Here is a 220,255-nt window from a genome sequence, read left to right as displayed (position 1 = left end):
AGGACACTTTATTACTGATAGTAGCAGCAGTAGCATTTCACACTATCTGCCTTTGCACTGGTTGCCTGAACTCCAGTTCTTACAGGACCCCATGAAGAGGGGCAGATGATACCTGCACATGCAGTGGGCTGAGTTACAAGAGGAAACCCAAGCTTAGAGAACCACGATCTTCTATAAATGGGCAGTAAGCCTGCCTGACTTTTGCTCGAGAGAGACACTATCTCTTCCAGCCAAGCCTGTTTACTACACAAACATCCTTGAAAAGATAGCCTGGAACTAAGGCAGTGCCTGCCTCACAATATGTGTAGAAATGTGCGAGACCCTTGGAGAAGAATTGTCTTCCAAGCATCAGTAGTTTCTTCAACTGGACCTCATTATTGAGACATTTCAGGTCGTGCTCCAGTGGTGGTCATTTTGTCTGCTTCCCTTTTGTCTATGTTACTGTTTTTTTCTAATAAGGTTATGACCAAAGAATCCAAGAGGTGAGTGACCCTCCAGATTTAAGGCAACCACATACAGGAAGGCAGGACTTGCAGAGGGAAGGGGCAAGCGATGAGGGAGCAGCTATTCTGATTTTACAAACGTAGGCTGCTGTTTTTCTATGACCCTGATGCTACAAGGGATGAAGATGTAATTAGGGAAAACGTTGTCTGGGCCAGAGTGTGCTCAGGACTAGAGGTCTTCTGATTGCTAACTAGCATGGGAGAAGGGGTGAGGAGCATATGTGGTTGCCATCCACGTCCAGACGGAATAGCCCTGTGTCTACTCATGTGGTCAAGCCTCTGGTGCACAGTTAAGCCCTCAGGCAGGGAGGCTTTGGGGTCAAAAGCCCAGATTCAAGTTCTAACTCAGGTTTCACCACCTAACGGCTCAATGAACGTAAGCAAATTTAGTTCCCTCATCTGTAAAAATGGGGATGACAGCTGAACTTACTTTATGGGACTATTGTGGAATTGACTGAATTAGTCCAAGTAACGAGCTTAGAGCTCTTAATTGCTCAATAATGGTCACAGGTTTTAAGACTTACTTGATCTTTCCACTGGGATGACCAATGAAATAAATTACAGATGGGTTAAAGTACATGGAAAAAACAATACAGACACAAAACAATTTTAAAAGAGCAACAGGAGAAACCATAAGGTAAATTTTGGTAAACTGGAATATGTAAAAGTGAAAATTATTTGAGGTTCAAAATATTACGAGGAAAAGGAAAATGTAAAAGATAAATTAAAAACAGTGCAATGTGTTCGAGAGCTAAAGAATTAATGTCCTTAATATATTTAAAAGTTTAACAAATCTATAAGAAAATGAGTACGTATATTAAGAGAGAATGTATACATCAAGTAATATAAATAAAATGAAGGTCAGTTTTTCAATTATGAAAATTGCCCAAAAAATCATGAAATTTATGGTACTCAGTGTTAGCATGCTGTTGATGGAAATGTGTATTTGTTTAATTTTTTTGGCAGGCAATTTGAAAATATGTACCAAAGTCTTAAAAACGTCCATGAAATGGACCTAAAAATGTCTGATCATACGTCTAAAAATTTATAAGATATCAGAAATAATTCAACACAGCATTATTTTTTAAGAAATGTTAAACTGAGAAGCCAGATTCCCAACGAAGAGGGTAATGTTTAAAATATCTAGTTTTTTGATGGGTTATCTTCAAAGGATATTTAATGACCATAAATCTCAGACAAAAAATCTAAGGGGACAAAATGAGAACACAAAGACATTTGTAACACAACCCCAAATTTGGGAAAAATACGTAGGTTTATTTATATTAAAAAGTGTGGAAGAAAAAAAAATCCATAAGGAAAAAAATTATGACGTTGATGATGTGTGTGTGGGAGGAATTATGACATTAATAGTAATGATCTCGGGATGGGAAATTGCTTTTTTTTTTTTTTGATTCCCACACTTTTCTGTATTTTACAAGTTTCCTGTAATTTCCTCAGGAGAAAAAAAAAGTTATATTGGAGAGATTAATTGATCGATTGAATGATTCGTTAATGGGCAGTGCTGGATGTTTCAGCCGCTCTTCAGGTTTGACGCTCCTTTCCGCCACAGACTCTTCGGTCCTTCTCAGGTCTTCCACTCAGGCACCAATAAAATGAGGGGTAATATATAATACTAGGTTACCCGGGGTCTTCATACTGTACAGACACCCGTGTGCTAAGGTTTCCCGATTCACGCGGGGCCAGGAGCTCTCAGAGGACAGGACTGCAGACCCCGAGCACTTCGCGGACCCCCCGCGGCGCGCGTAGCCACACTGCAGCACCCCCATCTCCCGGGCAGGTTGGAGCCGGAGCTCACCCGCCCGATCCTGGTAACCTGGGACTGCGCCGCTCGTCACGTCACCGGGGGGGTTCTGCTCCATGGGGAAGAGGGCCAGAAGTGCTGCCTTAAATGCGCTGTTGTGTCATCCGCTAGCTAACCCGGGGCCACAGCACGCACACTACGCCTCCCCCCCAACTACCACCATTCTAGGTGTGTTTGCCTACATGAACCCATGTACAGAGTCTCCTCGTGTGCATCACGAATTAGGGCGCTTTGCCAGTCACAAACCACCTCACACAACTCCGGGTTCCAAACACAGCTTAAAAGGTGACATTTCGAGCCCAGTAGCGAAATGTCACGTAGGTTAAATTCAAGACATTTAACTCTTACACCAGAGTCTTTTCTAAGGACACCCTGTAACATCAGGCCAAGGTGTGCCAAAAAGTACGCCTCGAGCCAGCCAGGAGTCGAACCTAGAATCTTCTGATCCGTAGTCAGACGCGTTATCCATTGCGCCACTGGCCCCGTACTGTCTAGGTCTGCACTGTAGCACGTATCATGCCTTGCGCAGCGACAACAGGCTCAGCGACGCTACCGCTGCGCGACGCTGGTCCACCGCTCTCAAGGCTTCGCCTTTCCCCAGCCATTCCGCTCGGCCAATCCGCAGCGGTGACGTCACGGCGCTCTTCGGCGCACTCGAATCCGCCGCGTCGGCTGCGCCTCTCGCATTCTCTAGCGCGCGCACAAAGTTTGTCCACGGCCGCCTCCCGTTCGCTCGCAGCCCGGCCGGGCGGGGACAGGGGGTGGAAGGAGGCTGGACCCCGCGGCCGCCTTGCCAGGGTGACCGGTAGAGCCGTAGCCGAGGTGGCGGCGCGGGGCGGGGCGGGCGGAGAGAGGAGGAAGGAGGCTGCGGTGCAGGATGGCGGCAACGACTTACGAGCGGCTGAAGTTGTGAGTTCCGCGGCCAGAAGCCGTTGCCCGAGAGGGTCTGCGGAGCGGCGGGTGGGGCGGCAGGTGTGGGCCGCCGGCCGCGGGGAGGCTTCCCGAGTCCCGGGGCGGCGGGCCGAGTGGGGGAGCCCCGCGAGCTCCCCGTCTTCCTCGCCGGGCGCGGCCGTCCCCGGGGCCCCGCCCGAGCCGCCACAGGCCCGGGAGCGGCAGTCCCGCCAGCCTTTCTCCGCTGGACTCGGCCTCAGCGCCCACCGCGGGGGAGCGAAGCTGCACACCGGCTTCCAGCGAGCCGGGCTCGGCGTTTGGGTACAGCCCTTCGGGGCACGCTCCTCCCCACTTTGTTTTATTTGTTATTTTTTGGAGAGGTGGAGGCTAAATTTATCCTTGCTGCTTGGGAGAGAAAACGAGAAGCTTTTTTCCTTATTTCATGGACCCATAGCAGCATGTTAGAGGCCACACACAAATGGATAAGCCTTTCTCTGTCTGTCTGGGCTTTGAAGCTTTCGTGACCAGTCTTTACGATGCAGGAAAAATTTGAACTACAGTCAATACTCTTAAGGTCCTAAAAGGTTTACTTGGCTCTAAATAGTATACCACCCAAGCATAAAACAGAGTCTTAAGCGCATGTGGACAGCCAGGGGCTACTGTCTAGAATTTTGGTACTGCAAATTGACTTTTTGGTAAAGTCAGGCTCTTGAGGCTTTGAGAAATAGGCTCTGGTTGTTAGAGCTGTAAATTAGGTGTTTGTACGGTTTGGGTTTGTCCTGGATTTAAAAAAAAATATTTCCCGTAACATTACCATCAGCCCCCTACTCTTTTCTTGTCAGTGAATAACTTTGTTCTACTTTATGTTTGATGCTTTACCTCTAGACTGAAAACCCAGTCACCATATCGCAGAATGTCTTTGGCAGCAGAAGCAAATGTAATTTTTGAGAAGCTTATCTATCCGTAAATAAGTTAAAATATCTTGGGAGTTAGGCATGGGTGTCTCATTTCCTGTACAGGGATATGAGGACATCAAGATGTGGTTTGGGCACTTCCTGTGCTCCCCAGAATCTCAAGCTCACAACTTTCTGGAGGGTTCAGTTAAAAGTTAGGGCTGCAAAATTAGAAGTGAGGCCATCTCGACATCAGGTGTTTTACATAAAAGGTGATTACTTTTCCTCATTCCACCCCCCTTGCCACTTCTCTTTACTGTAATTCCCTTGAAACCCCCAGCTGCACACTTCTCTCCACATTTAACTTTCCAGGTTTCCTTATTCTCTCCCAGTTCCCCTTTACAGGGTGATCACCTTGTTGGTGAATGAGTCTAGCAAAGCGTCTTTGACTGAGGTACTGGTGGGGCCAGTGTCACGTGTACTGTGCCGGCTAATTAGGTTGTTGTCTACCTGATAGTCACTAAAGGGTTTAAGGTGATCCTACACCACATCTCAGTTGTGTTTAAGCAATATGGAGCCTTGGCTTGATTGCAGCTCAGCATTAGGTTACAAAATGCAATTGAATTTTCCTGTGGCAAAGATTGAATGGGATGGAGAACTTGAGAGTTATGATGATAACTGCCAAGGAGGCACTAAATGCACCAGTCCAGACCTTAAAAAAAAGCTCTATGTCCATAAAAGAGAAAGGAAATTTGGCACTTAAGTTGTGAGGCTGATGCTTTTGTATTGATTTTTTTTTGAGAAGTGGAAGCTATAAGTTTGGGTGAAAAAGTAGATCTGGGGTTATGTGAAAGTCATTCTCTGATTTGTCAGTTCTTAACTTTTTTCCCTGAAAAAATAGTTCTGAGTGCTTCTGTAAATGACGATACAACTTTGTTTTTTCTTGCCAAGGAATTTGGGAGTTGTAGTCTCTGCTTTTATTTCTTTTGTTTGGCCGTTGCTGCTTTGAGGCATGGTTTTAAAATGTGGCCTCTGACCTAAGGTGTATTTTTTTAGATGCATTGGAAGTGGAAGTGGTTTCTGACCCACATAAGAATTAGTAGGACATAATGGCTGTTTGAAAAAGTGACTAGAGATGTGTTTTGAGAAAGATCCATACAAGAGAGAGTTTGATTATTTTATTGAGAAAGTATTGTTACTGGGTTTATTTAAATATCAGAGTGCTTGCAATTTTAAAATGTTCTGTATTATGCCATACATTTTTTCCAGTCCATCTCTGTCCTGTGCTGTTCACCTTCCTAATGCCCCAAGTTTCATTCTCTACTCTCCTGCTTAAAATCTCCAGTTCCATTTTATTGACTTACAGGATTAAGCCCATATTTCTTAGCCACCTGCATTCTAGCCTCTTCACAGTCTATCCCTTTATGTTATTTCCCGTAATTGCCCAATGCTTTTTTTTCCCCTCCTTTTTTTCTCTTTCATCAAACTTGGCTGCCGTCTTTTTGCTTCAAGCTTGGGCTTATTTTGATCTTTCTATGCAGAATGTCTTCCTCTCTCCCCTCTTTACATGCTGATCATATCTGTGGTAGAGCAAAGAGAGCTCAGGCTTTTTTAGTCAGAACAGACTTAGATTCACCTGCTGCTTGCTTTGTGTCCTGACCATGTTACTTAATCTCTCTGAATTGGGTTTTCATCTGTAAAATGGGAACATTTCTACTTCACAATATTATAAGGATTGAAAGAGTGTAGATGAAACCAGTGTACTTAACAGATAGTCCTCATCTCTGCAAAGCCTTTTTTCCAGTGTCTTTCCCTTCACTGAGCTCCCGTAACAGCCCACTATCACAGGGACTAGACACCAGACGTCCACGTGGGTTTTCACATTTTCTTATTCGTTAGCAGTGTACTTGCTGTCTAGTGGACACGAAGACTGAAAGTTAGAATGATTGAGCCATAGCACTGTTTGAACCACTCACTTTGCTGCCTAGAAATGATGAAATCATTAATATATACTTTGTTTCTCCAACTAGGTTACAAGTATGTGGAACATATTAGAAACACCTAACAATGGTTTCTTCTTTAGTCCTCAGTACCTAGCATAAAGCCTGGCGCATTGCAGGTCCTCAGTGGATCACCTGAGTAAATGAAAAGAATTTTCCAGCATAAAACACCTGCCAGTACTTCAAAAAGAACACAGTCTGGGGTAATTTGGAATGTATTCTTTTGAAGTAGCAGCAACTTAAGTCATTTTATGTATGGTATTATCTTTCCAGTGCCTCTGTGAAGTCTAGGTTGATACATATCCTCTGTCATTGTCAAGACAGGGAGATAATTGTCCTTGGCCCCCACCGTTAGGTCAACGCAGCCAAACCATGGCTGAACTGGCCATGGAACACAGCAGGCCCAGAGTCCAATGATCTTTCCATTACACTGCACTATTCATTACCTTTTTTCTTTTATCAGATTGCTCTCACTTTAGTCCTCCACCATGTCTGGGTATAGAAATGAGTTACTTACAGTTGAAAATAATTGACATGTTCATATGGATTTTTTTTTTAATATTTATTTATTTAGGCTGCACCGAGTCTTAGTTGTGGCATGTATGTGGGCTCTAGTTCCCTGACCAGGGATTGAACCCAGGCCACCTGCATTGAGAGTGCAGAGTCTTACTCACTGGACTACCAGGGAAGTCCCTCATATGGATTTTTGATGTAGAAAACAGTATTGATTTGTTCAGAATTTAAAATTTATACTATTTAAACATTCAGGCAGTTCTAAATATTCTATTTTGCAACTCCTTTTTTGATTTAAAATCATTTGTGTAAACCTGGGTAATGTCAAACAATGATAAATTTGAAGTTACAAGACAGTTAACAACAGAAATGCATGATTGGAAACATTTAAAACATGTTTTTTCCTTTTAAAAGGTCAGGTGAAAAAAGTGTAAGGCAGGAAATCTTTTAGAAAGTGAATCCGGCTGCAGCTTATATCTGAAGAAACGTTGTTTTCCTCAGGTAAGAAGTGGCCTTTCTTTTTAAAAGATTGTCATAGCTGTGAGATCAGCCAGGGCAGAGGTGACAGAACCCTGAGAACAGATGTAACCTAAATAATTCTGTGATGAAGACATATGTGGTCTGTACAGTACAGTGGACATTCAGATTATTCACACATCTCTCTTATTGACTGCCTTCATCCAATTCCCCCTCTCCTGTCCCCTTCCCCAACCACAAATCTGATCTCTTTTCTCAGAGTTTTTTTGTTTGTTTTTGTTTTTGCCTTGTTGGGTCTTCGTTGCTACATGCGGCAAGCGGGGGCTACTCTTCCTTGTGGTGCGCAGCCTTCTTATTGCAGTGGCTTCTCTTGTTGTGGAGCACGGGCTCTAGGCGTGCGGGCTTCAGTAGTTGCGGCACCTGGGCTCAGTAGTTGTGGCACACAGGCTTAGTTCTGTGGCATGTGGGATCTTCTCAGACCAGGGGTCAAACCTGTGTCCTCAACACTGGCAGGTGGACTCTCAACCACTGTGCCACCAGGGAAGTCCCCTATGAGTTCGTTTTTGAAGTGTAATTGATGTACAGTACTATGTTAGTTCCTGGTACACGACATAGTGATTTGGTATTTTTGTACATTTCAGAGTAATCACCATGATAAGTCTAGTTATGATATGTCATCATACGAAGATATTACAATTATTGACTATATTTCCCACACTGTACATTTCATACCCTTGACTCATTTATAATTTATAACTAGAAGTTTGTATCTTTTAATCTCCCTCACCTATTCCTTTCCTCTCCCTACCTACCTCCACTCTGGCAACTACCTGTTCTCTGTATCTATACCTCTGCTTCTGTTTTGTTATGTTTGTTCATTTGTTTTTTAGATTCTGCATATAGGTGAAATCATACAGTGTTTGTCTTTCTCTTTCTGACTTATTTCACTTAGCATAATACCCTGTCAGTCCATTGGTTGTTGCAAATGGCAAGATTTCATTCTTTTGTTATGGCTGAATAATATTCCATTGTATATAGGCACCACATCTTCTTTATCCATTTATCTGTTGATGGGCACCTGGGTTGCTTCCATATCTTGGCTTTTATAAACAATGTTGCATTGAACATAGGGGTGCATATATCTTTTCTAATTAGTATTTATGCTTTCTGTAGATAAATAGCCAGGAATTGCTGGATCATATGGTAGTTCTACTTTTAATTTTTTGAGAAACCTCCATAACTTTTCCATAGTGGCTGTGCTAATTTACCAACCATGCACAAGGGTTCCCTTTTCTTGACATTCTCGCCAACACTTACTGTATTTATTGTCTTTTTGATAGTAGCCAAATTTGGCAGGTGAGAGATGGTATCTTGTGGTTTTGATTTGCATCCCTTTTTTAAAATTAATTTTTTTATTGGCTGAATTTGGTCTTGGTTGCTGCCTGCAGCAGGGGCTACTCTTCGTTGCTGTGCAAGGACTTCTCATTGCGATGGCTTCTCTTGTTGCAAAGTATGGGCTCTAGGCACATGGGCTTCAGTAGTTGTGGCACTCGGGCTCAGTAGTTGTGGCTCGTGGGCTCTAGAGCACAGGCTCAGTAGTTGTGGCACAGAGAGCTTAGTTGCTCCGTGGCATGTGGGATCTTCCCAGACCAGGGATCAAACCCATGTCCCCTGCAGTAGGTGGATTCTTAATCACTGCGCCACCAGGTAAGTCCCTGCATTTCTTTCATGATTAGTAATGTTGAGCATCTTTTCATGTGCCTATTAGCTATCTGAATATCTTCTTTGGAAAAATGTCTATTCAGATCCTCTGCCCATTTTTTACTCTTTTTTTTTTATCTTGAGTTGTTTGAGTTATTTATATATCTTGGATATTAACCCCTTATCAGATATATCATTTGCAAATATCTTCTCCCATTCAGTAGGCTGCCTTTTTGTTTTATTGATCGTTTTCTTCACTGTGCAAAAAAAGCCTTTTAATTTGATGTAGTTACATTTGTTTATTTTTGCTTTTGTTTCCCTTACCTGAGGAGACATATCCAAAAATTATTACTAAGACTGATGTCAAAAAGCATACTGCCTGTGTTTTCTTTTAGAGGTTTTATTGTTTCAGGTCTTACATTTAAGTCTTTAATCCATTTTGAATTTACTTCTTTGCATGGAGAGAGTAGTTTTTTGCATGTAGTTGTCCAGTTTTCCAAACACACTGTCCTGGAGACTGTTCCATGTGCACTTGAAAGAAGTCCTTTGTTTTTGTGTGTGTGTATATCTGTTATAGATTTTTGGTTTGTGATTACCCTGAAGTTTATATATAGCAGTCTGTCTATCATTGTTTTAAGCTGCTGATCTCTTAAGTCAAACGCATTTTAACAACCCTGCATTTTTGCTCTTCTCGTCCCCCACCCCTGCATGTTTACTCTATTGACATCATCTTTTATATTTTTTTGTTTTGTGTGCCCCTTAACTACTTATTGTGGACGTAGGTGATTTTACTGGCCGTATCCACTGGCTGCAGAGCGAGCGCATGGTGTCCCAGAGTTGGTGTTGGCCTGCTGGTGGGCAGAGCTGGGGCCCAGGGGGTGGGCTGGGTCCTGATATGGCAGGCTTTGGGGCTGCGGTGGTCCTGGGGCTGTTATCTGCCTGCTGGTGTGTGGGGTTGGGACCTAGGAGATCCCAGGGGTGATGCGTACCCACTAGTGGGTGAGGCTGGTCCTGGGGCTAGTGCCAGCCCACTGGTGGGTGGAGCTGGGTCCCAGGGTTCCTGGCTGCAGCGTCCTCGGGATCCTGAGGCTAGTACTGGGACCCTGGTGTCTGGGGGTGGTCCTGGGCCCTTTGGTGGACAGGGCTGGGTCCTGGGGCAACTGTGGGCTCAGGGGGTGTTAAGACAGCATGTCTGCTGGTGGTTAGGTAGGGCTATGTCTCTGCCTGGCTGGTTGCTTGGCCTGAGTTTTCCCGGTACTGATGCTGATGGAGCCAGTTTAGGCAGTGGGTGGGGCTAGGTCCTTGTGCTAATAAGTTAGAAGGAGGATTCCAGAATGGCACTTGCGAGCCCCAGTATCCTCGTGGTAGAGTGAGCTCCCAAAGTTGGCTGCCACTGTGTCCCCGGGGTGAGCTCCAGTTGCCTCCTGCCTCTCTGGGATCAGCAGGTGAGTCTGGCCCAGGCTCCTTTAAGATTATTGCTTCTGTCCTGGGTTCCTGGGGCATGTGAGATTTTGTGTGTGCCCTTTAAGAGTGGAGTCTCTATTTCCCACAGCCCTCTGGCTCTCTTGAAAGTAGGTCCCACTAGTCTTCAAAGCCAGACGTTCCGGGGGCTCATCTTTCTGATGTAGGAACCCCGAGCTGGAGCGGTCAATGTGGGGCTGGACCCCTTGCCTCTTGGGGAGAGCCTCTGCAGTTGTAATTAGCCTCCCATTTGTGGGTCTTCCACCCTGTGGCTTGGGTCTTGGCTATACTGCATCTCCTACCTTCCTACCTGTTATGTTGTGATTCCTTCTTTTGTTTTAAAATTATTTATTTATTTATTTAGGCTGCACTGGGTCTTAGTTGCAGCATGCGTGCAGGATCTAGTTCCCTGACCAGGGATCGAACCTGGGCCCCCTGCATTGGGAGTGTGGAGTTTTACCCACTAGACCATTATGGAAGTCCTTGTGGTTCCTTCTTTGTATTTTTAGTTGTAGAAGATACAGCTAGTCTTCTGCTAGTCTTCCAGTTTTTCTCATCAATAGTTGCTCTGTAAATCGTTGTATTTTGGTGTGACTGTGGGAAGAGATGGGCTCAAGGTCTTCCTACTCTTGCCATCTTGGCCACACATCTCCATGGGCCTTTATTTTTAAAGCCTAATAGGCTTTGAAGTCCATGGTCTCTGGAATCAAAAAGAGAGAGTGCAAGCTCATGCCTATTTTGATATATCTTCCAAAATATGTGTTATCTTAACAGAAACTAGGACTCTGGGTTGGTATCAAATCCTCTGTCTTGAAAGAAACTAGGTGGTATTCCTGTTCAGTTAGAGTTAATAGTTGATACCTATTGGATTCTGATAACCTCAGCAGACAGTTTATTTTAGTATACAGTATTACTTTGAACTTTAGAGATTTCACATCAACAGCATAATGACCAAATAATCTTCTTGGAGGGAATTTCTTTAACTTCTAAAATCTTTTTCATGAAGAAGTAATGTGAGAGTTTTACTGAAATGAGAAACATCACACCAGTTGAGAGCCAGTCTTTTTGCAACGGGGAGAGGATCTTGCCTAGATATTTGTTAATCATTGAGTCTTCTTGTCTTGGTTTCCATGTACTTATTACATTGAGAACTTAGCATAGCCTGTTGACTGGTTAATTTTGGAAAAACTCTAGGGGGAACTTGGCGTTAGTGACACTTTGTAGACATTCTAATCAGAGAACACCCTGCTTCCTGTTTCTCCTCTTATAAGTTACAGTGTAACTTCAAATCAAGTTAAAATTTGACCTCTTATGATCTTTCCTTAGCTAAGAGAAAAGAAAAAATTTTAAGATTCTGTTTATTCTGTCATTGAGCCAAAGAAAACATTAGTTAAGGGCCATATAGAAAAAGCAATTTCATGTATGTGTTTGCTGACTAATTATGTTCTATTCTCTAAGAAAATTGGTTGAGCTTCTGCTGTCTTGTGTGAGAAATACCAGTGGAAATGGATAAGCTTAGAGTCCTTGTCTGCAGAGCCTTGGTAACCTTTTTGGTGAAGATTTAAAGACAAAAATAACAAAATCATAACCCCAGCAAAAAATTATACCCTGAATATTTACTGAAGTGTTTCTGACTGTAAGTGCTACAGTTAAGGTTAATTTCACTAGCTTTTGAAATGAAACCAGGGAGCATAAAACTTACAGAATGAAATTTATTACATAAAACACACTTCAGTATTAAGGCCAACTAAGCAGTGGTGGGAAATGGAGGAGGGAAAAGAAAAGAGGAAGGCAGTAAAGGCATATGTTGGTATCTGAGGTGGGATGACATCTGCTATTATGGTTAGTTGGATTCTGAGCCATTACTTGTAATTACTCTTCTTAGAAATATTGATTAGCTGGCAGTCTACTGTTCATATCTTTATTGCTCCAATTCTTAAGCCATTTTCAATAACATTTATCAGAGCAGCCTGGTAGCAGCACCAGCAGCTTAGATTCTAGCAACATCTCTCTGAGAGATAAGATCCAGCAAAGGTCCCAGAGCCCTTAGGCTTATAGAACTCTTTATCTTGATCCGCAGTTATTCTTATTTTTGTTTTTGTTCTTTTAACACCTTTTTAAGCTTAATTTTTATTATAATCTAATATGAGTATATGGTTTAAAGCTAAGTAGTTACCCAAAGCTTATAATAAAAGAGCACTCTTCAGCACTCCCAATTCCCACTGTCCCAGAGACATCTATCAATACTTTCATGTTTTTAAGCAGTTTCTTCTGGTGTTTTGCTCCACACTTCTAAACAACATGCTTATACTGCTATTTCCTGATTTTTTTTTCCAATTTTAGTCATATGATGACTTTCTACTTCAGAAGATGAGAATTTAGCTTTTATATGTCTCTTCCTTTCCTCTCCTGTTAGTGTGGTTGTATTAAGATATTCAGTTTTTGCATTATTATGGTTGTGTAGGTATGACTCAAAGGAAGTCCATAATATATTACAATTACATTTCCTTATAAAAATGCTTCATTTTTCCTTGAGTTAAAAAGTGTGCTTTTACTATTTGCTTGATTTTTCTTTAATTTACCTGTTGCTAATTTTCAGTCTCTGGGACAGCAATAAAACTCCTCTCCTGGCAGTAACTATCAATTTATTTTCTTCTCTGAGTCATACCTCCAGGAGCCCTATCCCCTCTGCTTTAAGCTGGACTGACTATTCTTTAGCCCTTTTGTGTTGTCCTGGAACCTCCTCTTATCATCATCATGAGAATTTCTTTTACTTCTCTCCTGTTTTGGATTCCAAGTCTGACTCTGTCAATTTACTCCATTTTGATGAAACAACTTTTCCTTCTAAGAGAGAGTGAAAGAGAAATATCTTTTGAGACATTGCACATCTGAAAATATTTTCATTCTATCCTCACATTTATTTGATAGTGTGGCTAAGTATAGAATTCTCAGAAATTATTATCCTTCAGAATTTTAAAGACCTTGCTGTTGAATAGTCCATTAGTGTGGCTGTTGAATATTTCAGTGCTTCTTTCTCTTAGTGTTTTGGGCTTTATTTTTAGTTTTTTCTTGTTTGTTTGTTTTTCCTGGAAACTTTAGGATTGTACCTGTATGGTGTTTTGAAGTTTTATGCTTAATGTGCCTTTGTGTGTGTGTGTTTTCCATATATTTGGTGGGCCTTTTATATCTGGAAACTTGTCCCTTGGCTTGAGGTTTCTTCTTTGTTTGTTTTTGCACTATTTCTTTCTTGCATGCTCTCCTGGAGTTCCTGCTAAGTGGATATTGAACATCCTGGATTGTGCCCCTCTCTTTCTTCCTCTCTTCTCTCCACCTCCTGTCTCTCTCTCTCCCTCTGCCACTTTCTTCCTTCCTGTGCTTTTCTATTTTACAGCTCTTATCTTTTTATTCTGTTCTCAAGGAGAGTTCTTCAGTTTTATTTTCCAGTCCTTCTGTTGAATATTCAAATTGTTTCTGTTGTCAGTCCAAAAACATGTTCTTGCTTTCTGAATCTCCTCTTCCCCTTTCCCCTCCCCCTCCTTCTCCTTGTTTTTGATATTCTTGTTTCATGAATGCAGTGTCTTCTCTCTGAGGCTACTGGTTATAAATGTTTTGAAATTTTATTCTGTTCTAGTATATTTTGTTTACCCAAAGTTATGTTTCTGTTTTTTTTGTTGTTGTTCTCTGCCTTCTGTGATGGAAACTTATCTCAAATATGTGGTGATCCTTGGTTGTCATTTCATGTTTAAGAATGAGGCACTAAAAAGTAGATTGGAAGGTCTGTTTGTGGGTCAGGATTTATCAGTTGGTGGCCTTCACTGTAGAGTGATTGTGTAGGAACTCTTTTTTGGGGAGAGGGGCCCTAAATGTCAGCATCTGCAGGTCTTTTCTTTCGGGCCAGTAAGTTTCTTCAGAGACAGTATTCAGAGCTCCTTTGGCAGTTGGGGGAATGGGATGCTTGGCTGCTAGCATTCTGGGAACCTGGCAGAGGAAGAGGGTAGATGATTTTCCCAATCTGTAAGCAGACTGTCTCTGTCTCTAGAGTTTACTTGACTCACCCTGCTCTCAGCTGTGCCTGACGTCTGGAGTCCAGGGCCTCTCTTGTTGAACTGTTCTAAGCATTAAATCCTAGGGTCAGGGAGGTACTTGGACATTCTAGGTTTGGGTAGTAATCTGATTGTTCCTTACACAGACTTTCAACCGCCTCATTCTTACCCCCCAACCTGTAGTTAATCTCACTGCCCCACCTCACCCCATACCCAGGTCCTTAGTTCTTGAGGCTTTTCAGCACTCTACTGCTGGAATCTGCTTACTTTGTTGGCTCTCACCCCATAAGCAGTTAGATTCTGTGGTAAAAATTAGTTAATTAGCCCATTTCCAAGCACTTCTTCTTCCAGACCTACATTTGAGTGACTAGTGTCTGCCACACAGCCTGCACCCACCTTTTGATACTCCCCAGATTCCATCTTCTGCAAGGATATCAATCAAGGCTTTTTCTCTGGAGGGTTTTCATTCTTGGAAATTCATTTCATTCTACTTTGATTAGAAATTTAATTTGTTGATCTTCTCATTTCAAATGTACCTATCCAGACTGGAAGTGTTGTATATAGTATATTTCATCTTCTTATAAAAGAAATTTCCATTTCTCACTTTGTAATTTTAAGGATTTTTAAGCAAATAGTGAAGTTACTAACTTCACAATTATTAGGAATGTAACAATTAGTAAAGGCCTATTTCTGTGGCTGTATATTTTTTGTATATGATTTAAAGTCTTAGTCCAAGATGTATGTATTTTTTCAATGTTCCCACACCCTTCCAGATCAGTTTTAAATTTAAATGCCAGGACTTCTCTGGTGGCGCAGTGGTTAAGAATCCACCTGTCAATGAAGGCAATATGGGATCAATCCCTGTTCTGGGAAGATCCCACATGCTGCAAAGCAGCTAAGCCCATATGCCACAACTACTGAGCCTGTGTGCTTCAACTACTGAAGCCTGCATGCCTAGACCCATATGCTGCAACAAGAGAAGCCACCATATGCAGGAACAAAGACCCAAAAGCAGCCAATAAATAAATAAATTTAAATGCCAAGTTGGGGAAAAACATTTAATTGTTTATATTAGGGATACTTTTTGTTCCATATATATTTGTATGTATTTATATTTTAATATATTTATATGTATATATTCTACATACTTATACATATTAAAATTTTAATAGACTTTTCTGCTCTTATAAACATTTGATTAAAAAAATTTTTTTAATCTTTTTTTTAATTAATTTTATTGGCTGTGTTGGGTCTTCATTGCTGCACATGGGCTTTCTCTAGTTGTGGCGAGTGGGGGCTACTCTTCATTGTGGCGTGTGGGCTCCTCATTTTGGTGGCCTCTTTTGTGGCAGAGCACAGGCTCTAGGCGCGTGGGCTTCAGTAGTTGTGGCACATGGGCTCAATAGTTGTGGCCCACAGGCTCTAGAGCACAGGCTTAGTAGTTGTGGTGCACTGTCTTAGCTGCTCCGTGGCATGTGTTATCCTCCTGGGGCAGGGACCGAACCCGTGTCTTCTGCATTGGCAGATTGCTTCTTAACCACTGCGCCACCTAGGAAGTCCAACATTTGATTTTATAATAACTATCACTGGCTAAAAGGTGTCTATTAGGTAACACACCAAAATTTGTATATGGAAACAAGCTTGATTTTTTAAATTCAGTGACTTCATTCAAATTATGTATTTTTATGATAGAAGGTTTGCAGATGAGAAGCTTAAATATATTGGGGATTGGTTCTAGGGCCCCCCTCAGTTACCAAAATTCAAAGATGCTCAAGTAACTGTATGTAAGTGATGTAGTATTTACATATAACCTATGCACATCCTCCTGTATACTTGAAATCATTACTTAGAATACCTAGTACAATGCAAATGCTATGTAAATAGTTGTAAATACAGTGTAAATGTTATGCAAATAGTTGCTGGTGCTCAGCAAATTCTTGTTTTGCTTTTTGGAACTTTGTGGAATTTTTTTTCCCCCAAATATTTTCAATTACAGTTTGAATCCACTGATGGTGGAACCCATGGTTAAGGACGGCCTACTGTATACAGATAAAGGAAGTCAAAGTATAAGAGGGTGGAGCTATTGAGGGAACACAGTATGCGTTTCTCTACTGGCTGTTTATTTAGATGCATGCTTTGTGTTTTCGTGCATTGTATTCAAAATGGAGGAATTTGATTTCTAAGATTGTATGTTGATAATCATCTTTTTGTATTAAGAATAACATTAGATATTAAAGAAGTAACACCATTTGTGTGAAGTAAACTGTGCTTACTTCCTCCCACCCCCAAATACAGCTGTGAGCTTAGAAGAGCGTAGGCCCCTGAGCAATATGAAGAAAATGGATGTAATAAAACCCAGGTCAAAACTGTGTAGTACTTGTCAGCCTTTGTCTCAAATGTGAAACTAAAGTAGGGGCAATGGTATGGCTTTGGCAAGAGACTAAGACAGCAGAAGAGTAAACAAAACTAAAACTCAGTCGTCTGAGGTCATTTAGTAAAAAAAAGCCACCATTTCTTGGAGTCTCTTCTTAATGCCAGGCATGTCACACATATTCTCTCATTTACCCTCACCGATCACATCACTTTTTAATGGAGAGAATGCTAAGCTGGGAAGTTCAGTGGTTTGTTCAGGGACTTATGACAATAAGCATGGAATTGGAATTCAAACCAGGTTTGTAAGAGTTTAAAACCTGTAAGTTTTTCATCATACTCTTGCTAGAATTTGAAGCCGTCATGTTTTGGTAGGATGGTGCAGAAATTGAGGTGTTCAAGATCCTAGTCATTTAAGAAAACATTGTTACTTATATTAAGACATAAGGAAAAAACCTTGCTTTGATAAAATATAAATTAAGGACATTCCATTAAAAGTGGTTTTTTTAAAAGTTTTATCACTTAGAAACTCCAGTTGATTAGTAATCTTAATTCCATCTGTAGGGCAGTACCTAGATTGAATGAAAAATCAGGAGCTAGGAATCTTGGGGGGTAATCTTTAGAATTCTGCCTACCACAGTCACTTCTACAGTAAAACTCTTAATTTTCAGCTCATTCTGTCTGCAGTTTAATTGTTCAGATTTTTAGTTATGCAGGGTAAAAATGATTGCTGAAATAAGTAGCTGGGTGTAACCAATATCTCTTGCTGTCTTTTAAAAGCTAACACTGCCTTTTAGTATACTAAAAGCTTTTTTCTTATTATAGACTGTCTTTACAAATAAATCAAGAAAGACATTCATTCATAATTCTTACTCAGTTTTTTAGTAGTTCATTTATTTTTGGCCATGTTGGGTCTTCATTGCTGCACCTGGGCTTTCTCTAGCTGCGGTGAGCTGGGGCTACTCTTTGTTGTGGTGCGCGTGCTTCTCATTGCAGTGGCTTCTCTTGTTGCAGAGCACAGGATCTAGGCACATGGGCTTCAGTAGTTGTGGTGCACAGGCTTAGTTGCTCTGAGGCATGTGGGATCTTCCTGGACCAGGAATCGAACCCCATGTCCCCTGTATTAGCAGGTGGATTCTTAACCACTGCACAATCAGGGAAGTTCCTATGTGTATGCTTTTTGATGACCATTGTGAGGTGATACGCATAGTTTTGATTTGCATTTCTCTAGTAATTAGTGACGTTGAGCATCTTTTCATGCGCCTGTTGGCCATCTGTATGTCATCTTTGGAGAAATGTCTGTTGGGATCTTCTGCCCATTTTTGATTAGGTTGTTGGTTTTTTTTAATATCGAGCTGTATGAGCTGTTTGTGTATTTTGGAAATTAGTCTCATGTTGGTTGCATCATTTGCACCTCTTTTCTCACAGTCCTTAGTTTATCTTTTCGTTTGATGGTTTCCTTTGTTGTGCAAAAGCTTTTAAGTTTAATTGGATCCCATTTGTTTATTTTTGTTTTAATCTTCTCTCCCCTAACCCATAGTCTCTGTACCCTACCTTTATTTTCTTCATAGTGTTGACCACCATCTGAATTCACTGAATCACTTCCTTGCATGTTGATTGTCTTTCCCATTGCTATATAAGCTCTGTGATCCAGGAACTTTGTACCACTAGTATCTAATAAGGCCTGCCATGGGGGAGATGCTTGTAACTTGGCAAGCATTATGTAGTTAGTAATTAGCAAAGTTAGAATTAAAACCTCTATTTTTGACTGCAAATCTTGAGGCATTTTCTGTGTAACTACTCCTAATGCAGTGTTCTTATAGTTTGTTGAAGTAATATTTTGATTAGAGGCTTATGATCAGTTATGTGAGTGTTGGGTTTTGATTTCCCATGTAAATAAGGCCTACAGGTGTTTGTTGATTGTGATTCTGGATGGTTGCTCTGGCATTACTGGGAGTAGAATAAATCATTGGTAGTTGACTTAACACTAAAGTAGCATTGGCAATGGACTGTTTCTTATCAATGCCATGATCTTTATTTTAAAAACAAGATAACAGAGGAGAGATACTTTGTTATTCATTTGAATCTTACAAAAAGAGCTCATGGAGTTACTTAGGACATTAGAGATGGGACAGGCTGTCCATGATAGCACGAGCCATTGTAGGAAAGCATTTCACATGACTCTTTCAGATCCTGAGCCTGTTTAAGACCTGAAAATGTAGTGGGACATCTCCTGATGCACAGGCACTTAAACAGCATTTAAAAGATTGGGGGTTGTTGGGGTGTGGAGGGATTCTAAAGAGTGAGGCTTATAAACTGCCGTCTGATTTAGAAACAGCATTTTTTCCAGAGTTTTGTAAAGAAGTCTTGTTTTTCAGGACTACTTATTGTTTACAGTTTTTTTTTCTATTTGTTACCTGTGTTTTATCACCTACCTCCTTGTCCCTAGTGCTTGTGTGATGGTTAGCACATGGTAGCTTTTCAATAAATTTATTGACTTACTCCTGGAGTGCAACTTACCCTTGCACAAAACATCTTCTGCAGATATGGACTGATGTGTGGTATTTTTTTTTTTTTTTAATGATTTGAGACTAAAGGTAACTATCCTATGCCTAGATTATCTGGAAGTTTTTTTATACTTCCTTTAGTTTGTTTCAGGACCTCTCAGTTTGCTTTCTTTTTATAGCTTCATGGAAGCATAGTTGATATACAATAAACTGTGCATACTTGAAGTGTGTACTTTGATACATGTTGATATATTTTACATCTGTGAAACCATCACCAGTAACAAGATAGTGAATATATTCATCACCCCTAAAAGTTTCCTTGTATCTGTAATCATTCCCCCTTTTCCCTTCTCTGCGCGAGTTAAACATACATATGACCTAGCCATTCCACTTCTAGGTAGTCATCCAAGAGAAATGATGCATATGTCTGTCTTAAGACTTGTACTAGAAAGTTCATAGAGGCTTTATTCCTAGTATCCCAAACTGAAAACAGTACAAATGTCCATCAGCAAGTGAATGAATAAGCAAATTGTGATATATCCATGCAGTGGACTACTGTTCAGGAATAAAAAGGAATATATATTTAGTTTGAATTGAAGACTGCCATATTTGAAGCAGATTTGTTTTCTTTGTTACATTTCTTATTTTGTATTAAAATTGACTTTCAGAAGATGTGGCACATGTATACGATGGAATATTACTCAGCCATAAAAAGGAACAAAATTATTTGTAGTGAGGTGGGTGGCCCTAGAGTCTGTCATACAGAGTGAAGTCAGGAAAAGAAAAACAAATACCTTATGCTAATGCATATATATGAAATTTAGAAAAATGGTACTGATGAACCTAGTGACAGGGCAGGAATAGAGACACAGATGTAGAGAATGGACTCGAGGACGGGGTGGGGGGGGCGTGGGGGGGGAGGGGAAGCTGGGACGAAGTGAGAGAGTAGCATTGATATATATATACTACCAAATGTAAGATAGATAGCTAGTGGGAAGCTGCTGCAGAGCACAGGGAGATCAACTCCATGCTTTGTGATGACCTAGAGGGGTGGGATTAGGGAGGGTAGGAGGGAGGCTGAAGAGAGAGGGGATATATGTATACATATAGCTGATTCACTTTGTTGTACAGCAGAAACTATCACAACATTATAAAGCAATTATACTCCAGTAAAGATTATACTCCCCATGGAGGAGATATTAAGAAGTTAGTTATAGATGAACCACAAAAAAGATGTAAGTTTTATTTGCATAATTAAGGGTTGATTATTCCTCAGAAACGGTCAGTACAGTTTGTTCTGCTACAGGACTTGTTTCTGTAACACCAGATAGCTTATATGTGGTCAGTAAATGAGAAATGATGTCAGTGATGATGTGTGGGTTTATATAAGATTTTTCATTGGCAAGGAGAGTGGAATAAAAGGAGTAGAATCAAAAAGGAAAGGAAAAAGCTCTCAGATTGGCTGCTGCACAGACAGAAGTTTTCAAGTATGGTTTAAGAACAACAGAGATTAATCCCTGGAAAAACAAACAAGCCAGGTACCTCCCCAACTCTGGTCAGCTTCTGGAGACCTTCCATACCTGCAGGTCTGTACCTGCAGGTTCCAGCTTGGTTGAATCTGTGGTTGCAGAGGGCTGACTGTACTGCACCGTTTAATATGAGGGACTTGAACATCCACAGATTTGGTATCTGGAACCCATCACCAGCGGATACCTGTATTTACTCCTGTGCCCGCCTTTACAACAGCCTCAGTCTTCATTGTTTTAGTGCCTGCAAATCTTTATTTTCACTTCATTGTTTTTGTTGATTGTTATTTCCTGAGGCAGCCGCCAGCCATGCTGAATTGCTTGCTGGAGTTATCCAAGTTATCTCCTGAGGAGCCAACTGTTAATTTTTGTTGGACTCAGGTTACAAAGTTGCATAAATTTTGAGTACTCTGTCCCGACCCTAATTTTACCTCCTTTATTTTTTATTTAGTAGAATGAGACTTTTTTTTCAAGAACACATAGGTAGTATTCTAACGAAATACCAGAATGTTAAAGTAGTTTATTTTAAACAGTTTCGTGGAAATGTATTTCTTAATATTTTTAGCTAATACTTAAATCTTGGTTATGTGTCCAGTGTTCTAAGTGATGGTCAAAGATGAGCTCATCTTGTCCTCACAAGAGTGCCCTTTAATGAGTCTGGTATTGTGTTTATGTTGTGGATGAGGGAGCTGAAGAACAGAGAGGATGAGTAACGTGCCCAGATTCGCACAGCACCCTTAGTCTGATTCCATAGCCTGTGCTCCTGACAGTTGTGCTGCATTGCCTTCCGCACCATGCTGAGTATGAATTAGACTTCAGTATGATTTTCTTATGTAAGTTAAAGTGGTGGTTTTACAGCAGGTTGAAACCTTACCAGCATTAAATTAGATGAAAAGAGTTGCAGTGAACACATAAGGACAGCCTAACAGCCTTCTGTTCAGAAGGTGGGAAACTGGGAAAATGATGTCAAGTGTAAACATTGTTAAATTGTTATAAAATTAGTTTTTTTTGCAAGTTTTCATTTTGTTCATTATGGTTTTAAATTTCTTCTTAGGCATATCACACCTGAAAAATTTTATGTGGAAGCTTGTGATGATGGAGCAGATGATGTACTTATCATCGACCGTGTGTCCACAGAAGTTACGCTCTCAGGTATTTCATGGCCAGATTTAGAAGTGTCTAGAAAGATTTTACACCTAAATTGCAGTAGGTAATGAGATCTATGTCAGTGTGTGGATCTCTGAATGTCTTCTTAGAAAATTTTAATTCCTCCTACCTCGTTTGATTTTTACACATTAATTTTATACTTTTTCCTTTTCATGAAAAGGAGAAATGATCTTGAAAATTTTAGGCAGCTATTCATGAGGATTTAAAATTTTTTTCTTTGTTTCCTTATCAGTACTATAACAGGATTTGTGTTTGTTGATGTGTTGTCTAGCTGTAAGCATTGAAGTATTTGAGTATGAGAAAGTTGTTTTAGCATTAAGTATGTGGAATTTTAACAGCTGCTTTGTTTTTGAAAATATTCATGACTATGAGGATAAATTTTTTTGAGAATTCTGTACCTCAATTTATGAGGATAATTTAATAAATGAAAAATAATATACACATCACTGACTGAAACTTCTGTTTTAGGCAGAGTGATTTTCCCAAGCTTTATCTATCCAGTTATATTTTGGTTTTGCCTCCCTGGGGTGTGAAAAGCAACTTGTTTTTCAGTTGTGTGGAACACTGATTTCTGACTAGATTAATGTGAAGTAATTTTGGTGACAAATTAATGTACCACATGATATCACATATAGAATTTCATATTTCATTTGTTTAAAAATTCACCTCTAGACAGAGTTCTATATTTTTTTTCTTAAGTACAGTATTTGAATAACTATGGAGAAGGCATTCAGTAAATAGTAAATATCCTTTGAACAGATAAAGTGAAACGTGAAAATATTTTGCATAGGATACTAAAGTGTAAGAAAGGTAAGACTATAAGTCTCCATTTCTTTGGTTATCTGCTTATTCTGGTAAGTACTGTATATAGCTTTTCCTTTGACCAAATGAAGTGAGAGCTGTTTCAATTTGATAATTTGGCATTTCCTATGACTGTTGCTTGGTTGCTGCTCTCTGAGAATAGCTGACTGGTTTTAACCACCGCTGATGTACTTCTAAAGTTTAGTCCCACTACTTCTTTATACCATACTGATACAACCTAGCAGTGTTTTTTTTTTTTTGGCCTTGCTGTGCGGCATGCAGGATCTTAGTTCCCCAACCAGGGATTGAACTCATGCCTCCTGCAGTGGAAGCACGAAGTCCTAACCACTGGACCTCCGGGGAATTCCCTGCCACCTACTGTCTTATAAAAGCTTTAGTATGGTTGTATTTTCGATTATTTTTTGACCTTTCAGTGACATTTTATTTGTAAGTAGAGATTGCAGACCCATTTGAGTAGACAAACCTAAAGGTCTTGAATAGTTTGGATGTCAAAATGATAACAAACAGTCATTGGTAGACACATGAAGAGATACTTTGACCTGAAGCCAGTGATGATGAGGGGCTATTTTTTTTTTTTTTTTAGATCATATCACTCCTCATTCTTTCTATACGAGAAGGCATTTTTTTTTTTAACTTATATATTTTATTTATTTATTGGCTGTGCTGGGTCTTCGTTACTGCACACAGGCTTTTTCTAGTTGTTGAGAGTGGGGGCTACTCTTCATTGTGGTGCGCAGGCTCCTCATTGTAGTGGCTTCTCTTGTTGTGGAGCATGGGCCCTAGGCGCGTGGGCTTCAGTAGTTGCGGCACATGGGCTCAGTAGTTGTGGCTCATGGGCTCTAGAGCACAGGCTCAATAGTTGTGGTGCATGGGCTTAGTTGCTCCGTGGCATGTGGAATCTTCCTAGGGCAGGGCTTGAACCCGTGTCCCCTGCATTGGCAGGTGGATTCTTTACCACTGCACCACCAGGGAAGTCTGATGAGGGGCTATTGATCAGAGTTTCTCTGCCAGTTTCCTTTTACTATTGGGAATGCAGACCATTGCCACAAAAAGAGGGATGTTTTTTCTTCCATGAAAAACCAAAATGGTCTTAGGAGTTATCATAGTTTTATTGCTGTTACACTACAGGTAATATAACTTATAGCTCTCTCAGTAGTACATTTAAAATTATCAATGATGCTCAATATATTCAGAATTTTTTCTGAGCTTTTCACTGCATTGGTATTTCCGTTTTTCATGGTAGTTAATTATGGCATAGCATTGCTAAATAAATTGAATAATTGAGAGAAACAAGACCTTATTCAGAATTACATTATTCAGAATAACAGAACTGCCTTTAAGAAACAGGACTTGAGTTCACAGCAGTGTTTCAAAATGGGTTCCAGGATGACAAATAAACGGTGACTGAAAGAAAAATTTTATAGCCACATAAGTTTGGAAAAGTCTGAATTAAACAGTGGAACAGCTTTCTTTTACTGTAGGCCTTCTCAGAGCCTTTAATTCCCTACTGTGCATTGTGACTCTGGGAGAGGGAGTGGAGTTAGTATGAATGTAGCAAAATAAGCTTCTTTGACTGGGAGACTCTACCTCCTTCTTTTGGGGCATTATTCCTTAAACTAGAGTTCTGCAAAATATGTTTTGTAAAACACATTGGCTTAAAGTTTAACAACTGTGAAATGAACCTTGTACTCCAAGGTACTCTTTATTAACAGGGCCATTAGTGATAAAATTGCAGCTAATGATATTACTTCTCTGGATCCCTGTGTCAGTTTCTGTTAGACACGAGCAGGAGGCTTTTCCTTCCTCCTTATTCTCTTGGATCTTTGCCTCCATTTCCCACATTCTTATTAGGGAATAGGCGAGTCCTTTTTTTTGCATTCCATTTGTTGCATGTTGAGATTAAAATCTTGTCTCAACTTCCATTTACTTTCTTATTCTCTTAAAGTTGTAAAGATTTGATTTCTGACAACAGGTTGAATAAATTTGGTTGAAAATTCATTGGAAATAACCCTTAATGTACGTAGTGAGGTTGCTGAAACATGTTACCTTTTTTTTTTTTTTTTTAAGTATTTATTTACTTGGTTGCGCTGGGTCTTAGTTGTGGCAGGAGGGCTACTTAGTTGTGGCATGTGAATTCTCAGTTGCAGCATGCTTGTGGGATCTAGTTCCCTGACCAGTGATCAAACCCAGGCCCCCTGCATTGGGAGTCTTAACCACTGTGCCACCAGGGAAGTCCCTGAAGCGTGTTACTTTTGGCACCATATTCTAGACAGGCAGAGACCTTTATATGTAACGTGGACATCTTTATTTTATATTCTGCCAAAATGGAGCTCTAACACTAAAGAGGGAATATTGCTTTCTTAGAACAAAGCATGCATATTGAAGTAACCATTGAAATGAAACAATTTCTCTCAGTTGGTGAACTTTTTCTAAGTGATTTTTCTTTTTTTCTTTGAAGTCAAGAAAGATATTCCTCCTTCGGCTGTCACAAGACCAATATTTGGTATACTGGGGACAATCCATCTGGTGGCAGGTAAGAAAAATAAGCTAAGATGGACAAAGAAGGTAATTAAATTGACACTATTAGAGTATAGGATGAAGGCACACTTTATATCTTGCTTTAGACAATAAATCTATAGGTGTTTGTCATTAATTTCTAAAAGTAATATATCCCAAATAGCAAGTAGTTAAATTTAAAAGCCTGAGGTTCTATTTTTTAAAGTTTTGATTTTGGTTTTATTCAACTAGAGTTGAACTCTTTAGTCAATTAGATATTTTTCATAAATTCTAAGAGTATTTAAATAAAAATTTTAATGCATTGATGGACCAGAGTATTCTACACCTTCAGCTCCATACGGGGGTTGAATATAACATACTGTGTGTTAAAGAACGTTGCCTCATTCTGAAAGTGATTTTTTTTTAATTAATTTATTTTATTTTTTATTTATTGGCTGCATTGGGTCTTTGTTGCTGTGCACTGGCTTTCTGTACTTGTGGAGAGTGGGAGCTACTCTTCATTGCAGCACGCGGGCTTGTTATTGCTGTGGCTTCTCTTGTTTCGGAGCATGGGCTCCAGTAGTTGCAGCACATGGGCTCAATCGTTGTGGCTCTCGGGCTGTAGAGCGCAGACTCAAATAGTTGTGGCTCAAAGGCTTAGTTGCCCTGTGGCATGTGGGATCTTCCTGGACTAGGGCTTGAACCGTGTCCCCTGCAATGGCAGGCGGATTCTTAACCACTGTGCCACCAAGGAAGCCCTGAAAGTGATGTTTTTTATCTAAATTTTATTTCACTGAACTTTTGAAAAGTTTCTGTTTTATCAGGCATTGTGCTGGATGTTATTTATAAAAGATGCAAGTCCTTTTCCTCCTGTAGCTTGCAGTTGAACGAGAGAGGCATTTAAATAGTAAGTTGTTGCAGAACAGCGTGACAAGTTCTAGGAGGGAGATGTACATAGGAGAATTTTCAGGGAGGGCACTTGTGGTTAGAGCCTTGAACAGATCTGAAGAATTAATCTAGTGGTATTAATTAATCTAATGATATACTTGTTTATTTGTGGGAGGAGGAGATGGCCAGGATCAGGGTTGGTGTATTAATGCATGGTGCTGTAATGGCTGCTGCTGCTTCTCCCCCCCCCCCCCCATTTATTTATGTATTTAATTGGCTGTGTTGGGTCTTTGTTGCTGTGCGCGGGCTTTCTTTAGTTGCGGTGAGTGGGGACTACTCTTCATTGTGGTGCGTGGGCTCCTCATTGCTGTGGCTTCTCTTGTTGTGGAGCATGGGCTCTAGGCGCGTGGGCTTCAGTAGTTGCAGCACATGGGCTCAATAGTTGTGGCTGATGGGCTCTAAAGCACAGGCTCAATAGTTGTGGTGCACGGGTTTCGTTGCTCCACGGCATGTGGGATCTTCCTGGAGCAGGGATTGAACCCCGGTTCCCTGCATTGGCAGGCGGATTCTTAACCACTGCACCATCTAGGATGCCCCTGTAATGGCTTCTTGATTCCTGACCCCTCATCTTTGGAATGTTGCAGTAACCAGTTAGTAATACTGCTCCAGCACATTTCTCTACCATTTAGAATGACGTGAAGGACACAGGAGGGATAGGTATCTGCAGGGCCAGATATCATGACCTATGATGCTTTAAGCTACACGTTGGGAAGTGCATTAGCAGAGGCCCCTATGCTTTGGGAATGACAGGAGAGAGAGAGAAAGAGAGAGAAGCATTTTCTGTGTCTACTTTCCATCTGCTAGGATCACTACTCTGGTTACCAAAAGCTTTTGCTTTTATCTTTTTGAGAAAAAATTTGATCTTTCAATAAAAATTTTTCTAAATAATATGCTGGTCTTTGTATTCATAAATTATAAGATTGCTTTTTAAAAAGTACGGGTCCTTTATCTATTTAGCACAACTTTCCCCTTTATTTATATTTATTTATTTTGGCCAAGCCACGTGGCTTGTAGGATCTTAGTTCCCTGGCCAGGGATCGAACTTGTGCCCTTAGCAGTGAAAGCACAGAGTCCTAACCACTGACCTGCCAGGGAATTCCCGCAACTCTCATCTTTGGAGTTGAAAGAATAAGGACTCCTACTTCTGGCTTTACAGTTTCTTATTTATGTGTATTTGGCTTTGCTTTTTGCAGGTAATTATCTAATTGTCATTACCAAAAAGAGAAAAATAGGTGAATTTTTCAATCATGTAATCTGGAAAGCAACAGATTTTGATGTCCTTTCTTATAAGAAGACAATGTTGCACTTAACTGATATTCAGGTAAGAACTGGAAGCACTTACTAATTGCAGAACCCAAAGAAGTCCCATGGGGTGGGTGGGAAAGGGAGGTGGAACACAAGAATATTTGATGGATTTCTTTTAAGTCTAATTATTTAAAGAATGTGTAGAGCATGGTCACTGTACCTACCTAGCCCTAAAATGTTTTTGTTTTTTTTTTAATCCTTCATATATTTTATTGCACTTGGGTTTTTTTTTTTTAAACCAACTTAATTCTTAAAATAGGAAATTTCATACAAGAGAAAAGGACAGACTGAAAATGCACATGTACTCAACACATTTAACTTCGTATCCTTTTTGTGAAGAAATAAAATATTAGTTATCTTTGAAGTTCCACTCATCCCATTTGATTCCCCCCTTCCCCTGGGAGAAAGCTTTATTCACTTTTGCCACATGGAAATATAAGTGTGTGTGTGCATGTGTTCATGTTCAAACAGTCCTCTTTTTGCACAGTTCCTATATGCATGGATTTCAGTTACTACAGTTTAGTTAATACCAGTTCCCAACAACACAGTTTAAATTTGTTACCATGGTGTATTGACTAAAGAATTAGCTCACCAAAGATGAAAGTGCAACAAAACAAAAAGTGACAACTCTAAAAGTGAAATTCAAATTGAACATGGAGTATAGAAGAAGTAGTTGATGGTGGGAATAAGAAACTCTGGATATGCCGCCAGAGGTCTCAGTGAAGGTAACGTTATTGACATTAATGGTGAAGTGGTTGTGATGAAAAGGTTGAAGGTGTCCCAGAGAAAGTGATGTCACATTAAAGCTTCACAGAAGTATTCCATGACATTAATAGTGCAAAGGATTGAGTGTTAGAAGCTGGTTCAGGCTTAGGTGCACAACAGTTCACCAGGGTGTAGAAAAGATGGTATCATAAGTTATATGATGAGAAGAATGCAAGCACTGTTCACACTATTCTTAATAAATTTTTGACAAGAAATGAAATATTTTTAATTATCAGTTTCTAATATTCTAAATTACAGTATACTAAATAATGTTAGTTTTACTATTTTTTCATTTCCCTATACATTTATAATTTACAGTAGAAGAATTTTTAATGTTTTGATTAAAAAATTTTTAAGTTGTGGAATGATTGTAATTTTTCCTATTGATTATTAAGATGGTTTAAGATCATTAAGATTAAGATAGCATAGTCATTTTTATAGTCCCATCCTGTAGTGCAAAGTGAAGACTGCCTGTATTCATATTCAAACAAAATTTTTGCTTGAAATATTTTTTAAAACTTAAATGAATGGTATTAACCCTGTTCTAGTTTTTGAAAATTACTTTTTTAAGTCAGCATTGTTTAGAGATTTACATCTATTGAGTATTTGTCTTCTAAATGCACTTTATTTATAGTATTTACTCTTTAAAAATTTTAGGTTGTATTTTTATTCCCAAGATTACAAAAAGTTTGTTTTTAAAAGAAAGCTAATTATTCTAAAACATGTATCTTACCTATGATAAACATTAAAAAAAAAATCAGCCCTAGCACCATTGTCTGATTGACTAAGTAAAGCTGTAGAATATGGTTTTTACACTTAAAATTTCTTTTTTACTGTGTATATATCAATCAATATATTAATATGTTCTTTCCCTATGAGACGTGATAACTTGAGGCAATAAAAATGGTTGTATTCATTTAATAGCCCAGTAATATTTTCTTGAACAATTTCTTCTTGATTGCTGTGGTTTGTTGTCAGGCTATGTAACGAAGTTTAGCATTCCTCACTATTTTGCTTTGCTTATTTATAACTTTTGCTTTTTAAAAAAAAATGTTGAGGCCAAATTAAAAATTTTGTAGTATGTAGATTTGTAACATGTAGGTTAATATGTTAATCATTTGCTAAACATTAAATGTTACCAAACATTAAGAAATATTTTTTAAAACAAAGGTAAAAACAAATGTCAATCTCGATATTCATTGGGAAAGCCAGCTAAAATGATCATCAGAAAATAAATAGAAATGCTTTTTACTAGGTCTTCCTTTCTTATTGAAGTACAATTGACTTACAGTATTATATTTTAGCTTCAGGTGTACAACATGGTCAGTCAGTATTGTTATGCATTATAAAATGATCACCATGATGAGACTAGTTAACCACCTGTAACCATACAAAGTTACTACAGTGTTACTGACTGTATTCCATATGCTATACATTACATCCCCATGACTTATTTCTTTTATTAATGGAAGTTTGTATGTCTTAATCTCCTTTACGTATTTCACTCATCCTTCCTACCCGCCACCCCCCCCCCCCCGCCAAAACTGGCAACCACCAGTTTGTTCTCTATCTGTGAGTCAGTATCATTTTTAATTTCTTTCATCAGTGTGGTTTTTTTTGGCGGCGTTGGGTCTTTGTTGCTGCATGCACACTTTCTCTAGTCGTGGCAAGCAGGGGCTACTCTTCATTGCAGTGCGATGACTTCTCTTGTTGTGGAGCACAGGCTCTAGGTACGTGGGCTTCAGTAGTTGTGGCATGCTGACTCAGTAGTTGTGGCTTGAAGGCTCTAGAGCACAGGCTTAGTAGTTGTGGCGCATGGGCTTAGTTGCTCCGTGGCATGTGGGGTCTTCCCGGACCAGGAATTGAACCCATGTCCCCGGCATTGGCAGGTAGATTCTTAACCACTACACCACCAGGGAAGTCCCTCATCAGTGTCATATTGTTTCCAGTGACAGGTCTTTTTACCACCTTGGTTAGATTTATTCCTAGGTATTTTATTCTTTTTCATGCCATTGAAAATGGGATTGTTGTCTTAATTTCTCTTCCCGTTAGTTTGCTGTTACTGTATAGAAATGCAGCAGATTTCTGTATATGTTAGTTTTATATCCTGCCATTTTATTAAATTCATTTATTCTATTAGTTTTTTGGTGGCATCTTTACTTCAGGGTTTTCTATATACAGTATGTAATCTGCAAACAGTGACAATTTTACTTCTTTTCAATTTGGGTGCCTTTGAATTTTTTTTCTTGTCTAATTGCTGTAGCTAGGACATTTAATAATATGTTGAGTAAAAGTGGTGAGAATGGGCATCCTTGTCTTATTCCTGATCTTAGAGAAAATGCTTTCAGCTTTTCACTCTTGAGCTTGATGTTGGCTGTAGGTCTGTCTTATATGGTGTTTGTTTGTTTGTTTGTTTGTTTGGCAGTCTGTGAGATTTCAGTTCCCCAACCAGGGATTGAACCCAGGCCCTGGGCAGTGAGAGCAAGGAGTCCTTACAGCTGGACCACCAGGGAATTCCCTGGTGTTTATTAATAATGTTAAGGTGTGTTTCCTTTATACCCACTTTGTTGAGAGGTTTTATCATAAATGGATATTGGATTTTGTAAAAAAAACTTTTTCTGCATCTGTCGAGATGATCATATGATTTTTATTCTTTAGTTTGTTAATGTGGTGTATCATATTGATTGATTGGTAGATATTAAACTGTCCTCCATTCCTGGGATCAGTACCACTTGATCATGGTGTATGATCTTTTATATGTATTGTTGAATTTGATTTGCTAATATTTTGTTGAGGATTTTTGCTTTTGTGTTCATCAGTGATGTTGGCCTATAATTGTGTGTGTCTGTGTGTATGGTCTTTTATCTGGTTTTGGTATCAAGGTGATGCTGGCCTCATGGAATGAGTTTGGAAGCATTTCTTCCTCTTCAATTGTTTGGAATAGTTTGAGGATAGGCGTTAACTCTCCTCCCTCCCTTTATTTTTTTGGCTGTGTTAGGTCTTTGTTGATGTGCATTGACTTTTTCTAGTTGTGGCAGTGGGGGCTACTCTTCGTTGTGGTGCACAGGCTTCTCATTGTGGTGGCTTCTCTTGTTGTGGATAACAGGCTCTAGGCACTCTGACTTCAGTAGTTGTGGCATGTGGGCTCAGTAGTTGTGGCTCTTGGGCTCTAGTGTGCAGGCTCAGTAGTTGTGGCACACAGACTTAGTTACTCTGAGGCATGTGGGATCTTCCTGGACCAGGGATCGAACCCATGTCCCCTGTATGGGCAGGTGGATTCTTAACCACTGTACCACCAGGGAAGTCCCTCTCTTTTTTTCTTGGTGAGTCTGGCTAATGGTTTATCAATTTCTTTTATCTTTAAAAAACAAGGTCATAGTTTCATTGTTCTTTTCTGTTGTTTGCCCTGAGGTGTCCCAGCACTGGTGCTGACCTGTTGGTGGGTGGGTAAGTCCCTGCACTAATAGGCTAGAAGGAGGACTCCAGAATGGCACTTGCTAGCACCAGTGTCCTTGTAGAACAAGCTCCCTAAAACAGCTGCTGCCAGCATCTCCATTCCCAGTAGCAGTCCCAGTTGCCTCCTGCCTCTCCAGGAGGCTCGCCAAGGTCACTAACTGGGTCTGACCTAGGCTCCTTTCAAATGCATCAATGCTAGGACTTGAGGCATGTGAGATTTTATATGGGCCCTTTAAGAGTGGAGGCTCTGTTTCCTGCAGTTGTCCTGCTCTCCTGCACACAAACCCTGCTGGCCTTCTGGCCTTCAAAACCATACATTCTGGGGGCTTGTCTTCCTGATACAAGATCATTGGCCTCAGGAGCTGATGTGGGACTCAGACCCCTTGAACCTGAGCAGTTGTGATTATCCTCCCCATTGTGGGTCATCCACCTGGGAGTATGGGTCTTGACTATACCAGGTCTCCATCCCTCCTACCCATCTCATGGTTGATAGTTTCTTCTTTATATCTTTAGCAGTGGAAAATCTGTGCTGCTGGTCTTCAGGTCTCTTTCATAGATAGTTGTTCTGTGAATAGTTGTAATTTTGGTGTGCCTGTAGGAGGGTGTGCACTCAGGGTCTTCCTACACTACCATCTTGGCCACTTCTCTCTCTCCTAGACTTTTTCTTTTTAAGTAAATAGTTCCATTTTACTTTCCAACTAGCCCAAACCAGTAAAGTTTCTTAAGAATGAGGATGGTTATTATTCTCTTGTTATTGACTCTGTTACTGGACCCCTCATGAATTTATGTTTTTCTTCTGTCAAATGAGGATAATTATGCTAAACTGACAAAGGGTTGCTGTGAAGATGAAAGAGAATCTGTGTAAAGTGTCTGGGGCAGAGGTGATGTTTACTCTTCTGCCCTTTAGAATAAAAATTGTGAAGAATACCAATGGGAAGGAGGTCTACCTAATCAATTAGTATAATACCCAGTGGTGTATTGAGCATTGCCCATGTGTCAGGAGCTGTCCCAGGTCCTGGGGAAATGGTGAGCGTCCTCGCCCAGTCTTTGCACCAGTGGCATTTAACAGGGCTGGTTGTGGTTTTTTGTTTGTTTGTTTTTTTCACTGTTTTGTCATGTTGATAGATTCCTTTTCAAGTATGAGATAGATTGTTTTCTCTCCTTTGTTTACAGTTACAAGATAATAAAACTTTCCTAGCAATGATAAACCATGTCTTGAGTGTGGATGGGTTTTACTTTTCAACGACATACGATTTGACCCATACTTTGCAGCGGCTGTCTAACACTAGTCCAGAATTCCAGGAAATGAGTCTCTTGGAAAGAGTAAGCTTAATCTTCAATTATTATTACTTTTTTTTTTTTTTTTTTTTAAAGAGCATGTCTTTATTTTATCCATATTGGTTTCTCTTAGTCCTGGCTGTATCAGGATCACGTAGGGGGCTTTGAAAACATACCATGTTTCAAATAGACATCACATTTCCAAATTCAGGACCCCATAATCTGTGTATGTTGCACAGACAGGATTGAGAACCACATGGGTCCATTTTCAGAAATCTAGCCTAACCATGAATGTTAGTAATTTCCTAGCTCTCAGTGTTCTGTGGTATAATAGTTATTAGCATTAGCAACATAATCGTGCTTGTAAAATTAATGTTCTAATGAATGATGTTCTTTCTGCAGTGGTGTTATTTATAGCTTTTACCAGTAGAAAAGTAACTTAAGAACTTGAAAAATATGCTTTTGTTTATGGTGGGGTTTTTGGTTCTTTTATTAAGTTCTTTTATTAAGTATCTTTAAAACTAGACCTCAGATGATGTCAACATAAAATTTCTACTATTCAGGAACCTAGATAATTGGTGACTTGATTTTTTGTTAACAAAAGTAGATATGTTTAGGGGACAGACAGCATTTAAAAGATTGCTGTCAAAAAAAAAATCAGCGAGGTTGCTGTCAGTTGTCTGTTAGGTTGGACCATATGAAATTGCCACTAATTGACCACTTTTGACCAATAAAAATGATATTTTTATATAGTTCAACCTAAGTCAATATTTTAGTTGACTGGTTTTTTAAGGACTTTATAGTCTAGTTTTGTAAAATTATGTTTAGGCTTCGATGTAAGTTTAGATGTAAGCTAAACAATCAAGAAATTTGGCTTTTAATTGCAGAGAGACTCTTGCTTTTTTGCTACAGTCTCCATTTGCTATGAAATGTCTCTTAGATGCCTACTATGTACTAGGCACTGTACTATCCACCAGGCACACAGGATGAAAAGACATGCCTCTGCCTCGTGGGAGCCTTCAGTCTATTGGGGAAGTAGAATTCCAGGCAATCACAGAACAGGGGACAGTTGTTGTCACAGAGATAGGCACCCAAGTGTGGTGGGATCCTGAAGGAAGGTGGGATTCACTCTGTCTGGCGGAGTCAGGGACAACTGTACAGAGGAACGTGGTTTTTGAGCCAAGACTTAATAATAGGCCTTATTGATCAGGCGTCAATGGGAGAAGGAGGGTTCCAGGCAGAGGCAGTGACAATATTAGGCTAAACTGCAGAAGCAGCCATCTCATCCGTTGGGATGGGAGGGAGTTTTTTGTCAGCTAATCAAAAGTGTCAAAGTTAATATAACTTTCGGAATCATAAAAGTGATAACTGAACCATATATACTGTAAACATTTTATTTCAACTTAAAACATAAAATTTTACGTTGGTCAATTTTTTGATGTAGAACCACAAGCTTTTCTTTGTTTTTGGTTCCTTGATTCCTAATTGTCTTTCCTGTATAAATTATATCCATAATGCTTTTCAGTTTGATTCTCTTTAAAGATTTTGATGCAGAGCAGTCTGTTTGCAGAATCCTATATATTTTTACTGTGTTTCTCTAATCTAGTTTATAGTTGCCATTTTTGCTCCTAATTAAACAGAACTTTTGTTTTTAGCAACTTGCCTTTTATCAAGTTCTATTCTAAATCATTCACCTTTATAGAAAGAGCAGTTTATTTTTAAGTCATATTTCACTGATTTATAAAATATTTAGTTAAATTAGGTTATGAATAATAAGTATAACTGGCACAAACTGATTGGGAACACACAGTCTGAATCTTGGGAAGTGTACCATTCAGCTGGTTATGCCTGAGTGCAAGAGCCATTCCTTGTGACTTTCTGCTGGGGATGGGGGACAAGGCAGTGTCCATTGCTGTGTTTTATAAAGAGAATGAAGAGAATTGGTTAATCTACTCAGTTGTTGAGGGAGCTCTTTCTGTATAGTTTGAAAGTCAGGGTGGCCAGAGATAAGATCAGAGAGTTAAGTAGGGGCTGCCAGATTCCAGGACTGGTTAGGCCATGTGACGATTTGGTTCTTTAGATGACAGCAAGCCGGTGAAGAATTTCCAGCAGACAGGAGACCGTGCCATGTCAGACAGCTGCTGGCGGCATGTGGAGGAAGGTTGTGAAGGGCCACGCCAAGGCTTCAGGCCAGGGAGGCTGTTTTGGTAGTTGGGCTGCAGTCAGGTGTTAACCAGGGGTGGTGAGAATACAGATGTAGAAGAGGAAATGGATCTGGAAGGAGATTTAGGACTTGATGATTGATTAAATGTAGGGGAAGGAGCCTCTGAGGACTGCCAGGTTTCTGTCTGGGCCAGCAGCACTGGCTTGAGGCAACGAAACAAGGATACCCAGAGGAGGGACAAATTGGCGGGGAAGTAGAGTTCTTTTTGCAGCATGTCAAAGACCTGCTCCTAGTCACCAGGTGGAGACATTGATTGTTATAGTTTTCTTTCTGTAGAAACTCAAATTGGCAGGAGATATTGAATATTAATTTTAGAACTTCTCTCTTAGGCAGACCAGCGGTTTGTTTGGAATGGTCATCTTCTAAGAGAACTTTCTGCTCAGCCGGAGGTAATGTACACTAAATAAAACCAGCTGTACAGTTCAAGATTTAATTGAATATATGTTATAAAATGGCTACCTAATTGCCAAGGATTTTGGTAAAGAATTCTAATTTAACTCTGTTTATAACTTATGGACTTTGGTCCGATCTACCGGTACTCTCACATCTTTCTAGGTTGAAGAAGCCTAATTATTTTACTCTGATCATCTATGGAAGCCTTAAATAAAGAAAAAAATACCTGAGTAAAAATACATTGCTCTCTATAAGTAAGAGAGAGAAAATGGGTCTTGGTAGATGAATAATGTAGAAATCAGGCCAGAGCTAACCCCCCAGGCAGTGAAGAGTTCTGCATTTGTCTTCCTATGGGAACCTGACTCCCCTTCAGTCACCGAGCATAGACAGGCATAGGTGTCACCTTCCTCTGTTTTTGGTTTATACAGATGAGGGGTAAACAAGGAGACATAGCCAGAAAGCATGATGTATTGAATCTAAGTAAATAGATTTGCCTAATGACATTATTTCTTGGCATTTGCTTTGCTTTTTTAGGAAAAGTAGTTTAAACTGCAAACAGCATGGGGGTATCTTTTCCCTGGAACAGTGAACTTGTTGTAGGTAAAGACTGAAAAGCAGGGAGATAAGCATCCTGCAGCTTCATGTAGTTTTATTAGTGTTCCCAAATCTGCGAATGTTCAAGCCCAAATGATTGTAGCACATTCTTAAATTTTTTTAATTGAAAAGACAATGTTACATTAGAGAAATTTCTTTAAAATTAAAAGTTACCCATAAGCTTACTACTTTGTTGTATATTACCTCCCCATCTGTAAATATTTTTTATATAGTGCTTCTTTTTGTTTATTATTTTTAAAATATATTTATTCCTAAATGTAACATATATTTTCATTTCAGGTCCATCGGTTTGCTCTTCCAGTATTACATGGCTGTATCCTTACATGTTACTCTTTAGTTTTTTAGCAGTCTTTATTTAAATATTATTATAAGGCAAACTTTACAGTCTCAAATATTACATGAGGAGAGTATTTTAAAATTAGTAGAAATTGCTTTTAATAGTGAAATCAAACCCATTAACATAGAATCTTAGAATACTGGTTGTAAATGACTTTTTTTTTCTTTAAATGAACTCTTTAGACTGACTTATGCTCTCTGGAGCTGGTGTTTTAAAAGAAGAAATACGTCTACTGTGTTTTGGCTTTATTAGACTTTGTATTAATAACTGAGTAGTTTTAGCCTGACTATTGAAAATTTTCCTTAGTAATTAAAAAAGTTAGACTCAGGAACTAGGGTAACCAGAACTTGGAAAGGAGAATTACAATTAAAAATTATATTTGTCATTTGAATAGCCACAGAAGAATGAAAATAGATGGTGTACAAATAGTGCTTGGGGGGAGGTATGTACAAATGCAAAATGAGTAATGGTTATCAAATTGTAAGTGCATTTTAAAACTTATCTCTATCATAGACATCATAACAAAAATAGGGAAGCAAAGTGAGCTGGCTGCTAAAGGGTAAGCACAGTGTGCTTGCTGATGAGTGCCTATAGTCAGGACTCTGCCCAACAGAAACTGAGGGGGTCTTTCTGTCAAATACCCCCAAAGAAGCTTGTTAACTAACACAACAGTCTGTGATTTATTTGTTCATTATGTTAATATGATTTCCTTAAATTATTATGCTTGTTATACTTAAAAGCAGAAAAGTAATGCAGGAAACATTTTCCATAGTTGTGGGGGGAATAAGTCAGAAAATGTCTGGATAAAAGCTCTTGTGTATTATAGTTTTTGTTTTTGTTTTTCCCTGGAGCTCTCTAAGTTCTCCTAAGGATAAAATAATAACACATGTATTATTTAGGTAGTGCTTTAAGGGTTTGGGCCAATTGTGTGTGTCTGTGTGTGTGTGTTTTAATTCCAAAGTGAGATTGTGAATGGGCAAATAATATCAAATGAGATTACAGAACTCTTTTTCTAGGTGATTTGAGAAACAGTTTATCTATTTAGCCTTAAATATGGAGCTTTACACTGGCTTTTATTTAGTGTAGCTTTTTGACTAAAACCGTCATCAGATGTTTCGTGTGCTTAGAGATCAGCAGGAACAAAGGGCCCGAGGCAGGAGTGTGGCTGGAGCAGAGAGTGGACAGGGGAGGTGGGAGCCTGTGTTCAGAGAGGCTGCTGGGCCCACATTATGCAGGGCCTTAGAGGCTTTGTCTTTAACTGTTAAGAGAAACTATTGGGATTTGAGCAGAGGATTGGCATGGTGATTCAGGATCACTCTGACATTGATATAGAGAATAGGCCAAAGGTGAGCAGGGGAGGATACAAGGAATAGTTAGGAGCAGTTGTGGTAATCCAGATGGGAGGTGATGTTGCCTGGGACTAGGGCGGTAGCTGGTGGTGATGAAAAGGGGTCAGGTTCTAGATATGTTTTGAAGGTAGAGCTAAAAGGGTTTTCTGACAAATTGTACATGGGAAATGAAAGAGGGTTTAGTATGAATCTTGAGATTTTTGGCCAGAGTAAGTGGAAGGAAGCCATGCACTGTGGTGAGGAAGAGCCAAGGTGGGAGGCAGGCCATAGTTTCCAGACGTCCATTTGGGCATGTTAAACTTGAGATTTCTATAAATATCCAAGTAGAGATGTCAAGAAAACATGGATTAATGGAACTGGAGTTTAGAAGTCCATGTTGAAGACATAAATTTGAAAGTCCTGCATATAGATGGCCTTTAAAGCCATGAAGCAGGATGAGATCATCAAAGGAAGAAATGTATATAGAGAAGAAAAAGGTGTAGAGAAAGAGAGAAGGCAACCTGAAGGGGGTTCTAGATAGTGAATAGATGCTAGAGCCATGGACTGCAGGCCTCAGGACAAAGGACTTCTGAAGTAGGGGAACCAAAGTACGTAGACTGAAAGGACGAGTCATATAAAGATTTAAAGTTGGAGAAATGAACCAGCAAAGGCCAGTGAAGAAGAGAAGAGCCAGCCAAGTGAGAGCAGCTTCCCAGAAGCAAATGAGAATAAGATTTCCCACAGAGTGTCTAATCAGCTGATGTGCTGCTGGTTGTTTAAAAATGACCATTAGAGAGGTAGGTTATGTTCCTGCTCCCCCTCCCCACTCCTCCAAATGGTGACTGTTACCAAATACTGGAAAGAAAGATTTGGGGGAAGGTGAAAGCACAGTCACATACTGGAGCAATGTCCTTGAGTGTGTGAGGGGGTGGGGTCTAGTGCACAGGTCAGAGGCCTGACAGACAGCTTATCCACCATCCAGCTTACCCGCCACGGTAGGAAGGAAGCAGCTGTGTGGACTTGGAGGCTGGTTGGTAGATAGATGTGGTGGGAGCATGTGCGTGGCTTTTATTTTCACAGTGAAATTAGAAGCAGTGCCATTACTTGTGAGTAGTAGTTGGAGACTGAGGAGAAAGTGTGAAATGGGCATCCCAAGTGGGAGTGCATGGTACTGGGAGTCACTAATTGATAAAAGATTAGAAGTGAATACATTGACGTTTTAAAAGTTGTGTCATGGTTGATGGGATTCTGCATAATTTTTTATTTTATTCTTGTTCCTTCCATGCTTTTGGATGGATATTCATCTTGTAATCAGAGGAAAATGATTCACAAAACAGACATATTCCGTGCTATACTCAATTCTCCCAGGGGCAGACTCATGTCTGATTCATCTTTGTGCCCTGCTTCAAAAGATAATTTGGGCAAATGAATGAGTAAATACTGCTTTGGAGTCTTCTCTAGCACTGTGGTTTTAAAGGATTGTGAATTGGGCACTCAAAATGAGTCATTATTAAGTCTGATGATACCAAGTGATAGAGAGGGATGAATCATAAGAAATTGATATTACTAATGTCATTCGGTACCACTAGTTTGAAAATTATTTGGCATTTCCTTATGGATTTACCAGGCCTTTCCCTCTGCATACCCAATATGTTTATACCAGGAGGTTTTTCAAGAATGTTCACAGCACCACTGTTAGAGCAAACTCTGAACACCATGAGTTCCATCAGCAGAAGCATTAGGGCTCTTGTGATATGGTCCTTATAGATTACTCACAGCGCTGGAGAGGACCAAACTACTGCTTCACGTAGTGCAAGGATGATTCTTAAATGCTTACTGGGGGCATAAACAAGATCTTGAAGTTTATTAAGAGTGTTATGCCATTTTTATAAAAATCAAAAGCAAGCTGTGTGTTTTTAAGTCATGGTCACATATAATGAAACTAAAAAGGCAGGAGAATGGTCTCCATAAGCCTTCTGGGCAAGCAGGCAGTTAGATGGAATGAAGAAGGAACAGATATTAGACTCAGGGTTTTAATAGTGTTCGGAAGTTGGAGGTAGGTTTATAGATGTTTATTTTATTATGGTATTATGCTTTATAATGGATGAATCAAATTATATTAAGAAAAATATTATGTATAGGGAAAAACTATAGTGCAAACCCAAACATGGGGAAGGGAGAGATACATTCTGTTTCTGAATAATCTTTAACTTACAGTTTGATCTGTAAATCTTTATATACTTACCAACTGTTATTTGTAATTATGCATATAATAGAAACTTCAGTAGCTTAGTCTTTTTTCCCTCTTTTTCCCATTTCTTATTTGAAGGTTAATCTTTATATGTTTTTCACTCAAAGACTTTTTTGTGACGTGGTTAATATTTAATTCTTTACTTTCAGAAAGTGGTTGAGACTATCTGGGAAAGGAAATCATATTTAAATAGAACCACTATAATGAATCACTTAAACACACTGACTGTATGTCATTATAGGGTTACTGACTTGACAAAACTTCACTATCAGTACTAAAGTGTTGTAAATATTCATGAAGAACCAAAAATTTGCATATTCTCTGTCCTTTTTTCTTCTAAAGACAGAGTCATTCTTACTGGGGTAGGTAGATTCAAATTTCATCTGAAAATAATACATGATTTCTCCATATGTTCTAGTTTTCTTAATGTAGTTAAGTTATTACTATGCACTCATGTTCTGTTAATGGAAAATACTTTGATTGGATTCTCATCTCGAGGAGGAGTTGTTTCAGAGCTGGTGTCCGCTATTATGTAAGAGGTGAGATTAATTTTGTCAGCATGATTTGGTACTGGGTTATATCTATGTCTGATTAGTGTTTGGCTCATGGTAACATGAATGTAACCTTTTGTATTTTATTTGTTTCATTATCATTTGATAGCCTCGCTAAATATTTATCTCCTACTTCATTATAATAATTAGGTAGGTCTTCTGTGCTTTTCTCCAGCTGCAGGAGTTACATTGCAAATGTTAATGAGACACTGTGGGCTGCTGCTTACTGCTTTATGAGGAATCCATCATGTTATTTGCTGGATGTCTGAAAGCATAGCTGAACTCACTATAGTTTTCAGTAACCCAAACTCATGTCAGAAAGTATTTTCTTTTATTGCTTTTGGTTTCTTTGCATGTGTAAAGCTAGACGTTTGGCTTTATGCCTTCAGCTTTAAAGATTTACATTTGAGCATTTATTCTTTAGGCTTTCTACTAGCAACATGCTAATTTACTTAAACCAAGCTTTTAAAATCTGTATTAAAAGTTACTGTCATTATGAAAAGAAGTTTCCCTAACTCTGTTTTTTTAAGCCAGAGTATATCAGAATAAAATCCTATGGACCCTTAGGTAAATCATAGAAGTTTTGGGCCAGGAAGTTGTGAAAGTCATTTGGTTAGTCTCCTTTAGTATGGTGATATAGCAGAGGAAGAAAGACATTTAGTGAGTGACCTTGCCAAGATCACAGAACCAGGATTAGAGTTAGCAACGCCCTTGTATCTAGATTTTCTTGGGTAGAGTCATATTTTTTAATTATAATTTTTGAATTGATAATGCAGTCATGTAGATCAGGTATCAAAAGTATAAAAAGATATGCAATTAAAAAATATTTCTCAGGACTTCCCTGGAGGTTCAGTGGTTAAGATTCCGCGCTTCCATTGCAAAGGGCGAGGGTTTGATCCCTGGTCCGGAAACTAAGATCTCATATGCCTCGTGCTGTGGCTTTAAAAAAACAAAAAAAGTATTTCTCATTTCTGACTTCATCTGCTGCATCTTACCTCCTGACCAGCTGATCTGTTGTTAGTTTCTTACTTATCTTTCAGATAATTTATATGCTATTCCAAGTATGTTCTCCTTCATTTGTAGACAGTGGTTGTATACGGTGTACATTTTCTTGCACCTTGAGTTTTTTGTTTTTTTTTTAAATTTATATTGGCAATCCCTTCATAAAGATCTCTCTCACTCACTCACACACACGGTCTCACTTATATTCTCAATCTCACTTTTTAAAATAATTACATATTATTCCTTAATGGGAATTCTGGGCAGAACCAAGTATAGCCCATGCTTCTGACAAGTAATTTTAGACGGTATTGAGAAGGCATTTTATTGCTGATTTGACTCATAATTTTTTTCCCTTCTGACAATATGTTAACAAAAACACTGATGTTATGCTACTCCTCAAAATGTTATATATTTTAGAAATATGTCACATAGAAAAGATGTTAAGAAATATTTGAGATTGTTAAAAATCTGGGTTTTTTCCCCCTAATAATATGAGCCTGGCACTCACTTGAAAGTTGCCTTTGCTTAGCATGCTTTTCTTAGTAAATATAGATAATGTAAAGAAGATAGTAAGGTAATGCTTCAAACATTTGAAAGAACTAACTAAATCAAGCCTAACTATTTAAGAGCTGTGCTTTTCAGATTAGTTTTTTTGGGGGTATATTCATAGAGGTATATTCATGGAGTTATAGAAATTGTAGGATCAAATACAGTTTTTGTGCTTTCATTTTGATAATTAAAATTATAAGCATTGGGACTTCCCTGGTGGCGCAATGGTTAAGACTCTGCACTCCCAATGCTGGGGGCCTGGGTTCGATCTCTCGTCAGGGAGCTAGATCCCATGTGTGTGCCGTGACTAAGGAGCCCAAGTGCCACAACTAAGGAGCCCACCTGCTGCAACTAAGGAGCCCAAGTGCTGCAACTAAGGAGCCCACCTGCCACTACTAAGGAGCCCATGTGCCACAATTGAGACTTCCACCTGCCACAACTCAGACCCAGTACAACCAAAAAATAATAATAATGATTTAAAAAAATAAAAATAAATAAAATTAAAAGCATCTGCTGGACCATTTACATCATTATAACAAAATGCTGTTAACATAATGGCCCACATTTGCATTTAATATTGTGTTTAATGGTTTTAACTTCCAAACTAGTATTTTTCAAATTGGGATCTACGGATATACTCTCAGAGGGTTTTTCTGTTTGTTTTTCTTTTTTTCATAATTAATTAATTAAATTGTACCAGGTCTTAGTTGTGGCAGGTGGGCTCCTTAGTTGTGGCGTGCGAACTCTTAGTTGAGGCATGTATGTAGGATCTGGTTCCCTAACTAAGGATCGAACCTGGCCTCCCTGCATTGGGAGCACGGAGTCTTATCCACTGTGCCACCAGGGAGGTCCCTCTTAGAGGTTTTTGAGAACTTGTTTTTTCTTTAAAATACGTCCAAAATTTGAGAAACACTGTTTTAGAGGAATTGTGTATATGTAAACAATTGATATGTTAAATAACAGCCAAAATTATTTGTTTGTTAATAGGTCCTTAATAGTCCCTTTAAGCCTGTTTAAATGAATGAGCTTTTGTTAGCTTTCTGATGGTGGACTATGCATTTGTTTGAAATTTAGTTTTATAAGTACTTTTCCACTAATTTGAACTGACTTAATTCTGTTCAAGTTAGAGTGAATTAGTGAGTTTCTGATGTTTTTCTTATGTAATAAATATAGTTAATTTTTTTCCAATTTAGGAATTGATTCCGAAGGCCATGCAGCTAACTTTGTAGAAACAGAACAAATTGTGCACTACAGTGGGAACAGGGCTTCATTCGTACAGGCAAGTTAATGTCTCTGTTAGGCAGCCAACGGGTTGGTCTTTTCTACTTGGATTGTAATTTCCTGTCATACTGTTGAAATTTTTCTCCTTTTCTCTCTTTCTTAAAGTAATATCATTGCCTACGATATGGAAAAAGTTCACCCAAAACAAGGATATTCCATTAACCTGGCTCTCAGCCGCTGATATTTCCTGCCATTGAATTAAATCCCTAAAGGAGAGATTAGGGTTGGAGGTGCAAGGGTTATGGAAATGGAGCCATTGGTCTGCTTAACCCTTTAGACTTCTTCAGGGCAGTGATGACAGGACAAGCAGCTGGCTTATGCCTGACTTAACCTGCCTTGCACTTCATTGTGGCATAATATCTGAGTTGTGGATCACTTGCTGCTCCAGAGCATTAATGGCTAAAAATATTTTTAAGTTCATAAACATATTCTTTTGAGAATGAATAAAGCAATTTCTAGTTTTATTATAATGCCAAATTATATAGCAGACATAACTTGTTAATTTTTACTTGTAGACAAAAGTTAATTTATTTTAGAATTTAGGAGAAACGCAACTGTCTACTACACAAGTGCATGTATATAAAATCAGAAAAAAAAATACGAATTTTAGGAGCATGTATGCATGGATTTCTTTCATAGATAGTAGATCGTATTTTTATTTTTTATTTATTGATATGTACATACCCCTGACAATAAGCTGAGAAAGACAAGTTTGTGTGTCTGTTTCTTTTTACATATCTTTTCTTTTCTTTTAGACTCGAGGATCAATACCACTTTACTGGTCTCAAAGACCAAACCTCAAGTACAAACCACTGCCACTGATCAACAAAGTAGCAAATCATGTGTGTATCTTCTGTGCTTTTTTCATTGACTGTAAATAGAAGCTTAGTAGCATTATAGTTTGCCTGTAGAGCATGTATTTATTCCTCAGAAGTCAGACTTCAACATCTTTGAGGCCTTTCTCCTTGGTTCTGGCACTTAGTGAACTTCTAGTCCTAAAGGCTATATATATGGCACATTATAAATGTGGAAAAACAAACTGAATGGCATGATAAATTTTGATTTTAGAGATCTCAGTAAGATTTGCAACCTTGTGCTGTTTTCAATATTTAGTGTATTCTATTTGACATTATGCTCAGAATTAAAATAGTAATGTAGCCCAGAGTAGAATGTTTATAATTACTACTCACCACATGGTATTTAGAATATCTAGAAGATGTAGTCCATCTTGATGTCATTCTCTTGAATATAGAGATAGGACATTTAAGGAGATACTTTTTAACATCTTATAAATGTTCTTATAATGTAATCTGGTATATAACTCTTTTTTTTCTCTCTCTCTCTCTCTAGATGGATGGTTTCCAAAGGCATTTTGATTCACAAATAATTATTTATGGAAAGCAAGTCATAATCAATCTGGTATGTTTCTTACATTTTGGGGGGAATAAAATCTTAACATCTTTTTTTTTTTAACAAAACTTACCATTTTAACCATTTTTAAGTGTGCAGTTGGTTCAGTGGTATTAAATATTTTACAGTGTTGTGCAGCCATCACCATTGACCATTTCCAGAACTTTTCATCATACCAGACAGAAACTCAGTATCCATTAAACAGTAACTTCTTGTAACCCCTCTTACCTCAGCCCCTGGGAACTCTATTCTACTTTCTGTCTCTATAAATTTGCCTATGCTAGGTATCCCATATAAATTGTATAATATTTGTCCCTTTGTGTCTTGCTTATTTCCCTTAGCAGAATGTTTTTGTTTATGTGGCTCCAAGTTACTTTGTAGTGTCCTTTCATTTTTTTATTTTTATTTTATTTAATTTATTTATTATTATTCTTTTTATTGGCTGCATTAGGTCCTCATTGCTGCACATGGGCTTTCTCTAGTTGTGGCAAGCCGGGGCTACTCTTCATTGTAATGCATGGGTTTCTCATTGCGGTGGCTTCTTTTGTTGTGGAGCATGGGCTGTAGGTGCGCGGGCTTCAGTAGTTGTGGCACATGGGCTCAATAGTTGTGGCTCCAAGGTGTGTGGGATCTTCCTGGACCAGGGACGAACCTGTGTTCCCTGCGTTGGCAAGTGGATTCTTAACCACTGTGCCACCTAGGAAGTCCTGTAGTGTCCTTTCATTTTAACTTGAAGGACTTTCTATAGCATTTCTGATAGGGCAGGTCTAGGGATAATGAACTCCCTCAGCTTTTGTTTATCCAAGAATGTCTTAATTTCTCTCTCATTTTTGAAGGACAGTATTGCCAGATATAGAATTGTTGGCTGACAGTTTTTTCTTTCAGTACTTTAAATATATCATCCCTTGCCTTCTAGCCTTCAAGGTTTCTGAAGAGAAATTGGCATATAATTCTATTCAGAATCCCTTGTATTTGATGAGTCCTTTCTCTCTTGCTGCTTTCAAGATGCTCTCTTTGTCTTTAAGTAGTTTGATTATAGTGTATTTGGTGTGAGTTTCTTTGGGTTTGTCATATCTGGGGACTGGGCACTTCTTGGATTTGAAGATCTATATCTTTCATCAAATTTGGGATTTTTTTTTTGGCATTTTCTCTTTAAATAATCTTTCTGCCCCTTTCTCTCTTCTCCTTCTGGAACTCCCGTAATGAATATGTTGTCTGCTTCATGGTATCCCAGAAGTCCCCAAGGCTCTGTTCAATTTTCTGATTCTTTTTTCTTTCTGTTCCTTCAACTTGGTTATTTCTTTTGTCCTATCTTCATGTTTGCTGATTCTTTTTTCTTCCTGCTCAAATGTGCTGTTGAACTCCTCTAGTGAGTTTTGTTTTTTTTTTAAGAACTTTTATTGAGATACAGTTAACAGACAATAAACAGTATATATTTAGAGTGTACAATTTGGTGTCCCAATCTCCCAGTTCATTCCCCCCCATCCCTTCCCGCTTTCCCCACTTGGTGTCCATATGTTTGTTCTCTACGTCTGTCTTTATTTCTGCCTTGCATTTCCTCTTTCATAGTTGTTAGCATTTGCCTTATGTATTGAGGTGCTCCTATACACCTTTCTTGTCTCTCATAACATTTTTTATTTTAAAGTCTATTTTATCTGATATGAGTATTGCTACTCTAGCTTTCTTCTGATCTTCATTTGCATGGAATATCTTTTTCCATCCCCTCACTTTCTGTCTGTATGTGTCCCTAGGCCTGAAGTGGGTCTCTTGTAGACAGCATATATATGGGTCTTGTTTTTATATCCATTCAGCCAGTCTGTGTCTTTTGGTTGGTGCATTTAGTCCATTTACATTCAAGGTAATTATTGATATGTATGTTCCTATTATCATTTTCTTAATTGTTTTGTGTTTGTTTTGTAGGTCCTTTTCTTCTGTTTCCCATTTAGAGAAGTTCCTTTAGCATTTGTTGTAGGGCTGGTTTGGTGGTGCTGAATTCTCTTAGCGGTTGCTTGTCTGTAAAGCTTTTGATTTCTCCACCGAATCCGAATGAGATCCTTGCTGGGTAGAGTATTCTTGGTTGTAGGTTCTTCCCTTTCATCACTTGAAATATATCGTGCCACTCCCTTCTGGCTTGCAGAGTTTCTGCTGAGAAATCATCTGTTAACCTTATGGGAGTTCCCTTGTATGTTATTTGTTTTTCCCTTGTTGCTTTTAATAACTTTTCTCTGTCTTTAATTTTTGTCAATTTGACTACTGTATGTCTCGGCGTGTTTCTCCTTTGGTTTATCCTGCCTGGGACTATCTGCACTTCGGACTTGGGTAGCTATTTCCTTTCCCATGTTAGGGACGTTTTCAACTGTAATCTCTTCCAAGATTTTCTCAGGTCCTTTCTCTCTCTCTTCTCCTGCTGGGACCCCTGTAATGCGAATGTTGGTGTATTTAACGTTGTCCCAGAGGTCTCTTAGGCTGTCTTCAGTTCTTTTCATTCTTTTTTCCTTATTCTTTTCCACATCAGTGATTTTCATCATTCTGTCTTCCAGGTCACTTATTCGCCCTTCTGCCTCCGTTAATCTGCTATTGGTTCCTTCTAGTGTATTCTTCATTTCAGTTATTGTGTTGCGTATCTCTGTTTGTTTGCTCTTTAATTCTTCTAGGTCTTTGGTAAACTTTTTGATCTTTGCATCCAGTCTTTTTTCAAAGTCCTGGATCATCTTCACCATCATTATTCTGAATTCTTTTTCTGGAAGGGTGCCTATCTCCTCTTCATTTAGTTGTTTTTCTGGGGCTTTATCCTGTCTCTTCATCTGGTACAAAGCCCTCTGCTTTTTCATTTTCTCTTTCTGTGGCTGTGGTTTTCAGTTCCACAAGATGAAATACTGCTGATACTGCTTGATACTGCTGTCTGCCCTCTTGTGGAGGAAGCTATCTAGGAGGCTCCTGGGTGCATCCTGATGGGAGGGACTGGTGGTGGGTAGGGCTGGGTGGGCGGAGCTCAGTAAGACTTTAATCTGCTTGTCTGCTAATGGGTGAGGCTGTGTTCACACCTTGTTGGTTGTTTGGCCTGAGGCTACTTAGCACTGGAGCCTACAGGCTCTTTGGTGGGGCTGATGGTGGACTCTGGGAGGGTTCATGCCAATGAGCACTTCCCAGAACCCCTGCTGCCAGTGCCCCTGTCTCCTTGGTGAGCCACAGCTGCCCCCCACCTCTACAGGCAACCCTCCAACACCAGCAGGTAGGTCTGGTTCAGTCTCCTATGGGGGTCACTGCTCCTTCCCCCTGGGTCCTGGTGAGCACACTTTTTTGTGTGCCCTCCAAGAGTGGAGTCTCTGTTTCCCCCAGTCCTGTGGAGGTCCTGCAATCAAATCTAGCTGGCTTTCAAAGTCTGATTCTCTGGGGATTCCTCCTCCTGTTGCTGGATTCCCAGGTTGGGAAGCCTGACATGGGGCTCAGAACCCTCACTTTAGTGGGTGGACTTCTGCAGTATTACTGTTCTCCAGTTTGTGAGTCTTGCACCCAGCATTTATGGGATTTGATTTTAACGCAATTGCGCCCCTCCTACCGTCTCATTGTGGCTTCTCCTTTGTCTCTGGATGTGGGGTGTCTTTTTTGGTGAGTTCCAGTGTCTTTCTGTCAATTGTTCAGCATTTAGTTGTAATTCCGGTGTTCTTGCAAGAGGGAGTGAGCGCACGTCCTCCTACTCTGCCATCTTAATCCTCCTCTAGTGAGTTTTTAATTTCCATTTTGTACTTCTCAGCTCCACACTTACTGAGTGGTTCCTTTAAGTAATTTGTTTCTTTGTTGATATTCTCATTTTTTTCATATACTGTTTTTTCTGATTTCCTTTAGTTCTTTGTCCATGCTTTCTTTTAGCTCTGAGCATATTTAAGGCCATCATTGTGAAAGCTTTTTGTATGTATGTATGTATTTTAATTTGACTACACTACGTGGTTTTTTAGTTCCCCAACCATGGATTGAACCTGGGTCATGGCAGTCAAAGCACCATGTCCTGACCATTGGACCACAGGGAATTCCCTGAAAGCTTTTTATAAATAAGGCTTCTTCGGGGATGGTTTCTATCAGTTTATCCTTTTCCATTGAGTAAGGCTTGTTTTCCTCTTTTTTGTATGCCTTATGATTTTGTTGTTGTTCTTAAAAACTGGGCATTGGATATTTATAATGTAGTAACTCTGGAAGTCAGATTCTTCTTTCCCAGGGGTTTGCTGTTGTTTTGTTTTTGGTTTGAATATTGAATGCTGTAGTAATCCGTTTGTTTTGAGACTTTTCCAAACTGTTTTTGCAAAGACTGTTCCTTGTTGTGTATGCTCACTGAAGTCTGTTATTTTAGCTTGTGTTCAACTAATGTTTTGTCAGAAATATCCTTGAATACAAGGAACTGAAATAGATAAATGAAAAAACAAAAAAGAGAAAACAACCCCATCTCCTAATCTCTGCAGACTGCTTCAGTGTTGGAGCAGTCCTTCACTTAATTTGCTCTGAACGTAGGGATTAGCCTGAGGTGAAGGCTTAAGGTCTTTTCATGTCTTTCCTGAGCATGCATCTTGCTTGGGTGTGCATGTGGCTTTCTAAAACCCTCCATGTATGTGGCTGCTTTTGAATATCCTAATTTCCCAAAGAGTGTCATCGCAGCTGCTTCTGCAGGCTTTATATGGTCTGTTTGATGTCTCCACCTGAAATATCTTGCCATAGGCATCTGTTGGTTTGTAGTCATCGTGTAGCTTAGATGAGCAGTGTTTACCACTTTTCCTGCCTGTGTTCAGATTTATGCAGGACAGAGACAGGTCACTCCTTCAGGTCAGAACAAAACATACACAACAGTTTGCAAATAAGGTCTGGTCTGCTCCTCCAATTTGAGAACGGGGGCTGAGAACTGTGTCGCCACTGCTTAAGCTAAGATCGTCATTGCACTGGGAAAAGGGTGAGATAAGGGCAAGAAAAATTCTACAGAATTGTCCTAGAATTTTGAAGATGGCTTTTTCTTGTTTGGGCATTTGCTTGTTTGCTATAAACCTTCAATCATTTTTCAGAGCTCCTACAAAGTTGGTTCAGACTGCTTCCCTTTTTTCCGATGTTTTTGTGAGAATGTGAGAGCTTAAAGCTTCCTAGTCAGCCCTTTTGCTGACATCACTCTCCCCTTTTAATTAAACTTAAAAGAAAGCTATGATGTTTTTAATTTTTTGCAGGTTAATCAGAAGGGCTCAGAGAAGCCACTTGAACAGGCGTTTGCAACAATGGTGTCTTCCTTGGCAAATGGAATGATCAGGTACCTCACTAGATATCTGTTGTAGATCTTTTCAGAGTAGATATACACTGCATATAAGTACAAGTACATAGATCTCTCTAGACATATTTCAGTTTGTTGTTTTCAAAGCATGATTTTGTTAGCTTGAAATTTTCTCTGGCATAATTCACATTGCAGAAGAACTTTTCTCAACAGTTGAGTTTTAATTTGAATTTTGTAAAAGTTTAGTCCTTGATTAAAATCCTCTCCTTGTGGCTTTATGTCACTATGGCCATTAGGTCTTGAATTTCAGTTATTCGTGATTATTTGGTGTGGTCTGCCTGGTCCTGACCACCACAGAACTGGAGCAATTTACTCTTGCGTGGCAGCCTTATCTGAAGCAGCAGCTTGCCTCTCCTATAAGTCACCAGGCAACAGTTACAAGTTCTGTGTAGCCTTGTCAAAAGACAGGGGATCCTAAAACATCAGCAGTTGCCCTGTGGAAATGTGCAGGGCAATGAGTCAGCCCATTTGGAGCTTCTGCATCAGGAAACTGGGGTAGGAGGTAGGGGTGTACTGTGGTAGGAGGTGGTCACAGGCATTGGGGGAAGACTCAAAGAAATGGTACTGGGTTATTTGGGGAGAACTGTTTTTTAACCTATGGAAAATTTTAAACATACACAAAAATAGAATGATATAATGAACCTTTGGGGAAGAATTTTAAGTCTGTTGTACAACTCAAAAACTCTAGCAAATTCATCAGACCTTCACTCCATGCACATTCTGCTTTCTCACAGTGGAACCTGCCCAAACACACTTTGTTTTTTTTATTTTATTTTATTTTTTTCTTTTTTTTTTAATTAATTAATTTATTTATTTATTGGCTGTGTTGGGTCTTCATTGCTGCACACGGGCTTTCTCTAGTTGCTGCGAGCGGGGGCTACTCTTCATTGTGGTGTGCAGGCTCCTCATTGTAGTGGCTTCTCTTGTTGTGGAACACGGGCCCTAGGTGTGTGGGCTTCAATAGTTGCAGCACATGGGCTCAGTAGTTGTGGCTCACGGGCTCTAGAGCACAGGCTCAATAATTGTGGCGCTCGGGCTTAGTTGCTCTGTGGCATGTGGAATCTTCCCAGGGCAGGGCTCGAACCCGTGTCCCCTGCATTGGCAGGCGGATTCTTTACCACTGCGCCACCTAGGAAGTCCTGCCCAAACACACTTTGGAGGAATGAGAGAAGTGATTCCTATCCGGGATGTGCCTCAGAATCCTCAGAGGAATTACTCAGAATATACCTAAGACCTGAAAAATCAAAATCTCTGGGTTTAGAGTCCAACATGTATATTCTGGAAAAAGTTTATTTGCTGGCTCCTGTGTATACCCCTGGTAAGCCCCTATTTGTGCTTCAGAGGGTTTCCATAGGTATACTTGCCTCCAGAATTGCCTCCAGTGTTTGTAGCAACAGCTAACTTTGAGAACTTGAGGTATAAATCAGAGTCTAAAGTTTTGCCCTTGGTGTTCCAGGGCACTTGGAGGACACCTACATCTAAGGAGTAAACACCCTAAAGCTTTTGTTATAAAAATATAATCATGTAAGACATTCTTAGAAGATACAAATGTAATTTTAGAATAATATAAGCTTAAGAACCCAAATGCATTTAGGTGCAAGTGAGCCACTTAAATTCTTCAGGTAAGTCTGTGGTCAGAGTACTGCAAAAATAACTATCACACAACCACTTTTAATGGAGCTGCCTTTGAAAATGCCTCCTCCCACTCCCAGTCTTCCCAAAATCTAGCCTCACAGTTGGCTAACTTCTGTTCTTATACTAATTTCTAAGGACCTAGTTCTCCCCTGAGATAACCATTGAGGTGATAGAAGCCCCTCTCTTGACCTGCTGGAAGCCCAGCCCTCTGTCGATGTCCCTTCAGCTGTTGGAGCCAAGGAAGTCACATGAGAGCAGGCACCAAATCTGCATTTTATTCTGTAGATGAGAATGTAATGTCCTTCTAGTCCTCTTCCTTTATGACTTGACTTGATCCCTGAATAGGAAGTTGGGTAGAAGTGAAATATGTGAGAATATTCATGTACCCTGGTGTCCAGGTTCTCTTCATTCTTTCTTCCTCTCTTGACTTTCAGGAGTTGGTTAATGACTTTTCCCCCTCTCAAGGGGCAACATTTTCCAGCTCATAGTAGGACACCTTCACTGTTAGATGTGTTCTAACTTTGAGATTTATACCTCTTAAATATTAGATAACTGAAAACAATTCATTACAGATTGACAGACAAGAAAATTCTCTACATGTGTGTGTGATGTATGGATATTGATAACCGATATTTTGGTAAGATGAACAGTAACTAACCAGAGTGGGGACCATCCTGCTTCTGTTCTTCTCACAGCTTCTAGTACGTAACAGACAGTCCAGTCCTCCTTGGACTGAATCAATCCTCCTTTGACCATTTTGAACATCTTAATTGATTTGAAAATCAAAAAGGGACCGTATTCTTTGCCCGTGGGGGTAAAGAGTAAATATACAGTAGATATTCAATTGGACAAGGCTACTTTATATTAACATACCTGATTGCTGTACTTGAGCTCACTTCTGTAGCATTTCACTGGGCTTCTTTACTTCTATCTGAGGGCCTCTAGAAGAACATGTGAAGATAGTGTGTGTGTGTGTCTGTGTGTGTGTGTGTGTGTGTGTGTGTCTGTGTGTGTGTGTGTAGTGGTAAACCCAGAGTGAAGGAGGCCCTCCTGTTCCCAGGTGATACATATGTAGGGAGGAGGATCAGCCTATGAAAGTATTATTAATAGAAAGAGAATGAATAATTCACTTTCTGAATATCTTTTCTTTTGGTAGGTACATTGCCTTTGACTTCCATAAGGAATGTAAAAATATGAGATGGGATCGACTAAGTATTTTATTGGATCAAGTAGCAGAAATGCAAGATGAATTAAGGTAAGCTATGTTATTTCCCTGTGGAGGTTGAGGGATGAGGTAGGTGCATTTATTAATCATATATATTGTGCATTATCTAGTAGACTTACAAATATAGTTCAGTATGTTGATAGCACTTGTCTATACTATCATTTGCAGGGGTTTTTTGTTTTTTTCTGAAAATGAGACTTGATGTTTTTAAATATTTTTAAATTCTTAAAAACAGCCCATGGACTTCCTAGGTGGCACAGTGGGTAAGAATCCGCCTGCCAATGCAGGGCACACGGGTTCGAGCCCTGCCCCAGGAAGATACCCCATGTCGCGGAGCAACTAAGCCCGTGTGCCACAAAAAATAAAACAAAACAAAACAAAAAAAACAGCCCAAGTCCAGGTATTTTCATATTTTTATGTTATCTTCTACACATTTACAAATTTTTATATAATTGAAGTTAGATGGCTACTGTTTTATGTTCAGTTGTTTTCAGTAAACATTTTATCACATTTTGTCATTAGCCTACCAAGTCTTTGCAGTGATAGCATTTAATGGCTTTTCTGTGTTCCATTGTGTCATAGTACAGTTTCTTTTCTTTCTCTCTTTCTTTCTTCCTTTCTTTCTTTCTTTCTTTCGGCTGTATTGGGTCTTTGTTGCTGTGCACGGGCTTTCTCTAGTTGTGGCAAGTGGGGGCTACTCTTTGTTGTGGTGCTCAGGCTTCTCATTGCAGTGGCTTCTCTTGTTGCAGAGCATGGGCTCTAGGCTCGCATGCTTCAGTAGTTGTGGCTCGTGGGCTCAGTAGTTGTGGCACACAGGCTTAGTTGCTCCACAGCCTGTGAGATCTTCCCAGCCCAGGGATCGAACCCGTGTCCCCTGCATTGGCAGGTGGATTCTTAACCACTGCGCCACCAGGGAAGCCCTATTACAGTTTCAATTAAATGCTGTCCTTCACATCAAGCATCTGGTTTGTTTTCTTTTCTCTCCCTACCATGAAAGATTGTGTTTCAGTGAATCACTCTGGGTATAAATATATTTTTACTTCTGTTAAATTGTTTCCTAAAATAAATTCTTGAGGGTAGGATAATGGATCAAAGGGTGTGACTATCTTCATGGTGCTTCTCATGTGTACTAACAGTGTGGGTTCATGTATTCACTGTACTCTGTGCACGTCAGTCTTTACCTATTTTAAAGCCAGAAGTAGGAATCTGGAAACCAGTCTCATCTTGTTCTGCCTGTGTAGTTCTTATGCACTGTGTAAGTTCAGTTACACAGTAACATAGTAAAACTTCTCCTGTAGACATTTGCTCAGCTTTTAAAAAAAATACTTTTATACCTATTAAGTGATCAGCTATAGTTAGTTAAATCTGTTTTTTTTTTTTTTCCTATGAGGTTTTGTTTTGGGCATAGCTAATGAAGGGGGGTTGACCTATATCATTATTGGGGTAGAGAAACATTGTCAGAGGGGTTACTTCCTTGGGTTCATCTGTTAATTGCTGCCCCACAAGAATATAAGAATGAAGGAAGGATTGACACCAGAAACTGTGTCCACTGCTCTCACTGTGTTCCACAGAGACAGTAGACCTTTCACCAGTGACTTTCAGATGACCTCTCTGCACATTTGTTCCCAGTGATTTTCGGGGAAGTGGAAAGAAACTGGGCTTTGGGGGTCCTACACGACAAGTTTGAAATCTCAGTTTGCCTCTTATTAGCCATGTGACCCAGAGCAAGTTGGTTATCTTCAGACTTTGATTTCTCCATCTCTAAAGTGGAGATAATAATATTTATCGCTTAGATTTGTTGTATACTTTAAGAAATACTATTTATAAAATATGTAGTATTTATTTTGTAAGTATTAATGCGGTGCCAACACTCACATGCACTTTATGTATACATATTATAATTGAAACCTCACCAGTTTGGCATGAACTTCATGTACACTTTTAGTCTAAACACATTCTTTTAAGCCTTTTTTTTTCATTTTTTTGACCTTGCCACGCAGCATTCAGTAACTTAGTTCCCCAGCCATGGGTCTAACCCAGGCCCCCTGCATTGGAAGCACAGAGTCTTAACCATTGGACTGCCAGAGAAGTCCCTTAAGCCCTTATTTTTAAGGTCATGATTTTTAGCCCTTGGTGAATCTCCTGTATTTCCCCTCACTTTTTGATTTTGGGGAGTAATTATCTAGTATTCATTGTATTCTGTGTCCCATACACTCTGCTAAGCACTTATATGCATTATACATGATCTCATTTAAACCTTAGAGCAGCCTAATGGTGGTGCTGTCATCTCCATTTTGTGGGTGAAAAAATTTAGGCCCCGAGAGATTAGGTTAATCGCCTGAAGTTACACAGCTAGTAAGTTGCCTGAGGAGCTAAGGCTAGCAAACCAGTTGTTTGCTACTGCGGTCCATGCTCTTTATTGCCACACTGTGGCGATGTTATCAACTTTTTGAGTTCACAGAATCATCTGAACAGATTATTAAAAATGACGGAAACACAGAAACTGGTAACCATGGTTGGCTCCAGTGCAGACATCTGAGTGGTTCAGGGGAGAAAGGAAAGCAGATTTTTCAAATAATACCCTATTATACCTTATAAATTTAGAACTATTTGCATATATTACCCATATTAAGAAGGGATTTTTTAATGTTTTTAATGCACAGTATTGAGCCCTTGCTTTAGAGATTCCTACTCAGTTTATTTCAAGGCCAAGCATCTTAATTTTTTTTTAAGCTCTTTATTGGAATATAATTGCTTTACACTCTTGTACCAGTTTTTGAGGTACACCAAAGTCAATCAGCTGTATTTATACACATATCCCCATATTCCCTCCCTCCTGTGACTCCCACCCACCCTCCCCATCCCAGGCCTCTAAGGCATCACCCATCATCGAGTTGATATCAAGCATCTTAATTTTTAACAGACAACTCAGGGAATTCTGATGTAGACAGCACAGGGGACTCTGCTTCAAGAAATCCTGATGTAGGGGATATAGGTGCAATAATTACGTCAAAGGAAGGCCTCTTCTGGCCTTAGGGAAACACAATGATGTCCATAGCAACCTTTACAACACTCCCAATTCTCTCTTTTCACATCTCTTGGGCAAAGGGACCTTGATGCTATAGTTGTTTTAAGACTGTCTTGCCTCTTTGAAAGTTCCTTTTGGTCTTTGGTAATCAAATATACCTGGACCGCACATTTCCTGTTTGACCTTGTAATTTACCTGTTTTAATAATGTTTCTGACGTGGACCTGTGTTATAAGAGGTCTGTCCTTAGTAGACTTGGTATGAGAGTGTTTATACAAATATGTGTTAGTTATTTTCTAGTGGACTCCGACGGCAAGGTGGTGACTAACCAGGAAGGCGTGTTCCGCAGCAATTGCATGGATTGTCTGGACAGAACCAACGTGATCCAGAGTCTGTTAGCTCGTCGTTCACTTCAGGCTCAGCTTCAGGTGCAAATGCTTTTTTTCTTTTATTAAATAAACAATATAGCAAAAAGGAAACTTCATCTCTAAAAACCAATAACAAAAAACATTCACGTGCCCCTGCCCTAACCCAGCTCTTCTTGGTTTTGTGTCTTGCCATCCATGGGTGTATACTTTGTCCATAACCATGGTCAGTGTATGTACACAGTTTTAAATTTTGCCTTTTTGTTCTAGCATTATATGTAATCATAGTTTTTAAGAGTTGCATTGTTGTGCTATAATTTACTAAGCCATTTAGGTTGCTACATTTTTGGCTTGTAAATAAGACTGTAGAGAATATACCTGTGCATGTTATTATTAGCTTGAATTATTTCCTTTGAGTTAACTCCTGCTGGGTTAAAGAGAATATATACTTTCCAAGAGGGTTATACCAGTTTACCCCTAACACTAGCTGGTAGTGATAAGTGAATCTTGCCAGCATTAAATATTTTTATTTAGAAAGGTTTTTTTTTTTTCTTTTTTGATAGTACAGAGTAGTACTTCAAAGTTGTCTTCATTTGCATCTCTTTTATTGTTGGCAAGGGATATTAACTCCCAGGTAAAAAGTTTCTGACACAGCTTTGCTTTACCAGTAAGACTGTGTTGTTGAGAAAGAATAGGTATAAATGTTTTCTTCTGTTCATATTTGGAATTAAAAATATGTGCAGCCCAGATTTCCAGATCACACTGGCATTTGTTGTAGGGAGCAAGCAAAATGCCTCCCAGATGGTTTCCTGCTTAAATAATGTATAAGCATTCAACTTTGTTTATGATAATTTTGTGGGATTCAGAAAAGAATTATAGGGGTAAAATACCTCCCCAAATCCTCAAGTAGGACATGCCAAAGGAGTAGTTGCCCTCTTTGAGCGTTCTCTGGCTTGTATGGTACTGTGTCCTTCTCAGTCTGTTGGATTTAGTGTACTTCAGAGTATATTTTTCAATAGAAACAATATTAGGAATGGTTGTTTCCAAGGCTGATTAACAGAGATCTATTTAACTAGGTTCTGTAATCTGTACTTAGCTACTTTACATGCTAAAAATAGTATTATAAAACCTAACCAACCTTCAGAGGGTCTTTGGGCAGGAACCTCTGTAACCTCAGTGCCAGCTAATATGGGACTCCAGTTGTGCCTTTCTCCTTCCAGTGAGGACAGGTCACGGAGGGTGGGCTGGCCCCATTCTGAGGGCGAGAGAGTAAGGTGCATCTGAAGTGAGCAGCGAAGATGGTGGTTCTGAGAGGGCTGCGGATCTGAGACAAAGATCAAGACAGGAGTTCCTAACCTGTGGTCAGTGAACCACAAAGGGGAGTCCACAGAGAGTTTGAGGATTGCCCGGGAATCCTCTGAGATTATATACAAAGGGCTGTGCATATGTGCAGTTTGTGGGGAGGTAGGTAGGTAGCATCATCCCATTCTCAGAGGGGCGCTAGGTTAGGGGATAAGTTTGGGGGTCAGAAGTCTGGGGATGGTGAATTGTGAGGAAGGTAGAGGGGTAAAGATAATGGGAGGTTGGGGTGGCAGGAAAGGAGGGAGTAATGGCTGGAATCCTGCAGCAGCCTTCATTTCCCCCTCTCCTTTCCCTTCTGCCCCGTCTCTGAGTTTACACAGTCCTGCCTTTGTTCCCGTGGTGCTGGGGCTCAAGGGAGAGTGGGGGCTGTGGGCAGAAGGAAGCCCAAAAAGAGGCTTTGCAGCCTGGCCTGAACAGGAGAGGTCTCTGGTCACCGCATACAAGGAAAGCATCTCCTGCCTACAGCCAGCAGCCAGGAACCATGTGAGATGATTTGGTGACTGTGCTTTTTCTTCTTAAATCATATGTGCTGAAATCTGTTACACATAAACATGGGTGTGGTTCTTATTCCAGAGACTAGGAGTTTTGCATGTGGGACAAAAGCTTGAAGAACAGGATGAATTTGAGAAGATTTACAAAAACGGTAGGTTTTAACAGAGGCAAGGTTACTCAGATTTTGAAATAAATTAGCATTTTGGATTTAGAGCATTGGCTGTCATTTTAATCATTATCAGCTGATTTTTACTTTTTTTCACAGCCTGGGCTGACAATGCAAATGCTTGTGCCAAACAGTATGCGGGAACTGGTGCCTTGAAGACTGACTTTACCAGGCAAGCCATGCTTTAAAATCACATTCCAGACCATTGGTTCACCAGCTTTTAGACAATAGCAACAGCAAGCCAGCAGTGCGTGGACTTTTTTCAGACCAGTCAGGTCAGGACTGCAGGGAGATGAGGCCAAGGCACCAATGGCTTCTTAGCATCCCTGGGTGATTCTGATGCATGGTGAGGGTTGAGAACCACGGCTCTTCAGCTCTTCTTAAAGCTTACTATGCACCTGACTCACCCCAGTCGCACTCAGCAGGTCTGGGGCAGGGCCTCAGGTTCTGCACCCAGGTGATGCTGGTGCTGTTTTCAAGGACCACACTGGGTAGCGAGAGGTTAGAATGTTTTGAGTTTGTTAAAAATGTGGTTGGGTCTTTTTCTGCTATATGGATTCCCTGGGAGCAAGATAAGATTTCTAGTCTCTTTGCTGTGCCATACCACCTACCCTGAGCCACATGTTTCTCTTCTTATTTCTTGCCTTTGCAAGTGGAACTGAGCGTTTTTCCTCTTTGTGCCTACTTTGGTAATATTTTAGGAAGAGGATACACATTTCTTGGACCCGATATTGATTTCTTTTGTGAGGTGTCTCCTTTATTTACTCAGGGATGTTTTAAAAAAAAAACTTTATACTTCACTTATCTCCATACCACATACTTATTGGCTATGAAATAGTGAGAATTAAATATGCAAATCTGTAACTTAAAACTTAACCTCTTATTTAACCAGAACTGGGAAGAGAACTCAGTTGGGGCTTCTAATGGATGGCTGGAACTCACTAATACGGTATTACAAGAACAACTTTTCTGATGGATTTAGACAAGTAAGTTTGTCATTGATGCTGGTGTTTGGTCGTTAGATGGCTGTATCTTTGTACTATGTAATCATATCTAATTTGGTAGTTATTGATTTCCTATTTTTCTCTTCTAGGATTCCATAGACTTATTTCTTGGGAACTATTCAGTGGATGAATTAGACTCTCATAGTCCTTTAAGTGTTCCAAGAGATTTGAAATTCCTGGCTGTAAGAAATCTTTGTGTTTTTAAAGTTGTTAAAAGCATTGTGTCTGAAGGTATAGATGGTGCCAACTCCCCTTGATATACAACATTATATGTTGTTCTAAATGGAACATAAATACTTGTTTCCCCAAGGAGCAGATCAGGGAGAGGAGTAGAATAACTTTGGAATGTTTGTCAACTTGACTGTCTTTCACAGATCCTTTTTTTTTTTTGCAGGCCGTGTGTACCTATTTTTATTTAATTTTTAAATAATTTATATCCCTTTGAAACACATAAAATAATACATCCACCTGAGATTTTCTGCAACGAGGGACCCGGAAGGACACCTCCGGGGGCTCTAGGTCTGCGACACAGATCCTTTTGAAATGAGAACACAGATGCAAAGGGGGTGTGAGGGTTTCTCATTTCAGGGAGACTACTGCCCTGAGGTTCAGGGATTGCTTGAGGCAAATTTGTGACATGGAAGGCAAAGTATGCTTTTGACACGTCTCTCCTTTTTGACTCCTCTGTTCACCAGACTTTGCAAGAGCCTCACTGGGGTCTCATTCCAGTGGGCAGGGTGTCCTGGAGTGGAGGGGAGCCTAGCGTCTGGGTTCTCATCTGGGCAACCTCCCTCTGCTGAGCACTCCTTGGTCTGCAGCAAAGCCACGTTTTTTCAGATCTCTTAACCTCTTTGAAGGTTTGGGCAGTTATGATCCAAACTCTAAATAATGGTGTTTTGCTGAAGGAAAGATATTTTGTATATTAGATTGCAGAAGAGTTTTATTCTCTTTCAAGCAAAGCATGCGCAAGTGATTTTATAACCAGTGATTAGCATCTTAACGTGATGGTTTCTCTTTCTGTTTTCTTTTCCAGTTGCCTATTATCATGGTTGTTGCCTTTTCCATGTGCATCATCTGTTTGCTTATGGCTGGTAAGTCTGCCCTTGTTTCACATTCTTACATTCATTTCTTAGAATGTTGAACTTCCTGTACAATATCTTAAGTTTGCACCTGCTCAGTACTTGATGTTTCCCTGTTAAATTGAATGAGTAAAGTGAGCAGATGGGGTTAGTCCTTAGATGTGACAGAAGGAAATGTATAATCAATAGCTTGATTTTTTATTTTTTTAACTTAAGCTTTTTAAAATATTTTTTTCTTGTTACCAGAGTAATATGTAGTAATTACAGGAAATACAGTTAGGCAAAAAGTTACCACCTTGCCTCTCAGAGATAAATTAATTACTCTTAACATTTTGATGTTTTAATCTTTATAAGTGTGTATTTTTATTTTCAAAAGTGAGATATAAATTTTTTGTAGTCTTTTTTTCACTGAGCAATATAAATATTTCCCCAGGTTCTTTATTTTTAATGGCTGCAAAGTATTCCATTAATGGATGTATAGTTGGACAAATAAATGTTATTATAGAGTAGTACATTACTTATTAAATTTTAATAGCAAAATTGCCTAAGAACCTACGCTAACAAGGTCTTTACTGATTTTCTTTTTTCTCTCAGTATTTTCCTATGGTACTAAGTTAATGGAGGCATTTTCATCTTAAATGCATATTAAGTAGTATTCAGTGCTCTGGGAGTTTGTCTGTGACACGTTGTATTGTGCCTGGGAGGTGCAGCTTTAGGCACTCAGGAAGCGGCACCTCCAGTCTCATCCTCTATCCTGCATTTGCTGGGCTGACATTTCTCTGCCTGGCTGCCTTCTACTATCCTCAGGCTCCCCTCTCATGAAGTGTCCCTTTGTTCTCCCACAGAAACCTCATCTTTCCCTTTCTGATTTCCACAGCACTTCGTGTACCTCTCTTATAGCACTTTCCTTTTTTAACCTCGTAAGCACCTAGGGGTTTCTTCAGAGATACTGTACTCTTTGGGGTGCCAAACACACCCAGTGTGTATTTCTCTGTGTGTGGTAACGATTTGCACACTCATTCGTCTTTCTCACTGGATCAGCAACTTTTTGAAGGCAGAGACTGTGTCTTACTTGTTGTTTTATCTCCTGTGCCTGGGGTACAGGGAGCCCTCAGCAAAAGTTGCTGCATTAAGGACTCCAGTTCATCCCCCACCCCCACATGAATTCCGTCAGCTTCTCGAGGGGAGGCTCAGAACCTGTTCATCTCTGTAATCCTTTCGGTGTTCAGCAGTATAGGTAGCACAACACAGGAGGGAGCTGTCCTCTTGTTACTCTAGGGCAGGGGTTAGGAAACATTTTCTGAAAAGATCAGATTAATAAATATTTTAGATTTTGTAAACTGCATATGGTCTCTGTTGCACATTGTTTTTACAGCTCTTTAAAAATGTAAAAACCATCACAGTATAAAAACAAGCCAAGGGCTTTCGAGTGCAGCATTGCTGTGTGGCATGACTGGAGGTCTGTGTCACATTTGGGGCAGGAAGAAAGAGGACAGGACCAGCCGGCGTGTTCAGTTCATGGTTCATTTCACTCCCTAGATCCTCTGACTTCTTTCCTTAAAACATTGCCCGGTGGATGAGATTTTCTCGGAGCCACTCCACTGTAGAATTAAGTAGCTTTGTTATTTTGGTCTTTTTATATACTCACATTTCCCTGTAGAACCTCTGGAAAGGCAGGGACGTCAAGACCGAGACTCAGCCTGAACAAACAGACCATTCCTTTGAGGAGTGTCCCAGGGTGGGCTTGTGAGGAGCTGCCTTTTTTCTTTATACAAAAAGAGTTTTAAAACCCAGAACGGTCAAGATTAGCAATTGTTCAAATTTGAATGTTTTCAAGTAAAAAGAGATTTGGATGCTGTGGATAGGAACATCTCATGTCAGTGAATTCTTGTAAAATAATGATCTTTGTGGTGTTTAGATATGGCAGTGTCTGATGTCTAGCCCGTACTTTGGTATTTAAGAGAATAGCAAATAAATGCAGTATGTTCTGTGACAGCTTGTTAGGAAAGTGTCTAGACCCTGAATTTCCTTTTCTGGTGTGCATTTTTACTGGCTGTTGACCTCTGCATGTTTCCCCATCAGCAGGTGAGGCCAGTACTATTGCAGGAGAGAAGCAACACTGGGTTCACCTGTCCAAGGAGTAGAACAAAATAGATCTTTTCCCACTGGCCTGCTGCTAACCTTCATGTACTCTAGACTTTGGGGGAAAAAAAATGCGTATCAGGAGAGTTGTGTTAAATGTTGTTAAAATATGTTGTATGTTATTGTTTTGTTTTATACAGTTGACTTTGATACATAACTTTTCTGAAGCATGTATATTTGTAAAGTTATTAATATTTTTTGTGTAGGCATTTTGGTAGTAGCTGATACCTGTCATAGATAGGACTATGAGCTAAACTATTAGTAATAATTTCTTTTAATATTAAAGTATATAATCTAAAACTAATAATTAGTATTTGTGTGTTATAACATGAAATTAGTTCAGTCAAGTGGTTCTCAAAACGTAGTCTCTTGACCCATAGCATCAGCATAATCTGGGAACTTGTTAGAAATGCAGATTCTTGGACCCCACACCAGACCTGCTAAATCAGACACTGGGGTTGAGCTCAACCCCCTTTATCAAGCCCTGAAGAGGATTGTGATGCCAGCCAGAGTTTGAGAACCACTGGTTTAAACCTTAAGTGAGAGGATCTTATATTTTTCCTTTGTTTGTAAACTTTAATGTTGTCAAGATGTGCTAAACGGCTGAAAACTGGATCTAGTATCAATAAGATGACTTGTTATTTATCAGCTCTTTGTTTTTTAAAATCAACAGGTGACACCTGGACAGAAACACTGGCCTATGTGCTCTTCTGGGGAGTTGCAAGCATTGGAACGTTTTTTATTATTCTTTACAATGGCAAAGATTTTGTTGATGCTCCCAGATTGGTCCAGAAAGAAAAGATAGACTGAATTTGTGTCTGTGGAAAGCGGCTTGGCTTGGAAGATTCCATTATGCAGAACTGGAGTCTTTACTGACCCGCTTTCCACGTCAGCCCAAGGTCCTTTAAAATCCTTTATCCAAAAGCACATCTTGTGCTTTGTGTGGGGGTGATTACTTAGAATTGATCTGATGTTACTGCCTTGATGATCTCTTTACTATTGGGATGTTATATTTATAATTTGGAGCTCCTCTATAATTAAAATGTAACCTGAACTCAGCTCACAGAATGGAAGGAATCTATTCATCATCAGTTTAATCAGCCATTGCAGAATAAGTAATATATTTTAAAAAAATCTAGCTTCTTTCCTTATTTAAAACAGTAAAATTATTTTTCTAGCTCAGTTTAATGTTGTCGTAGAAGCAGTTGCTGTTAGCACGCATACTTTTCCATACATCTTTGGACTTGAGTTTAATAATAAGATAACTGTTTATAAAATGTGTCTTTTACATGCATCAAGTAGTTGGACGAAATAGTCTGTGACTACATAGTAGGAAAGAGGAGACCAGGTCTGGTGTTCCTTTGGAGTTTCAGTTGGGCTGCCTTATGAGTTCCGTCAGCTTGAACTGCACAGTTGAAGTGTGATGAAAAACGTTCAGATATACTTTATCTTTTTTAAAAGGTGTAAATGAAATCAGAGAATGTAAAGTCTGTCTCATGCTAGAGGTCCAAAGCCACCTCCGTTTTCACGACTGCCCCAGGGTGGAAAATACCCTTGGTTGGTCAGCTCCTTCCTTCTAGACCTTCTGGTTTCATGGGGGTCTTTCATCTGAGACATGCAGGCCTCTGAGTGGGTCTCCTGCTGAATTAGATGTTGCACTTGCAGGCAGCAGCTGCTTTTCCACGCACGGTAGCACTGGTGATTTTCACTCTGCAAAGTTTTTTGTCATCTATCAATAAGTGTGTTGAAAATTTAGTGCTTCCAGGTAGTTATAGTTCTCCAAATCAAGGACCAACTTAATTTTAATTTATGTGCAGAAATAAACCTGAAAAATACGCTTTAGAAGCTGTGCATAGTTCTGATTATAGGTTGGACTGTATGTTCAAATTGTAATTATGAGGTTTAAAAATTAGAAACGTATGTAAGGTAGTATAATTGCCACTATTTTAAAATAGTTCAATTAAATACTGCTACAATATTTGTGTTGTGCTTGAAAATATGTACAGTTTTTTCAATGGTAATACCTTTTCTTGTCCTTAAATATCTCTAAAAAGCGCCTTGATTTTAACATTACCTTTTTCCAACATTATCTTTTATAAACATTAATAAGAGTTGTTGCTTTTAGAAACTCTAAAGGAAATAATAGCTGGAAAACCCTCTGTAGGTTAAAGTCAGTCATTAAAACTCACAATAGGGTAAGTAATTAGAACTACCTACTCTTAACTTGTAAATAAGCATAATTTGTTCCAAAGAGGTAATATCGTAACTTAGTTCATGTCTACTGTAATGTATTACTCAGATGCTACTGGGCATTTCACATTAAGAACTTATTTCAACAACCACAACAAAGACCAAATCTGAACTGCTGATGTGGCTGTTTTGCAGTGAATGGGCTAATGTTAGTGTGTTAGATCTTAAGTTATCAATATTTCAGAACCCTGCAATGATTTTATTTCTAAATTCATGTACTGTCCATCTGTAAGTGAAAATAAAATGTCATATTCTTTTCTAACTAATGTTGGTGTCATTCCTATACCTTGTCTCAAAAGGGATGTTCTTTTCTATTTTAGAATTTTAAAAATCATGCAAAGCAATGCGTGGCCATTATAGAAAAGTTGGACAATATAAATAAGCAAGAAAATGAATACCTTCTGAAATCTTACTTTCCAGTTATGGCCATTTGAGAAATTATGTTTATCCTTATAATTATTTTTCAGTTACAGATAAAACCAGGGTAATATTTAGTAAAGTATAATGTCCATTAAAAGATATCCCCTGTATCCCCACCTCCAATTGTAATTTCTTTTTCAAGATGATAGCAGTTCTCAACCAAGAGGTGGGACAATATGCTTGTTAGAAAATGTCCTCTCAGGCCATAGGAAGGTGTTAGGGAACACGAGGGAAACGCTGATGTAGGCATCTTGGCGCCTAGGAGACCCTTGCATGTGTGTGTGTGGTGTGAAGGGGTGTTTTGGGGGAAGTGGCTTAAACAAGTTAAGGGTTTTGGGGGTTTTTCCTCCAGCTTGCCTGAGAGTCCTGATATCAGTTTTCCTAATACAGATAAATTATGATAAATCTTTAAAATAATATGTTCTTTGGCATATGGGTCTCTCCACCTTGGCAATTTGGTTCACCAAAGCCAGCAAAGATGGAAGTCACAGTCTTTTTTAACCTAATCTCAGAAGTGTCATCCCATCACTTGTGCCATATTCTGTGCATTAGAAACAAGTCACTAGATCAGCTCACTTGGGGAGGGGATTGATTACACAGGGCATGAATACCAGGAGGTGGGGCTCCCTGGAAGTCTGTTCCCGCAGCCTGGAAGGAGCGAGAAATCCAAAGTCATGATTCAGAGCCTGTGCTGGAGAGAATCAGGTGTTTCCTGTGCTGTGCCTTTGAGGTCTTTTGCCTGTTTCTGTTAGATTGCTTGGTCGTTAAAAGATCGATTGAAATTCTTTATATTCTGGAGAGTACTTCTTTGTTGGTTATATGTACTACATGTCTTCTTCTAGTTTGGGGCTTGTCTTTTCATTTTCTTGTGGTGACTTTTGGTGAAAGAAGTGTATAATTTCAATGGTGCTGAATTTACCAAAAATTTCCTACCACCACTTGTGCCTGGGTAAGACCACATTGCTCAACTCCAAGGGACTCCTTTTCACATAAATTTTGCTTTTTCACTTTAGGTCTTTTTTTGCATCTTATAAAGTAAGGAAATGGTCTGTGTCCATCCAGGTAGATCAGATTATGCTGCGGTAACAAGTGACCCCCAAATCTCAATGGCTTTACAAAAATGAAGACTTATTTCTCACTCATTCTGTGTATCCTTGAAGGGTCTGCTGCAGCTCTGCTACATGACATCTGCATCCTGGGACCCAGAGTGACGGAACAGCTTCACACAGGAACATTACCAGTTGTCCTGACAGAAAAGGGAGACATTTCTGCTTGAAGGTGACAATCTCTTCTGTTCACATTTCATTGGTCAAAGCAAGTTGCATGGCCAAACTTGAAGTGTTGGAGGGAAGAGAGTGCAGCCCCTGGGAGGGACTGTATGCTGTCCTCTGACACAGGCTTCAGTTTTCTTTTCCCATGTGGTTAACGGGAAGAGTCAGCAGAGAGCCTTCCTGACTCCCTCCCTCCTGCTGTGCAGTGCCGACGACTGTCACACATCAGACTCCCCTCCTCTTGCAGGGGTTTCGGGCTTTCTCTTCTGTCGGCCTGGGTATTTTCACTGCTGAGAACTTTTCCTCACGCAGCCACATCTTGCAGGATGGGCTGGCTCTGCCATGAGCTCTGGGCCCCCAGCTCTTCAGTCTGTTCAGCAAAGCATTTTCCTGAGTGTGTTTTGGAGTAACATGAGTTCTGTACGCTCATAGCTGTTTTTTGACAATTGGGATCTGCAGTGAGAACCGTTTGGAAACATTGGGTTAAACAAAAGTCAAAGACTAGTCTCAACTATTGGACTTGTCAGAGGTTTGAAAAGTGAATCCTCTAGAGGGGGATATATGCAGTGCAGCAGCAACCAGACTTTTTGGTCTGTGGAATTTTTTATTTACAGACCATCTCATAGGACTATTCTGTGAAATTGATTTTGGATAAGGCTCGCTTGAGAGTGAGCACTCCAGCCTTAGAGTTAAAAAACATGGGCTCTAATTTATATTTGGACCTCACTTGTGTGTTAAACTTGGTCTCTTAAGTACAAATTCTTTGATTCTCATCCATGTGGCAATTCCCTAAGATCACACACTCGTACACAGACACCCCTGCTGAGAAACCCAGATAAATCTGCAGGCAGGAGCTCTTCCTTGATGTCCAGCTCTCATCCTCTGTGCTGGGCATCATGCAGAGGCTCCATAAATGGGAGTTCACTGCAGGGGGTTGGGGGGTGGCAGGGACACAATTATTAAGGAGTTGAGACATGTTTAATTAATTATTTATTGGCTGCGTTGGGTCTTCGTTACTGCACACGGGCTCTCTAGTTGCAGCGAGACGGGGCTACTCTTCCTTGTGGGGCGGGGACTCCTCATTGCGGTGGCTTCTTGTTGTGGAGCACAGGCTCTGGGCACGTGGGCTTCAGTAGTTGTGGCACACGGGCTCAATAGTTGTGGCTCGTGGGCTCTAGAACGCAGGCTCAATAGTTGTGGCGCAAGGGCTTAGTTGCTCCGCGGCATGTGGGATCTTCCTGGAGCAGGGCTCGAACCTGTGTCCCCTGCATTGGCAGGTGAATTCTTAACCACTGCGCCACCTAGGAAGTTCCGACATGCTTATTATTACCACAGATATCCCAGTCCCGGGTGAACTTGTTAGATGGCCTGTCTGTTCTCAGCATTTCCCCTTACAAATTATCCTGAGCATGACTTTGTCTTCCCTTTTTGTTTGTTTTAGCCAAAGGCTCAGGTGTTTATCTTTTGTCATTCACCATTTTCAGTGATGTGTGCCTATTGCCTGTTTATTTTTCTAGCTGTATGAAGCTAAAGTATCATCCATTAAAGTATTGTATTACATTTTATGTCGTAAATTGAGCTCCTTTTAGAGTTGGGTTTAAACATAGACTCTGAGGTTAGGAGAAATAGAAAATACAGGTTGTCAGTCATGTCTAGGAGAATTGAAGGTGTCCTTTTCCCTGAGCTTTTGGAAGCACACGTTGTCCTGGGTTCTGTCCAGCTTTACTCACAGCTCCAATGCCTGTTGCTATCTCCTCTCTGCTTTACCCCTGTTCTAGTTATCTGTTTCTGGGAAGGAATCTCACAGTGTTGTGAGTCAGGAATTGGGCCTGGCACAGCTGGCTGGTTCTTCTGCTCCTGATGGCACTGCGAGAGGTCACTGGCCGGTACTCAGCTGACAGAGGGGCCGGTCTCTATGGTCTGCGTTGGTCTGGTGCTGCACAAGCGTGGCTGGAAGGGGGACTCAGTTCTGTGAGCTGGAGCACCTCCATGTGGCTTCGCAGCACAGCAGCCTCAGCAGAGTAGGACTTCATACCTCGTTGGCTCAGGACAGCCTGCCAGCAAACCAGGTGGAAGCTTGCATGGCCTTTTATGATCTAGCCTGTGATGTCAAATGGTGTCCCTCCCACCATATTCTGTTGGTTGGAGCACTCACAGGGGGAGGGACACAGACCCCACCTCCCTCAATAAGAAGGATGGAAAAGAACCTGTGGCTGTGTCTAAACACGTATTGGATTTTTTTGTAGGCTTTGGTCCTGAGCCCTCTTCTCCATGTATGCACCAGGTGATGTCATTTAGACCCGTGGTTTTAAAATAGCATCTTCATGCGGTGACTCCCAAATATATACTTCTATGCTGGATCTTCCCAAAGCTCCAGATTCTAATGTTCTCCTGCCTACCAGATATTCCCACCTGATTCACAGGCTTCTCAAACTCAATAAGGTCAATCATAGCTTCCCCCTGGCCCCGTGCTCTTGGTTTATACCCTGCAGACGGGTTCCGTGCCCAGTTTTCTCCACCTCAGAAAATCCACCAGCATCTACCTAGTAAGTCAAACTTTCATCCCTCTCCTTCTCTCCAGTCCATAAGCAAGTCTTGACAACTCTCCCCCTCAAAATATAACTCAGACCCACCTATTCCCCTCCTTATTCATTTCCAAGTCCATGCCACTATCTTCTCTCCCATGACTTATTAAAGTAGCTCCTGAAATGATTTTCGAAGGTCCCCACCTACCACCCGCTCCATTCTCCACAGCTACCAGTGGTCTTTCAAGTGTAAACTAGATGATGCAGGGCCCCACATTAAACCCTTAGGTGAGATTCTGTTGATCTTTGAAGAAAATCCAAGCTCCTTGCTGTGGCCTGCAAGGCATTATATGACCCGGTCCCTGCCCACTTCTCCAAGCTCACCTCCCATCCCTCTCCTCCCCAGTCCAGCCACAGGCCTCCTTTCTGTGCTTTCCTCCGGAGGGCTTTTGCACGGCTGTTGCCTCTGCCTGGACGGACCTTCCAGCAATTCTCATAACTAGTTTGTTCTTCTTCAAAATTCAGTCCACGCATCTCCTCCTCGACCACCTGACTGAAGTACTGTCCCTCTCACACCATCACTTAGTCCCTTTATTTCCTTTTTAGAAAAGATCGAAGACTGTAATTATATTGTTCATTATCTGTTGTCCCTTTTTCCTTCCAGAATCTAAAAGCCATAACGTCTAGGGACCAGAACTGTCCTCGGAGCCTACCCAGGCTGGATTGTAATACACTCCATAGAGGCTGATCCTATGCAGGTGGGCAGTAGTCAAAAGGATACATGATTCACATGTAAGAGACTGGTCAGAAAATCCTGGTTGAGAATTTCATATTTGTAGATGCACTTTTTGCCTTGCAAAAGGATTGTTTAAGTTGGTCATTTTTTCCTTTCTCTGACTAGATGTTGAGTAGAAAATGTTGGGTGAGTTAATTCTCTTCCCCAGCTTTTCTGTCTGTAAAGTGGAACAGCCATAAATTAATTTTTCCATGTAAAGTGACTTATACAGAAATCTAGCACAATAGTTTACACACACTTTCCACACCAGAACAGTTCTGAGGTCACACCCAAACCTGTTGTATGGGTTCTCGTGGCCTTAGCCAACAACGGATCCTGAGGTGGGCAGACTGCCCAGGACCTCTCTCAGAAGGGTTGGAAAGATTCTGCAGCAAGTTGGAAGAGCTCATGTTCTGTTTAAATCCAGCAAATTATAATTTTTTCCCTAATTTTTCTTTTGGATGCTACCCTTCCTGTTATCATGTGATCCTGTTCTCACGTGATGGCTTTCATTGGTGTGGTTTCACTGTATGTGAGGAAGCAAACATAGAAAAGGCAATAGAAAAGAGACCAGATGGATTCTCCTTTATTTTCCAGTTTTTTTTTGAAAATTAGCTAGTATGTTTACATAAGAAGGGAAAATCTTTTGTGGAGAGGTCTCAAAACTACATCCCGTAAATGATCAAAAAGACCTCAAGATATACTTGTTTAGAGTTTTATTTATGACAATTGCTGAAAAAAAAAAAAACAAATATTTCCCTACCTGATTCTTTAGAAATAAGTCAAGAGTTGTTTTTAGTATAAGTAGAAAGCTTTCTGGAGTCCATGTCTGGCCCTGATGCACTGCTAAGGGTACAGGGATGGAATATCCCTTTTTCTCTCCAGCTTATTGGAGGATGGTGGGCAAAGGTCAACATGACTACTTTTGTGCAGTCCCTAGAAAATAGTCAACAAAGAATTTTTTGAAACAGGACTTAATGGTTGAAGAAGATTACTGTGAAATGTTCTGTTCTTCATGCAGTTCTCAGAAACCAGAATAAAACTGAACTGAAACTGGAGACATTTTCACCTGGAGCCCATTTGTCTGTAATAATGGGACTTCATCTATTTGACTTTCATGAGCAAAAGTTATTCTGGAGAAATAACTTTTTCACTCAATTAGAAGTGCTTTCAAACTTTACAGGTCACTTTTGATGTAAATGTGTGATACATTTTCCTTCTGTCTTAAACAGGGACCTGATTCTCAGATTCGGCAATTTCCGGGGCATGGCCTGGGCACCGGGAGTTTTAAATGCTCCCGGTGGTTCGCCTGGACACTGAGGTGGAGGACCACTAAAGTACAACAGCTGTGAATAAAGTGCTGCTCTATAACAACATTTGTGTCTATGCTCCTGAGGATACATAGCATTCCGGGCTGAAACAGCCAGCTGATGACCAGGAGGGGCGGCCTCTGCGTTAAGAAAGCGACCGTGACTGGGGGCTGAGGCGGGGACTGACCCCTAAGGATTCAGGAACAGTCTCTGTGCTGTGTATTTGCCGTCGAGTGTGCTCACTCTTCAAGCCTTGATAGCTGAGGTTTTTTGACACCAAAGAACCCTCTGAAGAGAAATCACAGGACTGACTAGTGGTGGTAAGTAAATGCTGGTTCATGCATATTAAAGCCAAGTGATTTTTTTTTTCTTTTCCATTATGGTTTATCACAGGATATTGAATATATTCCCTGTGCTACACAGTAGGACCTTGTTGTTTATCCGTTCTATGCATAATAGTTGGCATCTGCTAACCCCAACCTCCCAGTCCATCCTTGCCCCACCCTTCCTCCTACTTGGCAACCACAGGTCTGTTCTCTATGTCTGTGAGTCTGTTTCTGTTTCATAGATAAGTTCATTTATGTCATGTTTTAGATTACAGTATAAGTGATATCATATGGTATTTGTCTTTCTGTTTGACTTTTTTAGTATGAATCTCTAGGTCCATCCATATTGCCACAGATGGCATGATTTTGTTCTTTTTTATGGCTCAGTAATATTCCATTGTATACATGTACCACATCTTTATCCATTCATCTGTTGATGGACATTTAGGTTGTTTCCATGTCAACCTATGAACATAAGGGTGCATGTATCTTTTTGAATTTGTCTGGATATGTGCCTAGGAGTGGGATTGCTGGATCATATAGCAACTCTATTTTTAGTTTTTTGAGGACCCTCCATACTGTTTTCCATAACGGTTGCACCAGTTTATATTCCCACCAACAGTGTAGGAGGGTTCCCTTTTCTTCACACCTTCTCTAGCGTTTGTTATTTGTAGACTTTTTAATGATGGTCATTCTAGCTGGTGTGATATTTTGATTTGCAGTTTTGATTTGCATTTCTCTAATAATTAGTGATGTTGAGCATATCTTTTCACGTGCATATTGGCCATCTGTATGTTGTCTTTGGAGAAATGTCTATTTAGACCTGCCCATTTTTGGATTGGGTTGTTTGGTTTTTTTTGTTGAGTTGTATGAGCTGTTTATATATTTTGGAAATTAAGCCCCTGTTAGTAACATTATTTGCAAATATTTTCTCCCAGGCCATAGGTTGTCTTTTTCTTATGTTTATGGTTTCTTTCACTGTGCAACAGCTTAAGTTTGATTAGGTCCCGTTTGTTTATTTTTTGCTTTTATCTCTATTCTCTTGGGAGACTGACCTAAGAAAACATTGGTATGATTTACGTCAGAGAATGTTTTGCCTATGTTCTCTTCTAGGAGTCTTAGTGTCATGTCTTATATTTAAGCCATTTTGAGTTCTTTTTTGTATATGGGGTGAGGGTGTGTTCTAACTTCACTGACTTGCATGCGGCTGCCCAGTTCCCCAGCACCACTAAGTGATCTTTCATGACTGGGCATCAGCTGAAGCTGGAAGTTCAGGACCACCTAAGACCTTTCTAATGCCTGCTCTTCTTATAGGGAAGTTGATAGCATGAAAATGAAGTTTTAAAAGAAAAGCCATCTCCAGCTGATGTCCCAGGTGAGTGTTTAAGTGTCTGTAAAGATGTCAGTACACATCTACCCAAAGAAACTTTCTGTGCTTTGCTGAGGGCATGGAATTCAGGAATGTTAGAGCAGGAAAGGACCCTCTCACTTTAGGGATAACCCTGACCTACTTATTGCAGTTAAAAGACAGGAGACGTTCGCAGGGTGGACTAATGCTGTATCATAAAATATGGTGTCTTCACTTACAGGATACTCTGAGAGCAATTTTTCCGTATATTTTAGAAAACAAGTACAGATAAATAATCTAAAACTAAGTTATGGTCAGGGTCATTCCTGTAAAGAGTTGGTCATCATGTCCAAATATAACCTTAGGTCTGTGGGAAAGTTAGCCTCATGTTCATCCTCATGGTGGCTCTGGCAGCTCCTTAGAGCACTGAGACACCAGGGCTGAAGGTGGTTTGGGGTTGTTTGTAGAGAGGACTCGTCTTGGACCCACTGAGAGGCCTCAGAATTGGGAAAAGTGACCCCCGCTTTGTGAGCCCCAGACAAAGGCCTTCTTTCTTTATGGCCAATCCTGTTAGCAAAGGAGAACGCAGTGATTGCAGGTTCACTGTGACTGAAAAAAAGAACAATTTTTCAATGATGACATTCAGATTTGTCATCTAAGGTACTTAAAAAACTTCTCAAACTGCTCTAAAAACAAATGCCCACTAATATTTTGGGATCTCTTCAGGAAAAAAAAATTGCTTAAATTTTATCCCATAAAAATTATGGTCAAGTTTCAGCTCACGGTATGCCCTAAGCCTAGCACTTTGCTAGAATCAAGCAATTGTTTTCAAGACTGGCCATGAGCACTCTGCCTCTGGAGCCAGCTCGCGGTGACTCTGGAGTGGGGTGTGGGTCCTCCTGAGGGTGTCTTCTTCCTTCTCACCTTCCTCATCCTTTCTAGACTCAAGAAGGCTATGGGCTGAGTGCTTCCAGAGTCAGTGTTTCCCAAAGCAGCCAAGGCAGCTCCATCTGTACTTCAGTGGCTGTAAGACAGTGGCTGATGGCAGTCTCGGTGAGCCCAGCTCTCAGGCTGTGGAGGCTGTGTCTCCCTGCTTGAGGCGGCGCATGACGAAAGTCCCCAGGGCCACCAGCGGGACGCACATGGTGGAGGAGGCCACAAGTAGCCCAATGATGACCACGGCATATGGAGGGTAATCCTTGGTCACAAGCTGGCCCTGAAGAGAGAACCGGAGTGTCAGAAGAACCTCCCATGAGGAGCCTTCTGAGGGCACCACCCCTCCAGGCGTCCTGACACCTGGGGCTGCCCCAGCTCTGCACGCAGGTCACTAGTGGCTCTGCTGGGCAGACTAACTGCCCGCCACCCCGGTCCGCGCTCTCTTCAGTGAACTGCGACCAGTGTGCATACTGTTTGGAGCTACTCATAAAGAGCAACCATGAGAAAATAATCAAAGGCTTCTGTTCGAGGCAGCAGCAGGGAATGTAAAGGTGGGGGCTACCTTTGCTCAGTGCTGTCCAGGATGGCAGCCACCAGGTATAGGTGGCCATTGAGCACTGGGAATGTGACCAGTGATGCTAAAGAAGTGAATTTTAAATTGTATTTAATGAGTTTAAAGTTTTAAATAGCTACTGTGTCCAGCAGCACAGCTCTCATCTCAAGAGAAATGTTGATGGACCTCAGGACTCGGTAAAATGATGGATGTTTCCCTAAATGCAAAACTGATGAGAAACCAGTTGAGGCCCAAAAGCCAATAAATGCTACCTTTCCACAAAGGAACCAGGGAGCAGGTGCTTGCTGTCAACCAAAGTACATACAGTTTATAAACCAAAATGTGGCTGCGGGAACCAGCCCCCAGACTTGTTACTCATCTGTTACTCTTTGTGTTTTATGTGACAAGTACAGGAATTGGGAGGAAACAGACAGCAATTTGAGAGCATAATCTGTTGTCTGCTGAATCTGATACATATTTGGTACTTGTATTTGATCTTTTTTCAAGTAATTCACTGGTATTGCATCTTCCAAAAATATCAGTCTGCCATGGACTGGAGGAAACACCCTGGTCCTCCACTGCTGGGGAGCGGGGGATGCACTGCGGCCAGAACCAGATGCAGGCGCGCCTTCCCAGCCTCGGTGCAGCGTGGAGTGCGTGGACCGGAGGACGGGCCCTTCGAACCCTGTCTGCACACGCCACACACACCATATATTAAAGGGCAGCATCTTCTACCCACAAGGGAAGAATCCAAACTGCCCAGCTGTATTACTTTCCTTAAAGAGGAAATCTTTCTTATGACAGTATGTCCATACAAGGACAGCCAAGGCTGACCCTCAGGCCCGATGTACTGATACGGCTGTCCTAGCTGGTAAAACACGGATGTGCTGCCCTCTGGCGGGTGAGGAGATGCTGCCGGGCCTCCTGAGTGCCCCCCACTACCCCCCATTCTGTTCCAGCAACTCCAGTGTTAACGCCAGTTGCTGCCCCACCCAGCTCCTCAGGGGCCATGCCCTCCAGCCTCGCTTGGCCTTTCCTAAGTGGCCTCCGTGGACAGAGGCCACCAGGAAGTTCTGGAGGGCATCTCACCCTCTTCACTGCAACCCGTGTTGAAAAACTCATAGCCTAGCTCTGCTGTCCTGGGCTGAGTGTTTATAAATACACGGGTGATGTTTCCACGTTGTGACAAGTAACCCCACCCTGGAGAGCGTTCCTTGGTTTCAGGAGACTAGAGGCGCATGCTGGTGAGGGAGCCCGGGGCCTGAGATGGCAGATACCTGGGAGGCATCCCAGGCTTGGTACCGCAGGGTCCCCGTGATGATGTAGTCACTCAGGTAGAAGACAAAGAGGCTGATGATGAGCAGTGGGCTCACACCGCCCCACATGGCCTTCCAGTACCAGCTCAGAGCCTGTCCAGTCATGGCCTTCAGGTCACTTTCAAATCTGTTTGGAGAGAAAGCCTGGATTATCCATGCTGTTGGAGCCAGGTGGTCCAGGCCACACGTCCCTGTCTGCTTAGGAAGGTTCTGTGCTGGGCACCACTGATGTTTGAACACCACCCCTGGGCCCGCTCTGGGCCCACTCTGAGCCCTTCTGGGAGTCCTGGGGGCAGGGAGGGGAGAAGGGCTGAGGCTGCCACAGGGGGAGCAGAGTGACCACCCATAGCTGAGTGGACATCAGAGGACAGCCTTCTGGTGCCGGGCTTCAGCTGGAGGCTGCTGCTGTAGACCAGAGGGCCTGGGGGCATGCCTGTGAAGCCAGTCCTCAATTCCAGGGGCATGGCCCCACCACTCCCACCCTGCTGTCTATCAGCAGCTCTCCTACTCCCTAGAAATGCCCCCAGAGGGGACTCTCTTTTGTCCCCTGAAACCAGAGCAGGTTTTTTGGGGTGGAGCAGGGAGGGCCAAACCTGGAACCAGAAGCACCTTGGCCCTGACTGCTTGGAGCTGGCATGGAGCAGTGCTTCCCAGGTGTAGGTGCCTGCAGTCCACCATTGTGATGTCCATCAAGTCTGTGAGCTGTCTTTCATTTTAAATTGACTCTTTTACCTGAATTTATTAGCACAATATCGGTTTTACCATGTATTGCATAGGCTAATCATATCTTTTTCTGGCACACAAACAAATGAGTATGGAAAGTATCTTTAGCACTATCGGAAATGCTGACCCAGCCATCTCCCAGGGGAGGGGACTGAGGTCCAGGGCTGTGACGTGACTTGCCTGAGGGCACCCAGGTAGTGGCCAGCCCAGGCCCGACACCCAGACTGGTGTCCTGTCTCCAGTCCAGGGCCTTTGAAACTGCTCCCCATGGCAGGAGAGCAGCCATGGAGGAGGGCGGGGGCCAGGAGAGACTGTCACAGCGGCAACCACAGCCCCTGCCTCTCCTGCACCTGCGGCGTGTCCATCACCACCTGCCTCCCTGCTGCCACTGAGCTAACAGGACCCTGGGCTCTAGGCCACGAAGACGCATGTGCATAATGTGGAACTGCCTGTGGCAGAAAGTGGTGTGAGGTGCGGCCTTCGTGGGTGCATTTCCTGTGCAGTTGTCGTGGGCGGGGCCTCCTACCTCCTCAGCCCGTAGAGGTAACACACGGCGACTGTCTCCACCAGGACAATGAGCAGGAGGGACAGCGTGGCAGCGTAGTCGTTGAAGATGTCGAACCAGTAGTTGCCGGCCTCCATGGTGAACACCATGCCGATGGCACAGTTGACGAGGCACACCAGACCTGGGAACACACGACCTGTTCAACACCCGGCTTTCTATGGGGCCCAAGAGCCATGGACCGCGAGGGGGCTTTGACCATTTAGTTCATCCACATGGGCGGGGGAGCTGTCATGGACTGGCCCCTGCGTGTGTGTGTGTGTTGGGGGGCATGGAGCAAAGGTGTTGTAAGGAGTGTCAGCGAGACTTCCTGATAATTCAGGGAGCTGTCCAGCGGGCGGGGTGGGGGGACCAAACTCAGTGGAAAAGAGAACGTTGTGGGCGTTGCTGTCTGGGGGAATCTCACCTAGGCTATGGGTCTGGTGATGTTGTTTATCTGAACAATTCAGCCACTGAGCCCATGGGAGGTGAGTCAGGGGAGGAGATAGGAGCTGCAGGGCACCCCTAGCAGGACCCCCTAGAGAGGACTCACATCTGACCAAAAGAGGAGTGGGGAGGGGAAGAGAAGAAACTAATGCTTACCCAGCTCCCACTATACCCAGGCACTTGCCACACAGTGGACCCTTAAGCCTCTGGGGCAGGTATCAGGAGCCCCCTTTTACAGATGGGAAAGCCAAGGCTCAGAGATGTCAGGTAACTTTCCCAACATCCCACAGCACATAAAGTAACTGAGTTGGAATTCAGACACAGGCTCTTCTGTCTCCAGAACCGAAGCTCTGGTCCCAGGTTCTGTTGCCTCCCTTGGGCACCCCACAAAGTATTAGACTCTGAAGCGCCTACCTGCCCTTTCCACTGTCTCACCCTGTACCACCAGCCGCCAAGCCACAGCGCTGTCCTGAGGGGCATAGGAGGAGAACAGGCTGGGTGCTAGAGGGGAGCTGAAGGCACGTAATGCCGGCTTCTGAGAGGAGGGCTGCTCAGTGCTGGAGGGCGTTGATGGTAGCTGGGAGGAAGGGTTTCTGGGTGTGGTGGCGTGGCATCATCACAGTCAGGGGTTTGGGGGTGGGTCACAGGAGCCTCCAGACACGGCCGGGTTGGAGGGGAAGAGGCAGGTGGTGGAGTGAAATGGAGAGGCATGCTTGGATAAACAGGTTCTTTTCCTGACAGTGCAAATGTCCCCTGACTGCAGAATGGGTCATTTGTGGTGTATGGCCTTAGGATGGACTGTTACACAGACAGGAAAGAGACAGATGACTGTTGTTTGCAATAAGAGTGGATCTCATGAACAGAGTTTGAAGACAACAGACACAAAGAGTAATACAGTGTGACTTCACTTACACGGAGTTCCAGGGCAGGAACAGCAAACCTAAAATTGTAGCAGGGAGGGTGGAGGTGGCTTCTGGGGGCGAGGGTGTACTGACAGGGCAGGAACATGAAGGGGCTCCCAGGTGTGAGAAATGTACATGTTGTCACTGTTACACTTCAGTCAACACAAAGTCAAAAGCAGGTTCTCTGCTACCCTGGAGAGCTTTGAGTGCCATATTGGGGAGTTTGGGCTTTGCACAAGGTTGGGGTGACCACATCACTTCCCCATGATGTGGAGAACCAGATGCATTGGGTGAATCACATGTACCAGGTTCCATATTGCCTGAGAGGAGAGAGCTATGGCAGGACCCCTGTGATGTTGCTGCAGCCTCTTGGTTAAGCATGTGACCCCTGAGAAAACTCCTCCATCTGCCCACCTCCCAGAGCCCCACCGCCCACTCACCTGAGATGGCCTCCTTGGGCAGGTAGCTGGAGATGACCTTGCTGTCGGTCAGAGGGGTGAGGATGGCGGCTGTGTTCCCCAGCATGCTCCCAATGCCCAGCATCAGCAGCATGAAGAAGTAGAGCACTGACCACAGCTGGGACACCTCCATGTTCTTAATGGCCTCGGTGTAGACAATGAAAGCCAGACCAGTGCCCTGGACAGCCTGCCCGCGGTAAGAAGACACCAGTTACACATCCGGGCGACTTAGGACTCCTTACAAACACCCGGTGCTGAGCTACTTGAGAACCCTGTGATTGGCCACGAGAAGCCACACACCGAGGTTGGGTCTTCCATCTGCAGACCAGCCCACTTGGGTGGAGCTGGGCTGGATAGAAATGTGAGCTGTCAGGAGCCCATATTTGCAAAGTGTGAGGAGACAGCTCAGTCAACTTGGAACACAGAGTTCCCCCTCTCCTGCCCCAACTCACATCATTCTGCATAGAATATAATAAAATAATGTCTGGAAAATTTCTGCTTCCTGTATCACTGTGTGTTCTTGGAACTGAGACAGTCAAGCCACAGCTACAAGAGCCGGAACGGTGGGGAGCTGGCCTGGCCCCCAGGTAACCAGGAGGGCAGGGCTGCTGAGCGGCCAGATCCCTGCGGTAACGCTTTTGTGGGGATACGGAACTGTGGAAATACAGCCTCACTCCTGGTTGAAAAAGCTGAAGGGTGGGGAGCACCCCTTGGCTGCCAGTAGCAAAATACGCAAAAACAAGCACAGGAAAGCGTCCACTGCAGGTCTAAATTGGGTTACCTGCAAGACCACCAGTGACGATCAAGCAGTGAGCTTGCAACCACAGATTTCTAAACCAAGAAAACAGACCTCTATGAGCGAAGAGTCCAGCAGAAATAACAAGATTTCCGCACCCTTCCCTGGAAGTGGCAGATGTTGGACCGTCATATTAAAATGTGGCTCAGCTCAGTGGCATACCAGTGACGATAATGGGATTCATCCTCCCTGAGTGCAGACCATAAGAGCGTGATCACATACACAGAATTTAAGAACAACAACAGAATCTACTGAACTTGGTCTGCTTTCTGTTATTGAGTGAGCAGACATATCTAAGCCGTGTAACTAATAAAACACATGAAAAGATGCTCAGGAAACCAATTGAGTAGGAAATTGGAAATCCAAACAAAAACGACGTATCCCTTGGCACTAGGCATCCACAAGTCTACAAGGAACGAAGGCTGCAGAGGGCGTGGAGAAAGGGGACCCGAATGCTGCTATCGGTGGGAAGGTGAAATGTTAACAGCCACTATACAGAGCAGCAGAGAAGGTCCATAACCACTATGAAACAGAGCCCCCATAAGATGTGAGAGCCCCACTTCTGGGCAAATAGGAGGAAACCACCCTTCCAATAGACACATGCACCCCAACCGTCTCTGCGGCAAGGTTTACAATAGCCAAGGCATCAAACTTCCCAAATGACCATCGCATAAATAAATGGATGGATAAGGAAGATGCACTGCATATACACGGGGGACCATTACTGAGCCAGAGAAGAGAACGAACTCATGCCTTAAATGCAGCCACCTGGATGCATCAGGACATGCGCTCACTAGGCTCAGTGAGGCAGAGAGCCTAAGATAAGTACCGTATGATATCACTGAGAGGTGGATGCTCAGAATGCATACAGATGAACTACTGCACAGAACAGACTCACAGCCTAGGAAAGAAAGAGTTACCAAAGGGGGAGGCTGCTGAGGGGGAACAGACACATGGGGAGCTTGCGATGAACACATGCACAGTAGTGTACACACTAAATAGACAATCAGTGAGGCCCTGTAGAGCACAGGGAACTCCACTGAGCACCCAGTGATAACCTATGTGGGGAAAGAATCCCAAAGAGAATATGTTCGTTTATGTATAACTGACTCAAGGTCCTGTACGAGAGAAACAAACACAACATCGTAAATCAACCATACTCCAGATAGAGAATACAAGTTAAATTTTTAAACAAGGCCTACTACATGATCCTGAGGCCACGGTGGAACAGGGCTGCTTTCACACCCTGGGAGGCTGAGCAGGTGTGGGTCCCAAGGCTGGACTGTCGTGGGCCGGAGGGACCTGGGGAGGATGTGCCAGCAAAGGGAAAACCCTTGGACCCGGGGTGCCTGGACCCATCTGGATGAGACCAAATCTGCGGATCCAGGCGGGTCCTCCTCCAGCTGAACCAAGCCTCATGCACCCTAAGGAAGCAGGACCCGCTGGAGAGCTTTGAAACGTCACCTGGTTTCCACTGCTCCAGGAGCTGTGATTCCCATCTATGGCCTCTTTAAGAGTCGCCCCATCTAAGTACCACAGCACCATCAGTGTAAAACTTTTGCATGCATTGGGAATCAATCTGTGGGGTGAAGGGGGGTAGTAACCAGACACAATCCGGTGGGGTTTTCTTCTGGTACATTCCACCTAATTTAGAAACCAGGAAAAGGACTTTGTCAAGACTCAGGTTGCCTGAGTTACTAGGGTGGGGCACGAAGAAATGCTGCCCCCTTGTGGCCATTTCTCATAACAACCTTAAACCAGTGTCTGATGGGTAGTTCATAGTCACCAGGTGGGGGGGCTTTAAATGACACCTGCCCTCAGGAAATTGCTTGCGGTCTGTATTCGAAAAAGAATTCAAAACAGGGCTTAGTTTCAAGAAGTCAATTTCCAGATGTAAATTTTACTCACACTATTAAAAAAAAACCCCATAGGATAGATGGTCAACGTCGCTAATCAGAGAAATGCAAATCAAAACTAGGACAAGGTATCTCGCAGCAATCAGAATGGCCATCAGCAAATGTTCACTTTCAAAAAATGCGGGCTAGGGTGTGGAGAAAATAGAACCCTATTAGGCTGCTGCTTGTAATGTTAATTTGTAACAGCCACTGTAGAGAAAAATCTGGAGCTTCTTTAAAAAACTAAAAATAGAGCTATCATATGATCTGGCAATCCAAGTCATGGGCATACTCGCAGAGAACACCATCCTTCACAAAGACATGCACCCCAACCTTTATTGCAGCATTATTTACAATAGCCTAAACAAGGCAGCAACCAAAATGTCCATTGACAGATGAATAGAGAATATGTGGTATATATATATACTATGGAATATCACTGAGCCATAAAAAAATGAAATAATGCCATTTGCAGTAACATCGATGGATCTAGATATGATACTAAGTGAAGTAATTCAGACTGATAACGAGAAGTATCATATGACATCATTTATAGGTGGAATGTAAAAGCTGATACACATGTACTCATTTACAAAACAGAAACAGACTCTCAGACTTAGAAAAGAAACTTAGAGTTACCAAAGGGGAAAGGTGGGGTAGAGGAGGTAGAAATTGGGAGGTTGGGATTAACATATACACACTAATAGATATAAAAGAGATATTAACAAGGACCTATTCTATAGCACAGGGAATTCTACTCAAAACTTTTTAATAACCTATACGAGAAAAGAATGTAGAAAAAAAATATATTTTTATGTATAACAATCAGGTTGCTGGACATATAAAACAAGCACAACAGTGTAAATCAACTATTCTCCAAAATAAAATTAAATTCAGAAATTTTTGAAAGAGTAAAATGTGACAAATGAATTTATCTATGAAAGAAGAAAAGACTCACATACATAGAGAACAGACTTGTGGTTGCCTAGGGTGGTGGGGGAGGATTTGATTGAGGGTTTCGGATCTGCAGATGCAAACTATTACAAATAGAACAGATAAAACAGAAGGTAGTATTCTATAGCACAGGGATCTATATTCAATATTCTGTCATAACCCATAATGGAAAAGAATAGGAGTAAGAATACATGTATAACTGACCGATGTATATAAGAAAGTAACACAATATTGTAACTCAACTATACTTCAATTTTTTTTAAAAAATTAAAAAAAAAAAAAAAAGGTCCCAGCATAGCAAATATAATTCTGTAAAATATAAATAAGTATGATTTTAGTAGTAAAAATTTTTTGGAAAAACCCAAATGTCTATTAGTAAGGGGATCCTTAGGGAATTCCCTGATGGTCCCCAGTGGTTAGGACTCCAGGCTTCCACTGCTGCTGGCCTGGGTTCAATAAATTGTGGGATATTTGAATGATAGAAGAAAATGTAGCTCTTAATGAATGAACAGGAGTCTATAGGTATCACCATAGACCAATCTCAAAAATAAAATGTTGAGGGCTTCCTAGGTGGCGCAGTGGTTAAGAATCCGCCTGCCAATGCAGAGGACATGGGTTCGATCCCTGCTCCAGGAATATCCCACGTGCCACGGAGCAACTAAGCCCGTGTGCCAAAAAAAAAATAAATAAAATGTTGAATGAGAAAGATATCTCCCAGGACCACTTATTTCCACTTAAAAAGTGCCAACCAAAACAACAATATTACTCATAAGTATACATGGGTAATAAAGACGTCAAAATGAAGGTTCTGGCCTCTGGGGAGCAGGGAAAGCTTTGGGGACAGTAACAAAGGGGATTTTACCTTTGTCCCTGAAACGTGCTTTTCTTTTACATTAAAAAAATCTGAGCCCGGGTGACAAAATGTTTACAATTTTTCATTCTGAGCGGTGGATAGATACATTTGTTATATTACTCTTTACACTTTCCTCTATTTTTAAATTTTAGAAAATTTAAAGGAAGAAAGGCCACAGGGAACCCAAAGGAACTGTGTAGTGACTGGGATTCCCGTGTAGCACTCGGGGAGACTGGTGGTCAGGGTGCTCGTCCTCTAAGAGGCACAAGGAAGATGAAATTCAGTTTTCCCTGATATATATATGTATGCGTGTGTGTGTGTGTATATATATATATATATATGTTTTGTTTTTTTTTTTGGCCGCACCATGCACAGCATACAGGAGCTTAGTTCCCTGACTGGGGATCGAACCTGTGTCCCCTACAGTGGAAGCGTGGAGTCTTAACCACTGGACCACCAGGGAAGTCCCGAGTTTTCCCTGATTTTGACAGGATGTGCGTACCCCTCAAGGTGCACTTTCTCATGCGCAGCTCTCAAAGGCCCCTGTGAAGCATGTGGAGAGAAGCAAGCTGAGACTTTGCCAGCCCCTTACCGTTTCCAGCTCAGATTCCAAACTGCAGTTTTTAATTTGTGGGAACACCTCGCTGTACTTGCTGGGGTAGGCAGACACCAGGTAAGCTTTCACGTGCTCCAGGTTGCTGGCTGTCAAAAAGCCATCTTCAAGGTCGAAAGAATTGGTCAGCAGCAGAATCACCCTGCAGAGCAGAGCAGCTGATTGACCTTCACTGATTACAAAGGTCACCGTCAGCAAACCCTCTGCCTCTTCTGATTAGGGGAGGTCGCTCCAACAAAGGGAATCTGTTGACTGGTGAGCTTTTAAAGGGCAGAGTGATTGTGAGTGGCTTTGAAGAAGCCTCAAATAGGAACAGTGATGACCAAAGGAACCACACCCACATAGCTGGGCTATTTTAACCGCCGACCAGCACTGTCTGATAGAACTTCCTGTGGTGATGGGAATGTTCTCCATCAGTGCTGTCCACTATGGTACCCACTAGCCACACATGGCAACTGAGTACTACTGACTAGTGCTACTGAGGATCTGATTTAAGCAAGTTTACATTGAAATGGAAACCAGTCTAAATCAAAATTTAAATCAATGTAAATAAAATTTTAGTTAACTTTAAATCAATTTACATTTAAATTTGTAAATAGCACCTTGTGGCTAGCGACTACTGCATTGGACAGCATACCTTCTGGATGATGTTTCTTATATTTGGGTTAAGAGGCAGCAGAAAGTAGCTCCTGCAGTCTCCATGGCTCAGCTGGAGAGCTCTTGGTTACTTCTGAGGTGGGGAGACGGGGCAGAAGAAATTAAGGTTTATGTGTCAAATGCCCTATTGGTGCTAAGTGCTTTGAATACGCAAAACTGCCCTCACCCCTTCAGGCAGTCGCTGACCTGCCTTACGCTCATCAGCTGTTGGTGGTTCTGGTGTTGAACCCTGGACTGAAGACGGCCAAGCTGGTGCCCATCGCCCCACACCCCTCGACTTCTGGGGTCTGCCTCTTCCCAGGGGCCCCTTCCGCTCGGGCCTTTGGAGGCTCACTGACCCCCTTGAGTCCTGGGGCCCACCCCAGTGGCCCAGGCTTACTTGTTCAAGCAGTTTTCGTAATTGAAGGTGGCCTTGAAGCCATAGATGGAGAAGGTGACGACGCTGGCAAAGATGGAGGTGGCGCTGTTGATGATGGACACGATGATGGCGTGCTTCTGGCAGTTGCTGGAGGGCTCGTTGTAGCTGGCGAAGGCGATGAGGCTGCCGAACCCCAAGCCGAGCGAGAAGAAGATCTGGGTGGCTGCGTTGATCCAGGCCTTGGGGTTGGCCAGCTGCTCCATCTGGAGAGCCAGCAGGGACAGGGCTGGAGAACCCCGGGCGGCAATCCCACACTCTCAGACCAGCAGGGGCCGGGAGGCCAGAGAGGGGAAGGAACTTGCCCACGGCACACAGCCAGCCAGAGGCAGGCCTGGGGCCTGAACCCAGATCTCCTGGCCCCACCTGTGCCCTCAGCAGATAAAGCACATCCTCAGGTCATACCCTCCACTGCCTCGTACCCACGGGAGGCGTGCAATTGAAAAGCGTAGGGGAAAATAACTCTTATAGGTATTGAGCCCCTGATGCACGACCCAGGCACTGCACGGGTCTGGGCCTCCAGAAATGTCGGTGCTGGTGTCTCGGTCTGGGTTGTGCCCCAGCACTGATGTCAGGGGGCATTTGGAGCGTGATGGGCACTGTTGGGGGGGCGGGGGCAGTGTGCTGCTACAGGCTTATTGTTTCCAGGGACCAGACTTGCTAAATGAATAGCTTGTCCTGCCCCAAAGGCAAAGCTGGCCCTCCCTGATGAGCATCAGCTGTGGGGTGACTGGGACGTGGGGTGCCTGGGACAGCATCACAGAGAGCCCTGCAGGGTGTGGGTTCACCCCTGCAGGGAGGGGGTGCGTGGCGGCGCGAGCAGGAGGGTGAGCTGACTGGAGTGATTCTCCTGGTAAATAACTTGGTCCACAGGCTGGAAGGAGGGTTTGGGGTGAAGGCCAGACGTGGGGCTGGGGCAGCAGTCTGTTGGGGCAGTGAGGACGAGGAGGAGGGAGGACAGACGATTTAATGCCTCAGAATTAACAGGGCATGGGGACTGCCTGGCTGAGGACATGGAATCCACACCCCTCCACTGCCTGGCAGCCTCACATCCACCTTCCCAGGGTCCCCCACTGTTCCACCCCCCCCACCTTGGTCTTCCCACTGCCGCCCATCCTGGAAGGTGGCAGGGTGAATGGGGACGCCCTCGGGGCCCCTCCCCTCCAGCCCATACCTTGGGAGTGAACATGTACGCCAGGCCATTGGTGGCTCCGTGGAGTGTGAGGCCCCTGACCAGGTAGATGATGAGCACGCAGTAGGGCAGCAACACAGTGAAGTACACCACCTGCGGGCACCAGAGGGCAGAGTCAGCCTCCTGGAGATGCGGTGACTTACAGGGCCCTTTTGCCCAGGGCAGACCTGCCATCCCTACGAAATACCATGGCACCGTCTTGGCTGTTTGGGCTACTGATAGCTGGAAAGATATTGAGATTCTTGGTCAGACACCGGTTCTGAGTTTGGGACACTGGGTGGCGGGCTGCAGATGCCCATGTCTGTGGCCACCAGGAAATCTCTTAGTCAGTGGAGAAGAGGGAACAGGTCCTAGAGACTTCTGTCCTCCACCCTCCCTTCAATCCGAACTTACTCCAGAAAGGATTTGAGGCAGCCCACAAAAATATATCATCACTTTAACATTTTAAGACTGCTAGATAAAGATAGCTGTGTAAAAAAGAAAATGTGGGTGGGGCTTCCCTGGTGGCACAGTGGTTCAGAATCCACCTGCCAATGCAGGGGACACAGGTTCGATCCCTGGTCTGGGAAGATCCCACATGCCACGGAGCAACCAAGCCCGTGCGCCACAACTGCTGAGCCCATGTGCTGCAACTACTGAAGCCCGCGCACCTAGAGCCCATGCTCCCCAACAAGAGAAGCCACCACAGTGAGAAGCCTGCACACTGCAAAAAAGAGTAGCCCACACTAGCAGCAAATAGAGAAAGCTGGTGTGCAGCAACAAAGACCCAATGCAGCCAAAAATTTATTAATTAATAAAAAAAAAAGAAAATGTGGGCAATCCAGTAAGATCAGCCCAAAGAAAAAGGTGGCCCACAGAATAGGTGTGTGAGGCAGTACCCAGTTTCTGAGCCAGACTGATCTCTGAGCCTCCTCGTGGCCCAGGCAAAGCAGGAGGCACAGTCACTTACAAGACTTATGTTGTCTCTGAAAGGAAAAAAAAATATAGGACCTTGGAGGAAGGCCAGGTATCCTCAGGACTGGGGCCTAAGAGAATCTTGGCCATAAGTGCTATAAAAGAAAAGTGACATTTGGTGTTCCTATAATAAATACAATAGAAATTCAATGATTTTTTTATGAAAAGTTTCACTTCCACAGGCTTTTAAAAACATAAACACAAATATTTTTGTCACTATCTTTTCAAGGTATATTCAGACAGATTTTCCATTTGTGCCTAACAAATACAGTTTCCTTTTTTTAATTAACTTTTATCAGAGTATAGTTGCTTTACAGTGTTGTGTTAGTTTCCATGGGCTTTAAAATTGCACATCAGTGGAATTTTTTGGCAACCAAATCTTTCCCTGCTCATATACATCATGGGTTCAATGATGTTTTATCTCCAGTTTTCATGGTGGCTTTGGAAGTAGCCTCTCATACTCTGGGTAACTATAACTTTCATAAAGCCTTACAACAGGGACGTTCAAGTGCATGGATGCCCATCCAGGACTGGAATATTTTTTTTTCTGTATATCAACTCGTATGTGCACCAGAGCCCCTTATAGAAATCAAAGAAATACTTTGCAAGTTTTTGTTTGTTTTTTGGTAAAAGCAGTTCCCTTAATGTTCAGGTCCTCCTATGAGAAATATAGGTGGTGACCCAAGTCCAGATGAGCCTGAATTGCCCTTGGCCCTCTGTTCCCACTGAGGTGTGGTACTATCTTCCCATGAATTTCTAAGGCCTCTGTGCCCTCTCACCCTGGGGATGACAGGCAGAAGTGGGGTGTCTTCTATGATTGCTTCTTAATGATGTTGTAACTTGAGATGAGTAATAAATCCACCTGAGATTACAAGAAGATAAACTGGGTTCAAGATGGAAATGGATAAGTGGAAAGAGAGGGCATGTGGCCAGTGAGCTGAAGGAAATCAAGTGACAATAGGGGAGGGGTGACCAGTGTTCCTAACCAGTGGACACTTAGAGGACACTTAGAACAAGCCCTTGGAATCTCCCCTTTTTCCCTCAGGTGAACAAGCTTCCCAGAAGGCTCTCTGGAGTTGAGACCAGGTTGGCTCACTTCTCCCCCTTCAGGGAAGCTGCAGGCTTGCTGGACATGTGATCCAGCCTAAATTATTGGGAAAAACCATTTCTGAATAATCTGAAAAAACACCTTGGAGGGGAAAAAAAACAGATTCCAACAGAGAAGGCCAGGATACGGCACACAGTCTTGAACAAAATTAACTCCCATAAATGGAGCTGTTGGAGTTCATACAAGTCAATAACGACAAAATACAAGCTGATCAAAAAATGGGCAGAAGACCTAGATAGATGTTTCTCCAAAGAAGACATACAGATGGCCAATAGGCACGTGAAAAGATGCTCAACGTTGCTAACCATTAGAGAAATGCAAATCAAAACTACCATGAGGTACCCCCTCACACCAGTCAGAATGGCCATCATTAAAAAGTCAACAAATAACAAATGCTGGAGAGGGTGTGGAGAAAAGGGAACCCTCCTACACTGTTGGTGGGAATGTAACTTGGTGCAGCCACTATGGAAAACAGTATGGAGGTTCCTCACACACTAAAAACAGAGTTACCATATGATCCAGCAATCCCACTCCTGGGCATATATCCAAACAAAACTATAATTCAAAAAGACACACGCACCCCTGTGTTCACAGCAGTACTATTTACAACGGCCAAGACATGGAAACAACCTAATGGATAAAGACAATGTGGTATATATAGACAATGGAATATTACTCAGCCATAAAAGGAATGAAATAATGTCATTTGCAGCAACATGGATGCAACTAGAGATTACCATACTAAGTGAATTAAGTAGAAAGACAGATTTCATATGATATCACCTATATGTGGAATCTAAAACATGAAACAAATGAACTTATCTATGAAACAGAAACAGACTCACAGACAGAGAACAGACTTGTGGTTGCCAAGAAGAAGTGGGGGTGGGGGAGGGATGGAGTGGGAGGTTGGGATTAGCAGATGTAAATATTATATATAGGAGTGATAAGGTCCTACTGTAGAGCACAGGGAACTACATTAAATATCCTTTAAGAAACCATAATGGAAAAGAATATGAAAAAGAATATATATAGGGCTTCCTAGGTGGCGCAGTGGTTAAGGATCCGCCTGCCAATGCAGGGGACACGGGTTCGATCCCTGCTCCAGGAGGATCCCACATGCGGCGGAGCAACGAAGCCCATGCGCCACAACTATTGAGCCTGCGCTTTAGAGCCCGTGAGCCACAACTGCTAAGCCCATGTGCTGCAACTACTGAAGCCCACGCGCCTAGAGCCCGTGCTCCACAACAAGAGAAGCCACGGCAATGAGGAGCCTGCGCACCACAACGAAGAGTAGCCCCCACTCACCGCAACTAAAAGAAAGCCTGCGCACAGCAAAAAAGACCCAACACAGCCAATAAAATAAATAAATAAATAAATTTATAAAAAACAAAAAACAAAAAAGGATATATATAGCTGAATCACCTTGCTGTACCCCAGAAACTAACACAACATTGTAAATCAACTATACTTCAATTTTTAAAAACAAATACTATTGTTGGGGCACTTCTGTCATGGAGAGGAGTGTGGCTTAAGCAGAGGAAATAGACAATAAGAATAAATAAGTTTTCATGGCATGATATGTCCTTATTTAAAAAGTTTCCAAATTATCTGAAAAAGGGATAGCCGCATCAAATTCCCAAGCTTGCAGATGTTGCCTTCAGATCTTCTGGATCATGTTCACGATAATTTGGCATAGACCAACAGCAAAACCTTTTTTTATGAGCATAAAATATTGGCTAAGCTTCAAGATGGGACACAGTGAGTTGCTTCAGACTCTAAGCTTTCCCCAGGAAGATTCACTAGTCCCTCAGCTCAGCGGTGAGATGGGGGCCATCACAGGGTCTTGGAAACCCAAAGAAGATGTCCTACTAGGCATGGTACCGGGGCATCACAGGACACCTAAAACACAGTGGGTAGTTCTGGTCTTGATGCTACAAGAAACACATGGTGAGGCTGAAGAAGGCAACTTGGCTGGTCAAGAGGATGAGGACAGGTGGACTCTTAGGACCTTCAGAAGGAATGAAGCCAGGATTAAGTCATGAAAAGTGTAGGCAAACAGGAGGTGGCTCACCTAACCTAGATGATGGGGAGTTTCTGGGGCAAAACTGGGTCTGCCTGGCTCTGCCCTCACTATTGGTGCCCTTGGGCCGGACTTTACCTCTCTAAGCCTCAGGCAGGTGGGACAGTGAAATCCACCATGAGGGACTGAAGACTGAAACAACGTGCACGTCTAACGCACAGGTGGGTGGAGCGGCTGTGAGGAGTGACTGAGTGTGAGCGGGGCACACAGGTCCACAGCATCTGCTGCAGCGTGAGAGACAGAAGGTGAGGCAGGCTCTCCAGGAAAGCTTTCTGCTACATGGAGCAGCTTAAAGAACCATCTCAGCCCCAGCAGGAGCATGAACCTGGGGACACAACAAAGAGAAACGGTTCCTAAATCAGGCCTGACAGGTCTGCAGGGTCGCTGAAAGCAGCTTAGACCAAATGCACGTTCTCAGACTCAGCTGCACAGCAGAACCACCTGGAGAGCTTGGAAAACCCCAGTGCTCAGGGGGCCGCCCGCACGGATCACTGCGAAACCTTTGAGGGGAGCACTGAGACAGCAGAGTTTAGACGCTCTCCAGGTGGTACCCCTGTGCAGCTAAGGTTGAGAGCCGGGATCATCGCGGGGACATCTGCCAACATGAAACGTTTTCAAAGGAAGGAAAACTCTGTCTAGGTGCTTGGCACCCTTGGGTGGTCCGGGTTTGGGACCAGGACAGAAATGCTCACCTCTTCAGGAAGTGGGAAAGTCCATTTCGAGGTTTAGGGTTGTGACTTCAAGCACCGCTGGCTGTCTAGAGTCCCTAGCAGGTGACTTGTGCCAGTATCAGCGTCCTCGCCCTCCCCCCAGCACAGCTTCTGCCCTCCAACTGCAGAGGCAGCCTCGCGCCATCGCCTGGGCCAGACGCCCACCCCACCCCACTGCGCCGCCCTCCCACCTTGCCAGTGGACTCGACGCCCCGCAGGATGCACAGGTACACCAGGAGCCAGGCCAGGAGGAGGCACAGCGCCAGCTCCCACTGCACCGCCCCGCTCTCCTGGATGGACGGCGAGATGTTGAGGGTTTTCCGGTACCAGAAGTACTGCGTCGAGGAAGCCTTCTCACACTCCTCATCGTAGCCCGTCTGGTTGCCATTCAGCGGGCACACGGACCACGGCAGGGGATCCTTTCGGATCAAAACAAACGTTATACACGGGGTGAGGGCTGAGGCCAAAGGTTGGGGTGCAGAGGACAGGAGGTGGCCCTGAGAGGAGGCTCTTGGAAGAGGACACCAGTCCCCAAAGGGCAGACCGCTGGAGCTCCTGAAGGCAGACAGGGAATCAAAGTGTTTGTCACGGGCACGGATGGAGTGTGGACAGAGGGGCCAGGCAGGGAGAGGCTCCACACTCACCGCAATCCTACGGGTGCTTTGTTGAAAATGACCAAACTCTATGGGGGTCTGAGAGGCCAAATCAAAGGGACAATGGCCAGACCATCTATGACAAATGAACTCTGACCCTCAACCTCTGCAGCCACCAGCCCAGGAACCCAAATCACAACGCCAGCAGTGATCAGCCCAGCTCGGTCACTGACTGCAGCTTTCCGAACTTGTGTTCCCTACAACTCAGGACCAAGGGGTAAAAGCCAAATACACTCCCCTAACGACTCTCACACCTGTAGTTTCCATGCCAACAACCTCGAATCAGGGCAAACCTGCAGCCTTCCATTTTCCCACTAACATGATTTATGCCTGCCTTGGAGTTTCTACCAAATATAAGTGACGGTGCTGACTTCCTTGCTATAGCAAGCTCTGCATACGCAGCCTCCGCTTGCTCTCAGTGGATGGTCTTTGTTTAGTTCCACAAGCCCCTAGCAAGTCCTAGCATGATTAATTAGCATGAGGGCAGATTTGGGTCCCGCCCTCGCTAATGGGTGGTGGAGACAGGCGTTTCCTACGACAGACACTGGGTTTGGAAGTAAGAGGGGGATACGGTTCAGCCCTGCTGCAGACATCTGCATCTACAACAGAGACAACCTAATACTGATGACTTCCTTTGAGCCTGAGTCAAGCTACACCTGAAGCAGTTCCACTCCTGGACTTTGTAGATAGAGCGAGTAAGAGCCTCTTCTGCTTCAGCTAGCTTGAACTGGATTCTCTGTCACTTAGAAACAAAAGAGCCTAAACTGTGCATGTACAATGAACATAACCCAAGGCCAAGAGCGAAAGAGAAGTGCTGAGCTGAGTGGGGGAGGGTGGTGGATTACATTCTGGCTTGGAGGGGGATAGGGTTAGGGGTCCCACCTCTGCTCTGCCAAGACCAGCCCCACGTTGATCAGATGTCATTAGACAAAAACTCTCCACTGACAGAAGCAAAGTCTAACCCCATTGGGTTCCATCCCTGTATTTCACAGGAAACAGAAATGAGCCCCAATGGCGTTACCTGATAGGCCAGGGCCACGCTGCCAGTGAGTAGCTGGAGCCCAGGTCTGCCACCTGGAAAGTGCTTGGGACACGTGCTGGTGGGACCCCTGGCAGCACCCACCAGAATGTGAGAGCTGGTTTCTAGCTTTGACCTACAATATTTACAAAGGCGACCACCAGCAATTCCTCCCCTTAAGAGGTGGCATCCACTGCCCTTCTCCGTGAACCTGGGCTGGCCTGTGTCTGGCTTTGGTCAACAGAATGCAGTGAAGTGCAGCTGTGTGACTTCCTGGCCTCGGCATCTTGAGGCCTGGCAGCCGTTCCTTTCACCCTCTTGGAAACCAGCTGCCCCGTACAGACACTCAGGCTCGCCAGCTAAGTGAGGAGGACTCGTGGCAAGAATGGCCACGTGGAGTGAACTGAGGTGTCTGGCAACAGCCAGCACCAAGCCCCCATCCCTGGGAGGGTCCCTGTGGACCTAAAGCCCAGATCACCATCCCTTGGGTTTGCCTGGCCTGTTGGAACTGACTGGGTCTATCACTGGACCGTGGCTGTTGCCAGCTCAGCCCAGCCTGACTGCCAACCTTGGCTACTCATACGTGACTTAATCACTTGAGGGGGGAGGCTTTTAGAAACTGATGCCTGGGCTGTATCACTGGTGACTTAGATTTCATTGGCCTGGGGTGGGGCCTGGGCCTTTTAAAAGCTCCCCCAGGTGATTCCAGCATGCAGCCAGCCTGGAGAAGCTTTAAAGTACAGGAGGACTTAAACTGACCAAGCGTCAGCACCCAGCCTCTCCCCCTCTGCATCCCTGCATCCGCATTTGTAACTGCCCGGGGCTCACACAGGGAAAGACTAGAAAGCCCGGCCTGGTGGCAGGTGCACAAGAACACAGACTCTGTGGCCAGGCTGCCGCAGGCAGCCTCCCAGCTACTCAACTCCCCTCTGCCTCCGGTACTCAGTGCCTCAGCATGACCACAGGGGGGATAGTGCATGTGACTCTGCCTGGCCCAGAGCAAGTGTACGTGTGTGTCTGCTGCTGCAGGTGCTGTCATTATTATGTGACCGTGGAGGAGGCTCCAGGACAGAGGGGATCAGGGAGAAGCTGGAATGAATGGTCAAGTGATTTTCAGGAATCACTAACTTTCACACTTTTGAGGGTTAGAAAAAGGTACCCCTTTACTTGAGATACTTAATTTTTGCCTTTAGAAAATGGACAAATTATCCTGATTTGTTACAAGGAGACATGTTCCTTGCACCTTTGGAAAATTGTCTTAAGTATACAGACATATATAATGCTTGCAACACGTATAGCAACCCTAGTCAGAATGGCATTGTGCAGTGCACAACCTTCCCAACCATACATGACAGCCCAACACAGAGGAGGGAAATGGTCACCAGGCTGGAGAGGAGAGGAGCTGCCCTCCTCCCAGAATGTGGAGGAGAGGCAAGATTGTGGCTAGTCTTCATGGAACTCTAGGGTGAGCCAGAGAAAGGATGAAGGGCTGCAGCTAAGATCAGGGCAGAGTCCTTCCTGTCAGGGACGTGCACAGGGCATTTTCCAGTGAGATGACCTGGGTGGGGCAGACTGGGAAGCCAGAGTTGGGTGTGGCCGTAGCACCTTCTGAGAAGAGATGCCAACTCCTGATTATTGAGGTCATTCACCCAAGCATTCCTTGGGGCCCCAAAGATTCAAGGCTGTGCCCAAGTGCTCCAGAGACTGGCCTCACAAACTGGGGTCAGTTCACAGTCCATAACTGGCCCTGTCTAGCTTTTGGACCTTGGAAACAGGGTCTGTCCCATGAAGGCCTGGCTCTGTGGCAAAGTGTACGGCATCCACCCAGTGAGCTCCCGTCTCCCCCCGCCCCCTTTCCCCATCTGGGAAGAGGCTGAGATGGAGGGGAGGCTGCTGGGAGGCCACAGGAGGGGGGTCCCTGAGAGTGAAAGGCAGACTCTGAGAAAAAGAAGTAAACATGGGCAGTGGAGGGCAAATTCTCATTTTGGTTACAAAGATCATCTCTCAGTGTAGCCCATTTCCTTCCACATTTTCTACAATGAGCATCAGCTATGGTCATAATCAGAAATGCATTTTTCAAATGTTTATCTTTGGCAATAGCTGCTCTTATGTTATAGGGGTGACAACAATCCTTCCAGGAGAACTTTTGCAGAGAAAAGGAGGGGCTTGGCCTGGAGTCAGAAACCTGGAAGAGGGAAGAGGCGGAGGAGGGAAGCTGGTACTGTCATGCTCAGTGGGTAGAGCTCTTCCCCATCAGTTCTCTCCACAGTTTTCCCCCTGGGCCCACTATGCAGTGGTTCTTAATATTTTGGGGGGTTATGTCCTTCAGAGAGAACCCGATGAAAGCTGTGGGCCTGCTCCCCAAAATTTACACACACGTCGCACAATAGCAGGGGTCCATGGATCCCCAGCTCAGAAGCCCTCTGCTTGGTCTGGAGTGCCTGCCCTCCCCGGCCCTTTGCACCACTTCCTGGCTCCCTGGAGGCTGCCACCCCCACCCTCCGCCCCTGTGCTACCCTCCCCCTTTCCTCCTCTGGCTGCGGTATGCTCACCTGGAAGGAGTGGAAGAGGTACCAGAAGGCCCAGGCATTGACGACGTTGTAGTACATGGTGAGGAAGAAGGACACCACCACGCTGGCCACGCCTGCAGGGACAGGATGCAGGGGGCGCTGAGCATCGCCCCTCCCACGCCCGCCTGGACCGGGCAGTCGTGGCCCCACCCAGAGCCCCCAAGACATGCCAGCAGTGCCCACCCTGGGACAGCAAAACCAGGTTCGTGACCTGGCACCTACGAGCGCTTTCTAAGGGTTAGTCACTTCCACTACCTCTCTCCCCATCTTCTGGGACATGAGGCCAGTGATGTTCTTCTGATGTGCCTTAGGTCCTCCCGATGATGTTGTGAAGTGCGATGTTATGCCCACTTCACAGAGGGGGAAACTGAGACACAGCACTTGCCCAAGACAACACAACTAGGAGTCGCACCTAGTGAGAGAAGCACTCGGTCCCTGACAGCAGACATCACAGTTGCTCCTTCCTTGGTTTACCTGAAGCTGGGTCACTTGGGCCAAACCCTGCCCAGTAGTGGCAGGGAGCAGGGTGTGAGGAGGTATTCCAGCAGTGGAGGGGATGGGGACTACCCCTGACCTGGTCAGGCCTGCAGGGAACCAGTAGGGAGACTTGGGGGGACCCAGAGCAGAGAGAGGGTTACTCCACAACCTGTGGTGTGCTGGAGGCCACCCTCACCAGCCCCGAGAGCCCCTGTGCGCACCTCTGCCCGACCCCACGCCCCAGGACATCTCCTTGGAAGCTGACAGTGGCCATGGTGGCAGAAGTTACCCCACCAGTATCAGTAACTGCTACAACTGGACCTTCCCCAACACCCACCCCCTCGTAAGTCTGGTTGTTATACATGCGCCAGAAGGCCTGATTGGTGCCAGCATCTGGTACTTTTCCTAGTATGCAGCAATGCTGCCTCAGAGAAGCCCTCTGTGATTGATGACTCGGGCCGATTGTAAAACCACACGCCTGTGTTAAAAATTAAAGAGCTATTCAAGGTGAGGAGGCAGTTCGATTTGGAGATGATTTGTGTGGCCACCGGACACGTATCTTCTGCATTTGAGACTAAGTCACAACGTGCAAGTTCACATCCGCCTTGCTCCTGAAACTTTCGTCTGTTTTCCTGTCCCCCTTTCTGTCTGGGGGGCGGGAGAGGTGAGCAGAACAGACCGTGGCCACTGCTGGTCAAAGTTCGTCCTGCTCGCAGAGGAGCCCTGGTATGTGAGGGCCGTGCAGGATGGGTCAAGATCTCCCGCAGGCGCCCTCGATACTGGCTCAGAGCAGCTCAGGGAAGGCAGGATGGAAAGCAGTGCCCCTTTGCCATTCACTGTGCCTCGGCTTCCGTGCTCTGGAGATGTTAATGGCACCCACAATCTCTCTGGTGTGATGAAGGTTAAATGAGCTCACGCACATACACAGACAGGCCGGCACCTGACACGGAGCAGGTGCTCATGGACAGAGGGCGACACGAGTCATCAGCAGGAAGCCATTGTATGGGCGCCTGGAATGGCGGCTGGCCAAGACACTGCTCCTTTCTTGGGCAGCTATTTCCCTGTTACAGAGGAGCACACTGAGGCCCGGAGAGGAGAAGCATCATGGCGTCAGTTTCCGGGCGCTGTGCCTCCTCCCTCTCTCGCTGTCCTGTGGGTCAGAAATCCAGCCCCTCTCAGCCCACATTCTACGGCACCCCTCCTGGGCCTTCTGCCCACCCCATTCAAGGGCTCTCTCTTGGGCCTCATGCTTGCCCCTTGCTCCAGCAGCTCTGCCAATAGACTCCCCCCTTCACCTCCCCCTGCCCAAAATACAGTCTGGGGGTCCACAGGTGGGAGAGGACTGGAGAGCACCCACTTACCAACGCCCCCAAGGTAGGGGCTGATGGCCCTCCAGGCACCGATGCTGCCCTGGCGCATGCGCTGCCCCACCGCCAGTTCCAGGTACAGGAGCGGCATGCCCTCCACGAAGAGCATGGTGATGTAGGGCACCAGGAAGCTACCTGCAGGGTTCCAGGGCCAAAACCAGGCCGTTACCCAGGGCTTTACTCTGGAACCCACCCAACCTCTGTGCAAACGTCCTTCCTTCCACCCACCCTCCTTCCCTTCTTTCCATTTGTCTATCTTCCTACCTTTCCATCCATCCTCCGTCATCTTTTCCCTCAGAATCCATCCTCCTATCTTTCTACTCATCCTCCATCCTCCCACCCATTGACTCTTGTCTTCCCATCCACCCATCCATGCTTCTATCCTTTTGTCTTTCTAGTCACTCCATCCATGCAGCCACATCAGTTGTTAAGACCTTTAAGTATGTCCATCCTGGCTGGTAAATTGCCACTGTGCCAAGACCCTTGGAGCACCTTCATCAATGCTTCAGCTGCCCCAGCCCCTCTGCCAGAAACCCCCATTCCATTTCTATTGTAGCAACTAATGGTTCATCAGAGTCTGGACCACTGAGTGCTTAAATGTTTTGAACATCAGCCCTGAATCTAGCCAGCCAGCCACCCACCTCCACACACTTCCTTTGGGCTTTTCACATGGCACAGACGGTGCCCTACAGGAGGTGTTATATTACATAACAACTGTCTTACTGAACGCTTCCTCAGGCCGGGTCCTGAGCTGAGTGTGGGATGGATGGGAGAGTAGCAGCCCTGCTCCCTGCCCACGAGGGACCACCTGGGCAGAGGAACGTCAGCTGCTTCATGATTGGCCAAAGCCACAGAATACGCCTCTGTCTTCAGAGATGAGGCAACTGCTTGATGTGTATGTGTGGAGACAAGGAGGTGCCCAACAGACAGAGCCCAGGCCAACACCTCCCTTTACAGAGCACCCCTGTTATATGTATATCTGTTTTATAAGGTGGCCTTCAGCCTAAGTTTTTATTTTAATACACGGTACTATGAGTAGTACAAATTGTAAATCCACTGGTTCCCAAGGAGCCACCTTCAGACATGGCTCTTGGTGATAGCGGGGCACCAGGGCGTGTGAATGGAGCTACAAAAGCCCCCCCCCCGCCGCTCCAGACACATGGACAGAGGATGCCAGCCTGCTGGGGGCGTCCCTCACCCCGGCCGACCCACTGCTTATCCTGTTGGTCCCACCCCCTCCTCCGCAGCCCCTCGGACACCTCTCCCCCAGCTCCTGGCTCCTTGGCAGTGGACCTGAGAAAACGTTCACTGGGAGAAGAGGGCAGGACATCTGATTAAAAGAAAACCCTGACCCTACAGCTGCAGGGAGTAAGGGCTGATTACTGAAGGAACTGGCTCTGTAAGTATTAAACAACAAAATACACATGTTCACAGAAACATCTAATGTTTACAAAAATGCCTCCATTGTATATATGTGCTGTCCTATAACCCACTTTTCTCCCCCGACAGGATCTCACAATCATTCTGTCAACCACACCACGTACCCTCCCATCATCCCTTAAGAAGCTCTACAGCATCCCATTAGGAGAATGAGTCCAGAACTCCTTTCACCACATCACTCTTCGGACACTTAAGCTTTTGCCAGTGTTCTGCCATCCTAAACAAAGCCTGGTCCACGTGTTTGATTATTTCCTCAGGATAGAAATCCTAGAAGGAGGATGGCTGGCACCAAGGCCAAGAAGAGTCCCGCCCATCCCCGCAAGGCCTTCTCAGCTCGGAGTGGAAGGCGCCAGCTTGTGCTCGGGAGAGCAGGCCCCACATCACCAGGCCTCCGCACTCCCAGCTTCACCCTCCCTGCTCACATCAGGGCTACAACAAATCCTGCCCCCTCATTTCTGGGCTCTGCTTGGAAGACTCTGCCAGGCCCTTCTCCCTTCCTGCCCAGCAGGAAGGTGTTTCAGCACCTGACCCAGATCCTCTCAACAGCAAGGAGTCTAAGAGGCTGTCGCGGGCTTCCACCCACCACATAGCCATCAATATAGGTTGCATTTGCGCAACCTGCCTGGAGCAGCATTCGAACCCTCAGTGGTTTTAAGAAAAGATTATTTTCACCCAACATGTTAAACGGTAGCTGTGGAGGCCTGGCAAGGTCCATGGAAGGTTTTGTCTTTCACAGAGCCTGCTTGGTGGTCCACTGCCTGGGGGAAGGCTGGAAATTCAAGGCCTGGTGCCCAGATGCAAGTGAGGGCTCCTTAGCGCTGCCCTTCAGTCATTTCTATTACTCCTCCCACCACCCAGCCTTCCAAAAACACACACAATCCAAGTGCATCTGCTCTATGATCATTTTCAACAAATGATGCTAGAACAATTGAACACCCATATGCAGGAAAAATGAACCTCAACCCATATCTCACATTTCACACCAAAAAAATTAAAGCCCTCAAAATGGCTCATAGACCTATGGGTACAATTCAAAACTATAAAACTTCTAGGAGAAAATGTTTCTGACCTTAGGCTGGGCAAAGATTTCTTAGATACAACAACAGAAACACTGTTTGTGAAAGAAAATATTAATATTGATAAACTATCAGACCTCATTTTAAAACTGCTTTATGAAAGACATTGTTAGGAGAACAGACAAGCTACAAACACATCTGACAAAGATATCCATGTATATTTATATTTAGAATATATAAAAAATCAAAAATGAGAAAAGAACGTGTTCAAAAATGTACAAAAATGTGAACAGACATTTCACTGAAGAAAATATATGAACAGTAAATTAGCACATGAAAAGATGCTCAGCATTGGTGTTCATTAGGACAATGCATATTCACACCACAGTGAGATGGGACTTCCCTAGTGGCACAGTGGTTAGGAATCCGCCTGCCAATGCAGGGGACGTGGGTTCTATCCCTGGGCCAGGAAGACTCCACATGCTGTGGAGCAACTAAGCCCGTGCGCCACAACCACTGAGCCTGCGCTCTACAACCCACGAGCCACAACTCTTGAGCCCGTGCACCACAAGTACTGAAGCCCACATGCCTTGAGCCCATGCTCTGCAACAAGAGAAGCCACTGCGATGAGGAGCCTGCGCACCACAATGATGAGTAGCCCCTGCTCGCAGCAACTAGAGAAAGCCCGCGTACAGCAACGAAGACCCAACACAGCCAACAAATAAATAAATTTATATTAAAAAAAACCACAATGAGATGACACTACACACCTATTAGAATGGCTAAAATAGGAAATGCTGACAATACCAAGTGCTGATGAGGATTTGGAGGAATTCCCGTACGTTACTAGTGGGGATGTAGGATGATTTGGCCACTCTGGAAAGCAGTTTGGCAGTTTCTTATAAAGTCAAGCATACATTTACTGTATGACCCAGCAATCCCACTCCTGGGTATTTACTCTAGAGAAGTGAAAACTTACATTCACACAAAAACCTATATGTGAACATTCACAGCCTCTGTATTCACAGTTGTCATAAACTAGAAACAACCTAATCATCCTTCAATGAATGAATGGATAAATAAACCCTGGTACATCCATATAATGGAACGTTACTCAGCAAATAAAAAGAAACTCAACAACTGATTCACGTAGCAACATGGGAGAATCTCAAAAGCATTATGCTAAGTGAAAGATGCCAGATTCAAAAGGCGACATACTGTGTGATTCCACTTATATGGCATTCTGGAAAAGGCAAAACTATAGGGGAAAAGATCTGTGGCTGCTGGGGGCTGGGAGTGAGGAGGGGTGGACTACAAGGGGACATGATTGTGGTGGTGATAACACAACTGCCTGCATTTGTCAAAATTCATATAACTGTACACCAAAAAACATGAAGTTTTCTGCATGCAAATGTATCACAATAAAAGAATTTTGTTTTGTGATCAGTTTGAGAATAAGTCCATTAACCAACCCTCTTCCAACTGGACTGTTCCCCACGTTCCTGTTATGTAAAAATTCTGACCCTGGCTCTGTACCAGGAGACGCTGGCATCAGGGAGAAGCTAACAGAGGCCTGACAAAGGGTGTCTGCTCCCACACACCTCAATGGGGCAACAGTATGGGAGACTAAATCCAGCTACACCCTCTTCACAGCTGCTCCTGGGAAAAGGTGGAATCTATTTCCACCCATGGATCTGGGCTGGACCTGGGACTTGCTTTGTCCAGTAGAATGTGGAGAAGAGGGCACCATGGTGGTTCCAGAGTCCAGACCTCAAGATACCTTACGGCTGCACCTTCATCCTCTTGGAGCAGGGCCCTGAGACCACCACGTACGCAAGCTGGTCTAGGCAACCTGGGGATGAAAGGCCACACGGAGGAGAGACGAGGGGCCCAGCCAACTTGGCACCAGCTGCCAACATGTGAGGGCCTTCCAGCCCAGCCAACCGACCAGCGAATGCAGCCGCGTGAGCCAGGCCCGATGAAACCGGCAGAGACGTGCCCAGCCACCCACAAAAGTGTGAGAAATACATTGTTTTAGCTACTTTTTCTTTTCTTACCTCTTAATGCTTCAGTATGTACTTCCTCAAAACAAAAACATTCTCTTCCATAATCCCAGTGCATTGAGAAAGAAAAAATCAGGAAATTAACACTGATGCAGAATTATTTTATCAGCAGATCTTACTGGAATTTCATCAGTTATTCCACTAATGTCCTTTTCCTGGTCTCAGATCCAGTTCACAGTCACACGTGGCATCTGCCACGCCTTGTCAGCCTCCTTTAATCTGGGACAGTGCCTCCATCTTTGTCTTTCATGACCTTGACATGCTGGAGATACTAGCCAGTTATTCTGTGGAATGTCCCTCATTTTCAGTTCTGGCAGGAACACTGAAGTCACCTGGGTCTTTGTCCAGAGGAACGTCACGTTGATTTGCCCCATGCTGGGCAATGCTAACTTACTCACTAGGTTAAGGAGGGGTCCACCAGGTTTCTCTGCTGAAAGTTACTATTTCCCTTTTGAAATTACTAAGTATCTTGTAGGGAGATATTTCGAGGCTGGGTAACTCTTCTATGTCTCACCAGACCTTTGCCCACTCCTTTTAGCATCTGTGGATGAACGCTGCCTGAAATAATTATTTACTGTGTTGGTTGCCAAATGGTGGTTTTCTTAAGTTTTAGAGGGGTCTGTCATGCAGGAACAGGTAACAGAGGCACCTACCCAGCCCTGTGTGGATGGCCTGTTACTGAGTCCAAGCTCGTACTGCTCCCATCTGGGGAGGTCCAATAGCGTCTTTAGGTTATTTTTAGCATAAATCATGCAATGCTGAGTGACTTGCTGGATGGTCTTTTGTAGGTTAGGCCCCATTATATACTTTTTTCTTTTGGCTGCACTGAGCAGCTTGCAGGATCTTAGTTCCGCGACCAGGGACTGAACCTGTGCCCTCAGCAGTGAGAGTGCTAAGTCCTAACCACTGGACCGCCTGGGAACTCCCCTGACCTTTTTCTTTTTCCCCCCCGTATTTTTAAAAATATTTATTTATTTATTTATTGGCTGCGTTGGGTCTTTGTTGCTGCTCACAGGATTTCTCTAGTTGTGGCGAGCGGGAGCTACTCTTCATCGTGGTGCACGGGTTTCTCAGTGCAGTGGCTTTCCTTGTTGTGGAGCACGGGCTCTAGGCACGTCGGCTTCACTAGTTGCAGCACTGAGGCTCAACAGTTGTGGCTCACGACCTTAGTTGCTCTGCAGCATGTGGGCTCTTCCCAGACCAGTGATCGAACCCGTGTCCCCTGCATTGGCAGGCGGATTCTCAACCACTGTGCCACCTAGGAAGTCCCCCTGACTTCATATTTTAAGCAGCATCCTAGGAACTTTGGTCTAATTAGAACTAGATGGTTTTTTTGGTTTTTTTTTTTTAAGCTCTTTATTGGAATATAATTGCTTTACACTTTTGTACCAGCTTTTGAGGTACACCAAAGTGAATCAGCTGTATTTATACACATATCCCCATATCCCCTCCCACTCTCCCTGTCCTGGCCCTCTAAGGCATCACCCATCATTGAGTTGATCTCCCTTTGTTATACAGCAACTTCCCACTAGCTATCTATTTTACAGTTGGTAGTGTATATATGTCTATGCTACTCTCTCATTTCATCCCAGCTTCCCCTTCACCCGTTGCCCCTCCAACCCCGTGTCCTCCAGTCCATTCTCTGCATCTGCATCCTTATTCTTGCCCTGTCACTGGGTTCATCAGTACCATTTTTTTTTTTTTTTTTTTTTTTAGATTCCGTATATATGAGTTAGCATATGGTATTTGTTTTTCCCTTTCTGGCTTACTTCACTCTGTATGACAGACTCTAGGTCTATCCACCTCATTACATATAGCTCCATTTCATTCCTTCTTATGGCTGAGTAGTATTCCATTGTATATATATGCCACATCTTCTTTATCCATTCATCTGTTGATGGGCACTTAGGTTGCTTCCATGTCCTGGCTATTGTAAATAGTGCTGCAATGAACATTATGGTACATGTTTCTTTTTGGGTTATGGTTTTCTCTGGGTATATGCCCAGTGGGATTACTGGATCATATGGTAGTTCTATTTGTAGTTTTTTAAGGAACCTCCAAACTGTTTTCCATAGTGGCTGTACCAACATTCCCACCAATAGTGCAGGAGAGTGCCCTTTTCTCCACACCCTCTCCAACATTTATTGTTTCTAGATGTTTTGACGATGGCCATTCTGACCGTTGTAAGGTGGTACCTCATTGTGGCTTTGACTTGCATTTCTCTAATGATTAGTGAAGTTGAGCATCTTTTCATGTGTTTGTTGGTCACCTGTATGTCTTCTTTAGAGAAATGTCTACTTAGGTCTTCTGCCCATTTGTGGATTGGGTTATTTGCTTTTTTGGTATTAAGCTGCATGAGCTGCTTGTATATTTTGGAGATTAATCTTTTGTCCATTGCTTCATTGGCAAGCATTTTCTCCCATTCTGAGTGCTGCCTTCTTGTCTTATTTATGGTTTCTTTCACTGTGCAAAAGCTTTTAAGTTTCATGAGGTCCCATTTGTTTATTCTTGATTTTATTTCCTTTATTCTAGGAGGTGGGTCAAAAAGGATTCTGCTTTGATATATGTCATAGAGTGTTCTGCCTATGTTTTCCTCTAGGAGTTTTATAGTGTCTGACCTTACATGTAGGTCTTTAATCCATTTGGAGTTGATTTTTGTGTATGGTGTTAGGAAGTGTTCTAATTTCATTCTTTTACATGTAGCTGTCCAATTTTCCCAGCACCACTTATTGAAGAGGCTGTCTTTTTTTCCATTGTATATTCTTGCCTCCTTTGTCAAAGATAAGGTGCCCATACGTGCTTGGGTTTACCTCTAGGTTCTCTATTCTGCTCCATTGATCTTCCTTTCTATTTTTGTGCCAGTACCATACTGTCCTGATCACTGTGGCCTTATAGTATAGTTTGAAGTCAGGAAGCCTAATTCACCAACTCTGTCTTTCCTTCTCAAGATTGCTTTGGCTATTTGGGGTCTTTTGCGTTTCCATACAAATCATAAGAATTCTTGTTCTAGTTCTGTGAAAAATGCCGTTGGTAATTTGATAGGGATTGCATTGACTCTGTAAATTGCTTTGGGTAGTACATTTTCAGAAGGTTGATTCTTCCAATCCAAGAACATGGTATGTCTCTCCATCTGTTTGTATCATCTTTGATTTCTTTCATCAGTGTTTTATAGTTTTGTGCATACAGGTGTTTTGCCTCCTTAGGCAGGTTTATTCCTAGGTATTTTATTCTTTTGTAATGGTAAATGGGAGAATTTCCTTAATTTCTCTTTCTGCTTTTTTGTTGTTAGCATATAGGAATGCAAGAGATTTCTGCGCATTAATTTTGTATCTTGCTACTTTACTAAATTCATTGATTAGTGCTAGCGGTTTTCTAGTAGTCTTTAGGGTTTTCTATGTATAACATCATGTCGTCTGCAGAGAGTGACAGTTTTACTTCTTTTCCAATTTGAATTCCTTTTATTTCACTTTATTCTGATCGCTGTGTCTAAAACTTCCAAAACTATGTTGAATAATAACGGTGAGAGTGGGCACCCTTGTCTTGTTCCTGTTCTTAGAGGGAATGCTTTCAGTTTTTCACCATTTAGAATGATGTTGGCTTTTGGTTTCCCATATATGGCTTTTATTATGTTGAGGTAATTTCCTTCTGTGCCCATTTTCTGGAGAGTTTTTATCATAAATGGATGTTGCATTTTGTCAAAAGCTTTTCCGCATCTATTGAGATGATCATATGGTTTTTATCCTTCAATTTGTTGATATAATGTATCACATTGGTTGATTTGCATATATTGAAGAATACTTGCATCCCAGGAGTAAACCCCACTTGATCATGGTGTGTGATCTTTTTAATGTGCTGTTGGATTCTGTTAGCTAGTATTTTGTTGAGGATTTTTGCATCTATATTCATCAGTGATATTGGCCTGTAATTTTCTTTTTTGTGTGACATCTTTGCCTGGTTTTGGTATCAAGGTGATGGTAGCCTCATAGAATGAGTTTGGGAGTGTTCCTCCTTCTGCTATATTTTGGAAGAGTTTGAGAAGGATAGGTGTTAGCTCTTCTCTAAATGTTTGATAGAATTCGCCTGTGAAGCCATCTGGCCCTGAGCTTTTGTTTGTTGGAAGATTTTTAATCACAGTCTCAATTTCCATATTTGTTATTGGTCTGTTCATATTTTCTATTTCTTCCCGGTTCAGTCTTGGAAGATTGTATTTTTCTAAGAATTTATCCATTTCTTCCAGGTTATCCAATTTATTGGCATATAGTTGCTTGTAGTAGTCTCTCATGATCTTTTGTATTTCTGCAGTGTCTGTTGTTACTTCTTTTTCATTTCTAATTCTGTTGATTTGCATCTTCTCCCTTATTTTCCTGATGAGTCTGGCTAATGGTTTATCAATTTTATCTTCTCAAAGAACCAGGTTTTAGTTTCACTGATCTTGCTATTGTTTCCTTCCTTTGTTTTTCATTTATTTCTGATCTGATCTTTATGATTTCTTTCCTTCTGCTCACTTTGGGGTTTCTTTGTTCTTCTTTCTCTAATTGTTTTAGGTGTAAAGTTAGGTTGTTTATTAGATTTTTTTTTTTTACAATAAACTGCATATATTTAGAGTGTACAGTTTGGTATCCCAATCTCCCAATTCATTCCCCCCCAACTCTCCCCGCTTTCCCCACTTGGTGTCCATGTGTTTGTTCTCTACATCTGTGTCTCTATTTCTGCCTTGCTAACGGGTTGATTTGTACCATTTTTCTATATTCCACATATATGTGTTAATATACGATATTTGTTTTTCTCTTTCTGACTCATTTCACTCTGTATGACAGTCTCTAGGTCCATCCATGTCTCTACAAATGTCCCAGTTTCATTGCTTTTTACAGCTGAGTAATATTCCATTGTACGTATGTACCACATCTTTATCCATTCAACTGTTGATGGACATTTAGGTTGTTTCCATGTCCTGGCTATTGTAAATAGTGCCGCAATGAACATTGGAGTTATTCAATATTTTTCTTGTTTCTTGAGGTAGGACTGTATTGCTATAAACTTCCCTCTTAGAACTCCTTTTGCTGTGTCCCATAGGTTTTGGGTTGTTGTGTTTTCATTGTCATTTGTTTCTAGATACTTTTTGATTTCCTCTGATTTCTTTAGTGATTTCTTGGTTGTTTAATAGCATATTGTTTAGCCTCCATGTGGATGTATTTTTTACAGTTTTTTTTCCAGGTAATTGATACCTAGTCTCATGGCGTTGTGGTCAGAGAAGATGCTTGATACAATTTCAGTTTTTTTGAATTTACCGATGCTTGATTTGTGACCCAAGATGTGATCTATCCTGGAAAATGTTCCATGTGCTCTTCAGAAGAAAGTGTATTCTGTAGTTTTTGGATGGAATGTCCTATAAATATCAATTATATTGAGATGATCTAATGTGTCATTTAAAGCTTGTGCGTCCTTATTTATTTTCTTTTTTTCTATGATCTGTCCATTGATGTAAGTGGGGGTGTTAAAGTCTCCTACTATTATTGTGTTCCTGTCGATGTCCCCTTTTATGGCTATTAGCATTTGCCTTATGTATTGAGGTGCTCATATGTTGGGCACATAGATATTTACAAGTGTTATATGCTCTTCTTGGGTGGATCCCTTGATCACTATGTAGTGTCCTTCATTGTCTCTTGTAATAGTCTTTAAAGTCTAATTTGTCTGATATGAGTATTGCTACTCCAGTTTCTTTTGACTTCCATTTGCATGGAATATCTTTTTCCATCCCTTTACTTTCAGTCTATATGTGTCCCTTGGTCTGAAGTGGGTTTCTTGTAGACAGTATATAGAAGGGTCTTGTTTTTGTATCCATTCAGCCAGTCTGTGTCTTTTGGTTGGAGCATTTAATCCATTTACATTTAAGGTGATTATTGACATGTGTGTTCCTATTACCATTTTCTTAATTGTTTTGGGTTTGTTTTTGTAGATCTTTTCCTTCTCTTGTGTTTCCTGCTTAGAAAAGTTCCTTTAGCACTTGTTGTAAGGCTGGTTTGGTGGTGCTGAATTCTCTTAACTTTTGCTCATTTGTAAAGCTTTTGATTTCTCCATCAAATCTGAATGAGATTCTTGCTGTGTAGAGTATTCTTGGCTGTAGGTTTTTCTCTTTCAGGACTTTCAGTATATCCTGCCATTCCCTTCTGGCCTGCAGAGTTTCTGCAGAAAGATCAGCTGTTATCCTTATGGGTTTCCCCTTATATGTTACTTGTTGCTTTTCTCTTGCTGCTTTTAATATTTTTTCTTTGTGTTTAATTTTCATTAGTTTGATTAATATGTTCCTCAGTATATTTCTCCTTGGGTTTATTCTGTATGGGACTCTCTGCACTTCTTGGACGTGATTGATGATTTCCTTTCCCGTGTTGGGGAAGTTTTCCACTATAACCTCTTCAAATATTTTCTCAGACCGTTTCTTTTTTTCTTCTTCTTCTGGGATGCCTATGATTTGAATGTTGGTGCACTTAATGTTGTCCCCAAGGTCTCTGAGACTGTCTTCCATTCTTTTTATTCTTTCTCTTTCCTGCTCTGTGGCAGTTATTTCCCCCATTCTATCTTCCAACTCACTTATTCCTTCTTCTGCTCCAGTTATTCTGTTTATACCATCTAGAGTATTTTTAATTTCAGTTATTGTGTTGTCCATTACTGTTTGTTTGCTCTTTAGTTCTTCTGAGTCCTTATTAACTGTTTCTTGTATTTTCTGTATTTTGTTATTGAGATTTTGGATCATCTTTACTATCATTACTCTGAATTCTTTTTCAGGCATTTTTCCTATTTCCTCTTCATTTACTTGGTCTTGTGGGTTTTTTTCCTGCTCCTTTGCCTGCATGGTGTTTCTTTGTTTTCTCATTTTGTCTGATTCATAGGATTTGCTGTCTCCTTTCCCTATGCTGCCTAGGAGTAATTCCTCTTGTTTCTGCCCTCTGCCCCCTGTGGTGGGGTTGGTCCTGTGTCTTGAGTAGGCTTCCTGATGTGGGGGTCTGGTGTCTGCTTTCCAGTGTGTGGCTCTGTGTCTTTTCTCTCTGATGAGCAGGGCCATGTCAGGAGGTGTGTTTTAGGGTATCTGTGAGGTTAGTGTGGCTTTAGGTAGTCTGTGTGCTGATGGGTGGGTTTGTGTTCCTGTCTTGTTTGTAGTTTGGTGTGACATGTCCAGCACTGGCAGTTGCAGATAGTCAGATGAAGCCAAGTCTTAGACTCTGATACAGGGCTCTGTGAGAGTTCTCTGCAGTTAATCTTCTGTGCATCTGAGGACTCCCTAGTAGTCTAGCATCCTGGCTTCAGTGCTCCCTCCCCAGAGCCTCCTACTTGACTTCTGATGGAGTAGTCCAGACTTCAAAGGTTGCTTGTCCCAGCAATAAAGGGGTTTAAAGAAGACTGTCCAAGCCCCAGACTAATGGCAGAGTATTGAGTCAAACAAATACTAAGTCAAGGAAACACATACATGTATAAGACATACACATACTGAATCCAATAGAACAGAAGGCACTAGAAAGACCTGACAGAAGTACCCCAGTATGCTATCAAACAATCAAAGAGAAAACCAACAGAAATTCAAAACCAAAACAAAACAAACACCCCCACCCCCAAATCCAGGGAGATTTTGAAAGCTAGGATCAAATATAATAAACAGCAAGAGTACCACCAGATAGACTGAAGATTCTCAGAATGAAATCAGACAGTTATACTTAGAACTAAGATAAAGACAAAACCTAATAATAAAAACCAAAGCAGTGTGTCACCTGGAGAATAAAGCAAGGAAACAGAGCAGACCGATAATATTGCTTATAAGTATGTTAAGATAAAATAAACTAAAAAAGGATAGAAGACAGGGCAACAGAAGAGCATAGTGTGACTGGAAATATGAAAAGAAAAATAGAAATGTATAAAAGAGATGAAAAGGTAGGAGAGATACAGTCAGCACTACAAAAAACTTATCTAGAAATAGAAATATATAAGGCTAAAAATAAAAATAGAATAAAAAAATAAATTCTAAAATGTGTAGATCCCTTAAGACTAAGATCATTATTAATAAAAAACAAAACTAGAACTGACCCCATAATGGACCAGATCAATAGAATTAATACTAATATTTCTGTTTCCGTGGGGTCTCAGCCGTAAGTGTCTTTCTACCCGCCTTGGGCTTTTTGTATTATTCTATGACCAGCAGAGCTTCCTTTATTGTTTGTCTGTAAGTGCTGGTGTGTGGGGAGAGAGAGGGTACAATAGTGACTCCTTCCCCTGGGAGTGAGTGAGCAGTGGTGCCCTGCCTGGGTCACGGCGGCTTGGGCAGCTCAGGCCAAGAGAGCGACTCCACCCACGGCTCCTCCCCCCTGCTAAGACTCTGCCAGGGCACCCTGCCTGGGTCACGGCAGCTCAGTCGGCCATGGCAGTGCCTGTTGCAAAGGGATGCCAGTGGCTCAGGTGTAAACAGGATGTCTCCAGAGCTGGGTCACTCTGTGGACTTTTGGCTCTCAGCTGCAGGCACTCTAGGCCAGCCCCACCCGGGGGCCTTTCTTATCCCTGAGTGTGTTAGCCAGGCCCAGAGGGGTCCTTCCTCTGTCCATCGCAGGTGCTGAGAGAAAGGCTACACCCGCAGCTCCTCCCCCCCCCCGCTTGTGAGTCAGCAGTATCGAGCTGCTGCTGTGGCTGTGCAGCTTTCTGTGGTAGGCACTCTCCACTGTAAATTTCTTCCCTCCTGTCCTCTCAGTCCATCTCCCCACTGCCAACAATGTTTCTCATCCTGAACCATTTCTCCAGTTCCCATGTTCCAGCTCCCAGACCCCCTGTTCAGCTATGAACCGATGTCTCAGTCTGGACATGCTGAGCTGTGGTGCGGATGCTCCATGTTTCTCACTCTTTCCCGTCTGCCACAGCTCAGCTGCTTCATCCTCTTTGAACAGTCCCAAATGCCTCCCTTCTGACCCAGGGAAATTCCCCATTGGAGAAGGGGTTTCCCCATCAGATAAGGGATGTTTCCCTGAATTCGGCAATCTCTCCTCTGTTTCAGATCACCCTGCCCCAGGATGTGGGACCCGTCCCTTTCATTTCTTCTCCTCTTTTTTTCCCCCCTCTGTCCTACCCAGTTATGTTGGGATCTTTGCAGTCCTTTCTGGTGTCTGAGGTCATTTGCTGGTGTTCAGCTGGTTCTCTGTGGGAATTATTGTGTCTTTTGGTGTATCCCTGATGCATCTGTGGAGAGGGATGCATTCATCGTCCTTCTACTTCACCGCCATCTTTCTTCTCCCTTTTTTCTTTTCCTTTGGACTTTGTCTAGTTTCACTTGCTCACAGGGGTACCTCAGGCACTAGTCACTTCAGACCAGAGTTCCTCGTGCGAAGCGGCTCTGCACTGCTCACCTCAGCTCAGGGTCCCCTGACTTTTGAATCCACTGTGAGGTGGCATCTCTCCCCGATGGGCACTGTTATGAATGTGCCACAGCACAGTATCCAAGATGCCTCGGGGATCAAAACACTTCCTCCTACACTACATCTCCAGCCAGGTGAGGTGTGGGCCAGGTGAAACCCCTCTCCGGCCCTCTCCTTGTCCTTTTCTGAATACACCGGCTGGTATTTTTGACAAGTCAATCTATGGAAGAAGTGATTTTCTTGCCTCCGAGGAGATTGTCCCAGAGTCCCTTTTTAATGGGATTTGTGTTGGCTGAGTGTTTTTGGCATTCCCTGGGGTTCCAATAGCACACACTTTTGGTCTAACCTTTCCATTGACCAGGGGTGGGTTGGGGGTGGGGGGAAGAGCTATCTCCTTTCCTGGGGTTTTCATAGGCACCATTTGGAAGGTTAAAGCGTGTTCTGGTGGGACTCTGATGTTAAGCTGTTCTGGTGAAAAACTTCAGCATGAGGTCTATCAGCAAGTTAATTAGCTCATTCCCTGCTGTCAGTTTTACCCGGGGTTCCTCTGGGAATTAGGTGTCTCAAATCCAAAAAGCATCTGGGCTTCTTCATTCATCAGTGTTCCTCTCTTTCTACCATATGAGAGGCTCTTGTCTTTGTTTTTCTTCTTACATTTCAGTCTAGGGCAATCTGTTCTCCAAAGTTCCTCCTCCTTACAATAAGTGCATTGTTCCCTCCCCAGTGGTGACTTACCTCTTTGAATTACTTGCCTTCCGGGAATCCAATGCCACTGGCAAAAAAAGTGGCCTTTCATTCTGCGTTTTCTTTCTTCTGTTGTTGTTCCCTGTTGAACACTTTAAAAAGCAACATCTACCAACTGAGAAGGATTCATTCCAAATGAACCATCTAATTTTTGCAACTTTTTCCTGACATAAGGCACTTTGTACCCCCCAAAATGGTCACATTTACCATTCTAATATTTTCAGGGGCCTCACGATCTGCATTAGTATAACGTTTGTAGGCCTGAAATCTTTTCCAAAAATTCTGAGAGGGTCTTCATTTTTTTTTTTTTTTGGCTGGATTTCTTACATTTTGTTCAAACTCTTTTGCTTTGGCTCCCCTTTTCAAAGCCCTGCCAAGACGCACGGATAAGTAATGCTCTAATAAGGGCACTCCTCCTTCATTGGGTTCCAATTTGGCTCAGCTCTGGGTACTGCCAAGTGGGTTCAGGTGTAGGAGGTCCTCCCTATAAAAGGAGGGTTGCAATCTTTTCAAATAAACAAGTCTGAGGAACTGAGCCACCTGGTCGGCTGGTCGTTGGCATTTAGTCCCCTCTATGAGATAACGACGTAAGGGAAATTGCCCTGCCCAAGTGGATCCTGGCCCCAACTGGGTGACCATGTCGGGTCTTAGATGCCGATACCACACCAGGTCCCTGTGCCCCAGGAACTAACACAGGATTTTCTAGTTGATCCCTAGAAGGAGGGGCAATCCTGAGCTCAGCTGGAGGAGTTAAGGTTTGAAGCAACCTGTCCTCACTCGCCTGCCCTTCTTTTTCTTATTTTCCCTGGTGTGATAGCACAAATGCTTGCACGTAAGCAAGTTCATCATGTTTCCCCACTTCTTCACAGAACAGTCACCATAAAACCATAAATAGCAGCTGATCACCTCTAAGCATTAAAAGGATGCCCTTTTGCCTTGGCAGCAACCAAGCAGGCTGAATTCTGGGCTGGGGCTTTCGGTGATTTTAGGAACCAAGTGGAACCTTTCTATTCTCACTGGGAATGTCCTACAGGCAGGTCTTCTTTTTTCCCCTTTTCTATTCCTTTCCTCCATCTGACATCACTAAGAGTTTTAAATATCACAAAACTGATTTGGCTGTAAATGGAGAAACAGTACCAAACGAAATGAAACAAAAACCCAAAGAACAAACAGAAAATCCTAAACAAACCCTCAAATTTGGTCTCAGGATTTTACATATATCATCAACATAGGAGACCACAAACGATGTAATTAACACAGCAAGGGTAACAATACTCCGTGCACTGGGTCCCAAGATAACTTTGCCTAAACCCCTTGTGGAGATTCTATCAGGTACTGCAGCCGCACAATGTTACTATAAAGTATCCTCTACTCATGGCTGTAATCAGATCACATCCAAAACGCACCTCAGAGGGCTTTCTTTAAGGATAGTTGAAACAATCCCCGTTTTTAAAAGACAGAAATTCAAGACCAACAAAACGCAAATGGCACATACAAATGCTAGCAGCCAAAGAAGCAAAGGAATCACTTAAAAGTCCAACAACTCTTTCCTCTCTCCAACAGGGTACCCCACTCTAGTATAAAACAAATTGGCTTGTGTTAGAGAAAGAGCCCCCAGACGGAGAGGAAATAAAGTTTCTAGCTGTACACACCAGAGCGACTTACCCTACTGTATGGAACTCATCGGCTTTCAAATATCAGTTTCTCGCTCCAACTGCCAAGCACTGGGGCAGCCTGTGCCGCTCTGGGGAATTTTGAAGGGCAGATCCTCAGGACAGGCGGTCCCGGCAGCTGCTAGGACCTTACCCGAAAATTCCCCAACCCAAAGTTTGTTACCAAGACCAAGCTTGTACTGCTCACTGCAAGACAGGCCAATAAATCGAGAGATGAGTTGCTGCGGCAAGGAATAGCGACTGTACTCAGCAGACTGAGAAGGCGGTGGATTCACCTCCCAGAGAACCAGCTTGCCTGAGTTAGAATTCAGGCCCTTTTATACTAAAGGGGAAGGAGTGACGCCAAGTATTTCCTGGTTCCGGTCAGCCTCCGGAAGGGGATGGAGCCATTCACAGGTGGCCCTGGTCAGGATGTTTCCCGTGAGCTAAACAAAGGTATTTTAGCTTAATACTCCTTCCCTGGGAGCCAGGGTTCCCAGAGATGGGCCATTATGTATAATTTAAGCTTACAGGCAACATCCCTTTGGTGATTAACTTGTGAGAGAGTACAAAGGTTCTTCCCTATTACAGGCCTAACCCCAGCCTAACCCTCATCACATCTCTGCCTCAATCCCCTGTGTCCACCCTACAAGTGCCTGGCACTGTTAGGAGCCCAATAGTGTGGCTGTTACTGGATTGAGTCTAGAAACTTCAGGATGAGCAGCAGATGCGCCCTCTCAAGGGACTCCCAGGCCACATTTTCTGACAGCTGGGACCAGCATCTTGAGCTTACTATGCAAATAGTGTTTGACACTTTATATAACCTCTGAAACTCAGGTTTCTATCCCATCCAGGAGCACTGTAGAAACACCAAGAGCCAGAGACTGAGCACACACACAAACACATGCACACGCACGCACCCACACACACGCACCCACACACACACACGCACACACACAGGACAAGGGAGCAGCCATCAAGCTGCCCACCCGTCCATCCGTGAACTTGACCTAGTGTAGCTCAGTCCCAGGCTGGATGCTGCCCCGAAAGGCTGTGGCCCCAGGCGTGCGGGGCTGGCTCACACCAGCTCTCAAGAGCTGCACGTCTCTTCCCAACCCCACATTCCCAGATATTACACTGGTTAGTCTGAACTCGGCCATAGTGGGAGTATTTACACCATGGTCATCAGCAAATGCTATAAATTAGGTCCTGCTCCTCCCTCCAAAAGCCAGTTGTTCTACCTTAACGGCACCCCACCACCTGACTCCCAGCAGCTGGTGCCGGCAGTCTGGTGGTGGTGGCGGGGAATTCCTCTAAAGTGTGGTCCATGGACCAGCGGCATCCTTCAGCATCACTTAGGATTTCGTCAGAAATGCAGAATCCTGCCCTCCCCTGCATATCTCCAAATCAGAATCTCTAGGGGTGGGGCCAGCAGTCTATAGTTTACCAAGAAGCTTTGCTGGGCAAAGTCTGAGACACAATGATCTAAGCACCAGGGAGGAGCAGAAGGGGGTTTGAGGAAAAGTGTCATCATCCCACTGCCTAGTCGGGTGTCCTCTGACTGCCCCTCTCTATGGGTTAAGTATCATATAGAGAAAATTTAGGGAAAAAAAATCCAAATTTTCATGAGCCACATAACTGTTTTCATTCCCCCACATTTCTTCCATGATTGAGCACATTCATATAAAAGTCAACCACGGGTGTGTTCATTTTCCACATGTCAGTATATAACACATTTGTATCCCAATTTCTTCCTGGACAGCCGCAGCCTTAGACTTTGACAGGGTCGCCAAAGCCTGCTGACTATCAAGCACAGATTTCGTGCAGTTCCTTCAGCTGCCTTTCCTTTGTTCTAGCATCGGGGTGCCGTAAGAGGTGTTGGCACCTGGAATGTAATCTTCAGAATTAACATTCCTCGTGCCGCCGGCCTGGCCCGCAGAGCAGGAAGGAAACCAGCCTCCCCGGTCACAGGCAGTGCCTCATAGAAAGGAGCATGGATCCCTAATCCTTTTTATTCTGGGAAGTATTTTGGCCCAGCCTGGTTCTGCGGTTTATAAACAAGCTCTTTGTTGGCTGGCTGGGGGGTGGAGGTGGTGGAACTCAGGGCTCTGTGTAAAGGGAAGTTAGACACCCCTCTGAGGCCTTTCATGATGTGGTTGGTTACCCATCAGGTACAGAATGGGAGTGTAGACATAAATCATTTACTGTAGATGACACCACTGGGCAGTAAAAGGCTTGGGAAAACCACCAGCACCCCCGCCTCACAAACTCTGTGGCTTTTCATAACAGACCTGGCTTCTTCATCTAACATATATTCATTGGGTGCCTACTCTGACCCCACCACTTCACAGAGATGGGGCTAGTGGGCAACAGAAACTCTAGAACAAAGTGCAGGGCTTCTGACCAGCTGCTGCAAGTGCCCCAGGCTAACAATGGCATCCCAGGTGGAGAAATAGCTTGGGCAAAGTGTGGAGGTAGAGAGTGGGCATTCACTAATGGAGAGTTGTTCAGAATAGTGGGCGGGGCGGGGGTGTTGCTGGAAGATGAGTGACAGGAAATGAGATGGAAATAGGGGCAGGTGTTAGATGGTCAAGTCCTTACCAAACCAGGATAAGTTGTTTGGTCTTTGTTCTGTAGACACGTATGACTGAGAGGACGCCACCCACCTAAGCTACATCTGTCCATCCCGGACCTATCCATCCATCCATCCATCCACCCACCCACCAATCCAACCTCTCCCCAATGTCTATTCACTGGTCAACCATCATCCAACCATCTACCTTTCCACCTATCAGTTTAAGTATACTCTGTACCAGGCACAAGATGTCTTCTTTCTTTTCCTGGGACTTGAAAGTCTTGCCGTTTCCTGAGCAATTTGTATGTACAGTTGACCCTTCAACAACAGTGGGTTTGAACTGCGTGGATCGACTTATACACAGACTTTTTTCCATAGTAAATACTGCAATACTATATAATCCCCAGTTGGCTGAACCGCAGATATGGAGGAACTGTGGATACAGAGGGCCAACGGTAAGTTATGTGGGGATTTTCAGGGATTTTTGACAGTGTGGAGGATGGACGCCCTTCACCCCCGTGTTGTTCAAGGGTCAATTATATTCAACCTCAGAACTAACCCACCCTACCTGTGTCCACCTGTAGACTATTCAGGTGATGGTATTGTTAGAAACAAGGAATTAAACAGTCATGTGACAGCAAGGCTCACCTGGCCTGATGTTTGGGAAAAGTGTAGCCAGGATAAAGGTATCGTGGGTAGGTGTGTTGGACACAGAATGATGTGCAAATCTCATCCTGACAAATAATTATTTTAAAAGTCAGTTATGAAGGGACTTCCCTGGTGAGCCAGTGGGTAAGACTCTGTGCTCCCAATGCAGGGGTCCCAGGTTCGATCCCTGGTCAGAGAACTAGATCCTGCATGCCACAACTAAGACCCAGTGCAGCCAAAATAATTAATTAAAAAATCAGTTATGAAGCTGTTAGAGCATATGGGAACACATGCACTTCATATAATTATGACATATATATATATATATACCCTTCAGATTAAAAAAAAAGGAGTCAGAGGATTAAGAATACACTATTAAAAAAAAAACCTGTACATTAACCTTTTGTCAATTTTTTTTTTTTGAGCTGGGGGTGGGTATGAGAATGAAGGAGTGTTGTTTTAGGTCTAGGTCTTCTTAAACAGATTAAATCTAGTAAATACTTTGGTCTAACATCTTTCATTATCCTTTATGGTGAAAAAGACCACTCATGCTGATTATAGAAGACACCACACATACACAGTACAAGGAAAGCAACAATCACCCAGAGATAACTACTGTCTTATTCTCTTTGCTATGTTTTTGTTCTTTCTCTTTTCTCTGCATAGTTTAAAACATAATTGAGATCATGCGTTTTATACAGCTTTGAATCTGACTTCTCTCCCTCCTTGTAATGCATGGCATGAAAAAATACTCAAATGCATTTTTTGAAAACACCGTCTTAATGGCTTCCAAGATCACCCCTGCATACATGTTCCATAATTTATGGAAGCAATCCCCGTTAGTAGAGGGCTTGAGAAGTTTCAAATGTCTTGCTCTTATTAAAAGATAGAGGCTATCCTTCTATTGTCCACCTTCTGTCAGAACTATTTGCTTTAGGTAGAATTCTAGAAATGAAATAACTCAGAAAAAAATTTTTTTAATGATGAGACTTCAACCTCTATTGCCACCTTGCTTTCCAAAAAGGCACTTGGCCCTCACCAAGGTTCTTTGGCACGTCATAGAAGGTGTCTCCAGCTCCCTGGAAGGTATTGGAATGCTGTGTGGGTGTGTTGCTGTCTAGTGAGAAGGCTGTGATGCTTCAGAGGAAAAATTTGTAAAAAACAAAAACAAATGAATAAAGCTGAAATAGAGTGATCAGCCTTCCTGCCTACTGTGGTTCCAAACCCAAATTAATCTTGTGATTAAAAAAAAAAAAAAGTAAAGAAATAGCTCAAAATCCTTTTATCCTGAGTTTCAAATCATGCTGCCAGGAATGTTTCTGACGTGAAAGTTGTATAACGAGTCGCTGTTAAATGTCCTGCTCACTTTTTACACTTAAACGTAAGGTTTACTCACTAGCAGTCAGACCATTGCCACCTCTCCTCCCGAGGGAGGAAAATAGCGTCCCCCGCGCCTCCTACTGCTCAGAGTCGCAGCCTAACAGACAAGGGTGTGCCTGGCGGGCTTGCACGCCCCAGGGATGGGGCTGGGGCTGTAGAGGGCTCAGGAAAGCGCTTCGGAGAAGAGCTCCAGCTGTGGACTGAGATGTCCTAGGTCCGATTCCCGGCTCTGTGACTCTAGGCAAATCACCTTGTTCTCTGAGCCTCAGTTTACTGGCATGCATAATGGGCCAACCCCAGTGCGCACCCCCGAGCCACTCGGCACGAAAGGCGCTCGCGCGGGTCTTGGGGGTACGGCGCAGCCGGGGCGCCGGCACTCACCTCCGCCATACATCTGGCACAGGTAGGGGAAGCGCCACACGTTGCCCAGGCCCACGGCGTACGAGATGCAGGCGAACACGAACTGCAGCTGGGTGGCCCACAGCGGCCGCGCTTTGTCCATGGCCCTGGAGCTCCGCGCGCGGCGCGGTGGGTGCGCGGCCGCCAGGAGCACCGTCCCGCCTGGCTCGGCCTGGGGATGGCCCCGCGCCTCGGCCGCGGCGGCTCGCCGGCTTTTTAATTGCTAATCTCATTAACGGCGCGCCCGTCGGAGGGGAGAGGCTGGTAACTGGATGACGGCCAGCCCCACCCCGCCGCCAGTCCGCCGCGGCCAGGAAGGCACCCAAGATTGCTCCCTGCGGGGTGGCGCCCGGGCCCCTCAGGCTCGACGTCGGGGCTGGTAGGTTGGCTGTGGAGCTCCTGGTCGTGGTCAGGTTCCCTTGAGCACCTACCCAGCATTTACAGAGGGCCTACTGTGTGCCAGGCTTTGTCTGGGGACAGGGCTGTGAACAACACAAACATCCCCAGCCTTCCCAGAGCTGACGTTCTAGTAAAGGGAACTGCTTAAATGAATTGGATGAAATAGCTCATTTTCAACTCTTTTTGACCTACAGAAAGGATAATTCCATATGGTTTATCCTAGTCCATATTTAAGATAGAGAGAGGCAAGGAAGGCAACTAAGGCAAAGCAAAGGGTTTAGCAGTTCCCAGGGCGGGGGTGGGGGGCTGGGGTGATCAAGGAGGGCTTCCCAGAGGAGGGGACTTACATTTGCCCAGAGACCAGAAGGAAGTAAGGGACTCCCCCCACCTCCCCAGCAAAAGAGGAGTGGTCCAGGTAAGCCATCTCCTTCCATCCACAGACAGGTTGTGTGTGCCTACTGTGTGCAGGGCCGGGAGTTTGTAGTGCCGGATGGGACCAGTCAGGAATCAGGTTTCCAACAACCACTGTGGGAGAGTCTACTCTTAGGGCCAGAGATTCTGATTCACTAGGCTCAGGTTGGGGCCTAAGAAACCTCATATTTCTACCAGTCTCTCAAGGTGATTTGGTTTAAGGAGGTCACTAGAAACAACTAGGTCAGGTGCTTTGGAATAAAGCAGCATCCAGCTTTGACTCTCAGTTCTGCCACCAACTTGGCTGTGTGACCTTGAACAAGTCATTTAACCTCTCTGAGCCTCTGTTTCCTTATCTATAATGGGAACAAATATATTCCCCTTTCCATGGGCTCATGTGAGAATTGAGAATTTAGCTTACTACCTGGCACATACTAAGTGCTCTATAAAGAAGCTATTATTATAGGCTGAATAAATGAATGGGAAACACACTAAATAATGACATACTTTGAACAGTGCACCTGGGACATAGGAAGAGCTAAGAAAGTACTTGATAAATAAGTAAAATTAAAAAGAGATGAAAAGCAGAGTTGCCAGTGGAAATCTAACTTGAGCCAAAATGAAATCACCACTGTGGTTCAACCCCTGGTTGGACTTCCCCAGAGTTCCTGCCTGGCTGGTGGCAGAAGAGAAAGCGGGGTCTGGTGACGAAGGTAGGGGCTCCTCGGACATACTACCTGTCCTTGACCTTCCTACCTCCAAAACGCAAAGCAGAAGAAGTTCTCAGTGCAGCAGGGGAGACGATTTTGACTTTTAGAGTTCAAATTCTAGAGAGTGTTTTTCTTTTACCCCTCGCCTTCTCTCCCCAAAGGAACCCACTATCCTGGTTTCTATGCCAGAGGTCAGTTTCAGCTGCTTTGACCTCTACAAAACTCACACAGAATGTGCTCTTTGCTGCCTGGCGTCTTCGGTGGGATTTACTCACGTTCTGGTGTGCAGTGTACACTGTCCTTTATCCTTGCCCCCTAGTATTCCGAGCTGTGAACATACTCGAGTTCACAGCTGATGCACGTTTGCGTTCTCTTCAGTTTGGGGCTTTGATGAATGAAGCTTTAATGGACGTCCTAGGATGTGTCCTTGGGTGCGTGAATCCACTCACTGCTGGGAACTCTGGGCACATCTGGGCACCTTTGGTAGACGTTTCCAAACTGTTTCCAGAGAGGTGGTACCAGTTTACACTCCCAAGAGAGTTTCAGTTGCTATGCATCCTCACCAACACTTGTCATTCTGTTTTCAAAGTCCTACCCAGCCTTGTGGGTGTGTAGTAACAGTTCACTGTGGCTTTTAATCTTAATTTCTCTAATGATACCATACCTTTCCATAGGCTGATTGGGTTATCTGCATATCCTCTTTCATGCAGTGCCTGTTCAAGTCTTTTACTGGTTCTTAAATGGCTTACCTGTATAGTTCTTTATATATTCTGGATGTGAGCCTTTTGTCTGTTTTATGTATTACAGATTTCTTCTCTCAGTCTGTGAGTTGCCTTTTTATTTTATCAGTGGTGTCTTCTGATGAACAGACATTCTTGATTTTAATAAAGTCCTCATTTACCAATCTTCCACTTTAGGGTTCTCCTTTTTTTAAGAGATTTCTCCCTTACCAACTCCAAGGTCATGATGCTATTCCTGATAATTAAAATTTGTGGCAAAATAAGTCTCAGTGACCCATAGATAGGGCTGCCTTTTAATGTTGTTGAATAGTAAAGAAGGCATGTTGCTGCCTCCAGCCATCTGCCTGGCATGCTCTTGTTCTCATAAATGAGTCTTCCCTAGAGGGAACTTGGCTATGTGGCGGCATTCAGGAACTGGGTACCTTAGAGAGATGCTCAGACTGTTACCTGGAAGAGGAGGCTGCTTGGCGTTTGTTGGTTTGACATAGGCAAGGCAACTCTTCAATCCCCTGTTCCAGGGATCAGGCCAGCACCTCTGTCCAGTCACACTGCCAGACTCCATGGGAGCCTATTCATGGTGTGAGGCCCTGGGTGGGGCTGTGGGCAGCACAAGGAGACATCCCCCTAACAGAAGTAAGTAAATCCTCAGGGCTCCTGGTAAGGGCCCCACACCTTCCCGAACCCCATCTGACAAGACTAACCTGACAAGACCCATGCTGCCGTGGCTGCTAGAAGAGGACAGAAGAGGCCTGGGAAGGGTGGGCGTGCTTCCACAGGGAGTCAGCAAAGCAGGGGGTGGACATCAGTGGTGGCGAGCTGGCAGATGTTTAACTGGCTCTCTGCAGAAAAAGCTCTGATGTGTAGGTTTACCAATTTCTGTAGTGTAAATATTTCCACTATGGCCGATTCCAAGCTACCAACGTGGTGTCACTGAACGTGGAGTTGGGAGAAAAGTGCAGAAGCTCACCATTAAATGTCCACCATACATATGCAATGATGTAGATAACCTCAAGAAAAGACCTGACAGTGTAGAAAATATTGGGTTGGCCAAAAGGTTCATTCGTTCTTTTCCATAAGCTGGCTCTAGTAGTGCTTATTTGTCTTTAACTTTATTTGAAACAATTTTCTTAGATTGTATTGTGACAGCTGTCATATCAGTGTGCATTAAAAAAACCTCACCAAAATTGGTGAACTGCTGTGTAGCCATTTTAATATTTAAGATGGAAAACAAAGCAACATTTTTGGCATATTATGGTTTATTCTTTCAAGAAAGGTAAAATGCAACTGAAACGCAAAGAAAGATTTTGCAGTGTATGGAGAAAGTGCTGTGACTGGTCAAATGTGTCAAAAGTGATTTGCGAAGTTTCGTGCTGGAGATTTCTCTCTAGACGATGCTCCATGGTCAGGTAGACCAGTTGACATTTGACATAGGCAAGGCGATTTGATAGCAATCAAATCGAGATATTAATTGAGAACAATCAACATTATACCACACGGGAGACAGCTGACATACTCAAAAGTACTCAAATCAAGCGCTGAAAATCATTTGCACCAGCTTGGTTATGTTCATCGCTTTGATGTTTGGGTTCCATGTAAGTTAAGTGAAAAAAAAACCTTCTTGACCATATTTCCACACGCAATTCTCTACTTAAACGTAATGAAAATGTTCCGTTTTTAAAATAGTGATGGGTGATGAAAAGTGGATACTGTATAATAATGTGGAATGGAAGAGATCATGGGGCAACAGAAATGAACCACCACCAACCACACCAACGGCCAGTCTTCATCCAAAGAAGGTGATGTTGCGTATATGGTGGGATTAGAAGGGAGTCCTCTATTATGAGCTCCTGGAAAACCAAATGATTAAGTACTGCTTCCAAGTACTGCTCCCAATTAGACCAACTGAAAGCAGCACTCAATGAAAAGCGTCCATAATTAGTCAACAGAAAACACAAAATCTTCCATCAGGATAACGTGAGACTGCATGTTTCTTTGACGACCAAGCAAAAACTGTCACAGCTTGGCTGGGAAGTTCTGATTCATTCGCTGTATTCACCACACATTGCACCTTCGGATTTTCATTTATTTCAGTCTTTACAAAATTCTCTTAATGGAAAAACTGTCAATTGCCTGGAAGATTGTAACAGGCACCTGGAACAGTTCTTTGCTCAAAAAGAGAAAAAATTTTGGGAAGATGGAATTATGAAGTTGCCTGAAAAACGGCAGAAGGTAGTGGAACAAAAGGGTGAATATGTTGTTCAATAAAGTTCTTGGTGAAAATGAAAAATGTGTCTTTTATTTTTACTTAAAATCCGAAGGAACTTTTTGGCCAGCCTAATAGGACGTGGTGGGCTTTGAGTACTTACTACCTCTGTTTTAAATCATTTGTTAGTTCATATAACTTCATTTTTAATAATGGTTGTGTTTTAGCAATCAGCTCACAAAATTCCTGAAAACGTACCGGGTGGCACTCACCAGCCCGTAGGTGCTGGCCCAGCACTCTACAGGGACCTGGGGCTGGGCAAGTGACGTCTATGTGGCAGGCGCGAGGGGAGCGAGTTCAGCTCTCCGTGGTCAGGGGCCCAAAGGCAGCAAGGTTTTGGCTTAGCCAAGCCCCACCTTGAGTGCTCCCTGGGGGCCTCCGCTGGCGGTGTGGAAGATACCTTCCTGTGGACCGGCCTGTCGGCTCTCACTGTGCCACATGTCACGCAGGACACACCCCCTGAAGGATAGGCAAGCTTGCCCGAGTTATCTGATCTGGGGAAGAGGGTGGAGAAAGTGGGGATGGCCCTGACTCAGTTGTGTGGGTGTGGGTCACGGCCCCGGGCCAGGGTTCCAGATTCTTACCCCACCAGTTATGGCCACGCAGATTTCAATAACCTGCTCACCCTCGTGATCCCACTGTTACTTAATACCCGTCAGTGGCTCCCAGTTCCCCACAAGATAAAGTCCAAACTCCTCAGCCGGGTCTGTAAGGCTCTAGGAATTTTTTTTAATCGGGCCCTGAGGAATGTGACCCTTGCTCACCTAGGTATCAGGAGGAGCTAGACTTTTCACCTCCTGGAAAATGTTGTGCATTTTTATACTTCTGGGCAGTTCTGTCAGCCAGGAACACCTCCTCCCTTCTTGGACCCAGGAAAATCCTGTGCATTCCTCTCCATCCAGATGGAATATACCCTCTTTAAGAAGCCCCAGCACCTCTATCCCAAGCCAAAATATATCACTCCCTCTCCCCAGCCCTCAAGCCTGGGTATAGATCTGGTGTCCAACACTTTCAGAGCTGCCTTGTCAGGAAAAGTACAGGCTACACATCCCCTCCGGGCTGTGGCTGAGACTTCATGTCTAAGCCTTCCTTTTTCCCCTAGTGCTGGTACATGGTTGAGTCTCAGTGAAGTTAGGTGATCAATGTGAAGACTGCTGCATAATCTGAGCACTGACGTAGACATCCCACAGCATCCAAGACCCTGAGACGTCCGTGCTGCAGGTTTCTTCAGACATTCAGGTCTTTATTGCCCACCTCCTACTGTGTGCCAGGAGCCAGCTTGGGGACTTGAGGCAAAACCTCTGCACATGGCTGATGGTCCTCCCTTCCCTGCTGTCCAAGGCACCTGCTCACTCTCCCATGGGGAGCACAGAGACACACACAGTGCACACAGGCGTGTGGAAGCCACTGGGAGGAGGCTCGGCAGAAGATGCGCTGGAGCTGCTGGGGGGTCTGGTCCAGCTCAGGCGGTAAAGAGGAGGGCCCTCCTAAGAGCCTGCGGGAGCCGCTGCCCTGGGGCTGAGTGTGTGAACATACGTGTGTGCACGTATCTGTGTGTGCCTGCATGTGTGCACGTGTGGGCGCGTACATGCCTGTGTGTGTGCAAGTATGCACATGTGTGTGTGTGTGCGGTGCTGAGGAGACAGTGAAACTGAGCAGGAGCCTGTGAGGCCTTCCTGGGCACAGAAGTTCCTCTGGGTCCCCCGTTTCCTGTTTGTAGAAAAAGGCTTTAGTCTCCTAGACCGTCACTGAGTTCCAAAGAGCAGACTCAAGCAGTTACTAATTAGGGAAGCGAGGGGATGCAGAAACAAAGAAAAAACAAATGGTTCAGTAGGAAAACCAATTAGTTCAGTGATAAAACAGAATCCTCGTTCCCCCTCAAGGGACACATATAATAATCTGATGCATATCTTTGAGTTTTTAGGCAGAGACTAAGGCCCCCGCCCAGGTGGAGGATGCTGACCACATGCTGCCTCCAAGCACACAGACCCCAGGCTGGAACCAGGGGGTTGATCATTAAGATTCCTAAGACACCAACCTGTTATCTCAACACTAACCAATCAGAAGGCAGTCTGGCACCTTGCAGCCCGCACCCCCAGTGCTGCCTTTAGAAACCCTCTCCTGAGAGCCACTGGAGAGGCAGGGTCTCCTGGGCATGAGCTGCCTGTTCTCCTTGCCTGGTGCCCTGCAGATAAATTCTACACTCTCCTTCACCACAACCTGGTGTCAGCAGACTGGCTTTGTTGAGCAGCAGGAGAGCAGACCCAAGTTCAGTTCAGTTAAAATTTTCGCAGTCATGAAAGGACCGCTGTCCCAAGTGGGCATCTTGCCCATGGCCCATTGGCCCTGGATGGTGGTGGCACTCGGATGCTGTCCAGCAGCTGCCCGAGCACCTCTGTCTCAGGGACAAACCCTAGAACTTGCTGCTGACCAGGCATCGCTGACCCGTGGTGCTTTTGATTCTATGGTGAAAGAAACAAGGCTCTGGTTCTGGTCTCTAAGACATCTCTGGCCAAGTGCCAGAACCTTGTGCGTGATGACACCAGAATATTCTTCCCTACTGGGTTGCCTTGATTGGAATTTCCCTTTTTTGGGACGGGAAGGCATAGGACTTGGTCATCTGGTTTTGACTGGAGTGCTGCTTTAATTGGATTTTCCATTCTGGGTCGAGGAGTTCCTCAGCCATCAGGCATCGCCTGAGTGGTAACTGGGAAACTCCCTGTTAGACCAAGCTTGCATGCACTCCCATCTGGAATGGCAAGCAGAAAACTTTCCACTCCTGTGCTAGGGAACTGCAACCTTGAGAGGCCATCAGCTACTGATCTGCCTGTTTCTAGTAACACCAGCCATGTGAAAGAATCATGAGAAACCATAACTCTGTTCCACCCTGCAGTCCTCTAGGGTGTGTTTTGCAAAACTGGGAGATCTTCAGCTATGCTGAGATGGTATTTTACTGTAATATAGTAGGAGGCTTGGCCTCAGTACTCCTTGGGATCTGGAGAACAATGGCCCCTCAATGGTGCTTTACATTATAACACCATCCTTCAATTAGAACTGTTTAGTAAAAGGGAAGGAAAATGGGATGAAAAGGCTTTTATGTTATTGTATCAATGTAAGCCTTTTGGAATTGGTTTGGCTTTTATCTTGGGTGTGTGCACGAGTGTCTTGGTACATATGTCCAAATCTGTTTTCTCTCCCTGGTTTTGACCCTCATTACGGGGTCCTGGTTTTGGGGGAGACCCTACACACAGGAGAGAAAGAAAGTGAAAGGATTAATCATTCTTAGAGACTCTCCTGGTATTGACCCTTATGAGCGGGCCTTGGTTTTGACCATTAGAGAGTCCTGGTAACTTGAATGTGGTCTAGACACTCCTAGAAACTGATAGCTTAAATTTGGTCTTGAGTCTGATTCACAGCAAGCAAGTGCGTCTAGAAGTGTGAAGGTAAGTGAATGATGTGATTACTGTGATTTGTTTAAAATGAATTGGCTACTTGCGAACTGAAGGAAACCACTATGAAAATGGCGAAGATGGGGATCTTCTGACATTCCAAAACTGATTTTTGCATATGCAGTTAGAAGAAGCTGGTTTTCTAAGAGGAGCTTGTTTTTTTTTTTCCCCTGTGCCTTTGAGATGTAAATGTTCTACCAGGGCTCGCAGGAACTCCTTGTATCTGACCCTCTCCAATTCCTGAGACTGAAAGAAAAAAAAAAAAAAAAAAAAAAGAGGGTGTGGGGAAGAGGCCTTTTAATTTATGCAGGAAAACTATGAGATCTCTGTGTCTACATGGATGTATGGATGTCTGTGTACATTATAGATATGATACGTCTTTACCTCCACATAGTATTATCAAAATTAACTTGTAAATGAGCTCTATTTAACTGGTTTAAAGGAAATTAAGTGTTTATATAAATTCTTGGAAATATAAAGGAAACTAATTAGAATGAATTTCAGGTTCACGTGATCTGGGAAATAATATTGAATTAATATCTGGTATTAAACTTAGTGTAGGCTTGGTTTAATTGGTGGGACATTTCTTGCCATCATCAATACTGAGTATGGTATTTATTGTACCTAGTCCAAATGTATCATGAATTATAATAAATATAAATGGATTAAATGGACCAGGTGAAAGAGACTATAAGACCAGAATAAAAAAACATTCACACATACACTTACATGCCATTTATAAGAGAAAAACCAAACAGAAGATCACAGAAAGATTTACAGTGAAATGATGAAAAGGATATAGCAGGAAAATGTTATCCAAAAGAAAGCTAGGAGAGCTGTATTACATCAGACAAAACAGACTTTAAACCAAAGAGTGTTATTAGTGATAGAAAGAACATCTATCACTAGAAAGATAAAACATTTTGAAAGTTGAATACAATTAATAAAATAGATATAGATATGTAGGGCAATAAACTAGTATACACTTACCTAGAATTCTAAAATGAGAAGAGAAAGAAACAGACAGAGCCATACTTAAAGTACTAGGAACTCAGCATTTTCCACTATGGAGTCATGCATTCCAGCCAATCTTACACAGGATTAAGAAAATGTATATATACACATTGTGATATATATATATCTCTCAAGCTGCATCATGTTGAGGCTCCAGAACTTCATGGTGAGCCCTTAATCCATGACAAAGGTCTCACTGCAGAGGATTGTTTAATTTGGGGGATTTTGAAAAAATAGGAAGGTAAAACTTAGGTCCTAGGCAAGCAGAACAGCATGTAGTTTAGAAGAGTTATAAGAATTCAAATGTTCTACAGAGGAGAATAACTTCAGACTCTGTGACGGTATGCAAAGTGAACATTTCAGGGAGCTGATCCCAAGTGCTTTTTATAACTCTCCAGGATCTAATCAGTGTTCGTATGTTGCATTTGGTTGTTGTGAATAGAGTGGCTTTTAGGACAGTTTTCCCACCTTTGACATTTCCTGACACTGACTTTCTGAAGAGACCAAGCTAATTGTTTAAATTGCAGAATGTCTTACATTCAGGATTTGCCTGAGTTTCACTGGGGCCATTTAACGCTGTTTTTCCCTCCCTATAACTTGCAGAGAATGTGTTCAATTTAGTCTTTATATGGTATATATGATATATATGATAGCACTGACAACGCACTTAGGCAATGAATTGTATTTGTTATTGACAGACTTTGGAGAAAAAAATGAGTGTATAACCTGAGTTTATGTTTTACATTCGCAAAATGGAAGACAGCACTGACCTTCTCCACTAACTTTAGACTATCTGGTGCATCTAAGTGAGGCAGAAGACTTGTGGAGGATGACGAAGAACTGATGGCTAGAACTGAGGTCTGGTGACCACACAGAGTTGGGACTGGGGTTGCAGCTGCAGCTTGTGGCTCTGCTTCTAGGGCTGCTTCTGCTCTAAAGCTTGAAAGCAAAGAAGACTTAACCTAAAATGATAGGGAAATCATAACATAAATGTTTGAATCTGTATGCTTTACTATTACTTACTGGTAAAAACTCAGGGCTTTCTGAGACTCAGAGTAAGGTTAAAGAAAACAATAAATTTAATATGCTGTGTCCTTTTGTCCACATGCCCACTTCCAAAGGACAACTGTTTCAACAGAGCAAGCTGAAAGGCTTTTCTGTAAATTGATCCATTGTCTGAAGGAACGCATTCGGGTAAAGAGCACCAAGTGGGCACTGTTTAGAAAGGCCCAAATGGAACAAACAGGCATGTTTCAGGTCAGAGGGAACAGATGCGGAAACAAGCTTATGTGGAAAACACTGTGGCTTCTCACATGACCCCTCAGTGGGTCACCTGCGTAGTAAGAGCCAGCCACGTGCTATGAAAACACTTGCCTGAGAGCAGCGATGAATTGTTCTGTTCTTTGTGTTGGTGTTGGCTAAATTTATTTCTTCACCTCAAATATTTTTGCTGGGAACAAGCAATCAAGATCAACTAGAAGGCATCATCTGGTGGAGAAAAACAGACAGAGCCCTGTGAAAATATTTTCAAGGGTCAGAGTATGCCTGGGGCCACGCTGACTCAATTAGTGACCCCCAAAGGAGTTTCACTGTGTCCTGCTGTGCTGTTTTGTGCCTGCTCTCTCATTTCATAACAGGAGAAGCCCTATGAATCTCGCTCTGCCAGAAAACACACATGCTTCATTTCACAAGCTCAATAGTTCAAATTATACTGGATTTCTTTTGCCTGTCGATATTCAAAATGTGGTCTCTGGCCCAGAACAGTCAGCACTGGGGAGCCTGTGAGACATGCTGACTCTTGTGCCCCTCTCCAGGCCTCCTGAGTCAGAATCCACGTTTTAGCAAGACCCCCAGGGGATCTGTAGGGACATTAAAGTTTCAGGAGCATGCTGGTTCTCCAACCTGGTTTCACGGCAGGATCCTCTACGCAGCTTTAAAGCACAGATGCAGGATCCCCTTTAGAAGTCGAGTGGCAGCTGGCTAGGGCTACCTTTTTCCAGCAGAGGAAGGAGCCTTGCTACCACCACTCCACACTCATTTTATTAACAGCTACAGTTTCCTCCTCCCAAAATCCCACTCCAGAATCCATTTCGCATGTCCCAAGTGCCCCTTGTAAATGGTCTCTTCCACCTGCTTTTTTCCACCTTTTAAATTGCTTCTCTAAAATACACTGGGTCAACAGAAAAAAGATCTTAAAGATAATTGTGTTGTATATGCAAACAAAAACTTCTCCTCCTAAACTTGAGCTCGAAATCTTTTCTCTGCTTACCAAGGTGCCACAATGCCTGGATACAGCTCAAGGCCTTTGGGGAGGGATTTGGCTACATGGATTCCCGTGCTGTATCACAGGCAGTGACGTGCTTCCCAAATTTCTGACTTTCTCGTTCCCATTTCCCAACATACAACCTACCCAGAAATACATTTTATCATGGTCTGCCATGTTTTGTTTTCACTTAGTCAGTGCTTCTAAAATTACGACTATATAGAATACCTATAGGAAAGTACATTCACATGTGTGTAATCCAGCAAATAATTATAACGTTAGTACCCACATAGCCACCACCTGAATGAAGAAATAAAGTATGTACAGTGCTCAAGAGCACATTTCACCCCGCCTCTCCCCAGTTCTCCAACACCCCTCCGGCCCAGAGATTACCATTATCCTATCTTTTATGACAACTGTTTCTTAGCTTTTCTTTATTTTACTATCTATCCACTTACCCTAAAAAATGTAGCTTGGTTTTGCCTGGTTTTGAACTTTATGGAAATGGAATCATCATGTCTTTCTGTGTTTTACGTCTGTTGTTTAATATCCTGTCTGTGGGACACATCCATGTTGTATGCAGCTGTCACATGTATTTTCATTGCTGTAGACAGTCAATTTTATGATTATAGCACATGGGAATTTTCAGTAGAACATACTTTGTGTGATTCAGTCTATTGAACTTCGTTGAGACTTGTCTCACAAGGCACGTGGCCAGTCTTCACAAATATTCTTTTTTGTTAATTTTTTAATTTTTTAAATTTTTTGGCTGCATTGGATCTTTGTTGTGGTGCACAGGCTTCTCACTGCAGTGGCTTCTCTTGTTGGGGAGCACAGGCTCTAGGTGTGCGGGCTTCAGTAGTGGCACGTGGGCTCAGTAGTTGTGGCTCACGGGCTGTAGAGTGCAGGCTCAGTAGCTGTGGCCCATGGGCTTAGTTGCTCTGCAGCATGTGGGATCTTCCCCAACCAGGGCTCGAACCCGTGTCCCCTGCGTTGGCAGGCGGATTCTTAACCACTGTGCCACCAGGGAAGTCCCAAATATTCTGTATGTGGTTAAAAAGAAAGTGGATGCAGGAGTTTGAGGGCAGTGCTTTATTTGTCTATTAGGCCAAATTTGCTTCTGTGTGGTTCTTCATAGTCTCACTGCTTGCTCTGTCAATCACTGAGAGAAGGGTGTTGATATCTTCCACTATGATTGTGGATTTATCTATTTCTCCTTTTTATTGCATCCATTTTTACTTTATAGAATTTTGAAAGCTGTTAGGCAATCAAACTTTAAACTGTTATATCTCCCTAGAGGAATAAAACTTTTAGGCAGTGACTCTGTCTCTAGCAGTCTTCGTCTCTTTTTATTTGAATAATTTACCTGCAGATTGTTGTGTATTTTTTATGTTCACAATCACGCTATTTACGGATGATGACTTTCTTTCCTGGACGCATGCTTTGATTTGGATCTCCAGCACAATGCTGAATAGAAGTGGGGATAGCAAGGAACTGTACTGTGTTCGTAAGATTGAAGGGTAAGCATTCCACACATCACTATTCAATACTGATGCTGAATTTTATCAAATATAAATCAAATCAGGTCACTCCTCTGCTCAAACCCTCAGGTGGCTCCCCCATCTCACTCAGCACAAAAGACAAAGTCCCTGCAGTGACCTACAAGGCTCTGTGTGGCCTAACCCTGTTTCTATGCCCTCCTCTCTTACTTTGCCTTGTTCAAACGCCTCCAAGCACAGCACCTTCTCTGCTATCTCTTTAATACTCCAGATTGGTCCTGCCTTGGGGCCTTTGCACTGGCTGTTTTCTCTGCCTGAAGGCTATTCTCCCAGGTACTACATGTCCAATCTCCTTACTTCCTTAGATTTTTGCTCAAAAGTCTCCTTCTCCTGAGGCCTTCATGATAACCTTGGCTAAAATGTCAACTACCACCCCTATGTTTTATACCCTCTTTCCTGTTTCATTCTGTCTCCTTAGCCCTTATCACTGTTTAGCATGTAATGTGGGTTTCTCATCTATCAGGTCGATTCATTAGTTTACTTAGAGGTAATTACTGATTGTCCCTATGTGCTGGGCCCTGTTCTAGGTACTGGGAAGGCAGCATTAAACAAGACAACCCAGATCCCAGGTCTCTGGGGCACACATTCTAACAGGAAGGAATATACGAAAACACACTACCGCTTCTCCATCTCAAGAAATAAAATCACCTTGCTTGACCCCACTTTCCCTTCTGGCTTCTGCCCTGTTTGTGTCCACTCTACTTTACAGCAGAACTCATCAGGAGGTGTCCGTACTTACTCTGTCTCCAAGTCTCTCTCCTCCCGTTGCTTCTTACAGTCACCTGCCCCAGGCCCACCACCACTGGTCTACCAAAAACTGTCTTGTCAAGCTCACCATGACCCCTACAGAGCTAAATGGAGCGGTCAGCTCTCAGGCCTCCCTCCCTGGCCCACTCAGCTGTGTCTGACCCAGACAATCACGCCTTCCTCCTGGGACGCCTTTCCTAGCTTGCTTCCAGGACAGCACCGTCTCCTGGTTTCACTCCTCAGTCTCCTCTGCTGATTCTTCCTCTCTTCATGACCCGTGATATTGGAGGGCGCTCAGGCTTCTCACCTACACTCACCTGTGTATCTTCCTTTATTGCGGTTTAAGAGCCACTGACTGATTTATAACTCCCAACGTTGTATCTTCAGCCCAGACCACAGCTCAGATGTTTAGACTGGTACGTCTACCGCCTCCCCAAATCCCCATTTGGAGGTCTGGGAAGGGAGGCACCTCAAACTTGTCTAAAAGAGAATTCCCAATCTTCAACTTCTAAGACGTGCTCCTCATCCCTGATACCAAGTCTAATCTATCAGTTGCTCAGGCCAAGACCGTTGGAGTCATTCTTGATGCCTCTCTCTAATCCTCACTTCCAATCTGAGCTGCTATCCTTTTTGTTTTATCTTCAAACTATGTATCTGGAATCAAACTCTCCTACGCTGCTAGTAGGAGTACAAGCTGTCAAACTGGAAAACTTTGGGGCAGTATCCACTATTGCTGACTATTTGTACATGCTGCTATTGGGCAATGGCACTCCTAGATGTATGTATCTCCACCAGAAGATCCACCCCAGATGTTACTGGAACAGCCCCCAATGTCCAGCAACAGTAGAATGGATACATAAATTATTGACTATTCACTGAGGGAACACCATACAACCAGAATGAACGAACAACTGCAACATACAATAACACAGATGAGTCTCACAAACAGAACTGAAAGGAGCTGGACACAATAGATACTGTATGATTCCATGTATACAAAGCTGAAAACCAGACAAGATGAATCTTAAGCGCTAGAAGTCAGGAGAGTGGTTACCCTTGCGGGGAGATGGTGCCCATGGGGGGAGCACAGGAAGCCTCTGCGGGGGGAGCAGATAATGAGTGATTCTTCATCCTGGTCCTAAACAAAGTCTTTGTGAAAATTCTTTCCACTGTGCACTTATGATTCGTGCACTTTGCTGTATGTAAGTTTTACTTCAATTTAAAAAAACAATCCAGACTCAATCACACCCCTGCCACCTCCGCTGCTCCGACCTTGGTCTAAGTCATCGGTTCTCACTTGGATGACTCCGAAGGTGCTCCTGCTCCCAATCTTGCCCAAGGACAGTCTATTCTTAATACCAGCCACAGACTAGTCCTTTTAAATGTCATCAGATTTTATCATTCCAAGGCTCAAAACCATAATGTTTCTTTCAGAGTAAAAGCTGGAATCTTTTCAGCAGACCCCCAGGCCAGCAAGATCCTGCCCCACTGCCCCTGCTGGCAGGATTCAGGCGTGTGGCTCCTTGCTGCCCCTCAACACGCTGGGGCCGCTCCCACCCAAGGCCTGTCCCGTGCTCCCTCAGTTCGGGGTGCTCGTCCCCCAGGGCTGGCTCCTTAGAGCCTTGGCTCAGTGTCTCCTCAGTGAGGCCTATTCTGATCAGTCCACTTATCTTGCATTCAGCATCCCTCCAGGACTCTTTTTTTTTTTTCCTTTTTTTTTCGGCCGCACCATGGGGCATGCAGGATCTTAGTTCCCTGACCAGGGACTAAGCCTGCGCCCCCTGCAGTGGAAGCACGGATTCTTAACCACTGGACCACCAGGAAGTCCCCCTTCTGGCACTCTTAATCCTCCTAATTCTACTCTGTTATAATTACCCTACCACAGCGCTTTCTTCTTCTAACATACTGTAATGGTTTGAGTGGTAGCCCCCCAAAAATGTCTACCCAGAATCTATGAATGTGATCTCATTTGGGAAAAGGGTCTTTGCAGATGTTAAGTTAAGGGTCTTGAGAGATGCTGGATCACTGCATCCAACGATGTGTCCACCTAAGAGGAAATAAGCGGAGAGGACACACAGAGGAGCCTGTGATGGGAAGACAGAGGCAGAGCCGGAAGTGACATGTCCACAATCCAAGGATGGCTGGTAGACACCAAGAAGCTACGAGAGAGACCTGGAAGGCATTCTCCCCCACAGCTTCCAGAAGGAATCAGCTCTACCAACAGCTTGGTTTTGGACTTGAGGCCTCCAGAATGGTGCAAGAATGAATTTCTGTTGTTTTAAGCCACCAAATTTGTAGTAATTTATTAAAACAGCCCTAGGAAACTAGTATACATACTATATAATTTATTTATTACTATTTCTTGTTTATTTTCTACATTCTCTCACTGTTAGCTCCATAAGGGCACAAATTATTATCTTCATTTTTAAAAATAAATTTATTTATTTATTGGCTATGTTGGGTCTTCGTTGCTGCGTGCGGGCTTTAGTTGCAGCAAGTGGGGGCTACTCTTCGTTGCAGTGCATGGGCTTTTCATTGTGGTGGCTTATCTTGTTGCAGAGTACAGGCTCTAGGCTCACGGGCTTCAGTAGTTGTGGCACATGGGTTCAGCAGTTGTGGCTCATGGGCTTAGTTGCTCCACGACATGTGGGATCTTCCCAGATCAGGGCTCGAACCCATGTCCCCTGCTTTGGCAGGCAGATTCCTAACCACTGCACCACCAAGGAAGTCCCTTGTTCATGGTTTATTTCAAGTACCAGTGCTTGGGAAGCCTGAAAAATAACTGGTTTTATTTATGAAGTGTAGTAAATACTGGCTAAGGTATTCTAAGATTAGTTGGATAAACAAATTGTGAGATATCCATATGCTGGAGTACAACTCAACAATAATAGAACTACTGATACACACACCAATATGGATGGATCTTAAATACATTTTGCTGAGTGAAGGAAGCCAGGCATAAAAGAGTACATGCTGTGTGACATTATCATATGAAATTCTAGAAAAGGCAAATGTAAGCTATCAAGAGAAAAAGCAGATCAGTGGCTTCCCAGGGCCCAGGGTAGTGAAGACTGACCATAGAGGAATAGGAAGGAAGCTGTGGGGTGATGAAAATGTCTATGTCTTGCTTGTGGTAGTGCACACATGGGTGTCTGCATCTGCCAAAACTCATCCAACTGTACCTTAAAATGGGCATATGCTATTGTTGTAAATTTTATCTCAAAAAGGTGATTAAAAATAAGGTGGTTTATCTGTTTAGAATAATGTAGTAATTATCTAAGGGAAACACCCACTGTCAACTCTGGAGCAGGTCTAAAGATGTTACTTTAGAGTCCAAAAACATGTGGCAAGAATGTACAGTGGCAGGAATGTAAGTTGGCACAGTCAATGTGGAAAACAGTAGAGGTTCCTCAGAAAGCTAAAAATAAAACTACCATATGATCCAGTAATTCCACTCCTGGGTGTGTATCTGGAAAAAATGAAAATACTAATTCAAAGAGATACATGTACTCCAATGTTTGTAGCAGCACTATTTACAACAGCCAACACACGGAAGCAACCCAAGTACCCATCAACAGATGAATGGAGAAAACCATAAACAAAATGAAAAGACCACCCACAGGGACTTCCTAGGTGGCGAAGTGGGTAAGAATCCGACTGCCAATGTAGGGGACACGGGTTCGATCCCTGCTCCAGGAAGATACCACATGCCGCGGAGCAACTAAGCCCATGTGCCACAACTATTGAGCCTGCGCTCTAGAGCCCGTGAGCCACAACTATTGAGCCCATGTGCTGCAACTACTGAAGCCCATGCGCCTAGAGCCCATGCTCTGCAACGAGAGGCCACTGCAATGAGAAGCCCGCGTACCACAATGAAGAGTATCCCCCACTCGACGCAACTAGAGAAAGCCCGTGTGCAGCAATGAAGACAGAACACAGCCAACTAAATAAATAAATAAATAAATAAATTAAATTAAAAAAAAAAAAAGACAACCCACAGAATGGGAGAAAATATTTGCAAATGATGCGACTGACAAGGGATTAATCTCCAAAATTAACAAACAGCTCATGCAGCTCAATATTAAAAAAAACAAACAACCCAATCAAACAGGGCAGAAGACCTAAATAGACATTTCTCCAAAGATGACATACAGATGGCTAAGAGGCACATGAAAAGATGCTCAATGTCACTAATTATTAGAGAAACGCAAATCAAAACTATGATGAGGTATCACCTCACACCAGTCAGAGTGGCCATCATCAAAAAGTCTACAAACAACAAATGCTGAAGAGGGTGTGGAGAAAAGGGAACCCTCCTACACTGTTGGTGGGAATGTAAACTGGTACAACCACTATGAAGAACAGTATGGAGGTTCCTTAAAAAACTAGAAAAAAGCTATCATGTGATCTGGCAATCCCACTTCTGGGCATATATCCAGAGAAAACCGTGGTTGGAAAGAATACAAGCATCCCAATGTTCACTGTGGTGCTGTTTACAATAGCCAAGACATGGAAGCAACCTAAATGTCCATGAACAGATGAACGACTAAAGAAGATGTGGTACATATATACAATGGAATATTACTCAGCCATTAAAAAGAATGAAATAACACCACTTGCAGCAACATGGATGGACCTGGAGATCATCATACTAAGTGAAGTGAGTTAGACAAAGACAAATATGATATGATACCACTTATATGTGGAATCTAAAAAAAAAAATGATACAAATGAACTTATTTATAAAACAGAAACAGACTCACAGACTTAGAGAATGAATTTATGGTTACCAGGAGGGAAGGATGAGGGGGAGGGATAGATTGGGAGGTTGGGACTGACATATACACACAGCTATAGTTAAAACAGATGACTGACAAGGACCTACTGTATAGCACAATATTCTGTAATAACCTAAATGGAAAAAGAACTTGAAAAAGAATAGATGTATATGTAAAACTGAATCACTCTGCTGTACACTTGAAACTAACACAACATTGTTAATCAACTATACTCCAATATAAAATAAAAATTAAAAAAAACCAGATGAATGGATAAAGATGTATACACACACACAATGGAATGTTAGCCATAAAAAATGAAATCCTGCCATCTGCAGCAGCATGGATGGACCTAGAGAATATTATGCTTACCGAAATAAGACAGAGACAAATATTGTATGATTCACTTATATGTGGAATCTAAAAAATAATACAAATGAATGTATACACAAAACAGTAACAGACTCACAGGTAAAGAAAACAAACCTGTGGTTACCAAAGGGAAGAGGGAAGGGGGAGGAACAAATCAGGGGTATGGGATCAACAGACACAAACTACTATGTATAAAATAGATAAGCAAAAAGGATACACTATATAGCACAGGACATTATAGCCGTTATCTTGTAATAACTTGTAATTGAGTATAATCTGCAAAAACACTGAATCACTATGCCGTACACCTGAAACCAATACAATATTGTAAATCAACTATATTCAATTTAAAAGAAGAATGCAGAGGAAGGAAGCAGAAAATATCAAACTAAAATGACAGAAAGGTGGCTCTGACTACGGGAGCTGACCAAGGAGACACGGGCAGAGCAGCACTGTGAACAGAATCCACGCTCTAGGCCATGCAGCAACAGTTTCTCACCTTCTGTGTGAAGCCCTGGGACACAGGTCCGTGGCCTCAGTCATGTCAGAAGACCTTTCACAGTTAACGGGGCAGCTGTCCTGGCGGTACTGGTAGCTGTTCATTACCCCACCTCCCCATCCCCCACCCACCTCGCTCATGCTCCTCACTATATGTCGGCTCTTTCCTTTAAGATGGGCTTGTTTCTGATGGCAGACAATTGATTTTACATACAAAGTGCAGTAAACACTGGTTAAAGTATTCAAAGGTTAAGTTGAATATTAATCAATTATTGATTCAGAAAGAGTATTCGTGGGTTTCAAGCACAGCTGTTTTACAAGGAAGGAAAATTCCAGACAAATCTCTAACATAAATACAGTACTGATGCAAAAACTCTAAATAATATATCAACTAACGGGAACCAGCAAGATATAAAAGAACAGTACAACATGACCACTGCAGGTCAGGTACCTCAGGAAGCAGACTCTGAGGTGTACTGGTGAGCTGGACATCTATCAGGGAGTGCCCTTGGGAAGGGAAGGAAGCAGGACTGGCAGGCCAGTGGAATGGCTCTCAATCCTGAGGGCAGTTTGAAGGATGAAGCATACTTCGGCACAGTCTCAGCTGGGGATTTATACTTCTCCATCAACTGTCGGACGCAGTCGCCCTGAAGGGGAGCGGAAACCTGGGCGAAGTAGTTCTCTTTAGCTGGGAATCCACAGAGAGCTGACTGCCTTGGACGTTTCCAGTAGTTGGGGCCACAGTCCTTTGTTCCAAGCACATAGCAGCAGCCAAGGTGAGGCGGAGGCTGGACTGAGTCACATGGTAGAGATACAATAAGGCACTTTTAGATTCAGGTGGTTTATTACTTAGACAATGGAAGAGAGGAAGGCAAAGGACCAGCTCTCTGGGCCCTTCAGTCACATACCAGCACCAAGACAAAAACAGCAGGGTAGCTACAACATGAGCTGTGAGATGCTGCGTTGCTGAGGAGCCAAGCGTAGACTGCAGCTAAGCAGGTCTACCCTGAGCTTAGCAGAGCTGCAACAGAGCCCTCCTCCCAGGGGAGATAGGCGGGAGAGGGGAGATGGCCTTCAAGCATCTCCTCACCAGCCTCCCACCCTTGCATCTTCTAGGAAACTTGCAAGGTGTTCTGCCAAGACTCAAATTAGCTGCCGTTCAACCCTTGCCCACATGGCCTACATGCCAGGTTGCCCACAGCACCCACCATGATGACCAAGTGGAGTATGTTTCAGGGCTCTGAGGATAGTTTACCATTAAAAAATTAAGTGTTGTAATTCATAACATTAACAGAAAAAAAAGAGAAGAATTGGGGACTTCCTAGGTGGTGCAGTGGGTAAGAATCTACCTGCCAATGCAGGGGACACGGGTTCGATCCCTGCCCCAGGAAGATACCACATGCCGTGGAGCAATTAAGCCCGTGTGCCACAACTATTGAGCCCATGTGCTGCAACTACTGAAGCCCACATGCCTAGAGCCCATGCTCCGCAACAAGAGAGGCCACCGCAATGAGAAGCCCGCGCATCACAATGAAGAGGAGCCCCCGCTCGCTGCAACTAGAGAAAGCCCAAGTGCAGCAACGAAGACCCAACACAGCCAATTAATTACATAAATAAATAAATGAAATAAATTTAAAAAAAAAACCTTTACATTTTATTTTTGTCGATAAAGGGTCTGAGTCATAATTTAGCAGGAGCCTTGAATATTTAAGCTAAGCTAAAGCTGCATTATGACAGCCACTGTGCACAGTCTGTACAGCTTAGCACACTGAAAGTTCAATCAGGGTATGAGGCAACTTTCTTACAAACCCCAAATGCAGCAACTAAAAAGGCTTTCTTAGTTAAATGAGATAAATCTTAACACTAGGAAAATATTCAAAAAATAAAAATTTAACACTGCATTTTGCTAAGCACATGAGTTAAAACACACACACACACACACACACGAGTGACAAAACCAGGCACAAAATGTATTTATATGTGGAAAAATCATCACACTAATTTATGTCAAAGAATATCATGTTTGTTTATCTTAATGCAGGGCATAGTTCGGTTTTAAGGTTTCATAAATACTTTTGAATTATTATTGAACTGGATATACAGAATATTTCAAAGTTGCTACCAAAAAAAAAAAAAACCCCAAGTTGAAACATAGCAACGTTAGGTTTCTCAATTCTCAACGTAACTTCCTTCCCTATGGGCATCAAACTAAGGTAGGGAGAAAATAAATGGTTTTCGAAAGATACACAAGCCATTTAAAGAGGTCTGTTTCTGAATTACATAGAATATTCTGGTCTACAAATAATGGAATAGTTTTTGGAGAATCAATTTTGGCCTAGCAAGACTCATCAAGAAAAAGAGGGAGAGGACTCAAATCAATAAAATTAGAAATGAAACAGAAGTTACAACAGACACCGCAGAAATAAAAAACACCGTAAGAGACTACTACAAGCAACTATATGCCAATAAAATGGACAACCTGGATGAAATGAACAGATTCTTAGAAAGGTATAACCTTCCAAGACTGAACCAGGAAGACATAGAAAATATGAACAGACCAATCATAAGTAATGAAATTGAAACTGTGATTAAAAATCTCCCAACAAACAAAAGTCCAGGACCAGATGGATTCACAGGTGAATTTTATCAAACATTTAGAGAAGAGCTAACACCCATCCTTCTCAAACTCTTCCAAAACATTGCAGAGAAAGGAACACTTCCAAACTCATTTTATGAGGCCACCATCACCCTGATACCAAAAGCAGACAAAGATACTACAAAAAAAGAAAACTACAGACCAATATCACTGATGAATTTAGATGCAAAAATCCTCAACAAAATACTAGCCAACAGAATCCAACAACACATTAAAAGGATCATACACCATGAGCAAGTGGGGTTTATTCCTGGAATGCAAGGATTCTTCAATATATGCAAATCAATCAATGTGATACACCATATTAATAAACTGAAGGATAAACACCACATGATCATCTCAATAGATGCAGAAAAAGCTTTGGACAAAATTCAACACCCATTTATGATAAAAAGTCTCCAGAAGGTGGGTAGAGAGGGAACCTACCTCAACATAATAAAGGCCATATATGACAAACCCACAGCAAACATCATTCTCAATGGGGAAAAACGGAAAGCATTCCCTCTAAGATCAGGAACAAGACAAGGATGTCCACTCTCGCCACCACTATTCAACATAATTTTGGAAGTCCTTGCCACAGCAATCAGAGAAGGAAAAGAAATAAAAGGAATCCAAATTGGAAAAGAAGAAGTAAAACTGTCACTGTTCGCAGATGACATGATATTATACACAGAAAATCCTAAAGATGCCACTAGAAAATTACTTGAGCTAATCAATGAATTCAGTAAAGTTGCAGGATACAAAATTAACACACAGAAATCTCTTGCATCTCTATACACTAACAATGAAAGATCAGAAAGAGAAATTAAGGAAACAATCCCATTCACCACTGCAACAAAAAGAATCAAATACCTAGGAATAAACCTAACCAAGGAGGTAAAAGACCTGTACTCAGAAAACTATAAGACACTCATGAAAGAAATCAAAGACAACACAAATAGATGGAGGGACATACCATGTTCTTGGATTGGAAGAAGCAACATTGTGAAAATGACTATGTTACCCAAAGCAATTTACAGATTCAATGCAATCCCTATCAAATTACCAACGGCATTTTTCACAGAACTAGAACAAGAAGTTTTATGATCTGTATGGAAACGCAAAAGACCCCGAATAGCCAAAGCAATCTTGAGAAGGAAAGACAGAGTTGGTGGACTCAGGCTCCCTGACTTCAGGCTATACTACAAGGCTACAGTGATCAAGACAGTATGGTACTGGCACAAAAACAGAAATATAGATCAATGGAACAGGATAGAGAGCCCAGAGATAAACTATGGTCAACTAATCTATGACAAAGGAGCCAAGGATATACAATGGAGAAAAGGCAGCCTCTTCAATAAGCAGTGCTGGGAAAACTGGACAGCTACATGTAAAAAAATGAAATTAGAACACTCCCTAACACCATACACAAAAATAAACTCAAAATGGATTAAAGACCTAAATGTAAGGCCAGACACTATAAAACTCCCAAAGGAAAACACAGGAAGAACACTCTTAGACATAAATCACAGCGAGATCTTTTTTGATCCACCTATTAGAGTAATGGAAATAAAAACAAAAATAAATAAGTGGGACCTAATGAAACTTCAAAGCTTCTGCACAGCAAAGGAAACTATAAGCGAGACAAAAAGACAACCCTCAGAATGGGAGAAAATATGTGGAAACGAATCAACAGACAGGATTAATCTCCAAAATATATAAACAATTCATGCAGCTCAATATAAAAAAAAACAAACAACCCAATCAAAAAATGGGCAGAAGACCTAAATAGGCATTTCTCCAAAGAAGACATACGGATGGCCAAGAGGCACATGAAAAGCTGCTCAACATCACTAATTCTTAGAGAAATGCAAATCAAAACTACAATGAGGTATCACCTCACACCAGTTAGAATGGGCATCAACAGAAAATCTACAAACAGTAAATGCCGGAGAGGGTGTGGAGAAAAAGGAATGCTCTTGCACTGCTGGTGGGAATGTAAATTGATACAGCCACTATGGAGAACAGTATGGAGGTTCCTTGCAAAACTAAAAATAGAGTTACCATATGACCCAGCAATCCTACTGCTGGGCATATAGCCAGAGAACACCATAATTCAAAAAGACACATACACTCCAATGTTCACTGCAGCACTATTTACAATAGCCAGGACATGGAAGCAACCTAAATGTCCATCAACAGATGAATGGATAAAGAAGATGTGGTACATATAAACAATGGAATATTACTCAGCTGGAAAAAGGAATGAAATTGGGACATTTGTAGAGGCATGGATGGACCTAGAGACTGTCATACAGAGAGAAGTGAGTCAGAAAGAGAAAAAAATATATTGTATATTAACACATATATGTGGACTATAGAAAAATGGTACAAATCAACCCGTTTGCAAGGCAGAAATAGAGACACAGAGGTAGAGGACAAACATATGGACACCAAGTGGGGAAAGCAGGGAGCGTTGGCCAGGAATGAATTGGGAGATTGGGATACCAAATTGTACACTCTAAATATATGCAGTTTATTGTCTGTGAACTGTATCTCAATAAAAGTTCTTAAAAAAAAAAAAAGAAAAGAAAAATATGCAGTATGACTGGAACCCTCCGTGAAAGCTCTAAAAGGACACAGAACCCGAGTGACCTGAATATTGAGGGGTGGGTCAGGAATGACTATGCAGTATTACGTGCTGGCTTGTTATCAGATTTTTTTTTCCCTCCCTTCTCTCATTTAATCTTTTCAAGACTGCCTCCTGTGTCCTTTTGGGGGGAAATTTTCTTACCCTTCATCATTTGTTCTCTCAGTATTTTAACATAAAACCTACAAGAAAAACAACAAATTCAAGGCTAGTGTTAAAAGCTTGAATAAAAATAACAACAAGCCTTATCCTTGGATCAGTAAACTCTTCTTGGTGAATAAAATCTTCATTTGTGGAAGTGAGAAGACCTCTCTTAGTAGACAGCGTTCATTTAGGGTGTGACACTCTGCTTTGGGAAATGGGAATAATTACTTTCTAAATAATGTGTTAAAAGTAAGTACTTTCCTTCCAAAGCATTACTGCTTTATGGACTTTATTTTGTTTCTCTTTATAGTATATCATTGCATTACACAAGTGCAGTTACGATACCTAATTTCTAATGATTTATCCAAAATCATACAAGAAAAAGCACGACCAATGTAAATATAATCAAAACCTCTTGAAAATACAGTTACTATAGATGCACATAAAAAAATAAACTATAATCAAAAGTTGAATTTGAGGTCTGGTAACCAATTTTATGTAGAATAGAGGTCTTTTAAAAAGTGTTCTCATTTAACATATAATTTAAAAGAATATTCTGGAAACTGAAGTATAAAGATTACATTTATTCTGAGTCCAGATACTTTCTCAACTTTCCATCAGTAATACAGACTCATGAAAAGTTATGCTGCAAAAAGTGTCTGGCCCTCCTCAGCACTTAGCTAGAGACCAAAGGAGTTAATCAAACCCTCCTGTTCACTGTTAATTTTCTTTATAATTGATAAAAATGATGCCTATATGGTATTCACACTTCCAATAAACTCATACATTTTTCTGATGATCACATAGAGAAAACAAATTAGATTTCATTTTAAAAAATAAGGTTTATTTGTAATATCTTTAATCTGTATTTTTACTCTAGGGAATGCACAAGTATAGACAATGCTAGCTTAAACATTTATTGAAAAGGTATACTCTGTATAATAATGCAAAAGGATAAGCCTCTTCTTTACTATAAAGAATTCTCACTGCATTTGAACTAAGACTCTGGAGCACTCAGCAGAGAGGAGTTTGGGATGACCGGCCAGAATCAGTCAGTAGGTTTTCTCTCTTCTTAATTAGGTAACTGAGATAGGAACTCTAGTTCTAAATATTAGAAGCAAAGTCTAAGTATTAGAAAAATAAAGAGAGGGAATATAACAAACTGCTTCAAATACATGCCTGAGGTGAGAAACAGCTGTACTTGCATGTGGTGGCAGCTTCCAGATGAAATCTTCTCCAGTTTTTAATCTTCGGGCTCGTATCTGGAAAGAGATATATATTAAACTAAGAACGTAATGTCATGATACTTTTTGTTGTTGTTGTTGTTACCAAATAAGTTTACTTGAAACATCTCCAGTGACTAAACCAGTAACGTTGCATTTTTCACTTAAAATCAATGTTGTGGTAGAAGTCAGATACATTCAAGGCATGACGAGGGTGACTCGGGATTCCTGCTGCAGGTGGAAAACGGACCAGATAACTGCTGAGGTACCTTCAGGCTCCACGTCTCTATACATGGCACCTAGATCCACGCTAGCTTAGTAGACCAGGGATTCGGTAATTATCTAGTTGATGGCCTGATGGACACAAATCAGCTGATACGGCTTTGTGAGTACAGGGTTAACAAAGCCCCTTCTCAAAGGACAAATGTGATCTGGGATTCACTTTCTAGCTCTGGTACCCTGGAACCCTGATAAGGGTAAAACGTCAGCTGAGTTTCCAGGCAGAACCACTGATGACAGAAATGACCCCGATTAGAAGACTCCATCTGGACCAGAAGAACTGTGAACAACTCTACATCCATGGTGGAAACCACGGCTTAGGCTTTCCTGTGTATAGTGAGTCTCTCTTCCCCATGTCCCCGCCTGGGCATCACACGGCTGTACCAGAGATATTGGTCCTATGTGGGGCATGGACGTCTAAGCCATGCTGGCTCTGGCACACGTGCATGGACCTCATTTTCTAGTACCTAAATTGTCACATGAGAGCACAGTATGACCAGGTCCTGGACGGCAGCAAGAACACCCCTGAGGAGAAATGCCCAGTGCTGCCCTGCATGCTTGCTGTGGTTTCTGTCCAACGTCCTGCAGAGAGAATCCACTGCAAGAGAAGCCTAGCGTAACCCTGTGTGAGTCTAAAGGTCCAGCTGAACCTGAAAAGGAACCCTAGTGGGTGTTACGAATGAGGCCTGGCTGAAGCCCCTCTGCCTTGCTCAAACACAGGCTTCTGGAATGAATAACAGAGCGACTCCCCACTGGCCTGACCCCTCTTGACACAAGATTAGACTTAATGAAGGACAGACATCAACCTAGCAGGGAGACAGTTCGAGACGCAGCATCAGCATGGCTTACTTTGCCAGTCTTTTCCTCAGGTCTTTGATTTGGTCATTCTTCTTGGTAAGAATCTCTTTCATGTTTCGATAAGCTGCTGTTTGTTGGAATTTCTTCTCTAATTCCTGCATAGCAAAAAATGTCAGTCCACTAATAAGAAACAGTTAAGGAAAGAAATAACATATATGATGAAAATATATATTTTTGCCATAATTTTACTAATACTCTGCTTATTTTATTTTTTAATTTTTAAAAATATACTTATGTAAAATTAAGACTATTCAAACTTTAAAAATACATCCTCTGAGATGAGAAGCCAATAAAATAGTAACATTTCCCAAGTACAAAATTAGCAAAGAACTCAAACATACTATGCCATAGACACGGTAAATCTATTTGAAAAAGTAAATTCATTTTCAGGTAAAATAAGCATGCTCTTTTTTCCCAAATCCCAAAGTAGTGCCAGTATTTTAAGAGGAGGATTTTAAATTTAATTACATTCTAGCTCCCATATTCTTAAGAGTCTAATCCTTAAAGTGAGAAAACCAGTTCTCCACATATTTCACATAAATTAAGAAAAAGGTACAGAACCCTTTAGAAGAAAGCCGCACACCTCTCTGCCAGCCTGTAAGAGGGATGAGCCGGAGGAGCAAAGTGGGTGTTCAGGGTGGCAGGTGGAAGCCGCCCTCTGTGGAGTAGTTACCATACAACTGGAAGGAGGGCAGGTTTTTATTAGAACAGGTGTTTTAGTGCCAAAGATGGAAGAATCTCAGTGTCCCCAGATGATAAATCTTTAGAACACAAATGGCCTAATACCTTGAGAAAAATAAAGTGAATCTGTAGTTGTCCAACATTTCCCTTAGTTACACTGCATTCATCATTTAATCGGATGTGAAGAGACAAATCTGACCTTTTCAGCCATGCTCAGCTGCTCCTGCACCCTGAGTAGGTCATGCTTGGCCGTCACTAGATTCTCCTCCAGGGACTTCTGGTTTTCTGTCTGGTCATTAAGTGTCTTTTGAAACTCGCTCTTTAAGGCAGCAACTGTATTTTCCAAGTCACTCAAATCTTGGGCCTTTATAAAATCCTATGAAAAATATATACATTCATATAACTTCATGCTGACATCCTAAATAGTAACTGCTTCGGATTCAGCGTCACAGGTGATGCAAACAGATGATGCTGTGTGTCGTGTGTGCAGGTCAGCGTCCCCCGCCAGCCTTCTCTGCCACTGCAGCCCTGTGAGGGTCACCAGCACACCCATTTCATGCTCAGCACCCAGGGCACGGTGTCCTACGCACAGCAGACACTCAGTGGTCACTGATTTCCAAGTATGTAAAATGTGATTTATGAACTGCTAGAATTTCAAAAGAGGAACAAGAGATGTGAGACCCTAAATTTGACAAGGTTGTGTTTCCCAGAGTTGGAGTGGCAAATAGGTTTCATTTCTGAAAAGTAAAGGTAAAAAAATCCTAGTGAAGAATTTTGAATAATACAGATGGGAAAATAATAAAATTAATACACTTTATATCAAAAATGTAAATAGCCACATCTTACAATATTATCAGAGCCTAATTAATGCTTTCTGATTATATGGTTTGCTAAATTTACAAGATTTTACGTTTTTTATATTAATTCGATATGCACATATTTGTACACTTTGTCAGGGTAATACAAGCAGCTGGATTTTCTCTCTACGTGGATCATGTTTTTAACTAGGTAAAATTTATAACAGAAATAAGTTATATTAGTAAGACAGAAAAATCATCTATAATTGCTAACTGTGAAGATGAAGCACTACTATCAACAAAAGAAAAATTCCTTATTTTTGAAATCTGGTCTTTAAAAAGATTTTATTTCACTGCCTCCAGTGAAGGGCTGTATGTACTTTGCTTTTGCCAAATCTTAAAAGTAAAATTAGTCAGTGGCTTTTAAGACAAATTTATCATCCAAAAAAAATGTTTGCAACTGTTTTACTTTTGAGAAATTATAAAGCTGTTCTGGAGTATTTAGCTGTTTTATAAATTTATGGTCCTTGGTATATAACAACTTAAAATCATATATTTCCTTTCGTTTTAGCCATATAAGAAGCATCCTTTTATTTAAAAAAAAATCTACAGATGAAATAATGTAATGTCTGAGATTTGCTTCAAAAAAACATGGTAGAGGGGAGAAGAAAGTGGAGGCAAATACGAAGCCAGACTAGCCATGTCTTGATTGATGGTAAAGCTGAGTGATGAGTACATGAAGTGCATTACACTATTCTCTCTACTCTTGTATATGTTTGAAATTTTCCATCAAAAAAGTGTAACCAAAGTCTAATGAAGTAAGTTTGGGGATTGTTTAGTAGACATTTACAATGGCACTAAAACCACTAGAAAAGCGAGTGCTGCAATGAAAATTCACACAAATGGTTCTGCTGACAGGATCCTATTACAGTATGTAATCTCAGTGGAAAGGCCACAGGAGGCAGAACTGTGCACATGATGACTTCCAGGGTGGAGTGATACTCAGTCATTCCACTCAGACAAGCCCGGGGAACTTCAACTGTATTACACACGCACTGCTAGATACAGAAGGCTTTGAAGATGCATGACGAGTAAATTCATTCTATTTTGTCACACTCACCGAAGGGAAACTTAAGTAATAATAAGTTCTGTATAATAAAACCCAAATACAAATCCAATTAACTAAAAATTCTTCCTTTCTTCCCATCTTGCTTTCCTGTTATAATTGGAATGGCAAAGTAAAAGGGAGAAAAACTTTTAAAAAATAAATTTAAGCATATCTTATATGCTGGGGGGCTCTGGGACATGTGAAGCACGTGAGGTGTGTATGTGCCTCCACTGCCCTCAATAGGCTCTCACCTGGCCTTGCCTGGATAAGTTTGTCTTGATGCAGGACAACACTGGTGGCCTCCCTCTCAGGCAGTAGCCGGTGGTGGGGCATAATATCAACAGTAACTAAGACTTAATATACGTTTATAACTTGACTCTATCTAGAAAATGTTAAAAAGCTAAAACTGATTTCACCTTTTGATTTCCTTGATCAAGCTGTAAATCTCGCAGTGCTCTTTCTAGTTTTGACTTCTCATCCAATGCATTTGTTGCCTATAATCAAGATTAAACAAAACACATTCAGTATTTAGTCTGTAAGTAACTCTTTCAATAATTTTTTTAAAGTTTTCTCCATTACCTGTGTTTCAACGGTCTTCAGCCTTGACTTTAATTTCTCATTCTCTTCTTGCAGTCTTAAAATTTCCTTTGTGAGTAAATTCAAGTTTTATTATGTTAGCCAAAGTATTTTTAATATTTGAAATTCCTTGTTTCACTTAAAAATTTAATTTTCATATTAAATTTAAATTATATAACTCAGAAGTCTGTATGCCCTGGTTACTGGTAATATCCCAGTTTCACCCAGACCACCAACCTCAACACCTATGAGTCATCTTTGGCTCTAAGCCTTCTAGTTCCTTCTTTCACAGTCTCTCAGGCTTTTTCGGGCCTCTATTTTCAGCCTTTTCCCAAAGTCCCCTTCCCTTGCCATCTCTCACCTAGCTGATCCTGCCACTCTTGGGTCTGTCCTCGGGTTACGCTGCACACCACTTGCCACTTATCCTCAAAACACAATATTCATCATTCCATACCCTGTGCCCAGCCCCTAAATGGTTCCAACTGAGCTGAGGTCCAAGGCTCTTGCTCATCAGCAGCTCCATCACGAGCATCCCCTGTCAGCACAGCACAACTTCTTGCTACGCCCCAGCACACACAGCATCGCCCGGTCAGAGAGCCTGTGCTCTGCTCTAAGGCACGCCAGCCTCCTCTCTGCCTTGGGCTGCTGCCCACTCTGTTCTGCTGTGGGCCATGCCCTTTCTCTTCCCTCTGACAACTCAATCTGTCTTCGCCTCTCAGCCCAGCTCAGGCACCACCTTACCCAAAAGCCTGTCCTCAACTACTCTTATCCACATGGAACTGTCTTCTCCGCCACCCTGTAGCACCTGTGGCACACAGGTTAGCAATCTCCTGTCTCTGTTTCTAGAATATTAGTTATCCTTTCCCAATGAGACTATAAGGTTTTTGAGGGCAAAAGGCCAGGTATTACTTTTCTTCTCATGTAACAATATCTAGCATAATGTTGAGAACACAGGAGTCAAGAAAAATAGTTATATATTGGTAATTAATTTTTATAAACCTCTTAATAAAAAAATCCTTTCACTGTTATCACAGCTCATAAACATCAAACTTCCATCAGTAAACACTTTCCAAAATTCCATGCTCTTCACTTTACTATGAAAAGACGCAATCAAGAGCTGCTTCAGACTCTCTGGGAGGTAGTGCGCCCCCTTCTGGCCCACTGGGTACCATTAAGCACTACTACTGCAATGAGCTAATCAGCCTTAGTAGACTGAGGTCTGAATCAACACCTTCCGTGCCAGTCTCTCTACCCTAAAGCTGTGCAGGCAGCAAGCATACACCCTTAGAGAGTTTGCCATTTCTCAAAATGACGGCAACATTACCTTGTTTAGGAGTTCTGCTGTTCCGCCTTCATTAAGCGGAGCAAGTTTTGGCTTTATGTTATCTATGATGGGCTGAAATGAAACAAAGAAACTAAACTGAAATCACCACCAAAACCCTTGTACTTTCTAAGTGGAAGACACTGTGTGAGCATACCCACTGGGATGTCAGCTAGGGTTTCAATGGTTTGGTTCTCTACTATGTCCCAGTGCTTAGGACCATGCCTGCCCATGGTGCCCAATGAAAGTTAGAGATGAAAACAAAACCCATCCCCCTTATAACTTTAAAAACAAACAAACAAAAAATAGGTGGAAGAGAAAGGAGGGAGGGAAGGTACTTAAAGCCAGAGCAGATAAAGATCCTAGTATCTAGGGACTGGGATTTTAAACTGTGGGAGCTGAAACAGAGATTTCTGCACGAACCCCAGAAAAACTGTAATAATGACGAGGATTGTAGTTTACCGAAGTGATGAGTAACCTGACACAAATGCTCCGGCAGCTTAGCATTATGTATCAAAACAAAAGAATTCATGCCCTCTGACCAAGAAATTTCTTAGCTAGAAATATGTTCCAAAGGAATAATTAGAAAATTGTTTTGTATGTGTATGCTCATGGATTGATCTTGGCAGTGTTTTACTATGTAACACCACAGAGTATTTATGGTGCATCTACACAATGGAATGCTACGTGGTCACTGCAGGTAATGAGAATGATTAAGGAGAGAAGCAGGTAACATAGTACTGTCTCTACTTGAGATGAGAAGGAGGCTCAGCTGTCTCAGGTAACCTGCTCAAGTTCACACAGCTGGGGAGTGACAGTGCCAGGACACACGCCCCCAAAGCCTGTGCTCCACATCATCTGAGGAAAGAGCCTGCATGGCTGGGAAGCAGGTGGACTTCACGGATGTCGTGTGTGTGCACATGAGCGTGTGAGATAGTAGACAAATACAAGTTTTTCATAGTTACTTCCAAAACTTCTTTTGCCTAAAAATCTGGGAGGCAAGTTTTGAATTCTGCTCTTGAGTTGAATGCTTTTTTTTGAGAGTTCTCACTTTAATCTCTGAATGCTCTGAGCAACTTGAGGATTTTAAACACTGGCTATTGAGGTATGGACTTAAAAGGACCAAAAATTACCTTTTTATTTGAAGATGTAAATTCTGCTTTTTCAAATTCTGCCACTTGTTCCAATAATTCTCTTGAAGATAAAAACAAATATGAAAAACTATTTGTTTAGAATAGATTTGTATCATACACACAAGAAGAATAAAATCAGGACTTCCCTGGTGGTCCAGGGGTTAAGACTCCACACTCTCAATGCAGGGGGCCTGGGTTCGATCACTGGTCAGGAAACTAGATCCCACATGCCACAACTAAAGACCCCACGTGCTGCAACGAAGACCCAGCACAGCCAAATAAAAAAATAAATTTTTAAAAAGAAGAAGAAGAAAAGTATCAGTACCAATATATTACATGCCAGACACAACAGAGCAAAAGATGAACAAAACTTCACCACATCAAAAATGATATTTCGTTACTAATGGTCAAGAATCTAAGTTCCATGCACTCAAAAATTTGAATCTCCATAGCAGGCACTATTTTGTACCTACTGAGTGTACAATATAATTGCTAGAACTAAACTACAATGTTAATATAACTATGTCTGAAATTTGCAGTCAACATTGTATTTTTGAGGTGCTTAAGGGAAACTGCTCTATAATATAACATACACTGTTAGCTAGTAGAGGTTCAAGAAAAACTGATTTTAATAGAGTAGGCTCGGAAAAATGGAATTAGTTCACATCTACCGAAAAAGAGTACGCTAAATTATCAAGGAAGACATGGTTTGGGAGTGATCCACCTGAACATTTGCTTTTATTTGCAAAGGTACCTGGGGGCTGATTATACAAAAGCTTACAGAGTGAATGACAGTAACTACTCTTCTAAGCTTCTTCACAGATCAGTTTCTCAAAGTTTCTCACCAGTTATCTACTGACAGTTGGTGAAGCTAAATGGCTTCCTTCCCTACTGAGGCCACAGCCAGGGCTGCTCAGCACTGTCCGCAAGCCGCGATGCACCTGTGCTGAGCAAACAGCCGCGGGGCTCAATGTCAGTCTTTCCGGATCTCTGGCTTGACTTTTCTTTGAGTGAGTTTCAATTTCATTGATTTTACCATATTTTTTTTTAAAAAGTATGAGCTTTTTGATATTTTTCAGATTATAAAACTTTTTTTACTTTTCCTATTTTAAAGATAGTATATAATTTTAATGCAATAATTTAGAAATAAACTTCCAATACTAAGTGTGATTTGACGGTATTTGAATTAACTTTTCAACTATTTCATAATCTCTATTTCTTAGTTGAACTATCTCTAAAGACCTATTATAATACTGATCAGGCTAACCAAAGGTACCATAAGGAATAATTAATAACAGCCTTAAGAGCAATCTCACAGATCTCAGAGGCCTTTGTAACACCTAGGAATAGTGTTCTGAAGAGGATGCTGAGCGGCACCTAAGAGACCACTCAGTAACTGGATGCTTTGCTGTTACCCTACCCAAATTTTCTTACACACCAGGCCCAAGAAAAGCAGCAGCAAAGATATTCATTAACTTTTAAGTTCATGTGTGGGCCTCTATTGTCAAAATTGTGGATACAAATTTTAGTACCTGTTTTCAAGTTCAGAGATGTCTGTCTGTAGCCTGAGGTACCACTTCTCAGCTTGTGAGAAAAGCTGCCGCAGAAGTAGCACATTGGTGTAGGCAGTGTTGATGAGCTCAGACTCCACCTCACTGTGGACCACGGCCTGTAATCCATTCAGGACTTCAGAGACTTCATCTACGGTGAAGGTCTCCTCCACCAGCCTGAAAAACAACCACAATCCAAAACCTCTGGATAAACAACAAAAACTATTTACAAAGTAAAAAAAACCTAAGAAACCCGTATCATGTCACCTAAGGGATTAAAGGGTTATAGTGAAAGTCTTTCTGGAAATTATCTTCTTTATTAATAAGACAGTTTGAAAATAATTTAAGCTCAATTAAGTTTTGATGTCTATTTAAAAGATTAAACTGTGGCTTACTCTTCAAACGTGCACATCCTTTAATACAAGAATGTGCTCAGAAACACTCCCTAAACTATCCACTTTTTTCTTTAGCTTTTCAGTGAAAAGTTTTTTACTTTAATCTCCACTAAAATTAGTTTTAGCACATTTAATTATTTCATAAGTCATCTGAGAGGTGTAATTTCTCCTTTCTTTATATTATTTGTCTAGCATTTCAGTGACTGTATGACCATTCACATGTTAGTAAATTCCTATGAGAAAATCAATGGTAATTATATATTGCTTCTCTTAGCATTCTTGAGACCCAAAAGAAAAAAAGAACCCTGACTTAATTAAAGCTCCTTAAAAACAAACATCATCATAAAAAGTATTAAAAATCAACTCTTCCACAGAGAACATTTGGGTTGGAACTCTGGAGCCATTGTCTTCAACCCTCACTCTGCAGATGGATCACAGGCTCAGAAGGTGGAGGTGACATGCCCATGGTCCCACTGGACCCCATAATCATTTCTAACAACCCCAGGAAAGTGCCCAACAGCTGAATTCTTGAGAAAGCTTCTGTACATGCCTCCTACTATCAGTGACAGTTTTACAGTAACATAGTCCCCTCGGCTCCCTGCCTCCACCCTCAAAGTCTTTTTATCTCTCAGATGCTCAGCAGATGAAGAGCTACAGCCCCGACCCCAGGTCATCTTCTCCTTCATTCCAAAAGGACATAATGAAGGGAGTTGCACCAAACTTTTAGTTACTATTTTTTAACATTTCATTTACCCAGCAGAATTTAACCACTCTAAAAAAACCCAAAACTTTATTTTTGACACAAGTTCTTATTAAATATATTAACAATCTTTTTATATTCTTTAATAGAACAAAGCAAATCTGCTTAAAAAAATATATTTTTTGAGCAACCCAAGTTCATTATTATGAACAGCATAAAGTAAGTAATGAAGTACCTTCTCTGGCTATCTCATAGCATCACCAATTAGATTGCTACTTACACCTGCTGGGGGTTAGGAAGCCAGATTATCAGATTAGATTAGTAGACCAAACAGATAACAGTCTACAGCTGATGGTCTCTGCTACAGAGTGAAGTTCATGACTTTATCACAGTTACAGATCACTAGGAGACCTCTTTCATTTTTGTCTTGACACTTTAGTGTGCCAAAATCTGATCCCCAAGTAATCTGAGGTCTCTTTATCATTCAGTCCTTTTGTTGGTTTCCCTATTATCCTCTATTACTAAATTTTCTATGGACTTTTATTATCTTCCTTTATTGGTCCACCAAACTATCATCTCTTGCTACAAATCAACTAATAATTTTGGTACTAGTCAGCAAGCTTTTCATGGTTTCCTGCTGTTTTCTCCTCCTCTAATTCTTCAATATAAACTGCATAGTTGTTTTCTTACTAACTGCCATGTCTCATGGCTCTAATCTTTTAATTAATAACTCAAGTAATTAAAGTTCTGGAATCTTTAATACAGCAGCCAATCCTTAACCCATAAGCACTTCGCAATTTCCTGACTGCCCCTCTGAAACTTTCAATCCCTTTATTATCATTATATGCATGTTTAATAATAGAGTGCTCCCACCACAATCTGATTTCTTGAGTTTCACACACCCATAAGGCTCAGTGTAGCTGCTCTCAATGAATAATTGATCATGATATTCCACCAATGGTTTATAAGGCCTCTGCTACAGCACCCCCGTAACTGGCCACCAGACGGGATCCATGTTCCTTTCCACTAGGTTTCCTAAGAATTCTCTGATACCTGCTCTCCTTGAGGTCTTGGAAGCAGGAATCTACAGTTTTGAGTCTCAAGCCTCTTTTTGAGCGAGCAAAACGCATATAATTAATAACTTCATTTTGATGGTGCTCATTTAGACCCAACTCTGCCTGAAAGAGAGAAGTAATTTGTTAGTCTTGAAGATATAATAAAGGAACAAACAATGAAAACATAGAGGCTATCCTGTGGTGGAGACTGGTAGATGTTCACTAAATTCTGTTCTTCCCATCTTCCCAGACACATGGCTGCCCAGCTAGAAAACACTCCCCAGCCCTCCTTAAAGTCAGGTGTGGCCTCTTGACTACTTCTCAGCAACAGATGTGAGCAGAAGAATGAGAGCTATTTCTAAAGCCTGGGACTTAAGACATGAGGCACACCTTTGCCACACCCTACTTCTCTGACACCTGGAGTGGTGGCTCCGCTGAACCATGCAGACAGCACAATGCCCTCCGGGCTGGGGGAGCAGCAAGTTGAAAGGGACCAGCATCCCTGGAATGACTTCGTTTAGCAGCACTGACCCACGTACCTAACGGAGATCAGCAGTGAGAGGGCTGTTAAGCGTGAAAGAAAGAAACTTCTGTATCCTTTAAGGCACTGTTTTTTTTGTTTTTATTTTTTTTGTTGTTGTTTCTTTTTTATCTCTATTGCAGAACTTAACCTCATCTTATACAGCTTTAAAAAATATATTTGGTTTTGAAACAGCCATTAATTGGTCTTGATTTTAAACTGGATGAGAGCTTGACAACCATAAGCTAGAGATTAATGAAGTTCTTTTTCATTTTGCAGCTATATTGAAAACTAAAGAAATTATAAAATTAAACATCTAATGTAGGGGACTAAATAAGTCAGAATTATCTTTATTTTAAGAATAACTTGATCTATCATAGCCTTCTTATGGGAGACAAAGGTCTAACTTGCAAGCCTCTTTTCCAGGTTTCTCTCTCATTCTCAGCACACAGGGCTGCCTCCAACACTGTGGAGGCCAACATCAAGGTCACTGGGCATGATCTTCTTCACCCCAAGTCCCTCACCGTGGCTTTTATGCATCTACATACATCCTCACCTCCTCTCAGCAGTTTCAATTCCCTGAGAACATAAGTCTGCAACGGCCATGACCTTGTCCATCTGGTTTCCTGAGTATCCCCAGGACTCCTCATAGTGCCCGGCACACAACAGACGTGTGCCTGACTAGTGAACTGAAAGAGTTCTTCCTTTCAAAGGTCACTCCTTCATGGCCTTAATCTGTTCTCTTTCAACCTCCTGGGGGACTTTAACCAATTACTTCCTCTCTCAACACTCTATAGGTTTCTTCTTCCCCTCAGACTATAGAGAAGACTGTGTACATAAACCTCATTTGTGCTAAAAAATAAACAAAACTAGAGATTACCTGCAGCTACCGCTGCATTTCTTTATTTCCCTTCTACTCTAGCTATCTCCATTCTCTATGCTGTTCAAATTGCCTTTGCAAAACTCACCAACAACTTCTTAATAATGAATCCAACTACGGTGGCGATGCTTTGCTGTCCACTGACCTGATCCATTCTTTGGCTGCTAACTCCACCTTCCCTTCTTGATCTGTAGGCTCCTCTTCTGGGGCTTGCCTCTTAAGGAGCTGTACTTCCCAGGGCCCTGCCCTTGGACCCTTACTCTTGTCACTCTATATCTTCTCCTTGATGACATGATCTGTCTCAAGGTGTCAACTGTTACCTACATGTGTCTGACTCTCAAGTGCAACAGGCTGGCCTACAGACAGGTACCCCCAGTCACATGATGAACAGTTCCACCAAGTCTTCTTCTCCCCCACGTTGTTTTTAATATTTCTACAATTCAAGATGTTAAAGTTCAGTAATTTAAGAATTACTCAAAATATCATGATGTTCTCTAATGGTCATTTATCCAGTAGACTAATGTTTCAGAACAACCAACTGAAGTATTTTGACCAGTGTAAACCAACACACTGAGGTACGTACTTACCTTAAATTTCATGACTCTACCTTATTTGATTAAAATGGTAATTAAGATTTTGCCTTAGGGTTAGACAGTGTGAACGGAAAGAAAGAAGAAGTTTCTCACGTTTTGGTTTAGACTGATGATTAGTCAACTCCTGAACTAATGTCTAACATTAGAAATAACAATAGTAATGATGGTAACAGCTAAAAGTAATTCAGAGGTTATAATGTGCCAGGCATGATCTCATTTAATCCTCAATACAACCCTATGATAAAGGTAGTATAAACCTACTTTACAGGGACTTCCATGGTGGTCCAGTGGGTCGGACTCTGAGCTTCCAATGCTGGATGCACGGGTTTGATCCCTGGTTGGGGAACTAGATCCCGCATGCATGCCACAGCTAAGAAGCCCAAACGCTACAACTAAGACCTGGTGCAGCCAAAATAAATAAATTAATTAAAAAACCAAAAAACCTACTTTACAGATAGAAAACTGAGGTACAGAGAAGAAAGTTTTTCTACGCTGCTGAATTGGTAAGAGGAAGAGCAGGGATCTGAACCAGCCAGTCTAACTCCAGAGCCCGCACTCAACTAGGCTATTTCAAATCCTTTTCAGAAAATGGCAGAATTTAAATAAATAAAAGAACACAAACATGTTATATTTGCATATACACCCGAGTTGTGACGCACAGCAAGACAGATCTCCACCAGACATTTGAAAAAAGAACTGAATACCTACATTAGAAAAGATGTTATCTCTTATAGTCACGTAAGTATGCACAAGAACACCCCACAATTGGAAATACCTCAAAACTGTCACAACTTGCTTAAAAAAAAAATCCCATAAACACATTTTCAAATATTCTTCATTGTTTATAGTATTAAATCTACATTCACAAAGCCTCCATACTAACCAAACTCTTTCTCTAACCTCGTTTCCCAGCATCCCACTGTAAGAACATTCTACTTCTGCCAGACTAGTCTGCTCATCAGCCTTGAAGCATAACATTTCTTGCCTACACGTTCCCTCTCATTACCCCAATCCTTGACTAAAAATACCTCTCCATTCCTATCCAAGAATCTGAACCCAACCCAGTGGTGTGCTGCTAAATGCTTAACAACAGGCTTGGGGGTGTGGGATGGGGATATGAAACTGATCTGCAGCCCTTGCTGATTTCCATGGTGTAAAAACTCCCAGCATGGCTCATTTCAACATAATGTCACTGAATGCACAGATGAGAAGAAATGCATACAATTGGCTCTCAGCAGCAAGTATAAGCATGCTCCAGAAAACCACCAAATTCCTACCTATCCTTCAAGACCAAACATGTTTTACTTACTCTGTGAAGCTTCCCAGTAACTCTAGCTATGCCTTCCTCCAAAAATTAGCACGTCATCTCTGCTACTCACTTGGCAACACTGCAAACTAATTACTACCTTGTGCTATTGTCTTTTTTTCCAGGTGTTGCTCCTTCAAGTAGACAGTAAGCTCATGAAGGCATGAATCATTTCTTATACCACGCAGCTCCTCATATAATGCCTTGTGCAGAGTAACTGGCCAATTCATATCCGTTAATTATTTTCTCTTCTGTCAAGAAGACTTAAGACTGTCCCAAGACCAAGAAGAAAAAATTACAAAAACTGGGATGAACTTTAGGACAAAAGACAGAAAAGTTCCTCTAAAATGGATGGGAGTGAAGAAAAGGAGCAGAAATGAGCAGCTGGGTTCAGTAGGAGAAATAGCATTAGCCCAGGAAATGGCACTCACAAACCTTTGCTTCCCCATATGCACATATGTACATTATATGTACATGAGGCACATCATTAGAGAGAAAAAGGAATGGGTTGACGTATGGTGAAAGTAGAGAAAGCACTGGATTAAAAACCAAATTTAAGCCTAGCTATGCAACTTTCTGTCAGCAAATCATGCAACCTCGTCGACACCAGTTTTGCCAGCTGTTAAATCAGATAAGTAGATATGATGATCAGCTGTAAAATGTGTAGAAACAGTGGGAAGTATCCAAATAGGGAAATCAGAATTTTTTAAAATTTTGTTGTAGAAAGATTCTATTAAAATAATTTTAAAAAGCAAAAACAGAGAGCAAGAATCTTACCAGAGCATCGTAATTTTATGAAATTGTGCCATAAAGTGAGGGGGAAAGGGGTGAAGGTACCAGAAATGGTTTCCTATTTCTGACCATGCCCCAAAGTCCATAAACAGTTTTACCATGAGAAGTATAAAGAAAATGTAATGATAAAAAGGAACACAATCTAATAAAACCTGTCATATCTTGAACGCTGTATATTTTAACAGGCTATTTGTTCTATATGCATGATCTCATTTTCACAACCCAAGTATATGTATTATTATCTGCAATTTACTAATGAAGAGCCTGAGCCTGACTCCAAAACCTCAGTCGTTAAACAAACTGATAGAAAGCAATGACAGAAGACAGAATGGGAGCAGTTGTCAGTTCTCTTGTGACACCATCATTTTTTCAACTTGTTCTCGAAACTTTAGGGAGATCAAGGGAATGAGTGGGACAGGCTCAAGAAGGATAGGGAATGGTCTGTTTTGTTCACAGCTATACCCTCAGCTGCAAGAGAGTGCTTGGGACATAGCGTGGGCTGAACAGGAATTCTGGTTGCTGAGCTATTTCAACCCTGGATTCATCTTTTTTTCTGAACACTTCATTACTGCGCCTTGCTCTAGTAAGGGCTGCTATTTAAGTTAGCATTCTGCATCCGCTGGAGTGATTAATGGGCTATGTTACAGCACACGGGAAAAACGTGCCTTCTTTTGAGCAGGTCAAAACACAACAAATGTCACTCAAGTTTTCTCAGCTATAAAATGGGGGCGGAGACTCAAAGTCACTCTCAGATCGGAAAGTTGCATTCAATCACGTTCTTCCTCCTCGGGCTCACTGACATAATTAATGCTGCCAAAAGCGTGCGTGTGTCTGTGTGTGTGTGTGTGTGTGTGTGTGTGTGCGCGCGCGCGCGCGCATAAACTTGGGAGTTTGGGGAATCGAACGAGCACCCCGCTTTACGCCTTCTGCCGGCAGCCGGTTCCCTCCAGCTCTCTCCGTCAGCCACCTGTGAGGTGTGCCTTGGCCCGAGTACCTCGGGCAGGGGTGAGGAATGAAGCGACGCGGCGGAGCGCGGCTGCTAGGAGAGGGCTCCACCTAGGATTATCTCGGAAGGGCCAAGGCTCACAGAGCCTCTCGCACCCGGCGCAGCCTCCCCTCCTCAGGGAGGCCCCGGGCCGGACTCAGAACCGCTGCAGGCCACGCCATCCCTCCAGGGCCCGACCCTGCGTCTCTCCTCGGTGCGCGGCGGCGACAGCGGGCCGGCTACTCACCATGGCGGTAGGCAGGGCTCAGCGGTCTGGAAAAACGGGAGAGGCCAGGCGCACCCTCGCCAAGCCTGGGGTCGCCAAGGGAAGTTGGACCGCGGAGGACGCGGAGAGAGGGCGGGTCATTTAGAAGCCTCCGGTTGCTAATGGGAACCCACGCACGTGACCCTAGAGTTACGCACTTTCATTGGTCCTCAAGATCACACAACAGGAAGTGCCGCGTGACCGGCGGACCGCCGCATGCGCATTTGCTTCCAGAGCCGGGATGTCCCTCCTTTTCGTGCCACGCCGACTTTGCGGGCGGCCGCCGTTGCCAATGGTAACGGGAGTGGACCTGCAGCCGCGAGACCCGTCGCTCCCGCGAGCCGTGGAGTATCAGGGTCTGCTGTGCTGCTCCGGGCTTGTCCCGCACTTCCTGTGGCCTTGAAGCCCCGACGGCCGTGGCCTCGATCGTCGACTCCCGACCCTTTAACGGTCTCGTGGCGCGTCCCAGACTTGTTTCTCTTCTCTCCGAGAGTTCCTGCTTAGCCGAGAATAGGTCAACAGCACCCGTGCTGCCAGGTTCCTAGGCAGAGCTTTGAATGACTCACTCCCCACCGCTCCCATTTTTTTCCCTCTTATATTCTTGGTAAAAATCTCTAATATAGCACCTTTACCCTTAAAAAAAAAATCGCAAATGGAACTGGTGAAAGAGCAGTAAATTTCAAACTATTATGTCTAGAATCGTCAGGGGAGCGTGTTGCACAAATGTGTCCCTCATCCCCAGAAATCCTGAGTCATCAAGTCGAGTTTGGGTCTTTGGAATCTGCAGTTTTTACCGACCCTCCAGGATTGATCATAGATCACTTTTTAAGAAACACTGTCCTAGAAGAGACAGAAGTGTAGGAAGAGATGGATTATTGCAAATACTGGCGGGGGTGGGCGGGAGGTTGGGGGTATTGGGCTGGGTGGGAGCCAATGAATGGGCGTAGGCCATTCAGTGGGCATTTCAGAGGCTCAGAAGACAGAAACACAAGCAGGTACAATCACTGGGGAGGCAACCTGTAAGCTAAAAAGTGAGCCCCACGTGATATACATTGAAATGAGAAGGAGCACAGAGCGGGGAGCTTTCTGGGAAACAAAACTGAGGAGAGGATATTTGGCATTATCCCTGCTCACGGAGAGTTAAGCTAATTTAGATAATGCTTTGGGAGCTTATGTTGATTTTGACTACTATGCAGTGCAATTTAAAATGGATCACAATTGAAAAAAAAGAAAAAAGATCACAATTGGAACCTAAACGTCTACACAAGATTTGAGAGACCTGGTTAATTTATGGATGAAGAGACTGAGAGCCAAGGTCACATGTCCAAGACTTCAGAGGGCTAGGTGGGGGCATCTGAAGCTTGGGTCAGTGATGAAACTAATACAAATATGTTTTTAAGAGCAAAACCAGAAAGCAGGTGTGAACTATTCTGGTACACTGCATGTTAAATCATATTCTGGTTTCAAGAATTTCATTTTTCTTTTCATTTATCGCCACATTCATTTTATTTAATGCAAATTATATACTAAATTATACACAAAGCTTAGTAATTGTCCCAAGAACTGAGCTCAATACTTTTTTAACTTGACACTTTAATTGCTAGAATAAAGTGGTAGCAGATAAATTCTGTAGAATAAAGCTAACTTACAAAGGGATGATGTCTTTAGAAAAAGATGCAGGAATGAAAACATTTACTAGTTAAATGGTCAATACGGTAAAATGGAAGTAATTTAAACGGATAATTTTCAATTCAGATAAAGTAAAGGCAGCTCAGGAATAGAAGCAGCAAAACCAGGTCTGGAATCCAAATCTCATGACTCACTGGCAAGAGTTTCTTTACCATTTAGTTCTACCCAAACACAGGTGACAGGGCTTTCTTTTCCCCTCTGTGAGTAAGGCCCCTCACTCTCTGTTCAGGGGAGCTGATGAGAGTCCCATGACTTTTGAAAAGCAGGGGGTGAAAGGACAGTTTTCCAATTTGGATGGGGCTTTGCAAAATCTTGGGGCACAGCCAAGAGCCCTTTGCTTGGATGATCCAGGAATGATATGCAGGCAAGGTGCCCATGGAAGGATCTCAGTCCTCAGGGACAAAAACAGCTGACAAGGCTCCCCTGTGTGTAACCTGGAACACTCCCTGGCATGGAAGGATGGCCTGAGGGCATTGGCTTGGCTATGCCCAACTTTACTGGCCTCCCAGTAGTACCTGAGCAGAATCTCTGTCTCCCTGCAGGGTGTAAAGGGCAGCTTCTCACCCCCCATTATGACTCCCTCCAAGCTCAGTTAAATTTCTGCTTTACCATGCCATCCCTTACATTTCTATTCAATGAGTGTTTTTCAAAGTTGATAATAATAGTTGCCATTACTTAGTGCCTACAATAGGCTAGACATATTCCATTTCCAATAGCTAATCCTCAAAATTTTCGTTTTTTTTCTTCTGCAATAGGTATTCATTGAATTCACATAGAGAGAAGGTCACTTTACTAGGTGTGGTGGATACAAGATAAAGAAGGAATTTCAAAACACTTTTATGACATTTAAATAAACAAAGTTGTTCACTAGCCTGCATTTCTAAGGAAACTTATGTGTATTTTCCTGCTGGCAAACTCCTGTGCTTACTAAGTGTTATTAATGCAGGAGAACCAAAGCAGTGGGTGGATAATGCAGATATTTCATTGGCGAATATGTTTGGAGCTTGGTGACTTTGAAGTTGTTCTGCAAACCTGCATCAGCTAGTTATTTTAACTTTAAATTCTATTTTAATCTAAACTCTTCTGTACCAAGGGTGTTATAACATCACCATTAGCCCATCTACCCAGCTGAGTTGAATGTTGTTACATAAGCTGTCTAAATAGTGTCAGCAAATATGAACATGTATTTTGGTCTTAAAGTGATGAAGTTGGCTCAGGAAAAGACTGAACCCGAGCTTTGGGTTGTTTACTAGCCTGAGTTGATTACCAAAGCAAACAATTCGAGCTGTGAGGAAGAACAGCTCCACCCTATTTTAATAGTGAGCTTCTCAGCCACATTCTTTTTTTTTTTTTTTCCAGTCACTGTGACAATTTAAAAAACATGCTTGTGTGCGTGCATGCATGTGTGTGTCCATTTGGAAGGACTGGATGGGAGGCGTACAAACAAGGCCATTATATACTTTTAGCATAGTTCAATACAAGTAAAATGAAGATCAACTCTGTCTTTTTAGATTACTATAAAATGAGACTTTCATGAGTTTATAAATTACTAGTCTTAACACTGGGGCCACCGATTTCGGGGTGTTTACTACCTAGACTAGGCAAAAGGAGAAACAGGAAAGCAATCACAGTCTTCTCTGCAGCATCGACAGACTGTTCCTTCTGCCACTATTTACAGAGCCCCCTTTGTGTGCAAGGTTCTCTGGCCAAGACAGAATTTGAGCGAAGAAGTGGAGGGATTTAGGAAGCCCCAGATTCCCCTACTCTATAAATCTTTGGGTAAGATTGGGGGACTAAGGTGAGGCTTTACTTAAGTAAAAAGAGGAAATAATAAAGAAAATGATTAAGTAAAAACTAATACAGGTAGTACACAAAAAAGGCAAAAATCTTGACATCATTATATGGGAAAGGAATGTTTGAGAAACACTGAACTGGTAGTAGGCAGGAAATGGTTAGGAGAAAATCGTTTTGGGAGGGTGGATTATCTTGAAGGAGCAGAGCTTTCAGAGTATGGCTTTGTACATGTGATGCTACCAGGGTCCTCTGCAACTCCCCTCACCCTGACCAATTACAACTGAGAAAGTAGCCAAGATGTTAGGGAAGGGAATAACGAAGGATTCAAAGAGTCTTTATAGGAGCCATGGCATTGGATGGGGTCTCTAGTGGGCAAGAGGCTATTTTCAGTTCTTCTACTTGCTCCTTCAGTCAGTTGGTTTCAAAGTGCTCTAGGTGACCCGCAGAGTATTAGAGGGTGCTGACAAATTAAATTAGTGAAATCAATAGCACATGCTTTAAAGGAGGTCAGGCAAGGAAGTGGTTCACCATGAAATACTACAACTGTGTGGATGACGATAATTTCTTAGCCCAAATGATAGATTAGTTTCACTGATAAATCTCCAAAATTAAAACACCCCAAAGGAAACAAACACCAAAAACATAAAAAACTGAAGACTACTTAAAAAAAAAGTTACGAGTTGGTTGTGAGGAATACCTCCTCGTGAAGTACAAGAAAAATTTATTGTAAATATGGTGATATGCACCAAATCCTTATTCCACACCCTCACGTGCATGTATACATTTGAGTTAGACCCACGAGCTCAATCTTTGTATTTAGTGACTGTTCATGGAAGACCTGATACACGACAGACATTGCAGGGAAGGGAACAATGACCAAGTTGGGATTTGTCCCTTTCAAACATGGCCTTATAATCAAGTCAAGGGAACATGCAAGCTTGCAAAACAATCTCCGAGCAGACAATAAGTGGAAGGGGAGTTCAGAGAACAGAAAGCTCACCTCTCTTGAAGGTCGAAAGGAGAAGTCCAGGAGGGTCTTTCACAAGGCGGTGGAATTTGGGCTAGGCTTTAAACGGGGTGTGGGAGAGTTGTGAGTGAGTGTGCTGACTGAGGGAGAAAAGGCTGTCCTGTGCAAAGAACCGGAATTTTCATCAGGTGAGGCAGGAGACTGTCCAGAGATGTCCTTTTAGATGTTATTATTTCAAGGGTCAAACTGTGAAAAGAGATATGCAACGATGGAGTGTCTATTCTATTGTCTTATCTAGGAATGTGGGCCTTCCTAGATCTATGATCTTTGCTAAATGTGTACCTGAACTACCGTCGATGTAAAGATGTTCACCAATTACATCCCATCTTATAAAATGGAAAACAGACTTAAATTTGCTCAGGCAGGTTTGCCTACAAAGATAGGGCTGTGTAGTCCCTTTGGAAAGTCTGAATGTCCTACTGCAAACTGTGTTCATGGATGGAAGTTTTCTCGATGGGATGGGTAAATAGAAAGTGTCATTCTTGCTTGGTCTATACTTGTTTTGTCTTTCCCACTACTACATTGCAAGCTCTTTGAAGGATGCAATCTTTCTAACATGATCAACTTGAGCCCCCCAGCAAGGGCTGGGCTATAATATCTCTGAGCAATGCTTGCAAAATTGAAATGAAATTAAACAGGGACATCTCAACAAACATTTGTGAGTTCCTGTTGGGTTCCAGACACTGTGTGTACTGGTGGTGGGGGGGGGGGGGTGGTTGGCCCTGGGCATACCTTCTCTTGGAAAACGTATCATATATTATCAAACATCGAGCTATCCCTATTTCCTATATTAAATGTAATTTTGAGTTTGGTTTACATAACTTTTATAAGTATGAGTATTTGAGAATGAATTATTTAGTTCTTGTGATTTAACCCTTATATTTTTATATAACTACAAATTGAATTCTAATTAGTCAACTGATTTAATGTTACATTTTGAAGATATCCCATAAAACTATTATTAATTTAGATTTTGTGGTTTTCTTTTCATATAATGGACTCACACTATTTTATCATATATTTTATTATATATCACATTACATAATATATATTAGATTATATATATTATATAATATCTGCAGTATTTTATTTCAGATCTCACATATTTTATAGGCCTTAGGCCCTGTGTCTTAAATGCCTATTGGATGTTGGGAGAGCAAAGAAGATTGAAACAAGGTCCCTGCTCTCCAGGCTCCTAACTGTGTAGTAGGAGAGAGACCCACTAGAAGGTCACCTTTGGGGAAACTAGATAAGGGACATTTAGTTCAATCTAGGACTTAAAGGAAACCACTGAGAAAGATCCCTGAACTGACTTTTGAGGGACTGGCAAGAGCTAGCCTACGAAAGCAAGGCAGAAAGGGTAGAGGGAACACAGCAAACCTGAAACAGCCCAGTGTGTGAATTCCTAACAAAGCTGAAATAATAGGTTAGTCTCTACTTTCAGGAGTTAATGCTGCCAAAAATGTCACTGCTTTGCTAAAAATATTGGTGAATAAGTCATGAGTTGAAAAACAAACTAACAGGGAAAAAAATAACCCAACACACTAAAAACCAAAGATAAGTTCTATCTCTACATCTGTTATTGTCTACAAGGGAGCAAAGGGGGACTGCTGGGGTACTCGGGCTACGGTAACACTCCGTTTCATGATCGGGGTGCACGTTATGTACTTTTAGTTTGTGAAAATTAATGACCTATACTCTTACATATATAACTTCAATAAGAGTTTGAAAATTTAAGGGCCTATGCATGTATGTGTGTATTTGTGCATAAATACTTCAATTAAAAGGTTTTAAAAATGCTTAAAAAAAAAAAAGGAGGTTACATATCTGGTTAACTGATACCACTGAGGCTAAGACACCTATCAAAGGCACTGGTGATAACCTAAGGAGAGGATGTCTTTCCAGGACTGGAGTGTCTTTATCTACCTTGCACTCAGTCAGCCTGCAAAGCTTCCCCAGCACCATCAGGTACAATGGAGGAGAACTGTGGTCAGGACAGCTTTATTAACACTCACAGAATCAATACCTTCAGTGAACAGAACTGGAGATCAATGGTCCCTAATTTTTTTCTTATCTGATACAGTTTGGTCTTATTTTAAAGTAAGAGCATAAGAGACCTGAGCATCAGTCAGAAGACAACGCCAACGTTAAGGACAGAAACAGTTTTGCATTTTAAGAGATTTAAAGTGTGAATTTCTATATTTGATTTTGTGTGTGAGAAACCATTACAACCAGGAGTTGGTTCTTTTCCCTAGGATCTCTGCCTGTATCCACATAAGAAGGTTATGTCTGTGTGTCGAGAGACTGTCCATATGCCCAATGTGTTTTTCAGTTAGAATTTACAATACTGTGAAGATTTGCTTCTTTAAAATGGATATGTATTTTTAAACTCTCTATGATGTGAGTCATGACAGCTGTCATTTCTTGCACACTGAACTGTGTTTCGGTAACAAATGCTTCATGTTTAAAATGTGACATTTAGTTTAATCCTCAAAGGAACCCCGTAAGGTAAATACTTCCTTCTTCCCACCACTGCGGCCCTCAACACACAAACCCTCGGAAGGACTGGTCGGCTGTGCCTCCTTCCTGGTCACCTACTGACCCTTTCCTCAGCCAGCTTTTGTCTCTAGTTACCCGCTGCCACCTGTCTTCCGTCAACCATCTTCCACCAACCTCCAGGTCATTCATGCATTCAAGCACTCTCGAGGCCTGTCACTTCTGGCTCCAGCCTGTCCTGCCATCCCCGAGGATGACCTGGCTCGTGCCCCTCTGTCCTGGCTCTGCCTGCTGTTCTCTGGCAAACCTGAACTCTATTTTACTGTGGCACCTGCTTTGCTCCCCACACCCCGTCATAGCCTGAAGCTGCTCCACGGCCCTGCTGACAACTCAGAAGTGACCCTCTCTGATCATCACCAACGATCAGCGCTGCTCCAACTCCTGCACGTTCCTTAAACCTTGCCCCTGACCTGATTGTGACCTAACTGTGATCTTGTGAACCTTCTATTTTCTTCGGCTCTAGCATCCCTTCTCCCCGACTCACTTCTCCTGGTCCCAAGTCTAGACCTCCAGGTCATCACTCCACCAGGAGAAGTTTCTATTTCTCACTCTGTTACAACACCGACTTGACCAAACTTCAGTCCTTCCAGCCATCCATTTTGTGGTTGTTCTTGCTCCAAAGCCAGAGAATTCACATAATTAACTGTATTTACTTCATTAAAACTTTTGAACTTTTTTTTTCAGGTTCGCCTGGCCTTTACAGCTGCTTAGACATTCTGTTCCTGTTCCAGGTCACCCAAGTGGCTGTCCCCTAAAGTTTCCTAGTTCTCAAGCATCATCCCTCTCCCTCCTCTTCAATCCCCACAGATGATCCCCTTCTGGTTTTCCAGAAGAATGAGCTCCTTTGATGTCCCGGCCCACATTTTATCCATCAATAAGTGAGGAAATAGTAAAGATTATTAACACTTGATATTGCCTAGGGCATAAGGAAAAGACATTCTTTAAAACTTTCATAGGAGGATAAAGGGCATACACAGTAGGTGTTTTTTTTTTTAGGAGGACAAACTGGAAATTCGTGTCAAAACTGATGCACACGCCCTTTGGCCCAGTGATTTGTCCTCACTTCTAAGAATTTATTTAAGAAAAAACAAGAGTGCAAAGATGTACGTACAGAGATGTTTACTGCGGCTTTGATGTGGTAAAAATCTTGAGACCGTTTAAATGTTCCTCTTCGTGGGGGAGGGGGGGAATGCCTAAATAAATTGTGCTGCAATAAAGTGGAATTCTCTGCAGCTGTCAAAAAGCCCAGGAAGAATCCATGTGCACGGACATGGAACGATGTCTATAATATATAATAAAATGACACATCAAGTTGGAGAATAGTCATAGTAAGATCCCACTTAGTTATAAACACACATACAGACAAATTCAGAAAGGTGAAGCACTAAACTCCTTATACCCAATTGCAGGCAGGGGTAACAGAATGGTGATAGGTGTGGGAGGGGCATGATTCCTACATTCTACATGCCTGTAATGTTAATTTCATTATTAAGCAGGCATTACTTTATATAATCTAGTGATATAAAGAGAAAATAAAATAAAAGCTGACACAAAAACACCCTTTGTTACATTTGTCATTGTTTTATGTGCTCACCACAATCAAGGCACCTTCCTTCTAAGGGTCATTTCACTTCTGTTCTCCTTAAACAAGAAATGAGGCAGAAATTTCAGGCCACCAACAGACCTGGATGGAGACCACCCAAAGGCGGTCACTCCAAACGCTATTGCTGACATTTAGATATTTTCACTTTGGTCGCAGCCCTCTGCTGTTAAACTTTCTTCCTCTTTTTTTTTTTTTCCCTCCAGATGGCTGAGCAGATATTTTATAGCAAAATGAAACAGGAAGCTGACATATGTCTTTGGACACAAAGATGCACCATACAGGAACATAAAAGCATTAAGTTACGTGGAATATCTTTTATGGGAAAGGTGCATATCAATTTTGGTGTGACTTACACCAAAATTATCAATGATTATCAATCGTGGTTTATTATTGCCACCCTTTTGTCTAGAAATAGAGGGCAAAATTATTAAATGCTTGCTAAGTATCTCAGGGGCTACACAGATAATCTAAGTTCTCACCTCATTTTCTAAAACACATAACTTCTCTTTTCCCTGCTGATTCTGAGGTGGAACTCTTGTCCAAGGCTAAGCATGATCCAGTTCTCACGGTCCCATCCACCTCCTTCTACCTACCCTGGGACTCAACTCCATCAATTATCCCTGAAGGACTAATGTACGTATATATGCAGTGCCTATATCTGCATTCTCTTTCTCTCTCTTTGATCCTTCCTCAATTTAAAATTATGCTCCTCTGCTCCAGATTGAAAATGAAACAAAACAACAACAAACGTTAACCCCAAACCAACCCTTCCTTTGTGCAAACTTTTCCTATAATCGGCTGCCCTAACTTTTTCCTTCTCTTTATTGCTAAACTCTTTGAGGAGAGTACTCCCTGATGACTGCTCACACTTCACAGCTCAGTCACCCCACAGTCTGGCTTTTTCACCTCCTCCGTACTGAACCAGACTTCTCAAAAGTCATAAATGATCTCCTAGTTGCCAAATCTAATAACTTGTCTAAGTCAGCTTGGCAGTATTTCGCAGTGTGGACCACTTCCTTCTTCACACTTTCCTTGGCTTTTTCTGCTCTACTCTCTCCTTTCTGTTTCTTCTCTCTACGGCTGGCTCCTCTTCTCTTCCCCCCAGAAAAGCGGTGTCCCTTGGGGTATCTCCCCAACTGCTTTGTCTTAACACTGTGCCCTCCTCGTCTGTGTAATTTCATTCATTCCTAGGCTTTCATCTTCCCCGTATGAGGATGACCAACAAATCTGGCACCTTCAAGCCGTGCTTCTCACCTGCATTCCCAACTTATATTTCTAGACGCTTACAATTTATATTTCCAGGTTTTCTCCAACTGAGTGTCCCAAAAGCTACATAAATTCAACACATCTAAAGAGAATTCATAACCCACCAGTCTGTCTTAGTCCTATTCCATCACCAATCATTTTATCACCTTCCACCAGTGAGATGATTCAGTCTTCCATGACTTCTCCTTTCTCTCCTGCTGCATATCCTGGGATTACACTTCCTGAAATAACTTGCAAAATCGCCACCCCCCTCTCCCTCATTCTAATAGCTACTCTCCTAGTCCCATTTCTCTTAACTGGAATAAAAAAGAGCAAAAAACAAAAAACAAAAACAGTGTCAGTAAAACCAAAACATAAGTCTGATCTGTCTAAAGCACTTATTAATTTACAGAGCTTTCTCCTACTGGCATTTAGACCAACTTCATGGATAAGTTGTGGAAGGTTGGGTGAGTAAGGTACAAATTGATAGATATTGTCCTCCTTCCCCATGAAATGAGAGTTTAAAATAAAATTGTAATTATGACTTAGAAAATCAAAGTGATGATTCTTGCACATCAGACTCTGTGGACTGAGGGGTACATCAATTACACCAACCTAGAAGTTAATCATATTGACAAAATTGCCCAATGGGCTAAAACTCATATTTAAGTATTTAAAGTAAAAAATTAAAAAACCTGCCAGAGATTTTATTGGCAAATAGACTGAAAGACCATTTGGTTTTAGTTTTTAGTTCTGATGTGTAAAATATTGTTTTGTGATTTTTCAGATCGGTTAATCATAATGATAATTTTATCAAAGATGTGCCAGTTCGAATGCCTGCTAATTTTGCATTTTTCTTGTGAAATGGATTAAATGAATGTGCCATCATTGTTTAAAAGCCTTTCCAGGGATTTCACACTTTTACACACTCAATTTTCAGGAAAAAAAATACTGGCTTAATTTACAACTCTATCCGAGAACAGTGAATAAGTACATAAATAGTAGATTAAAAATAAATGCTACCATATTTGGTTCTTTTAACAACTATTAGGGTGGATTGTCAAGAAAAAAACCCAGCGTTTCAAAAAGAATTATTTTATGTTTCTCTTCTTTACTCTGAAAGATTCTCGAGAGGCTTGTATTTGTAAGAACTTTAGCTAAAATATGAATTAGCCCTTCAACATCACCTCCAAGGTCAAGGGAAGATTTGGGAGACTCTAGAGTACAGAAAATACTGCTGGGGTATAAACATGGTGACAGAGAAGCATTCAAAGTGACAGGTAAACTTAGCTTACATTTTTACCGAGTGTTACAGAGATAATTTATTATTACCCCTAGTATCTTCTGTTACCCTTTGTTAAAATTAAAAGCAGATGCCAGGACTTCCTAGGTGGCGCAGTGGTAAAGAATCCACCTGCCAATGCAGGGGACACGGGTTCGAGCCCTGCCCTGGGAAGATTCCACATGCCGTGGAGCAACTAAGCCCATGTGCCACAACTATAAAAAATAAATAAATAAATAAATAAAATAAAAATAAAAAAAAAAAAAAAAAAAAAAAAAAAAAAAAAAAAAAAAAAGCAGATGCCATAGTTTGTAACCTGTATTTATATGCTATATATACTATAAAAACAAAAACTAAAAAAAAAGCAACCTCAATTAAAAAAAATAGAAATCTCGAGAGAATGAGAAGCTGTAGACATGAATGCTTTAAAAGTACCTTGTTTAGATCTAAAAGAAAAGGATAGTCAACTTTGTTAAATCTGGACTCATATTTTATCTCACCAAAAAGCCGAGCCTGTGTTTACTAAAAGAGCAAAGAGTTTTCCTGTAATGTCATCATTAAAAAAAAATAATTCTAAGAATTGTTGATTTGAAGCTCGAGGTTGCAAATGCTTGTTATGGGATGTTAACAGTAGAAATCAGGATTTGTTCATTTCCAGTTATAAACTGTGGGTTTCAGAGGAGGTTGATTTACTTTAACAACCTTGTTCCCACTGACTGGGAACTCACAGGCTTTCAGGAAGCTCTCCAAGAAATGATGCAGTTGGAGGTATTGCTCCTTGCAAAAATTATTTTACGGGTGAAAAAGTATGGCTCTAACAGTTGGACTTAAAATAAAATGCAGGATCTCGATTCTCTGGAAAGCACAAGTTGATAATACGACGTGGGACAGATAAGGGAACTAATCTCTTCGTATATTTAAAATAAATTGCTTTGCAGAGATAATTTTTCATCTTATAATTAACCTAAAAGTCTGGTCTAAATTTTCTAACCCATTCACACCTATCAGAAAAATGTCTGACCCTCTCCAGGCCTCTAATTTATGCTGGTACTTTCTTTCATCTTTAACCAACTAGAAACACCAGTGCACTAGTTCTCATTTTCAAGTGGCGAAAAGTAATAGGTGAATGAACGTGGCTCTTTCACAGAGAACATTACATGGAGTACTTATTAAATAGCAAAAAGAATTGAAATAAAATTCACTTCCTTTTTGAAAAATAAGGATTTGGGAAACTCGGAATGGCATATTAATTATATATTAATCATAGAATATGGCTCTGCTAGTCTCTAGGGATCACAGCATGATGAACAGCCACTGTTATTTTAGAGAGAGAAAATGAAGATTTAATGTACATTTTAAAATTTGCAGCTGCAAGTAATAATTTATTTAAGAAATGACGCCAAGAGAATGAAAGCAGAGTATGTCCATGAGTATAATGTGTGCACATATATCTGTGTGGTATACGGATGTGTGTGTATATGTGTATGGGTGCATGTGTGTATGTGTATATATGCATGAATGTATTGGGTGTGTGTGTGTGAGAGAGAGAGAGAGAGAGAGAGAGAGAGAGACAGAGTGTGTAGGAAGAGAAATGAACAGGAAAGGACTTTGAAGTCCTAAGATAATTCTGATGGTGGATATGGGCATTTATCATGAGCCTTTCTTAATGCTTTTTGTAGGCGATGAAGATAACAGCATCAGCAAACAAAAACCACCTATTTTTCTCATAATAGGGTTCTGGAGTTCTCTTTGGCAGGTAAAGATTTTCTTTGGTTGAAGTCAATCTTTTATTATTTTAGATTTTGTCAAAATACCTAGGCCAGGCGCCTATGTTTTCAGCAAAAGGACACTATGTGACTTTCAGAGCACGTGGAACACAAGAATCATCTTGCAAATGGATCATAAAGGCCTGACAGAGCTCCAGGGGAGCTTTACACTGAGGAAAAGGTTGGTTCTCATCTGGTCTCATCAACACTGGCACAACGAGGAAAGGGGTTTATAATAAACATGGAATAGTTAAGCAACATCTTTCCCACCTTAATGTCAAAAATCACCCTTTTTCTGATACCAGGAGAGATTTTCAGCTTAAGTCTCCGAAATGACACGTGGTCTAGTCCACTGCCAACATTTTCCTGCTTACCTCTCACTTGGGCATATTTCTTCTGGGTCTTTCATTTGGAATTATTTTTAGAGAGAAGAAAAAAAAAATGTAACTATTTAGCACAGGGTCCAAGAACACTGGCCTTGCAGGAAGGCGTTTAGGCCAGAGAGATAGGCATCATTTCTGGGAAACTAGAGCGGGCCTGGGAATAGCATTTATTCCAAATCTGCTTAATCTCAGTACAGATACTCTTTGTGGGTAAGAGAGTTATTTTGAAAGAATGCAAAGAAGAAGGAAAAAAAAAAAAAAACCCTTCAGAGATCAACACTTCAGAGGGTAAAAGTTCAAGGGAGGATTTACTTTTAATGTTAAAAGGGAAGATGGATTGTGAGTAAAATCAAGAACACTGATTAAAACACAAAAGCTCAGAAAGCCCAGAAGTGCTGTTTGGTTTTCTGAGTGTTTGTTTTTTTCTGAGCCAGAAGCCCATCAAACATACCTGCCTCATTCCTAAAAGGTTTTTCTAACTGGCTGCTAGTCTCACATAAAACCATTGACCCCAGCTTCAGCATTTGTGCGGGGTGGGTTCGCAGCGATATTTAACAAAAAAAGTCCTATGGGTATGTTGACCCTGCCTGTGAGTGAACTGTATTTGCAAAGGGGTGTGTGTGTGTGTGTGTGTGTGTGCGTGCGTTTTCCCATGCCTGCTTGTTTGCAGATACAAGAAGCAAAATCACACCTACTGGTGTTTCATTACAAGCAAAAACGTACAACTCATTTGAGGTCCATCATTTTCTTAGGCTTCACTAATTACACCTCTGAGTGTACCTAACTGGAAGAATTTAGTCACCCTTTACCTAAAAAAAGCAATTTATTTTTAGAAACTGAAAGCTGTGAGAGACATGCATATTGTTTATTACAACCTGTCTTGGGGCTGAGATCCAAAACAGCCACGGGTCTTGCCTAAGGCACTACGGCATTGTCAGAGCATTTTATTCCCTACCTGGTAGGAATCCTGTCATGGAGCTCTTTTTCCCAAGAAAATAAAAATTTATGGCTAGCTACGGACTTTTGGTAATCAAGTTCTTTATTTGTTTATCAAATGTATAGTGAGAGCTGTCAGGCACCATCTTAGGCTCGGGGGTCACATTGGTGAGGAAAACTAACACTGTCTCTGCTCTCGTGAGGTGATGTGAATCTTAATGCTATGAAAACTGGCTTTAAAATTCTGCTCTTTCAAATACAGGTGGCCAATAGGCACATGAAAAGATACTCAACATCACTAATCATGAGAGAAATGCAACGCAAAACTACAATGAGGTACCACCTCACATGGGTCAGAATGGCCATCCTTAAAAAGTCTACAAATAACAAATGCTGGAGAGGGTGTGGGGAAAAGGAACCCTCCTACACTGTTGGTGGGAATGTAAGTTGGTGCAGCCACTGTGGAAAACAATATGGAGGTTCCTCTGAAAACTAAAAAGAGAATTACTGTGTGATCCAGCAATTTCGCTCCTGGGCATATATCCAGACAAAACTATAATTCAAAAAGATACATGCACCCCTATGTTCACAGCAGCACTATTCACAATAGCCAAGATATGGAAACAACCTAAATGTCCACTGACAAATGAATGGATAAAAAAGATGTAGTACATATATACAAGGGGACACGACTCAGCCATAAAAAAGAACGAAATAATGCCATCTGCAGCAACATGGATGTAACTAGAGATTATCATACTAAATGAAGTCAGTCAGAAAGAGGACAAATACCATATAATATCACTTAAACGTGGAATCTAAAATATGACACTAATGAACCTCTCTATGAAACAGAAACAGAATCATGGACACAGAGAACAGACTGGTGGTTGCCAAGGGGAGGGGGTTGGGGAAAGGATGGAGTAGGAGGTTGGCGTCAGCAGATGTAAGCTTTTATATATAGAACGGATAAACAACGAGGTCCTACTGTATAGCACAGAGAACTGTATTCAAATCCTATGATAAACCATAATGGAAAAGAATATTAAAAAAAAGAACGTACATATATGTATAACTGAATCATTTTGCAATACAGCAGAAATTAACACAACACTGTAAATCAACTATACTTCAATTTAAAAACTGATTAAAAAATAAAATAAAATTTTGCTCTTCCTTTGGAGAAACCTGCAAATTAACAGTAGGCTCTGCATCTCCCATTTGACACACTATCGACACGTGGAGTAGCCTGGAAGTGTGCCTCAGCCTCTGCTGAGGGGAGACAAAACGGGGTCACGAAGCTGGGATGCCCTGGCTTCTCCCCAGATGCACCTGCTCCCCAGGGAAAAGACCAGGAGTGAGACAGAGCAGAGTCAATCGAAGCGCATACCTGCAGGGCCATGGAGGACGAGGAGGGGAGGAGACTCTGCACATACACCCTCCTCAACAGTTATTTTAACAACAACAACCTTAGTCTCCTCCTTGTTTCTTCCACAAACTATGGTGGGGAAACCATGAATTACTGAGGGATGGACTCCGGTGTTCTTGTTTCTACAAACTGTTATGTGAGGAAGAAAGAGAGCCTTGATCAGGCTATTGCTGCAGGTAAGAAAAAAACTTTTTAAAAATTTTGTGGCTTTGTAAGCCTCTTAAAGTGGGGGTCCATCAACTAGATCTCAACCCTGAATATGAGTATATCTGTGCTGCATTAGTAATAACACATACCTAACTTGCTGACAATCGGTGAACAGGACCATCCCTCAGAAGCACCTCTGGAATGATCCCACATCTTGAAGATGAGGAGAGAACACAAATGTGATTAATAATGATAAGAATAACTTATCAGATTGTCTTCCATCATTCTCTTAGAGAGTAGCACTTCCTCTTTCCAGAATGAGTAAAGGTTATCGTTGGAACCACTCTTGTTTTGAAACTTTGAAATTAAACTAAGTTTTGGCTGAGTTGGTTTCTGATGAGAATAGTATTATCATAGGAGCCAAGAATAATTCAGGAAAAACATACCCATTGAATACATGAAAATTCATGAGTCCATAATGATACTTTAAAAAGAGAAAGCCAAAAAAAAAAAGAGAGAGAGAGAGAGAGAAAGCCAGAAGAAACTCATTTGAGGCAGTTAGTTACCAACCCCTAATTTGGAAACTATGTAATTAAGGGGGTAATACATTTAATGTCTTTCCAGTAGGAACTATATTGCAGGCTAACCAAATAGCTCCAGTTGATGAGATAAAGCTCTATTTTACAGAAGAAAGCCAACGAGGTGTAGAAGGATGAGACACTTAGAAAATCATAATCTTGCAATTCCTAATGAGAATGTAGATCTAAGCAAGGATTATCAACTTGTGTTGAAAACATTACGTGAACAGTCAATGGGACCTGGGAAAGTCACAAGGAACCAAAGTAATACCACAACAATATGGTCCTGGTCATCAGGAGAAAAACATAATTGTACAAAGGATGGCTCAAACTGCCATCACCTTAATCTAATGGTTGATCTTAGCATCAGAAATGGTGGGACAACCAGATTTTACATGTCTCCTGGTGTCATGCATTCTGAATCACAGCATCACCTGGGCTGCAGTCTAGCCAAAGGTATTTACATGGGGTCTGATCATCCTGTACATGTAACTTCTGGGAAATGTAGGGGAAAGAGGAACAAGCTAAATGACACCACAGGCAAGTGGGGGTGCAGAGAACTTCTGTAGGCCCAGTGGCTGCAGTAAGAAGGTTCCCTGAAGAAAGAGACAAAAGAAACTAGAAGCTGGATTAAAAGACAGGGAGGGGACATAATAACCAGGTGCAATGTGTGGTCTGAGATTGGTTTCTGATTTGGACAAATAAGCTCTAAAGGACATCTGGGGGAACATTTAGGGAATCTGAATATATAAGGCTATTAGATAATGTTAAAGAATGGTTATTAATTTTAGGTGTGATAATGTTATTTTTTTGCTACATAGGAAAGTGTTCTTATTTTTTTAGAAATGCATTTTGAGGTACGTAGGGGGTAATGTCATGATGTCTCTAATTTGTTCTTTGCAGATGACGTACAGTTGGACACCACACGTGAAACAGACTGTGATGTTCAGGCACCCTATGGAATGGCTGAACACGTATACACAGACCTTTCACCAACCACACCTATCGAAGACTAGCAAGTAATATGTAATTATAAGTTGCTATCAAATCATGAGTAAAATTTTTGTACAGCATTTTCTAAAGACTGAAGTCTTTAAAATGGGTAAAGTCAAAAAGAGTAGCATAAAATATTTAGCCTAACATAGAGAGGAAAGCATTACCATTAGATGAGTGAAAGTTTCAAGACCTGATAACTCACATAATTTTAGTATTGCCACCAGAACCTAACTTCCAATGATCACAATGAATGAATTTTATAACTTTTCTTCACTTAGTGCTACTCAAAATCTTCATCTATTAGCAAAAATCTATCAACCATAAGGGAATGGTTAGATAAATTATGGTATAGCCATATCTGAAATATTGTAAAGTTACTAACAATGAAGACTTGGATTTAATTTCAGATTTGAATTGATACTTAATAACATGAAAACATATTTATGATATATATTATAAGACAGTCCCAATTTTCTGTATGTGTAAGTGATTTAGCCTCCAGATAACTGCTGAGAGAGGGATAAAGAAGAACCATTCACTGTATCTTTAGCAACACTGGACTGTAGAAGCAATAGAGAAAAATTCACTTAGAGGAGACAGCAAAAAATTGCCAAGTTCACCAGGCATGGGTTACATTATTGTCTGTTTATTTTATTTTAATTTTTTTTTTTTTGACATACAGAATATTGTCTGTTTTAAACCAGCAAGTAAGTTCTCTCACCACATTGGGCAGATATGGTAAGTGTTCTGACATGATCAAAAAAGAACCTCCTAGTTTTACTCACCTCCAAAGCTGAAAGTTGAAAAGTTGAAGCCCTTTTGCCCTTCTCAGAATGACTAAATGTATGTCACCTCCTCACTGCCAAGTCCCCCCCCCCCCACTGGGGACCAGAAAAGGCAATCCTGCTCTGAGGGACACGAGTACTCATACACATAACATGATGGCAGGGCTGTTAAACCTATCCATTAAACGTTCACTGAACATTCTCTCACTCTCCAGAAGGGCAGCCAGGTCTGGGGTGCTACCAGGAGACCAGGATCGACTGAAAGAAATGCAATCCTTCCTCAGGGGCGGCCCTTTCTTCGTTATGAGAAGAAAAAGAAACTTCACCAAGTGTCACATTCATTAAAAATTTCCAAGAGGCCTGCCTGTTTCACAAGACAGGTAAATAAATTCTCACTGCGTTAAAACCCTCTTTCCTCCCCTACCGACAAGTATAATGCTCAGCGATGATTCAAAAGATTGAAGTAGAGCTACAGGCGCCGACAAGGAAGGCCTCCGGGCTTCACCGTGCAGGAAGGAAGCCAGAGCCACAGCAGCAGGACCACAGGATCCTACTCACACACCTGCACACGCATTCACACGCAAACACACATGTACACACACATGCCTGACCATGCAAAGAAAAGGCTCTGTATGAGCACATACCAAACCTGTAATGACAACTATGTATGAGGAGCTAGGAAAGGAATGGAATGAAAGGGAAATTTAACTTTTCTTACTCTAGATATTTCTGAATTTTCTCTTTACAGCAACAGATATTCATTTACTTTTCAAGTAATTAAAAAAAAAAAAGATGAACTCATAAGCTCCTGGTAGAAATGTAAAAATGGTACAGTTCACTTGAAAACAATTTGGCAGTTCCTCAAAACTTTAAACACAGAGTTACCATATGACCCAGCCATTCTACTCCGAGCTGTTTACACAAGGGAAAATGAAATATCTGTAGGCATAAAGACACGGATGCTTATGGAAGCATTATTTGTAAAAGCAAACAGTGGAAACAACCAAAGTACCCGCTAACCAGTGACTGGATAATGGACTGTGCTATGGACATTTAACTGAATACTATTCAACAGCAATAAATAACTATTGATACAGCAGCTTGGATAAATCTCAGAATAACGTTGCTGGGTTAAAGAAGCCAGACCAAAAAAAAAAAAAAAAAAAAGAGTACATGCTATACATCTCAATTTATATAAAATTCTAGAAATGCAAACCAAACAACAGTGAGGGACAGCAGATTGGTGGCTGAATGGGGAGGGGTGAGCGGGAAGGCTGACAAAGGGCTCGAGGAGACTTCCGGGGTGATGGACATGTTCACCACCGTCACCTGCTGACGGGCTCACCGGTGTACACTGTATCGAAATGTATCCAGTTTTATGCTTTAAGTAGGTGCAATTTATTGTGTGCCAATTATACATCTCAATGAATCTGTAAAAAAAAAGGCAATACGTTTCATACAGAAAATTTGTAAATTACATAAGAATGAGAGAGAAAAATAAAAGCACTACTACGCAGTACTTTTTTAGAATACTCCTCTCAGCCAAAGATAAATGTTGGTCCCAATGGAATAGATTCCAAGTTCTGGCCCCGACAGCCCCGGTTTATCAGGATTCAGAGGAGCAATTTTCTTTTTGAGTGGATTTTCCCTAGCTTTCCGCTGAATTTCAGGGTTGAGTAAGTGAAATTTGGTTGAAACCACGAGCTTCGTAGAGTTGTGGTAATAAACCATAAATCATTCTGGGTTCTTCGAGAAGCTCTGCAAACCTTAGAAAACCAGATGGCTCTTAACAGAGCTGTTTGATTTAATAGTTTTAGGGTGGATTTTTAGCCAAGTTCTGGTTTCAGATTCTCAGCATTTAGCAGAAATGTTTAGTGAGGTAAATATACACACACAAACATACACAGACACAGACACAAAGTTTTGCTCATTTAGATCACAAAGAGAAGATGAATATGTAAATATATATTCACTCAGAATATCTGCACATACATCTCTCTTTAAATGATAATCTCCCATTTTATAGCCAAGGAAACAGATTGACTGACTTGCTCAAACCCCTACTTAGTGAGTGGTAAGAGGGATAAATCCAGCTCTCTCTAAATCCAAAGTACAAAGTTACAGTAACAGCCAAAAATTTCCCCTTGCAACATGGTTTACAGGGTCCTTTAGGTATGCTGTCTCTTTGGGCCCTGACAACCCTTCTCTGTTCGGATGGCTACTGGGACACTGGGCTTCTCCCCACATCTCCCAAACCTGGAAACAAGACTGTCCTCTGAGGTCGTGCTGCTCAAAGTGCAGTCCTGGCCCAACAGCATGGGCATTAACTGGACGCTTGTTAGAAAGGCAGACTCTCAAGCTGCATGCAAACCTGCCAAATCAGAATCTGGATTTTAACAAGATTCCCAGGTGACTTCTAGGCACATTAAGTTTGAAAGGCCCTCCCATCAAGTCAGCCAACAAATGTACACAGGATGACCAGAGCAGAGATGTGTGGAGCCATTGGGAAGAGACAGAGTGTCCCCCAGGCCAGCAGATCTTGTGTGACATTGACTGGAGAACTAAAGAAAGTATGTGCACATTGAAACGGGCTGGTCAGGCAGGGAGGAACAGAGAAAGGAGCGTTGCGGAGGCCACCACTGACATAACGCCAGCAACGCTCAGAGATGGAGGGTTGTGGCTAAAAGACAGTGGCAGGGCCAGGCCTGCTGTGCCAGGGACGTGTCAGGCATCCAAACCTGCTGACACTGCACATTGGTCATGGGAGACCCTTGGGTTGATGGGATGGGCAGACTGTAATCCTTTTTTGTTGTTCAACCTTCATGAGGACTTTCCTGGAAGACAGGGCAAAGAAGATGCCATGTCTGCCAGGTATCCGTTTAAAGCTCCTTTTTCTTTACCAATCACATTTGTTTACTCTTTTATGTTTCCTAGAGAATATGGTCAATGTCTCAGATGGAGTAAGTAGTTGGATGTCACCCTGTGCCTACAAGTTCTATCTGTCTCTGCCTGGGATGGAACACAGACATAAAAAGGAGCATACCTCCTCTCACCTCTACTTTTTAAGGAATTTGGCCAACTTTAAGCCTACCATCGCTCACACCATTGACGAGCTCCTCCTTAGTGAAAGATGGCTGGAAGCAGTGTGGATAACGCCTGGAGGTGGCATGGCGCTGCTCTGGTGGGGAATGAACATCCCATATAAGCTTTGATTTTGGTGCCCTAAAATGTCCATCTCATTGAAATAAAGAGGAATTCAGGTATGTTTGATTCAGAAAGATGACATCACTCCCAAACTCTGGAAGAATCCAAGAGGACATTTATATCAGCTTCTAACCTCTTCTCTAAAACCATTTCCTCCAGGTTTATAATTTGGCTTCTCCTTTGGGTCTGGCCATGGACAGAGAGAGAGTGGTTATGCCAACAAAAGCAGGTGAGTCCCCAGGACATTTGGTTTTACATTTTCTTCCAAATCTCCATGTCTTTCCACTATATAACACTTCCTCGTTCAATGGGGTATAGATTAGAAGGCTGTGATGAAGATATTCCTGACGTGACTTTTGCCAGACCAGCAGCCTTCTAGGCCTCTCACCATCTCCCCAGGGCCTGCTCTCAAGCTCAGGCTGGAGGGAGGGACAGGGCAATGTGTTACAAGCGTGCTCATGAGGCCACACGGGGAGCTGTGTGGTTTGGGGTCAGGAAACCAGGTGCCTGGCTGTCAGGCTACACCCACAGACCCAGGCACCACCACCAAGTCAGGTGTCTCTTGGTTTTGGCAGCTCTGAAATTATGAGTTGACACTCAGATGGCACGGAAGCCTGGAAACAAAGTTATCAGCTAATCAGAAAGGCCTTCTTGGATGTGGTTTAGATATCCTGAAAGTTAGCACAATGTGGCACAGGGTGGAAATCGCTATGCCCAGGATGAGTGATGGGGTGTGTGTGTGTGTGTGTGTGTGTGTGTGTGTGTGTGTGTGTGTGTGTGTGTGTGTGGTGGGGGTGCTGTGGTTGAATATAGAGAACCTATCTTTGTTTTTAACTATCAGATGAACGAGAGATTTTGATAAATGGGATGATTTTAGAATAACTTTCTAAAGAGAAATAATCATATATGTGCACAAAGTGTACTTAACATTTAAGACAAGTTACAGATTTTTTAATACTACTCGACAGAAGCATTTCTTAGAATCCTAAAACGTTTAATGTTAATTGTGCAATTTATTACTGAATAAACTCTCATAGTGAAATATTCAACGTCTGCAGACAAAGCTGAATTCCTCCTTAACCACTTCCTACCAACCCCGACTTCTTCCCGGAGGGAAGCAGTGTGGCCATTTGGGTATGAATCCTTCCGAAGTCTTTTCTTTGCAGTTATAAACATGTGTACGTTCCCAGACAAACAGCTAACGTCATTTTGATGTTTTGTTTGGTTTCTATCAGAAACGCCATTGTATTGAACGACGACAATTAGCTTTGTTCATTCAGAAACATATTCTGGAGATTTTTCCGTGCTAGTACTTACAGATCCATCTCCTGTGTAACCTCTGCATAGTATTCAATAGAATGGATATGTCATCCTTTACGATATCCTTATCTTATTGTGGGCCTGTAGGTTGTTTTCTATTTTCACCAACATAGGCAGCTTTGCTACAATACCTCCCTAAGGGCGTGCACGAGTATCCTCTAAAGGAGTTGATGCAACTTTTATACATTAACAGATCTTGCCACCATCGCCTCCCGGTATGGGTGCACCAATTCACACACTCTCAGCAGTGTGAGAATACTTAGTTCCCCACCCCAGTGCTCACTGTTAAACTCATAAAGATTTGCCTATTTGAAGGATGAAAATATTGTTGTTTAACTTGCATCTCCCTGATGACCATGTAGAGCATTTTTTCAGGTGTTTTCCTTCCCTCACCTGGGAGCTGCCTCTTCATACTTACGCACATTTTAAAACTTGGGTTGTCTTTTTCTTTTGAGTTTGCCAGAGAACTTCTTTTCTAAGAGAAGTTGCAAAAGCAAGTAGTAAAAGACAGTGTTCTTGATTGCAAAAAGCTATAAAAGCATCTGTTTGCGTAGAAATGGAGGAAAAAAAAAGCCTGTGGTGTGTGTGTATGGGCATGTTTTTTTCCATAGCGTGACTTTAACACCCACACATGTTTAGTAAACGGAGTGAAGCCCCCAAAGATTGCAACGGCAAAGATGAAAGACAGAAGAGTGAGGTAGCTCTGCCAGATGCTTAATAACAAGAAGGGCAATTTCCAGCCAACAGCTGCAACCTGGCTTTCATGGTCTGCAGGGGCTTGGTTTGCAACCCCAGGACCAACTGTTTCCCGTAGAAATGTTCTCTACGATGGGAGCTTGGGATTTGGGCTCCTGCTCATCTGTTGCCCACCTAAGGAAGTGACGTCAGTCTGTGGCCCCCGTCTGGGGTTATCTGAGGGGCTCATCGACGGTGGTAGTGACAGAGACAGAGGAGCAACCAGGTGGTAGCAAGGAGTTGGCAGACCCGGGCTCACCGACTCACTCTCGACCGCAGGGGAACTTATCTCCACAGGGCATCTTCCCGGGTGAAAGCTGACGTCTGCGGGCTTGAGGGAACGGGGCAATCACAGAGGGGCCGAGGAGCAAGGGGCAGGGGATCCAGCCTGGGTGTGGCTGGCTCCTATGTGTCTGTGATGAGGTCATGGCGCAAACACAATGATAAACTCCAAAGACGGGGTGTGGTGTGGGGCAAAGAGCTGGATCTGTGTGACATAATCCCTTGAGCCCTCTGTTTTTAAATATTGCTTAAAAGGATTTGATAGGAAAGGCTCCAGCCGTTTTTAGAAAACAGGCTTGGAGTAGGCTGTCTCCATCCTTTGTGAAAGTGGCTGATAAGCCGAGGCTGTCACTGAGGAGCCTCTCTTTTCTTCTTACAGTGTCTTGCTCGTAATAATCCTCTGTTTCTCCTCCAAAAGCTCCGTGTAACAGATATTTTACCAAATCCCCTTTTCTCTGGAAGAACTCCCTACACCCATTCACTTTATTCCTTCCCCAAATTAAAACAGAAACAAACCCTTCCAGCCTCTGAGCATTCCTCCAGCCCTTCACACCTCCTAACTACCATGCCTTCTCGCCTACAATCTCCTCCCCACAGGCTTCCATGTAACCTACTGAAATACTGCCCAGCGCTCAAAGCGCACGTCATAACACAGCCTTCTGAAGACATTTAGCTTCTCTGCCCCCATCAGCAGAGATGTCTTCCTCTGCTTCCCTTTATCTCCCTTATTCCTCCATTGCACGCGTGTGCACACACACATTTACCTCATGACATTTTCTTACTCTGTCTTATATTATTTGGAATTTGCTTTATCTTATGTCACTGCAGATGGTGATGTCATCCATTCATCTGTTCATGGATTCTACACGTATTTACAAGAGCGTCCCACATGCCAGAGATTTTTCTACCCTTGTCTTTCCAGCCTCCCTCTTTCTTGTTATTCTCTCCTGTCTTCATTCTTCATTCATACTCCTTTCTGTTTCCTCCTGTCTCCCACATCCCTAATTAAGGAGGCATTTTTCTCTAAGGAACCAAAACCACTTCATGAAAATAAGAGCCACTGAAAAAACCCTCAGGCTTTCAGCAGCCATTTGGGGGCAGAGGGAGGTGAAGAGATGAGCGTTTTGATGCTGTGGTTATGCTGTGGTGCTCTCCTGCGTGCCTGCTGGTAGGCCCTTTATTTAATACATGTCTATCCAATAGGTCTGTCTGAAGGATATGGACATTGTGCTTTGGGGATTATATATTTTATAACTTCATCTTAGGGGAGGCTCCTTTCTGTGTCTTGAAATGGCTCTTCCTTTTCATACTTCAGTGTAAACATCACCTCCTCAGAGAAAGCTTCCCTGTGTGCCCATTGGAAGTAGCCCTGTTCTCTCCCTTTTCCATGACCCAGCCCCCCTCTATCACATCACCTTCTGTGGGAGATTAATTTCATTGATGTTCCTAATTAATGGTCTCCCTCCTTTGATATCCTTTGAGATGGAGTTTGCAGTTCCCATCAAGAGGTGGTGTCTATCTCCCCATCCCCTGAATCTAGGCTGACCTTGTGCCTTGCTTTGACCAACAGCATGTGACAGAAGTGATGGTGTGCCAGCTCTGAGCCCAGACCTTGAGACGCCTTGTGGACTTCCGCTCGCGCATTCTCTCCCTTTCTCCCCCTCTCCCCATCCCGCCCGGAACCTTATCATCAGCAGGTACACAAACCAGGAGACACAGGTGGAGGATGGGAAACCACACAGATAAGAGCTATAGCCATCCTAGACAGCCAGCCCCTCATCAACTTGTTAGCTGACCACAGACACAAGAGCAGGGCCCCTAAAGTTAGCTGCGGCTGCCTGAGGTGAGAAGGACTGGCTAGCTGAGACCAGCTTAAATCGCAAAGTATAGAATCATGAATTAAGAAACAATCATTGCTGAAAGCCTCTAAAACCACTGCCTAGGGGTTTCTTAGGCAACAATAGCTAACTGATACACCTTGCTTATTTCCTTTGGAGTCCTTATCAGGAAATTCAGTTAGCTGCTCAAAGACTCTCCTTTATATTGAAAAAGGATACACTCTTTATCTTGTAGACTTATTAAGGGATTTAGATAAGGTGATGTTTGTAAAGCTCTTGGCACAAACTGGAGGCTCAGGACATTTATTTATTTCTTCCTTCTCTGGAGAAGAGTGGGGATCTCAGTCAAGAGGATGCCTGAGCCATCCTCCCCCAGGAACAAGAGAGAAAACCGCAAGAAAGTCCTCAGAAGCTTCGGAACCATTAAGAAGAGAGGTCATCAGGAAGGGGATCCAGGGTGAGATAGCAAAGCAAGCCTGTCGATTCAGTTGAATTTAAATGATATTCCTGCATTGTCATTTACTGGATTTCTCTGTAGTGTTTAAAATGAAATCTTTTTATCAAAAAAAGGACCTGTATTTTTGCTTTGGCACCTCCCAAATGCCAACTCTCAGCAACACTGATAGCAACCCTAAGGAACAGACATTAATGTCCTGTTTTACGAAAGAGGCAACTGAGGTTTTGAGACACAGGCCACTCTGTAAGGAAGTGTAGAACTGGACAGACCTCAGATATGGCCATAATATCAGATATGGCCCTTTAATACAAAGTACTGCTCACTGAGCATGTGCGAAGTGCCAGGCCCTTCTTGGCTCCTCTTTTTACCCTCTTAGCTCCTGGAGGGGGGGACTATCACCATGTTTTAGAGATAAGGGAAGTCTCTTGCCCCAAGTCACACAGTCATGGTGATCATGACCCTGTTCTGTGGAGAGACCATTGCTTGACCATTCCCAGGGATGCAGGAAAGTTCAAGAAATTAAGTTGATAGCAGCCTTAAAAGAGAAAGAGAAACGAGCTAAATCTTTGAGATGTAGCTCCAACGGAAAGGAAGGGTGGGTCATTGCGTGGAAGGGGAATTATCTCCCAGCCTCTCGGCAGAGCCCCCTGCATGCACGACGGTGGAGGTGGAAGCCAAGACAGCTGTTGTCTCCCTCTTGTGTAATCTCACACATAGGGCGAAAGGCCTCATCAACACAAGAGGGAGGGAAAAGAATGGGAGTCCCAGCTCCTATAGCCTGATATGTATTGAATAAAATATTTGACACTATTGAAAAACAAATTCCAAGTTTAAAAGATAGCAAGCAGATGTCTTTCCTGCAGAATGTCTCAGAATCTTAGATGTGCTGCTTTGCTTGCTTTGCAAGGAATTTTACCTTTGGCTGAACACTTACCCACATCTCTGTGCTACAAGACTCAAGTTTGGGAAAGTTGCTATACATTGTTTTGGGGGCAAATTTCTTTTCCAAATGTGGTTAATATTGGAAAGCGGGCTATTTCTCAGATGGAAACTTGTGAGTAATCTGAAGCCTGTGATGGGGTCTGAATTCATGTTTCTCCACATCCAGCAGGTAGAAACTCAGTAAGCGCCTATGTGTTCAGCTTGTGTGTGACTTTACAGAGGAAGCACCAGACTGGAGGCCTCAGGTCAACTGCCCCCCAAGAAGAAGTTCTTCTCTGGGCCTCCATGAGAGAGACTTGACCTTTGATGTGGCTGTTTTGATGTGGCCATTTTGATGCTGAGGGCATTTCGACACAGCTATTTTAATGCTGTGGAAATTTTCCGACTTTTAAAAACACCCGCTTCAAGTTTTTGAAAAAATGATCAAGTATCAATGCAGTGTGGGGTCAGGGACAGGGTGGAGGTCAACATCATAGAGAAAACAAGGGGCAGGATGAGGCTGGGGAATAGGGGTCTTTTTTATTTACATTTCTTATAGGAAAAGAAGAATTAAAACTTAAGTGGGCTGATTTTTAGGGTCACAAAAAGCCTCCAAATTAAAAAAGCCTTTTAGTAATCAAGATGGTGTGGTACTGGTGAAAGAAGAGACAAATAGATCAATGGAACAGAAGAGAGAGCTCAGAAATAGACCCCCCATGAATATAGTCAACTGATCTTTGACAAAGGAGCGCAGGAAATACAATGGAGCCAAGACAGTCTTTTGAACAAATGGTGCTAGAACAACAGGACATCCATGCGCAAAAAATTAATCTAGACACAGACCTTACACCCTTCACAAAAATGAACTCAAAATGGATCTTAGATCCAAAGGTAAAATGCAAAACTTCCAGAAGACAACACTAGAAAATCTCGATGGCCTCGAGTGGGTGATGACTTTTTAGATATAACACCAAAGGCACAATCCACGAAAGAAAGAATTGAAAAGCTAGATTCCCATTAAAATTAAAAACTGCTCTGCAAAAGACAACGTCAAGAGAATGAGAAAACAAGCCACAGACTGGGAGAACATATTTGCAGAAGACACACCTGGTAAAGGACTATTATCCAAAATACACAAAAGAATTCTTAAAAATTCACCAATTAAAAAAAAAAACCTGATTAAAAAAATGGGCCAAAGGCCTTAACAGACATCTCACCTAAAAGATATAGAGATGGCAAATAATCATATGAAAAGATGCTCCTTATCATATGTCATCAGGGAAATGCAAATTTAAAAAACCATAAGATACCACCACACACCTATGAGAACGGCCAACATCTGGAACACTGACAAAACAACAAATGCCTGCAAAGACGTGGGGCAGCAGAAACTCTCATCCATTGTTGGTGGGAATGCAAAATGGTCCAGCCAGTTTGGAAGACAGTTTGGAAGGTTCTTACAAAACCACACATACTCTTACCAGCAGTCGAGCGCCCTGGCATTTACCCAAAGGAGTTCAAAACTTACATCCACACAAAAACCTACACATGAATGTTTATAATTGCCAAAACTTGAAAGCAACCAAGATGACCTTCCGTAGGTGAGTGACAAGGAATATTACTCAGTGTTAAAAAAAGAAGTTATCGAGCCATGAAAAGACGTGAAGGAAACTTAAATGAATATTACAAAGTGAAAGAAGCCATTCTGAAAAGGCTACATATTGTATGAGTCCAACTATATGACATTCTGGAAAGGCAAAATTATGGAGACAGTAAAAAGATCATTAGTTGCCAAAGGCTAGAGGGGAGGGAAGGATGAACAGGTGCAGCACAGAGGATTTTGAGGGCAGCGGAACGATTCTGTATGCTGCTGTAATGGTGGATACACGCCATCATACATTTGTCAAAACCCAGAGAACGGACAACACCAAGAGTGACCCCTCCCATAAACTATGGACTTTGGGTGACAGCGATATGCTGACGTAGGTTCATCAGTTGTAATAAACATACCGTTCTGGTGGAGGATATACGTAGTGAAGCAACAGGGGATCTGTGGGAACTCTCTGTACCTTCTGCTCAATTTTGCTGTGAACCTAAAACTGCTCTAAAAAAGAATGTTTGTTTGTTTTTTAAAAAGCCCGTCAGCAACCTTGTGCATAGTCGCCATCATCACTGCAAAGGTTCCCTGACAGCACAGCGCCCTCCCTCCATCCGGGCTGTGGGGGGGGATGGAGGGAAGGAAGGATCTAAGTGCCCTGAACTTGCCCTGGTACCTCCCTAGAGGCGGAGGTGGGAGAAGGGACGGTGGCAGGCAGCGCTGAGGGTTCTGGCTCTTGCAGTGGCCCAGCTAAGGGCAAGCTAGAAGCCAGTGAGCTGCTTCTGGCCATCAGGAGTTCATGCTGAGAGAGGCTGCAGAGAGACCACGAGGTTCTGCCATTTTAGCCTGAAGTTTCCCACACAGCAGCCACTCATCTTTTAGGAATGGAAATTGGATTGTGTTGTGGCCTACAGTGGCTTCCAACACACCTGGCATCAGAGCAACACTGCAGACCCGGGCCTCAAGACCCCACACCACTGGGTCCCCCTAGTTCCTCCGGCTGCCTCTCTGTCCCCCAGCCTACGGGTCTTTTCATCCTTGGGCAGGCTGAGCTCCTCCTGCCACCTGTTCCCTCTGCTGGGAATGGTTACCTTGATCTTCACCTTATGGGAACTTCTGATAATTTAGGTCGTAAATGTCACCTCTTTAGCGAGCCCTTCCTAACCACCTGTGTAAGAAGCCCCCTTAGTCACTCCGCCATCTCTCTGCTTTAATTCTCTGTCATTTAACTTGGTATTTTTTGTCTTGTTTACTGCTCCATCCCCAGCTTTTAGATTAGTGCTGGCACAGAGCAGAAACTTGGCAAACAGATGTTGAATGAAGGACTCACGTGAGATCTTCCAGCGAGATAAAGTATGTCAGGGCAGAAGGGTTGATTTTTATCATAAATAGATGGTGCAAATAAATTCACAAATCCTGCAACTGGTCTTATGATTCATATGCTGTGAGCACAAAACCTCGGGAGGTGTGGTTGATGTTCATTTCCCTTATAAATAGCTCATGTTCTGTAAGAACTTGGCAGCCACACAATGAACCCGTGACCTCCTCTCTGGGCTTCATATTCCTTCAATTCAAAACCTTAACCATAGCACATCCGATGCTAAATGTACCACCATCTTATAAAATTGACACTTCCCCTCACATCCCCTCTCTGTTAAAGGCACCCAAGTGTTTCCAGAGCATCTGAATGATCTTGCCTCCCCCTCCTGTAACGTCCCATCATTTGCCAGCTCCTGTGGGTCACATGGCCATGTCTCTTCCATCCCTTTCCTTCCTACTGCTATGCATGGTGTGGACCACTCTTTCCCCCACCCCTCTGCCACTGACAATTGTCTCCTGAGTCGCTTTCCAACCCTTAGTGGCTATTCACGGGAACTGATATTAGCAAAAATGACTACCTTTTCCTCCTTCTAGTCCTTTAATTGTTTTAATTGCTAACCACAAAACACAAAGAATTTAAAGAATCTGTAGGTGTCCTGGGAAGTCTGCACCAACGTTAAGCCTCCTGGGGAGGGAGGGGCTCCCCATCAAGCCCCTCTGCCCTCGGGGAGAGGAGAGTGGTCCACCCTGCATTGTAGAGTCAGCCATACTACTGTCTCTTGCTAAGGTGGAGATATGAGCTGCTGAAATGTGGGTCAGCCTAGACCCATACTGTGCAGGATTGCGGGCACTAGCTGTATGGACTATTTACATTTAAATCTAAATTCAAACCAGCTGCAATTAAATAAAATTTAGAAAAATTAGTTTCTCAGTCACACTAAACACAGATTCAGTGCTCATTAGCTACACATGGGTGGCAGGTGGACAATGAACAGTGCAGATACAGGACATTTCCACCACCTTCTAGAAAGCTCTAACGGATGGCACTGCTCTAGATTCCCAGGTCTTAGATGAGGTTTGCTTTTTCCATTAATGTAGTCAAAAGATGATTAACAAGCTCCTAGAATGCGCTGCTGAGCTGCAACTATGCCAAGACCTCATAGTCCCTGTCCTCACGGAGTTAGTGGGGAAAGAAAGTCCTTATGAATTTTAGTCCTCGGAAGCCTGCCCCTGGAACTCCTTGTACCTGCACTGGTCAGACCCTCACCACCAAACGACTGTTAACTCCTTGAAGGTGCTCTCGACTTCCCAAGGTAGACAAGGCCTTAGTCAGTGAAGAGTGGAAATCTAGCATCACCTTCATCCAAAGACCCCATCGTGCTTTTGGAAGATGACTTTCCTAATACGTAGTGAAGGCTCAGGAAGAAGAACAAGATTATAAATCTAGACTTAGATATGGAGAACCTGGAAAGTACAGGACTGAAGCAAAACTCATTTATGCTCTGCCAGAGACTGTGTAAGACACTCAGAATGCGGGGATGAACGAGCGGGAACCCAGACGTGGCTCTCCCACTGGCCCCTGCAACAATGTCAACTTGCGCCTTTCCTCTGAGGTAGACGGCAGACGTTGTGGGCTACAGCATCCATTCCACAATTAATCCCTCAATGACCCTCAACTCCAGGCACAGTCCCAGGTCCTAAGACTCAGAGGGTCTGCACCCTGCCCTCTAGAACCCATCTAGGTGAGAATGTAAAAAGAGACCGACAACCTCCCATAATCACCCAACTCTGAATTCTACCTGCAGAGAGAGGAAGGCAGCAAAGAAAACAAAAGAATGGGGTGTTCCCTCCTAGGAAGGAACCCGAACTGAAGGACAGCAAAAAGAATCCCATTTGTCCTAGGCTTCTTGGAGAAATCAGAAGTTCTCTCTACTACCTCCTCGCATCTTCTTGCCTCCCCAGCCTCATGCCTCCTCTGTATCCCAGGGGAGGGGACCTGGGAGTTCTAAAGCAGCTCATCCAGAACTTCTGGACCAACTTCTGGAACACCTGGACCATGGGGGCAGCGGAGGGGCCACACAGAAAAGGGAACCTTCCCACAACAGCACATTTACCCCTTCTCTTCTTCCCTGCCCACCTCCCCCAACTCCCTTCTTCCCACCAGACTCACTCTGGTGGGCAAGCGGTGTCTACCAGGGATCCCCGTACCTGGTGAAGAAGCAGCTTGAGTCAAGAGGAGGGAGAAAGCACAGCATCTTCCTCACCCTGGGCTCCTGCACCCGTAGTGCGTGTCTCAGCCTCCTGGGAGCTTCCCCAGGTCCCAATCAAACATAAGGGAGAAGCAACTTTACCACTCCCTCTGCCAAGACACCCAGAAATCAGTTGAGGGAACATTTTCGCCCCTCTATTGCCCCTTCCTTCTCTGTCATTATTTGACACATCAGAGGGAGAAGTGAAAGGCCAGAGCGTGTGGCTGATTCTCAGTCATGCACCGTTTTAGACACGATGCTCAATGAATGTGGACGAGGTAAGGGAATTCACAGCTCCCTCAAGGCTGCTGAATCAACCACTGCTTTCATTCTTACTGCTCACTGCTCTGTACCTTTCGTATGGGCTATTTGTTGGCCTTTCCATTTAGATAATACATCCAGCTGCATCTTATGTGTTGCTCTGTTCTGTAGGAATTGATGATGACTGACGGGCCATGGGCCTGGGAGAGCACCACCAAGGCCACAGGATGGTAAATACACTGAAAAGATGAAATGAGTCTCCACTGCAGTGTAGTTGTGATTTTCCCCCGGAACAAACCTAAAGAAGAGGTCTCTGCCATAATGACAACAAAGAGTCAGCCTGGGTCTTTTCTCTGTTATGGACATCAGAGATTTTGCACTGCAGCTTCTTTTCCACAATAATTCCCTAAACGCCCCTGAAATGCCAGGCACAGCACCTGGCCCTGGGACCCAGAGGGGGTGCAACTGTGTCATGATTGAAGGCCCCACCATAGCCATGGCTGCTGAAGACTTCATCTATGACTTTGTTAAAAATATAACATTTGTTTATGTAGGCATTTTCAAAATTTCATCTAAACACCCATGATTAATAAGATGAAATGCATCATTGATGTTAACAGATCTGATGGATAGTGGTCACATCAATATAAAATCTTACTGTATTTCACCCCAATTTTAAGGTGTTTGTGGCTCTCCAACACCCCCTGTGTTCCTAGATATGTGTCACATCCATGACCTTCTAAAGTAGCGCCATTCGGTGGAACTTTCAGACGATGGGTCTGCTCTACATCTGTGCTGTCTACTCGTGCAGCCACGGCTACACATGGCTGTCGAGTACTTGAAATATGGCTAGTGTGACTAAGGAACTAATCATATTTTAAATAATTTAATTTAAATAGGCACATGTGACTAGCAGCTTCGGTATTAGACGGCACAGCTGTATGGGTTTAGGTATACCTAACATCAAAAGGGTTACACTGTGATGACGCATAGTGCTGGGGGGTGACAACCCCATACAGGCCTGTTCAGACAGCACCCAAAGAGACCTTATAAAAGTACACACTGCAGCCAGCCTGAGAAAGCTGACCTCCCTCGATGGGACTCTCCGTTTCCCCATTCCCTGAAAGTGGCCATGCGGTCTAGGAAAAAAAACGGTTCTCAGATGATCACTCTGTAAGCGCATCTTCAGAGAAGATGGTCTTCCCGAAGCCCGGCAGGTCTCACCTTTTCATTTCTGGTTGCAGATCATCGACTCTGCTGATTGCTGGAAGCTGCAGCTGGTGACTCCCCTCTCCCCACCCTCCTGGCCACCCCACCAGTGACAACACAGACAGGGGTGGCCTGGCTTCCTTTCTGGTGTTTTTGTCGGGTAGCAGCCTGCTCAGAGCTCACAGAAGGCTTGCCCCTCATCCCAGGCAGAGAGCAAGCCAGCCCCTTCCCCAGACCCAGCGCTGGTGGGGCCGCCTCCTCCAGGAGCCTCACACACTACCCTCCATCGTGAGTACTGCCCCTCCTCCTCCTCCCCCGCCCAGTTTCGCCTGTGTCCTCAGTTGCGTGCTGCCACGATGCCTTCTAAAACCCACTCGTTTGCTCCGTGGCTTTGAGCACCAGGCACTCGGCTAGAAGCTGCCAGGGAGGCAGGGGTGAATCAGGTGGCGCCTGCCCAGGCTTCCAGGGTGAGTAATAAGACTGCCGCCCACCCACACGTCTGAAGCTTAGGTTCAAGGCAGTCTGTTCTGTGATTTGTTCCTTAAAGGAGGGAGAAGCAGAAATGGGGGACAAATGACACGAAGGTGGCCAGCGGCTGGGAAAGTGAAGCCCCAATGAGGCCCCTGGGTCTGAGACTGTCCCAGGGAAAGCATGTTCTTGGCAGCATTCTCTGTAGCAGCACAAAACTGGAAACAAGCGAACTCTGCACCAGGAGGCGACTGGTTCAATGAATTGTGGAGAATCCAGACAGCGGAACGCTTGGCCGCCCCCCAGTCTGGTGATACAGCCTCACACTAAATTGGCATTAAAAGTGGTCCATGAAAGACTGTTAACTAGAGAGCAAGACAGAAAATATTTTGTGCAGTCTGATTTCCTTACCCTTTAAGAGTGTGTGTATGTATGTGTGTGCGAGACTGTGTTTCAGAGAAAGTATCTACAAGGCTGCATTTCAGAAAATGAGCAGCGGCTATCCTAGGAGAGAGAAGTTTTTTTTTGAGACGTTTTCAATTGTCCTCATTACCTATGCCTGCTTTGGGGGGATTTTGTTGTTGTTGTTGTTCACTGTGAATATACTCCTTTATAGTCAGAAAAAAAGCAAAGCCACTCTCTTTTCAGTGACTCATCGGTGACTACTGTTTTGTCCTGTCAACAAACTCATCGTCTTTAGTTTCTAGCTGGCTGTCGCTCCTTGGACGCGCTTGCGGGCAAGTGGCTTCTAAGTGTGGGGCTGGGATGTGGTGCAGCCACCAGTGGGGAGGCCCGTCCCTCCCTCCCCTCACCCCCAAAACCAAAGCTCATCCGCCATTTCAGCACCTGGAGTCTGACAACCTCTTTCTTCCTAATATCTGTCCATCTGTTCTGAAGCCCCCTCCCATGCACCCCACTCACAGCCCCGGGCCCAGAGCAGTGCCCGCCCGGTGGGGGGTGGGCACCTGACCGAGGCCGGGGCAGCAGCCCCTGATAGACAGCTCGGAGTCCCTGCTTTCGTGCAGGGTGAAAAAGGCAGAGCAAAACAAACCAAAACAAAAACAAAAAAGCAGGAGGTGATTCAACCTCCGTGCGGCAAGCTACACGAAGATCAAAGGCAGGACCTGCCTCCCTAACTCACTGCAGTATTCGTATCCAATACTGGGGTCACTACGAGCAACTCCATGCTGATTTTCTCGGTTACGTTTGAGGACAGTGGAGAACAGACACATAATGGGTAGATATTAATGGAGTCCAGGCTAACTTTTCTAATAGGCACTTTCCACTCCACTTAGCAACTCCCTACCTCTAAGGACCCTGCACATACCTCCTGCTTTCTGGCGTTCATGCCTTTGTGGTTCTGTTTTATGTTTCCCTGCTCTGGAGTCATGTTCTCTCTCCTCACTGCATGTCCCCATGCTCTCCAGCCTGCAAGGGCCAGCAAAAATGTCACCTCCTCAACAAAGCCCTCTGAGATTTTCCCCAGCGCTGGAGACACGGCTTCCTTCTCCCAATTCCCAAATCGTCTTATAGCATTGTTGGTATTTGCAGCCATGATGGATCCATTGTACTTGAACATGAGCTTCTTGAGGACATGGATCATGTCTTGCACAGTGTTTAAGCCAAGCAAGTGTATGCGGTGTCAAGGTGCATTTCATAAGTGAGCTGTGGGATAAAGACTGCTCCCTTGTTGTTGGCAGAGTTCTCTGCATTCCACTAAGAGCCTTAATGCACAGCATTGCACTTGACCCTCGAAACAAGCCCTTGCAGTAGGCTGGGCTATCACGGCCACTTTACAGATGAGGAAACCAAGGCTGGGGGAGGGCAGGTCGCTCCTTGCTGAGGTCCCACAGGCAGCAAAGGATGGACCAAGCAGATGGGGGCCAGTGTGCTTCCCCCACCTCACACCACTGGGCTTCGAAACACAAGCAGGCTTTTCAGATTGAGCAGCTGCAGTGCCTGGAATGAGGCCACCACGAGCAGGAGGGGAGAGATTTGGGGCGGCACTGGGTCCAGTGCTTGTGTTCTCTCAACAGACGGTTGAGAGGTTCCTTGCTTTCAGTGTGTTTTGTCACATGTGGGGTTTTCCCCCTCTGTTTTTCTCTTCTTCTCAGGAGTGAGAAGAAAATGAAAGCAAGCTCTGAGACTCTGCAGTTTGTGGAATAAAATAGACAAAAAGTATTCTGACAAAGAGAAGAGAGGAACAGATGAAAATGCTCTTAGCGATGTCTTTAGGTGGTGGGTCCAGGGAGGAATATATTTCATTTTTATTTTTAATCTTGGGCTCTCTCCAAATCTTTTTTTTTATTTTATTTATTTATTTATTTATTTATTTATTTATTTATTTATTTATTTATTTATTGGCTGCATTGGGTTTTCATTGCTGCGAATGGGCTTTCCCTAGTTGCAGAGAGCGGGGCTACTCTTCATTGTGTCCGTGGGCTTCTCACTATGGTGGTTTCTCTTGCTGTGGAGCACGGGCTCTAGGCACGTGGGCTTCAGTAGTTGCGGCACATGGGCTTAGCTGCTCCGTGGCATGTGGGATCTTCCCACACCAGGGATCGAACCCATGTCCCCTGCATTGGCAGCCGGATTCTTAACCACTGTGCCACCAGGGAAGTCCCTCTCCAAATCTTCTATGAGCCAGAAACAGATTTATAATGGAAGGAAGACAAACCTTTATAAAAAGCTAGAATTCCAAAACTGCAAAAAGTAGCCTCAGCGAATTACTTGCTAGATTTGCTTTCCCAGCGCTAGCTGCTTTCCAGGCCAGCTAGAGGAGGCTACAAGTTCCTCCTTTGGACAAGTTCTGCTAACAGGTGTATAGAACGGAAAAGCACTCGGGCTTCTTCTTGTTTTTTTTAAAGCTGGCAAGTTATTTTTATGAGAGCCCTTAAAATAACATGTCACACACAAAGTAGAATATTTAAATAGTTTACAAAACCTAAAAGAAAAAAATGAAAGTCTCACTTTCCACTGGTTATCCTTGTTCAATCTCTATCCAGAAGACGGTTCAGTGGCTACATGTGGTTTACTGAATGGATGTATCAGAATATTACCTATTGCTAGATACATAGGTTGTTTCTGGTTTTTTGGTTCTGCAAAGAAAAAACAAAAAGCTGCAACCTATATGCGTGTACATGTATCTTTGTGTTCTTTGTGCGGCTACTAGAAGGGCGTGTTCTCAGCAGATAAACTGCTGAGTCAGAGCTGTTGTGCTTTGTATGTTTTGACAGATACAGCTTAGCCCTCCAAGAAGGTCACAAAGATTTACATTCCCCACTGCCGAGTAGAGGCTTTTCCCCCAAACTCTTACCAATAGCATTACCATCAATCCTTATTTTCAATCTATAACTATGAACGAAGCCATTCTTTCATGTGGCTTCCTTCTTTGGGCATGTGTTTTCTCAGATATTATCTGGTTAATATGCACGCTCTTCATGCAAGTTAAAAGGAGATGACATAAGTTACAGGGACTAGAGATATGTGAAGTGTTGTCTAACGACTATCTCAAAGACCAGCTCCCTATTCCCCAAGCTGTATTACAATTAAATTAGCAGAGTTGAGATCTTTCAAACTTAACTGGGCAATTTTATACAAAGATTTTATTTTTTTAGAGCATGCTTTAGAAAAAGAAATGGAGAGAATGATAAAGGCAATGGGGCAATATGTAATTTGGAGGGAGATCCTCTGAGATGAAGTAAATTCCTCACCAAACATTCACCCACTAATTTCGCCATCCACTGGTGATTTTCTAAGTACATTATTCCTCTGTACTTACTAGTTGGCACCATAAGAAGAGATTACTCTTCTCACGTATTTACTCATTTATTTTCATCAGTATGGATTCATGGGCCCTCATTTAATTGAATGTGCTATAATGACTGCTCTCATTACTTAATTTGATGCTTAAATTGCCTCAGATTTGGCTAGTGGAATCCCAGCAAGCTGGTGCCTATGTCTTTTGACAAGTCCTCACTGTCTTTGAACACTTGCTTTCCGGGGCAAAAAGCAGTCCCAGGTTCATCTTGTAGTTTCCCTGCCCTAGCTCTGGAATCAGACATTTCTCCAAGGAGTCCTGGTTCCTTGGCAGGGAGAACAGTATTTAGAAACTAAGATCTGGGCACTAGATGGTCATTCTACTGTGTGTCATTGCTTTTAGGTCCTTTCAGCAGACAGACCCAGGAAATATGCTGAAATACATAACACCTATCCACACAAATTTATCTCTATCTATCTATCTGTCTGTCTGTCTCTCACCTGCCTCATCTCATCTAACCCTCAAAGACATGAGTTCATACTGAGCCCTCAACTCCCATGGAACAGCACAAGACACTCCCAGGCACTGTGGAGAAGCTACTGGCAGGAAGGTTGCAACCAGGAAGTTCTGGCTGCCTTTCCCCTTGCCTGCTAACGGCCAGATATGACTCTAAGAAGGGATGAAAACCAGAAAGTTTTCATTTGATCTTGCTGTTTTTCCTCTCATTTTAACTGCTTCACTGAAGTTCAACTACAATACACTGCAAATACTTGAAGTGCAGAACCTAAGTTCTGACGTATGTATACACCCATGAAACCATCACACAACCAATATAGTGAACATCACCCCAGAGGCTTTCTGGCATGCTCTTGTCCCCCTCCTGCCCTCTTGCCCTGCCCTGTCTTCCCTTCTCTCTCGTACCAGGAAATCACTGAGATACTTTCTGTCACTACTGATGAGTTCACATTTTCTAGAATTTTATATAAGTGGAATCACACAGTATGTAGTTTTTTGTGGCCTGGCTTCCTTACTTAGCATAATTATTTTGAGGTTCATCCACGTTATTGTGTATATCAGTAGCCGTTCCAATTCTATTGTATAGCTATTCCGCAGTGACTTATCCATTCGCTATACTTCAAGGACATTTGAGTTATTTCCAGTAGTTGGCTATTACAAATAAAGCTGCCATGAACATTCATGTATCTGTCTTTGTGTGGATATAAGCTTGCGTTTTTCTTAGGTAAATACTTAGGAGTGGGATGGTTAGATCACATGGTGTGTATTTAACCAGTTTCCAAAGTGGCTGTCCCACATGATGTGCTTTTAAAATGACTGTACTTTTAGAAAAGTGAGGAGAGTCACGATGTTGTGTTATGAGAAAAAAAGCCCAACAGGCTAGGTTGGATTTATGAAGGAGAGTATTTCCTTCCAGAAACTTGGGGTGTGGGCTGAACATGTTTCTTTGAAATATACTTATTGAACGTATAAAAAGAAATGCCCCGCTCGGACACAGACCCTTTCCTTGCAGGGAGCCAAGCTGTCCTCTTCGTCACAACAAGGGGTGAGTTTTGTAGAGATTCGAAACACAGGAAAACAACAGCTGAGATTTATCTCAGTTAGTTTGGAGGCCCTCTGCATGAGACCACTACCTTTTCTTCGGTAAACAAACCTAAGACTTCCTTTTCCTGCTGGAGTCAACGTACAGAGTAAACAGGCCCTGAGTTTGTAAATGGAGCATGCAGCCCGCAGCTAGGTGCTGGCCCCCTCCTGGACAGGGACTCTGATGCTGCCAGATGCCACCTCACTCTTGTGTTCTTGCCACCTGGGTACCCAGAGGCCCCTTCCCTGCAGAGACAGCCAAGAGCACTCTTAAGTCACTGCTGTCTTGCCATCTTCAGGAGTCACTTGGTGGATAAATTGGGGGTAGGGGGCGCCTGATACAGAAGTTGATTCAAGAGAGAAAGGGCTAGGGTATAAAGGATGTGCTGGGAAGATGTCAAGGCCCCGAAGGGCTCTCTCAAAGGAGAGACTTCTTTCATTTCTAGGTTAATAAGTAAGATGATTTTGAAATCTAGACCTGACTTGAAATCTATTTGACTTGACATCAGCATAACATGGACTCTAACTCTTGCTTGGGATTTTTTTTATTAGAACAAACAGATTTAATGCTTAATCTCCATCTTTAGGTACCTGTTACTGTTAAGAGCCAGCTCTCTTTTTGATTTTTGCCCTCTCTTTCTAGAAGCAAGCCTGCATCTGACCCACCATGGTCCTCACAGACGTCACAGTGAGTATAGCCACACCCCGTGGGTTCCTCAAAATGCAGTCTATTTGGGGCCTCCTTTTGGGGAGTGGGAAGGAATCCATTGTGGGGGGAGGATTTCTCTGTGGTTTCCCAGGGTAAGAGCTCTGCTGAGCAGGGCCCTGGACAGAGGGCTCTGCAAACACGAAGCACTAGAAGAGCTTTGGGGTATGTGGGGAGGACAGAGGAAAATGCTATTTTAGATTTTACTAATAGGTGAGGGTTTTATGATCTTTAGGATGTCTTAGTCCCATGTGTCTGTTCTGAAATTCAGACAAAAGAGGGCAAGAGAGAATCCATTTTGTTTGTTTTCAAAAGACCCACCATGGGCATGTTAGTTTTGTTTCTTAACATTATGTAGCCTTTACAAAAAACACGTAATGGTATATATTTCTCTGAAAGAGGCAAAGAGGCTAACAAAAATGAGTGAGTAAAGTCATCAACCAGAGAATTCTTTGTGATTTTATAGTCAAATATAATTAACTATAGAATCAAATCAAATTCCTATGCTTTTGTTATATTCATAAATGCTCACAAAAATATCTAAAGGTTTTAATTTTGTTTTTCTCAAAGTGAGAATTTGGGTTTTACACGTAGGTATTGAAATCGAACCTTCTTAGTGGAGCCAACAAACTGTCCTTGCACAGTACATGGCAGGTTCCCACCATCTCTGGAGACTGGTGGTTGCCACCGCTGATGTCAAATAAGTTATTTGTCATATGCTAATGATGTTTAGTATCACATACATCATTGCGTATTCTGTGACAACAACAAAAAGAGGCAATTATTTTGGACCTGGTGAAGTAACGAGGTAAGTCTCTATTTTTCTAACCAGAATTAGACCTTTAGTTTCTCCTGAGTTAGAATCTGCTTTTCGTCCCTGATGCTGGAAGGGCTGACACTGTCAGTCATTCGGTTTTATTCTCTGGAATCTTGGGAAATATTCAGACTCTGCAAGGCAGCTCCAGAGAGGAAGAAAAATGCACCCCAATGCACCCACCTTTTGTGGTCAGGAGGTATCCAGCACCACCTACATGGGGACAAGCTGGGATCTCTGTGGCTATGACCTTGGGAAATAGCCATAATGTCCCTGTGGCCACTTTTCTGAGGACTGGCCATGTGCCAATCACCACCCAGGGTGCCACGTTCCTTCAGCCTCACAGTAAAGGCAGAGCCACGCTTACAGATAAGGAAACTGAGGCTGGGAGAAGGAATGGAGGGTTCAAGGTCTCGTGGCTAAAAGAGGAGCCCTGGAGGGTGCTCTCAGATTCACAGCTTCATCGGTTCCTCCCTGTGGGCAAATGTCAACAGACGGAGGTCCAAGTCTGTCTGGACGTCTCACTTCCTCGACGGTGGGGACACAGCACCTTGGCACAGTGCCTGCCAACTCCCACTGCTCGTAACGAGTCTGAGTCCCTCCCTGACTGTCTTCCTCCCCTCCCCAGATGCCCATCTTGGTACTAAGGAGAATGAGAGACACAGCTTTTGCCCTCTACCCTGGGCACTCCTCAGAGGCGGGAATGAGGGGCCTGGAGCTGTGGGGAGGAAAGGTTTCCAGAGACAACACGAGTTGGTAGGGAAGCCTCGGAAAGCTCTGGAGACCTTCTTCCTGCTCCAGCAGCTATACAACCTTCACTGCCTGGGCTGCTGTTTCTGGGCCAAGGTTTTCCTGCGGGGAGGAGGACACACCTGCCCAGGCTTGGGGGCCGGGGCCTGGTGGGTAGAGCCTGTCTGGGGGCACCGGCAGGCAGCGCAGCCCCCTTGCCCCGCTGTGCACTGAGGTTTGTCCCAGCGAGACAGCTCCCGGCTGCTCTAGGCTGAGGAAGCCACAGGCATCCTCTGGTGCCCACAGTCTTTCCGGAGTAGGGAAGGGGGAGGCAGGGGACCTGAAAGCCACTCTGGTTGGTCTCCATGAGGCCCAGCTCAGGTGGTGGGACTCAGATGCCATGGCTCAGGTTTGTGGCCACTTTGACGACATCAGAACGTGGAGAGCAGCGCTCTGGGTCAGGAGGGATTCAAAGTGCCCCAGCCTGGGACTGAGGGGCTGGAGGACTGGCTCTGGCCTTGACCCTCGCCCAGTGGCTGAGGGGTTGGGGTGGAACTTTCTGTTCCTTGGGCCTGTCTCCTCTCTAAGATGGTCTCTAACGTCCAAAGATCATCCTAAAACCTTCCAAAAAGATTTTCCAGAGCAGAAACAAAAGCCTACGTGAGGAGAAGGCCCCACACTGCTGAGTTCCAGGCTGGCCCGTCGGCATGCCGTGACGCATCCTCTCATCTACTCAGATCTATGCCTGATATGTGCTTCTTTTCTTGATCAAAATGGTAAAAATCATCCAAAATAAATTATATAAATCCCCAATTAAGTAGCCCCTTGGGAGCAACAGAGCCATCCCATGATGCCACGCTGTCTAGGGCACCTCTGAGCTGCGGGACAGCCGTCAGGGCCCCGCACCCAGGCTGACCTTCCCCCCACCCACCCCATCCCCGGCCTGGCCTCAAGCTTGACAGGCAAGGCCTGGTGCAGGAGCCGTGGACCTTTCTAACATTCTACTCCATTTCTATTTCCATCACCAATGTGAATGGTGTCCTTCGGAAGTGGTTTCCTTGCCTGGCATGTAGTCTGTGCTCAGTAAATATCTGTCGAGTAGGTGAACAAACCACAGTATTTACTGGCAAGGAACGAGAAGGAAAGAGCTGTTTCTCAAGCCTAGGAGGAGCATGCCATTTTCTTAGGGAGGGAATGAGAGGCTGGCATTTTCACACAAACATCGTCCTGGCCAGGTCTGGGCCCCGCCCACGACAGCGAATCGCCACTCCTCACACTGGAAGAAGATTCTAGATCTGGCTCAGACCTCTGCTCACAGGGGACCACAGGCTCCAAGTAGTACTGTAGTTGGTAAGGATGTCACGTTTCTAAGAGCGTCTGAGGACACACAGTTTGCTAAGAAATGCAAGAGAAACCTTAGGTAAGAGAATTTCTAGGCATTCTAATAAGATGTGGAAGAGAACGGTCAGCCCCATCAGAGAGCAGGGCCTGGGCACTTCCCAGCAATGACGACACCCTGTCTCACTCTGTCCCCACTGCCTGCCTCTGGTTCCGTAACAGGCTTGAGGCACTTTTTTTGGGGTGCGTACAAGAGAACAGAAAAGAAAGGACATACATTAAAATAGGGTCAGAGGAAACTGATCAGAATACGGAGAAAAGACCAAGTGGAGGAGTTAGAACTTGGGTTTTCAGCCTAAAGCTGTGCTGTTCGGTGAGGTAGCCACGAGCCACGTGGGGCCCGTGAGCACTTGAAATGGGGCCGCTCCAACTAAGATGCCCCGTGAGTGGACAGTTTGCTCAGTTTGAAAACAATCTCCGCAACAAAAGGATGTAAAATATTTCGATAATTTTTATATTGCTTATATAATATTTTAGACATGCTAGGTTCCGATAAAATATATTATTAAGGTGAATTCCACCTGTTTCTTTTTACTTCTTTTACTTGGCTACTAGAAAATGCAAAATTAACCCGGAGTCGCCTTATATTCCTATTGGACAGTGCTGGTCAAAGGGTCTTATTTGGTTACTATAATTGGGCTACTGGTTTGACTGAGCTTCCCAATTAAAAAGGGAATCCTGATAAGTCACAAAATTTATATGGTTCATGAGTGAAAAAATCCCTCACCTGTTCTTCAGGAGATGTGAAAGCCTTTCTTCATATCTCTTTTATGTTTAAATGCCCAATAAATGTCTAGGTTAGGTCTTGGTGAGTAGGACACAGAGCTATACGGACAGGCCCTTGGAGGTCCCCTCTTGGTGGAGAGGGTGGGCTGCACAGGGAGCTCCTTAGATGCCATCTCGATGCAGACCCCGGGATAAACTCAGGGCAGCTTGTGGGAAGTCATTCTACACAGTGCTCAGGCCAGGAGGCTCCAACATGTGCTCTTGGATGGAAAATGGGGTGGAAAACATGTGGATTTCAAAACCTTACAATGATCTTCTCTCAAGATGTTGTTCTGACCCAGACTTTGAGAACAGCCTTTTTGGGTAGCTTCTCCAGCAAGAGCAAGTGTCTCTAGGACTCAGAGAGTAGGGAAGATGGAAGGAATGGCTTGGCAACCCTGGAATTCCTCCTGGAAGCCAGGGGCCCCCCATCTGGAAGAGGGGCCCACCCCTACCTGGAAGGTCAAGGATTAAATGCCTGCATGCCCTATATTCTGCACCGGCTCTGGCGTGCACTAGGCGCTCTGACAGTTGGTATGTAAGTTGGTAAATATCGACGTTTACATTTGCTGGGAGATTTTCAAAGGATCCTGTGTCTAAGAGCCAAAGGGTATTTACCCATCAGGCATGGACAAAGCTATGAGCTCAAGTCTTGACACAGGTGAACAGGTTTGTCCAGGTTTCCCCTAGCCTGGGACATGAACTCTTCCTTTGTCATCTGCATAAAGATGGCCAATGCTTTGAACTTGTAAGGATGATACAGGCTTACCTTGTGGTCTTGACAAACTTCATACAAAGCCAGGGGTTTTCTGTGTGTGAATTCAATCATTCTTAAAATATGCCTGGGGATTGAAAATTCACCTCTTTTTCTACAGTATTTTTACTTTGAGAATTTCCCAGTTTTGTTAAAGAAGATGTATGTACAATCCCTGCCTGTCTGTGTGTGTTCTGTCATTGTTGTTCACTACCCCTCGCAGTAATACATATTTTAATGACTTCCAAACTCATGTGAATAACCAAATGAAACACGTGGAAGAACTGAGAAAAAATATGCCTGGGGAGTCCCTAACTAAATATAATTCTGTGCCGAAGCACTGGGTCCTCCAACCCTCACCCAACAAGAAAACGTGCTCCTGTGCTTCAAGCAGGACACAGTGTCCCCATTCCGGGACACAGTCTTGGGGAGCGGTGGTCACTGGCTTGGTTACCAGGCCACAGAGAAGGCTGGGTCTCCCGGGACACTGGGACTGCTTGGGGTCCCTTCTGCGAGACCCTCTGGGCTGCATCTGCGAATAGCGATGCTGCCTGCCTCCCTGCCTCACTGCTTTCGGTGCAGGCTCATGTGAGAGTCTATTAAAGCCATTTGACCCTGTGAAAAAACCACCCTCTACGAAAGCAGTTTGACGCTTACTCACTGTGTTGGTTCACAGTTGACACCTGCTCATCCTCCTAACTTCTTAAATCTACAGTGATACTTTTGTGGGTCTCCATGCTTTTCATATTTTTCCTTCCACTTGAAAGTTCTTTTTTTCCTCTCAAAATCTACTCAAACCCCACCTCCTAGGGGATGCCCTTCCCTGTGGGGCCATGATGGTGCCTGGCTCCCATGTCTGTCTGGCTTTGGCAGAATTCTCCTGGCATCTTCACCAAAATATGAGTCACCCATAAGATCTGTCCTCCTGACGATCTGGGCTTCTAGGCAACGGTCAAAACTGGGAGGGAAATCTTTAAATGTGAGCTGAAAATGGGTGAAGCAGGCCTGGGGAAAAAGCACATACAAAATAGGGAGTTTTCCTTAGCTCTTCCCAGAAGCAGGCTGTTCCCAGCTGCTGGCTTCTGAAGAGCCAGCTCCTGGATCTGGACCCCAGAGGTCTCTCTGCAATAGTACTTTCTCTTGGTCACACACTAGAGATGGATCAGGACCAGATTCCAGATTTTCCTAATTGTAGTCCAGGTTACCCTGGGTGTCCTCCGGCACTTCCTGCCAGTCAGGGCCCAAACAGAATGGACCCATCACTTTAGCTCTTGGCGTGAGCTTCAGAATTCAGCAGACCACAGCCTCCTGGCATCTACTGCACCTTATCAGCCCACTCAGTGTGTCCCCAGTGAGGCAGGGAGGCAAGCAGCATCGCTATTCACAGTGTGCTTATCTTAATAAGCACTCATAAACACTCAGTAAACACACACACACACGACAGATTCCACACTCACGTAAGTTTAGGAAACACTATTAAACAAAACAACAGATTCTGAAGGACTTCTCAGAGCCAATGCAGGGGACACAGGTTCAAGCCCTGGTCCAGGAAGATCCCACATGCCTCGGAGCAACTAAGCCTGTGTGCCACAACTACTGAAGCCTGCTCACCTAGAGCCCATGCTCTGCAACAAGAGAAGCCACCACAATAAGAAGCCTGCACAGTGCAATGAAGAGTAGCCCCCACTCTCTGCAACTACAGAAAGCCCATGCACAACAATGAGGACCCAACACAGCCAATAAATTAATTAAAAAAAACAAAACAAAAAAAACAAGCTCTGCAGGACGTCTCAGAGCCTTTAATATGCTCATGATTATTGTGAATTTCAAAGAAGGTGCTACAGTAAGCAGAGATTCTCAGCTACTTAACTACAAGTGTTCCACCCAAAACATGGTTTGGGAAATGTTGGTCGAAGCTATTAGAAATAGATGGAGTTTATAATGTGCGTGAGAAGGGGAACTCCCAGCTAAAATAAGACTGGTAGAAGATATTTTATTATTTCAACACGAATAGTTCAATACAGAAACTATTTTTACTTAAATATTTACTGGCATTAAATACTTAATATTTAAAACAAACTGAAAACCTACTGGGGAACTGAGGTTACTGCTAGTCCAAATGCTTCTAGATGAACTGAATAACTATTGCATTTCTGGATTAGAAATGAAGGCAGAGATGAGACTTGGCAAGGCATGTGCCTTGAGGCAAGGGAGTGAGAGCTGGTGGTCCCTGGCGCGATTGGGGGCCCTAATGGGAGCCCTGGGAGGGGGGCTGGTGGGAAGTGAGAGCATGTGAGAATTTGTAAGTGGAGGCCTTGGAACGTGTCAGATGTGGGACTGAGTCTCCCCTCCACCAGGCAACCCTCTCCTCCATTCCCTCTGTCCCAGTCTGATTCAAGAGCTCCATCTCTGGGTTCTCAACTCCAGCCTTTAGCTCCTCTTCCTCCAGCGGGGGTTCTGGGAAGGCTTTTGAGCCAGGAACCCATTGAAGTTGTAAGGGGGGGAGGGGTGCACGCGCGTGTGCACTGTGAGGCTGTGTGCGCATGCGTCTGAATGTGCGCATATACGTGTGTGGGTGTGTACATGTGAGTGTGTACATGTGAGTGTGTGTGTGTACATGTGTGTGTGTATTCATGTAGGCATGTCTGCGTGCGCGCGTGTCTGTAAATACGTGTGTGTGTGATGTGCGTGCGCACGCAAGTGAGGGCTGGTTTCCTGGTCGTGTGACTCCCTACTGTGGCACAGGGCCTCATGCTTAGAACTGTCACTTGCTTGATCGAATGCTCTGCTATCTTGAAATTCTTAACAAGTTTTGAACAAGGGACCCTGAAATCATGTAGCTTGTCCTGGTTCTTGTGTGTGCATGTACAGGAGGGTGTAGGAATATGTGCGTGTGTTCATGTGTGTGCACACGTGTAAGTGGGTGCGTGTGTGACTGGTGCCTCTCAAACAGAGGATCCACAGCTTTCAGAAGACTCAGGGGAATCTGGATGGAGAAAAGTTTAAAAGCCTCTGGGGACCTTTTCAGTAGGGCAGAGTAGAGAGGAGAAGGGACAATCAGAACCATTCACTTAGTTTGATAGAAGTCTGCCCACCAGTGGCCCAGACCCTCTTTCCCACCCCGTCAGAGCATCTGTCATGCAGCCTGTGACTGGTCCTTGGCTTGAGTGTCTCCTCTCTAAGTTTTTTGAGAGCAGAAACCAGGTCTGACTCTTTAGCATGTCCCCAGTACTTGCCACATCGTAGGTGCTCAAAACATTTGTTGAATAAGTAAGTCATTTCCAATCCAAGAAGATGCTCTCAGAATTCCTGCCTCCTACTCATACATTTTGTCTTATCACAGCCTTTGGGGATTGGAAGGTTCAAGGGCCCCATGCCTCTGCCATCAGAGGGAACCTCCAAAGCCTGCCCTTGACCTAATGCTGTCTTGTGTCTCCCTGCAGAGCGTGATCCCTGATATGTCAGATGACTATGGCTACGACACCATGTTTCCCATGGAAGATTACGGGAACTTCAACTTCACTGACCACTTCTGTATGAAAACCCATGTCAGGCAGTTCGCGAGCCACTTCCTCCCACCCTTGTACTGGCTCGTGTTCATCGTGGGTACCTTGGGCAACAGTCTGGTCATCCTTGTCTACTGGCACTGCACACGAGTGAAGACCATGACCGACATGTTCCTGTTGAATTTGGCCATCGCCGACCTTCTCTTTCTCGTCACCCTTCCCTTCTGGGCCATTGCTGCCGCTGACCAGTGGAAATTCCGGACCTTCATGTGCAAAGTGGTCAACAGCATGTACAAGATGAACTTCTACAGCTGCGTGCTGCTCATCATGTGCATCAGCGTCGACAGGTACATCGCCATCGCTCAGGCCATGAGAGCGCAGATGTGGAGGCAGAAAAGGCTTCTGTACAGCAAAATGGTCTGCTTTACTATCTGGGTGATGGCGGCTGCACTCTGCATCCCGGAACTCCTGTACAGCCAAGTCAAGAAGGAAAATGGAATTGCTATCTGCACCATGATTTACCCTAGTGACAAGAGTACCAAATTGAAGTCAGCTGTCTTGACCCTGAAGGTCATCTTGGGGTTCTTCCTCCCCTTTGTGGTCATGGCTTGCTGCTACACCATCATCATTCACACCCTGATACAAGCCAAGAAGTCATCTAAGCACAAGGCCCTGAAGGTGACCGTCACTGTGCTTACTGTCTTCGTCCTATCTCAGTTCCCCTACAACTGCGTTCTGCTGGTGCAGACCATCGATGCCTATGCCATGTTCATCTCCAGCTGTGCTGTCTCCACCAACGTTGACATCAGCTTCCAGGTTACTCAAACCATTGCCTTTCTCCACAGTTGCCTGAACCCTGTTCTCTACGTTTTTGTGGGTGAGAGGTTCCGCCGGGACCTTGTGAAGACCCTGAAGAACTTGGGTTGCATCAGCCAGGCTCAGTGGATTGTATTCACCAGGAGAGAGGGAAGCCTGAGGCTGTCATCTCTGCTGCTAGAGACAACCTCAGGAGCTCTTTCCCTCTGAGGGATCTTCTCCCTGAGGTGGATGGTTCTTTTGGAAGTCACAAGAAATACAGCTACAGCTTCCCTTATCGATAGGACCAGAGGGAAAGCAGAGAAGGAAAAGGAAGTGAGAAAAAGGAAATAAAAAACTCAGAAAAGGATGAATTTGAATAACATGATTACTTTTGGTCAGGATTTGCCAAGTCAGGGTCTCCAAAATTGATTGGTCATCCCTGGTTGGTTCCTGGCTGCAATACCAGCGGTTTTCAAAGCAGGACTAACGAATAGCACTGCGGGCCTCCCTGGCTTTGCCACTTGCCTGAGCATCAGTGCGGCTGACCTCTGGAGGAGGCTCTGATTTCTCAGTGCACTGTGAATTGCTGTGGCTTCAGTTCTGATGCCACCCCTTCCAAAAGAAGACAGTGCCACAGTCCACAAATGCACAAGGCTTCATGAAAACTTCCATCTTTGGAGAATTTCTACCCTGGTTTTGGAGGCTGATTCCTATGCCAGGTCTTAGAGATTCTTGATCTAGAATCTTTCCAAACCACCTCAGATCTAATTCCCTTCTGGTCTCTTTGATCTGTTTCGGGCCAATGAAGGTCCCTGTTCCTGTTTTGAAACCATCTGCAGCACTGATCAATGAGCCCCTGGGCAACTGACCATACCAGCACGTCATCTGGATTCTGCTGGCTTCCAGCCCATTTCTGCCAGAGGTTCTGTGATTCCACACCTTGCTCCCGCGCTGATCTGGGCAAGGATTCAGCCTGTCCACTGGCGTCACGGAAGTGAAGGAGACTAAAAACCTGAGTTGGTGGGAACCTGGCTCTGTTATGGGCTCACTGTGTTGAGTGGCTTGCGTGATGGTCCACTCTGTCTGCTCCATATAAAATGGATTGGTCCTGTTTGCCCTTTTGCTTCTGAGGCCACTGCAAGGATATTTGCTTCCATGCTCCTCTTTTTCATACTGTATAATGCTAACATGTTAAAAAAAAAAGCTTTTGACTTAGAGATTAGGCTGAAAAAAATTAATATAATTCACCTTTGCTCTGTGTCTTTCTTTTAACTATTTGGCAAATTTATCACATTTAAAATCTTTATTTATTAGAAAAGTGCTTTTTAAATGACTGTTTAAAAATATCGATTATTTTCACTTTCTTCACCCTGTCTCTGTATTTTAAATGTGTACAATTAGAGATCAAATAGCCATCTCAGAGTGTGAAGAACAAGAGACTAGGATCGGGGAAATAACATTTCCAAAATACCATAAAATCATCTTGGCTGACCAATTTTTAATTTCTCCTCTGGCCAAACTTCTCTTCCAAGTTTCTCCCGGTTAGTCCAATGGAATTTCCAAGGAACACAATTACAGCAGCACCATAAACCATCCCAGCTTTGCCACCTGCTTCAGAGGAAGCATCTGATTTTCCCACTGGGCTGTGAATTGCCGTGGTTTTGGTTCCAAGGCCATCCTTTCCAAAGGGGACACAGAAGCACTAGACTCTGCTGTAGTGTCCTTCTTCTCCCCGCCCACTTCTAAACTACATGTTAGTAAGAAATAAAGTGAGCAGAAGGTGGGCAGCAACAAGAGAGCAAGGGCTAATCGAAGGCCTCGCCAACCCACCCCGAATGTGGGCAGTTAGTGGAGAATAAGCCCTGGACTGGGACCAGCATATCAGCATGGGTCCCCGCACAATGACAGCCGCCTACAGTCAAGGGGAGGATGACTTCCCCAAGGCAGGCTATGGACGGAGCTGTCCATATGGCCACCTCTTCCAGGAGAAGACCCAGATACCCTTTGAGGAACCTAGGCGAATAAGCAATAGTTATGGGCCAAAACTAAATAACACTGCAGTTAAGTGGGAGAACTCAACTGAGTTTGGCTTTTCCACCCCATGTCATTCTGATGCTGTGGTTCTGGTACCATATGTCCTGGGGGTCCCAGTGGAGCTGAGGACGGGGGAGGGAAGGCGGAGCCATGACTGTGCTTGTTCAGTCTACTCCAGCTTGTTCAACCTACTCCACCATGACGGAGACTTAGTGGGAGTTCAGAGGTAGATAAGGCTTTGCCCAGTGTTCATTAGTTGAGAAAAAATTGCGAAGGACTCTACTTTTTTCCCTTCTGACTTTTAAGAAAGGAGATGTGGGAACACCACAAGAACCATTATGAACCCTGCATTGCACCCTAACGCGCAGTGACCACGCCTAGTTCCAAGGGCTTCCTTTAGGACCCGACTGTCATTACTGGACTGTCCCAGTCCTAACACAGCTTCAATGCAGGATTAAAGACATGCTGCAGCTGTATTATATTTTAAAGATTTTAAGTATCCTTTGTTGGCAAATTGTCTTAGTTTTTAAATGATTGCATAAGTAGAACCATTTTACACTGAAATTAAACTAGGTTTTAGTAGCAGATTTATTCGAAGATAAAAATGTTGGAAGAATCAACAAGGGGAAACCCACTAGGGAGTTGTGATCCAATCAACATTTCTAGAAAATATGCTGTGTGCATACTTTTCTGAAGTAATGATAAAAGAGGATTATGATATGATTACATTTTACTGGAACTCTATCAATCAGAAACATCAAGAAACTGAATGAAATATGAGGTGTGTTCAGGACCAAAAAAGAAATGGCCTTTTCTACTGAAAGACATTTTTTATAATCTTAAGCCAACACATCACAATATGCACATTCAAGTGGGGACTGCCGTTTTGAAGCAGTCCGCTTGCAGGACTAGAGATCTGGTCCTTGGAGGCTATCTTTCAGGCCTACAGAATCCTCACTCGTTCATGCAGCAAACACTTGAGTGCATATCACGAGCCGGTCCCTTTCTATTCTCTGAGGTTATGATGGGAATACGATAGTCCTTTCCCTCATGATGTCTACGTTTGAGCAATATGGGAAAGCCAAGGCTCAGGCAAGAGCCCCCTCGACTGAGAATCATGAGGCTGCTGTCACTGTGTGGCTTAGAAACTGGTTTGTGGATAGTTTCCAAGATGAGCAGCCCCTTTGGGTGAGCGCGCCCTTGGACAGCAACTTTGTGTATGTTCCTCATCTGGCCTATGTGCCCAACACACCCTATGCCCAATGCCTTGTATATAGCAGATACACTATGCTGAATGAATAAATTTGTTAAAAGTTAAAATTGGTCATTTCTCGAATTTGTACTTCACATATTAGAAATCAGCTACCAGAAAACTTCCCCCCCCCCCAAAATTAGCAACATTGAGCAACGGGGTATCACGTCTGTTGGGCAGTAGTGTTACCCGCGGCAGCTTGAGAGGAGCTGGTGGTCAAGGAGGGCTGGCTAGAGTGGGACGGACAGCAGTGCCTTCCCACGGTCCTGTGAGTGGCTCAGACCGCTGCCGCCAACCCCTGTGAGAGGCGTGTGCTTATAATTTCTTCTGTCTGCCCACAGCGGCTGCTACAAACAGTCCTCTACAAGGAAGCAACCAGCTCCAGCGAGCTCCTTCCACCTTAACCTGTCAGCCTCACAGAAGGCCATGACCATCGCAGTGTGGTGGTTACGCGGAGTGTCTGTGCGATGGGCTTAAACACACAGCAAAGCTGCCATGAAGCCTGAAACCTTTGGATACCTCCAACTGTCTTCCTGCTTTAATAAATGAAAAGCTGGCACGTGTTTTGTGGCTGTAATCTTTCAGCAGGTGTGCTTCGTTTTCCAATTCTGAGTTGGCCTCACTGGTTGGAGCTTCACGTGGGTTCCAGGTCGAAGCACAGGTAGAAGCATCGCCCCACCCCACCCCTGGATATCTGTCCATCAGTGGATTTGACCTCTCTACAATGGAGCTGCTCCTCTTCCTCCTCCACTCTGGTCAGCTTGTCTCAAGCTAAGATCTGGTCAAAGGGCTCTAATTGACTTTGAGAAAAGGGGAAATAATCAGGGCCTCCAGAACCCACATCTCACACATTTTAGAGGCTCCAAAGAAATCTCTCTTCATTTGACAAATTTTTACTGACTGTTTACTATGCATGATTAATAAATATTGTAGCTTTAGAAGGTGCTCCTGCAACATAGTTTCTTCTGCTGCATTCCATAGGGCCCTCCTGTTACAACTGTGGTCTAAGCCCAGCATCCTCTTGGGACACGGAGTGTTTCTCTAACTAATCCTGTATGATTAATACAGACAACCCCAATAGCTAATGTCCCTTTCAATGCTTGTTTTATAAAATCCTACGAAAGACACACAAATGTGTTTCTCCAAAACGTGACTCTTAATGAGTTCCTCTCCGCTCTTGACATATTTATTTGTCACATTCAAATTTAGTACACAGGCTAAGTAAAAAATCTCTGTGGTTAATAGAGAGGAACCAACTGGATCTCCTTTCGTGAAATAATTTGTAAGGAACCTGGTCAGCACATACTCTCCAGCTGCCAGGTCCTTCAGGGTCCGCCTCTGCTGCACAGAGCAGCCCTGGCCAGAGCCGCGTGACCCAAGGGCCGGTCCCCTGCATCCAGCACTTGGGAGACGGGCGTAGAGTGTGTCAGCCTGTCAGGGGTGCTCTGATGGGCAGTATTCGCTCCAGAGCTTCCCACCAGGCTTGCTTCTCAGTTTGACTCCTCTCTCTGCCCAGGCCTGTTTCCTCCGACCTCCCTTCTTAGTCGTTGATCCCTAATAGACATTGAGCCCCCCAAATTCCAGCTCAGCATCTAGAGAAGTCAGCCTGCAACAATCTTTTCACCAGGGGCTGCCAACTGCAAGAGCACATTTGAGACCCGCCGGGTAAAGAGCACGGGGTGTCCAGAGCTACAGAGAGTTCGTGAGCATCTGTCACAGAATTCATCTCAGGAGGCTGGGGGCATGAGCCTGACTGATCTTAATTCAACCACCAGCAGACCTTCTTACACATCAATGGTCTGCCAGGCCCCGTGGGTACAGGACAGACACAGCCTCCCCTCTCAACCTTTCATGCCTCATCTCCTGCTTGCTTGCGCTGTGCCAGGTAGATACGGTAACTCAACCCATTTTACAGATGAAGAGGCTGAGCGTCAGAGATCAGGAATTCACCCAGCATCACGCCTACTAACTGGCAAGGCTAGGACATGACCCTGGGTGTGTCTGGCACTCAAGCCTTAGCTTTTTCCCATCATGCTGTCCCGCCTTGCCTGACATGGTAAGACAAACCAGCCATTGCTTTGGAGGGTTTGACCAACAATTTGCCAAGTCCCAGGCTGCATATCAGGGGATGCAAAGATGGATTGGCCAGCACTGCTTCAGATACCACTGCACACAAAGTCTAAACAATGGCGTGATGGCTGAGGCCCTGCTGAGCCCTCCTGCAAAAGTGGGCCATGTAGGTGTACCGGCACAGGATGATATCATCATCCTCACAGACTCAAGCAGCTTCCTCCCTGCTCCCTCTCCCGGGCTTCTCCCCAAACACATGCAGTTGTGGAGCCTCACATTCTTTGTGAAGGAGCCACAGATTCTGCTGCAGGTCTGCAGATGTGCAGGTCCAAGGACACTGCACCCAAATCTGGCCAGACTTATGGACACCCACCTGTCCTCCTGGCCCCATTCTGTTCCCACCTGTCTTTCCTAGCTCCTTTCTCACGAACACACCAGCGCATCTGCCAGCTGAATGCCACCAAGTGCATCAATGTCACACGGAACAGAAGAATCACCTTGCCAAGCCCTACTCAAACTCCTGACCTATGAAATCATGAGCTATAAGAAAATGCTTATTATTGTTTTAAGCCACTGGATTTTGGAGTAATTTGTTACGTAGCAGTTGATAAACAGAATTCTGAGAAGCCAACAATTCCTATTGTTAGTCTTTCAGATCCAATGTAATGGCGTGACCATCCTGGCCTACAATACGCATCACATGTGACAGACACTCAATAAATGTGTGTGAAATGAATCAATGGCCCCTCCAGTTTCAAATATTTGATTCCGTGGAGTGCACCCATCCTTGTGCAGCCCTGTATCTTGGGAAAATATAGCAACTGATCACAATACTTTAACCACTTCATTCAACAAAAACTTATGCAGCCTTTTCTACGTGTCAGGCATTGGACTTAGGCGACACTGAGCAAAAGCAGACCCAGGCCCAGTGCTCATGAAGCTAATCGTCCACAGATGATAGATGCTAATCAGACTGTCATGAAGAGATGGTTTAAAGATGCTAGTGAGTGTGTTATAGGAGGCTCTGACCTACTTCGATTTCAGGAGGCAGGGAAGGTTTCCCTGAGGAAGTGACACGGAGCTGAGGGCTGAAGGATGAGCAGGAATTACCTACAGGAAGAATGGGAGGGAGGGTGTACTGTAAGGCGGGAGTGGCACGTGCAAAGACCCTGCAGTGCCCATGCCTGTGCAACACTACCAGGCTAAGTGCTTACTAAAATGTCCCTGCCATTGAATTGGTTCAGGTCATCTCCATTCATGCTCTTTTCTCTTTAAACTCTTTAATTATGGTAACTTTAAAACTTACATAAATGTGGAGAGACTAGCATAATGAACCCCCACATGCCCATCACACAGCGTCAGCAGTGGTCAACATTCTCTCCATCCTCATCCCGCTTATCCCACTCACTTTCTTTTCTTCTTTCATTCCTTTTCTCTCTACTCCCTTCCTTCCTTTGCTCCTCCCTTCTCCCCTTTCTCCTGTCACTCCTACCTTTCTCCCTTGGCTTCTTCCTTTCTTTATCTTTGCTAGAATATTTAAAAACAAATCCAAGACACCATACAATTTCCCTCAAAAATCATGCTCTTATCCTCATAAAGCTCCAGATATACATGAATGAATGAATGATTGAATACTGGGTGGAAACTTCCTGTTTGGCTGGACCATCCCTTACCAAAGGGACTGAGTGCGGTACAGAGCCAGCTGGGAATGAATGAGCGAACTCTAAAAGGTCTCACACTGTGGGTGACACTTTCTCAGGGGGACTAACAATCTCGGGAACTCAGAATACCCTGGTGAGGCTAGCAAAGGCAGAGTGAGCTGCAGGACTTTCTCTCCTTCAACTTTTGGAAACAAGAAAGTCTCTAAGGGCCAGAAGAGGTCTGACCCACTGAGCTGGTGTGGGACCAGCAGCTCTAATTCTCACTGGTGTCACTGAGGCAGGAAAGTGATCATCACAATTAAGGAGCTAAAAGAAGACTCTGGATGTTTTCACTGGTGACTGGAGGGTTATAAGCGTGAGGGAGGGCAGACTGGAGAGAAAGGTAGGGGTTTGCTCAGACCCAGGTGATGAATTTAGATTTTATTCCACTGTCAGAGAGAAGATATTTAAGTGGGAGTGTGACTTGCTCTAACTTGAGGTTTTTTTGTTTGTATGTGCTTTTGTTTTTTGGGCCACACTGCATGGCTTGTGAACTTCCCTGACCAAGGCTCAAACCCACGGCCCCTGCAGTGGAAACGTGGAGTCTTAACCACTGGACCATCAGGAAGTCCCTAACTCATGTTTTAAAGATCTCTAAAGCTCCTGGGTGAAGAAAGGTTGGCAGGGGTTGGGTGAGGGGGAAGGAAAGGGTCGAAGCAGAGAGACCAGCTAGGAGGACGCTGCAGTAGTTCAGGAAAGAGACGACAGTGGTTGGGCTTAGGGTGATGTGGCAGAGGTGGTGGAGACAGGTGGGTGACTTTCAGTCTCATTCTGGGAGTGGAAGCAACAGGTGCGACTGAGGGTTGAGAGAAAGAAAGGAATCAAGGATGACTCAGGTTTTTAGCTTGAACTTCTGGGCAGTTGGTGGTGCCACCACTGGGGATGTGAGGATTAGTGGAGAAGAAGCCTGGAGGTGGAAATCAAGAGTTCCATCTAGGACCATCCAAGTGGAGATGTCACCTAGCTATCCACGCAAGGTTGGAGTTCAGAGAAAAGATGCAAATCTGGAGGTCACCCCCGTGAAGATGACAGTCATGTCCATGGGAAGTGCTGAGATCAAGACAGAGTGCAAGGGGACTTCCCTGGTGGTGTAGTGGTTAAGAATCTGCCTGCCAATACAGGGGACATGGGTTTGATCCTTGGTCCGGGAAGATCCCACATGCTGCGCAGAGCAACTAGGCCCATGTGCCGCAACTGCTGGGCCTGCCTGCCACAACTACCAGCCTAGAGCCCATGCTCCGCAATAAGAGAAGCCACTGGATTGAGAAGGCTGTGTACCACAATGAAGAACAGCCCCCGCTCAACACAACTAGAGAAAGCCCGCGTGCAGCAACGAAGACCCAATGTAGCCAAAAATGGACAAATAAATAAATAATAAACAAATCTTAAAAAAAAAAAAAGACAGATTGGAAAGGACTGGGGGTGGGAATGGGGCAGGATGCAGCTCTAGGAACTTCCCATTAGAGGCTGGATAGATGAGGAGCCTGTGTGGGGGACCAAGCAGTGACCATTCAGGTAAGAGAAATGGGAGAGGACTGGTACCATGGGAGCCAAGCAAGGAGGGATCAAGGAAGGGTCAACTGTGTTGAGATGCTTAGAAGCTGGAGGATGAGGACAGGGAGTATATCTGGACTTGGCTCCGTGGAGGCTGGCTGTGGCCTTGATGTGAGTAGCTTCTGAGGCATAATCAAGACAGATTGGGGCTGGGTGAGAAGCAAATGGGAAGTGAGGATCTGGAAAGGCAATGTACAGACAACATTTGCGTCAGATTTGCTGTGATGAAGTATACAGTTCATCCAATAAAACAATTTTCTGATATGGTATTCTCTTTTTGTCTCACAATGAAATCAAAGATATGATTTTAAGAACTTGCTTGTCCTTTGTTCAGCTGTGTCCCAGTTATTATTGCCACAAAGCTCAGTGACATAAAACAATAACCATTTCTTGTGATCCCCATTCCATGGGTCGGGAATTTGGAAGGGGATCGGCTGAGTGTGTCTAGCCTGAGGTCTCTCACGCGGCTGCCAGCAGATGTTGACCAGGGCTGTGGTCACCTGATAGCTGCACTGGGAAGGTCAAGCCACACAGCTGGAAGCTGAGCTGGCTGCCAAGTAGGGTGCTGACACACAGTCCCTTAGCCTGGAGGTCTCCCATAGCAGCTGGCTTCCCCCGAGCAAGGGTCCAAGAGGACCAGGGGGAAGTTGTATGTCTCTTTCTGACCTGGCACCAAAAGTCAGTCACATAGCATTACTTTGGCTGTTCTCCACGATCAGAGCAGTGCCAGGCCAGCCCAGGTTCAAGGGGGAGCGGCCACAGACCCATCTCCTATGGGAGGAGTGTCAAATAACTTTGGGTTGTATTTTACGACCACTAGAAGCTGCTATTCTGTAAGTTAAGTTGTCTTTCCATGATCCCAACGGCTCAATCCCCTATCTACCTAGCTGATTGAAACCCAGAGAGGAGAGGAAAAGGGTTGGATAAGTAAGGCGTATGTAGACAGTTTTCTTGATGATAATAGCTATCACATTTCTGAGTGACTCTTTATGGGAACCCCTCCACAAGGCCCTTTTTGATCTTATGTGGTTTCCACAGCATCATTATGAAGTAGCTACTGTTGTGTCTCCCATTTAACAGATGCAGAAAGCGGGGCATGGAGTAACTTCACCCCTGCAAGCCGTAGCTAGCAGGTAGTGATACCAGGAATCCATTCATGTCTTCTTGATACTAGAATCTGACCTCCCAGATACTCTGTTACACTTTCTTCCCAATGAGAGTTCACGTACTTTTGTTGCAGTGGTCAACTCACACCATGGAACCTAGGAATAGCTCTTCTCTCACATAGGCTGAGTCAGGATGGTGCCATGGCCGCAGATGTGCCAGCCCTGAGGTTAGGGGAGCAGGAGCCCTGATCCGATTGTGGCTTGCTCCCAGGCCCTCCCTTCCTGGCTTTGTGCGGTCATGCTTAGGGGCAGTTGGCCCCTTTGGTGAACACAGGAAGATGGTTACAACTTTGTTATGACTTGAGCGCGTAGGAATTGCACATTTGGTTGTTTACTGGGAAACGGAGATAACCATAAAGTGATGTGAATTTGTTCTTTTTATAAATTAGTTTCCAAATTTTACAAGTTACACTGATATGTAATAAAAATAATTCTGTGGTATAGAAAGTTAGAAAAGTAAAAGCCACCAGCTCCAAAGCCCCCCTTCCACAGGCAGCCATTCTTCAACCTGCCTGCCTTGAACGTGCTCTCTCCTGTGTTCTGCTGTCACAGGTGACGTGTCCACGAAGAGTCTTGTGTGTATCTCTGTGCACGTGGATGAGTGGATCTAGAGGAGAAGGCCTGTGTTTTTCGGAAGGAGAGTGAGAATTGGGGTGCAGGGGGAGGTGCAAGAAGGGAAGATCATCTGACTGCAGTAGAATGATTACAAAAATGGTCTTTCTCCACCCCTTGTCCCCAAAGCCTTTACAATGTGACCTTGCAGTTCCTCCCATCAAGAGGAGTCCCTTTCCCTACACTTTGAATCTGGGCTGGCCTGTGACTTGCTTTGGCCAATAGAAAGTGGTCAAAGTGATGCTATGCAGTTCCTGAGACTAGGTCTCCCAAGGCTTGTGTACTCCTCGCTCTCTCGGAAACCTGCCCGGCAGGCATCCGAACAAGCCTGGGTCGTGCTGCCGGGGGAATGGGAGACGTGAGGAGCAGAGCACAGTCGTCTGGCCAAGGCCATGCTAGCCCAACCAACTGTGGTGACCAACCAACTGACCACAGACACAGGAGTGAGCCCAGCCAAGATCGGCGAGCAGCCAGCCATCCCTCAGACGTGAGCCAGCACAGCTGAGGTGAGCGGAACTGCCCAGATGACACACAGCTGACGGAGGGCAGACACGCCAGTGAGCCCAGCATGAGTGAGTCCAGAAGACCCTCTAGTCAACCTACAGATGTGTGAGTGAAATAAGTGCTTAGTGGTGTAAGCCACTGGTCTTGAGGCTGTTTGTTATGCACTGTTATTGTGACAATCAATAACTGATAAAGCCTCTTGTATGGAAGATGATACACAGTAAGTGTCTGAAGGTCAAGGACTGCCACAGTATAGCTTGGTATATGGAAGTCTGGTTTCTTTTAATCACTGGAGAATCTGTGTTCCAGTGAAATGAGAACGGTTTGGAGAAAACTACTCCCACAGCCGTCTCAGCCTGGTAGTAACACTGTTCTCCAAGTGGTTCAGACTTATCAACTTCCCTG

At 43.2% G+C, this 220,255-nt stretch overlaps 4 protein-coding genes, 1 long non-coding RNA gene and 1 other non-coding gene across 11 annotated transcripts; 3 read left to right on the top strand and 3 right to left on the bottom strand.

The window, feature by feature from the left end:
* Positions 1–2,735: 2,735 nt before the first annotated feature.
* TRNAR-ACG (transfer RNA arginine (anticodon ACG)) lies at positions 2,736–2,808 on the bottom strand. The gene has a single exon. It is a non-coding gene; the product is annotated as a tRNA-Arg (tRNA).
* Positions 2,809–3,037: 229 nt separating this feature from the next.
* SACM1L (SAC1 like phosphatidylinositide phosphatase) lies at positions 3,038–71,292 on the top strand. Its single transcript, XM_057706856.1, has 22 exons — positions 3,038–3,234; positions 21,762–21,859; positions 25,155–25,229; positions 27,334–27,461; positions 32,840–32,989; positions 35,498–35,557; positions 36,456–36,489; positions 40,530–40,631; positions 43,388–43,473; positions 44,231–44,317; positions 44,826–44,894; positions 50,087–50,170; positions 52,983–53,077; positions 56,364–56,502; positions 58,375–58,444; positions 58,559–58,631; positions 59,352–59,445; positions 59,553–59,645; positions 60,497–60,554; positions 63,358–66,632; positions 69,815–69,908; positions 71,158–71,292. The coding sequence occupies exons 1-20, from the start codon at positions 3,203–3,205 to the stop codon at positions 63,492–63,494; spliced, it is 1,764 nt and encodes a 587-aa protein (XP_057562839.1). The 5' UTR covers positions 3,038–3,202; the 3' UTR covers positions 63,495–66,632; positions 69,815–69,908; positions 71,158–71,292.
* SLC6A20 (solute carrier family 6 member 20) lies at positions 70,494–118,574 on the bottom strand. 5 transcript variants are annotated; one of them, XM_057706855.1, is made up of 11 exons: positions 118,386–118,574; positions 97,095–97,235; positions 95,239–95,330; positions 91,207–91,434; positions 86,143–86,253; positions 84,933–85,225; positions 83,876–84,038; positions 78,768–78,972; positions 76,964–77,123; positions 75,676–75,841; positions 70,494–74,125 (listed from the first exon to the last, which is right to left on the bottom strand). In XM_057706855.1, exons 1-11 carry the CDS (start codon positions 118,504–118,506, stop codon positions 73,976–73,978), a joined length of 1,830 nt encoding a protein of 609 aa, XP_057562838.1. In that variant the 5' UTR covers positions 118,507–118,574; the 3' UTR covers positions 70,494–73,975. The 5 variants fall into 5 exon arrangements, with proteins under 5 accessions (XP_057562838.1, XP_057562835.1, XP_057562837.1 ...); XM_057706852.1 differs by having other exon boundaries at positions 84,933–85,174; XM_057706854.1 differs by lacking the exon at positions 118,386–118,574 and adding an exon at positions 113,415–113,429 and having other exon boundaries at positions 84,933–85,174.
* Positions 118,575–143,862: 25,288 nt separating this feature from the next.
* On the bottom strand, positions 143,863–160,527 carry LZTFL1 (leucine zipper transcription factor like 1). 2 transcript variants are annotated; one of them, XM_057706619.1, is made up of 11 exons: positions 160,035–160,527; positions 154,710–154,834; positions 152,544–152,738; positions 151,012–151,072; positions 149,882–149,953; positions 148,561–148,626; positions 148,398–148,475; positions 146,276–146,452; positions 145,387–145,490; positions 144,241–144,297; positions 143,863–144,139 (listed from the first exon to the last, which is right to left on the bottom strand). In XM_057706619.1, the coding sequence occupies exons 1-10, from the start codon at positions 160,035–160,037 to the stop codon at positions 144,279–144,281; spliced, it is 900 nt and encodes a 299-aa protein (XP_057562602.1). In that variant the 5' UTR covers positions 160,038–160,527; the 3' UTR covers positions 143,863–144,139; positions 144,241–144,278. The 2 variants fall into 2 exon arrangements, with proteins under 2 accessions (XP_057562602.1, XP_057562601.1); XM_057706618.1 differs by having other exon boundaries at positions 143,863–144,297; positions 160,035–160,526.
* Positions 160,528–172,956: 12,429 nt separating this feature from the next.
* LOC130834571 (uncharacterized) lies at positions 172,957–174,727 on the top strand. The gene is made up of 3 exons (XR_009048691.1): positions 172,957–173,004; positions 173,113–173,195; positions 174,596–174,727. It is a non-coding gene; the product is annotated as an uncharacterized LOC130834571 (long non-coding RNA).
* A 25,404-nt stretch (positions 174,728–200,131) lies between these two features.
* On the top strand, positions 200,132–209,297 carry CCR9 (C-C motif chemokine receptor 9). The gene is made up of 2 exons (XM_057706159.1): positions 200,132–200,176; positions 208,098–209,297. The coding sequence occupies exons 1-2, from the start codon at positions 200,156–200,158 to the stop codon at positions 209,184–209,186; spliced, it is 1,110 nt and encodes a 369-aa protein (XP_057562142.1). The 5' UTR covers positions 200,132–200,155; the 3' UTR covers positions 209,187–209,297.
* The last annotated feature ends 10,958 nt before the right edge of the window (positions 209,298–220,255 follow it).

This window comes from Hippopotamus amphibius, chromosome 13 (genome assembly GCF_030028045.1).
Source record: "Hippopotamus amphibius kiboko isolate mHipAmp2 chromosome 13, mHipAmp2.hap2, whole genome shotgun sequence".
Lineage (NCBI taxonomy): Eukaryota > Metazoa > Chordata > Mammalia > Artiodactyla > Hippopotamidae > Hippopotamus > Hippopotamus amphibius.
This window is presented reverse-complemented; position numbering and strand designations above follow the sequence as displayed.

Bases quoted from the DNA above. Each gene is read 5' to 3' on its own strand.
- SACM1L (XM_057706856.1), top strand. From the start codon at position 3,203: ATGGCGGCAACGACTTACGAGCGGCTGAAGTT. The intron at 40,632-43,387 runs GTGAGATTAATT...TTTCCAATTTAG, and splicing joins TGTCCGCTATTATGTAAGAG to GAATTGATTCCGAAGGCCAT. The intron at 44,895-50,086 runs GTATGTTTCTTA...AATTTTTTGCAG, and splicing joins AGCAAGTCATAATCAATCTG to GTTAATCAGAAGGGCTCAGA.
- SLC6A20 (XM_057706851.1), bottom strand. From the start codon at position 97,470: ATGGGTGGATGGGAAGACAAGAGTCAATGGGTGGGAGGATGGAGGATG. The intron at 85,175-86,142 runs GTATGGGCTGGA...CTGGCTCTCCAG, and splicing joins CGTACATGTTCACTCCCAAG to ATGGAGCAGCTGGCCAACCC. The intron at 75,842-76,963 runs GTAGGAGGCCCC...CTCTCCAAACAG, and splicing joins TACCTCTACGGGCTGAGGAG to ATTTGAAAGTGACCTGAAGG.
- LZTFL1 (XM_057706619.1), bottom strand. The intron at 152,739-154,709 runs GTATCAGAGAAT...GTTGTTTTTCAG, and splicing joins CAAGACCTCAAGGAGAGCAG to GCTGGTGGAGGAGACCTTCA. The intron at 149,954-151,011 runs GTAATTTTTGGT...GTTTCATTTCAG, and splicing joins TTACATCTTCAAATAAAAAG to CCCATCATAGATAACATAAA.
- CCR9 (XM_057706159.1), top strand. From the start codon at position 200,156: ATGGTCCTCACAGACGTCACA. The intron at 200,177-208,097 runs GTGAGTATAGCC...GTCTCCCTGCAG, and splicing joins TGGTCCTCACAGACGTCACA to AGCGTGATCCCTGATATGTC.